The sequence below is a fragment of the Mytilus trossulus genome, chromosome 5 (genome assembly GCF_036588685.1).
Source record: "Mytilus trossulus isolate FHL-02 chromosome 5, PNRI_Mtr1.1.1.hap1, whole genome shotgun sequence".
NCBI classification, from domain to species: Eukaryota; Metazoa; Mollusca; class Bivalvia; order Mytilida; family Mytilidae; genus Mytilus; species Mytilus trossulus.
This window is the reverse complement of record NC_086377.1, coordinates 11,396,839-11,637,586: the sequence shown is the minus strand read 5'-3', so window position 1 is coordinate 11,637,586 and position 240,748 is coordinate 11,396,839. Positions and strand designations below refer to the sequence as shown.

The window sequence follows — 240,748 nt, the reverse complement described above, 5'->3', positions numbered from 1 at the left end:
TGGTCTGGAACCACACACACACAATAAACAGTACGACAAGTCTGCACGGACTCTTACTCTGGGGCTAGCTCTTGTAACAAAAGACGACTCTGGTTAGCGCGATGTATTATTTAATAAGTTCAGCATGGAATACAATTGTACAGAGTTGGAACTGCTCAGTGTTATACTAAATTCAATCTGCCACATCAAAATAACAACATAGTTTATATAACAAACCAAAACTATTTGAATAGACTTGACAAATATTTCTCTAAATAGAGTGAGAAAATTCAATTAACGGATTACAGAAAAATAAGCACATAGATGATAGTTAACAATAGAACATACGGACTTATTTATGGGATTAAACATTTACGAATAATAGATCATTTTGAAGTAAAATGTCGCTAATTGAAAAACAAATTAAAACCTGAAATTAGATTAGCTTAATCTTCTTATCTTGACTTAAGTCTTGCACAATAAAAATATCAAAATGCCTAGTGAAACATTGCAAATATAACAAAAACATTGGTTTTACAAAATCTTTAACAAAATGTCCAAAAAGTCTCAAAATCAATTTTTGTCCATTTTTCCACTGTGACAACAGCATTCTCACTCCCACCGCTGGATATAGTTTAAGGACTTTCTTGTGGAAGCATGGTCAGTCCGAGATATTTCTTGAGGAACCATTGTCAGTCCAAGGTGTTTCTTATGGAACCATTGTCAGCCCAAGGTATTTCGTATGGAACCATTGTCAGTCCAAGGTATTTCTTGTGGAAGAATTTTACCCCCACTGATTCAGCTTAAGGTATTTTTGTGTGGAAGTCCCACTGATCCAGGTTAAGAGGCCCCGCTTGTGAATATACAGCAAATTAAATTATATTTTGATTTAGAAAGTGCTGTACCGTGATATAGTTGTTAATTTCTGTGTTAGGCTTTGTGGAGTGTAGTTTCATTGGCAATCATACAGCATCTTCTTATTTTGTTAATAACTTTAGGGCAGTGAAAGTGATGTGTTAGCCAAAATTCAAACTTGATCTATGTTTGGAGGTAATAAGCATAATGTTAAAGTTTTCATAATTTGGTAAAGGCAAACTATAGTTAGAATGCAGAAACAGCAAATAAATCAGGGTTTTTTTTGCATTTATAAAAGAAAAATATCATAAAAATGGTCACAGTGACCTCACCCTTATTTTAACTTGATGTGTATTTGTTTGTAATAAGCATTGTGTAGAAGTCTCATAACATTTGACTTAGGCAAATGGAAATTAATTTCAGGATGTACAGACAGACGTGCAGTCTTTGTTTCATAAAAAAGAATAGCCAACGTAGATACAAGTATCTTGTCTTAGAGAGGGATAAATCCTACTTTGTAAAGGATCACTCTGATTCAAACAAACAATTCTCTGAAACTAACATTATCAAGATGCTTGATTTCTTGATTGACAACATATTTGTTACGTTCGGAGGACGTGTTTTTCAACAGACAAATTCCAATGGGAACGAATTGTGCCCTTGTTTCTTTATTATTATGAGGCTGATTTCATACAGGCATTTCTTAAGAAGTTAGCTTTATCCTTTAACTCTACTTTTCGCTATATAGATGATGTTCTTTCACTAAATAATTCAAAATTTGATGACTATGATGAACACATCTATCCCCTCGAACTAGAGATAAAAGATAAAACAGATACAGTCAAGTCTGCCTCATATCTTGACTTACATTTAGAAATATGAGGTTGAAAACAAAACTTTACGACAAAGGAGCTGATTCCAGCTTTGCAATTGTGAACTTTCCATTTCTAAGTAGCAACATTCCAGCAGCACCTGCAAATTGTGTATATATCTCCCAATTGATACGATATTCCCGTGCTTGCATTTCCTATCATGATTTTCTTAATAGAGGGCTGCTGCTCACAAGGAAGCTATTAAACAAGAGTTCCAAATGGTGAAGTTGAAATCATCACTTCGTAAAATTTACGGACACCATCATGAGTTGGTTGATCTTTATGGAATAACCGTTTCGCAAATGATATCAGACATGTTTCTTACGTCGTAACTACAATCCCCTTCCCTTTCATGAATGTGACATACCGAATTAAACTACAGTGGAGATCAGTTCTAACCTCTCATTAGAACTGTCAGAATAATCTGTCATAGAACTGTTCTAACCTGTCCTAGAACAGGCCTCAATCGGATCCAGATTATAAAACCTACCAGTAGTGGGTTCGATATGGGGGACTCATTTCAGTCATTACAATTTAGTCAATAGCAAGTTGAACATATAGACTATGGGTCCGGGAACACAGTTATTGCCCTTTGAAAATAGACCATAGTGTGAACAATGTTTTACCTTGTTACTTGACAATCTTTTATACTACTTTCAAATTTATTTCTTCATGTTTGATGACTTAATAACAAGTAAAAGGGATGAAATTACCCTGTAAAACAAGTTGTTCCATGTATTTCAAAGTAAAGTAGTGATTTGGTCCAGCTAAAAAAGGTTAAACATTTACTTTTCGGAAGCTGTCAAAAGATTTCAACCATATTTTAAGTTAGAGCCGACGAAGGTTATTATGATTTTGTATATAATTTGTCCAAAAATAGTTCTACACACTGTAAAAAAATATTGAGAAGCTCACAAGGGCAGGTTGGATTTTTTTTTTATTTTCGTTTATTATCTAAAAGAAATACACTACGGCATACATGTAACTGTGTTCTCGGAACAGATAATAAAGTGCATTAATTTATGAAAATTCGTAAAGAGTTCCGATTAACCATGGTTCTCGGGGCTGGGATTACCGCTTCCTTTTAGTCCGTTCATGAGTCCATTACAGGATTTTAAATAAACAAATATTTTCTCCAGATTTTTTTTCTCTTGATCTTGAATATTAACCTCTGTCTAAGTTTCACGTCAATATCTGAATGTTTTCAAATTAATCATGTAGAAAATATTAACAAAAATATTTATGAAATCTGGCAAATGCGTGTTTGTGATAAATGTCTTAAGCAAAATATTGAAAGTACATATTTTTTAATTTGGCATACGGACTTGTCTTTGAATTCGATAAAGTTTTGACAAAATAATTGAAGTGTAACAAACTTTAACCAATAGTATCTACTTGTTAACTGCAAAAAGAAATATAGAATAATAGGTAGTTTCGTTTTTGATACTGACTATATCATGTGGAATATCTAGACGAGCTCGTTAGGGCGAGTTGATATATTCCATATGATATAGTCAGTATCAAATACGAAACTACCTATTATTCTGTTTATCGGTAGCTATGACGTCTCACAATGTATTGCCTAATATTTTCAGTGATACAGCCAGTACGTTGATACTTGAAAATATACGGCAGTAAAATCAAAGGGACTGAAATATACGAACTACCGATAAATTTTTTTTTATTATTAAATAGGGGGAACATTAAAAATATGAATTCATCATTATGTTCTGCATACACTTCATGATGTTTTAAAAAAAAAAGTTGACCACATACTGAACCTTAATGTTGATGCCATCTACAAAATCTAGGATCGCTATTTCTTGATTTCGCGACATAGAATAGATGTCACAGACTTGGATAAAATTCAAAGCATTCATCGAATCTCAGTTGATTATAAATTGCTTCAAACAAAAGGAAAGTCAGAAGAATTCCAAGTAGATTAAGACTTTGACTGACTGAAAGTAAAAACATAATATAATACGGCACCATCTGATTGAAAAGTAAATTTCATCACCTTTTAGTCGCAGTTACAAGATTTTGAAGAAAGATTGACAAGACTGATGTGCTTTAAACCAGATCTTTTTGAATTATTGAGATTAAAATATTTTTTTAACCAAAAATCAAGTGTACGCCCGGGCGTTTTGACGTAAACGTAGCTACGCGCGTGTTGTACAAATATCGAAGTGGATAGGAGGTTATCCAACTCATCGGAGAAATATTTTTATAAGATTGCAAATAAAACATCATTATTTACGTTTCTTCGTTCCCCGTTTTTAACAGTCTCTTCATAAATATAACTTTGCATTTAATTCATGGAAATTTAATCTTAATTTGCCTTGTTTGCCTTGGATTTACATTCATGATTTAGGATTCTGTTTTGACAAATGTTCAAACGAAAATTGTTTAGTGGATGTATTGGGATTAATGAAATCAGTGTTGTTAAAAGTAAAAAAAACTATGTACATTTGCATTTATGGCTCGTTGCCAAACTTATCCATAACGATTATGAATAATATCTGGGAGTCCTGAAAGTCTGAAAAATATACTCGATCTGAACATAAATGAAATATTTGCCACTGGACGTTAGGCTACAAACAAAACCAATCATTGTCCTTCTGCAAATTATATATCAACAGTATATATAGTCAGTATTCCAAGAAGAGAACTTCTCATACATGTACTTTTCATTTTAAAATAAAGTATATGAATCAGTCATGTGAGTGTTGGATTATGCCGTTAAATAGTTTTGTTTAAAAAAAGGCAGTGGCTATTTGACCGGCACCGGCTAAATAGCAAATTTGCTATTTGACCGGCACCGGCAAAATAGCAAATTTGCTATTTAGCCGGCACTGAATAAAACTGCTCATTGATGTGATTATTAGAGAATAAATAAGCTTTATGATAATTTAAAATCATTTTATCACAATATCAAGCATTAAAAATACACGGAGTACAATAAAAAAATTTATCGAAGATGTTCATCATGTTCATAAATAAATAATTTATAACTTTATAATATTAATTAATAGCATGAAAACACATTTGTATATACATTACTAAATGTATGTTTTTCTAAAATATTTATCAATCTGTGATGCATCATTACTCCACATTACCAGATTTTGCTAAACACTTTCTGATTACCTTAAATTCTTTGCGAACAGAACGAGACCTCAAGACAAGTGGTATATTTCAAAAGAGGACTGTTCCGCATTCTCAAATGATTCACCTTAATATAAATATCAAGAGTTGGTGACACCATATGCTTGTGCATATATCCTGAAATAGTTTTTACTAAGGTCTGAAGTAAAACTGGAGCAGAAAGAGTAGTTCCTGTTTGGAGTGGCAACATTTATCTTGTGTTAGATTAAAACAACTTTCAAAGGCAAAGCATTGGTTTTGTAACAATTTTAAATGTTAAATCATGTGTCCTTTTGAAATTCGTAGCAAACAACTTTTAATATTGTCTTTTTAGCTCTCCTGGTCCAAAGGGCCAAGTGAGCTTTTCTCATCACTTGGCGTCCGTCATCGTCGTCCGTCGTCGTTAACTTTTACACGAATCTTCTCCTCTGAAACTACTGGGCCAAATTAAACCAAACTTGGCCACAATTATCATTGGGTTATAGAGTTTAAAAAATGTGTGGCGTGACCCGGCAAACCATCCAAGATGGCCACCATGGCTAAAAATAGAACATAGAGGTAAAATGCAGTCTTTGGCTTATAACTCACAAAACCAAAGCATTTAGAGCAAATCTGACATGGAGTGAAATTGTTAATCAGGTGGAGATCTATCTGCCCTGAAATTTTCAGATGAAAACAACCTGTTGTTGGGTTGCTGCCCCTGAATTGGTAATGTTATGGAAATTTTGATGTTTTTGGTTATTATTTAGAATATTATTATAGATAGAGATAAACTGTAAACAACAATAATGTTCAGCAAAGTAAGATATACAAATAAGTCAACATGTCCAAAATGGTCAGTTGACCCCTTTAGGAGTTATTGCCCTTTATGGTCAATTTTTAACCATTTAACGTATATCTTAGTAATCTTTTACAAAAATCTTCTCTGAAACTACTGGGCCAACTTAATCTAAACTTGGCCACAATCATCTTTCGGGTATCTAGTTTAAAAAATGTGTGGCATGACCTCGGCCAACGAATCAAGATGGCTGCCACAGCTAAAAATAGAACATAGGGGTAAAATGTAGTTTTTGGCTTATAACTCAAAAACAAAAGCATTTATAGCAAATCTGACACTTTGAAATTGTTTATCAGGTGAAGATCTATCTGCCCTGAAATTTTCAGATGGATCGGACAATCTGTTGTGAGGTTGCCCCTAAATTTTAAGGAAATTTTGTCGTTTTTTTTATTATCTCGAATATTATTATAGATAGAGATAAACTGTAAACAGCAATAATGTACAGCAAAGTAAGACCTAAAAATAAGTCAACATGACCAAAATGGTCAATTGACTCCCTAAGGAGTTATTGTACTTTATAGTCAATTTATAACAATTTTAATAAAATTTGTAAATTTTTATTAAAATATTCCACTGAAACTACTGGGCCAAGTTCATTATAGACAGAAATAATTGTAAGTAGCAAGACTGTTCAGTAAAGTAAGATGTACAAACACATCACAACCACCAAAACACAATTTTGTCATGAATCCATCTTCGTCCTTTGTCAAATATTCACATACACCAAGGTGAGCGACACAGGCTCTTTAGAGCCTATAGTTGAAGATGTACGTAGTTTCAAATAACACTATTTCTATAGCATGGCAGGATATTTTTAAAACCAGATTTTACACAGATTCGGGCATCAACTTTTTTGTAAACATTTTAGAAAAAAATATATTTAAAAATGTATATATACAAATGTGTTATCATGCTTTTAATTAATATTATAAAGTTATAAATTATTTATTTATGAACATCTTCAATACAAAAAAAATGATTGTACTCAGTGTATTTTTAATGCTTGATATTGTCATAAAATGATTTAAAATTATCATTTATAATTATATATGCTTATTAAAGCTTATTTATTCTCTACTAATCACATCAATGAACAGCTTTATTCAGTGCCGGCTAAATAGCAAATTTGCTATTTTGCCGGTGCCGGTCAAATAGCAAATTTGCTATTTAGCCGGTGCCGGTCAAATAGCCACTGCCTTAAAAAAAAACATCATGAACTACTGACTTAAAAATTCACTTTTGTGACGGTTCAATATTTAATCATTTAAGTTTGGATGTAACGGGTCTTCTGACGTTATTTTGTTATCAACTCCCATAGACATAAGTTATTCATGTGAACGTTACATCATCAAGGTTTTTTTATGGTTTGCCAAGGTTTAAACATTTTGTTAAAATGAAATTTAGAATTAAATTATAAGAAATGACTGTTATATTTTTTCTGTCTATTCGAAATAACGTAAAAAATGTGGTGCACACTGTTAAAAACCCGTTACGCGCATTTATCAGTGTGCACCAAATTTTTTATGTTATTTCTTCATAAACAGGAAAAATATTACAGTCATTCCTTAAATAGTAATATTATCGATACAGAGAGGAAATAAAAGCGCTCTAAAATGATGTGGATAAGATATGGTGTCCTCTTTATCATACAATATCTGTCCTGACTTAGAAATATTATTGGTTTACAATGAAGCCATATATATTTACATGATAAAGAATATATAGATATAGGAAGATCATGAAGATGTGGTGTGAGTGCCAATGAGACAACTCTCCATCCAAATAACAATTTAAAAATAAGTAAACCATTATAGGTCAATGTACGCCCTTCAACACTGAGCATTGGCTCACACCGAACGACAAGCTATAAAAGGTCCCATATGATTAGTTTTGGTTGATGCGGTCAAATAATTTTGTTATTAAAACAACTCAGTCTGATATATCGAAACTTCTGAAATTTATTAACAATTCAATATTTTGAATTAAAAGAGGACACGCTGTCAATTGAATTATACAATCCATCGTGATTGGTTGTTGTCTGCTCTATGGTTGGGTTGTTGTTGCCCAGACACATATTTTTGTTCCATGAGTCAGTCTGAGGTATGAAAACTAGCTGATGTTTGTTTCTGATGCGATATTTTGAATAAAACTAGGAAATGATGGCACTCTCAATCAAATTGAATGCGAATTTTTTTTGTGGTTGTTGATTTCCAATATTGCAGTTATTTATAAACTACAGTCCCTCTTGACCTAAAATTATAACTGATGTACTGTACAACTATCTAGACTTGCATAAAAAAAAAAAAATATGGTCATTTTTGGTTGATGCGGTCGAACGATTTTATTACACGACTCAGTCTGAAGTATGAAAACTACTGATATTTGTTTACGATTCAATACTTTAAATAAAAATAGGATATGCTGACACTATAAATTCATGCGAACAAAATTTTTAAGTCATTGTTTTCCAATATTGCTGTAACTTGTATATTATAGTCCCTCTTGACCTAAAATTATAACTGAATTACTGTGCAGCTATATACTAAGCAGATTTGTAGAAAGAAAGAGCAAATAAGGTCAGTTTAGATTGGTGCGGTCAAAATATTTTATTACAAGACTCAGTCTGAAGTATGAAAACTACTGATATTTGTTTACAATTCAATACTTTGAATAAAAAGAGGTCATGCTAGCACTTTAAATTCATGTGAACAAAAGTTTGAGGTCATTGTTTTCCAATATTGCTGTAACTTGTATATTACAGTCCCTCTTGACCTAAATTTATAACTGAATTACTGTGCAGCTATATATATTTGCAGGAAGAAAGAGCAAATAAGGTCAGTTTAGATTGATGGGGTCAAAAGATTATTGTATAACAGGTCCGTCCGAGGTATTAAAACTACTTGTAAAAAGATATCACATTTGTTTACAATTCAATATCTTAAATAAAAAGAGGACATGCTTTAACTATAAATTGAGTGCAAATAAAATTTTGAAATGATTAATGTTTTCCAATATAATTGGTATCCCCGCCTAAAGATAACCTGGATTCCTGCAGTTTGCAGCTAAATGTATATAGATTTATATGATGAAATCAAATATGATCAGTTTAAGTTAATAGTGGCTCAATGGCAGATCCAGAGCGGTGGGGGGACCCCCTTTTTTTGACGATCAATGCATTTGAATGAGGACATTAAGTTGGACCCCTCCTCCCCCCCCCCCCCCCCCCCCCCCCCCCTTTAAAACTGCTGGATCCGTCCCTGGTGGTTTGGGCCAGAATACATTTTTTTATGTAAAATAAGCCATCCTGACTCCACAAATGACAAATGTAAAACAATTGAAATAAAAATCCCCCCCCTTTTTCCCAATATTAACTGCTTAATCTATGTTCAAAAATGAAAGAAAAACAAATAATTTATGTAACACATCAACAAAAGAAAATCACTGAATAACAGGCTCCAGACTTGGAACAGTCACATACATGCAGAATATGACAGGGTTAAACATGTTCTCTTGCCGACGAAAAATTTGAAATAAAACCGGCAAAATAGCAAAACTCTTTATAATATTAATCCCTATTTTGCCGAAGCCTTTACATTTAGACAAAGAGTTCTTAAAACTTATAAATCAATTCTAGACGTAGAATTTATAAATCAATTTTAGCCGTCGGATTTAAAAATCAATTCTAGCCGTAGAATTTACAAATCAATTCTAGCCGTAGAATAATTCTGTAATCAGAACTGTTCTAGAAGTAGAACTGACTAAAACTGTTCTAGAGTATAACTGTCAGGATCAGTTCTAGGTAGAACTGTCCAAATCAGTTCTAGGGTAGAACTGTCAGGATCAGTTCTAGGTAGAACTGTCCAAATCAGTTCTAGGTAGAACTGACCAAATCAGTTCTAGCTAGAACAGTTCTAACCTAGAACTGACTAAAAGGTGTCAGGCTGACAGTTCTACGTACTGTCCTAGAACAGTTCTCCTGACAGATTCTGACAGATTTAATGAGAGGTTAGAAGTGATCTCCACTGTATTTACCAGATTTGTAGTCACATATGCAACAGGACGTTTGCCACATTTCGAGAAGAATCTACTTACTCTTCCGGAGCACCTGAGATCACCCCTAGTTTTTGGTGGGGTTCGTGTTGTTTGTTCTTAAGTTTTTTATGTTGTATCATGTGTACTTTTGTTTGTGTGATTGCCTTTTTCATATTTAGCCATGGCGTTGTCAGTTTATTTTAGAATTGTGAGTTTGACTGTCCCTCTGGTTTCTTTCCTCCCTCTTTTACAGAATAACAAGGGTCAAACTAATTTCCCTCCTCTGCTGGGACTGGGACAGGGACATAAAAACGAAGAAATGAATCAAAACAGAGTCATTCAAAACAAAAGATTTTGACAGAAAGATAACAATTGGAGCATATCCTCTATCAATTTATCATATATGGCTTGTACTTTAAGGGAAGTTTTTCTACCACACAATTATTAATAAGATATAATACAATTAGTTTAACATTTCAATGTGACTAATTAGTTCTAATATGATTGGTTTACTATTTCAATGTGACCAATAAGATCTAATATGATTGGTTTAACTTTTCAATGTGACCGATAAGTTCTAATATGATTGGTTTAATATTTCAAGGTGACCAATCAATTCTAATATAATTGGTTAACTATTTCAATGTGACCAATAAGATCTAATATGATTGGTTTAATATTTCAATGTGACCAAGACGTTCTAATATGATTGGTTTAACATTTCAATGTGACCAAGACGTTCTAATATGATTGGTTTAATATTTCAATGTGACCAAGACGTTCTAATATGATTGGTTTATATCAAAGTAAACAAGAAGATCTAATACCATTGGTTTATTTCAATGCATAGTTTAACATATAAATAAATTATAGCACACATTAATTGGACTACATTATTAAGCAATTACACAGCAGAATAAAACTTCTGTCATAATTCTCCTAGTTAGTTCAATGTACATACAATTGACTTCAATACAAAATGAACTCAAATAACCTTCATTACAAAATGTAACACAAATGACCTTCATTACAAAATGTAGCTCAAGTAACCTTCATTACAAAATGTCACTTGAATGACCTTCATTCACATGTTTAGGTTTTTAACTCCATTTCTTAAATTCCTATTTTTAGCCTTTTTTTTAAATTGTAGTCATGTATGGAAAATAGCTGTCAGATATATCCTCTTCTCATTTATGCCATATAAACGAAAGACGAACAGACGGCATTGGAAGAGAGCACAGACCAGAAAACATATCGCCAATAAATAGGGCATAAAAAACACTTTATTTTCTTACTCTTTAAAAGAAATATTATGTTAAAACTTGAACTTGATTAAAAAAAAAATATTAGATTAATAATTATAATGAAGACAAATCGAAAACAAATCAGTCTAAAAATAATCTGCCTAATTTATCATTATTAAGAAGTGTTTTTAACAAAATATAAGATAAATGTTACCATAGATACATTTTCATAACCATATAAAAAGTCTTACCAAACATGCACACAGCTTAAAATTTATCATTCAATATTAAACATTGATAATAAATAAAATAAACAATATATATTGCACATAATTATACATGATGTGATTTGTCATAAAAAGTGTGTACATAAATAAAACATTAAACCTAGTTTATTAATAACATTGTTACACATGTATAATTAGATATATGTATTGATTTTAATTTCTGAGAAACAAAAGTCTTTCAAAAAAGGGCAGTCAGTGGGCCCCCACTAATGAAAATTTCTAGATCCGCCAGTGTTGTTAAATATGTATAAGATAAATTTATTGGTTTTAATTTCTGAAGAACAAAATTCTTTCACAAAGGGGGGGAGGAATAAAACCTGGATTTCAGCATTTGTAATGTGAGTTATCTCCCTTTGAACACTTTTCATTCCAACCCAGTGTGGTATTATATTACAGGTGCATTTCACACTTACAGATGTAAATACCTTTTAGTTTCATGAGTAACCCCTCAACCTTTTTGTTTGATTGAACTTTGAAATTAACATGCCCATATGTGTCGTACTAAGAACATTAGAATTTAAATTAAGAAATCTAATTATTCAGATTGTTTTTCACAAGTAAATTTCACAACCAAGATTTTGTTTTTTCCATCCTTTAGGAGTACATTTTGAAAAAATAAATAAATCTTAAACAAACATTGATCAGATAACATACTGTTAAGTTTTGGGACTTTGGAAGGAAAACTGGCAATGGATGTCACTTAAAATGTAAATTGAACACATTTGACCACATGTGAGGTATTTACTTACAATCTGACAAGCTGTTTATCACATGTGAGGTATTTACTTACAATCTGACAAGCTGTTTATCACATGTGAGGTATTTACTTACAATCTGACAAACTATTTATCACTGTAGATGAATTATTTAGACCCTTGTCCATCACAACTGGACATGCTATAGCTAGTGATTTCTATATATTGTCCAACAATTAAGGTCCTGATTATTCTATGAAATTTCCAATGAAACCAAAACAAAGTGCAACAAATCACTATAATGGTGGCATCATATATGTGATAGACACATAATAATACATAACAACTAACACCGGTACTAAATATCTATATAGAACATTACAACACCCATGAAGACTTCATAATTGAGGTTAGAGTGAACAGTAAGAACTTAATTTAGTGGATAATTTATTTTATGATATATGTTAAGCATGTTAAGCTAAAGACCAATTCATGGCAATTGAATTTTGAGATTATCAAATTACCTTGATTTATTTAAGGTGGTAGACCTTGACTAAGGGGAACAACTCTTAAAATCATCAGTATGTTTGTGTCCATCATTTTCATAAATCGATTCTAAGCTTCTATGTTACATGGAGGATTTCCAATCTGTTTTAGGTAAAAGCTTAAAATACATTGATAAATCATGAATTTTACACAGGTGTAAATTTTCGGTTATTTTCGGGGATAGATCAAAATTGCTAAAATAAATTCCACCAATTTTACACCCGTGAAAAAACCTGCGATACAATACCATGGGGCCTCTACCAATATACCATGTGTACAATCCGTTTACTTATCTTAATTAAATTTCTGCCTTTCTTATGATGTGTATGTAGTTTATAAATCTTGTGACTGGATCCATATAATAGATTCCATCTATATATATATCCATATAATAAAAAAAATTACAGAAAATAAAAAAGAATATAAAAATAAAATTTAGCAGAAAAAAACTGGAATATAAAAAGTAGGCGTACTGTCATGACTGTATAATAAAATATAATTCTGATGTTGAAATGAATGAATACAAGTCAGTTTTATGCAAAAATAAAATCAGCAAATTTGACGGTTACAAAAATTATTCTCCAAGCTATAAATAAAAACAAATAAGATTAAAATTGAGGTTGTTACCAATATACACTACAACCAGCATGGATTTGTCCTTCCACTCATCCATTGTGTCCACCATTTTAAGATGATATGCCACTTCTATATTTTTGATAATTGAGGTTGGAAAGAGTTAAAACAGATAAACATGATGAACTCCAACATGTCCAAGTGGCAAGAATAAACAAAATAATTGATCTTTTATTATAATTAAAGAATTGAGCATAAAAATCACTTTGATTTTTTTTTTAAAGCGATCGTATGAATTTTTATTAAATCTTTTTTAAATTGAGTGGATATGGATATAAGTTGGCTCTCCACAGTGGACAGGTAAAGAAAGCATCATCCACTTTGGCTGTAGTGTATTTGACTAGATCTTAATAAGAATATCTATCATGGCAGAGGTTTATCTTGAGTCTAATGCTGGCTAATACTTTTAAAACAGTAAATAACTATAACCTTTTGATTTTGAATTGAAACTCAATCTTATTTTTAAAGTTTTGAAAAAAATATTTTAAACTATGTTAGTTTTCATGCTCCTTGTGCAGGATCTTCTTGCTGTGTTGGAGATTAGTTAGCGGCTGTTTTCTGCTGTTTGGTCTGGTTGTAATGTGTCTTTGACACATTCCTCATTTCCATTCTCAATTCTATTCAGTAAAATTTGACCTGTCTGTCACGTTAATTGTCATGATTGTACCAAATATAATTTTAAAATACAATGAAATAAAAAAATTAAAATGGTTTTCTGGTACATCATGTTCATATAAAAATTTAATCTTTAAAGAAATTACACTGGTACGCATTTAAAACATATGTAAAAGACATTGTTAAAATGAGCACCATTTAACTGTACTTTTTTCAACGTAAATAAAACTGTTATTGTCATCAAAGTCATACATTACTTATAATTCAGACAAGTGTAGAGTGTTACATTGAAACATATGAAATGGTAGATAATCATTTCATTTGTCATGTTTGAGCTGCATCGGATAAAAATCAACCTTATGCAAGTTCATGTATACATGTACAAGTGAAAAAACATGTGTAGGACTTTGATTTTTTTTTAAAGTTCAAATAAAGTTGAACAGGGAATTATGAAATAAAAGTAAATAATGGTATGTCTTATTGGGTTCTTATAACATGTATAACAACTCTTTTTTCATTTACAAAATTTTGAAAGAGATTTTTTAAAATCAAAATAGGTTACGAGAAGTATTTGATCTTCATTTGTATTACATGTATCCAATGATTTCTATCTGACACAACTCGTTTCACATGTTTAAATAGGTTAAACTTAAGATAATTTATGACAGATATTTAATGAGTGGCCTTTTTAAATGCATTACAAAATACCATCATTATTATTCTGATAAATGATTACGTACACATTCAGACAACATATAGGCAGTAGCCTTCAGTAAAAACTTCATCTGATAAAAATGTTTTAGTGAATACAATTCTTTCAATCCCATGATCCTCTCCTTAGCAATGAACTGTACAAGGTTAGCCCGTTCTGTTTCTAACCATATTGATAGTTTGGGTTCTATATTGCTCTCTCGCTGCATCTCACTTTTAAAGTAAGTATCTTTTGGTCCCCACAACAAGAATTCTATATAGCACCTAACCTGAGCAAGGGACTCTAATCTTCTGTATTGTAACATTTTACCGATTTTAAAAATGCCCATATGAAATTTACCTCCCTTTGAATAAGCTCGGTAATTTAAATTTTCGGCTAAATACTTTTCCATGTACGCACATATAGACTCCACTTGCGAACTGTCGTGTTGTTTCTGATGAGGCAAGAATGCTATTGTGTTCCCATGGCAACGACTGCCAGGAGCAAGAACAAAGACATCACGGAAGTTTGCCTCGCCTAATGAGAAGCCGTGTTCTAAGCAGTGTGAAATAGCACTAAGGATCTGTAGGACATGAAATAATAAAATCTCTAAATGTTCCTCCGATGGTGTGGCAGAATCGTAAATCTTCTCCAGGGAAGCTAAGTGATTATTCATATTGTCAGTGATATCAAACTGTCCAGCAGCAATAAAACATTTAGCTGAATCAGGTTGTTTGTTGGAGTACTGTAAAAGTTGATTTGTTTTGATAAAATCGTCAGTTAAATAGGAATGAGGGACCATGTCAGAGAATATCACACTTGGATGTAATAAGCTCGGGTGTTCTACAATACTGATATCTGGTCGGGAGTGAAGCAGCTGAAATAAGAACAAATTGCACTGATTAGAAAAAATATTTAACAATAGAATTATCTCCCTTTCACTGCAGTAGAAAACATAATTTTGTATTTTTGAATGCTGATATCTGGTAGGGGGTAAAGCAGCTGAAATTCAAACAAATGACTGATCAGAAGGGAAAAAAATATTTTAGAGTTATCTCCCTTTTACTGCAGGAGAAATCCAATTTTTGTATTTTTGAAGATGTCAAATTTGCAAAACTTTCTGTTTACAATTTATTGGACCACAGATGAATTATCACGTTGTTATTGGTTAAACGCCGTCACGTGGTGACCCCCTATGAGACCGTATGGGGTTAGTAAGTTTCATATGGGGTTCGTGACGCGTTAATGGCGACGTCATCTATTAATGTTGTTGTGTTTCATTGTTTATTTTTCAACAAAACGCCGCAGAAAAAGTCCAGCATCCGATAAATTCGTTATACGGTAAACTACAGACCCCCTACAGATCCATAGAGGGTGAATAAAATTCATAGAGGACTCGGCCTCCGGACTCACCCCCTATGGATTTTACTAACCCTCTATGGATCTGTACGGGGTCAGTAGCGAACCATATAACTTATAATATATATCTGGGATTATGATTGTCAACTTCCAAATATTATATCAATCTTTTATTTGGAAGATAGATCAGTAACCATCTTTTTAAACAGTTTTAACAAATATTATAACTTAAACTAAAACATAAACTATTTTAATGTAATTTCTGTCAGTGAGGTAATATAATTATTGGTTCATCTTTTTGTTAGAATTATTGTATCAATTTTTTTTGGTGTATCAGGTTTATGTATGCATGTATGGATCTTTTTATGATAACATGTATTAGACTTTAAATGTGTTACTGCAAACAACTGTTTTGTAATAATGTTTTTTTATGTATATTGAACATTTTCTGTTTGTTTGCTTTAGAAATATCTGTCAGTCTGTTAAATTTACAACTTGTTTTACTATGTCAAGAGTTATTGCCCATGCTTCTCGTTGGGATTTTAGATAAGTCAAGGGACTCATCATCAAGGCCACATCTCATAACTTAACATATCTTATCATAGTTATCTTAAACAAAACAACATGTTTTTACAATGTTACAGTATGAATCAATTTCTTAGTTGTCTCAATTCGATAAAAGTGAATAAGATAAAAGTGAATAAATGTAAACAACAATTAAAGATCCTATATTAAAGTATCCATGATATCTAGCTTAATTTCTACAACACTTACCATTAATTGACAGCTACACTGATTGGACCGTAACTTGGCATTATACACGATACACCTCTCTGACCTATGAACTGGCTTTCCATAGATATCAAAATCTCTCCATTTAAGAGGACCTGCAGAACCAGTAACGTTTAAATTCACATTATCCTTCTTGAATTCCTTTTCATAATGTGTGTATATTTCCCGTAGTGTCTGTAGATTAGCAGACGTCAATAGATTGACAGTCTCACGTAACTGTGACTCGTTAAGGGACATTCCAATAGATGGTCTATTCATAGCTATGTATGGTTGTTCAAACACGGAACTATCAATAGGTTTTGGTCGTTTACGTGGTAGAGGTCTTGGACGGTTTAATGATCCAGATGCTGACGACGTGTCAGACTCGGTAAATGAAGAGGATGGTGACACTGTTATATTTCGTGAAATGTAATTTTGTAATTCAGTGACATCAGTTTTCATCGATTCTGCGTCTAAATCTTCATCAAATTCATCTCTTTCATCATCATTACCGTTGATTTCCTCATAAATTGGCTGAGAGGCTAAAATAACATTTCTGTTCTCAATCTTGGAAGACTTATCTTTGTAGTTATTTTTAGTCACATCTTTACTTCCTGTTTTTGAGGAATCCTGGGAAGGATTAGTCCGAACTGGTTCTAAATATCCTTCAGAACTGACAGGTAAATCCACAAATTTATCAGACAAGGGATCATATGTATTAGTCTTAATATCAGAGTTATCTCCCTTCCCTGGTGGTGGGGGTGGAGCTTCTTTTGGCACAATAGGTTCATAAAGGTTATCCAAGGATCCAAGGGGAGAGAAGTCAGGCCATTCATCATATTTGTCATTGGTTGATCCAGATGATGTTGAACCACCTGCAAAATAAAGGTCAAAATAAAGGTCAAAATAACATTTATTATCAGGATTATAGAAAAATATGTGACATGGTTCAAATCCAAGCCATTTTTGTACATAAATAAGGCTGATAGTTTTCTCTTTTGAATTGCTTTACATTGTAATTTCCGGGTCTTTTATAGCTTACTATGCAGTATGGGCTTTGCTCATTGTAGAAGGCCATACAGTGACCTATAATTATTAATGTCACTTTTTTGTCTCTTGTGGTGAGTTGTCTCATAGGCAATCATACCACATTTTACATTTACATTGGCTTTTAAATCTGAGCTCTATAGTGTTGAAAGAAGTTTGTAACTCTTAATGATAAAAGACAAGGCAACATTCACACATTATAACTGTACAATAAATGAGTGTGAAACCACATTATTCATACCTTAAACCACAGAAGGATGTTCTCCAATTGTTTTGGTATTTCTCCTCCTGACTGTGAAACCACTGTATACATACCTTAGACCACAAATGATCTTCTCCAATTGTTTTAGTATTTCTCCAACTGATTGTGAAACCACTGTACACATACCAATGTACCAGGGACCATAGAAAGATTCTCTCAAATTCTTATGGTATTTCTCCTCTGGGTGAAACCTCTGAATACATATCTGAGACCATAGAAAGATTCTCTCAAATTCTTATGGTATTTCTCCTCTGGGTGAAACCTCTGAATACATATCTGAGACCATAGAGAGATTCTCTCAAAATGTTATGGTATTTGTCCTGACTGAAACATCTTTATCTGTTTACAAGTTATTACCCGAGACCACACAAGGATCTTCTTCATTTATTAAGGTATTTCTCCTACTGACCTTGAAACTACTTTATACAAACCTGTCAAAGACCATGGAAGGAAACTCTCCAATTATTATGGTATTTCTCCATCTGACATTGAAACCACTGTTTACATACCTGAGACCATAGAAGGATCCTCTCCGATGGTGATGGTGTTCCTCCGACTGACAGGAAAAGTATTTCCACAAGGATCTGTGACCATCTGTAAACACAAACTTTTAAAATGCATATTTCTCAAAATATTAATTGTAATCATACATGAGATTCATCTTCTTTATTCTAGTTTATTCATCTTTTTTATTCTAGTTTATTCATCTTCTTTATTCTAGTTTATTCATCTTCTTTATTCTAGTTTATTCATCTTCTTTATTCTAGTTTATTCATCTTTTTTATTCTAGTTTATTCATCTTTTTTATTCTAGTTTATTCATCTTCTTTATTCTAGTTTATTCATCTTCTTTATTCTAGTTTATTCATCTTCTTTATTCTAGTTTATTCATCTTTTTTATTGCTCATGTTGCTTGTGTTTTAAAAAGTTTAATCTCCACAGCTATGGGAAACTACTAACATGACTAATAAACAATGATAGGAAATACTTTTTTTCGCGAATTGTGTATTTCAAACATGTTCACAGGTATTTGTTTTTCGTGATTTTATAATTATTGCGGGTTTGATTTGGATTCGCATGTATTTATTTTCGCAATAATAAACCTGTGAAATTTCGTGAAAATAAGTACATTTACAGTATCTAAATTTTAATTGGATTTTTTTCCTTTACACTAGAATATTCTTGCTAAATTAATGAAGCATGTTCGTGCATCTGAAAAGTTTCTTCATGTTAATTGCTGCCTATGATGAGATTGGTTCATCTTCTTTTAGATTTATTGTATAACAGCCAGTCCTATCATCTAAGGAATGACTGTAAGATTTTTTTTCTGTCTAGGAAAAAATAACATGAAAACCAGATGCTCCGCAGGGCGTAGCTTTATACGACCGCAGAGGTTGAACCCTGAACGTTTGAGGCAAGTTTGGACACAACATTCAAGCTGGATTCCGCTCTAAATTTGGATTGTGATTAAATAGTTGACACAGCATAGGTTTCTGACACAGAATGAATGTATTCAAATGAACTTAAAATTTTTGTTTTCTCTTAGAGCAATTCACTATGCTGTTGAATATTAATCCTCTCAAAAAAATGTTTGAAGAAATTTTCTTTTTATTTATGAAATTTCAAATGAGAAAAATTTAACCCAATTTTTTATTCACATCCCCCTTTCCCTTATTCCAAAACTAATTTCAATTAAAATATTCTAATAAAGTTTGCAACAATTACTACTCATTTAAATACATGATGTAAAAAAAACTGCTTGTTATCACTGAATGGTAAAGATTATTTAAATTTATCAGTTGGTAGTAAAAAGTGAATATACATTGTATATTGTATATAACAAAGATTTAAGTTGATTCTGGACAAAGAAAGATAACTCCAATTAAAAAAAAATTATTGCAGATATTTCTTGCTTACTATACTGGACAAAGAAAGATAACTCTTAATTAAAAAAAAATTTGCTATTTCACAATATTGTGAAATTAGATATTTCTTGCCATTGCACAATACTGTGCAATTGAAAAGACTTGCTATTGCACAATACTTAATATAATAATTTTAGATCCTGATTTGGACCAACTTGAAAACTGGGCCCATAATCAAAAATCTAAGTACATATTTAGATTCAGCATATCAAAGAAGCCCAAGAATTTATTTTTTGTTAAAATCAAACTTAGTTTAATTTTGGACCCTTTGCACTTTAATTTAGACCAATTTTAAAACTGGACCAAAAATTAAGAATCTACATACACAGTTAGATTTGGCATATCAAAGAACCCCAATTATTCAATTTTTGATGAAATCAAACAATGTTTAATTTTGGACCCCGATTTGGGCCAACTTGAAAACTGGGCCAATAATCAAAAATCTAAGTACATTTTTAGATTCAGCATATCAAAGAACCCCAAGGTTTCAATTATTGTTAAAATCAAACTAAGTTTAATTTTGGACCCTTTGGACCTTAATGTAGACCAATTTGAAAAAGGGACCAAAAATTAAGAATCTACATACACAGTTAGATTCGGCATATTAAAGAACCCCAATTATTCAATTTTCATGAAATCAAACAAAGTTTAATTTTGGACCCTTTGGGCCCCTTTTTCCTTAACTGTTGGGACCAAAACTTCCAAAATCAATACCAACCTTCCTTTTATAGTCATAAACCTTGTGTTTAAATTTCATAGATTTCTATTCACTTATACTAACGCTATGGTGCGAAAACCAAGAAAAATGCTTATTTGGGTCCCTTTTTGGCCCCTAATTCCTAAACTGTTGGGACCGAAACTCCCAAAATCAATACCAACCTTCCTTTTGTGGTCATAAACATTGTGTTTAAATTTCATTGATTTCTATTTACTTTAACTAAAGTTATTGTGCGAAAACCAAGAATAATGCTTATTTGGGCCCTTTTTTGGCCCCTAATTCCTAAACTGTTGAAAATAAAACTCCCAAAATCAATCCCAACCTTTCTTTTGTGGTTATAAACCTTGTGTCAAAATTTCATAGATTTCTATTAACTTAAACTAAAGTTATAGTGCGAAAACCAAGAAAATGCTTATTTGGGCCCTTTTTGGCCCCTAATTCCTAAAATGTTGGGACCAAAACTCCCAAAATCAATACCAGCCTTCCTTTTATGGTCATAAACCTTGTGTTAAAATTTCATAGATTTCTATTTACTTTTACTAAAGTTAGAGTGCGAAAACTAACAGTATTCGGACGACGACGACGACGACGACGCCAACGTGAAAGCAATATACGACGAAAATTTTTTCAAAATTTGCGGTCGTATAAAAAGTAAAGCTCTGAATAAACTGTGAAGCACTTTAGAAGTAAATCATGAAATTACGTTGATGACTATAACAATTTAAGTTATGCCACAAAACACAGTCAGCTAATCAGAAGACATGTTACTTTTGTTACATCTGAAATTAAATTATATAGCTATAATCTTACCACAGGTCCTGATATATCAGAGAGGTCTATTTTTCTTGGCTGTAAATCACTGCCTTGTGAATCACTGATAGATTTAGTTCTTTTTACACTAGACTGTGGCCTGGAAGGAGCTTTTGATTTTCTGTTTAATTTTCCGAGAAAACTTCGCCGACTCTGAGCTTTATTTGGCAATTCTATTTTCTCTACTTGTTTTACTTCCTGTTGACTGGTATCAGAGTGATCTCCCCTGCTTTCAGAAATAACTTCCTTTGTTTCATCCTTCATTGAACACATTGATAATGTCATAGGTGATGTTTGAGGTTGACATAATGTTGACTTATGACCTTTTGAGGAAGGTTCCTCCTTAATGGATGTCGCTGATGTCGTCATTGGTGATGGGGGAGGAGCACCCAATGTAGATTTACGATCTTTACCTAATGAATTATTGTCTTTTAATGATGTTGTTGATGTTGCCATTGGCGATGGTGGTGGAGGACCAAGAGAAGATTTACGATCTATTGTATTCTTTGGTGATGCACTTTCAGAAGAGCTTCTAGAGAGAGGTTTTGGAGAAATAATGTCAGTATTGTTTTTTGTCACTTTTTTCTGTTCTTGTGTATTTTTTGGCAGTGTACCATCAAGGCTACTCTTAGGTGACACACTAACTTTTGTCTGATCTGTATTCTTACTCAGCCTCATTTCCAGTTCTTTTGTAAATAATGAATGTTTAGTATCTGGTCCTGGGACAGGTATAACAGCAGGCCTAGAGGGCGCTGTACTTCTTTTGGGACTTTTTGCTCTTCGTCTAACCACTCCATTGTCCTCACCATGCTTTGGACTCTCTTCTAAATTACTTAAGCTACTTTCACTGGTCTTTCTACTTTGTCTTGGAGAACCTTTTCCATCATAAGACAACTGAGGACTAACAGTAGGTTTGTTAGGGTTTGGCGGTGGTTTTGGTCGTGTTTGAGGTCTAGGGGGAGGAGCAGTTTGTGGCTTCAGGATCAGCTTTTTCTCTTTAATTACATCTGTTGATTGTTCAGATACAGTTTTTAATTCTTTTTTATCAGTTTTTGGAGAATCTTTTCCGTTTATAATATCTTTCTCTTCTTGTTCCTCTTTTCTCTCACTAAAAGACTCAGACATGTACATTATAATGCTAGTTCTTGGTCCACGTGGATTGGTTGGTACAGGCTTCTGTGGAGTAGATTTAACTTTATCAGCTTTTGGTACACTTTCAGATTGTTTCTCTTCAGGACTACTTTTTGTCTGTTCATTACTACTTCCTAATTTACCTTCATCACTTCCTGTTACAGGATAACTTTCACCAGATGAAGATGATGTATTTGAAACTTCTGATGATTTTGATAAATTTGAATCACTGTTTATCTGATCTGACTGATCCACAGAATCTTTGCCTCGTTTAAGAATGTTTCTGAAGAATCCTGAAATTCCTCTCTTCGGTTTGTTTTCTGGTTTTGCTTTTGCTGGTTGTTCTGGTTCCTCAAAAACATTTGCAGACCGTTTTGGGGATAACGGTTTCTCTTGACCGTGATCAATGATAGATTTACCAACGGTCACCATACCAAACTTTGGTTCTTTCAGATTTTGGTCTGAAGAGGAACTCTTTTTCAAAGAGCTATCAGAGTTCTGCCTATCAATTTTTGTTTTGTTGTTTTGCAATGGTAATGTTTTTGATTGGTCAGTTTGAACTGGTGAGGTTTTTGATTGGTCAGTTTGAACTGGTGAAGTTTTTGATTGGTTAGCATGAACAGGTGGTGGTGGAGGTGAAGTTGGAGGTTTTGGTGCTGGTTTTTTCTTCTGCTTTTTTATAATATTTGCAAGAGTAGCATTAAACTCTTTAGTAGACTTAATGCTTCCTTTGAGTGCTTTTATATCTTCAGCTCGTAATGTTGGTGGTCCAGAACTATTCTTATCTCTTGACAATTTAATCGGTAAGTCTGAATAAATCTCGTGATCTTCTATTCCACGAAAAGAATCGCTATCACTATACTTAGCAAGTACGCCATTTAACATGTCAACAAGTTGCATACCAGCAGACGACGAATCTAAATCTAAATCATCCAAAAACCCATCAAAGAAATCCTCATCTGGATCAAATTCATCATCATTTTCCATTGGAGAATTATCATCATTATCTCCCTTTGATGGAGTTTGAACATCCTCAAATTTAGAATATAAGATCTCATTGATATCTAAAAGTTTATATGGAGACGATGGTTCATTGTCACTATCATGTTTTTCATTATCTGACCCTATGGAAGACACTGAACTTATTTTAGTCCGTGTCATGTTTGATGATAAATAATCGTCACTAAAAACACTGTCGATGTAATTTTTCTTGGACTTTGACCTTAAAGGAAATGTTCCGTATCGTTTTGGTATGATAGCATCACAGTCCTTTAAATCCTTAAATCTATCAGCTTTCCATAAAGACAAAATTTTTATATCTTCAAATTCTCTACTGGAATTTTGTTGAGTTTTGACCGGTTTATTTTTTTCACTGTTTAAATTATCAACTTCAGAATTCCAAATTGTATTTTCTAAAGCTTGTAACACAAAAGAACGTTCCTCCTCCGTAAATGATAATTCTTCTACAACCGAGTCGGAATCTGAAACACTTTCGTTTTCGTCGTCTGAGTATAAGTTTACTATCCCACCGTCGTGTCCAATCACATCTGGAAAATCACTCACAAACTTAACATTTGCATGCTTGACATGTGAATTATTTCCCTTTAAAGAACTCTTCAAACTGCTTTTTAAATTTTTTAGATTTTCTGACTCACTGCTACCAAATGTTTTAATGATTACAGAAGTGCGTTTTTTAGGAACTGGAGAATTTTCTTTCACTGCTGCTCGTGAATGTTCTGCCCTTGACCGCTGACAGTTTGTACACAGATCTTTCCGCCATGCATTCTGGGTAAAATCAGAACAGGTAGCGGACATTACGCTTCCAGCTTGCTGCACCATCTAGACATATCTTCTACAATTAAAAATTGAAATTTTAATTTATCATGCAAATACAATATCATGACAATGATTGAATGATTTTTTTTTTTCACAAGAAAATCATTTAACCTTTCATGTGCTCTCAGTCATAAGCATATTTAGCTATAACCAAATATTCTTCATGTTCATCTTATTCAAAAATGAACCCAAATTTCTGTCATATTGAAAAATCTTCTCTAATGTGTCAAGAGTTTATGCATATACAAGTTAACAATTTTCCTATTATTAGTATACCAGAATCCCTTAAGTATTACTAATAGTCTCTGACTAACTGTAATGACTTGGTAATTTGTCACAGTTTATAACTGTCAATGTAATTATTGGGTTCAATTTACCAATAACATAATTAATGACAATCAATACTGGTTATCTCCCCTTCCATAACAAATGGACTGTTCCATAATAGTTAAACATTATGACATAATAGATTTAATCAATAACTGAAATCAGGGATTTCAGCATGGAAACAAACACTGAATAACCTACAGACCATTATCAAGGATTACAGATGGTTTATATTACCCACAAACACTTTTAATCTCTAAACCAAATGCAGGAATTTTCATCTTTTAATCTCTAAATAAAACTAAAAGCAGGAAATATAGTATTTAAGCCATTTAGAATTTTAAGAGAATAAATAACTTACTGCTTTAATCAATTTTTCAATATTTATATATTTGAAAATTTACAAAAATAAAAAAGGTTTATATTAAAAAATGATTAACATGAACATGATGTATGAAAATTAAAATCAGTGGTTTTCTTTCAAATTGTGTTTGTAATTTAATAAATATAAGAAATATTACACATTTTCTCATGGTACATGTTTAAACATATTGTTCTGTACAAAGGCTGCAGAAGTACAGTTTTTTAATTCTAAATCATGTACATGTAACACGATTATTCAATAAAAAATAAATCAAAATACACTTTTAAAGCTCCAAAGTAGGTATTTAACTAGGACCATGTAATAAAATTATAAAATTAAAATACTGTTTTTAGGAAAGACAAATTCCAAAATTATGCTTTATTTTTTTTGGAAAATGGCAAAGATGGAGACATGAGATTGAAAGTCACTCTTAGTTTACACTTTCTAAGAAGAATTAAAACCTATTTGCTAAAATATCTAAAACTTTAGAGATACAGAATTATCTTAATGTATTATCAGTAAACATTTCTATTTAGTTGTATTACCATGTCATAGTTCTATCAGAGAGACAAATCTCTGCTACTCTACAGGAAAGGACAAGATTCCAAAAGTCCACCCCTTTTCATGATTATTTTATCCACAAAATGATGTTAAATAATAATTCTGAAACCACGTTTTTAATTCGGTTTCTACTAGAATCACTTTTCTGCCACTCGCTAAATTTGAAATGTCCTTGTTAATGTTTTTAGTCACGTTTTCCCCAAGGTTACTTTCTGTCTGTCTCAGCTTCATAATTAGATTTCATTTTTCATAAATTTTAAATGAGGAAATTTCAAATTCTTAATCTCAGCATATATATTAGAAAATTATGGACAAACCTGTTAATATATAGTATCCCTCCCATGATTTAGCATGACAACATTGACATTATAGATAAATATATCCATGATTAACCAAGTCAATCAATCTCACCAGAAGCTTTGACTTAGCATCAAGGATGCTGATTCAGTAAGAGTTTTCATGATGAGGATTCTTTTATTGGAAAAGCAGACTATTGATTCAATATGGCTTCCTTTAGAAAAATATTCAATAAATTGATTTTTATCAGCTAGAAAACAGATGAGCAAAAAATATAATTGGCAACATGTGTATTTACAATGTAATCATAAGCACCTCTTCAAAACTCCTGAATTATACAGTGGGTGGATTCTTCCATTCACATTGGGAAAGTGGGTATGCTCCTCAGAAAACTTAGGAAATAGCAAATGATTGATTGATTGCTGGTGTTTTAACGCCACTTTTAAGTGCCACATTTTGGGATATTTCATATTGGTCATTTTGTATAGGTGGAGGGAGCCAAAGTCCCCAGAGAAAACATGCAATGACCTTCAGTACCAAAAACTGTCAATCCTAGTGAAATAAGATTGGAATAGAGGGCACCTGCAAGAAGAGAGTGGTTCATCCTCACAACCTAAGTCAGTGTTGACTGGCTAGTGATTACAGTCATGACAGTAGTAGAACTACTTAGACCGCTTGGCCACTGAGGCCCCTAGGGATATAGCATCTTTACCTAATAGATCCTAATAGTATTGGAATATTCTTAATTTCTAACCTTCACAAACAAATATTACTTTAAGGTAAAGGAACAGTAAATGGGCTATGTCGCAGATTTTGCTACAAAATTGCACACAACCTTGGCTCGTTGAACTACAATTGAAAATCGAAAAAGTAATACATTTATCTCTTTTATTTGCTAAAAAGTTGCAGATTGATTTTTCTTAATATGGGTGAACATTTGTATTGAAAGCACATAAAATCGGCGAAAAACCTTCTAAAATTTGTCTTAAAATCGCCAAATCTCTAATTCTACTCCATAGATTTTTCTTAAAAAACTATATATTGTTGACACATAAATTTCTGTTTTAATGATATAAAATAATCATAGGGTCACTGACATCTGTGCATTGGTGTATAGAGTTTATCCAATCTGACTACTTTGATACATTGTATCTGACCCTCAAGTCCAATAGCTGTGTTGTGTTGTAAAGTTAATCCTCCAATCTCCCCCTATTTTATTATTTATTCCCAACTACAACAGCTATGAATTGATGTAAGTTAATTCAATATCCATACTGAATATGAGTATTGGTGTCCAAGTTGGATGTAACGAGTTAATTCAATCTCTTATATAAACATTACTTAAATATTTATATTACAATTATCTCACTATTATCTTTATTTTTAATAAAGAACTTGTCACATACCTAAAATATCAATAACTTATTTTATGTAGGACTAAATGTAATCTATACCAGGTTATTTTATAAAACATGGGATAGATTAGATTTTCCCTGATGGACATAACTAGTGGATTTAAAAATGTCAAGTCGGAAAACTATCTCAATTAAATTTTGCATGTTTGTTCATACCAAAGACTGGTATTTAACATGTTATAATAATTAATTGGTCTCAGATCTTGCATTTACCCTGGTGGACATTAATAAAAATGTTAAACTTGAGGATTTAAAATATTTAAATAAAATGCTTCACTGAGCGCAGCCTGATACAACTGCAGAGGTCAAACCCTTATCAGTTGGGTCAAATTTGGACACAATATTCAAACTTGATACTGTTTGAATTTGGTTTGTGATCAAATTCTTGACATAATATAGGTTTCTGACAGAAAATAAATGTGGTCAAAGATCTTATAAATCTATTACTCACTACTGTGCAATTGAAATTTACTTCTTAAAACGTTTAAAAAAATCGAAATTTGTAAAAAAAAATTAAAAAAATATGAATCCCTGAAAAAAATTGTAAACAAAAAATTCCCCCTTCTTATTGGAACTCCAATTTTTAGCAATAACTCAAAAACTCAATCTCAGCCTTTCCTTTGTAGTATGGAACCTTGTAGTACAATTTTAGACTAACACTTAAACACAAGTTATTGTCTGGAAACTAGAAAAATGCTTCTTTTTTTGCCCTTTTGTGGCCCCTAATTCCTACATGGTTGGGGCAAATAACCCTAAATTCAAACCCAGCAGCCTTTCCCTTTGTTATATGGAACATTGTGGTATAATTTCATAGAGATCCATACACTTACACACAAGTCAATATCTGGAAACTAGAAAAATGCTTGTTTTTGGCCCTTAATTCCAAAACGGTTGGTCCCATAACCCCTTAAATGCATCCAAACCTTCTACTTGTGGTTTTAAACAGTGTGGTACAATTTCAGAGCAATCCAAATGCTTATACACAAGCTATAATCTTGAAACTAGAAAATTCTTCTTTTGGGCCCCTTTTTCCAAAACAGTTGGGACCATCATCCTCAAAATCAATCCCAACCTTCCTTTTGTGGTATTGAACATTCTGAATTTTTTTTATAAAGATCTATTCATTTAAACTTAAGTTATTGTCCAGAAAGTTTTAAACTAATGTGTCTTTGAACAAAAGACGACGACATCGTATCATCGAAAAAGAAAAATTAGTGGTAGGCATAGTTTTGGAAGATGACAAAGTATGGAAGGTTTTTCATCCATCATTTATTCAAAGGCTAAATTAATTCCTAATGTTAGCAGATGCTTAAAATCAATATCTGGTATTCTATATATAGTCAACAGTGACAACAAAAATACAGTCCTATGCTGGAAATAAATCCATAGACAAACATATCATGAATTTATCAAGTACAGGGGACATCTCATCAGTCTTTTACCCTTGACACATAGCAGGGGGTTATCTCAAACTCCAAAGTTAATAATAAACATTTGACAAAATTTCAGAAAAAAAACTTATTTTGAAAATAAATACAGAATATGTCTATGGTACACAGATGAATCATTTCTAAAATTGAATAATATTATTTAAGAAATAATTCATGGGGGCTTGAATATATCGTTATTTTACCACGGGTTGGCCCTTTATGACAAATATTTTACCCAGAGCGATAACAAGGGGTAAAATATCCGCATAAAGGGACAACCCGTGGTAAAATCGAGACAGCATTGCAATGCTAGCCATTATTTTCTCTGAGTGTACTTTATTATAGAATGTCTTTTGTCATGTGTCAAATCTAAATCTTCAGTATCTTATTAACAAATTACAGTTGTAAGTCTTTTCTGTTGGAAGTTTGTCTAGTTAAATTTGGTACAAGTTAGGAATAAACATGGGACAAAATTCCTTTGAAGTATATTGGGAAATTTACAAGCTTCAAATAATTCAAAGTTTTTAATTGCTGTTGCTCATATTGAGGTTTGATGAAATATCATAAACTTTCCCATGATAGGACTTTAACAAGCACCTGTCAGTCAGTCAACTGTGACCTTACCTGACATCAATCTTCATCTGTCAACAGTCACACCTGGAAAATAGACAGGAAGTTCGTTAAGACTAGGCATATATCTGAGACAAATCATATATTCCCTGTTGTAAGTTTTTTAACTAATGCTTACAAAAAATTCAATAGAAATGTATCATCCTTTCTGGCTTCACTTCAGTATTAAGTCACACCCCCCACCCCCCCTTTACCCAATCAATTAGTTTGAAGTACTTTGAAAACTTTTCAATTTTTGGAAGGATTTCTTAAGTGTTTTTTATTTTAGCCCACAATTTCACAGGCTCTTGGCTGATAAAAAAATATGAGTTTGTATCTATCAAAAATGTGGACCATTTCTTACAGTACATGTTTGAAACAAGATAAGACAAGTAAGACAGTAAGACCTCTATATAAACAAAACAATATTATACCTTTTGACCCAGTTAAGTCTAAAACGACAAAAAAAAATTAATTATAATGTCTCGATTTCCTTACCTTCCATCAAAAATCTCTAAATTTCCGAGGTAAAGGACCATTAGATAAATCTCCAAAGGAAAGGACCATTTTGATAAATGAACTGTTTAATAGTATATATTTACCTTATGAAATAGATTACAGGTGTCAATCAGAATACACCTGACATAGGTAACCTTACTCTCAGGTGTACAAAACATTTACCTAATCAGCTATGTTATAACTGTTACCTAATAAACCAGATCATTATGTAATATTTACGTTTTTATCAAATCAGCTGTAAAATTAATTAACCCAATCCGTCTTGTAATTGATTTAAGTCATAAATTAGATTTTTAAAGGAAAATTAAACTTGATGAACTTGCACTTTTTAGATTTACCTCTGAGTTCTGTATTTTGTTAATCCTTTATTGATAAATATGAAAAGTAGGAACTGAGGGTTGGTTGATTAGTGTGGGTATATAAGCTATAAATTAGTAAATTGGTATGTCTTTGAGAACCAATAAAACGGTTAATTTGTTTTGTTATAGGAATACAAACCAACCATTTTATCAGTAACAAAGAACATCAATTGCTGCAAATACATATGTATATGAATAAAGCCTATCCTAAATCCCACTTTCCAATCGTACATACTGTCTTCATAAAATATCCATGCCTCTATACAAAATGTCAACCTGTCACAAGTCAAAGACAAAGTGTGAACAATTTTTTTACTAGTTTTTCACAGATTTGCTTTTAAAAAAGACAAAAGTAACCCTTAATATATCATGTACATATATGCGTGTGTGTTTGAAGCCCCATTCTGGATTTGCCAAAGTATTTCTATAGACAGTAGAAACTGCAAATGTATGCTTTAAGAAAATCAAATAAAATATGGGCATCTGAGGAGTATTTCGGACATCAAATTCTGTCCTTCTTTCTAGATTTTATCAGTCTAAACTTCCTCTTGTAAAAATCTATGGAAATGAAAACAAAATCAGAAACATTCATGAAGAGATTTTTTTTTGTATGCAACATTGAATCAAAAATGAAGTCTATCATTCTTTCCTAGATTTTATGTGAGTTTTCACTTCCTCTGTTTAAGTAATAAAACTGAAAAAAATTATAAACATTTGTAAAGAGATCAATTTTTTTATGAATGCATAATATAAAATTAAACACCTTTAAAATCTAGTTTAATTATTATTCTTTTCTAGATTTTATCTGGAGTTTTCACTTCCTTTAATAAATTAAGTTACGGAACTGAAAACAAAATTACAATTAAGCAGCCATAAATTTTGTTTTGAATGCAATAAAAAAATCAAACAATTTTAATATTTAGTCTGACAAAAGATACTTCAAGTTCTTAAGACGGAAACGGAACTATGGCCTTTTTACAACATACCTGTGTTTTTATGTACATCTAAACGAACCTTCAAGCTCACCTGTCAAAGGTTTATAATAACGGGAGATTTAAACTTCTACAAATATTGACAACAAAGAATTTTGTAAATAAATGTTTATCACTGCCGTATCCTAGTCCTTTTGATGACATTTAAACAACAGATTTGTAAATATTTGCATGGAAAAAATATCATAGGATGATGAAATGAACAAATTTATCATATTCAATCACTGTATATGATGTTACAATAGATTCTATGTTATCTTTGAAACTTTATATACATGTAGCAAAATTTATCATATTCAATCACTATATATTATGTTTATATAATAGATTCTCTGTTATATTCCAAACTTTATATACATGTAGCAAAATTTTTCATATTCAATCACTATATATTATGTTACAATAGATTCTATGTTATCTTCAAAAACTTTATATACATGTAGCAAAATTTGAAAAAAAAATTGTAACAATTACTACTTTTATAATGTGTGACAGGCATATTCAGTAAATGAAGCTTTTCTTTGTGTAAAACGAAGAACAGTTTTTAACAAATGTAAACAACATGTGTATATTGATGCTAGTAGGCTATTACGTAATAGAAATTTACATTACAATAAAAATCTTTTGAAAAAACGTTGATGTCATAATTAAAATCTGAATATTGCATGACGCCAGAAGGTTTTTTGGAGACAGATCTATCATTCAGAACAAATACAGCTAAATACCCAAATGGTGATTTTGTTCATGTAAAACAACAACTTAACAGACCACATGGCCAGATACAATGTTTGTTTTTAATTTTACCATTCTTAATGGATCAAGTAAAGGCCAATGAATTAGTGAAAAGGTTTTAAAACTTTAGACCACAGAGGAAGTTGTTCTATTGAAGAACACTGAAATGGAAAATGGTTTCTAAATTTAAAATACACAGCTGTTAGATAAACTTGTATGAATGTGAAAGTGATTCAGGTTAATGTGAATGAGATAGAAACCTTACAACACATATAAACACAAAAAAATTCTAGAAGTGAAATCTACAACATCCAGAGAGTGACGATTTTTTTACATTTTTTAACAATCATCAGAACTTAAATTTAATATTTTGTCTCACTAAAAAGCAAATGGGTATATTTAAAAAGAAGATATGGTATGATTGACAATAAGACAACTATCCACAAAAATCAAAAATGACACAGACTTTAACAACTATAGGTCACCGTATATATATGGCCTTCAACAATGAGCAAAACCCATACTGCATAGTCAGCTATAAAAGGCCCCGATAAGACAATGTAAAACAATTCAATATTTGTTTGTTCATGTACATTGAAAATAACACTGTCCTGGGGATAGACCTTTATATCATTTCAGATAATCCCTTACTTGAAGTATGTACACAGATGGCACAAGGCTTAACATTGTCATACTACTTATCTTTTAAGAACTTTTAATTATTTTTTTATTGTTTTGGTAATTGATAAAGGGAATAGATTGTTATACACCATACACAGGGCAGTAACACCAGTAAGAATATCCTCAATTAAATTGAGAATGGCAATGGGGGGTGTGTCAAAAAGACATCAACCTGACCCTAGCAGTTTGCTAGAGCAATATTACTTAAAACCACATTTTTGCAATAATGATTTTATGTCATGAATTGATACTCCTCATACCCGTAGCCAGGGGGGGTTCGGACGAACCCCCCCTTGAAAACAAATAAGCACTGTTAAAGTCAATGTTCTGTTCGAATTGTGACTGTTAAAGTCGAGTTTGTGAGTCCAACGAACCCCCCTTTGAAAATTCCGGGCTACGGGCCTGCTCCTGATGTCCCTTCTCTTTCATCAACAACTTTGAATAAATAAGAAACCTTAGGCAAAACAATTATCTCCCTTTTACCATGCTGTAATAGTATCTAGATTTCTTAATACACATCCTCCAGTAGTGTCCGTCAACAATATAAAGTTTCATCATTATTTTATCATGATCAATCATCATGTTTGTTCTGAATCAAAGGACGAGTTATGTCCCCTACCAGAGACTGTAAAAACATTTTGCTGTATTGAAGTAAGATCAATTATCCCCCCTTATGATATGTAGGACCATGTTGGTCATCCATGCTAGGGATCAGAAAAAAAAACGACTGAAATCATTGCAATAGAGTAAATTATTTTTCATGGAGCTTTTAAAAAAATGTAAACAATGCAAAATGAAGACATAAACTTCAACAAACTAGAGCTTCACATAGAAGAATCATTTTTCATTTTTTGGTAAACAGGTTTTTGTATTAGTGTCATCATGCATGTCAGGTGCAGGATTCAGGCAGACACGAAACTATCACGAATCCAAAGGAAAAGAAAAACAAAGAATGAATTAAAGGTATGTATAGCATTTTAGCTGTGTACATTTCAATGAACAAAGATTTTACTTTTAACTAATGTTACCTTTAACCAAAGTAACCACATACCCCAAAAACAATTTATATCAACATTTCAACAAACCTGCACTCATTGAAGTGAAGTTTAAACAAAGATGACATAAAAACTGAATTAAATAAATAAATGTTGTAATTTATGATATAATAAATGTTAACCCGATCACCTATATACTTTAAATTACAATCAACAAACATACAAAACATAGAGGTCCCCAGGTAATCATAGAGGGCCGCAGGTAATCATAGAGGTCCGCAGGTAATCATAGAGGGCCGCAGGTAATCATAGAGGTCCGCAGGTAATCATAGAGGTCCCCAGGTAATCATAGAGGGTCGCAGGTAATCATAGAGGTCCCCAGGTAATCATAGAGGGCCGCAGGTAATCATAGAGGTCCGCAGGTAATCATAGAGGTCCCCAGGTAATCATAGAGGGTCGCAGGTAATCATAGAGGTCCCCAGGTAATCATAGAGGGCCGCAGGTAATCATAGAGGTCCGCAGGTAATCATAGAGGTCCCCAGGTAATCATAGAGGGCCGCAGGTAATCATAGAGGTCCCCAGGTAATCATAGAGGGCCGCAGGTAATCATAGAGGTCCCCAGGTAATCATAGAGGGCCGCAGGTAATCATAGAGGTCCCCAGGTAATCATAGAGGGCCGCAGGTAATCATAGAGGTCCCCAGGTAATCATAGAGGGCCGCAGGTAATCATAGAGGTCCCCAGGTAATCATAGAGGGCCGCAGGTAATCATAGAGGTCCCCAGGTAATCATAGAGGGCCGCAGGTAATCATAGAGGGCCGCAGGTAATCATAGAGGGCCACAGGTAATCATAGAGGGCCGCAGGTAATCATAGAGGGCCGCAGGTAATCATAGAGGTCCCCAGGTAATCATAGAGGTCCCCAGGTAATCATAGAGGTCCCCAGGTAATCATAGAGGTCCCCAGGTAATCATAGAGGGCCGCAGGTAATCATAGAGGTCCCCAGGTAATCATAGAGGGCCGCAGGTAATCATAGAGGTCCCCAGGTAATCATAGAGGGCCGCAGGTAATCATAGAGGGCCGCAGGTAATCATAGAGGGCCACAGGTAATCATAGAGGGCCGCAGGTAATCATAGAGGGCCGCAGGTAATCATAGAGGTCCCCAGGTAATCATAGAGGTCCCCAGGTAATCATAGAGGTCCCCAGGTAATCATAGAGGGCCACAGGTAATCATAGAGGGCCGCAGGTAATCATAGAGGGCCGCAGGTAATCATAGAGGTCCCCAGGTAATCATAGAGGGCCGCAGGTAATCATAGAGGGCCGCAGGTAATCATAGAGGTCCCCAGGTAATCATAGAGGTCCCCAGGTAATCATAGAGGGTCGCAGGTAATCATAGAGGTCCCCAGGTAATCATAGAGGTCCCCAGGTAATCATAGAGGGCCGCAGGTAATCATAGAGGTCCCCAGGTAATCATAGAGGGCCGCAGGTAATCATAGAGGTCCCCAGGTAATCATAGAGGGCCGCAGGTAATCATAGAGGTCCCCAGGTAATCATAGAGGGCCGCAGGTAATCATAGAGGTCCCCAGGTAATCATAGAGGGCCGCAGGTAATCATAGAGGGCCCCAGGTAATCATAGAGGGCCGCAGGTAATCATAGAGGGCCGCAGGTAATCATAGAGGGCCACAGGTAATCATAGAGGGCCGCAGGTAATCATAGAGGGCCGCAGGTAATCATAGAGGTCCCCAGGTAATCATAGAGGTCCCCAGGTAATCATAGAGGTCCCCAGGTAATCATAGAGGGCCACAGGTAATCATAGAGGGCCGCAGGTAATCATAGAGGGCCGCAGGTAATCATAGAGGTCCCCAGGTAATCATAGAGGGCCGCAGGTAATCATAGAGGGCCGCAGGTAATCATAGAGGTCCCCAGGTAATCATAGAGGTCCCCAGGTAATCATAGAGGGTCGCAGGTAATCATAGAGGTCCCCAGGTAATCATAGAGGTCCCCAGGTAATCATAGAGGTCCCCAGGTAATCATAGAGGTCCCCAGGTAATCATAGAGGTCCCCAGGTAATCATAGAGGGCCGCAGGTAATCATAGAGGGCCGCAGGTAATCATAGAGGTCCCCAGGTAATCATAGAGGGCCGCAGGTAATCATAGAGGGCCGCAGGTAATCATAGAGGTCCCCAGGTAATCATAGAGGGCCACAGGTAATCATAGAGGGCCGCAGGTAATCATAGAGGGCCGCAGGTAATCATAGAGGGCCGCAGGTAATCATAGAGGGCCGCAGGTAATCAATTATCAGTGGAGAGTTTGTACAAAGTACTGTGTCATACAGGGGTTCACGGGTACATCACCTAGGGAAATATTTGTGATCCTTGTGTTCTGTGACATACTGAAGTTAAGAGGTATATCTGAGAGGTGAAGATTGTTTTATCTCGAAAGATCTATTTATTCAAATATGCAGTGAAAGAAGAGCTAAATTCTTGTAAGTTGAAGATCCATTTAATATTTGTTTGGGGAACCAGGACAAACAGGGCATCAGAGGTCAACACAAGAAAATGAGATGTATCAGCTAAAATGACCCTCCCCCCCCCCCAAAAAAAATAAAAAAAATAACCTGAATAGCAGGTGGTTTTATATTTTATCTTCTTAAAGCCAAATGAGAGAAACTTGTGGGATTGACCAGAGGTCATAACTTTAAAAGACAAATTATTTTAGAAGAAGCAATAAGTCATTTTTTTAGAGTGTTAATGATGTTCATTGGTTGTTGTTTTTTATAAAATAGAATGTGTTAATACCCTTACTTCCTCCAGAGACATATAATACATGTATTATATGTCTCTGCTTCCTCTTATAAATTAGGTGGGAGTCTAGGCCTCCTTTTTTGAGGGAAATATTCGATAGATTTTTAAGAAATCACTAAAGCATGACTGCAGGAGCAGGCCTTAAGCAGTCAGTTTTCCCCCTCTTATTATTATACCACTGACTTACTGTCTGTATCATATCTTGTAATCTTCAGCATATTGAAGTTAAGAGGTATTATGTAGATGTAGATACCCCAATCCTTCCTACTTATCTGACAAACAGGTATTATAACCACCCATTAACAGGAAGAATATATCACTTATCTCTAAGAGGATTTAAATGTTACTTTAACTTAGCTGTCAAAATTCGTTTTCTTATGAAATGCCTCCTATAAACCATAGCAGTTAAAATCTCAATTAAAAACCTATATCAGTATCTTTAAGCAAAATAAAGTTACAAAAAATAACAACATGAACAATGGGCAATCATACATGTCATATATATGTTAAGAAATTTCTTCAAAATTAACATTTCATGATTTTAAATGCATATGAATTGTTTCACATAGAAACAAGTCAAGTATATGTGATATGAGAGCCAATTGGACAATTTTCCATCAAAGTCAAAATTGTGTAGAACGTAAACAATTATAGGTCAAAGATGTAATGGCCTCAAGCACAGTCTTGGCTCACACAGAACAAAAAGCTATAAAGGGCCCTAAAAGACCAGTGTAAAACTATGAAAAAAGGTAAACCAATGGTCTAATCTATCTATAAAACAAATGAGAAAAAAATCAAGAAAAAATGTGTCCATAGCACCGATGCCCTAATCACACCATGAAATTGTGGTCAAAACTCTAATTTGGAATCAATATTAGGAAGATTATATCATAAGGTACTAAAATGACTAAGTTTTGAGTTGATAGGACTTCAACTTCTATCAAAAACTACTTTGACCAAAAACTTTATCTAGATGTGGGACATACAGACAGACAGACAGATGAAAGAACAGATGGAGGGACAGACAAACCAATGAACAGACAAACAGACGCACAGACAATAAACATAATGCCAATAAATGGGGCATACTAACTCTAACAAACCACATCAACACAAACAGACGCACAGACAATAAACATAATGCCAATAAATGGGGCATACTAACACTTACAAACCACATCAACAACCACTGAACAAAAGGTTCCTGAAAATTTTACCAGCTTGGCATGGGGCTTGTTTATTTGTTAGAATGAAGTTTTATTACAGAGGCAGAATAAGGAGGGCCAGGGAGCCCTGGGCCCCCTTTTGGGGAAAAAATTTGGTTGCTTATATAGGGAATCACTGAAGCGTGACTGGAGCGGGCCCCCTCTTAAGCAGTCAGTAGGCCCCCACTTATAAAAATTCCTGGATCCGCCACTGGTAAAGCATAAGCATGGCATCCAGCCCAATCTAGCTGCGTGTCACAAGGATATTGACAAGATTAGCCAGGACCCATGGCTAGTAAAGCATATACTGATATATCATGTCTATCTAATTTTTGTTTGGTTGCTGTGGTTTTGACAAATATCCCTGAATTTCCTTTACATTCTTGTCATCATAATACCAGGTGCAAGCCAATTTAAGTCAGTCATTTACATATGCACAATGACCCCTACAAATTTATATATGCTCCACAAATAATTGACATTAAATACATTACATTTTTGTTTTAAATTGGAGTTGAACCCCTACACACAAAAAATAAAATTTAGAACAATGAGCAATCAAAGAATTATTTAAAAATTTTGCCCTGAACAATAAGGATACAATCAGAAAAAATTCCTTTGTACAAAAGTATCACAATGGAACAAGTTCTTTCCTATATCTACCAATAACATCTGACCGTAATGTATTACAATGGAACAAGTTCTTTCCTATATCTACCAATAACATCTGACCATAATGTCACGATACCCGTAAAGTTCCCTGAGTAGGACAAAGAAAACTTTTGCCTTGTCATCTAATTTTAAATTAATTCAATAATACCCACAGATTAACTTTTTTGAACCATGTTTTTAATTTTTTAACAACGTCAATAACCTTATACTATATTTAATATTTCTAAACTTAATGACCTGAAAAATAACTCCAATTGCACATGACTTAACTTTTGTGAAAGATATTAAACCCAATAGAAGGATGGGTGCAAAATGACGTACAGTCTCTTCAATACAAAGGAGAAAAGATATGTTAAATAAACAGACACACATTTTCTTATATCTATGACACTGTAGTAGGATGAGACAAGAGTATAACTTTATTTATATAGTGTCATAGTGTCACATTCATGTCTTTTCTCTTTTGTACTTCAGGAAATTTAAGTCACTTTGTCAGTTTAAATCTTTTTAAATATCACTGGGAGAGATAGAATCAATTATATGGTAGAATGGGGGTTATGTCAAGACAAGAAATTGGTATAAGCTTGACCACTTGCCACTTAGAGCTAGAATAATCAACAACAAAAACATCCCCCCCTTTTTTATATTTTTTTTATTATCTTAGTGTCATATTCATGTCTTCTCTCTTTTGTACTTAAGGAATACATGGTATCACGTTACTAAATATGTATGTTCCTTCATTTATAATTCATATCACTGGGAGAAGTACAATCAATTCTAACATGTCTTAGGTAGAAAAGGGGCATGAAAAAGGTCAAGACAAGAAGCTGAAATAAGCTTGACCACTAGCCAATTAGAACTAGAATAATCAACAACAAAAATATCCCCCTTTTTTATTTACATCTTAATAGATATAGGAAGATGTGGTGTGAGTGCCAATGAGACAACTCTCCATCCAAATAACAATTTAAAAAGTAAACCATTATAGGTTAAAGTACGGCCTTCAAAACAGAGCCTTGGCTCGCACCGAACAACAAGCTATAAAGGGCCCAAAAATTACTAGTGTAAAACCATTCAAACGGGAAAACCAACGGTCTAATCTATATAAACAAAACGAGAAACGAGAAACACGTATATATTACATAAACAAACGACAACTACTTAAGTATATTTTTGTAAGGTTTGTGTTGCTTAGTCTTTAGTTTTCTATGTTGTGTCTTATGTACTATTATTTGTCTGTTTGTCTTTTTCCTTTTAAGCTATGTCCTTGTTGGTTTGTTTTCAATCTATGAGTTTAAACGTTCCTGTGGTATCTTTCTCCCCACTTCTTAAGTAACGGTAAAAAAAGAGAATAAATTAAAAGGGTGACATATTTAATTACTTACATTCAATTAGTCAGTATATCCAATTCTGGTTAAATGTCCTGGAATATCACAAATATCATGTTAAATCCAATTATTATAAATCTCCACATCTAAACATTCTGTGTCTTCAGGTAGATATCTGAGGAACAAAGAAAATCAAATAGTTATGAGGAAAAAATATCTAAATTCTCAGTACTTTTCGTTGTTTTTTAACAAAGTGGTAACAGCACTCAGTCAATAATATAAATAAACATGGACTTTCTCAATACATATTTCCACGGCGTATCTCAATACATATTTCCAGTCCTTGGTCAATTATACAAATACACACTGACTATCTCAATACATATTTCAAACATAACAATATTCCCTTTAATAACATAAATAATTTGTTGTTACGGTTAGGCGAACTTTTCTTTGTTTGTAAAAGTAACCGACTTTATCTTGGGTATTATCCTATTTAAATGCTGTCCTCAGTAAGTTTGATCTTAGTAGTACCTTTAATTTAACCTTTAGTAAAACCAAAGCTTATCAATTAACAAAAATATCACAAGATTACAGACAAACGAGTAAATAAGGACAAATAAATTCTCATTTCTTCTTTGTCTCTTTTTTTGCATAGTCATTATTAGCAAATCAACAGTATTGATGTTTGTCAAAGAACAGGTGTCTTTCAGAGGGTGTAGAAAAGGCTGTACCAATGGCAGCATGATACGACATTGATGTTTGGTAAAGAACAGGTGTCTTTCAGAAGGTGTAGAAAAGGCTGTACCAATGGCAGCATGATACGGCATTGATGTTTGGTAAAGAACAGGTGTCTTTCAGAGGGTGTAGAAAAGGCTGTACCAATGGCAGCATGATACGGCATTGATGTTTGGTAAAGAACAGGTGTCTTTCAGAGGGTGTAGAAAAGGCTGTACCAATGGCAGCATGATACGGCATGAAGTCAACAAGAGGATTATAGTTAAAAATGTAATTCAAAATTCAAAGGTAGCCACACTTTATGCCTGTACCAACTAAGCTAATTTGGTCCTAGACTGAACCATATGTAATTCATGGTTGCTGCCTTTGTTTGTAAGTCAATATCTATGTAGGAGTCAGTCTGTGGTGATGTAGATGTATCAACCTATATATTGATAGATTTAGGGGCGACATCAAAAGTTCAATGAAGGATAAAAAACTAAATTCACATAGTTTTTTCGCTGACCCCCCTACCCCCCTTCTTAACTTAATTTGGGAAAAATTGATTTACCTATATGAATATATATGTAAAATCGATTTTAGATTAACAAAACTTGCAGCAATGTTAAGGAGTCTCCCACAGACAAGCCATCCTTTCCCAGACCTCTTCCAATTAACTCTTAATATGATCCCATCTTGGCAAACATGGTAAACACTCCTATCATTAAAAGAAAATAAAACAACTTTTATCTTCAGTTTAAATTCTTTCGCAAATGAAGTGTGAAATAAAAAACGCAATGTTTTTTTTTCACTTTCACCTTTCAGTATAGAAGTAAACACTATAATTAGTAGATTAATAGAAAATGTAGGTTAATTTAAGTATTAGGTTCACTTTCAATAAGTGGTATCTAATTTACACCAAGATATTATGGTTTAGCCAAAAGAATAGATTTCAATACTTTTAGAAAGGGTTGGAACCGCTAATTTTTTTTAACAATAAATAATAAATTTGAATGGGGGCATATAGTTGGAACACCCTCTTTATCAATGGTTAGGAACCCCCCCCCCCCCTTTTTCCACAATGTCAGTTATGTCCAAAAACCAGCTAATTGAAATCTGCATTTGAAAACACATTAAATAATTTTAGTCAACTTTTAACTAAATGTACGGTAATATAACTTTTTTAAATTGTAAATGGTCACATTTCAGCTAGTGTTTCCTAATTAAGCTGTACAACTCCTACCATTCATTTTTTATGAAACCTTTTTATTTTTACTTTTCTATTTTAAAGGTAAGAAATTTATAAAAATAGTGAAAATCCAACCTTATAGTGAACTGTTATGTCCAATGTATTTATTGACAAATCATAAAGAGTCTTTGTTGTGGCTTAAATCATAAAGAACAGATGTGGTCGGTGAGGCAGAACAGCATTCAATCAACTGTGAGATATGTGTATTGATTGTATTAAATGTGGGGTGGGAGGCTTCACTATATCAAATCATTACAAAATGACTTCAGGCAAAATATATATAATATTAAGTAGTCTTGGGGAAATAAATTATGTATTGGGACTTTATACTCTGATGGCAAATGCTTTGTTTGGATCAGCAAAATAGATAAATGTATTTTTAAATGATATTTTGAACAAAATGTTTAAAAGTATATATATGGAATAAATTTGAACTGCTGGTATGATTAAAAACCAAGATCGTAAGGACATTAAAAAATATTCTTGACCTCAGTCAAAGATCACTGTAAACCTACTTATTATCGCAAATACTTTATTTTGTGTTATTCCAATTCTAGCCTAATTTTCATGGCTTTTGAAATTCACGATTTTCTTATTTACTTGATATAGATTAATAAAGATTTACTTGTTCGCAACGATTTATATTCACGTTATTTTTTTCTTTGTGAAAGTCAATAAAAAAATAAATCGCTTGCAACAATAAGTTGGTTTACAGTAGTGCTAGAGTCAGGCTATTCTTTGGAAAGATTTACATAAATAGTATTATATCTAATAAAAATCTTTATACATGTACAATAAAAAACAAATCACGAAACTTTTCTAGTACTTTTAACAGGACTTTCTAGTTACTAAGTGGGTTTAGTTTTGCTCATTGTTGACCTCTAGCTGTTACTTCTATATTATTTGGTCTCTGATGAAGATCGGGTGAGTCTTGATGGCAATCTTACCAAATATTCGTTCTTTTAATTATAATCCATTTTATAAAAAAAAAAAGAGTTTGCATTTTATATCTTGCAATTTAAGATTGATTGACTGTTGGTGTGTTAATGCCACTTTTAAGCACCACTTTTGGGAGTATCAAAGCATATTCCATGGCAGCCATTTTTTATTGGAGAAAGCTGGCGTGCCCAGAGAAAACCACTGACCTTAGATAGGAAAACTGACAGTTCTTGTCAATTAAGATTGGAGTTGAGTGGAACAACATGAGTGGGGTTCAAACTCACAACCTCAGTGTTGACTGCCTAGTGATAACAGTCATGACACTGTCATAGTAATTGACAGTAGTAGGGATTTAAGAACACATTTTTTAGGGGGGGATAGGACCTTTATAGGGACTCTGGGATCGGGTGTCTTTTATAAGCTCGGGATTTTGTGATTGACCCTTTAGGGATCTGGGAATTTCTTTATTTGAATTTCAGGACCTCAGAATTTCGTGTTTTTAAGCCCAGGATTTCTTGTTTTAAACCCCAGGATTTCGGGATCATGACCCCTCCTATCCCCCCCTATCCCCCCCTCATTTTTATATTCATGGTAATGCATGTGTGTTGAGAGAGAGATGATTTTGACTTTCGGCTGCATGTCAGAATAACATATGGTACACAATATATCTCATCTAAACAAAGGAAGGTGAACCACACTTTGGTCGGTGTACTCTGAACTACACATACATTGTAACATGACATAAGAAGAAAGGCATCTGAATCTCTCCTTCAAGCACAATATGCCATTTATATCAATCAATAATTTACATAATATCATACCAACCATATCTGTTTAATTGGATTGATCACAGTTTTGTCTCTAGGACTTGGTAATTAAATATTCATAGGCCAATCATATTTAATTCTGAGTTTCTTCGTGTTCTTTGATCAGTGGTATTCAGATGTCTTTTTTTGTTGCTAAAATCAAATTTATAAAATTGTTTGTTTGAATGTATTGATTGGTTGTAAATAACCATGATAACCTAAGATTTTAATGACTGTCACATATTTATTGCTAGAAGGCTTTTTGCATTCTGCCTGGAATCAAATGTATATGATTTTTATAGAATGAAGATACAATGTAATAACATCTATCTGAACTTTTTTAAATGTTTCATTTTAGTTTATAAAAAAGTTTTTCTGTTACAAATCATGATGTATTGTTTTATGTGTACATGTTATGCTGCCCTTCAAGGGCCCTTGATTGGAATAATAAATATTCTGATTCTTATTCTTATTCATTCTCTGTTTATCTAATTTACAACAGGGATATAGAAACAGAGGTTGACTTGATTATTAAAAAAAAAATACTGAATTTTCTAACAAATGAATAATTTGAATTAATCATTGATGTTTGAATATGATAATTAATAAATAAACACCCGTATTTCACAGACAACCTGCAGCTTGCCATACTGACAGTGATGATATTTATTTTCATTATTCCAATACTTAGGATAAGTTTCACTTTAATCAAACTCACATTCAAAATTCCTATCACTTTGTTTGCTTTTATTATTGGGAAGAGATCAAGGCAGTTCAAATTCGTAATGAAATTTATAGTGTTGTCAAATCGTACACTTTTGCCTAACCGGTTACTTGGATAATCGTTCGATTGATTAACCGGTTAACCGGTAGTTTTAAGTTGTCGTTTGAAAGCCTTTTCAATAGTACCATACATGTACACATAGTTATAAGATGTGATATAAGTGTCAATTTGACAACCTTTCATCCAAGTTATAAGACTACTATTAAATAATTGATGTTTGTTCTTTGGCATTATAAGGTTTGTCTGTGAGGATTCCTGGAGAAGTTTGGTTTTTAATAAACAAATACACCGTATCCAGAGACTAAACTTGGGAATTCCAAGCTAGGAGCCCAGACCATATATTTCATAATTAGTTTCTATATGTTCAACTGAAATTTAACTGAAAGTTTAGGGGCCCAGTTCATAATCTAGGAGCCATGGGCGACTGGGCCCCCTTTAAGTTTTGTCCCTGGTATCAACTATAGCATTTGTACCAACTTCAAATTGAAAAATATATAAAAAAAAAACGTCTTGATCTCGAAGAATTGAATTTGAGTGAAACCGATCATTGTTTAATTTTCTCTTGTTGTCTTCTAAAATAATGTGGAGTGTTTCAATTTGAAATAATTAATTATAAACAAAAGAAGATATGGTATGATTGCCAATGAAACAATTCTCCACAAGAGACTAAAATGACACAGAAATTAATAACTATAGCTCAACATACGATCCGTTTCTTTACTTTGCTTGCTTGTTTCTTTAAACATGTTACTCGTACTATCACGTATACCTTGAGTACAATCACATTAGTTTGCATTTCACAATTTTTAAGGTAGCATTTCGTTTAAAGAAAGACTAAAACTTGCACAATTGAGGTTACACATTTAGATGTTTACACAATATTAAATCAAAAACAAAATAATGAACTAATTAGTAAAATTTAATCGCATCTCTGATTTAAAGTTATTGTTAAAAAAACATTTTTACCAATCGTGTTTCTTTAAGGTCCTGCCCCATGCTCTAATTAATTTTATGTATTTAGGATCAACAATAGCAATCAATATACTGGACAATTGATCTGTCAAATAAATAATCACGACGACAATTTTTAAATAAAACAAAACTATTTAATGATTTCCATGCAAATTTATATCAAAACTATCGAAATTGAAAAAAAGTCCGGTTAACCGGTTAGCGTTTTTGGTATTCGGTATTCGGTCGTTCGATCGGTTAACCGGTAACCGTTGACAACACTAGTCAAATTTATGAAAATTGGGTAAATAATTATAAGATTGAGGCAAAAAGGATGCAAAGGCTTACATAATTAGGCTGTTTTGAGTCAGCATCAACACTGATGAGAATTAATACAGGTAAATTGGAACTAACTGATGATGAAAATTTTTACTTTCATTCATGATAATATATCTTATCAGAGGTCATCAGGGTTCAACTAGCCTGGTAGCTGGAGATTAGTAACTTTTGTGTCAGGCTAGTGAAAGTTTGTGGCTTGTTAGCCTGAGGAGGTAGTAAATTTATTTGTCATTGATCATCAAAACTGCTGTACAATGGTCATATCCAAACAACTTCGTCTAATAATGTCTACACTGTTTTCACCACCCATTTATTTGGCATTTGCGGATAACATTTCTTCCGAAAAAAACAGTCTTCACATTATTTAAGTATTTTTTGCATTTTAAAGTCTTTTTAACCTTTTATGGACTTGTAAAATTAATGTAAAGTCATTATATTAGAAAACATATTGAAGACTTTTTTTCATGACAGAAAATATTAAGTGTATAATAGGATTGATCATGTTTCTAATTAACTCTGCACCTTTTAAAAAAAAATCAGTTTAAAATCTTTCATTTATCCTTTTTTTGTCAATAACATGAATAATACATGTTTACCCATATGAAAATTTTCTAAGTGACATTTAAAAATTAAAATAACTGTTATATTTAATTTCGTAATTTAATCTAATTTCATCACACAGTAAATTTAATTTCAAAATTAAATTCAAGGACATATACGATATATATAATATATAATACAATATATGTCTCTTCTCTTCTCACTCAATTTGATTTTTGGTGTTTTAACACACTTTTAAGCACAGCATTTAGGCTATTTTGCATTTTGGCTATTTCATGGTGTATCTCTAATCACCTTTAATATCTTATTCATTGTCTAAATATCACACAATAAAAGTATCTCTTTTTTTAAAGTTTTTTGGGAACCATTGCATGCATTCCCCAGTCTTTTGCCAGATGTCCAGTGTACTGTGACATGGACAATAAAATCAATAGATTAAATCCTATCCCAGACCATGTTACCACACACATTGTGTATACTGTCATTGATTATGTAATCATTGTGTAAATTTATGTATCCACTGGTCAAAACAATCCTAAAATGGCCCAATACACAATTATGGCCTCAGAGATTTATTCTTTGTTAAAGGTCCTAATAAGACTATTATCATAGTTTTATAATAAGTCACACAACATTACAGTATTTATCATTATTCAAGAAATTTGTTAATTCAGCCAATTGCCAGTAAAATATGAATGGGTTTCAATAGATCATCAATAGTGTCTAGATACTTGTTCTACAGTTTTTACCAATAGAGTTTTATAGGTCAAAAATTATTTGTAAATACTTAAATCTGAAACTAGCCTGTTTATATAATCCAGAGTTTTTACAATTACTTGCAGTTATGAGTTTCAATGTCCCTCTAGTATCTTTAACCCCTCTTTTGTAAACTTATTAACTCACTAATGATTTCTCATTACCCCTTTTTCATTGTCTATTAAAGCCTGTAAAAGAAAAGTGATTTTAACTGCTAATCAATTGCCAATGTTGCTTGAAAGGGGTGCAATTTAAAAAAGTTTAATAGGCTTTGATTCAAATAAAATACAACTTTCATAGTAATTTTAAAATGGTCTTACAGGTGGGAATACACCTCTCAGGCTCTCACATGCCTCCTTGTCCTTGTGAAGGGGAAATAACTCTGAACACTTTAGTACAGAAGTCAAAAGCAACTTCAAGCTCTAAATACAACAATAATTATAAAAGCATGCATCAGGTCTCACATTTGTTGACACAATGTTACTTGAATCAGTGACTTTAAAATCTCTCAATTAAGTTAGTACCCTGAATGTACAAAATTAAACAGATAGTTAAGTTTGTTGAACCACCCTTCCCCCCCTTTTTCAAAACCACCAGCACCACAGCCCTAATACCCTCAACCCCAACCTCATAATAGTTATCTCTGTGGTATAAGAAGGTTAGCATTGAAATTTACATACCACACATATCTTTTTCTTTACACCGCTTCGAAGTCAATGAAAATATGTAACCCACAGCGCCTTGTAACAATCAGTAGATGAATCCATGTGTTGGTGCAATAGTAAACTAATAATAGTACTAGTACATAAAACACTTCATGGTAAACATGATAAGACAGTGTTTCTACAGTACCTCTTATCACGTCATCTTTCATTAACAAACTGTCAGCATTTATATATAATCATGATAATGAACACTTTTATATAATATACTCACCAAGTTTTGATTCCAGACAATTCTGTTTTGAAATAGTTTGAAAAAAAAAATTTCTAATCCTCATATCAAATCATTTTAAGTATATAATTGCTGGGTAACAACAACTATGTATTGCTACAACTTTCTACCACCCAATCAAAACATTTACAGGTTTCAAAAAATCCATTCTCCTTCTAACATGTCTAACATGTCTAATGAAATTATGTTATCTAAATTATGTTATTCCAGTGTGCAACACAGACTGTTCTAAAATTGCAATTTCAAATATAAGAATCCCAGTTCCTTATGTGTGTATTCTTGTGATGATAAGTGTATTTACTATTACCTTGAACATGTCATATTATTCCACAACATATCTCTTTTATTCTTCTAATTAACACATGTTTCTGTCATTATGACTCAGATTTCAAAACACACCTCAAATGTGAAGTTGGAACATCTGGATAATTAGTCTGTGAGAATGATGTGGACTGTACCATTGTTATCAATAGGGGTGTCATGTTGTTATCACCATATCATTATGATTACCTAAAATTGCATATTTTATTGGAAAATCAATGATCAAAATGATAGTCTTATCTGTAGACATTTGTCTCTGCTGTCATATTTCAGTTAGAATATTTTTTTAAAACATTTTTTTTACTAAAAAAAAATAATACTATATGATGAAAAGATTATGTTGTAAAAATGTTTTTATATTTATGAAAATATTCTTATCAGAAATTTTAAGTTAATTGTTTGTTTAATTTATTATTGTGGCTTAGGCCATGTTAGTTTATTAATTTATTTTCGGTGACGGTCTAGTCAAATTAAATCCACTTGTGAATAAATTGTTCATATATGAGAACATTAATTATTGATTTCTTCCATTTCAGATAAAATGACAGTAGTTAGGAAAAGATTTTTAGTAAATATTAATTATCAGTTTTATATGTAAGCATTATTTTTTTTTTCATTTTTTTTACATAAATAAGGTCATTAGTTTTCTCATTTGAATTGTTTTACATTGTCTTATCAGGCCCTTTTATAGCTGACTATCCAGTATGGGCTTTTCTCATTGTTGAAGGCCATACAGTGACCTATAGTTGTTAATGTCTGTGTCATTTTGGTCTTTTGTGGTTAGTTGTCTCATTGGCAATCATACCAAATCTTCTTTTTAATATTATAAATTAACATGTCTTATAATGAAATTTCAAACCATATGATAAACTTGCACATAAAGAAATATACCCGAGTTGTCACATCTAAATTGATCTATAGGGCATGCTCTCCTGAACAAGAATCTCCAAACACAGCTTCAGTAAAGTTCCTCAATGTGATCAAAACATATTTACTTTGGATCCTTTATAGTATGCACTCATCATGTGGATTCCTGAAATAGAAAATGCTTTTAAAGCCAAAATAGCAGTGAAAGTGGGTCTCATTAGGGTCTAAGCGTAATGCAGGATTGTCGATTTTTTGTAAGCATGATCGACACGTGAAAGTCAAATTATTGTGCTGTGAAAACAGGATATGAAGTCTAGCAGGACACAGGATATTACAAAATACTGAGAATTGCTTACCTGCATATTGTAAGCAGGATACAGGAATCTGACAAAACAGTTAGCGGGATCTGGGATCAGAACCCCCCAATGAGACCCCTGTGAAAATACACTGTAAACAAATTAATTTTTGTGGGTGCTTTATTTTGTTACTGCCACTTGTAAACTTGTGATTTAATATTGCATAAGGAATAATTCAAGTTTTAAATATTTTTACTTGAGAAAGTTTTTTCGTTTGAATTGTTTTACATTGTTATTTTCATGGGCCTTTTATAGCAAACTTTGCGGTATGGGCTTTGCTCATTGTTGAAGGCTGTACAGTGACCTAAAGTTGTTAATCTCTGTGTCATTTTGGTCTCTTGTGGAGTGGAGTGTTGTATCATTGGCAATCATACAACATCTTCTGTTTATATCGTAATGTTTGATATGCATCTTGCATTTATCTCTTTGATGAGTGTTTCATTTTTGGGTGTTTCATAATTACACTTTCACCTATGGCGCCATATAAACCAAAATATGATAACAGCCAAAACATCACAATTTACTACATATAATTTGATTGCTAACAAAACATACGTAAGACAATTATCATATCAATAATTGATGTCTATACAAACAGAAAGGATTCTTCAGAAAACATTACTTTGTTTTTTTGGCAATATAAATACTGTAAATTCAGAAATTATTGCGTGCATTAATTATTGTGATTTTGTCATTTTAAAATTATATGCGATTTTAATTTTTACAATTTTGAGAAAAATCCTGCTAAATTTATATAAAACATTTCAAAAGTGCCATGCAGTTTAAATTATTGTGTTTATTGCAATATTTTACCTTGCATTAATAACTGAACTTACCGTAATTATTTTTTTATATAAATTTGAAAAAAATATTTCAGAGAAGTGATTAGTGAACGGTGAATAGATGATTACCTTGTGTTATAAAAAAACAAAGTGGGTGATTATCTCCCCTTGACTGCATTTGGGTTATTTTGCACTTATCTATCAAATTTTTTGGTAAAATTATAATTAAGAATATTTACAATCTTATTTTTAAATAAGGGTAAGAAAATCATACAAGGAGTCTTGAAAAGTTTACCATAGTTGTCTCTCTTCTTATAATTTTTTGCTATTCCAAGATTATCTAGATAGAGTTGTGTCAAAAATGCAAATATAGGTAAAATCATCATTGAATCAGCGGTGGGAAAATGGGGGAATGCATTTAAGAAGTTGGTATATAATTTAAATTATTTGTAGATATAACTGTGCTGAACAATTTCTCTTTTTTCAATTTGGTGCCAAAAAAGAAGAAGAAAAATTCAACCAGTTTAGAAATTTGTCTAACTTTATGGGAGATGCATTAATTGCCCTTGTGGATTCAAGTTTCTATATATATAAGTATGGTGTTCACCAATGACAGCTAAAAAAATATTGGTCACAATCATTATTTGTTTGTTTAATGCAAAAGTTACTACCAGTCTAATTTGAGCTTGAATTCAGTGATTACATGTCATTATAATGTTTGAACCAAATCTTAATGTGCTTTACTATGCTGGAAATAGATCACTGAAGGAAACAGAAATCAATATGACAAGTTTTGTGCTGTTTTAGATATAGAACCACTCATTTGAGCCTGGTCAGAAAGAACTTATGAGAAAGGAGTACTTACTAGTACTTTAAACAAAATAGTTCCTAGGCACGGCTGTGACTTTGTCAACAAGTAAATCAAGGGAACTTTGGATTACTTAAAAGAATTTGTGTTGAAAGTTTCTCATAAATGAAATTCTAATAGAAGAGCACATTTGCCTAGTTGTTCAGATCAGAAGTACCTGTTTTGTACTATTTGTGTCATTTTGGTCTTTTGTGGATAGTTGTCTCATTGGCAATCATACCACATCTTCTTTTTTATATATCCTGGGAACCAGTGCACTCTTATATCATATACAATTAAAAGTATGCTAACTTTTTCAGCACAATTCAGAATAAGGTATTGTTTTGACATAAAATAACTGCAACTTTATTTGAACTTCAGACAAAGTAGAGGTGGGATAAGACCTTTATCGGGACTCCGGGATTTTTAAGCCTGGGATTTCGGGATTCATATTTTTAAGCTCAGGATTTTGGGATCAGGACCCATCCTACCCTCCCTCAAAGTAGCTATTGGTTAATGCTTGAAATTTCTGAATTTTACATAGAAAGGAATGAGGCTATGGACTAGTGGTTTTACAACTTATCAGTGACACTCAAATCAAAAGCTAAAGTTATAAAGGTTGAATAAAGAACAAAATTTGAGGACCAAAATTTCTAAAAGGTATTGGCTATTGCCAAATGCAGCTTAGGTAATTTATTCTTGATAACAAAAGTTGCAGTTATATCGCTGTTAATTGAACCTCTTTATTAGGTATAATATATATATTCATCAGAGGGGATAATGATGATCTTCTGAAACCGGTTCATTTGATTTCTAGGTAAATGGGAGATAACTTGAAATTTAAAATCTCAGGGTCAGGCAAAATCTTAAAAGTAATGAGATAGTGTCTAGATGTTGAAGTCTCTGTCCACACTGGTCACATAAATGAATAGAAATGGTGATGCGCCTGACAGAGGCAGAATCTACAGATTAGGTAACAGGTAACAGAAAATGAACTGCATTGTTGTCTAGAGTCTTCTTTATAATTTACTAGTTTTTTCACTAGTTTTAAACTTCAGAATAAATAATTTAGAAAATATCATTAATTTGATGATGAATATGGACATTACGACTGTATAACAGTATTTAGTCCATATCATAAAAATGTGCCAATGAGACAGTAGAGAAAAGAGAGATATATGTTGGAGTGATCAAATTGAGTTATCCCTCTTTGACAGTTTCCTCAAAGTTTCCAGTCAATTACCAAAATTTATCAAAGAATATTTGACATAATTTGTTTTTAAATAAAACATCTTTTAAAAGTCCTATCAGCCACCAGGGACTTTATATATTATATTTGGTATAGAAATTCCCTGGTGCAATTACAGTTCTGTTAAAATTACTAACTGCTTATCATATATTTATAGATGATCCTCGAGAGATGATCATTTAGTTGGTAAAAATCAGTCAAATAAAGCTTAAGATAATTCCTCTTCAGACAACCATTTGTTGGTTGTGCATATCATACCCGTATCATACCCCCTCTTGAAACCAAATGAGCACTGATAAAGTCAACGTTCTGTTCAAATTGTGAATGTTAAAGTCAATTTCATGAGTCCAAATACACCCCCCCCCCTTGGAAATTCCTGTATATCATGAGTTTTATTTGTTATGTTGAATAATTTGTTACACTGAGCTCTCCTCATACTCCTGCATGGCCTAGTTTTAGTTTTATTCACTTTCTATATATTTGCCCTTAATTGTTTTTTTTTGGTTTTTTTTGTGAAAATCCAGTGGCAGATCCAGAACTTTTCATATCAAACTGTGAAGACAATCAGGTCCTTAATGCTGTTGGTAAATTTATTAAAGTGAATATGAGTTAGTAATTGTATTGTTACTGTATGTAAAATAATGTTTGTATCTATATATCTATCAAATTAATATTCTTTTTCCTTATTCATGTATGCTCTGTATGCCCCTTGTGGGCCCTTAATTGGAAATAAAATATGTTCTGTTCTGTTCTGTTCTATAGGGGGAGGGGCACTGAATGACCTATTATGGGGCCCCTCCAATCATATTCTTCAGTGATTTCTTTGTAATGAACCAAATTTGTCCGCCTATGAAATATAATGTGTGTTTAAAAACATGTGATGAATGTTTTGTCTTTTTGATATTATTTGGTCTCTGTTATTCCTGAGACTACTATAACACATAGTGTGTTATAGTAGTCTCAGGTTATTCCCTTTAAAAAAAATTAAAAAAATGATGGATTATTTTTTTCTAAATTTTTTTTTTTTTTTTTTTTTTTTTTTCTTATACTTTTTAAGTCACAGCACATTTGAATCAACACTAATCATGAATGAACATATGCTAGCCTACAGTAAAACCAGAAAACCCAGACACATGCAGCCTCCAAAAATAAGTGACAATCTGATACCTTAAAAAATTCATTGCCAGGCACAGGGACAGAAATAAACAGGGAATCAGTTAATCCGATCCGTGTTTACACAATTGCTAAGGGAAACGTCACTTCCTGTGAAACAATTAGAATATGGTCTCTGTTTCCATAATATTTACATTTCGAAATTAACCTCTTTATTTCATAATTTGATATCTGTTCGGTAAGTGTGAGGTAGAGGATGCCATCTTTTCATACGATAGAATTTGTACTTTTATTTTTTGCAACCTTAACCTTAGCTTAATTTTGTAATTGAAAGTGATCTATGCCCGGCTCTTCAAGTTATCGATCAGTCAATTTCGTTAGGACAGATTTGTGAGATTATGGTTATGATCATCTTAATTAATTTTTTTAAGCTCTTGCAAGTTTCTCAATTCAGACCTATGGTAGCAAGTATTTGAAGTAAACTTAAAACAAGTCGCATGGAGGAGGGGCGATTTTGTCAGCTATTTACGAGAATCCGGGTCCATTTGAATGACCTGATTCATGTTCGCCCTGGTACCTGTTTGCCTAGTCCAAATAATTGTGACGTTTGGCAAGGCTTTTTTATTTTTTTTCTGAGACGCCTTCGTAGGAAGCCTTGCCAGACGTCATAATTACAAATGTATTTGGACTACTGTTTGCCCTGATACAATGTACCTGTTAGCTCAGGGTCCATTTGCCCTTATTTTTATTTTTTTTCCAATTGTTTTCTAAAAGATGGACGTAAGATACCAAAGGGACAGTCAAACTTTGTTCAAGTTTGTTGAAAAATTTACAGACAATGACAGAATATTTACATTAGCGCAAAAAATTATCATTTTCCCTTCGATTTGCAGAGTAGAATACTGGTATACAATATATTTATCTTTATTGACATTTGTTAAAAAAAATAATTGTATTCAGTCAATCACTTATGTCAAGTCTTAGAGTATAAATAAATGAACTTGTAAATCAGTTTCATAATTTACAGTTTGTACAACATCATTTGTAATAATTTCAAGCTGAATATGTTATCAAAACAAAACGTTTGTTTTTATTATCAATCCATCATGATTTAAAAGACAAGTACAAATGTATCACAATAATCAGTGATCTGAATTATTTTGTCATTGAACAATAAATGATCCTAAACAAGCCGTAAACATTTAAATCTTTCAATGTTTTCATACATTTCAAGAATATAAATGATATATACATTTGTACATGTATACCACAGAAATATCTGAATATTAACATTTTTATAGTAGGACGAACGAACTCAGATGGAACAAACCTAGGGCGAACATATTATCAAGGCAAACAGTCCTAATACCTATATATACGAGGGGGGATAGGACATTTATCAGGACTCTGGGATCTGGTGTTTTTAAGCTTTGGGATCCAGAATTTCTTTATTCGAAATTTGGGACCTTGGGATTATGTTGTTTTTAAGCCCGGGATTTCTAAATCAGGACCCTCCTACCCTCCCTCATTTACCAAAGCCCCTCCTTATTACTGAGGGTCGTAAAGGGTTATTTTAGTGCAATGTGTTTTGCCATTTTTATTTCACATGAAATCGGTAAAAAGATCAACGTGCAAGAAGCTTTTAATTGTTTGTTCATCTTGAAATGGAAATTTTATTTTGCATTTGTCCTTGCAGATACCCCCTCCTTTGATGCCCCTTATTACTGTGGTAATCTACATGTATATTATGGACAGGTATAGACAATTCCCAGGTCTACATAGTCTAGGGACAGTATCAATAATTAAATATATAATATAATATAAACATGATAAATATATATACTATAAATTATTGATCATGTTTATTATCATGATTATTGCGATTTTTGAAGAGGAGAAATTCATGAGGGATTAATTATTGGGATTTCAGGAAAAGCTATATATTTGCATCAGATATATCAGATTACACCTTATCACTATTTATTCCATTCAGGGTAAGTTCAGAAATTATTCAACTTTTTCATCCAGTTGTACATAGCTATAGATCTAGGGCCCTGTTTGAACAATATTTCATGCACAACACTTTTTTTTTTATAGGAAACCTTTTAAAACCAAAGTAAACACTTAAAAGTGTTTTATTAGTTTAAAATTTAATCCTAATCTATCAAACATTTGTTACTTATTTCGGGGGGGGGGATTATAAAAAAGAAGATGTGGTATCATTATGATTGCCAATGAGTCTCTCAAAAATAAAAGAGCTCTCTCATACACCTTATTTTTGAGAGACTCATCTCAGTGGCATTAATATAAATAACTATATATACAATAATTAATTTCAGAATTTACAGAATTATGTATATAGATGGTACATTCACTGTACAGTACTCTGAATTTTTCTATACCAATAAATAAAAAAAATTCTAAATGCGTGTTCCCATACTTGGGCAAAACCACAAAATTAAATATTCATCATTGTGAAACCTCCTTCAAAAATAAAAGAGTAATACCTAACAACAAAAATCTCCATCTCTCGAAATTAATTATTTTCCTAGCTATCATTCAATTACTGTAAATATGAAATTTTTGGTATTATATTTAATAATTATAATTAAGAAAAATGCAGTAGGATAGCTTTTGCAAATGTACAAAACTATAGCAATTTAAATTTGTTTTAAACTTTTGTTGATATCAAGCATGTATGAGCACCAATACCTGAAATAGAAACATATAAGAAAATCCCAGATCTCTGCAGTCTGACAATGTCTGACAAATGAAATCTGAAATGCACACACACAAAGGAGTAAGTTCGGTATGGGCCATATTTGGCCCCAATTATAAAGTTCATATTTAAAAGACAATAAATGTTTTAAGTTACCTTAAAGACATGTTAGAAAGTTAAACAGAACTGTTTTTGTCAAAGTTTAATTCTAACACGTGGATTTTTACATCCAAAAAAGGTCAAGATAAGGGATTTTGGTGAAATGTGACAAAGTCAGCTAAATTTCAACCAAATAAAGGACCAGGAAACATAGAGCGCAGGCGTCGACAAGCTTAAAATTCAAATAAGACATGTGAAATGTCTTCACAAACATTATTTTAAAAGATCTTTGTTGTCGACGTATGCGCTCTATGTTTCCAGTCCAATAATATATGGAAATTTACCCATTTTCATTGATTTTTTCGTGAAAAATCGATATGAGTACAACTTGTGACGTCATAATGAAACGCAGAAACGTAAAATGTTTAACAAAATGGTTTATATCCTAGCTAGTCAATGTATTAGCTTTAGTTTATCACGATATTGGTCGATAAATCCGAAAATTTACCCTAAAAAAGGGGGCCATTTTAGGACCTTATCGAACATACTTCTTTATGAATTAATAATTTATGCATAATAATTATATCCAAAATTTGCAGTGAGTGCAATATTGTTTTGATAAATTTGAGTTTGGAAAATTTATCATTCTATAATGTTTCTATTTCTTTTTAGGGTAAAATAATACTGTGTTCCTGTGAAGAAAAGAAAACTAACTAAAAATGGGAGACGTGAGTGAAATGTTAACAGTCTTAAGATAAATATATATCCATCATTGTCCATGTTATGAAAGAAAAGAGTTTTTTAATTTTAAAATAAGCATTTACAATAATACTACATTTTCTTATTTTTATATTGTTTGTTTGAAGCATGTAAGAAATATCTAAACATAGATGACCTACACTAGATAAGATACAATTTTTTAGGTAACATGGATTAATTTTATGCGAGATATTTTTATTTACAGAAGAAAATTACCATGGAAACAATCCAGACTTATGTGAGGCTTGACAATGAGATACATATGATGGAAATAAAAAACGTACGGAAGAGCCTGAAGATGAAAGAAGACCATCTAAAAGATGTACAGCAAACTGAATCCCAGCTTAAAACACACTACAAAGAATGTCAGGATAAAACGTAAGTCTACCAATGAATCGGTAATTGGAAAAAGGAGAGTATTATAGCTACGCAAATTCAAAAAGAGAAGGTCTATAAAAACTGACAAAATGAAATTCCATCAATCAATGAGGCCTGAATTAAAATATTGTTTGTTTGCCATTTTCTGACCCTATGTTTTGAAACAGGGTCCCCCCCAAAAAAAAAAAACTTGGCTCGGTATAATTTTTGTCATGAGTAGGGAGGTAGGTATAATATTTTATTTTATAGATAGAAAATCTGAATAATGTCATTTCAGTCCGTTTTGCTTTTGGCATTTTGCTAATAAGTTTCTGGGACTATTAGTATAATAGTCTGAAGTTTTGAAAAAAAACAATATCATGAAAAATGTGAAGTTAAGTCATATTCACTACTATTTTGTTTTCAAATATCAAAATATAGAGCTGTGCCACATATTTTCAAGGTTTATATGCCTGGAACTTTGAGGAGTTTTAAACTTGCACTAATATTCTGTACTATGTACCTTGTACGCTTACCTCTACTTAAAGGTTTTTTGTAAGAGATAACTTTGTCCTGGTAAAATATGTCCAGGCAGACATACATTACTAGTAAAAATAGTCCCTAGAGTGTTTAAATTTTCGTGTGTGCCTATGTTTACAATAAAAATGCAACAAGACTTGAAACTCAATTGTCACGTATTTTTACATCGCATTTATAAATGATCTGTATGGAAAACTTGGGCGATTTTACTGCCAAATATTCTCCACTTTACAGGCTTTTGTCATCTTTGGTTCATGTCAGATATAAATATTATAGCAATGCTGGTCAAAGGCATCGTTAACATAATCATCCTGATCTACGGATCACAAAAGGCCATCCCATATGATAGAGTACAAAGTCCGTTTACAAAATAGTTTGTACACACGTTGATAATTTTGTATTAAACAAACTTTTTTGTAAATGAAGTATATAGAAACAGAGTAAAGTACGTCGTAGCATGATTTCAAAGCGTTCAACATCGATTTCTAACAAATGCTTTGAAACTCTTAATGCAAGTGTTCATGTCAAACGCTCACGTGATACCAAACGGACTAGACTTATACAGTAAAGATAAAACCTGAAGATTCCGTTAAAAAAGTTTTGAGCGGGAAATACAAATATAAGATTTTTGGTAGGAACGAAAAATAAAATAAAATCTTGCTGGTAAATACAAATAAAAGATTTTTAGGCGAAACGAATTAATAGGGTCGGTCAGTAATGGGCAAACAAACAATATTTTAATTTAAGCCTGAAACTAGTGAAAAACAATTGCCATATTTCTGACTTGCTACAGACATTTTTGAACAAAAAATTTGATTAAATTCAAAAAGAGTAAGCAGTCTCTGCACTGTTAACATCTAGTACCATGCCTCTGACTAGACTAGTAAATTCTATTAGGATTAGTAAGTATTTGCAAAAATTTGTTTAGACACATATAAGAAAAATGTCTTTATTTTGGTCTTCAAACTCATTGGTGGATTCAGAACTTTTCATAAATGCTATCAATCAAAGAAACAAGTGAAATATAACTGCCATGTTCCTGACTTGCTACAGGTATTTTCTGCAGGAAAAGGTTAGGTTAAATCTGGTTTTATAACTAGGTAAAACTATCACTGTGAATTATAGGTACATTAATACCAATAGATATAGGAAGATGTGGTGTGAGTGCCAATGAGACAACTCTCCATCCAAATAACAATTTTAAAAGTAAACCATTATAGGTTAAAGTACGGCCTTCAACATGGAGCCTTGGCTCACACCGATCAACAAGCTATAAAGGGCTTTTTTTTACTAGTGTAAAACCATTCAAACAGGAAAACCAACGGTCAAGCTTTTTTCTGTTTTTATCAGGGACCGATCCAGCAATGGCTGCCTATATAGCTAAGAGGGGGGCCTGCTCAAGTCATGCTTCAGTGATTTCCTAAATAATGATCAAAATTTTCCTTACAAAAGGAGGGGGCAACCCCCTGGTCCCCTTCTTAATGTCTCTGTTTGTAACTCTTCTTAAATTCTGTTTGGTATAATTCCCCCCTTTTTTTTGCCCAGTTTTTAACAACCCAAAAACTGTGGTTTTTGGTGTTTTTTTATTTATCCAAGTCAACTATATATGCATGAATTGATTGGATTTGTCTTTTCTTTCTAAATTTTTGGCCACTGGACGTTAAGCAACCAACAATCAATCAATCTAAATTTTTGTTCTGACTTAAACTGCTAAATCATTAAATGTTGTTTTAATGCTTGCACTTGAAGTGTTCTAAATTAAAAAAAAATCAATACCCTGGACTTGTTTCTCCACTGATAACATTCACTGCATACTTAATCTGTTACATGAAGATAATGTTAACTCTGTATTGATTGGTTTAAATGTTTTATTAATTTTAATGGTAATTTACAGTTCGTGTCAATATTGGTGAATCTATATGTTAGTTGTTTAATAATTCACTTTGATTAAGTTTGTTAAGTGGTCTGTGATATTGAATGAGGGTCTGAACTCTGAATAAGATTTCAGAAAAGAGAAAAAGGCCTAAAAATGAACATTAGAGAAAAAGGCCCATCAAGTGAACAAAAAAGAAAATGACCCAAATTTAAATAAAAAAGAAAAAAGGCCCAAATAATTTAACAGTAGAGTAAATGGCTCAAATATTGAGCATTAGAGACATAATGCCCAAATATTGAGTATTAGAGAAATAGGCCCAAATATTGAGTATTAGAGAAATAGACCCCAATATTGAACATTAAAGAAAAAGGCCCAAAAATTGAACATTAGTGAAAAAGGCCAAAATATTGAACATTAGAGAAAAAGGCCCAAAATTGAACATTAGTGAAAAAGGCCAAAATATTGAACATTAGAGAAAAAGGCCCCAAAATTAAACATTAGTGAAAAAGGCCTAAATATTGAACATAAGAGAAAAAGGCCCAAAAATTGAACATAAGTGAAAAAGGCCAAAATATTGAACATTAGAGAAAAAGGCCCAAAAATTGAACATAAGTGAAAAAGGCCAAAATATTGAACATAAGAGAAAAAGGCCCAAAAATTGAACATAAGTGAAAAAGGCCAAAATATTGAACATAAGAGAAAAAGGCCCAAAAATTGAACATAAGTGAAAAAGGCCAAAATATTGAACATAAGAGAAAAAGGCCCAAAAATGAAACATTAGTGAAAAAGGCCAAAATATTGAACATTAGAGAAAAAGGCCCAAAAATTGAACATAAGTGAAAAAGGCCCAACAGATGATCTATAGACTGTTAGATTTCCAGTTTGAATGTTTTTTCACTAAATTTTAGGGTCCTTTATAGCTTGCTGTTCTAAGTAAGTCAATGGTCTGTGTTGAAGGCAGTACTTTGACCTATAATGGTTTACTTTCCACTAACTGTGACTTCTTTGATGGAGAGTAGTCTCATTGGCACTAGTACTCATACCACATCTTTTTATATCTATATAGACAAAAAGACAAACACAATTTACGATACAGAAAAGGGCCAAAAAGTTATTAATAATTAATTGTGGTTGATTAAAAATATTAAAACTAGAGGAAAGTGTCCTAAAATTAAAAAAAAATCAAATTAAGAATCCCAGCATCCCAGAAATGGGAGAATGTTTTTGTTGGGGGAATTAGAATTTATATTGATATTGATCAAGTTGATGTTGATAAAAATCCAATTATCAGTTTAAAGATTAATGACATTTTTATGCAGCTGATATTTAGACACATATTCAAGAGCCCATTCATGCCATTAAAGAACCGGAAAATGATTTCAATATTATTGATCAAAATCATGTAAAGACAGAACTAATACCAATAATAAACTTACAAACAAACAAAAGGAATTATCTGTAGATATTTAAACATTTGGTCTCATTGGAACCCATGTCCATACCACATCTTTTTATTGATATAAGTTAAGGATTATGCAGTTTGCTCATAATTGAGTTTAAGTGTAAAAAAAAAATTAAAATTTTGTGGAATTGAAACTTAACATTAGAAAAAAATTTCAAATCCTAAATCCACATCTCTTATTACAATAACATTATTGACTATGGGTTAATTAAATATTCATGATTACATCAATTGAGAAACTAATGTTTACAGCAATCGTCATAGAAATTGATCATTCCTCTATGTGACAATAATATTAAATGATATTAAGACCTTTGGATTTGTCTGACAGTAAATACATGTTTAACTTAAGGGGCTTCTTAAAGCTTGGTAAATTTTTTTTTTTAAAAACACCAGTAATCAATTCAGTTGTAGATGGTCGTTGCAAATCAAAATGTCCCTCCCTATATTAATATCCCCTTTTTTTTCCATTCCAAACTTTCGATTTTTCTCCCTCTCTTTCAAGAACCTTATTTTTGAAATGATATCATACAAAAAAATTAACAAATGATGTTAAATTGTAATTTTTTTAAATTTTAGGAAAAAAGAAAAAGCAGATGTTGATGATTTAACTGGTAAAGGCGGGCAAATACAGGCATCATTAGGCAAAGCTAAGTTTGATCAACAAATGTCCAAAGAACAGGTAACTATCTTCATTGGGTTGGGTTGGGGGGGGGGGGAGGGGGGGGGGGGAGGGGGGGCAAATACAGGCATCATTAGGCAAAGCTAAGTTTGACCAACAAATGTCCAAAGAACAGGTAACTATCTTCATAGGGGTGGCAGGCAAATACAGGCAGCTTTCATAAGTTTCATCAACAAGTGTATTCATAACAAGTAAATTTATTGGAATAGCAGCCAAAAACAGGCAGACATTATTGCAATACATACTTTATTATACCCCCTTTTTAGCTCACCTGGCCCGAAGGGCCAAGTGAGCTTTTCCCATCACTTTGCGTCCGGCGTCCGTCGTCGTTGTTAACTTTTACAAAAATCTTCTCCTCTGAAACTACTGGGCCAAATTGAACCAAACTTGGCCACAATCATCATTGGGGTATCTAGTTTAAAAAATGTGTGGCGTGACCCGGTCAACCAACCAAGATGGCCGCCAGGGCTAAAAATAGAACATAGGGGTAAAATGCAGTTTTTGGCTTATAACTCAAAAACCAAAGCATTTAGAGGAAATCTGACAGGGGTAAAAATGTTTATCAGGTCAAGATCTATCTGCCCTGAAATTTTCAGATGAATCGGTCAACCCGTTGTTGGGTTGCTGCCCCTGAATTGGTAATTTTGTGGAAATTTTGCAGTTTTTGGTTATTATCTTGAATATTATTATAGATAGAGATAAACTGTAAACAGCAATAATGTTTAGTAAAGTAGGATTTACAAATAAGTCAACATGACCGAAATGGTCAGTTGACCCGTTTAGGAGTTATTGCCCTTTATAGTCAATTTTTAACCATTTTTCGTAAATCTTAGTTATCTTTTACAAAAATCTTCTCCTCTGAAACTACTGGGCCAAATTGAACCAAACTTGGCCACAATCATCATTGGGGTATCTAGTTTATAAAAGGTGTGGCGTGACCCGGTCATCCAACCAAGATGGCCGCCACGGCAAAAAATAGAACATAGGGGTAAAATGCAGTTTTTGGCTTATAACTCAAAAACCAAAGCATTTAGAGGAAATCTGACATGGGTAAAAATGTTTATCAGGTCAAGATCTATCTGCCCTGAAATTTTCAGATGAATCGGTCAACCTGTTGTTGGGTTGCTGCCCCTGAATTGGTAATTTTGTGGAAATTTTGCAGTTTTTGGTTATTATCTTGAATATTATTATAGATAGAGATAAACTGTAAACAGCAATAATGTTTAGTAAAGTAGGATTTACAAATAAGTCAACATGACCGAAATGGTCAGTTGACCCGTTTAGGAGTTATTGCCCTTTATAGTCAATTTTTAACCATTTTTCGTAAATCTTAGTTATCTTTTACAAAAATCTTCTCCTCTGAAACTACTGGGCCAAATTAATCCAGACTTGGCAATCATCATCTTTGGGGTATCTTGTTTTAAAAATGTTTCCGGTGACCCGACTATCAAATCAAGATGGCCGCCACAGCTAAAAATAGAACATAGGGGTAAAATGCAGTTTTTGGCTTATAACACAAAAACCAAAGCATTTAGAGCAAATCCAACACGGGGTAAATTATTAATCAGATCAAGATCTATCTGCCCTATAATTTTCAGATGAATCTGACAACCCATTGTTGGGTTGCTGCCCCTGAATCGGTAATTTTAAGGAAATTTTGCTGTTTTTGGTTATTATCTTAAATTTTGTTATAGATAGAGATAAACTGTAAACAGCAATTATGTTCAGCAAAGTAAGATTTACAAATAAGTCAACATGACCGAAATTGTCAATTGACCCCCTAAGGAGTTATTGTCCTTTATAGTCAATTTTTAACAATTTTCATAAAATTCGTAAATTTTTATTAACATTTTCCACTGAAACTACTGGGCCAAGTTCATTATAGATAGAGATAAATGTAAGCAGCAAGACTAGTAAAGTAAGATTTACAAACACATCACCATCACCAAAACACAATTTTGTCATGAATCCATCTGCTTCCTTTGTTTAATATTCACATAGACCAAGGTGAGCGACACAGGCTCTTTGGAGCCTCTAGTTTAATGTTTTTTTCAGGAGCTACATCATAAAGATTTCTGAAATTTGATTTCTTGGTTAATATAAGTCGGCTATATCGTGAACACATTTTGGGATTCATCACTCATATTTTCCCGTTTACCGAACACTTACATATTTTTACACTATTAAGGTGGTACCTAACACTTGAACTAAAAATAATTTGGCTCGTTTAATTTTCTTAAAATTTTGACAAAGTATTTCCTTTGCCCCTTTGACAAAAATATAAAAATTTCAAAAAATTTGAACCAACCGTCTTATCAGAAAAATTACACTGGTTATATAGCAATTTGACAAACACTTATTTTGATCATTGAGAAGCTTAATATTCCCTTATGAACACAACGTCATTAAAACGTTCTCCTGATTTTACAGAGTTATCTCCCTGTAGTGTTAGGTACCACCTTAAAATCATCCAGTTGTGGTGGGGGTATCATAATTGCTTAGTATCTCACAGTTACACTTTCATCTCCTTATTCCTTTTAATTTATAACTCACAATCATGACAATGATATCTAAATCTGTCTATACATGTTTTTTTGTGGTCTTAAAAGAAACTTGCTTTTTCTTGAATACATGATTTTCTGGATTTTACAAATTGTTACTTGTCATTTGAATTTCAATGAACATGTTGAACTCTTATATTTGAACATCACTGAAAAAATTTAGAGGATATCAGTAAAAACTGTTATCCCATGAATAAAATGTTTTTAGAGATGCGCGTCTGGCATACTAAATTATAATCCTGGTACCTTTGATAACTATTTTTATCTTATCATTAACAGGCTGAGTACTTAGAAGCTTTAAACAAAGAAGAATTGGCGAAGAAAGATTTAGAAGGAATCACAAAACAAATCTCAGATATCCAGGCAGAAATCAAGAACCTTACACCTGAGGTGGAAAAACTAGATAAACTTGCTGCTGAACAGGAGGAATTACTGTGTATGTATTAGGGATAGATTTAACAAGCTTAATGCTGAACAACAGAAACTCTTGTGTATGTAAGATAATAGATATGATTATATTATGGCTATTTTATTTTCTTGGTGTATTTCAGTAATAGAAATTCCAGGTTTAATATATATTTCTGAATCCTGAATATTTATATTCATTGGTTTTTTTTTACTCGTACCAATCATGAAATTAAGTTGCCCGAAGAATTGTTTTATAGTAAATGTATCTTAGATTGTCCCTTTCATTTTCAGCCAGCATCTTCAAAGGTGATTATGGAAGTCAAAAAGAAAATGAACTGGAAAGTAAAATGGACATGTTAATAGAAAAGAGAAACAGAGTGGGAGTGGCCAAATATAAATGGACCAATGGTAAAGTCCTTCTACAACATGCTGTCAATCAATTAGCATATGCTGTCAAAAAGTGGGATGAGTTGGGAAAACTAGACAAATCGTAAGTACTTATATTGTGATGGCCTTTTGAGATAAAGATTGCATGAAATTCAATCGAAAGACAAAACTTTTATGTGTTATTTGTGAATATGTAATGTTTTCTACAAAATAGTAAGGCCATTTTGAATTAGTAATTGTTTTTATTTATCTTAAAAAGATCCTATTTATATTTAGTTATATATATGTTTAATGGTTGCAGTCTTGTAATTGACTGCTCCATAGGCTTACATGTTAAACAGCTGATCTTTGAAAATAAAAAAATAAAAAATGCTACATAGAAAAAAAAATTCATGTTCATATCTTGTATGTACTAATGTGAAATTGTGATTTAATCGGAAAAAAGAGGGTGTCGCCACGAAGAATAAAAAGTTACGCAATCCTGAAGTCAAAACATTTTTTTTCTACTTTCTGTTTGCTATTTTTACTAGGCCACACCACTTCCAGTAACATGATATCCTTCCACTTTCCTGGATTGATATCCCCAAAAGATGCAAGATTTTTTTTAAAGTCTATATATATGTTTCAATTCAGCATAAACCTATAATCAAACAGAAAAAATTGAGTTCAGAAAAAAAATCAGAAAAAAATGCACTATTTTGTTTCCCTCCATGTTTTGACATGCACCGGAAATTGGAGTTGTAATACAAGACTGGTACCTAATGATGCTGTCTATCATATAAAAATATGAAATGAACACTCATTCTTAAATCCCCCCTTCTTATTGTATAATATTGTGATTCAAAGATTCAATAGTTTAAATAAGTATCACCACATACATACAAATATAAACACAATATAATACCAAGTACACAATATAAAAATTTAGAATGCATGTGCCATTCTTAAAACTAAAATAATTATAAGAGACTGTCTATCTGTCAGTCAGTCCTTCATTCTGTCCATCTGTATGTAAAAAATTGTCCAATAACAGGCAACATACACTTATTGGGTGATATTTTCATTTTTTTTTTAATTCTTGTACAATTAATATGTTTCTCTGACTCACAGTTCAACCAACCAAAATAGTTTATTTGTTGTTTCCAGCATAAATTTTGTAATTTTTATTACCATATGCCTATCCTCTCCATATTTGTGTTTTTCAAAGATACAAAAACAATGTATACCATAGGAAAAACTAAAAACTAAACAATTAATATGTTATGTCTAGCTTTGCTATCATTAAAGGTTTCGAGTCAAGTTCAAGTTTAATGACTGAATGCAAAGCCTCTTCATATTTGTGTTGTTTAGAGATACAAAAACAATGTATACCATGGCAAAAACTAAACATTTAATTACGTTATTGTCTATCTTTGCTGTAAAACTAATGACCATATACCAAGCCTCTCCATATTTGTGTTTTTCAGCGATACAAAAACAATGTATACCATGGCTACAGAAGCCAGGAACAACTTGTCAGCAGCAATTCAGAATTTACAGAACACACAGAAATACCTGAGTAACATACAGTTCCCCTATTGTAAGGAGGACGAGATCAAGACTCTACAGAAAGCTACAGCTAACGTGTACATAGATATGATGACAACTGACAGACACAAGCATGCTCTTAACTGTTTTAGTGTCACTCACAAGAGGAGTTATGCCTTACTGCAATGGTTTGATAGTGTAAGTCTTTGTATATAAATTGAAAACTAAAATTTCAGAAAGAAATGAAGGTTTTTTTTGTTTTTTTTTAAATTTAGCTGGTCAGGAATGAATCTCTTTAGATTTTTCAAACTTTTCACATTGGCCCTTTTTTCTCTCTCAAGAACTATGAAAATATAACAAGGATTTTTTTAAGATTTTCAAAAATGACTTTAAACTATATGTTATTAAATTATGGGGGGAAAAGTGTGTTTTATTAGGAGGAATCAAGAAAATCTGACAAATACATAAAACTAGATCATTGAGAATTTTTTTATCGCTTTTTTGGATTCATATATTTTCATGGGTACCAATTTTCCCTGGATTAAGGAAAACTTATATTTTCATTGATATTTGATTTTTGTGGTTTTGCCAAAGTCTGCAAGCCAACAAAAAATTAGTTGAAGAGTTAATTTCATGGTTCACCTGTACCCGTGAAATCCACTAAAATTGGTATCCAACAAATAATAATGAATCCACAGTATTAAAGTTATTTTTCACTTTAGGTTCTAACGTCTGTAATTGAGAAGGATTTTAAATCAGCCGCAGATGAAGAGAGAGAAAATGCTAAACAGTTACGGATAGAGAGATTGAGACTGATGAAGGAATCAGTGGAGAAAGACGGAGGAACCTGTAATCTGGATGCTAGTAAGTCAATTACACGACATCTACTAGTCGTTAATATAAAAACCATAAAAATGACTAATTTAAAACTTCACAATTGTTGACATGATTTATCAATAATAATGAGAATGTGTCAAAAGAGACAATAAACAGACCAAAGATCAGAAACAGACTGAGGCCAGCATGCTCCTTTGTAGTCCTTAAAGTAAAGGAGAAGAAGAAAAAAAAATCATAGAAATAGAGGTTTTGTTTTTGTAAATGCTTGTTTCTCTGGCCAGTAAAAGTCAATAAATGATTATGGCTATTTCATTAATCGTAATATACTATCAATAAACCCAAACTAAAATTGATTTTGCACATGAAAGGTTTTGAAATAAAATTTTATAACTGATATCTGCATGAATGTGTTTGATCACTTTTTATTTGAACCCCTTCTTAAAGTAAGAGCTATGCTAAAATTGAATAGCTCACATCTTAGTGAAATGTGAGTGTATTTAGATCATGTCGTAATGTATGTGTAGTTCTCACTAACTGTTTGTTAATTTAGCTTTAGGTCAAAAAGGTGAGAAAAAACAAAGACAGGTTGATTAATGTGAGCTTGTATAATAATGTGTGTTCAGAGATTTTTGTTGATATTAACATAAAAAAACTGAAACCTCTGCAGTCTTTGATGTAATTAGCTGAAGGAACATTGTTTTCAATGCGGAAGTTAAAAAGCGATTGAACAATAAATATTGAATCAATGCTAGAATGCAGGGCTATAGCTGAGTAAAGTTACATATTCTGGTTTTGCTAGCTTTGAAATCTTTTGCTTATAAAAGTTTGCTGTCATTAAAACGAGTTTGATTTAACTTTTATATGAATGTTTTGAAGCTGCATGTTAGTATAAACTTAAATTTAAAGTTGTGTTTAGGGTGTGAAAAAAAAATTTCACAGATTTTTGTTGTTGCCTGAAAAGATATTTTGATAGGGTCTAAAACTGTCTGCACTCTTTGTCTAAGCAGACTGATCATTATATTAACTCTGATGTGTCCCAAGGTTTACAAAGACAACAGGAGGAGTGTGGTAAATATAAATCATATAAAGGGGAGATAACCTAAGTATATATTTATAATTTAACATGGTCAACATGTAGAAGAAAGGAATCTAGTATAAATAAATCCTTAGTGACAATTTATCTAATTTTTATGACAGTACCAAACTGTTTTTTTGGGCGTTTTTTTTAAAAGTCTTTTTGCAATCAGAAGATATTAGTTTGTACTTAGAGAAGGTACATTTATTTTTTCCCTTGGAATTCACAAAAAATTGCATACTACCATTTCTAATCATTTTATGCATCAGATGAAAAAAAAATCTCTTTTCACTTTTAAAAATATCAGATGCTTTATTTTTTAGTACCAGTGAGTTTTATTCATGTAAATTTTTATTCCAGACAAATTTAACTTTATACCAAACAGAATAATAAACTTCTATCTTTATCCTTTCAGCTACACGTATGATCATGTAAATTATATTTATTTTTCTTAAAAGGAAATTATATACATATATATATATATATATATAATGTATCGGTGGCCTTGTTGGTCCAAAATAAAGGGAAATAACTCATCTCTGTTTTTACTGTGCTGCACTCAGCCCTTTTTATGTACCCGTTCCTTTCTAAACTACCCTCTGCCATTATAGTTCGGCCCTATTCACTTTTCATGTAGTTAGTCAAATTAATACTTTTCGATGCAAAGATATCATAATTTTTTTTTTTATTTTATAACAAAAATAACATAAAAGTTTATAGATAGAACCTTTTTTTTTAGTTGAATAAATTTCATGTTTTTTTGTTTGTTTCCTGTGTTTTTTTAGATAAAAACTATCAAATTGTTCATTTGGTTTATTCCTTGAATGCCAGCATACCTTAATCTACCGACAATTTACCTGTAAAATTATGTTAACATTAGAGGAATAGGTGCAAGTAGTTATCACAATTCAATTCAATTCAATATTTTATTTAAGTCTCATCTCTCAATAATATATAATACAACATTACATTAAATGTAAAAATATATAAATATAAAAAGAGAGCCATTCTGTACAGAATTACAAGAGACCATAATATTAAAAATTATATAAAGAATGCATCTATTATAAAACATATTGACATTAACATTATTTACAGTATAAAACATTTCTACGTCTATTTAAAATAAGATTACAGGCTTTGGCACAGCTACGAATCATATTATTATCTGTAAATAAAAACACTAATTTCTGTTTATCATCATAAGACATAAAATCACTATTAAAATGTGTTGTTTCATCAAATAATTTTTTTCTAAAATCATCATACAAAGGACACGATAAAATAACATGGACTTCATCTTCTAAAATATTCATACAATTATCACATACTTGATCTTTTAAAATTAATTCAATCACAACAGAAGTGCATACTTATCAAAACAATCATACTGATTAAACAGACAGGTAATTTTTATATAGCTATATCTAGTTCATTTGTGTCAAGTTGTCAAAATAAAATTGTTTGCTGTTCCTGCTTGAATAAATATGGAAGTGCTGCAACATAAAGCCAACGTTGATGTGCATATTGTCAGAATTTAAGTTTGCACAAATGCTACAATAGACTTTTTGAACTTTGATGGTTTTTTTCTCGCTATTTCTACAGTTGAGTGTGTTGTAATATGCTCCCATATAAGTTAAAGAAATCTCTAGAAAATTTGTATCTCGTGTTAGATTACTATTTTATTTAGTGAAGTTGTTCAGGATATTTTTCCTGATTATAATATTTCACCCTTATTTTCTTCTGAGTGATTTACAATAAATTCCTATGGTGTTTGTTATGTTCGTAAGTAACCAGAATTCTTGTTACCCAAATACATGGATTTCTTAAAACTTTGTAGAGTTGTGAGTAGGTATTGAAAAAGGTATGGAGAAATATTAATCTGTTATATCTTTTTTTGTGTAGTTTGAAATAATTTTATTTAACAAAAATTTATTTAAAATTTCTAATATAGCTAAAGTTTATAAACATTTCATTCCAAAAAATTCTTTTGTTTTTAAAAGAAAGAATTAGAAATATTTGACTTATGTCTTTAAAATTCATAATGATTTTAACCCCAAAATCTACTAGTTTTCTATCAAAAAGTGATAAATGTTATCAAATTATATTAGCTTATTATCTTTAACAGTTAAATATCTATAAAAACACCCATTGTTATTATATAAACATCTATTGAAACATTTTTGTTGGCGTTCAAGGAATAGGAAACATATAAAATGTTGGCATTCAAGGAAGATACCAACCCTTTTATATAAGATAAATAAAACTAATATGCCCTTCATCTTTAAACCGTACCCTCTGCTATTAACTCATAGCTAGAACACTATATGCATCTCTATTTGTGATTAGTGAGTCTACCTAATCTTTATTGCTGGTTTGCTGCCAGTATAAGGTACATTTACTCTATAGAGTAGTAGGCATATTACTGCAAAATCTGATGATAATAAAACATCAACATGTACTAAATTATATCATTTAATTTATAATATTTTCTACAGTTTTATCACAGCTTGAAGGTATGTCATAGAGAAAACAGATTAAATTACCCTCGGTATGAGCTGCATCATAATCATTCGTGTGTTTAATTTGACAGTTTTCAACAAATTTTTCTCTCAATGGTTTTTTTATTGGGGGGGGGGGGGGGGGGGAGTCTTTTTTAATGTGGATTTCAAATGGAATTCTAGTTTTTGGTTAGGGGTTTGACGGTGGGTGGGCAAGTCAACAGCTGTTTATATTTGTTAATTGAACTACTGTGAATTCATTTATTTTCTTGGGTACCAATTTTTCCTACGAAATCCACGAATATTGGTCTCCAACAAATATTAATAATTATTCACAGTAGTTCAATCAAATTGAATGGGCTTTTTTAATTTTGTAATTTGTTCACTATTGAAATTCAGAAGTTATGTAATAAAAACCCAGTTTTCTGTCAGTGCTCAGCTTAACTCAAGTAAATGAATAAAATGAACTATTTATATTTTTTTATATAAGAATGAATAAGGTACAGGTTCACATCACAATTTTGACTGAAAATTAATTGAATGAATACAGCTCATACCAAAGTCCTTATTTGTCCATGTTTTCTCAACGTTTCCAAAACCTATTATTCCATACAACCAAAACACAATTATTATGTGGTGGACTGTTTTATTAGATTGCTAGGCTATGAAGGCTTGTGGGTTTAAGGTTGCACTATATACTATTTTATCTCTAAAAATATGATCTTTTTGAATCTGATTTGCATGCAAGAGTCACATTTATTAAGGAGCAAACTCTTGTATCTTCATTTGAAGGAAAGAGGAACAAGGGAATACAATAAACGGCAAAATTTGCATTTATGGCCATTTTCTACCAAAATAAATAAAATCTACTGACCATATACACATCAATAAGGTTTCACCACATGACAGCATTAACCAATCATGATGTCAGTATTTTGCAGGACGTGCAATAAAAAATGTTTTTCACACTATCCATTTTCAACTGAAATAAATAAACATACATATCAATAAGGTATCACCACATGACAGCGAGAAAACTAACGACCTTATTTGAGTAAAAAAATGAACGAAAAACAAATATGTAACACATAAACAAACGACAACCACTGAATTACAGGCTCCTGACTTGGGACAGGCACATTCATAAATAATGTGGCGGGGTTGAACATGTAAGCGGGATCCCAACCCTCCCCTAACCTGGGACAGCGGTATAACAGTACAACATAAGAACGAACTATAAAAATCAGTTATTATACAAACTGCTACAGACCATTTTGTTATGGCTTATGTTCCGCTCACCAAATTAGATAAGGCGAAATTGTTAAAACTATTACATTAATTACTGTTTTCCTCTGTCAAATAAACATTTATAGGAGAAATGTGGTTTCCTGTTTGAAATGTCAGAGTAAAAGGTCTTTTACTAAGCACAACAATTGATTTGTAAAACCAAAGTCTTTCCAATTTCTTTATGTTCTCTGTAACCATGGTAACACTTTTAGGAAAACACTTTATATTCTGTGGATTTGTACTTTGCCCCTGCAAACCTAACCAAATGATTGATGTGTTTTCTATTTACTAACATGTATGCATTCTAAATCGTATACACTACAACTCTAGACACATGGATTTGTCTCATTTCCACTTATCATGGTGGGAACAGGCACACTTTGTATATGTCTCCTTTAATTTACCACCTTAAGAGTCAAAATGCAAATAAATTAATTGTACAAAATGTATTTGTAAACCAAAAGAATAGGTTTATACATAAACTCATGAAAATACAAGAAAAGCTCTTGATTTGTAATGTAATTTTACAAAATTGTATGTTAAATTTGAAGAGACATGAGTCTAAGTCTCTCAAAAGTGAGCTCCCCATAGTGGGTAGGCAGAAAAAGAGAAATACATGTCAGCTCAGTTGTAGTGTAATATAATCTGGATAATGGGAAATAAGATGCTATACTTCACTTTTTGTTTTCAGATCTCATAAATTCTGTATAAAGTTATCATATATATATGTATTACATTTGTAGGTTATAGATTAAACTAATAAATTTTTAAAAAAAGTTTTTTGATAGTATAAATATCTATTATAGAAAATGTTTTAACATGATAATCTGACTAGTTTATTTAACATTATTCAAATGAATTTCATGTTTATCTAAAGCCGGATAAAAGGAAAAAGAAAGTCTTATCAACTTTATGAAATCACAGATTTTTCTCCTTGTAAAGTTGAGCTTTTAGTTATCTCCCTTGTTATATTTAAATTATCTCCCCTTGTAATTTCAGGTCAGGAAGAAATAAATGACAAACAGGTAGAACAGGAACTGGTTGGTTTGACCAATGCTGACGATGTACCAGGATCAGAGGGATCTGTATGTTTAATTATTCTAACAGTGAAAAATAAGAAAAAGGGGGTCTGAGCACAGGCACTTGTTTCTATCCATACGAAGGTTGACTATCCATACTATTTATATGGATAGAAACAAGTGCCTGTGGATCTGAGGCAGAAGAATTACATCCCTTTAGTCACTTCACATTAACCACAAGAAATATTTTGCCAAAAAAGGTATTTCTTCCATTTCACAATTATAATACCTCTGATTTAGGAAGCCAATGGAATTTTACAAAAATTAGAAAAAAAAACAAATTAATTTTAGCCAAGGTGTCTGGTACTACCTCTTATTGCTGCCAAACATTTCAATGACACACATTTCCCACAACAATGAGCTGTCCTTTCTATATGTTTATTTTTTCCGTTAATTACATATCAACAAATGTATTTGTTATAATAATGAGTCCACATTATATATATTTTCACTTGTCTTTTTCTCTAATAGTCTAAAGACATGCCACCACCCACACCAATGCCACTGAAGGACCTGGCGCCACCACCATCGGAAGAAATGTTGTTTGGAAATATCAACAAGCTCAAAGATCAATATACAAAAGAAAAGTCAGAGTTTACAAAAGTTCAGGAAATGAATAAACAAAGACTTGACCAGGGTTTACAAGAGAAGCTAGCAGCAAGACGTAATCGTAAAAAGAGGGTCCAGGAAGAATAGGCCTAGAGAGAACCAATCAACAATACGTCCAAATAATTGATTGAATGTTAAAATTGTCAATACATTCTGTATACTATTTGTATAATATGTTGTTGTAGATAACTGGAACCGTCCAATATGTACTAGTGATATTTTGGTTTTCAAAATTGATAACTTTAAAATTCTTTAAAAGCATACTTATTACAGTATAAATTGTTTCAAACCTAAATATTTTAAGGTATACAGGTCTTCATCAGCATACTTATTACAGTATAAATTGTTTCAAACCTAAATATTTTAAGGTATACAGGTCTTCATCAGTTTTAGAAATGAAATTGATTTGCACTATGAATTAAGTCCCACACTGAAGGGTTCTGTCTTTTTATCTCTTTCCAAAATTTCAATCAAGCATGACTCAAATGAATATAGTAGCTGAAATACTTGCAGAAATTTAAAAGACAATCACAATACAATTACACTATGAGTTTGTTTTATTTGAATCTCATCAATCTGATTGGAGCATAGGCAATCATGTGACTTTAAATGTTTATTCATCATTAGTGTACTCTAGCAATAAACCCAAGCTAGGTTGCATGTTCCTCTGTAACAATGTCTTTGAAACTACTTAGTAAGTTCTGACTGCATGAGAACCTTTAAAACAACATATACAAAACATTAAATTTAAGATATTTAAACTTCAAAAAATAGTTATTAAAGTTTATTAGGTGTAGATTAGATTGAAGGGTTAGTTTTAGAATAAAGTGCTGTAGCTAGTAATCAAATTCAGGTTCCATAACTCATGAACAAAATGTGAACTTAAACATTAAAATAAAAAAGGCTTTAAAGCAAGACAATGACACTTAAGAAGATCAATTAACATATGATTTTTGTTATTCTTTTAAATGATATTCACCTTTGGCATCGCTCAAAATTATAATACCAAAACTAATTAAAGTCTACATACAAAAGCAGTTTTTGTAAACTTTAAAAAAAAACAGTAAATATTTGTGTATGTAAATAGAATGAACCAATTTAAAAGTGTTTTTTTCTATCTTATGATTTATGTTGACTATTTTATGGTCAAGGTTAACTAGGACCAATCAATAAGCTCCAATTTATTATTTTGCCTTGATGCAGTTTCATTTTTGAACTGTTACATTACAATCTGTATGATATGAGTGTTAGTTGTTATGTCTTAGTATGTAATAGACCAGAAATATATTTCTTAGTTTTATGTCACACTTTACACAGACATAACAATGCAATTCAATGTATAAATATGTTCTATGTCAGTTATGAAAACTAAGAATGTTATTTAAATGGCCTTTACTGAGTTAGTGTTGTACATTCCGTCCTATAATCTTGTGCAGCTTTAATATATATATTGTGAGTTATATATCTGTTTGTATGATTTTGTTATTATCTCCCTTTGTATGATTTTGTTATTATCTCCCTTTGTATGTTATTTGGGTTATCTCCCCTGGTAAGCTCAATGTATGGTGATCTCTCATCAAAGAATCTGTGATAGGCTTCATATCATTACCCTTTCTTACACTATTAGTCATATAAGTATATCCCTGTTAGGTAAATTAGTATAGACTTATATGTGAAAATCATAATTTTGTCCAGACTAAGTTGATCTTTAGGTGGTACCTAACACTTTAACTAAAATTAATTTGGTTCGTTTAATTTTCTTAAAATTTTGACAAAGTATTTACTTTGACCCTTTGACAAAAATATAAAAATTTGAAAAAATTTGAACGAACCGTTTTATCAAAAAAATTACACTGGTTATATAGCAGTTTGACAAACACTTATATTGATCATTGAGAAGCTTAATATTTCCCTTATGAACACTATGTCATTAAAACTTTCTGCAGATTTTACAGAGTTATCTCCCTGCAGTGTTAGGTACCTGAGATCTATACTATACTGGTCTGTAATTTTTGTCCGTCCTGCAATCTGCTCATGTTACTTAATGTAAGCCAAAGTTTCTAGATGTTTTAGAACAGAGAAACAAAGATGTTTTGTCAGATAAATACAAAATGAAAACATTTCTACCTTAACTTCAAAAATTAATTTAAAAATCAAAATACCTCATTATTTGAATTTCAAATTGGAAGCAAAGAATAGGTTATGAGGTCTTTTTTTATGACCTGTCTTCTGCTGGAAGGATCCTATACACTGTTATAGAATACCTTACTACATGTAGTAAAAATAACATTGTTAGAAAATGGAAATGTTAGAATGACATTTTGTAGACGTTTGAAATTTGTTAACGTATAAAGCATGCTGTCCGTTAAATTTGCCAAAATTGAAAAGGTATTTCAATCAAATTTTGTTTTCTTTAAGATAAATAATTGATCGATTTAGATGTTCAGAAAATATTTATAGAAATGAAATTTTCATATTTGAATTGTTAGATTTTTAGAAAATATTGGACATCATCAAGATTTAAACAGAATTTTGGGAAACTTGATCCTCAAATGTGTGAATGATATTGGTTAAAAATTTGTATCAGAACCAGGGGTCGAATTTAAGCTTTTTTGTGTACTGGTCCGCCGGACCAGTGGACTGAAATCTCTACTGGTCCGGCTCCAAATCTACTGGTCCTGCAAAAATGGCATTAATTTGACAAACACTAATATAAATGACAGATGTTTAATTTTATTTTGATGCTTTCGTTTACATAAGTTAGACAGTAACAAAGGAATAGACTTTATTCTGATTTTGATAAAAGCTTTGGTAATCTCAATGATTTTCTTTATCAAAATCAGGATAAAGAACAGAAAAAATATCAACATTGTCTTCCACGTCCGCAATCTGACATTTGACGATCCAGTTACGAAAATACATTTCCTATCTAGGTCTGTCACTGCAAATTTTTCACATATTGTACAGTTCATTAAATTCCAATCTACTATATAATGCAACCATTCACAATCTTTTTCCCATGATTTTTGGTATTTGCGTTTCCTTTGGTCACTTTCGTATACTTTATTTTGATCTTCCTTTTGATTTTCAGTTATCCTATTTTTTTTGTCTGGCGGTTTAACTCCTTCCAAAAATTTCCACATTTTATATTGTTGTGAAGGACGCTCATCTGAGATATTAATTAACTTGTTCAATTGTAATACACCCCAGTACCGTGTAATTGAGTTCACAGGTAAATTGTTTTGTAAACAAACGGAGATTGCAATGCAATCAGTGATTTTTATCGACAAATTTCTACTGGTCCGCTGAACCACCAGCTGACAAAATCTACTGGTCCGACACAAATTTTACTAGTCTCTGACTACCCGACTAGCGCTAATTTCGACCCCTGATCAGAACACCTGATTGATTTGGGAGATCAAAAAGTATTTTTTAGATAAATTGTAAAATTAGCGCTCAAGTTCTAGATGTTAAATATATACAGAAAACAAGAAAATATGCTTTAAATCCAAATACTTTAACTCAATCACTAAGTATAAATATGGCACATATTACTGTAGTTAGATATAAATTAAAGTGTAACTATTCCAAAAAGCACCCTAATTATTGTGAATAAACACCTTTTTTATGTCTTTTACTTTATACACGTTGTGTTTTACATAAATTATTATGTTGTAATATTTTTGTTACAGATATTTAGAGATTTTTTTATTATTAAACATCATTGATTCATGGATTGTTTTTCTTCTGTTGACAGTAAATTGTAACTCTTTGTAGCCATACAAACATTTGTTGTGGATGTGGTGTCAACTATGTAAATATTTGTCTTTAATGGCAGAAATTGTTGGATGACTCCTTATCTGAGTTTTTGCCCTTTAATGATTATTCCCCTTTATCCCCCCTTTTTTTTGTGTTAATGATTGACTTCTTACAAATATCTTTTGGCTTAGCCAAAGATAACCACACTATGCCTCAATCATGTTTATGGTAATGGTAGAAAATATGGTTACACGCCATTATTCCGACAGCCCATTAGTCCGACAACCCATTAGTCCGACAACCCAATAGTCCGACAACCCATTGCTCTGACAGCCCAATACTCCGACAACCCACAAGTCCGACACTTATCAAGTCAAGTACCAGGGTATCAGGGTAAAATAAAATGTGTCTGTCTGTATTATTACCTTTAGATATGTAATAACATATTTTAAGAAATAACTCCGTATATAACATAAGGCTAAGGTACTTCGAATACTTTCTATATATACTCAATTCAAAATCTGTATATAGAATATAACAGAAAAGAATATGTCATTTTCCAAATTAAAGGATCTTTAAAGAGCATATAAATCAAGAACAACCATTGATGGTACGAGCTACTGATGACACCCCCGCCCATACATTTCGGTAGACAGGAAGTGTTTGCGTTGTGAATCTGAAAAAAGCATCACACAGTATAACTGACTTATATAAATCTTGAAATCAAATTTCAGAAATACTGAATCTCTTGTAGTTCCTGAGAAAATGTGACGACAATTTTCAACTTGGCTGTCACATGTAATGAGTAATGAATTTGAAAACGCATCACACGCCATAGCCGACTTCAATAAACCTTTCAGAAATCCTTGTAATGTAGTTAGTGAAAAAGATGCAACGAAAATATTTATGGGACGGACGAATGAACTGACGGACGGACGGACGGCTAGACGGACGGCTAGACAGAGGTAAAACAGTCTACCCCTACTGTTTCGAAGCGGCGGTCTAATGATTGGATCAACATTCATGACATTAAGACATTACAATACTTATATGATATAATTATCTTTATAGCACTATAAGCCTCGGTCACAATCGGAGCCAAGACAAAATAGTTAAAAAAAAACAACTAACACATTGATATCAAATAACAGTCAGTATCAAGACATGTACGCCATCAATCAAAAGAACTTACAAATTGTATGTAATCATCACCCCCCCCCCCCTAATAGTAAAGATTTCTAGTGTTAACATCGAAAATTTATCATATTTATCTTACTTTTTAAAGTTCTTACATGTGCTAGAAATATAGTGAAAGAGTTCCTCCCTCAAATTATTATGAAGTGAGCATTCGATTAAAAAATGACTCCCCTCCTCAACTTTATCAGCTGTACAATACGATTTTTTTAGTATCTAGCATTTTCAATTCTTAATGTAATGGAAGAGCACCGATTGTGAATTAACATATGAACTACCTTTCTTTAAATCAATAATTATTATCTTAATATTTTTCTTCTTGAAAACATTCTTTAAATGAAAAATAAATTTCTAGTTTCCAACAAAACACATAATGTACTTAGTTTTTAAAATAAGACAATATGACAAAGACACAAGGAGGACCAGAATGTCACACATTGTCTTAGATTTTTTACTAGTTAAGTCACCAAAACGGAGTTTTGGGGACTTTATGTTTTTGTTCGGTTTCTTATTATTATGGCACCCTCAACGGAGTTGGGGTGACATATTGTTATTGTTCGTTTCTTTTTGTCTTATTATGTCACCCCTTTGAAAAAGGGGGGATATATTGTTATTCTACGAATTTTTTCTTCCACACTTTTTGTCCAGCCGATTTCTCGGAGATGCCTTGACATGTATTTATAAAATTGCACCATAATGACAATCCCCATGTGCAAAGTTGCAGGAAGCATGGAATGGTTCAAGATGGCCGCCGTTACCATGGAAACGGCAAAAATGTAAAAAACCGAAAAATGGTCCAAATTACATAAAACTTTCAGAACTAATAACTCATCGATAGAAGGCGTGACATCCATCTTGAGAACTTTCAAAATGGCTACCGTTGTCATGGAAACCGTCCAAACGTGAAAAAAACGAAAATAAATCCTTAATTAATTCATAGAAAATAAACCGCTACAGATACGACCAAAAAAACCGCAAGTAGAAAACAGTAGTATAAACTGTAGAATTCATTGCCGTTGGAATTTTTAAGATAGCTGCTGTTACCATGGAGATAACGCTTAAAGTGCACATGGGACCCATATGGTAAAAAACGTCAAAGTAACATTTTTGTACAGATTTTAACCTCATTCCCGTTAAAATTATATTGTATTGTCATCTGTCTTTGAAATTTTCAAAATGGCCGCCGTTGCCATGGAAACAGCTAAAAAAAAAAAAAAAAAAAAAATCGAAAATTTGAGACAAAATTCTGTGATTAAGACTATGTGCAAAGCGCTTCTAGAATATGCTAGAAGAAAACTAATACATAATTCAAAGTGCTTCTATTCTATACGAAAATCGTGCTTAAGAGAGAAAATCGCCACTGAGAGAGAGAGAAACACGAAGAGTACACATAATTGACATTTCTGCACTTGCATTAAAGTACACATCCGTTAATTGAACACCTGCAAAAATAAACACATTAGCTGAAGTCAATCGATAAGCGTGTAATTAAATTGTACAAGATAAAATACATGTATCGTGTGATACGCGAGATATTGAAGAATAAAATGAACAGTTAGTATTCCGCTCCGTCAATATATACACATGTTGTCTGTCCAAGGTCCCCTCTAAAAAGAATAGTAATATACTTCAGTATCACGTGACACCACCTTTCTTCTTCGCGCGTGTGTCTAATTTAAGATTTTAAAGAGTTCCCCAACTATATATAGACATCACTCTTAGTCTACGAGAAGAGAAAAGGGGGGGGGGGCAGGGGGGTCAAAGGCATGTATACTATACGTGCCATGTGACTTTGGTACACTCGAACTGGTTGCTGATACTGTGACAAAGTCTAGAACGGGGTGACATCCTCCGCTATTGCTTGCAATGGCAAATCTAGTTTTTATTATATTTATTCTTCCACACTTTTTTGTCCATGCTATTTCTCGGAATTGGCTTGAACAATATTGATGGAACTATACCATAATGTAGACAAGAACATTCTATAGTGCAGTGGGGTATGGCACCGTCAAGATGGCTGCCGTTACCATGGAAACGAAACAAATGTGAAAAAATACAGTTTTTTGTTCTGGTGAACTATTTGGATACTATTTAACTCAGAATCATTATATTTTAATACAATGTAGGTGCCCACTATATACAGGTGTTGGATGATTTTGGCACTCATTGGAACTACTATGTTGCCATGGAAACTACTCCAAAAAATTCAAAAATCTCAAAATGTTCCAAACTTAATGAAACTTCACAGTAACGATGAGCAACATTGGAAGATGTGGAATTTGGCGTTGGAATTTCCAAAATCGCTGTTGTTACCATGGAAACAATGCAAAAAGGTCAAAACTTTGAATTTTCACAGAACATTCTAGAACATCAATGTTTGATTTATTCTAAAGACATTAAATGGTATATGATTGTGGAGGGAAAAAAATTGCAGCGGGGGTTTGACTTTACAATATTCAAAATGGCCGCCGTTACCATGGAAACAGCAAAAATACAAAAAACTTCAAAATGCTTCAAATGTATTGAAACTTATAACAAATGTTGCTCAGCTAATGTAGACTTGACTTTTGAGTTTGGAATTTCCAAAATGGCCGCCGTTACCATGACTACCGCTCACCTGGCAATAGGGGAAGGGTGCCATCCGCTATTGCTTGCAATCGCAAATCTAGTTATTATTATGTCACCCGATCGACAATGTCGGGTGACATATTGTTATTCCTCCGTTTCTTTGTTATTATGGCACCCTCAACGGAGTTGGGGTGACGTATTGTTATTCTACGTTTCTTTTTTTTCTTATTATTTTTCTTCTTGCAACAAATTTTGTCCAGGTGATTTCTCGAAATCCAATGGACCAATGTTGATGGAACTCTACTATAGTAAGGACCCCCACATGCAGAGTTGCAGTAAGCATGGAATGGTTCAAGATGGCTACCGTTTCCATGGAAACAAAACAAATGCAAAAAAATCCAGTTTTTGGTTTTGGTGAACTGTTTGGTAATGCTTTAACTCAGAATCATTATATTTTAATACAATGTAGGTGCCCACTATACACAGGTGTTGGATGATTTTGGCACTCACTGGAACTACTATGTTGCCATGGGAACTACACCAAAAATTTCAAAATTCTCAAAATGTTCCAAACTTCAGGAAACTTCACAGTAAGGATGAGCAACATTGGAAAATGTGGAATTTGGCGTTGGAATTTCCAAAATATCTCTTGTTACCATGGAAACAATGCTAAAAGGTCAAAACTTTGAATTTTCACAGAACATTCCAGAACATCAATGTTAAATTTATTCTAGAGACGTTAAATGGTATATGATTATGGAGGGAAAAAATTGCAGCGGGGGTTTGACTTTGGAATATTCAAAATGGCCGCCGTTACCATGGAAACAGCAAAAATATGTAAAATTTCAAAATGCTTCAAACTTAATGAAACTTTGCAAAAATGTTACTAGACATCTGTAGATGCACTATTTGACTTTGGAATTTTCAAAATGGCTGCCGCTCACCTGGCAATGGGGGAAGGGTGCCATCCGTTATTGCTAGCAATTACAAATCTAGTTATTATTCTTATTCTTCCAATGATTTTTGTCCGGCAGCTTTTTTGGAGACAATGAAACCTGACTCTTGATTATAGTAAACTATAATGAGGAACAAAAAATTTCGGGTTGCAGTGGGTCTGAAGACCATTAAAAATGGCTGCCGTTACCATGGAAACGGAACAAATGTGAAAAATTCCACTTTTTGGTTTTGGTTAATTATTTGGAGATGCTTATACTTAGAATCATTATATTTTGATACATTGTAGGTGCCCACTATATACTTCTTTTGGATGATTTTTGGCACTCATTGGAACTACTATGTTGCCATGGAAACTACACCAAAAATTTCCAAAATATCAAAATGCTCCAAATTTTATGAAACTTCACAGTAATGATGAGCAACATGGAACGATGTGAAATTTGGCGTTGGAATTTCGAAAATGTCTACCGTTACCATGGAAACAATGCAAAAATGGTAAAAATGCTTCAAAAACCTTAAAAAGTGGCATTTACTCTCTTAAAATGGTAGGTCAAATCCATTGAAACTCTGATGGTATATTCCCTCCCATAAACCAATGTGGTATCTGCCACTAAAATTTTGGAAAAGTCTTTGTTACCATAGTAACCAACCAAAATGTCAAAAATTTCCAAAATTTCAAAATGCTCCAAAATTGATGAAATCTAATATGATTGTTGACTGTCAGGTCTGCATGAGATTTTTGAAGTTGGAATTTCCAAAATGGCTACCGTTGCCATGGAAACTGCAGAAATGTCAAATATTTTCAAAATGCTCAAAACTTAATGAAATTTAGTATTATTGTTAACTGGCATGTACAGATGAGACTTTTGACTTTGGAATTTCCAAAATGGCTGCCGTTGCCATGGAAACAGAAGAAATGTGAAACTTTTGACAATCCTCTAAATGAACTCAAAATTTACAAAAAGATATATTGCAATTCATAGATCCGTATTCACTGTTTTATTATTTTGAAATGGCTACCGCTTAGTGGCAATGGGGGAAGGGTGACATCCGCTATTGCTTGCAATGGCAATTCTAGTTATTATGGCACCCTCAACGGAGTTGGGGTGACGTATTGTTATTCTACGTTTCTTTTTTTTCTTATTATTTTTCTTCTTGCAACAAATTTTGTCCAGGTGATTTCTCGAAATCCAATGGACCAATGTTGATGGAACTCTACTATAGTAAGGACCCCCACATGCAGAGTTGCAGTAAGCATGGAATGGTTCAAGATGGCTACCGTTTCCATGGAAACAAAACAAATGCAAAAAAATCCAGTTTTTGGTTTTGGTGAACTGTTTGGTAATGCTTTAACTCAGAATCATTATATTTTAATACAATGTAGGTGCCCACTATACACAGGTGTTGGATGATTTTGGCACTCACTGGAACTACTATGTTGCCATGGGAACTACACCAAAAATTTCAAAATTCTCAAAATGTTCCAAACTTCAGGAAACTTCACAGTAAGGATGAGCAACATTGGAAAATGTGGAATTTGGCGTTGGAATTTCCAAAATATCTCTTGTTACCATGGAAACAATGCTAAAAGGTCAAAACTTTGAATTTTCACAGAACATTCCAGAACATCAATGTTAAATTTATTCTAGAGACGTTAAATGGTATATGATTATGGAGGGAAAAAATTGCAGCGGGGGTTTGACTTTGGAATATTCAAAATGGCCGCCGTTACCATGGAAACAGCAAAAATATGTAAAATTTCAAAATGCTTCAAACTTAATGAAACTTTGCAAAAATGTTACTAGACATCTGTAGATGCACTATTTGACTTTGGAATTTTCAAAATGGCTGCCGCTCACCTGGCAATGGGGGAAGGGTGCCATCCGTTATTGCTAGCAATTACAAATCTAGTTATTCTTATTTTTCTTTTTCTAATCCCTTAAACGGTCCTACCATTTTCTTGGAAGGAGTAGAGGATGGAAATTTTATATTTTTTCTGGGTAAGGGTCTGCATCATGGGGGATGCAGAACCCAATGTCCATGATACCAGGGTGTCATCTTGGCATAATTAGGGGGGCTCAAAGATGGGTGGGGTCAAATTTTTTTTACATTTCCTAAATTTTCTGATGTATGTAGAGTAGATGGAATTATATATTCTCTTATGAATATTTAGAGACACATGTCTGCTTCAACTTGGCACTAATTTTATTTCAGTAGGGGGTCTCCATGGCATAATTTTAGGGGGGTGAATTTTCATGGAATATTCTAGAACATCAATGTTAAATTTGTTCTAGAGACATTTCATGGTATATGATGGTATATAATTATGGAGTTAACAATTTGCAGCAGAAGTGACACTTTGGAATTTTCAAAATGGCCGCCGTAACCATGGAAACAGCAAAAATAAGAAAAACATCAAAATGCTTCAAATTTAATGAAACTTAAAACTAATGTTGACTAACTTGTGTAGAATTGATTTTTGAGTTTGGAATTTTCAAAATGGCCGCCGTAACCATGGAAACAGCAAAAATAAGAAAAACATAAAATGCTTCAAATTTAATGAAACTTAAAACTAATGTTGACTAACTTGTGTAGAATTGATTTTTGAGTTTGGAATTTTCAAAATGGCCGCCGTTACCATGGAAACAGGAAAAATATGAAAAAAATCAAAATGCTTCAAAATTAATGAAACTTATAACAAATGTTGCCTAACTTGTGTAGACTTTACTTTTGAGTTTGGAATTTTCAAAATGGCCGACGTTACCATGGAAACAGCAAAAATGTCCAAAAAAAATTCTGCTTATTGATTGAAACTTTACACACACCTTATTTGGCAGGGGTTAGAAAAAGAAAAATAAGAATAATAATAATAATAATAAGAAACCGAACAAAAACATAAAGTCCCCAAAACTCCGTTTTGGTGACTTAATAAGAAACCGAACAAAAACATAAAGTCCCCAAAACTCCGTTTTGGTGACTTAATAAAACTCAGATGAGTGATACAAGGAGAGAAAGTGTTGGGCCAAAGAGGGCGGGTAGTGCTATCCAACTCCGATATATTTATTTATGTAGTTAATAGTGGGAGAAACATCACTCCCCTGATACGCGAAAAGGGGGAACCGAAGGTCTAGTTAATTCTTAGATGCATGATTTTTTTTTAAATAAGTTGTAAGTGACTTTGAACTACAGTGCTTTCAGATAACTGCGAATACTCTCAGATCTATTCCTAGTGTCTTATTGTTGTCGGGATGTACAAGTACCCGACCACGTCCAATTATATTTTTGTTCATCTGATGAGTTAAGCCTTTTTCAACTGATTTTTATAGTTCGTTCTCATGTTGAACTGTTATACCACTGTCCAAGGTTAGGGGAAGGGTTTGGATCCCGCTAACATGTTTAACCCCGCAACATTATTTATGTATGTGCCTGTCCCAAGTCAGGAGCCAGTAATTCAGTGGTGTTTGTTTATGTGTTACATATTTGTTTTTCGTTCATTTTTTTTTATACAAATTAGGCCGTAAGTTTTCTCGTTTGAATTGTTTAACATTAATTGTCATATCGGGGCCTTTTATATGCGGTATGGGCTTTGCTCATTGTTGAAGTCCGTACGGTGAACTATAGTTGTTAATGTCTGTGTCATGTTGGTCTCTTGTGGATGGTTGTGTCATTGGCAATCATACCACATCTCCTTTTTTTAAAGAAGGTAGATCGAGACACACATGCGAAAAAAATGGCGAACTAGAACAGCACAGACTGATAATGGACACACAAACAACTAAATATTAAGATAGATAAAGTACCTTTACACTAGGGTAAATACTGAGCAGTTGCCATTAGCATGTGTATTAACTCCAATATACTGAGACAAATATCCCACATGGAAAGAAGATTGTAATCAAGACGGAGTACCACACATATCATAGAGAACGGAGTTTGTCTTTTTAGAGAAAATTTACCCATGCACATAAGAAAAACGCATTGTCGGAATAATGGGCTGTCGGAGTAATGGGTTGTCGGAATAATGGGCTGTCGGAGTAATGGGTTGTCGGAATAATGGGCTGTCGGAGTAATGGGCTGTCGGAATAGTGGGCTGTCGGAGTAATGGGCTGTCGGAATAATGGTTGTCGGACTAATGGGATGTCACCGAAAATATTGTCATTTCAGTGTTGATAGAATTATTTCCCATTAATGATGATTTTTTTTTATGGCCATTGTTGAAGATACAGGTGAGACCCAGATTCTGTAGAACCTGTAGTTTTTGGTTAATTTTGAATTTTACAAAAAATGGCATATATTTAATCTGGGACTTTCTCACTAACATACATAAGTTTGAAGACTGTCACTGAATATCGCATAATTCACACTTTTATTTGTAATCCTAAAAAACACAAGGCAACAACTAATGTAGTGAAGTTATAACTTGACATCACATGGGTCATACTGCTATTGTCTTCCTGATTAACACAAGGCAACAACCAATGAGGTGAAACTTGCCAATAGCATGGGTCATTAAGTGAAAAATGTCAATGGATAAGATTGCACGGTACAAATGTACAAACAAGGAACCGACCAATGAAGTGAAAGTTGCCACTGGATATGGCATGATACACAGTATGTATTGTCTACCGAAATAACACAAGAAACTGACCAATGAAGTGAAAGTTGCCACTTGATATGGCATGATACACAGTATGTATTGTCTACCGAAATAACACAAGAAACCGACCAATGAAGTGAAAGTTGCCACTTAATGTGGCATGATACACAGTATGTATTGTCTACCGAAATAACACAAGAAACCGACCAATGAATTTAAAGTTGCCACTGGATATGGCATGATACACAGTATGCATTGTCTACCGAAATAACACAAGAAACCGACCAATGAAGTGAAAGTTGCCACTGGATATGGCATGATACACAGTATGTATTGTCTACCGAAATAACACAAGAATTTCATTGAGGAATGTACTTACTTATTAGAACTTTATTCATACAATACACAATTGAGCAAAATTTGGCTGTGTATCTCGTGTTTATCGCCATAAAAAAACATAAGGCAAACGGGACTAATGTTCGGCTTTCCTTGATGTTGATAATTAAATGTTTGATGTTTTTAACTTAAACTCGATAATTTAAATATTCTGTTGATAAACCACATATTTGATCGACTACTAGGTAGTCCTATAATATATGCCTTCACTATTTAACGTTTTTATGCTGATATTTTCATTTTTTATTTTTTGTCTAATGCAGGTGGCACATTGATAGTAAAAAGAAAATATCAGAACAGCAAATGGAAATAGTGAATAAAGCCCCCGAGGTCATATGTTATAGGACTAGACTACTAGGTAGTTGCCTGATTGGTAAATAAGGTTGATTCATCTAAAAGTATTTGATTAAAATAAAAATTAAGCAACTCTCTTGTCTGTATGATGACCCAAAGAAGTCTAGTTTTTATAATCGTAACTGGCTGTCTAAAGAGGTTTTTTTTTAAAGAATAGAATATGGTTATACCTCTTAAAAATGGATTATTTGGCCTTCTAGTAGTCACAGATTTCTCTGACAAATCATATCCTTCGTCTTAGATGCATGACTTTTTTTATAAGTTATTATTTATTTTCTACTAGCTTTCAGATACACTCAAAACTATGTTTAGTGTTTTTGTTTGTTGTTTTTATTTTTTGTTATACATGTATCTATCTGATAAATGAATAGATATAAGAAGATGTGGTTTGATTGCCAATGAGACAATTCTCCATCCAAGTCATAACTAGTATAAGGCCAGAAAGCTCGACATAAGGATAGTGATACGGCGGCGTTAGCTAACTTCCTAAAAGCTTTATATTTTAGAAGGTAAAAGACCTGGATGCTTCAAACTTTGTATATAGATCACTGTGCTTAAACGGTCGTGGGTAACTTAAGTTACCCACAGCCCAAGATGGCGGACTCTAAACTCGTTGAGATTATAGTTGATACGAAATCTACTTTTTGCAACGTTTTTCTTGATCTATGTAAATATTGATAGGACTTTTGAATAAAGAAATCACTTACCATCACTACAAATTTGTTAAATTTTGACTTCACTTTAGCGCAAGGCCAACTTTAAAAAAATGCATAAGATGTCCGTAACTTCTAAGTCAAAAATAATCAGACTGTCCGTAACTTTATTTTCGGATGTGGGTAACTTTTTTTCCTAATTTTAAGATTAACAATTTCAACACTTAAAGGACAATAAACACTATCAAACCCCTTAATTATTACATAGATTTATACAATAATGATATGCTTCAAACTAAACAAGAGAAAAAAGCAAACCAGAGTGTCACGGATTTTCCGTTAAATTTTTAAAAATTATTCCCGGGATAAAACGGGATCTTACGGTACGGCGAAATTTATCTAACATTCTTCTAGCTTTATAGATTGTTCATTGATGAGTCCTTAGTCGGTGTAGCCGCGGAAAATTGATATCCTTTCCTTTAAATAATTTCTGAATTGTTAGCCAAAAAAGTATGGTCTCTTCATTATATCTAGTGTGATGTGTTGTTGATTGTGTGGGGGAAAATGACGATATCTAGGAACAGATGGAAGGCTATATTATTGAACAGATGTCAGTTTATTATAGAAATAAAAGTAAATTTAAAATCTTCTAAAAGTTTCATTGACCTCAGGGATTCAATAAGATCGGGTATCAAATCATTCATATCTTCTTTGGACTGATTCATCTATGTATTTCTGCTAATGATTGACCTCCGAACTTGTTCTCCTTACTATAGGTGATTTTTATATGTTCACCATTATTTCTAAAGTTGGAAATGGTAATCAGATCTATAACCTGCATGTCATGATTTATCATTTAAAACTTAAGCAGTACAATCTATAAAGCCAGTAGAATGTAAGATAAATCAATTTTGCCGTACAATTTTTTACATAAGAAAATGCCTGTACCAAGTCAGGAAAATGGCAGTGGTTATCCATTCGGTTGAGCTTTGGATTTTTTCATTTGATAAGGGACTTTCCTTTTAGAATTTTCTTCAGAGTTCAGCATTTTTGTAATTTAACTTTTTTTAATTGCCTGTACCAAGGCAGGAATATGACCGTTGTTTTCCATTCGTTTGGTGTGTTAAATTGAACTTTTGGCTTTGCCATTCCATAGAGGACTTCCTGTTTGAATAATCATAGGAGTTCGGTATTTGTGTTATTTATCATTTCTTTTTTTTATAATAACATCTATGAATAAAGATTCTTTGAAAGTTACTGACATCATGCTAAAGTTACGGACATCCCTATTGGTATAAGGAAAAAAGTTACGGACAAGCTGTTTTGAAGTTACGGACATCATAAGTGTTTTGGAAAATCTAGCTGTAATCGTTTATTTTGTTGTAACAAACCACGTTTTTCATTGCAGAGTTTCCCTAAAAGATTTATATAACTTTTTAATTGCTGAACATTCATTTTGTATTCATGGTATTGTAATTATATACGAGCAAACTTCCTAACCGAAGCCAGGCGGCTCCATCTTGGGCTGTTACCCCATTAAGCACAGTGTAGATGCCTCATGTTACGAAGTTTTCGTCAGTCACACGTCCAATGTCATTGACCTCATTTGCATGGTTCAGCGACTACTTGAAAAAAAAAATAAGATTTTTTGTAATGTTAAATTCTCTGAGTCTCTTATTATAAGTAATAGGGTAACTATATTTGGTATGTGCGTACCTTGCAAGGTCCTCATGCCCGTCATACAGTTTTCACTTGACCTCGATCTCATTTCATGCATCAGTGAACAAGGTTAAGTTTTGGTGGTCAAGTCCATATCTCAGATAATATAAGCATTAGGTCTAGTATATTCTATGTATGGAAGGACTGTAGGGTGAACATGTCCAATTGGTAGGTGTCATCTGATCTTGGCCTCACTTTCATGGCTCAGTGGGTATAGTTAAGTTTTGTGTTTTGGTCTGTTTTTCTTATACTGTATGAAATAGGTCTACTATATTTGGTGTATGGAATGATTGCAAGGTGTACATGTCTAGATGGCAGGTGTCATTTGATCTTGACCTCATTTTCATGGTTCAGTGGTCAAAGTTAAGTTTTTGTGTTTTGGTCTTTTTTTCTAATACTATATGCAATAGGTCAACTAAATTTGTTGTATTGAAGAATTATTAGCTGTACATGCTGGTCTAGTTTATCTGACCTTGACCTCATTTTCATGGTTCATTGGTCAATGTTTAGTTTTCTTTTTTAATGTTAAGTTCATGTAACAGTTGTAATAAAGCTTTATATTTAAGACTATCAACATAATATCAATGATTAGTAAAGAAGGCGAGACAATTCAGCGTGTGCACTCTTGTTATAGTTGTTCTTAAAATAATCGGCATGATGTTACTCCACTATTCCAGGTTAGGGGTTGTGTTGGGGCGTTTAAATTGGCGCCAGTTGACATATTCAACCTAGCCATATTATTCTGTATTAACATGTTCCAAAGCATGAGCCTATAATTCAGTGGATATCGTTTGTTTTTGGTGATCGTATTATGTTTCGTGAATTGATGGTTTTTTTCAAAAATTTTGCCGTTATATTTTCTCGTTTGAACTGTTAAAGATTTTGTTCTTTTATACCTTAGTATGCGATATGGACTTGTTCATTGTTGACGGCCGTTCAGTAATTAATAATTATGATAATGTCTAGGCTATTTATTCTCTGTGGAGAGATATCTCTCTTGAATTATACCGCATCTTCTTATTTTCATTATGTAATAAAACTACTATGAAAAAAAGAAAAGGTTCACTAAAACTGACACCACAGTTACGGACATGTTTTTTTTTCTACAAACAATTGGCCCACCATTCAAAACATATTGCCCTTATGCTTGCCGACTTACACATTTGGCATTAACGTCATCCTGAGCAACGCGACTGGTGTCACATGTGGAGCAGAATCAGCTTACCCTGATATCACCCCGGATTGTGATGGGGTTCGTGTTGCTAATATTTTAGTTTTATACATGTTGTGTCTGTTTATTTTAGACAAAAGAGTTTAAATGTCCCGTGTGTATCTTTCGTCTCTCTTATTAACTTATGGTCCCATCCAGTGCATAATCCAAAGTTAGTAAATGAACTTGAAATAATGGTTACCACACATGCAATTAACTCTTCTTCGTGCCATTCATGATACTCAAAAGCTTACATTGAAAATATTCGACAAAAGAGATCATTTTATTTCTTTAAATATAACAATAGCTGAGCAGAAACTGCATCTGAAATATATATCTCCGACCTAGCTGAAACAACATTCAATGGCTAAATGTTCTATCATGATTTATTTGAAAGAGAGTTAATGCTCACACGCAGGAAGCTGTTACATTAAGGATTCCAAATGTTTTACAGACGCCATTATGATTAGAGTGACAAAGTATAATCACAAGTTACTGAGACGACGTGTCTAAAGGAGCAGGATGTGTCTGGTCTTCCGACCACTTACAATCACTATAGGTCGGCCTGTATGTTAGTCTATAATGATGTTAACTAGATTTTAAATTTGTATGTATGAAAAATTTAATATATTATATTTTATTAAACTTAATAAATTTCTCAAATAATAATTGAAAACTGGCAAAATTGTCATCTTTAAAGATACAAGTAATTCTTAAATAGAAAAATAATAAGGTAATCCCATAGCTTTAATGTTATGTAACCGTGTTTCTGCAATTGTTTGGAGCAAATAATTCCCGATTGATTCGATTTGACACTTAATCTGTCAATATTACGGCTGACCTGCGAGAAAAAAACACTAATATCATTATTTGAATGTTGGTGTCCGGCATAGTGCAACGTAAGTTTTAATATTTGCAGAAGAAAATAAGGAAAAGGTACATGTTTTTTTCTTTGAAATCGAACTCAAAGCTTTTAAATTACCCCATGCAAGATATAGGATCTAACTTCAAAATACATATTGTATTAAAATAGACATCTTTTTGATTACACAAATTTACATTTTTTTAACATGTTTAAATTAAGATAGGAAATATAACTTATAGAATTTTTAGAGGCTATATATAGTATCTGGCTATGGTTTCAGATTTATCTAAAAAAAATGTTATAGTGTCTTTGATATTTTGTCGCCCTAATTGTTATCTGTAATCTCATTTTTGTTTTCAAAATTATCATCCTCCTATTAAAGTCAAAACTGATGTCCTTAAAAAATAAAACCCATCAAATATAACTTATTATATATTATTCAACATGCATGAAATTAACTTGTATGCTATGATAATGTTCTGGTTTGTGCTGATACGTATGTTTAATTTTTGTAGGCACCCGCTTTCCCCCAAGCTTGACAAGCTACGTTTAATAGCAAAAAAAAAATATTGAAATAAAATGACATAGACATGATAGATGTTCAGAAGTTGTCCTTCAACTCTTCCTTTTACTCCTTGGAACAAATTAGCTATACTCCTATCCTATTTCCTACACTTAATCATTATATTAATTTTTTCTTGAAAAACACAGGCATTGTGACAAATACACGTGTCTGACCACTGTTATGACACTCGTACGTGTGGAACGTAATTTGGCAACCACGTGACAGATGTTGTGTACACAATTTGAAACACCGATTATGTGAGTACCATATATGTTAACTACGCTTGTTTATTAAAATGCATTGTTTGTTTACACGAGTGTTATATCAGTTATCACGTCATTTCATGACAAAACTGTTTATTTTAGAAATTCACGAGTAATTGCAGATTAATCACGAAATACACAAACAATAAGGGTCTTTTACGATAAACAGATGAAAACGTTGTGGAAATCACGGGTGGATGTCAATTCTGGCTAGGCACATATACCGATCTATACCACATCTTTTTAATACAATAATAGATAGATCGCCGTCGACATATCGAGACGACGTTGGTGCGCGATATCAGTTTTGAAGCTCTCAACGCTCGATACGCGCACTATTGATAACCAACGCAAGGTGCGGTTCCACTCGATCACTGTTTACTTTTTACTCCCCGTAGGATCATTTAGGCATGAATACTATAAAACTAACCCACTTTTATATAAAAATGACCCTCCTTTTTAATGACATCCTATATTAAAATACATTTACGTTTGATAACTGTATATATATATTGATTTGGGGTATGATCTACATACCATACAACTATGCTATTGAGAATCTTACATTATTAAGAATCTATTAATGGTCAATTATATTAAATTAAATTAATTATATATAAACTTAAGGGTAGCTGGTATATTTATGAATTATGAGTGATCATGAGTTAGTGCTTATATAAGCATGGGTCATATTTTAAATATTGTATATAAGTATAGGTATAGTCATTCTTTCTTAAATATTTATATAACTATAGGTACTGAATTTCAGTGAATGTTATATTAAAATGGGTACGTTTTTTGAGGAAAAATTGGCAAACCCCACCCAAATTATATCGAAGTTACCCCCCGTGATAACTAGGCTAACAGAACAGAAATACATTGACAGCCCTAACGTTTTGAAACGAAAACTATATCCCTAACCATAACCCAAAACGGACCCCTAATCCTACAGTCCATTTCCCTAGATTTAACACACTGTCAAAAGTAAACAAATACATCACGTTTAAAAAATAACATGAAATCTAAAAAACTGTTAAAAAATATATATATATATAATATACCGACAATTCACGGAGTCTAATAATGACAATTTTAGAAATCTAAACACGTTAAAAACGGACTCAGAGTGATGTAAAATTTAAGCAAAGTTTATAATCATCGGTGCATTGGCTCACCCCGAAGATCGCAAGAAAAGTCGAGGAAGCAAGAAATTGTGATACTACATTCCCGTCGGCGTCGTTATTAAAGTTCAGTCGATCCTGGTTCAATTGGACACTCCTTACTAATGCAATGTATAAATGCTAGTGATTTTTTTTAAATCAAAATCAGAAGCTTCTGGATTTTCTTAAATAAGTGCTGAGGAAAAATTAATAGTTTTTTCTTCTAATTTTTCCGGATTATTACCATGTTCGTTCAGAGCTTTTGTCTCGGCTGCGACGAATAGAATTCGTAAAATCCGGGATATACTTTGGAATAACAACCCGACGACGTACAGTATTTGTATAAGACTTACGTATACTTTTTAGGAGCTAGAAAAAAAAAGCTTTTAAGAGCAAAAATACTCGTAAGTCATACACATTAAGTTAAAAGTACGATCAATTTTACTTTTAAGTGGGTTTTTTTGTGAAAAGAGTCGCTGGATCCATCATACCTAGTACACAGATATACGCTAAATATGTTCGATGTTTCCGTCCTTTGATCTTATTTTCGTGACTCAGCGAATAATTGTATTGCCCTGCCGAAAAGTGGTCAGGGCAATTTCGTGGTACCCGTGTACGCCATTCAGTCGAAACAACCGTTATACAGACTGTTTTCTAATCTCTGATGTCATGGTACTTGACTATTGTAATTTAAACGAAAAGTTTTCTCCTATATAGAAAAGACACGCCCAGGACCTTGAACCGACAATAATTTGAACCCCTGCTCATGGTCAATTTCTATATTTATCTTTTATAGGAGTATATCGGTTACCTCTTAGACGATTTATATGTGCCACTGGTTTATTTTCGTAACGCGGGCCCCGACTAACCACTAAACCAGACCATTATAAACCAGAGATTCTGTGAATGATTGCAGCTACTGGTTAAAGTTGACGGTAGGAGCCAATCTTGCTCCATGCAGTCCAGCTAGTATGGCCTTCATATTACATATTCAAGGAATTCAGGTATGTATACAACTCATTTGAACAAACAAAAGAGGGGATTTGAACAAACAAAAGAGGGAACTAGATGAAAATGACATAGTCGCTCACTCACTGAAATAGCATAATCATTTAAGTTCGTCCAGTCACGGGTCAGTGGACAGGTATGGTAAAACTGTCAAATTGCTTGAAGACTCAAATAGGATGATTACAATTATTGGGGCAATGAAATTATTTGCAAAACATTTTACTTTTAAAAAAAATCATGTAGAACTCTAATTATAAAGTTTAAAAAGGCGTTTAATTCTAAATGAATCAAAGACTCAAATCCTAATCTTTTGAATATATCACAGATATTGTTTTTTCTTTAATAATCTATTTGAATGCTGTTAAAAGGCTAATTTTCACATTATTTGTGTAATAGACATTACAAGAACTTTAACTGTGACGCCTGCTTACAGTTAGACAATAATATTTTTTTTTGCATCTGAATGAACTTTATAGAACTATCGCAATTAATTAGTGCTATTTATCTATAGTCGTAAAGTCGCCACTGACATGACTGAAGAACACTTAAAGTTTCTGGTTATTCTAATATGTTTGCATTCAAAGATAAAGACAGAGTTAATGTATTTTCTGGTCAGTTTTAAGGTTGTTGCTCGATGTGAAAAGTGGGTTACATGTTTACAATATATAAATATTGTATATGAATTCGATGTTGTCTTTTTAATTCATATTAAGGTGTAACGAATGTAAAAAAAAAAGAAAGATCCCCTGTCATCTCAGTAAGGAACTGTGTTAATCTGTATCTTAAAAAGCTTTAAAACTACATTCAGACTGATGAAAGATAAAATCTTAAGACAAAACTTTTAAACAAACAGATATCTACACTGAAAATGTTGCTGTGGCTTAAATGCAGTCAAATCTCACTTGCAATATGTTTTAGAAGCGACCTTGCGCCTTGATCTCTCCTGGTTTGACTAGGTCAGACACAGATATCATCATGGCCACGGTATCTTCTGCAATTACAGGCGCCTCATTTATTCTACCACAGTACATTTTGGACCATAACAACTCCGAACAACATGATCTTGTTTTTACTGTAAAACCAAAAAAATGCAATACATGTTAAATTATAATAACAGATACTCATTTTAGTTGCGATTAAATTTAAGAGTCTTGCTATTCTAAGAGCAAAGCTGATCGGAATTGTAAATTAACAAATCTCGTCTATGGATTAGAGTGTAAAAGTCATTTCGAATTTATTTATGTCGGCGAAAAGAAGGGAAAAGTAAATGAATGTATGTGCTAACATAAAAAGATTACTACACCTCTCAGCAGACAAATGAAGATTACTGGATACGACACAAAATGTTTCAATAATTAAATTGATACTAAATTGTATGCTATCAATTGTTTCCTTGAAGCTCATTTCGCATAAGAAAAGTTGAAACAGAAAAAAATGATCTAAAATTTTCCTTTTACAATGTAAGTTTGGATGCCGTAAATGTGTGCAAGATCCTTCATCATTTATCAGTTAACTCGAGAATGCCTCTCTTCGATAAAGATCCATCTGTATTTGCAATTTCTAATACTATATCAAAAACCAATTGTGACTAATATTTTATGTTAATATTGCCTTCTTCAAGTGTACTCCTCCTGATGCACCTGTGTTATTTACCAGTCATGTATTTCCAGGCTTGGCCGTTTTATTATTGGTGACCTGATCATTTTCAATAACATAGCTCCTTCGAATGTATGTTCCAAAATATCGTCAACCTAAATTAATCAGTGGGAAACACAATTTTAAAATACTGATGGCAGAAAATTTTCCTTTTACAATGTAAGTTTGGATGCCGTAAATGTGTGCAAGATCCTTCATCATTTATCAGTTAACTCGAGAATGCCTCTCTTCGATAAAGATCCATCTGTATTTGCAATTTCTAATACTATATCAAAAACCAATTGTGACTAATATTTTATGTTAATATTGCCTTCTTCAAGTGTACTCCTCCTGATGCACCTGTGTTATTTACCAGTCATGTATTTCCAGGCTTGGCCGTTTTATTATTGGTGACCTGATCATTTTCAATAACATAGCTCCTGCGAATGTATGTTCCAAAATATCGTCAACCTAAATTAATCAGTGGGAAACACAATTTTAAAATACTGATGGCAGATCTCAGTGTAGGGCTATATTAGGCAATAGGCTAAACGCGGGAAAGGAGATTAATATACTCATAAAACTGAATAGGTCTTTGGACACAAATACTTCTTCAATATCTAGACACACCAAATGCCAAGCATATGTCCTACGTCTATGACGAATACGTTGTTCTCCCCTCAGATAAAGATCCAAACAACATGTGTGAAGACTACTTAGATTACATAAACAATGGAATTATGCAATGGCAATTAGTTTGGAAGCTCAACATCTACCCCACGACACTTTTGAAATATGAAATCTGGAATATATCTGTTGGGTGTTCCTTTGAAATTTCGAACAAACGTGAAAAATGAGAATTTCCTTCAGTGTGTTTAAAACCTAAATGACATAAGTGTCCTGAAAAAACATCGTTCTATTGCTGGGTCCTCTAAATGTAACAGGAAACATCTTTCAAAATTATTAACATCAATTAAAGTAGGGCTTCGGAGTTATTGTGGAACCACATATCCTACTTCCAGTGCGATTTGGATGTTCTGACATAAATTACCAACACAATCTTCAGTTATAATAGTTTTAAAACTAATGACTCTGTAAAAAAGAGCACTCTGATTTATTAACAAAATTCCCTGAAACTAACAAGATGCCTGGCCCTTTTTCATGTTTGACAACTCATCCTTGGTCATCACATATTCGACTTTGATCGTTCCTGGTGAATGTTAATCCAGAAAAGTGCCTCAGATGCATGCACATTATAATTAGTCCGAGATTACTCTAACGTCCGACGGCTGCTTTGCCAGACAAGCTGGGCAGTCCATACGCATTTCTAACAGCACCAAGTTGATGATTCTGCTGTTGGAATATCAGTTCCCGAAAGGTATCACCAGCTAAGTAATTACAATTTCGGTAATGATATGATTTATAACAAACTATTTAAAATTGCCCGTTTATATATTTATAAATGTTATTGTTATTAAACGTTTTCAAATATTCGGGTTTTTGCATTCCTGGTGTATCTAAAATCAGAAAAGCGCCACGGACGCATGCAATTTATAAAATGTTATCATTTTTTTTGTACATACGGATGACTTGTTTTTCATCAATTATTCTGCATTCACATGGACACCAATTGTGCTTTTCTTGCCGACTTCTTCTTCTGTTCATAAAAAGAAAAACTTTTAACTTCAGTTGCCAACGAATAATGACAAGCACACCATTTAGTATGAAGAGTTAAAAACTAGACGCGCGTTTCGTCTACAAAACACTCATCAGTGACGCTCGAATCCCAAAATGTTTAAAAGCCAAATAAAGTACGAAGTTGCAGTAAGAGCATTGAGGACCAACATTCCTAAAAGTTTTGCCAGATACAGCTAAGGTAATCTAGTCATGAGGTAAAACAGCCTTAGTATTTCAAAAATCAAAAGTTTTGTAAACAGTAAATGACCATATTAATTATAGTGCTGACAACTGGGCTGGTGATAGCTTCGCGGAGTTAAAACTCCGCCAGCAGTAGCATCGACCAGTGTTTGTAAATAAACTCATCAGGTGGTAAATCAGCGATGTTATGTCTAATTCCTTACAGATCATGTGTCAAAGCCTTGCTTGCAAGATATGACAACATAGGTTTATTACGCAGATTGGCTTGACACTAACTAATTGAATGTTTCCTTTAGGGTCAAGATCTACAGGATTTTAGTACTTGGCCATTATCTTTCACAAACAACGTAGAAGCCATATTCTACATAGTCTCTGTCACAGATAACAATGTCGTTCACCATCAGCTGATCGACCTGCCAAAGTATGACAAAGAGGTCTTCCTAGAAATCAAGACTGCCCCGGACTCTGGGCCTGTTACCATGACAATACTGGGACTACAGAAGTTTGGAGAAGGAGTACAGGCTTATTACACAGTGGTGGCTGAGGGGACACTGGATATTGTTAAAGAAGGTGTGTGCAATTATTCTGTAGACAAGACACAACATAGTTCGCAGAAAAATTGGTGCTTTCTAGCATGTGTAATTCAAACCCGTATACTTTAAAGGAGATAACTATTTTGTATTTTAAGCTCCGACGGCATCAATTAGGGATTTGATGGTCGCAAATTAAGTTTACTGGAGACAGTAAACGGGTATTTGCGACCATCAAATTCCCAATTGATGCAGTCGGAGCTTAAAATACAAAATAGTTATCTCCATTCTAATTAAACTGACAGAAAACAATGTTAAAAAATGTAATTAAAATCTTCCATATGCCGTCTGCGCTTGCGCGTGGCCGTACATCACATAGCATCAATTGTCAATTGATGCCATGTAAACAAAAGTGACGTTATCCAATCAAAATGAACGTTACATGCCACAAAACCAGGTTCAATCCACCATTTTTATCTTTGAAAATGTCCTGTACCAAGTCAGGAAAATGGCCATTGCTATATCATAGTTCGTTTCTGTGTATGTAACATTTTAACGTTGTGTTTCCGTTGTGTCGTTTGTTTTTTCTTTTATTTGAGTGTGAATTCACATTACTTTACAGACGTGTCACGGTACTTTTCTATCCCAAATTCATGTATTTGGTTTTGATATTATGTTTGTTATTCTCATCGGATTTTGTCTAATGCTTAGTCCGTTTCTGTGTGTGTGTTGCATTTCAATGTTGTGTCGTTGTTCTTATATATAATGCGTTTCCTTCAGTTTTTGTTTGTTACCCCAATTTTGTTTTTTGTCCGTAGATTTAAGAACAGCGGTATATTACTTCTGCCTTTATTTTGCATGAGAATAGTAGTTGATTCGAAATTTTATCTTTTATTATGTTGTTATACATCCTAGACTTCTTGTCCAATTTTTGTAAATTAGCATTAACACTGTGTACATATCAGTTTTGCAATGGTCTCTTGATATAAATCTTATTTCCATAGTTATCCATTTAGTTCAGTTAAAGGTCAGTAACTAAATAATCTGCATTGTCTCGTTGTGAAAAGTTTTACTGAAAACTGTCAATACATCAACAAGGAATAATCAATGCCCAGACGATTCATTTTATTTTACAATTGTATTTTAATTTTTGTATCCATTTGTGCTTTTCAGAAAAAGAGACAGAATCTACAGATACAGATGGTAAGATATATAACGGACATCAAAATATATGTAGGGGTTTCTCTTAATAGTTGAAATCTTGTTATATAGTCCGAATTCTTAGTTATACTCGTATTATGGGTTCCGCCATGACAACATACTCTTTGGTAAGTTCTATTATGAAAAATACTGACTCTTTAGTCATACTTATAAGCGTTCCATCATAAAAACAGATTTCTTAGTCTATTGCCTTTGTCTGATTATGAATTCAAGAATTATAAAGAACGTAAGATTTCAAATTCTTCATGCAAAGATGACGTTAGATAAATTTAGCTAATTTTGTTGAGATCCTTTCGGTCGAAGATCATCAACTGCTTTGGTTCTCATACACAGTTTTAAATATTCTGCTTGCTGAGTTCTTTAAAAGGTAAGTCAAGAAAAGTGCTTCAGACAATTCCAATTTAGAAGGTGTTGGTCGTGTTTAAACTAGTGTTGTCAACGGTTAACCGGTTAACCGGTTAACCGGTCGAACGACCGAATACCGAATACCAAAAACGATAACCGGTTAACCGGACTTTTTTCAATTTTGGCAGATTTGATATAAATTTATCTTGAAATCATCAAATAGTTATGTTTTATTTAAAAATTGTCATCGTGGTAATTAATTTGACAGATGAATTGTCCAGTATATTGATTGCTATTGTTAATCCTATAAACATTAAATTAGTTAGAGCTCGGTCAAGATCTTAAAGAAACATAATTAGTATACATGTTTTTTTAACAGTAACTTAAAATCAGTAATGCGATTAAATTTTACTAATTAATTCATTATTTCATTGTTGATCTAATATTGTGTACACCTACATCTAAATGTGCAACCTCCGTAGTGCAAGACTTAGTCTTAACTTAAACGAAATACTAACTCAAAACTTGTGAAATGCAAACCAACGTGAATGTACTCAATGTATAGGTGATAGTACGAGTAACATGCTTAAAGAAACAAGCAAACAAAGCATAGAAACAGGTCGTACGGTGACCTATTGTTGTTAATGTCTGTATCATTTTGATCTCTTGTGAATAATTGTCTCTTTGGCAATCATGCCACATCTTCTTTTTATAATCATTTATTTCAAATTGAAACACTCCACATTATTTTCGGAAAAACAAGAGAAAAGGAAAGAATAATCGGTGTTAGACATATTCAATTCTACGAGATCAAGAAGTTTTTTTTTATTTTTCAATCTGAAGTTGGTACAAACTCTATAATAGTTAATACGGTGTAATTGATAATAAAAAGTCAAACTTCGACAAGGAATCCTAACAGACAAGCTTTAAATGATACCAAACAACAAATTCCATTCTAAAAGCGTAAATTTATGACTTGGATGAAAGGTTGTCATTTTGACACTCATACCACAACTTATATCTATGTGTAGGGTACCATTGATCCGTCTTTCAAAAACCAACTTAAAGTACCGGTTAACCGGTTAATCGGTCGAACGATTATCCGAGTAACCGGTTAGTCAAAAGTGTAAGATTTGACAACACTAGTTTAAACTGATAGAATGATAAAGAAAGTAAGGTTACAAATTCATTAGGCAAAATTGACCAGATGAATTTTGCTATTTTTTGTCTTATACTCTTTGTTTACTCTTTAATTGTTTCGGGTTTTATACATCATTGACTTTCAAATATTCGGCTTTGAGCACACATGGGTCTGGATGAGATGATTTTCATATTTTATTCTTCCAATATATTAGCCACTTTTCTGAAATCTTTATTTGGTTTGCCAATTTCTATTCATTTCCTTTTCTTTTTTCCTTTTTTTGTTTTATTGTAAACATAATTTCTCTATGTTGTAAACAACATTTAGGTCCTCCTATCAGTATCATCATTTTAATTTAACATTGTGAACAGTTGTTTGACTGTAGAAACCGTTTAGTTCACCCAATGCAGGTCTTAATGTTAATATCCTTATGTTATTTTGACACTGATAATATCCACTTTTGTTTGATTTTAGAACCATCACCCGTTTAGCATGTTTAGTACACCCAATGCTAGTCCTAATGTTAATATCATTATGTTATTTTGACACTGGCAATATTCACTGTTGATATTCTGTAGAACTAGCCCCCGTTAATTGTACAAAATGCAGACCCTAATGTTAGTTTCCTCATTTTATTTTGACACTGTTAATATTCCCTGTTTGACTTTAGAACCAGCTACTGTCAGGTTAGACAGAAGTGTAGGAGACAGATGTGCTGATGTATTGTTTGATTTGAAAAACGAGGTAAGATCATAAACATTATTTTCTATTTTGCTCTGTGCAGGAGAAAAAAAACGTTTTGCCAAAATTACAACAATAGTTTGTCTTCCTCTGTGTTATTACCAATGTCATTTAAACTGATCGGGCGCAGTTTACGTTTTGATTTGCATAATGTCAGTCTATTTAAAGATGTGTGTGATTAGGATGATTGCCGTTATAATTATTACTGATTTCTAATCACCAATCAGTGCCATCAAAGGAATTTACAAAAGAATGACTGGACACTTTATTGATGAGTTTATCCTAAAACACCTATCTAAAGATGGAATGGTTTATTATGAGCGAAACGGTTAAACTCCGCCCAGTCAAGTGAAATAAATTGAGTAATAATATCAAACTAAACTTATTTTCAATTTCCCTGTTACTATAATAATACAGACGAATATCTTTTTTTGACTATATTCAGTACCAGTTTGAAAATGTGCAGGATATTTTTACAGTAATAATCGAATAATATTTCAAAGAACTTGGTTAAAAATGCAAACAAACTTTTTGTATTCATTTCTAGCTAATTTTAGAAATCATAGCTTTGTTTTGGAAGTCTAATTAACTTTCAATATTGTTACATTGTATTTTATTTTATACATTAATTTCTGTGTTATTTGGTCTCTTATGGAGAGATGTCTCATAGGCAATCATACCACATCTTCATTTTTGTATTCAACTTTTTCTAGATTCCAGTAGCACCTATTTGTACAAAGTTTGCGAGGCAGTTTGACCAAATTCCAGATAATAATGAATCTTATTGTTTTATATAAAAGATAGATCATTATATACTTAGGATTCGTTTATATTCGCGGGTTCCAGTTTTCATGAATTGTGGTAACATTGACTGTATAGCTGGTTATTTTCGCGGGGTGTAAATTATCGCTTATTTGCGCTGATAGAAAACAATCTCCTTAAAGTGTACATGTAGAGGTATTGATAAAAGTTTTGAGTCCGCCAAAATATTTCGTTAACCTTATTCTATGAAAATCGCGAAATTTTACAACCGCGAAAATAACCCAATGTTTCTGCATGAATATGTGATTTAGTTCAGTTGCTAAATTCATTGTTCACATTTACAACGAAATAAATGAATATGAAATTATAAGTAAAACAAATCCATAAAAATGAAAGAAGATTTGAATCCAACGAAAAACAAACCCACTAAATTCACGAATATTGGTTTCCCTCGAATAAAAAAGAATCTAACGTATATATTTGTTGCATGTTTTATCATTATTAACATTATGGACTCATTTTGATACTAATACAATTTGGCTGCTACTAGTAGTTCAGAAGAGGAGCGTGGCCATTAATAGAATCGAATGCTGTTCCAAATCGAATCGTCTATTCATATTCCAGGATAATTGGTAACTAAGTTTCAGATGAAGACAGGTAGGGTGAAAAAAATATTTTTCTAGAACGTCTTGTTCTATTCCTTACAAGAAGCGGGTCTGTAAGAACCAAATAGATAAAGACCAGTGAAAAGTCCGAGATTAAAACTGTTTAAGGTGGTATGGGTGTCTTTCGCCATCTTGGATTGTAAAAAACAGAGAATGTAAGGTCCAAATATTCTATCAAGTTAGTAAAATTTGATGCAGGAATGCAGATATTTAATGTGAATTTTCATTTAAAAGAACCAATTTATAAGAATATAACTAAGAAATGTTAATATTTTTACAAGTGTAGATTATTTTTTATATTTTTTTTAATATTTTCAAATTGGCAATTTTAAGGGGAGGTAACTCTAAAACAGTGCATTTTCTGAAGGACTCTACATGATAGTTATCAAAGGTACCAGGATTATAATTTAGTACGCCATACGCGCGTTTCGTCTACATAAGACTCATCAGTGACGCTCATATAGAAATAGTTATTTTCCTATTTTGTCTCTTAGCCGAAAAAAACGTACGGTGACCCTATCTTTTCTTTTGATATTCTCAAAGCATTGTCTGAAAGCAATCTTTTCCTAATTTATTTTACAATTCTATCATTTTGTTTAGTTTCTATTCACAAAATGTTGTTTTTTCCTGTATACAAAATTTGTCATTTTGTCACAACCTGTAGCTTGAGAAAATGCGCGGTGACCTATCATTTTTATGACATTTTTGAACATGTATCAATAGATACTACATTTTGACAAAGTATGAACAAATTCTATCATTTTTATTTTAGACTCCCATACAACCTTAAGTCTTTGGTGTTGTGAAATCGTACGTGATATTCACGGATTCCCTATTCTCCTGTCAGAAATGGGGATGTCAAATTTGTAAAATAATGGCGTAGAGTAAAACAGAGAGAGACAGAATTCTATACATATAGCAAGAATACATGTGTGATTATTTAGGAATTATAGGTTCAAAGGGAAGGACGTAAATTCTGAATTAATTGTAGAAGTTTAGTTTTTTAATAAAGGACTCTGTTGGGAAAAAAACGAAACTAGAAATGAAAATTGCCTAGTAAAATGACAAAAAATCATCTTAAAAGATACTGCCACATGTATGGCAATTATCATTCAATCAAAAAAAATAAAGAGTCTTTGAAATTAACACACTATAGGGTTTAAATTAAACGTTTAAATGTGTTATTATAAAGCCTTTTCTCATAATAGTCAAATTAATTAACATTAATCCAATATGAATTTACTGCTTAAGAGAAGGTTGTTATTTGCCCATGTTGATTGTGTATTGATCAAGATTACAGAGACGCAACCAACTGGTAAATATTTTTAGAATAGTCAAAATAGTAACCCAACTATCTGTGGTGAGCGACAGTGTGAGAGCCCCGATTGTTCTTGTTGGTGATCTCACATCTCTATTCTTTATATTTCATTGCTTCCAAATTAGTTAACTTTGCGATTCTAATATTTTTGTAAAACTAAATGTGTTTGGATTTGAATCACATTTAAATAATATCGCGTATCTGTAACTTAATTTGACCTTCAATTTCGTTAATACACCGAGTATTTTTAAAACCACTTGGACAAGGGCCTGTGTTAGTCATATCCGTTTTTAAACCGCAAAAGACCTTCTTTAAAATAAGAAAACTACTCTCACTGTCATGTTACTGGTAAAGTTGAACAACTTATTAACAATCAACTTATAAGTGTCTACAGTATTTCTAAATGTACCCCAAAAGATCCCTACCAAGACGGGCGATTATAGTAGAAAACGACGGCTTTGTTTAAATTTTTTAAGAAAGATCATACCAGTTGACAATTGCGGTTATCTTAAAACTTGGAGTTGTCACCGTTTAAAACAGTAGAGACGTCGCTAATTTGAACCCAATAAGATAATTAGTTTGTAGTGTGGATTTGTTCTCCCTCAATCGATTTATCATTGAACAGCGGTATACTACTGTTGTCTTTGTTTATTCACCCCTTTACCAATAGGAAAGACCTAAGATTAATTTGCTGAAGAATGCGATCGGAGAAGTTCCGAGTGCAAGTTATCCGAGGATTGACTTTCGGTGGGTAATTGATGTCAGCGCCATGTGGTAGAAAGAAGGTTGTTAACACTATTTGCTCCACGTGTCAATGGAATTCTGATTTGTTACAATCCAAATATTAAATTATAAGGACAATTTGATAGGAAAGTCAGCTTTTTGAATATTCATTTCAATGTCGTACTTGAAGATGTCGTAATTAAGCCTTTGTCCGAGTAAAAATGCATTTACTATACGTAAATGGAAAAACATATGAATTTGCCTAAAAAATGCATGCAATGTTGGATAGACTGTTTTTTTATATAATATATCGGTATTCCTTTCTTTGCTATCAAGGATAAGCAACATTTCTAATTAATCCTAAACATGGTCTTTAAAGGGAAACTTTTATTGGTTATAATCAGTTTTAGTTTGCAACCCGAATTTGTTTTCCCACAATCAATTAATGACTTTCGAACAGCGGTATGCTACTGTTGTCTTTTTTTGAAACCCATCATCTACATGTGTAAATATCATGTCTTATCTTTACATTTTAGAACGGACCTGATGTTCAGGTATCTCACAAACACGGATCCCGATACTGGGTAAAGACTCCGTCTAGCCACGAAGAGGACCAATATACACAAAAACTTATTTTATTACAACACATGCAGAATCACCAGCTGTATTTGATATTTACTCAGGGAAATTGGAGTTTTAAGAGTATACCATTCACTCTACAGCCTGGAAAGGAATACAGGTTATTATACATAGTTATCAACAACTATATGGTTCAATTGTGGTTGTTATAGTAGAAATGATCGAGTGTTTGATTTCGTCAGGCTTAATGGACATAACTTTTTGAATTATCTCGGTATTTTTGTTCTTACTGTTTTTATAACTGCATGTACAGGGCATGTTTAAGTGAATTGGTTGCTTTAAAACCGGTTATCTCAATAGATGTTTACATAAAGGATATAAGTAGTTTTCCATGGTGGTTTGTAATTTGAGATATTGAGATCTATACTGACCAGGATATATATCTCCATATCTGCTGCTCATTCGACACACAGGCAACTTTTTGGAATAATATGGTCAGAAAGATGTGTCCAAAACGATTGACGTACTTCCGGTCTTTTCCTTTTCCTTAAGCACGTTAAAGTCGTCAGTATGATATAAAGCAGAGTTCATAATCACAAAACATTGCCATCTTCTTCGCATTCTTTACGTTGTGAATATACTACCTCCTAGGACTAATTTAATCCCCATGCAAACCACGAGCACGAGAATCTATCATCTCTAAAAATGGCAAAATCTAAGAATCAACTTTCACAACATCCCTAAATCAAAACCTGTACCCGAGGAAATATTTTTTATATGTTAAATGAATTGAAGAGGCCCTCTGCTTGTCTAACCATGTCAACATCATGTGTCAATGTATTGCTTTCTATCAAGTGTATTGGGTTATACACTTGATAAATACATATTAAAATGTTATAATGCCTATATATATACCAAGTCAGGAATATGACAGTTGTTATCCGTTCGTGTGATATGTTTGAGCTTTTGATTTTGCAATTTGATTAGGAACTTTTTATTTAAAACTTTCCTGGGAGTTCAGTACTTTTGTGATTTTTCTTATTAATAAAGAAGGAAATGATCAATTATATTTCAGATGTATCGTACTTTACTCTTCCTACAACAGTAATTCCCATTGGTTAGACGTGGGTTCTATGATGGACGATAACAACAATGCAGTGTGTTTACCTGAGGATCTTCGTCCACACGGTCTAGTTCAGGTTACCAAGGAAAAAGTTACAAGTATTTGTAAGTATTGCAGTGTACAATCAAATGAAGTTATTGAATTAATGTAGGTGGTGTAAGGCTTTGAATGTAATTGTGTGTAATGATTTGGGAAAGGGGGCACGATTTCCTCATTCTCCCCTGTTGACAAACATGTATTCCCTGATGAAGCAGTTGAATCCCTCTATAGAATAGTTACGAGTCTTTCTTAATTGAACGTTTGCCTCTTCTTTTGGAATTTTTTCAATAATATAGAAGAACTACTGATGAGCAGACAATAATTGATTGAATATACAAAATGTAAATAAGGCTTTTTTGTATATTTACCAACAGATTTTACAAAACAAGAACTGAATGAAATGAGGTTGAAAGCCATTGAGTTTGTACATCGCCGTGAACAACGAGTAGCTGCCATTCCTTATTTCTACAGGAACAAATCAATAAAATATTTTGATGCTATCATGATGAACGATAATGATGGTATTATGTATCCCAACCTTAAGGATAATAATGGCGATCGGTATTCTATTGTAAATGAAAACATTGAAGGTATTTTCTTTAGCGCACTCTTACTGCCTTCAACTCTAAAGCCACCAAAAACTTCAATTTTTGGCACTCGACGGTTGTATGTTCGATCTACATTGCTGTTGAATGAAAGTGTGAAAATGTACTTTGCCGACTTTTATTGCTATAACAATGTTGTTCATTACGTCACAATCGTGTTAACAAAGCCCGGATCTGAATCAGATCAGTTCTGTGACAAGAATCTAGTTCAGTTAAACGCTTACAGTAATCCTTTCCTGCAACTGACAACGTTAGACGGTGTGCAGAAAGTTCTAGTGACATTGAACGCTGTGATAGAAATATTCTATACAGAGCCTATAGATCTGATGGCAATGAGCTTACTTCCGGGTGCGACGATGTACTCCGATGTACAGTTAGCAGGTAGAGGATCAAGTGTCGAAGGAGGCATACCAAAGAAAGATGACTGTGATCTTTGTAATGTTAGAACAAGCTAAGCGTTTAATTGAAGGAGTGTGATCGATTGATTTTGATATGACGTAATTTGAGTTAGTGTTATTTCCTTTGGTCGCCATTTTAAAAGTGTAAACGGTTGATTTTCTTAATTGACTAACCAAGTCAAAATATATGGAACACATCAAAAATATCTCATTTGCTCATTTGGATTTTAAAAATGTCCCCTTGAACTTCACCTCACACCAACTTATACTTCGAACTCACATTGTGATTCATATGAGTCTTGCATGACATTTTTCATATGAATTTTATGTTAATTTTTTTTTAAAGCGAGTTTTTTTCATGATTTTAAACAAATTCACGTCAATTTCATGTGAAAAAAAAATCATTTGTTCTTCGTGTAAATTTCACGTAAGTTTCATATTAGATTGATGTTAAATTCACATGATTTGATTTCAAGTGAGTTTATGTATAAGCTCGTTTGAGAGAGATTCACATGAGTTTGAAATTACATGAAATTGATGGGAGTGAAAACGTTCCCGTGTACTTACAAGTCTAATTAAAGATAACTAGATCGAAGTGGCTAAACGAAATAAAAGATTTAAAAGTCTACCGGTCAGTTGACATGTTACATTCGGTTGGTTTATGTTGGAAATTGTGCTCGTGTACCTTCGCCATGATTACAGAATTTTAGCATGGAATCCTTGCTTTCTGCTCGAAAGCAGACTTTCTAACGAGAAGAACATGTTGGCTCAGATTAGTAATTTTCTAACTCTATTTTCGTTTAAGCCTTGTATATTTTAAAGTCATCACTTCGATCAAGATCTGATATGAGTATGTTGTAATATCATTAATCATTTGAGAAAATTGACCTGTTCCCCCGACATCGCGTTGGTAAATGGAAATTTCCCAAACTCAAACTATGTCATTGCGAAACTTTCTTTATGAAACTATCAATCCATTCAATGTACATTGTATGTACGTGTTTGTATATATGAATGGTGAATAGGTGATTGTAATAAATAGTGTATGAAACATTTTTATATATAATGAGAACGTGAATGTGAGGTCATGTAACTTTATCTATAGCCTTTGATGATTGTCAATGTGTTGAGGATAGATGCAGACCTCTAATATGTTTGACCCTGTTGATTTTATGCAATTCATCGAACTGTTTATTTGTACAAACGTTTATGCTGTATCAATATTGTATTATATATTTTACAAAAGTAACTGTTTCTTTTTTATGAGGTATGCATTTTGTATTTTGAAACGCCTCGATGTCGATGTGAACAAGGCGAAAACAAAAATATTTTAAATATAGCTAATTTAAAAACTTTGGCGTATGTTTGTACAATTTTTTAATTCTGATTTTTGTTGTACAAAACATATTTGAATTGAATTATACTTATTAATAACAAAAATTTTTGTTAAACGGATGTCAAGTAGGTTCAATATTTAATATTTAACATTCAACATTAAAAAAAAATATTTATAGCATTAATTTTTTAACATTCAAAAAATCGACTTTCAACATTCAATTTCAACATTCAACATTCAACATTCGTTTTCATCATTTGACATTAGTTTTCAACATTTGACAATTCATTTTGAACATTGAATTTTGTATGTTGAAAACGTATGTTGAATATTGATTGTTAAAGATCGAATATTGAAAACGAAAGTTGAGTATTGAAAACGAATATTGCATGGTGAATGTTGGCAACGAATGTTGCATAAAAACGAATGTTACATATTGAAAACGAATGTTGATTATTGAAAATCAAAAGCTGAGAATCGAATGTTGAATATTGTAAACGAATATTGAATATTCTTAACGAATATTGAATATTCTTAACGAATATTGAATATTGTAAACGAATAATAATCATTGTAAACGAATATTGAATGTTTGTAAATAGTGTTGAATGCTGAAAACGAATGTTGAATATCGAAAACGAATATTGAATGTTGAAAACGAATGTTGAATATCGAAAATAAATATTGAATGTTAAAAATCAAATGTTCGAAACGAATGTTGAATTTTGAAAACGAATGTTGAATTTTGAAAACGAATGTTGAATGTCGAAAACGAATGTCGAATGTTGAAAACAAATGTCGAATGTTGAAAACGGATATTGAATGTTGAAAATCGAATGTTGAAAACGATAGTTGAAAGTTGAATGCTGAAAATGGAATGTCGAAATTGAATGTTGATTATTGTTATCGAAGTTTGAATGTTGAAATCGAATGTTAAAAACGAATGTGGAATGTTGAAATCGAATGTTAAAAACGAATGTGGAATGTTGAAATCGAATGTTAAAAACGAATGTGGAATGTTGAAATCGAATGTTAAAAACGAATGTGGAATGTTGAAATAGAATGTTGAATGTTGAAAACGGATGTTGACTGTTGAAAACGAATGTTGAATTTTTAAAATAGAATGTTCAATGTTGAAAACACAAATTGAGTTTTAAAAACGAACGTGGATTAATGAAAATCGCGAATATTGAAAACGAATGTTGTATATTGAAAACGAATAGTGAATTTTGAAAACGAATGTTGAATGTTGAATGAATGCTAAAAATTGAACGTTGGAATGTTGAAAACCATTTGTTTAAAATGAAAATTAAAAAAAACCCAAATAAATTAAAAAAAAAAACGTTTAATAAAAAAACATAGTGTGAATGTTGAAATCGACGATTGAATGTTGAAAATGAATGCTACCAAAAGAAAATTTGAATGTTAAATGTTGAATGTTGAATGTTGAATTTTGAATCAAATTGACATCCGTTCGTTTTAAAGAAAACTTAATTTCAGATCCGACACAATATTTTGAGAAAATTAAAGTTTTTGTATAAAAGATTTTAATGAAAAGATAAAAGAGTTTCAATATTCTAACAGGTGAAAACTTTCTTCATGGTTTAATTGTATCGGGATTTCAATTTTCTGTTAATAAATTTTGATATTGACTTATAATTAAAGCAAAATATGAGTAAAATGTATAACGTCCAATGTTGAGGATGAAAAGTAGTTTGGATACCAATTAGAATAATGTTACACACATTTATAGTATAAATTACTAATATAGATAATCATGTCCCAACATATGTGATCTTCATTTGAAATGTCTAATAAAAATGCAAAGAATATTGCTTTGTAGAAATCCATTGAAGATTGAATATGTTGTGTCCAAATGTACCTTGCAAGAGATATTGACATTAATGCTTTTTTATAAATGATTTTGAATAAGTTTATAATTATTGTTTTTTAAAACATATGACTCTTATCTTATTACAGAGTAATGTATCAATTTGGCTTCTTTGTTTTGCAATGAGGTAAGGCACAATGGAGGTTTATGCGTACCAGTATGTGAAATTGGTTAAATCCTATCACGCCTATGACGTGTTGTGACTGAATCAAGTCGGACTATATATACTACATGTATATAAGTTGAGTGTTGGTGTTAAAGAGTATTAACAAAATACCGAACTGGAGGGTAAATTCAAAAGATGGCAGTCCATTAAAAGTAATAAAATCAATCAGATTATCAACCAATGGAATAAATTGAAAACAACTGTTATATTCCTGGCTGGGTACAGGCATAATCCTACACAAATGTTGTGTAAAACTTGGTTTCTTTAGCTAGTAAAACCTCCCACCTGTGTGACATTTGTTAATTGTTCTTTCTATTGAAAGAATTGGGCGAACAATCCAAACAGACATACTATGTTGATGTGACAATAATTTAAAAACCGCATCCAAAACTGTAAAAAAATAAATAAATGACAACCCATCTATCTGATTACAAAAATTTAAAACATATACAAATAAATCAGACAAATTTATAGAACTAATGAGTGTCTGTATATTTGGGTATATTGTTGCAGATTATGTTGTACCAATTTTGTTAATTTCTTATATAATAAGGTATGCTTAGATGAATAATCATCAAATAAAGAAATGTTTATTTTGGAACAATGAGAGCAATCAAGCTCTTTGATATGTGGGGTCTTTTTTAATGTTTTAATTTATTTTCTAAAATTGACGATCGAATTCCTTGTTCAAATTTTTGTCTTATTATTTGTATTGTTCGTTTTGTTAGCTGTAAAATTACAAAAGAAGCAAGGTGGGTGGGGGTATTTAAAACAAAAATGTGTCCATAGTACACGGATGCCCCAATCGCACTATCACGTGTTAGCTCACCTGGCCTTAAAGGCCAAGTGAGCTTTTTCCATCACTTTGCGTCCGTCGTCGTCCTGCGTTAACTTTTACAAAAATGTTCTCCTCTGACTGAAACTACTGGGCCAAATTAATTCAAACTTGGCCACAATCATTTTTGGGGTATTTATTTTAAAAATTATGTCCGGTGACCTGGCCATCCAACCAAGATTGTCGATACGGCTAAAAATAGAACATAGGGGTAAAATGCAGTTTTTTTACTTATAACTCAAAAACCAAAGCATTTAGAGCAAATCTGACTGAAGTGCAATTGTTCGTCAGGTCAAGATCTATATGCCTTTAAATTTTCAGATGAATCAGACAACTCCTTGTTGGGTTGCTGCCCCTAAATTGATAATTTTAAGGATTTTTTTGTTTGTTTTTGGTTATTATCTTGAATATTATTATGGATAGAGACAACATGTAAACAGCAGTAATGTTCAGAAAAGTAAGATTTACAAATAAGTCAGCATGACTGACATGGTCAACTGACCCCCTAAGGAGTTATTTTTCTTTATAGTAAATTTTTAACAATTTTTATAAAATATGTAAATTTTTACTAACATTTTCATCTGAAACTACTGGGCCAAGTTCATTATAGATAGAGATAATTGTAAGCATCACATCACCATCACCAAAACACAATTTTGTCATGAATCCATCTGCTTACTTTGTTTAATATTTTCACAAACCAAGGTGAGCGACACAGGCTCTTTAGAGCCTCTAGTTATGTTTAGTGGAACGTGAAATTTGGGTCAAAACTATTTGACATTACAATTAGAGAGATCATATCATGAGGAACATGGGTACTAATTTTCACCTTTATCATAAACTACCTTGACCAAAAGCTTTTACCAAAACCTTTAACCTGAAGCGGGACAGACAAACGAACGAACGAACGGGTGCATAGACCAGAAAACATAATGCCCGTAAATTGGGCATAAAAAAACAATGAAAATTAGACTACACCATGGCAAATATAAAAGAAACCAAAAAGTCCCAAAACAATGCACTAATCACTGTACACGAGTTAAAATATGGGCTACATTTATTGGAAACAATCTACGGTCCTATATGGCACATGTCCTACACAACGATCGACCGAAGCATGATTCTGTCCGAAAAACTTCTTTCCATGGAATGATTTCAACTTTACCACTTTATACCTTTATTGTTATGATTTCCTGGTAATCAATGAAATAAGTATAGGAAAAAAGTAAAATCACAAAAATATTGAACTCCGAGGAAAATTCAAAACGGAAAGTCCCCAATAAAATAGCAAAATTCAATGATAAAACGCATCAAATGAATGGACATCAAACTGTCATTTTTCTGACTTGGTACAGTCATTTTCAAATGTAGAAAATGATGAATTGAACCTGGTTTAATAGCGCTAAACCTTTTACTTGTATGACAGTGAAACGCAAGCCCTAGAATATTATATCTTCTGGGATATGTATACCGCATATGCAGAGCTGCTGGCACTTGTTACTACTCAGAAATGTAAGGTTCAATACAAGAAAATTGAAACTGTATCTTTGATCGCAATGATAAAGTTCTAATCGGACCCTCATTGTCAATTTCCAGATTTACTTTAGATATGAAGAACGTCACACTGTGTCTGTGGTATCCTTTTTTTCAAAATTAATAGTATAGATATGGTAAACATGGACGCCAAAATATAAATTATATAATTTACGGAATTTAAGGTTTCCATGTGTGTTGGTGTTTGTTTTTGTTGTGCTTTAATAGTGTTATTGCTGTTTCTGTGTTTTCCCCTTATAGAGGATGTGTTACCCTCAGTTTGAATCCCGGATTTGTTTTCTATCAATTGGTTTATGACTTTTAAACACCAGTATACTACTGTTGCCTTTAATGCCAGCTTCTTTTTGTTTACTTGGCAATTTAATTTCTGGATGACCGAAGTCACTCTCATTAGAATGAACGAGCATGTTGGTAAGAAGGGGGAACATTAGCTTTGTCTTGGATATACCTTTTAAACGAAAGTAATACCAAATTCAAACTCAATTTCCACCATGCAGGGTACATCACTACTTAAGTCAGTGAACAGATGCACTGTATTCAGCGTAGAATAACATTATATTGTCAGTATAAGTAAACGTGCATCAGAACACTTTGAAAATAACTTGAATATTATATTTCTTACTATAAGAAGGTATAAAAAAGAAGATGTGGTATGATTGCCAATGAGACAACTATCCACAAAAGACCAAAATGACACAGACTGTACACGTGTTAAAGTATTGGCTACATTTATTGGCAACAATCTGCTGTCCTTTATGGCACATGTCCAGTCCTGCATAACGATCGATCGAAACATGATTCTGTCCGTAAATAGTTATCAAAAGTACCAGGATTATAATTTTATACGCCAGACGCGCGTTTCGTCTACATAAGACTCATCAGTGACGCTCATATCAAAATAGTTAAAAAAGCCAAATAAATACAAAGTTGAAGAGCATTGAGGACCTAAAATTCCAAAAAAGTTGTGCCAAATACGGCTAAGGTAATCTACTCCTGGGGTAAGAAAATCCTTAGTTTTTCGAAAATTTCAATGTTTTTTAAACAGAAAATTTATAAAAACGACCATATAATTGATATTCATGTCAACACCGAAGTGCTGACTACTGGGCTGGTGATACCCTCGGGGACGAAACGTCCACCAGCAGTGGCATCGACCCAGTGGTGTAAATAGTTATCAAAAGTACCAGGATTATAATTTTATACGCCAGACGCGCGCTTCGTCTACATAAGACTCATCAGTGACGCTCATATCAAAATAGTTAAAAAAGCCAAATAAATACAAAACTTCTTTCCATGGAATGACTTCACTTTTACCACTTTATACCTTTATTATTATAACTTCCTGGTAATCAATGAAATAATTATAGGAAAAAAGTAAAATAACAAAAATACTGAACTCCGAGGAAAATTCAAAACGGAAAGTCCCTAATCAAATGACAAACTCAAATGATAAAACACAATAAACGAATGTATAACAACTGTTATAATCCTGACTTGGTACAGTCATTTTCAAATGTAGAAAATGGTGGATTGAACCTGGTTTTATAGCGCTAAACCTCTCACCTGTATGACAGTGAAACGCAAGCCCTAGAATATTATATCTTCTGGGAGATGCAGAGCTGCTGCCACTTGTTACTACACAGAAATGTAAAGTTCAATACGAGAAAATTGACACTGTATCTTTGATCGTAATGTTAAAGTTTTAAACGGACCCTCATTGTCAATTTCCAGATTTACTTTAGATATGAAGCACGTCACACTGTGTCTGTGATATCCTTTATTTCAAAATTCATAGGATAGATATGGTCAACATGGACGCCAAAATATAAATTATATAATTTACGAAATTTAAGGTTTCCATGTGTTGGTTTTTGTTTTTGTTGTTCTTTAAATGTGTTATTGCTGTTTCTGTGTTTTCCTCTTATAGAGAATGTGTTACCCTCAGTTTTAATTTGAAACCCAGATTTGTTTTCTATCAATTGATTTATAAAAATTGAGAATGGAAATGGGGAACGTATCAAAGAGTATACTACTGTTGCCTTTAATGCCAGCTTCTTTTTGTTTTCCTTTGCAATGTAGTTTCTGAACGACCGAAGTCACTCTAATTAGAACAAAAGAGCATGTTGGTAAGAAGGGGGAACATTAGCTTCCTAATGTTACTTAAAAAGATACTGGAGGCAGTTGGGTCACCATCATTTACGTTCTTTATGTTTCTAGTGTAACTTACTAACACGAAATCCAGTGGCAGTTTGTTTGTACGATAATCTATCCCCGAGTTAAGGAGCAAACTAAAATTAGATCTACAATTATTTGTTTTTTTATATACCTTTAAAACGAAGGAGATACAAAATCCAAATTCAATTTACACCATACATTGTACATAACTCTATCGGTCAGTGAACAGATGCACTGTAATCAGTTATTTTTTGTGTATTTTAAACATATTTATCTATAGTGGATTGGGAACCAAGTTACTGCAACTTATACTAATCCCTTTCCACTTTGCAGGTGCGAGTGTCTTTTACGTGCATTTTTTCTCTCGCAAATGGTGTCATATTCAGTCCCAAAAATGTTCTCCCCGAACCGGAGATCAAACTAGAAACCTTTGTGTTAGTAGTCTGATGAACTAACCACTTCACCTCTGCTCTCTTGAAAATAATAAGATTACATTGCCAGTATACGTAAACAAATACTTTAGTTAGTGAAATGGTAACTCACTGTTTTCAGGTTGATATCACATTATAGAACTTGAATTTCATCATAAGTCTTACAAGCGGAAAAGTAAGTATTTTGATTGTTCTGATTTTGATATATCCGTTCCCCGATTAACACTATCTTCAACTGGGAGGTCAACACATTCAGAAAGTTAAAAAAAAAGAACCCACTTCGAGGTGATTTAGATAGAACTAAGAAGACACTGTATCTTTGATTAGACTTCTGATTAACATTTTCTCCTGATTAACAATTGTTGACCATTTTCTCATTGTCTATCTGGAGAAGCTAATATTTTAGTGGATGTTTATTTACTCTTTTTGACTGTCAATTCTATCAGTATATTGATTAGTTTGAACTTGGACTTCTGATTATTCCGTGACTTGAACCATCTGCTTCTAAATCTCTATTCAATATCTATACAATCCCAAAGGACTATTTTCTTCCTATGATAGAAACTATAAAACACGGGTAGTAAGGTCGTCATATCGAGGAGAGTTTAGTACAGTGATTTTGTCATAGTTTGGATAAGTTTGACATGACGGTGTTAAGTCTTTTTGATGAAAATCAATGCAAAAATTTAAACATTGGGATATTTTGTAAACGAAACTTCTGATCATTAATTCAAGCCGGTAAGTACCTTTGTATAAAGTTAATTTGTTAGTACATCACAAGTTGTATTATATGGTTACTGATTTAACACAGAACAAAGCTCGCGTATGTCAAAATTTAAAACTTGCTTATTGGTTTATCGTGCAAAAAAAAGTTATTTTCTTACAGTCTGTAACATCACATATATCTTCGTGATATAACACTGCGGTCAATTATTCTGAAAAATACCTACTTTTGCAATCAATTCAAAATTACTGAAATATCTGTGTCATGGTTAAGTTCATGTTCGACATGGTTCAGTTATGTAATTCTTGTCGTGTATAATGAAGAGTGACTATCACAATTAACAAAAATCATTCCATTTGAAACACAAAAGAACATAAGAACGCACATACAATGTAGTAATATGTTATAAGTAGATGCAATATGATTTCCAATGATATAACTATCCACCTTAGATCAAATGACGTAGATGTTAGCAGCTATTTGTCATCAAGAGGCCTTCAACATTCAACAATGAGCAACACCATATTTCTTAGCAAGATATAATAGGCTGCGACAAAATTCAATGTATAGGAATTCCAATTAGAAAACCATCAGCCTAATTTCTGTCCAAAATAAATAGCAAAATATGATACACAGTTACACACGATATTCACGGCATTACAGACACTTAACTAGAGACAGTATAAACAAAATATTGCGGAGTTAAACATGTTTGCGGGCTCTCCAACCTCTTCTTCGCCTTAACCATGCCACACATGTAAAGCTCACCAGTTTGGGTTTAAACAAGAAAATCAAGTAACAGAAACACTAAAAACACAAATAAAGTACAGATATTTAGTGGGACCTAGTTTCAAACTAATAACAAATGATAAAAAGTCATGATTCTTAGATAGCTTCTTTTAAATTTCAGGGTGGAAGTATGCTGCCAATATTGTGAGCATCTTTGGATTGTGCCTAGCAATAAATAACGATATATATTTAACACTGTAGTTTCATTGAATAGCATTATATGAAACAATATTGAGAGGATCCTATTTTTTAATATTTGTTTCTTAATTTTTAAATCATTTATTGCCGCAGTCATATTATAAACTTGAATCCTAAAACACTTATTAAACAATACTAAGTTGATTTATTTCAGAAGCCATTCAATGATTGCCCAATCCCGAAGATCTACTGCTAAACGTAAAAGTGCAATCGTGAACCCATATGATGGATTTGCACATGGTGCTCAAGGAATCATTGTCAGTACCATAAAAGAGCATGTTAAGATATCTAACAATGTCATTACCTGGAAAATGAGACAATATATCATTTAAACTTTATGAATGCTAGAAATTAATCAGTATCACCAACAGGTTCAAATTACCCGTCTAAAGGATCAATAGATGCAGTAGCCTCTGAAAAATTGTATGAGTCCAATTCAATGCATTTGTGTAAAATTTGGAGCCTTATCGTCTAACAAAAATAAACGTATTTAGTTACACAAATTGAAAAGAAGTTATAAACTACGAAATCATGAAAATATAAGTTTTCAACACAGACACCAAACAGGCATTCATAAGCGCTAACTATTGTGAAAGGAAGGGTTTTACACATTTGATTTCAAAAACATATTTACTGAATTCCGAAATTGCGACTCACCAAAAATGTCCAGAACCTAGTGACGCGACAAATTATCCTATGTCATACCTTACTGATTTACGCTATTCTGAGACTAGTTTGATGGTTTCAGATCTCTGGTTGTCTCTGTCCAATGTATTTATTTTATTTTAGAAGTTCAAATGAAGTGTTCGTGTAATATATATCAACAAACTTCCGATCTGTTTAATCTTCGTCCATGCATCTTATAATGCGTTCTGTCCTATTACAAACGATTATTTCTTGTCTAGCCAGATCAAAATTAACAGTTTAAATGTACATGTAGCAGACAATATAACACGTGTTTCTTTGATTTTAAATCCTTTTTTCAATCACATTTATTAATATACCACCTCATACTTAAAACTAGATAACAGGAGTTTTTTTCACAAAGTATAGAAACTATATTACATAAAAAGTAAAATATTGTAAATGATTTAATGATATTATACACGATGCATTTATACAATATTACAAAGATTTTCATTGATTCGAAATAATAATTGATAAACTTGAACATTATTTCGGCTGAAATCCAAAGTTGGAGTTGTGATCTTTCATATTTTAAATTCGAACTTTTTATTGTAATTTCACCTATTATAATTTTAAAACCAATAAGTTTTAAAACTGCTGTCCATGCCACGTGAACTATTCGGTTTCGTAAATGGTTGAAGACTTATGATGTCCTCTTAATATCTTTTGGTTAGTTTTGTATTTGGGTTACTGTATCATGGACTTATAACCCTACATCTCTTTTTATTCATCATAAACTGGTTCAAAATTTAAAATAAAGAAAAACCAACAAATGTATAGTTTTCTAGAAAAGAAAATGAAAAACAAAAATTACTTTTTGACTGGCTGCCGCTTTTGAGTAGAATCTTTAGCTATTTCACTAGTGATGCCGCTCATGATATACCCGTCAGAGTCGAGCATAGACATATGGAGAAAAGATTATATGTGAAACAGAAGCAACGCTTTGTCTTTTTTTTGGTAACATTTTATCGAAAGCTAGTTTAAAAGAGCAGTGAATTTTGAATTTATATTGTAGAAAACTTACGAAAACTTTGTAACATGATATGTTTAATTTACGCTTTTACAATTATACCCACTAAATTTGGTTATACAGGATTTTCTCTTCTCAGGCAGTTAATATATAGTGTAACTTCGTTCAATAACAGACGCTATCAATCAAATTTTCAGGATTAAAGTGAAACACATATATATTTATTTCGATCTAAACCATGACAATCTTAACCCAAACCATGACGATTTTCTAGACTCTTAACCGAACCATGTCAATCGCTTAACCGAACCATAGCAATTCCGATATCTTGCTATTCTGCGTTAATTCGTGAAACAACAATTCCAATATAGATCGTTTGACCTCCAATACAGATTCAAGCGTCTTATTTGCTTTTTATCTGCTCGTGTGAAAAGAAATGAGGCAATAGTTTGGGGAAGCAACATAAATTAACCATGTCAAACTTATCCAAACTATGACAAAATCACTGTACTAAACGCTCCTCGATATGACGACCTTACTACCCGTGTAAAAGATGAGTGTGAAATCGTGGTATAACCATTTTCTCATTGTCTATCTGGAGAAGCTAATATTTTAGTGGATGTTTATTTACTCTTTTTGACTGTCAATTCTATCAGTATATTGATTATTTTGAAATAACCAAATTTCTCTAATTCTATGGAAATTTATCCCTTTTCGAACCCATTGTATAAAAAAAATTAATCAACGTGTGGTTGCTGGTGATCTCAGAAGATCATTGGATGATTTTAAGGGTCATGACCTTTTTGGCTGACTGGATGAACCAAAATATGATAACAGGTGTTAATGAAATTGACAACTTCGTGCAATGTGAAAGGCACTCGAAGGGGATTTTCGGTAAACAAAAAAAGAAAATGTCTTTTTAATCATTAGAGAAACAGATTCTTATATAGTTACTCGTGGATTATCGGATTTATCCAATCTCGATAGTTAAATTATAAATTTTAAAGTACTCGCCGAGGCGGCTCGAACTTTAAAATTGATAATTTAACTATCTCGATTGGATAAATCCGATAATCCACTGGTATCAATGTAAGAATCTATATTTCTCCAATTCTATGGAAATTTATCCCTTTTCGAACCCATTGTATAAAAAAATTTAATCAACGTGTGGTTGCTGGTGATCTCAGAAGATCATTGGTTGATTTTAAGGGTCATGACCTTTTTGGCTGACTGGATGAACCAAAATATGATAACAGGTGTTAATGAAATTGACAACTTCGTGCAATGTGAAAGGCACTCGAAGGGGATTTTCGGTAAACAAAAAAAGAAAATGTCTTTTTAATCATTAGAGAAACAGATTCTTACATAGTTACTCGTGGATTATCGGATTTATCCAATCTCGATAGTTAAATTATAAATTTTAAAGTACTCGCCGAGGCGGCTCGAACTTTAAAATTGATAATTTAACTATCTCGATTGGATAAATCCGATAATCCACTGGTATCAATGTAAGAATCTATATTTATTACATTGGTTGCAATGAATTACATTGATTTCCCAGTTAAATAAAAACCGATAATTTCACACGTATAATATCGTTGTCAAGACATCGATAACGGCTGACCAAAACAAATTGTGAATGCGTCGGAAAAAAAATATAGTTCCTTACATGTTTTACGTTAATTTCTTTTTAAAAAAGCCATTTGTCAATGTAATAAAAAGAATAACTAATTAAAGAATTCAAATATCGAAAAATATTCAACGAGTGACCGAACAACACTGATAATTAACTCATGTGCGTATTAGTTATTTTATAAGTAATAAAAACGTCCATTGACAAATATTTCAATCATGCATATTCAGGACAATTCATTTGAAAAGGGTCTCCCATTTATCTCCTATTATTAATGTCAGAAAAATGGAGAAAATCAATTAGTACAATTCGATCAGGGAACTCAAAATAATATAGGATCATATCTGTCCACTATAAATAAGCTACATGGTGCTATGGTACGGCCGTTGTTTAATTTCCGTTACCGAAATTATTTGTAACATGAAAATAAACGCGTTTATGACGTTACGTTATTTTCATTAGGAACCGATCGCGAACAGCTAATCTTGCAAGCAAACCGTACAGAATATCCATAGTAGTCACTTGTCGTCGCGGTAATTTGTTGACAGTATTACCCAACATGCCATTATGTCACGTTATCGATTGGTGGCCAAGAAAATGTTAAAATAGTAAGTAGCATTTTAATAACCAACCAAGATTACGATTAGCCAAAAGAAAAGAGAAAAACTGAAGTTGTAAGCTTTTACTGCATGTCGCTAGTGGCACCATTTTAGTAATCACAAGTCAAACTTGGCGTTATTTCATATACAGAGACAAAAGATAAATGAGTAAAAGAGGCCGGTATTGGTAACAGCAAAGACATAATGGTTATTATATATGGTGACAGAGAAAGACTGAATAAGATGTGGTGTTAGTGCCAATAAGACAACATATTTTGTTTTATCAATATATGTCTTGTTGGAAGTTTCCTAGGCCTCCTGTGACCTAATTTTCAATTTGTTGAAGGTGCTCACTATATGGTAGATTAGAATAGAATAGAATAGAAATTTCAGTGTACATGTATATCATCGGAAAAACGTTAAATGAATTTATATTAAGCAACACAGATTAATTATTCTGTATTATTTGCTACAGCCAACGTTGGGAACAGGCTTAACCAACTTTCGTTCAAGTTATATTTAAAATCTTTTAAATAATCCATATTAAGCAATAAAGATGCATTGTTTTGTTTTATTTAGAATTAAGCTAACGTTGGAATGAAACTTAACCTAACGTTGGAATGAAACTTAACCAACTTTCGTTTAAGTAACATACAAAATGTTTTGAATAATTTACATTTTTAATGGCCCGGATTGACCTCTGACATTTAAAAGTCAATAATGTCCACTTAATTATCCAACATATTTTCAAATTGTAGACAACCTGGCCATATTGAAAATCCTGTACGCGTGGAGTTCCTTGACGTCTTTACAAAGAACTGCATCACACAAGCCAATATTCACAGAACTGCTTAGAAGATTACAACTTCCAAGACTGTATTTGGTATAAAAGAAATTAAGTCTACAATTATTTAGAAGTATAAATTATGCACACTGCTGGTTTATTTTAGAAATGTTCAAGTGATATGAATTTATATATCGCTGAAAATTAAGATCCAACAATTTCCTCTTATAAATATGCATAACATAATAAGTACCTATAGCACAGTCGGCAAAATGTCATTTCCGATCATCACTCTGAACTTTCCCGGTGAAGTCCTTATCTAGGAATTAGAATTGTAATGAGTTTTCTATCTTTGTTTAGGTTTAAGTCGCTTATCTGACCATCGGCAATATTCGAAGGTCAACTCGGTAGTTCATTTTTAGATTGCGTCTAGACTAAAATACACACGTAAAGACGGAGACATATTATCAAGTCCATACCTGTAAATTGTTTATTTTAGACTTTTTAGTATCCGAATATTTTTTTATATATATATACTGAGCCAAAAAAGTTTAGCAACAAAAATGTGAAAATTTTATTTTATTACAAAATCATAACAAAATATAATTTTAATAATAAAAAATGGAATTATGATATGTCAGAAGCAACATGAATGTTAATCACTCACATTCATTAGGATTTTCCTTGTATGGAGCGCAGGAGGGTCAAAATGCGTAATTCAGTATAGTGTTTCTCAAAATCAATTTCTCAGCCATGCCCTGAGTGCCCCAATAAAGGATTGGCAGGCACATCAGCAGCTTCCCTTAGTCAATGCACTACTTTTTTAGCCGGAAAAAAATTGTCACGTGTTGATTTGAAGCGAAGGAAGCGCTCCTCCCTTGACGATAGTTTTTTTTTGTCTACGAGATATCGACCTGTCCTGTGCAGTTGTAATTTGTCGATATCTGTTTGTTAGTCTCTAAACTGTTGCCTTTTGCACATTAAATCGAGCCATGATGTCAGCAACCCTCATTCCGGCATCAACCATTTCAAGACCTTTCTGACTGTCATTTTCGGGGAGGCCTGGTTGACGCCCCATGCAATTTTTTCAAAGGTGTTTGTGTTTTTCTTACTAATGGTGTGTTTCTGAACGTTGGTGAAAAAGAAATTTTTAATATCGTTTTAAAAGGACAGGTACAGAAGGTAAAACATCATTGACACATGCAAAGCTGAAATGGCGCGAAATCAATCAGCAGGAAAAAAGTACGACTGTTTTAAATTACAGGGAAAACTAAGGATAATATCAATGATGTTTAAATATTTTTTTCCAAAAACAACAAAAAAATATTTACAAAAAAAAAGTGTTGCTAAACTTTTTTGGCTCAGTATTTTTTTTATATGTTGTTTATCAAATATGAGAATTTGAGTCAAATCGGCGAACATGAAATTGACAGCTAGTGCCCCTTTAAAAGAGGGAGATGAGTAAACTCCTGAATAAGCCACTAACAATAATTCTGTAAAAACATTGATAAAGTGCTTTCTCTACTACTTGTCTGTAACTAATGAATATAGGTGAGGCAGAAATCGTCATGTCGTAGGCGAAGAGAGCCCCCCCCCTCTAAATGTTTCCCCCAATGTATTAATACCTAATGAATGTCATCATTAAACCAATTTAACTAGCTACGTGTTTAAATCTGAATCAATTTGCAAAAATATCCTCAGTTTTTAAATCAAACCGAACTTGAATTCCCAATTTCGATGAGCCTCTTTTCCTCTGAAAAGCACATAATCAGTGGCGGATTCCGGGGGCGTGGGTTGGATGCCCCCTTTTTGGTACGATCGATGTATTTGAATGAGGAAATATGGTTGAAACCTCCCCTCTTTAGATGACTGGATCCGCCCCTGTATAATTATTTATAAGCAATATTGTATTTCATGCAGTTTCATAGATATCAACTCGCCCCACAACGTTTAATTATTCACTGGCGTCAACGTGATGATCGTAACTGCAGTTACGATCATCCCAATATGGCGGACAGAAATATAGGGATATTTTAGAAGGGTTATTCCTCTACTTTAACAGCTTATTTTCAGATTTGTATTATTTCAAGAAACATCTTGATAAGCATTGCCATTGAAATATTTTTTCGGACAGAATTGAAAAGCAACAAGAAGAATGAAAATCGCGATTCAAAAAATCACGATGATGATCGTAACTTTTATTTATTTTTATCAACGATGATCGTAACTTGTACTTAAGATGATCGTAACTGTCTGCTCCCACGAAGCATTTTCTGGTAAATATGAACAAATAAAGCTGTCTTGGATGCGAAAAAATGTACGTTATCAGATGATAATGTGATGATAATAAGGAACGATCACTGAGGGGAGAGTAAAGTCATATTTGTAAGTGCACAAATGGTAACGACTTCGAGAGATTTCTAATTTATCTAGTTCAATATTTAAATGCATTGTGGTTTAACAACTTTATATTTATTTCATGTTTTATATGAATAAGGTATTGGACAGTTCATATTAATGACCAGTTTGTTAAAATTGAAAAAAAAATATTAATATTCATTTTTTCCCTACACTTTATAGGGACAATAGAACCTTTCGAGGATCTTGTATTTTTGGGGAATTCAGACTTTATAGTTTCTTTTATCAACAGATATACGATTTTTACGGAAGCCGATAAGGGCCATTCAAAAAAAATATTTTATGTCGTAATTACGACATAGCATGTCGTAATTTCGACATATCATGTCGTTATTACGACATCGCTATGTCGTAATTTCGACATTACATGTCGTTTTAACGACATCGCTATGTCGTAATTTCGACATAACATGTCGTTATAACGACATAGCTATGTCGTAATTTCGACATATCATGTCGTAATAACGACATCGCTATATATAAAAGAATATGTATTATGATTGACAAGAGACTAAATGACACAGAAATTAACAACTATAGGTCATCATAATGCCCCAAAGAATTAGAATTGCCCCCGCATAGTCAGCTATAAAAGAGGGAGGAAAGATACCGGAGGGAGAGTCCTCGAAGTGCTGTTTGGCGGGCAGTGTTATTATTTAATTATTAGCTCCCTTGGTTAAACTCCAAATTTCTTATTTAATGTATTTTTTTGTTAAATAATTTACATGAAGCTTAATAAGTATATATTTGTTAATAACATAGCTTTTGCTATTTTAATTCATTGGTTAAAGATTTTTATTTATATTGTAAAGTTTGATATTTGCATCGTCGCAAAATTTTTGATTACCCTCTCTGGATACCTTCAGTGAGAACTTATATATTTTATAGATTCCGTAGAATTTGAAACATGAACTGAAATAAAGGGCTATACAGCTAGGGAAGATTATAGCAAATCTCCACTGCAAGCTAAGCATTCCATCTCCTTTATTAATAAGCGCAAACTACATGGCTTTTTGTAAATAGGGTAAACTTTATTAATAAGCGCAAACTACATGGCTTTTTGTAAATAGGGTAAACTTTATTAATAAGCGCAAACTACATGGCTTTTTGTAAATAGGGTAAATTAAGTATTGATTGCTCTAATTTAATTTCAAACGTTGGGAACCATGTTCCTACAACACGTTACACTGAAAATGCGGTGTCGAAGAGGGTGAGGGAGAGGTTGAAAAAATAAAGCATTAAGAAGTGAAATCATATCTGTTGAATAAAAAACATTTACAACAATGAAACCGTCAATAAAGAGAGCTACTATTTGATTTTTATTTGGGGGATGGGCTAGGATGAATAATTTTGTCCTGCATTTTTTATGTTGAACTCTCTATCCGTGTTTTTCTTTTAACTCTATTCGGTCCTGCTTTTTTTTATCCTGATTTTTTTTTGCATAAATTGTCATCCTGCCTTTTTGTTTGGCCAAGATGTTCATCCGGCCTTTTTTCACTTAAATCTCCTGTCCTGCCCTTTTCCAAATTTTATCCCGCCTTATAAATATCAAATGGAAGATCCCTTATTGATATGTTTTGCTTAACACAACTTCTTCGACCAACTTCAATAGTACATGTAATATACCGTATAAATGTAAGAATTTGTAGCTTGAAAAATCTAATATGAACGTGTATACCATCAATTTCAACTTTCCCAACTTTTAAAGGCCACAGTAGTTCAGTGGCCTAGCCAGAGATTTAAAAAAAGGGATTGGGGACTGGCTGTCTAAGAGTAGGCCCGCTACAGTCATGCTTCATAGATTCCCTATACAATCAACCAAATTTCCCACACAAAAAGGTGATGCGAGCACCTTAACCCTCCCTCGAAGTCCGCCTCTGTAGTCTATCAATTTTAAATAGTCATAGTTTGATAAGAAAAACCAAGACCAGGCAACAATTTAAAACCGATAGAAAGTCATCAAAATAATGTAACTTCATTGCCTACTTTACTTTAATCAGTGAAATTTTGGCCTGTATTCTTAAACTGTAGCATGAGAATGATATTTATATCAACTTCATATCCACGTAAATCCATTTTGAATATTAATTAAATAACTCATAAGAAAATAATATTGAGGACATTTGCATTTGCAAGTCTGCTAATCCCCCTTATATCATTTCTTTTCAGAATAGCGATTTTCATTTATTCTTTGTTTGATTTTGAAATAATATTTCTTTTATCGTGACTGCTAAATATGGTGTTCATTAAGCGGAAAGAAACATTCGCAATTTTGAGTTACGATCGTCTTTTTATAAAAACAAGTCAAAGTTACGATCATCTGTAGACGAAGTTACGATCATCATTGTGATTTTTTGAATCTCGATTTTCGTTCTTCTGGTTGTTTTTCTATAATTTATGAAAAACACGTTCAACGGCAATGCTTATAAAGATTTTTCTTGATATAAAACAAATCTGAAAATAAGCTGTTAAAGTAGAGAAATCAGCCTTCTAGAATATTCCTATATTTGTGTCCACCATATTGGGATGATCGTAATTGCAGTTACGATCATCACGTTGACGCCAGTGATTATTATACCTATAAATTTTATCGACGATTGGTAACAATAGGACTCGAAAAAGTTGCAATTCCTGAAAAAATGATAAATAAATTTTACAATCAAGACATTTAAAGTAAAAAAGCTTCCAAATTCCATCATCCTGCTAAACACGGTACAGAAAAGAAACTTTAAAGAATTTCCCCAGGGGAAAAAAATAACTACCATGGAACTAACTACTTAATATCATCTTAAATTGACCACTTTCATGGGTTCTTTCTGATATCCAATCTCATCTATCCACATCTAAAAAAGGAGGGGGGTCGGGTCTCCAGAATCGGGTGTTTTAAACTCAGGATTTCGGGATTGATCCTTTCAGGATCTGGGATTTTTTTTTTTTTGAATTTCGGGATGTCGGGATTAAAATTTCTTTTAATTTGGAATCTCAGGCCTGACTTTCCTGCTTATTAACCTGGGATTTCGGGATGAGGAGCCCTCCAAGTCACTCCGACTTTAACGTACATGTATGAGGGTCTGAATTATTCTGTAAACATTTAATTTTCACCCCTTTTTTCTCTAATATTCAAAAATAAGTCTATTCTTTAAAAGTGATTTTTTACGCATTATTCTCTAATTTTTCCCCAGTTTTCTTTAATCTTTAAAAAGAAAAAGAAAAGGAAAAACATTCTTTTAAATGAATGAGATTTCCAAACAACAGCAAGGCTTTCATTTGTTTGTCAACAATGACGTGTTGATGTGTATTGTTCTGCATGATTAAAGTGCTAGTTCCTTGAAGTAACAAGTCCAAGTTCTCATCAGTTTTTTTCCAGTGATAAAAAGATGTGGTGTAATTGCCAATGAGACAACTCTTCAAAAAGACCAAAATGACACAGAAAGTAACAACTATTGGTCACTGTACGGCATTCAATACTAAGCTAAAGCCAACCGCATAGTTAGCTATAAACAGGGCGGATTCAGGTTTTTTGAAAGAGGGGGCCGTAGTTTGTAAATATAGCCGAGCGGAGCGAGGCAAAACATGTTTTTTTTACCCTTTTTAGGACTAAAAACATAAAATAAGTGAAATATGCAATTTTTAAACGGTTCTTTGCGTGGGGCATGCATAATTTGTAGTTGCTGGTTAAGTGTGAGGATTGGACATTTTAGATGCTGTATCTCCCTATTAATTTCTATCATTAAATGATAGTTTGGATCCAAGAGCTATGTACTGATACATTTAATGTGTGATTTGTCAGTATAACATAGGCATGGAAAATTCTCGCACGTTTGTTGTAAGTTTAGTTAGAATAACCTCACAGAGTTCTTGTTGTTAACAAGATATAGGCTGGGCTATTCGATTGAATTTGAAATACGACCGACACGAGTTAAAAAAGACAAACAAGCAATTTTATCCAAATGTTTGGTTGATATGTTCCACCCAACAACATTCAGGGAAGTAAAGGGTTCAAAATTAATCAAAGGCTAAGAATGAGTCTGAAATGACAACGAATTTATGAATGCCGGCCGACAAATGAAGACATAAAGGCCACACCCAGCAGGCAGGTTGCAGTCTGGTCTTGAAAAATGTATTCCATATATATCAGCTCGGCGAAACAGAGATTCCGGTCAGACATGAAAACCCCTGCCACAAAAAAAAATATGCCCGCTTTTATCATCATGTTCATTTAATGCTAAAGATTCTGTTGAGAATTTTTGTTTCAAATATAGCCAAAAAATGGACAAGATTTTTGTTTTGCGTCTAGAATTTTTGTTTAAGGCAAAAATCAGAGTTACTCTCAAATATCTAAGACTGTCTCCTCAAATCAAATGGTTCGTACTTACGACTTTAAATCTATATAGAGCTTATAATGACTAGGTGTCATTATTCAGCTATCTTATTTTAAAATATGCTTGGGCGTTTGGGGTTAAACATGTTTCCGTAGTTAGATACTATTGCTTTGGAACTTTTTTTCATGAGAGTGTAAAAGGCTATAGGGCATTCACTTTCTGTTTGGTGGAATAGTGAAATAGAAGTCAATATGTTCTTGCTAAATCCTGTGTCGTTATGGAGGTGTCATGATTGTCATCCTCAGCCTACGGCGGCAATGTGTTACTGTAATTTGTTTTTTTAAAGGACTGAGAGACGTTTTATTCGACGCACTGCAGGTCAACTCCACCATATCGAATCACATGACTTTGATTATCAGTAAATTCCAGCGAAAAATATTTTTATTATTATTATTATTATTATTATTATTTACAATATTTATGTAGCGCATTATCTAATTAAAATTACTCTAAGCGCTTAACATAAAACAATCAATACAGTTAAAAGAGGTGTTAAACATTAAAACAATCAATCATTTATGCATTAAGAAAGAAATAAAATTTTGAAGCACATATAAAAAAAACATGATGAACAGAAAAGTTAAAAAGTAAAAATAAAATAAGAAAAAAATAATCATTATTAAAAGGCATATCTTTATAAGTCAAGAACTGTCGTATAAAAATTAAAAAGTAGTACACGGGAAATGGCAAAGTTCACCATGTTCATGAAGTCTAGTCTGATTTTAAAAAAGTATTTAAAAAAAAAAAAATCCGAGCAAAAAATTGGGGGGGGGGGGGGCGTACGCCCCCCTCTGGATCCGCCACTGAATTAAAAGTCTGAGTAGAAGTATCGGAAACCAGTTCACATTGACTGAATCCTATAGTCTGTTATCACGAAACCAAAGTTTGTTTTCACTTTTATCATATTTTTACAATGATAATTTTTTTTTAATTTTAAGAAGGGAAAATTCTGTTAACAATTAATTTTATAGCGTTTTCTTTTATTAATCATTCAATATTCATTATATTTTTAGACCACGCATTTCTCTAATCTTTATTTTTTTTGTCCATTATTCTCTAATCTTCATTTTCTAAGGGCATTATTCTCTAATCATTTAACCCCATCCAAACCCTCATGTATAAATTCTATTTTTTTCCTCTTTTTTTCATTTTTCCTTCTTATTTATATTAATCTATGTTTTGTTAAAAGTTATCCTCCTGGGACATAATCTTTAATTTATCATGAAGGCAGTCACTATTTATGTCATTTATGAAGCACTGAAGATCACTGAAGAAGAAGAAAATGATTATGTTTTAGTGCATACGAAGCAAAAGGCAAAATAACAAAAAAACACCGAACTACAAGGAAAATTATAATCTGAAAGTCCCTTATCAAATGTTAAAATCAAAAGAAGTGGAAAACAACAGTGCTTTAATTATCCTTTGTGTAAAAAAAAGTGGAAATAACTTGATAAATCCAGAAAAAGCTTGATTTGAATCTTTGACATAAAATAAAATATCATAGTGTTCGAATATTTAAAGAATCATCATCTTGTTCTATCACATTTACGATTTTAAATTTCCACATATTTGACAGTCTTGTTTTTTGGCATATGCAGTCATCGAACACGCATAACAGGTGTGACAGCAATTATAATATATTAATCGTCCGTGATTTATTTGGTTCTTGGACGAACCGGATGTAACTGAAGGTGAAGGAAAGGTCGTCTGCATAAGACCGGAAGCAACTGTATCATCGGTCTGGATCTGATTTGCAAGGTAATGCACTTAAATTTTCTGGATACATCATGATCTGGCTTTTAAATTTGTTATAGGTGTCGTTTTAAACAGGATTTGTCATTTGTGCATCATGACATACCTTCTGTAACACTCAACAAGATGTGGGGTTTCGTCTATGAGACAGCAACCCAACATTGGCAACAACCGGCACCGTTTAATTTTTCAATGTCGCACGTGATTTTTAAAGCTTTTTCTTCTACCAAAATAATGCTGTCCTCTTACTGCTAATTATTAGATTACAGACAGTGTCAAGTGATACAATATTGTGCTAGAAAATATTTACTCCAGTGCAAAAAATTATACACCTTGGGCTTGGCTTAACGCCATTTCAGTATTTGGAGATCTGTTCCGCTTGATCGTTCCGTTGTTTACATCATACAACAATCACTTTTCCATTCAACATTGGGGCGGCAGATATTTTCTATTTTGATGTAAGATATTTTATTGCGACTTTAAAATTTTACGGGAAACTTTGCGATGTCTTAATTGCCAACAAAAAGCAATAAGACGTATTAATAGAGACTGAGCTGCAGCATCCCTCAACACTAACAGTCAGATGATAGGGTTAAGGGATGTTGTAGCTCACAGTCATTCCCAAGGTCACTGGGCGACATTTGTCAAAGGCCAGGAAAAATTTGTTAATGGCAATTAGATAATATTCCATTCTACTGGCAGTTTTTATACTGTCCAAATCATATGTGTAAATGTCTTGTTCAAAATTTCTGGTACAGGTAAGGTATTTGATTTGTTCAGTCCTTGGGAACTACTGAACTAAAAAGACTTTGACATTTTAAAAAGGCTATTTGATATTTTGCTGTGAAGACTCCCTGCCACATTATAAGGCTCATTTCTAACTATTAAAAGTAAGACATCACATCGCTTTGATGATGTAACAGTCAGGGCTGTCAAGTTTTCATGAAGTAAATGCGCGAGATTTGACAAAAAATGTTAAGATCAAAGAGAAAAAACAATAGATCAAAGGAAAATGCAGCCAAATAAGCATGAAAATGCACGAGTCTTGCGTGAAATGTGTGAGACTTGGCAGTACTGCAGTCTGCCATTTTTAGTAAATTGGTCATGCCCTTCATTTTACTTTTAATTTCCCATTAATCTAAACTGCTTTCTAAGTTTTGTTGCTTATTCCTTTGTCCTGGAACATAGCCATGTTACAGTTTTGCATTGTATACAAATAACAAATAATTATACCCCCCTTTAAACCGCTTTAAAAAAGGGGGGGTATACTGTTTTACCTCTGTCTGTCCGTCAGTCAGTCCGTCCGTCCCATGAATATTTTTCATTGCATTTTTCTCAGGAACTACAATACTAGGATTTCTGAAATTTGGTTTCAGGGTTTATCTAAGTCAGTTATACCGTGTGATGCGTTTTCAGATTCATCACTCGACATCTTCCTGTTTACCGAACACTTATATATTTTTGCACTATTTATTTTTTCGTCCCATTTTTCTTAGGAACTACAATATAAGGATTTCTGAAATTTGGTTTCAGGGTTTATCTAAGTCAGCTATTATAAGTTATATGGTTCGCTACTGACCCCATACGGATCCATAGAGGGTTAGTAAAATCCATAGGGGGTGAGGCCGGAGGCCGAGTCCCCTATGAATTTTATTCACCCTCTATGGATCTGTAGTGGGTCAGTAGTTAACCGTATAACGAATTTATCGGACGCTGGACTTTTTCTGCATTGTTTTGTTGTAAAATAAACAATGAAACGCAACAACATTAATAGATGACGTCGCCATTAACGCGTCATGAACCCCCTATGAAACCTACTAACCCCCTACGGTCTCATAGGGGGTCACCACGTGACGTCTTTTAACCAATCACAACTTGATAATTCATCCATTGTCCGATAAACCGTGTGATGGGTTTTCAGATTGATCACTTGAAAACTTCCTGTTTACCGAACACTTGTATGATTTTACACATGATAGCCAAGTTGAAAATTTTCATCACACTTTTCTCAGGAACTACAATACAAGGATTTCTGAAATTTGGTTTCAGGGTTTATCTAAGTCAGCTATACCATGTGATGCGTTTTCAGATTGATCACTTGAAAACTTCCTGTTTACCGAACACTTGTATGATTTTACACATGATAGCCAAGTTCAAAATTTTCGTCACACTTTTCTCAGGAACTACAATACAAGGATTTCTGAAATTTGGTTTCAGGGTTTATCTAAGTCAGCTATACCATGTGATGCGTTTTCAGATTGATCACTTGAAAACTTCCTGTTTACCGAACACTTGTATGATTTTACACATGATAGCCAAGTTCAAAATTTTCGTCACACTTTTCTCAGGAACTACAATACAAGGATTTCTGAAATTTGGTTTCAGGATTTATATAAGTCAGCTATACCGTGTGATGCGTTTTCAGATTCATCACTCGACAACTTCCTGTTTACCGAACACTTCTATATTTTTGCACTATTTATTTTTTCGTCCCATTTTTCTCAGGAACTACAATATAAGGATTTCTGAAATTTGGTTTCAGGGTTTATCTAAGTCAGCTATACCATGTGATGCGTTTTCAGATTGATCACTTGACAGCTTCCTGTTTACCGAACACTTGTATGATTTTACACATGATAGCCAAGTTGAAAATTTTCGTCACACTTTTCTCAGGAACTACAATATAAGGATTTCTGAAATTTGGTTTCAGGGTTTATATAAGTCAGCTATACCGTGTGATGGGTTTTCAGATTTATTACTCGACAACTTCCTGTTTACCGAACACTTGCATATTTTTATTATATTTATATTATCCACTTGTGGCGAGGGTATCATCAGTGAGCTACTAAATCACTTGTTCTTCCTGTTTTTATGCATCATAAATTCCATAAACAAAAGTATTACTTTGCTGCTATATTGTAATACCTTTAACATAAGTCTAGCGTTGAATCATATTTATATATAACAGTTAAATTGTTGGAAAATTACATCCCTTAATCAGTTAAAACCATGAATTTTTCATCTATGTTAGAAATTTCTAAATGGTAGCGGTGCCATTTTATGCATTCATACTTCACATGCTTCAGATAAATTGGATGTTCTCATTATTTAATTGACAAATTTCTTAACGTTGCATGTGTTGATTATTTTTATAGTAGCTTTTTCCTATATAAACACAAAAGGCCAAAAAAATATATGTCTGTTTCCTGCTTCCAAGTAAAATAAATCAGGGTCGGAAGGTCAGAATTTTTTTTTTTTTTTTTTTTTTTTTGCACTCCCTGTCAGATTTGCAGTTTGTTAAATGTCATGTTTGGTTAGGGTCCTGTACCCCAAAATGATTTACTCTCTTTAGAGAAGCTTTAATTGAATAATCCTCTTTGTGCTGGGAGCAGCCATTTTGATTGTTTGGGCATAGTAAGATATGGATCTGGACCGGACCGTAAATGATTTTTTTCCAGAATTGAATAAAAAGATCTAGGGTCGGGGGGTTTGAGTCCAGGTCGGTCGGGAAACAGGAAACAGACATATATTTTTTTTTTGCCTAATAGTGTTACAGCTCTGTATGTGAAAATCTCTAAGTCTAAGAGGTAAGCATGGTACGCCTGAAAAGTTTAAAACAGACCAGGAGACAGAATGACATTACACAATAAATCATTTGTTACACAATAGACATATATGCCAAACAGCCAAACCAAATTACCAATACATGTTATACTCATCTCATGTACGATGTTATTTCAACTGTTTTGAAGTAATATAGGTTTTATTTACCGTTTATATCAGGATTCTTATCATTTTGTCAATGTATAATTAATAATAAAAGAGGAATAATTTTTAACATCATGTTTTTGTGTAAATTATTTTCCCCAATATATTTAGTTTTGCTTTTTTCTACCGACATTTGAATGACACAAGAACCATGAAAATACCTGCAGAAAATATGTGAAAATAAATATTCTATCTGCACTGTTCAGTCATCACTTTTAGCCACCAGCTCAGCAGATTTGTATAAATGCTTTCCTGGCTGTATATCATGTATATAGGCAGTTGTGGGAAAAATTTGGTTTGCTTATAATATAATAGGAAATGACTGGAGTGGGCCCCCCTTATGAAAAGTTCTGGATCCGCCACTGCTGTACAATTTATCTCTTGAATCCAACAGAATCTAACGAAAATTTTCCAAAGTACATTGTAACATGTTAGCCTCAGGCCTGTAGATTTTAAAGTTTATTGTGAAGACTGAAATATATATATGAATGGATGCTGTCTTAAGCAGCCAGGGGACACTGTTTGAAAGATACCTCGAAATTCCATAAATAAAATTTGATACATTTATCTTTATTAATTAATTTACAAACATGTAAAATACCTATTATCTAATCTGGCTGTTATGCTGACTGCATGTTCGTTGATGATATTTTTTAAAGATTTTTTTCCGTCAGGCATTAGGTCTTTGTTTGAATTTTAATGTCTCTGAACATGTATTAAATAGTAAATGGCTAACAATGTCATTCAATCCTTTGAATTTTGATCCATGAACAAATCACAAATTCTTGAGAAAATAAAGCGAAATGCATACCTGAATTCCTGACAATGTGACTGACTATATATATATACAATGTATAAAATGTTTGTATAGTAGTCAACGATTTTCCCCACGAGGGCGCTGGATCGTTACAAGTAACGATACATGTACACAATAAATAAATTATATAAACGCCTAAAAAAGTGTACACAACAACTCCAAATACAAAAAAAGGTAACTATAAATGTAATTATTTATAAATATCATGTTTATATATATATTATATATAAACATGATAAAGCTTTGTGTTTGTAACTTCAAACTTATCTTAATAATTGCACTCCCTTTTTGAAGAAATAAATAAATAGATATAATAAAATTGATCAAGAGTTGTCTCCCATAGACCTAGGACTATAAAATTATGTTATTTCTCCAGGTCAGTCATTGTCAGTGGCTTCCAAAATAACTTTTTATGTTTTGTCAATAACATGCTTTATAAAAGGGTTCCTTTGTGTGAATTTGTATTCATGTTTTAGTTTAAATGTACTAAAATATTTTTTTTCCATTTACTACATGTACTACATTGTACATGCATTATTTTGTAATTTATTTTTTGGCTAATAAAATTATCTCATATAACATGTGTTATGAATTCGAGGCAAATTAAATGACTCAATCTTGACATCCTGCATAAAGGCTTCTTAAAAACCTTTTTGATGAGATATTTATTTTCCTTTCAGATTCCAAGTAAAGATTCATCCAGCAAAATGAGTGGATCAACAGGAAAGATGCAAACACAAATAGCTGGGAGTAGTTCCAGTGGAAAGGTAAACTCATAACCCCTCATGTTGGTTGTGCATGTATGTTGTACCATGAACAAATTGAAGCCTTTCTGATTAAAATTCTGTTGTATTCTACCATGTCTACAGCAGCAGTGTTCTCCCCAACAGTCTGCACCAAAAACTTTTAGTTCGGAAACTAAATATCAAAGCTTTTCCCTATAGGACTATATAAAATTTTGAAAATTTTCACTAGTCCAAACTAATATTGACAAGTTTGAGGCATCGGACTAGTGACTAATGCCGGTAATGGAGCAGACTCGCCTTGTATCATTATCAATGATTATGGTGGCAAAAAATGATTCTATCTGAAATTCTAACATGACGTCCTTCAAACGCTTTGAGTACACACCCGTGGTAAAATATGAATATATTGCATTGGCTGTTCCGATCGTACTCCCACGTCATATGTTTTTTTATGAATGAAGTACCCGACGTCATAGAATGATGACGTTATAATTTAAGCATTTTACGGGAAAATACACGCTTTTGATACCGAAAAACATCACAACAAGGAAACGTTAACAAACGATGCTAGAATGTGGTATAAACCCATTTTTTTATATGCATAGAACAAATATATAAGTTATCATTAAAATTCATCCAAATGTATATAAATAAGTTTTGTGAATAGTTTGAGCATGTCACTTATTCTGTTTGCTCTGTTCTTTTACGCCAATCTAAAAGTGCGTTAATTTATGGGAACGGCAAAAAATGGCCTCCACCTAGAGCGCTTCGATTCAAAAAAATTGCCGTATTTGTCCTATTAGAATCGAAATAATTCATGGGGGCTTGAATATATCTAGATTTTACCACGGGTTGTCCCTTTATGCCGATATTTTACCCCTCGCTATCGCTCAGGGTAAAATATTTGTCATAAAGGGCCAACCCGTGGTAAAATAACGATATATTCAAGCCACCATGAATTATTTCTTAATTATTTATTTATAGATTGTGTTACGGGGGTGATGTTTATTGTTATAATTGTAGTAATAAGGGGATATATCGAAATTCAATTTTTTACACCAGGATGTTACATATGTTAAAGGAAATTGTGGGGAGAACAATGTGATGACTGTAGTGTGATTGGTGTATTGTAGTTTTTTTTATGTGTTCAAAGCACTGTCACAGTCAGTGTGTAGTTTGAATGTTGTGTTAAACTGTTAATTGCTGTGTTCTGATAAATATTGTGCTGCACCACAAAAGGAGTCTATTGTATCTATTGTAGGACCTTTATTTGTGATTTAAAAATCATTCATATTTCATTTATATGCTTTATTGAATGAATTAGTCTTCATTGATCAAATTTAGGCTACCCACTACCCAAACGTTTATCTAATGTTAGCTTAGATATAGGAAGATGTGGTGTGAGTGCCAATGAGACAACTCTCCATCCAAATAACAATTTAAAAATTAAACCTGACTTAGCTTAGACTATTTTATTGAAAAAGTAGAGGAACAATCAAATTAATTAGTATAGAAAGAAACAGCTTTTTAACAAACCTATTGATAGGATAGTAATCTTTGCAAATATCCCCTGCCCCTTCTTATGGAACTATCACAAAATTTGTCTCTATTTATGCTAAGATTATTTTTGCCTTGTAAGTCTAGTTTTTCATCTGAATTCTGATTGCTCAGTGTACATGGTGTATAATCACTGTTTGCAGTGTTGTGTATTTTATTTTACCATGTATACAGTGAGCTATCCGTATATGCAGTTTTATGTATTTTATTTTACCATATTTACATTGAGCAATCCGTGTGTGCAGTGTTGTGTATTTTATTTTGCCATGTTTACAGTGAGCAATCCGTGTGTGCAATGTTATGTATTTTATTTTACCATATTTACATTGAGCAATCCGTGTACATGTATATGCAGTGTTGTGTATTTATTTAACACTTGTATTTTCATTCTTCAGGATCTTCCTACCATTAAAACACCAGAGGTTTGTTTCTTGCTTACTTCCATTAATATATATAAACATCCTAGAACACTACCATTATAATCCCTTCACATGGCTAAAATGGTTCATTCTCTTATTTGATACTGTGGATTCATTATTCTTTGTTGGACACCAATTTTCTGATTTTAAAATACATGCAGTATCAATCATGATGCAAATCTTGTTCCTTCAAAAAAAGATTTCAGGGATTGATGTTAAGATTTTGGCAGGATTGCCCACAACTTAAGTTTGTAGACAAAATGTATAGTTCTGTACAAAAAAAGCAGAAATTTCAGTAGCCCACCAGATTTTGGGGCCTGGGGCCAATGGCGAGTGGGCCACTGCTAAATTCAAACCCTGAATATTTCCCATGAAAAGAAATGAATCCACAGCATTCTCTTTTTTCATCCAGCACAGGAGATAGGGACTGTAGACAGCCATTCATCATCATTGGCCAGCATGGTTTTGTAAGAGTTGTCTCCAATCATATTTTCTTCAAATTTTAGTACCGGTAGTAATTTTGCACATTTTAGGTTTTTAAAACATTAAATCCTGTCCTAAGACATGTTAATAATCATTTAGGCGTATTTTTAGAATTCAGTTAAATTGACCTGAAATTCAAATACATGTACTTCATTTCTTAAGGGCATACAGATCTATAAATTTTTGAGATACAAGGGAGGCAATGACATTGGCTAATGTAAAAATATTATTTTTCACGATTCGAACTGTTTCTTGTCGACTATTTTATCATTCAGCTTGTTCAGATTGATTAAACTTGAAAAGTTTAAAACAGGTACATGGACTTTTCTTGTTTTGTTTATATAGATTAGACCGTTGTTTTTCCCGTTTGAATGGTTTTACACTAGTAATTTTGGGGCCCTTTATAGCTTTTTGTTCGGTGTGAGCCAAGGCTCCGTGTTGAAGGCTGTACTTTAACCTATAATGGTTTACTTTTTAAATTGTTATTTGGATGGAGAGTTGTCTCATTGGCACTCACACCACATCTTCCTATATCTACTAGGTGAAAATTAGGCCTAAATTAAAATATTGTTTGTTTGCCCTTTTCCGACCCTATGTTTTGAAACAGGGTAGGTAGGTAGGAAATTTTTTTTATTTTTTTTTCCCAAAAAAAATAACTTGACTCGGTATAGTTTTTGTCATTGGTAGGCTGGTAGGTATAAAAATTTTATTTTATAGATACAAAATCTGCATTTAATGTTATTTTTGTCTGCTTTGCTTTTTTGGCAAAAGCAAAAATTGCTAATAAGTTTCTGGGACTATTAATATAAAATTCCTAGGAAGTTTTGAAAAAAAAAATATCATGTAGAATGTCAAGTTAATTCATATGCACAGCCACTACTATTTTGTTTTCAAATATCAAAATATAGAGCTGTGCCACATATTTTCAACGCTTATATGCCTGGAACTTTGAAGAGTTTTAACTTGTACTAATATTCTGTACTATGTACCTTATACGCTTACATCTACCTAAAGGTTTTCTGTGAGAGATAACTTTGTCACGATGATGACTGCTGTACTCATATTTTGACTATTTTATTTATTGTGTCTGTTTAGTTAAAGCATCATTGTAAATATAACAGAATTTGATGAGACTGTCATCAAAGTGAGGGGGTTAGCGCCACAAAACCATGTTTAATCCACCATTTTCTACATTTGAAAATACCTGTACCAAGTCAGGAATATGACAGTTCTTATCCATTAGTTTTTGATGTGTTTTGTTATTTGATTTTGCCATGTGGTTATGGACTTCCCCAATTGATTTTCCTCTAAGTTCAGTATTTTTGTGATTTTTCTTTTTTGTCCTGGTAAAATATGTCCAGGCAGACATACATTACTAGTAGAAAAAGTCCCTAGAGTGTTTAAATTTTCGTGTGTGCCTATGTTTCCAATGACTTGAAACTCAATTGTCACTTATTTAAAATCGCGTTTATAAATGATCTTTATGGAAAACTTGGGCGATTTTACTGCCAAATATTCTCCACTTTACAGGCTTTTGTCACCTTTGGTTCATGTAAGATATAAATAATATAGCAATGCTGGTCGAAGTCTTCGTTAACATAATCATCCTGATCTACGGATCACAAAAGGCCATCCCTTCATAAAATACAACGTACACAAAATAGTTTGTACACACGTTGATAATTTTGTAAATGAACGCTCCTCTTCAAGTATAAAAATTAACAGAGTAACGTACGTCACATCTTCACTAGCGAAGAGTTACGATCCACTCCCGCTCTCTTCACTAAAGGGGGAGTGGATCGTAAAACTTGGCTAGTGAAGATGTTCGTCATATCATGATACGTGATAAGCTCACGTGATACCAAACAGACTAGACCTTATACGGTAAAGATAAAACCGAGGATTCCGGTAAAAAAGTTTTGAGCGGGAAAAACAAATATAAGATTTTTGGTAGGAACGACAAAATAGAATAAAATAAAATCTTGCTGGTAAATATAAATAAAAGATTTTCTGGCGGAAAGAATTTATAGGGTCGGTCGGTAAAGGGCAAACAATCAATATTTTAATTTAAGCCTTAGCTAACAATTATGCATACTTTCGTCAAAATCTCACTGAGGGATCAAATCTTGATACAAAAATAATACCAACAATGATCACAGTATTCCATGTTTGAACATCATAACTTTATGAGAGTTGAAATAGGCAAAGTTTCAAAAGGCTGAAAATGTAATCCTACAACCAAAAATCTGTAGTACTTAAATTTCAAGTACAAATCAAGTACTGTAAAATACAGGTACCTAAATATTACAATAATTCTGAAGTAACAAAATAGTACTGAAATTTAAAAGTAGATTTCCAGTGCTACAGATTTTTGGTACATAAATAGTACCTATGCAAAAGTAGAGCTCTGTGTATGTAAATAACTTAAAATGAAACTGCTGCCGGTTAAACTTACTTCAAGGAAAGAGGGAAAAATCATCTTACCTTTGGTTAATACATTAGCTTTCCTGTCATTAAATTTAGGTATTTTTTTGCCACATTTCTGTCCTTGACTGTTTTATGATATTTACCAAATTACCACTAAAGTGATATACAGCTTCCCTGAGTTATATCATGTATATTGAGGTCATACTTTACTGCGTAGTTCTAGTAGATACATGATATACTGAGTAAAAAAAGTTGTGCAACAAATATTTGTAATTTCATATTTCACAAACTAAATCATGGTAACAAAGAACATAAAACAAAAGATGCACTTTCTTCTAGTTGTCACAAACATAAAGAACTATAAAAAAATTATTCAAAATTTTAGAACTATAAACATTTTATAAATATATATTGTTGCTTACCTTTATGTCCTCAGTATAGTTTAAACTGATTAGGGTAGAATACTGTAATCTGATCAAATAACTTATTAACAAATCGTCTCGTTTAGTAATTCTAAAGCTTTTAAAATACTACTATTGAACTGGTAGTAAAATACACAACCACATTATACATACATGTCCAATACATATAGTCATCGTACTCAGAAGAGAAATGATTACAGAAATACTAGTTTTAAGTTGTACTCAGTTCAACTTCAGGATACTCAAAATACTCATGTATTAAGTACTACTCAAGGTAGTCCAGTTAAGGATATTAAAACAACTAAAACGACAGTGAGTACATTATGAATACCAAGGGCACTCAATAATTTTCTGAATGATTTTATGGCATTTTAATTATTTAAATTGAGATAAGCTAGGCCATAGATTGCATGTAATTGCTTACATCCACTTTGTATAAACTTTGGTGTATACTATAGTTGTCTCATTGGCTATCATGCCTCATCTCCTACTTTTTATAGGAAAAGAAACCTTGCTACCTATATCAAATAAATGTTCAAAATCTGTTTAACATTGAGGAGTATTTGTTGACCTGTTACTAGATCTATGCATGCTTTGTTTGTTTTATGGTGTTGGGTTGGTGACTGGACATATCATTTAAGTATTGCTTTTTATACATGTCTATCATAGGGCTGACAAGAATATAACAAATAATTTAACTTGTGACCAAACCTAATTAAGGAATCTACTTACTTTTTGTGAAGAATGAATTAAAAACATGTACTCCGAGATAGATTCCTATCTGTTGTGGGATAAGGTGCAATCACCCCCAAGTCACATTTTATATTTATCCAGTTGAAAGTGCATGAAGTATAAACTAACTTATAACTCTAGAACATGGGGGAGGGAAGCATGATAAGTAATTAATCAAAATCAGAACAATGCTAACAGTGCAATGTGTATACTAATTAACTGGTCACATAAACATACTGTTAGTACATAGTGGTGGTATATATATAGAATGGCCTCACTACCGATATTGTCTGTTACAAAGGGGTAAGTTAATTTTCCTATGTAATATGAAGGCTTCAGATAGACTGTGGGTGAGACCAGCTTAATCATGTTAATTATCTTTTATTGTCACTCACACAGGTCCTCATGTTTATTAACATTGCTACATTTTTCTTTTCTAAGTGCAAAAGTCCAAAAGTTGTGACTGATTCTCAGATTCCCTTCCTGGCTTTAGCTGATATTTGTTATGTCTGGTGTCTATCATAATCAATGATAGTCATAATAATTTACAAATTTTAGGCACATGAAGTTGCATTTTTTTCAACTTTTCAACATATGTTTCTTTTAGTCCTTCTTTCAAAGAAAAATGAATATATATGCGCATTTAATTTTAAAAAGTGTGTCTCATTTTATTGTAACATAAGACATTCCTGATTTGATCCTCTGACCTTGTAATCTGTATTCCACTGAACAAATACCATTTTCTATAGCATGTGATTGATATATTGAAAATTTATTTGCATTTAAATATGAGACATAATACATGCTTCAATTTTCAAGTTAAATTTACAGCTTTATTTCTCCACAGTTCTGGTATTGTTTTTGGAAACACATTACTTGTAACAGAATCCTTTATAGTCCAAATAGAAAAATCCTAAAAAGATATTGTAAAAAAAAAAGGGGGAGGTTGATTTCCATTAGGTTTTATACCTGACTTGTACTGAACTATTACTACGTATATCTTTTTCAATTGAATTCTGATAGTTAGTTGTCTCATTGGCATTCATTCCACATTTCCTTATTTTAATATTAATCATTCAAATAAGTTTTAAACAAAACATTACTTTCTTTAAATTTTAGCAGTTTACATGTTCAAAATTTTATGAATTGTCCAGTGAGAAAATATTCACAGATTTAACTTAAAATTTTACATAACAACAAATGTTACCCTCTATTTTATCATTAAATTTACAATATCTCCCACAAAATAGCAAATCACCAAAAATGACAAAAGTATCTGTACTTGAGGTAAAGATGTTCAGAATGTTAGGAATTGTCCAGTGACAAGATTTTCACAGTTTCAACTTCAATTATTACATAACACAAAAAATTCTACTCTTTATTTTATCATTAAATTTACAATCTTGCCCCTAAAATGGCAAATCACCAAAAATGTCAAAGTACCTGTACTTGAGGTAAAGAACAAAGGTGTATGTACTGACTGATGTGAGGTATACATGTACCTATTTACATAATTGAAGGATACGATCACAGCCCAATATATATTCCTGTGACATTCAATTTTATCATTACTCATACTTCAAAAAGTATCGGAGATTTTAAATCATGGTGTTTAAAAAGGTAATGATGATTTTACATATTGATTTCAATACTGTGGCATTTCAATATTTATTCTCTTTTATTTAGAAAGTGATCATTTCAGAGCCTGCTTTATAATTGGTCATTATATAATTATAGTTAACATTTTTTTGCATTATAGAACTTTCATAATTCATTTAAACTTTTGACAGGAAATTTGCAACAAATGGCAAACCTTTACATGCTTCTTTGACATTTTAAAAGTTTGTTTAGATAATTTTCTCTATAATGTCATCCTGATGTCTTATACATGTGTCTAAACAAAGTTAAGCAAATAATTACATGTAACTAGTATGAATAAATCTTTAAAAGTATGGCACATGAAAATAGTGGATAACATCAGAATTAGGTTTAACCATGAAACAAGTATCCTTAAAATAAATGTTTGTCCCCAATCTTTTCTCTAGTTGACAACTCCTCTATCACAGCTCTAACTTTTATTTATCAGTCTGACAGCATCATATCAATATTTCAAGATAAATAAGTGACTGAATTTATATATATATACATATTATAAAGTTCAGGATTTCAAGGTTAAATGTGATCCAGAGGAAGTATTATGACTTTCAGGATTTGTTTATTTTTTAGCAGAGAATATGTTATGAATTTCGGGATTTGTTGTTTTTTATGAGCTATAGAATATTTGATGATATTAAGGATTTGAATGATCTTCAGGATTTGTTTATTTTTAGCTATAGAAACTTTTAGAGTATGTTATGACTTTCAGGATTTGTAAATTATGAGCTATAGAATATGTTGTGATTTTAAGGATGTGATTGTTGTTTACAGGTGCCATTGGACTCAGTAAGATAGCACGCGAGGTCTTTAATGATATGCTTCTTATGCTTCTTATGCTGATATTGCATTTTTGTTATATTTAAACATATATTTAATACCAAAATAGTATATACTTTAAACTCTTCATTCAAATATTTTATTTATATTTACTGCCTATTTTAAATATTTATAAAGCTGTCGCTTCTGACATATGATATACTGTGGATTCATTATTTAGGGATTTAGTGGATAAAGGGGAACCTCAAATATATAGTTAAATTTTATTCTGACAAGTAAGTATTTTCAAAACTTTTTCACAAGTGTCGGAATATTGGTTTTTGGATCGTTAGTTAGAAAAGATTTTAGTGTAGACTGTATGAATCCACAGAAGTTAATTTTTATCTTCAAAATTTGCAATTCTGTAAACAAAGTATTTAGCTTCCCAAATTCTATGTTAGTACTGAAAATAAGAAAGATTATAAATGAACATCTATGCGATATCAGAAAAACTATTTACTCGGGTACAATTACATTAAAAGCATGATTTTGACAAAACAGGAAACCTGGTGTAGGGTGCCTTTGAGGAAATCTGCTATTAAAAGGATCATTATGATAATACCTCATTCCAGAGGAGGGGCTATACTTGTTAACCTCTGTCTGTCAACAACACATGTCTGTTTCATTTTCCCTAGCTACAACTTACAAGTCATTGCTTTTTGATATGAGACTCCACACTTTAACATGTTATTTATACACCATACAATGTGACACTTTTTCAGGTTTTTTTTTATGTTCTACTTCTTCTTTGTTGAAAACTTGTATCTCTAAGAATATAAAATGTCATGCACATATATATATCAAATTTATGTAACTACAAATTGTACAGTCTTTGTATACATGCATAGAGTATAATTTCTAAGCAACAGGAGGCATACATCCAGGGAAGGGGGTGCTGGGGGGTTGGAACCCCCTCTTTTTTTTAGACGATTAATGCATTTGAATGGGGACATGTAGTTGGAACCCCACCTTTTTCCTGGGTTAGGACCCCCTTTTTTAAAATGGCTGGATCCGCCCCTGAACAGATAGGTATTTCTCTTGGTTGCCATTTTTAGCTCACCTGGCCTAAAAGGCCATGTGAGCTTTTCTCATCACTTGGCGTCCGTCGTCGTCGTCGTTGTCTGTCGTCGTTAACAATTTTTCAAACATCTTCTCCTCTGAAACTACTGTATGGATTTGAATGAAACTTATTATGATTGTTCCTTAGTATATCCTGCACAAAATGTGCGCTTTGATTTTTGATCCGTCAAAAAACATGGCCGCCGTTACTTAAAAAAGAACATAGGGGTCAAATGCAGTTTTTGGCTTATATCTCAAAAACGAAAGCATTTAGAGCAAATCTGACATGGGGTAAAAATGTTCATTAGGTCAAGATCTATCAGCCCTGAAATTTTCAGATGAATCAAAGAAACCATTGTTGGGTTGCTGCCACTTAATTGGTAATTTTAAGGAAATTTTGCAGTTTTTGGTCATTATCTTGAATATTATTATAGATAAAGATAAACTGTAAACAGCAAAAAAGATCAGCAAAGTAAGATCTACAAATAAGTTAATATGACCAAAATTGTCAATTGACCCCTTAAGGGGTTATTGTCCTTTAATGACAATTTTTCACAATTTGTTCATCATATTTGCTAACTTTAAAAAATCTTCTCCTCTGAAACTACTGAATGGATTTGGTTAAAACTTAGCATGATTGTTCCTTAGATTATCCTGCACAAAGTGTGTGCTTTGATTTTGGATCCGTCAAAAAACATGGCCACCGTTACTTAAAATAGAACATAGGGGTCAAATGCAGATTTTGGCTTATATCTCAAAAACGGAAGCATTTAGAGCAAATCTGACAGGCGTAAAAATGTTCATTAGGTCAAGATCTATCAGCCCTGAAATTTTCAGATGAATCAAACATCCAATTGTTGGGTTGCTGCCACTTAATTGGTAATTTTAAGGAAATTTTGCAGTTTTTGGTCATTATCTTGAATATTATTATAGATAAAGATAAACTGTAAACAGCAAAAATGATCAGCAAAGTAAGATCTACAAATAAGTCAATTTGACCAAAATTGTCAATTGACCTCTTTAGGAGTTATTGCCCTTTAAAGACTTTTTTCACAATTTGTTCATCATGTTGACTTACTTCAAAAAATCTTCTCTTTTGAAACTGCTGTATCAATTTCAGCCAAACTTAGGCTAAATGAGTTTCAGAGTTTCAGAGTATCTAGTATAAATTTTATATTTCATTTCCTTGTATGTCAAGTAACAAAGCTCCTATGGCTAAAATAGAACATAGGAGAAAATGATTTTTTTTGCTTTTGAAGAAAATAGGACGATTCAAAGAACATTTAAATAAATTGAAAAGCCAAAATAATCATTGATGAGAGATTAAACCAAAAAAATGCAGGTGAGCGATTCAGGCTCTTGAGAGCCTCTTGTTTAGGTGTACTGTATATGGTTGAATATCTTTAAAAATGATCAAAAATTGAAACATGGGGTACTATAGAGTCTGATTTAAGTGATCAATCAATATTATTATATTTAATTCCAACAACTTTCTCTTCAGTGTAGTGGTCAGTTTAAAAGTGATTTCCACTGATTTAAAAAGGAATTGGAGCATGTGTACCTCCATCATGGGATCAAAAGGGAAATAGGTCTTGCTAAAATTTTGTCAATTGGAACCTATATAATAGTTCACATTACACATGTTACATCTGGTTTATCTTCTTTAGAATCTGCTCTAGTCCATTTCTCCATAGCCATGAAAGTTGAATACAATAGATTCCACCAATTTAGATGATTTGACCTTTTTACACTGAGGTAGACCTAACACATTATAACACATTGTAATGTTCTATTTATAACTTATCTGTGTTTATAATTTATCTAAAGAGATCTTAATTGAAATACTTAAATAAAGTTGATCTAGATCAAATTTCATACTATAAATAGACGTATGGTCAGGTTTTGACCTTAAATGGAAACAGGATATAGTTGGTCAAATGAAGGTAACACAGATATTTATATAAAAGTTATGTTCTGGTTCATCGATAAAGCAATAGGTTAAACCAGCATAATTTCTAAAAAGATAAAAGATGATAACATCATAACATGGATCTGTAGTAATTCAATGGAACCTCTTTTGAGGGTCCTCTATCCTAAGAGACTTGAGCTTACTTAAACCTTGGATCTGTAGTAATTCAATGGAACCTCTTTTGAGGGTCCTCTATCCTAAGAGACTTGAGCTTACTTAAACCTTGGATCTGTAGTAATTCAATGGAACCTCTTTTGAGGGTCCTCTATCCTAAGAGACTTGAGCTTACTTAAACCTTGGATCTGTAGTAATTCAATGGAACCTCTTTTGAGGGTCCTCTATCCTAAGAGACTTGAGCTTACTTAAACCTTGGATCTGTAGTAATTCAATGGAACCTCTTTTGAGGGTCCTCTATCCTAAGAGACTTGAGCTTACTTAAACCTTGGATCTGTAGTAATTCAATGGAACCTCTTTTGAGGGTCCTCTATCCTAAGAGACTTGAGCTTACTTAAACCTTGGATCTGTAGTTATTCAATGGAACCTCTTTTGAGGGTCCTCTATCCTAAGAGACTTGAGCTTACTTAAACCTTGGATCTGTAGTAATTCAATGGAACCTCTTTTGAGGGTCCTCTATCCTAAGAGACTTGAGCTTACTTAAACCTTGGATCTGTAGTAATTCAATGGAACCTCTTTTGAGGGTCCTCTATCCTAAGAGACTTGAGCTTACTTAAACCTTGGATCTGTAGTTATTCAATGGAACCTCTTTTGAGGGTCCTCTATCCTAAGAGACTTGAGCTTACTTAAACCTTGGATCTGTAGTAATTCAATGGAACCTCTTTTGAGGGTCCTCTATCCTAAGAGACTTGAGCTTACTTAAACCTTGGATCTGTAGTTATTCAATGGAACCTCTTTTGAGGGTCCTCTATCCTAAGAGACTTGAGCTTACTTAAACCTTGGATCTGTAGTAATTCAATGGAACCTCTTTTGAGGGTCCTCTATCCTAAGAGACTTGAGCTTACTTAAACCTTGGATCTGTAGTTATTCAATGGAACCTCTTTTGAGGGTCCTCTATCCTAAGAGACTTGAGCTTACTTAAACCTTGGATCTGTAGTTATTCAATGGAACTTCTTTTGAGGGTCCTCTATCCTAAGAGACTTGAGCTTACTTAAATCTTACACACAACCCTTCAACATTGATATAAAATAAACATACTTTTGAAAGACCAGTCTTTTTTTTTGGGTGTATATAAATCCTTGAACAGATTTACAGCAAAATTTTGCAAAATAAGTGTAACTGTGACAAATGTAAAACAAATCACATGAGAAAACTAACATGTTCACAGTTCATAACATTGTTTATTGACGGGAACTATTTTGATATACCTGTGCTATAAATGCAGAACATGTTTATATACATGTTATGTATTATAATAATTTTGATAGGGTTATTCTGGTTTGGATCTGCAGGACATAACATCTAAGGTTTGTCTTCTTTTTTGGGGAAATGGGTAGCGAGAGTTCTAAGTTCCTCACAGTAACCCAATTATGTCTGTTCAGGTTGCTCATCCAATTTTATGAATTTAACAAAACTATATATATATATATATATGGTATAATACAACTGTCATACAAGGGGGAGGTTAAGCTAGATAGAAAAACAGATTTTACCCACTATTTTCTTCTAAAAATGCTTGTATTCTTTAAAAATAATTTTGGTCAGAAAATGTCTCCAGGGTATCTGGAAATCCGAAGTCTATTCAGAAATAGGTATATATCCTAAAATTAGTTCCATTATATGTTTTCAGATACAGTGTATCTTATGTAAATAGGTACAATGTGAGGTAAAATTGTACTTTGTGGTCAGAAAAAGATTTTCTTTATACAGATTACCTGACCTAATTACTGTAAAATAACTCTTGCAATTTTAGGTTGATTTTAGCTTGTTGTTAATAGTTATATAGACTTAAAGGAGATTTACATCCTAGTGAGAATAATTGGTGGAGAGGGCAGGAACATAAGTCATTTGATTTAATAGTAGTTAACAATTTTATTTCATAAAGAATTTCTGAATTGTAATAGGTTTTACTGTTTCAACTATAAAAACTATCATTTCTTCAACATTGATCATTTAATTTAAACTGCAAATGAATAAGTAATGACTTTTTATATTGATGAATACAAGTATTATATAATACTAAAGAAATCCAACAAATGACATTTATTTAAATCCATCAAGTAACATTTTGTGGCTGTTGTTTATTCATTTTAATCCATCGAGTAACATTTTCTGACTGTTGTTTATTTATAGTTTGATCTGGACACAATGGAACAGGAAGGGGCCTATTACAGGCAGTCACAACAACTACAGGCAGCCTATGCTAGATCTCACTTGGAGCACATGTGTAAACTTGACATTGACTCTGAGCCACATGAGGTCAGAATGAGTGGCATCATTTGTACCATAGGTGAGTAACCTCTATGCTAGATCTCACTTGGAGCACATGTGTAAACTGGACATTGACTCTGAGCCACATGAGGTCAGAATGAGTGGCATCATTTGTTCCATAGGTGAGTAAACCTATGCTAGATCTCACACGGAGCACAGGGTGTAAACTGGACATTGACTCTGAGCCACATGTTACCAAACAACATGGCATTGACCTCAATTATTCAGCAGCACTTTTCCCAAAAGGATGAACTTATTCTTTTGCAAAAATTTAAACTAAAACTGATTATAAAAAGGCTGTTTTAAAGATTTGACTAGGATTTCTTTCAAATTAGAATGTATTTTATTGTATGAAATGAGTAGCTTTTATCAATCATTTTGTAATCCACAGGTCCAGCTTGTGTGGCAGTTCCCACTCTTCAGAAGATGATGATTGAAGGAATGAATGTAGCTCGTCTCAACTTCTCACATGGAACGTACGAGGTAGGTTACCTTGTCCAATGGACTCTTTACTTCAAATTTACAACATTTATCACTGTACAAGATGCACAACAGCTTTATTATGTGTTTATATTAAGGACTAACTGAACTTTGTTTAAGACAAAGAACTCCACATGGTTGTGAAAATACATACAATATATGAAAATAAGATGTGATATGATTTCCAGTGATACAGCTATCCCTTAAAGACCAAATGACACAGAGAGACAGTGTGCAAAATATATACACTACAGCTAGCTATAAAGAGCCACTCTGTGATAAAAAGGGAAACAATCTGAAAACATGTGTTTTATGGAACAGCCCTTAAATAATGCATCAAACTTAAAAAAAATTCATGAAACACCTGCACAGAACATGCTATTTAACCAATGTTTAAGACAGATTTCAGTTTCTGAAGTAACTGAACCCATAATTTACTTGTTATAAGAAAAAGATTGTATGAACAGCACATAAATACTCAGTACATCTTTGTTTCCTGTAATAAAATATTTGTTTTATGTTTTAGTATCATGGTCAGACAATCAAGAACATCCGAGAGGCCGTTAGTAAGTTCAGTCATCCAAGACCAGTAGCCATCGCCCTGGATACCAAAGGTCCAGAAATCAGAACAGGATTACTAGAAGGGGTAAAGTATTGTAATAAGTTTGTCTGAAAACCTCCTTTTCATTTCTTGTTTATATTGGATACTTTATTTTGTGTTTCAATCTTTGTAGCCCAATAGAAGTGATTTAGTTTTGCAATTTTCAAATTTATTTGATCTACTATTGACTCATTAATTTATTATTCATCAAATACCAATTTAATTGATTGTGTTGAACCACGAAATTAGATGTTCAATGAATAACAAATTTTCAATAGGCTTGTATGCAGACCTCAGCAAAAACACGAAATTAGATACCCACAAACATAAGAGTTTTCCTTAATCCACAAAAATTGGTACCCAATAAAATAAATGATTACACAGTAATTAAGACGAGGAAAGATCCAAGTTTAAAATTCTCGCAACGATTTATGAAAATTAGTTGGGTTTACAGAAATGTGGGACTTTACTATTTACTATATCATTGATTTTCCTTAAAGAAATCTGAATAATGAGTAAAGGGTAATTTTCATTAACAGGGAGCCAGTGCTGAGGTTACCTTAAAGACAGGGAACCAGATTAAACTGACAACAGATGAAAAGTTTTATGAAAAATGTAGTGTAGATCTCCTGTATGTTGATTACAAAAATATCACCAAAGTTATGGAGGTTGGAGGTCGTATCTTCATAGATGATGGTCTTATATCTGTTGTCGTTAAAGAGAAAGGTAGGTAGACTGTTGGTTTTCCCGTTTGAATGGTTTTACACTAGTAATTTTGGGGCCCTTTATAGCTTGTTGTTTGGTGTGAGCCAAGGCTCCGTGTTGAAGGCCGTACTTTAACCTATAATGGTTTACTTTTTAAATTGTTACTTGGATGGAGAGTTGTCTCATTGGCACTCACACCACATCTTCCTATATCTAACAACTGTTGAAAACATGATATGTTATGGTATACCAACTTACACTTGGTATGATATATCAAATTAGCTGAACCAATATTCATATAACTTAACACAACATTAGAATTGAATGAAATAAGCTACCAATGACATTTGGTATCTAGATGCATAAGTATAGGTACTTCTCATTTCTATCAAGATTATTAGATCAAGCTCTCAGTCATGGTCTTTCTTACTTAATCCTCTTCATTTCTTCAATTTATAAGTCATCAACAAGTCACGGTCCACTGATCTTGAAACTTTTGATTAGTTGACCTTGATTAAGTTAAATTTTTATGTTACAATTAAAAATTAAGTGATGTTCCCGTGTTGTGTTCACGCCGTATTCACAACATTCTGGGGCCGCAAAAAGATAAAATTCAAATACAATACAATATCAAATATGAGTAAAAAATTACAAATTATAAATTATCTCAACACTTGAAATTTAAAGTCCTGGTCACGGCACCAAAATATCAAATATGTGAATTAAGGAAGAAAAACTTTGCAGGTTATAATAATGGAATCAATCTGTAAAATACCCAAGTATACAAGTGAGACGTCACAAAGTCTTTACATTACAATATAAGAGATAATTGACGATTTAGCATTGTGTTCACGCCCGTTTTATAACAGCATCCTCCACTTTTAGCAGAAATATGCTGGCAAACCTTTAAATTACATAATCAAATGTGTCATTATTGGTAGTTTAAAGAATATTCTTTACAGTGATCAGAATTACCTGTATATATATATAAACCTTAATTATAAACCTTAAGATGTGGTATGATTTCCAATGAGACAACACTCTACAAGAGATCAAATCACACAGAAATTAAATAATAACAACTTAAGTCAGTACTTCTTTTCAAATGGTCATCTTTTATTTCATGAGAGTGCCTTTTTCATGTATGTAAAATCAGGGCTTCCAAAATTTTTCTGAGCCAGCCGGACATTTCATATCTGATCCGAATTTTAATCCCTAAGACAAAGTCACAAAAGGCAATTATGGTAATCAGATGGCCATCCCATTGACATTAAATTAAAATCGATATTAAACTTTACTTTGATATGAATTTGATGTTCTGACATAAAATGTTAAAATTGACATTGCATCATTCAAAGTGTGCACATCAACATGCTCATATCTGCATTAGACTCTTTATTTGTGCAAAATGAAGTTGTCTAGAACTTTATTTTCGTTTTTAACGTCAAATTTTTCAAAACCGGATGTTGACTTGACAATGGTAAAACATGGACCATAAACGGATACGTAAAATCCGTGTACGTTAACATAGAACTACTGAGCGAAGAAGCTCTTTCCATGTTATTTCTTCAACAAAACACTTGAAATGAACATTAGATACAGGCATTAATGATAGTTTTAGCATTTTTGAAGAAATGTAGGATGCATAATTGAATTTCCCACCTGTGCACATGCGCACTCGTGTTCTTGTTCATACAACGTAGTTCTGACGATTTTTCATTTAAAACCTTTTTAAATGATTTATCAAATCATGTTTATAAATGTATTTATTATATATTTTAAATCAATTAGATACAAGCTGCTGAAATGTACGAAAATAATTGGGAATGGACCGATTAATTTATACAATGTCCGGTACTGAAAATAGTTTACCTGTCACCTGAACAGGTAGTTTTCAGCTGTCCAACAACTAATAAGCCTTGATTAAAATTAGAAAGTACTAAAGTAGGGGTTGTTTTGATAGTAATTAATCATCATGTCACTTTTATGACCGGAAATGTATGGCTGTTAAAGGCAAAATGTTGGGTCAAAAAGATCGTGAATTTATATGTTAAAATGACCGAAAAAGCCTTTGAAACTAAAAAGTATATGACCTTTTCATGCTTTGCCCAGCCGGTCTTTAACGGGACATTATACAAATGACCGGAATATATGACCGTTTTGGAAGCCTTGTGTATAATATTTGAGTTTATATTTATTATTGCAGGTGCTGACTGGTTGTTATGTGATATAGAGAATGGTGGTGACCTTGGCAGTAAGAAAGAATGTAATTTATATTTATTATTGTAGGTGCTGACTGGTTGCTGTGTGATATAGAGAATGGAGGTGACCTTGGCAGTAAGAAAGGCTGTAATTTATATTTATTATTGTAGGTGCTGACTGGTTGCTGTGTGATATAGAGAATGGAGGTGACCTTGGCAGTAAGAAAGGCTGTAATTTATATTTGTTATTGCAGGTGCTGACTGGTTGCTATGTGATATAGAGAATGGAGGTGACCTTGGCAGTAAGAAAGGATGTTATATATATTTGTTATTTCAGGTGCTGACTGGTTGCTATGAGATATAGAGAACGGAGGTGACCTTGGCAGTAAGAAAGGATGTAATTTATATTTGTTATTACAGGTGCTGACTGGTTGCTATGTGATATAGAGAACGGAGGTGACCTTGGCAGTAAGAAAGGATGTAATTTACCTGGAACACCTGTTGATTTACCTGCTGTTTCTGACAAAGACAAAAAGGATCTTCAGTTTGGTGTGGACCAAGGGGTTAGTGTTGTACAAAATTTATACATCAACTATGTAAATCATGTCTTGATCCTCACAACTCACAACCTTAGTGTTACAAGCTACTGATAGCTGTTCATGAACATCTTAGACCACTTGATCAATGAGATTTGAACTCATAGAAACATGCTTTATAGTAAGGACTACAATAAGGTATTTAGCCTCTTATCTTTCAAAAAACTATACCCTGGCATTAAAAAAAAAGTGGGGTATTCTGTTTTACCTCTGTCACGTCTTTTTCAGGAACTACATCATAAGGATGTCTAAAAATTGATGCCAAAAAAAAAGGGATTGCTTATTTTTACATGATTTACTCTGCCTTAGCACCCAAAAAAAATCTATTTTTGTTTGTTATTACAGGTAGACATGGTATTTGCTTCATTTATAAGAAGTGCATCTCATATCAAAGAAATCCGTGATCTTCTGGGAGACAAGGGAAAACATATCAGGATCATCGCTAAAATAGAAAACCATGAAGGAGTGGCTAAGTAAGTGGTTAGATTATTGCTTAAAAAAAAGTAATGGCAGGTAAAAAGTGAGTCTCCATTGCTTCTTGCTCAAATGAAGAGCCATGAAGTGGTTACAAACTGATACAAAAGTAAAAACCTCTTGTATGATGGTAAATGAGACAACTATTCATCATAGGAAAAAAATAGGATAAACAAGTGAAAGGGCATTGCCTTGAAAAAAACAAAACCCACATGTATAAGTAAACTTTTAAAGTCTATGAGTAGATAAACTAATTTGTTCTCATAAGTCCATCAGATAAGAAAACTAAAATTTATGAGTAAGTATGAAAAAAAATATTCTGAAATCTTGAAATCTTGTATCTAAAATAATACAGACTTTTTATTGATTTGCACTGTGACACTATAAATGAACACAGTATTGCGCAATTCCAAAAATCTTCAATTGAAAATAAATACAAATCTTTTAACTATTTTCAATGAAATTTTAATTTAGGGGAATTCTATCCTTGTTTTGGATATATCAGACCTTTCTAGGTAAAATAAATGACCCATGTCATATTTTTGAGATCTTTGACTACATTTATTATATATGTATCAGAAACCTATATTATGTCAAATTTGATCACAATCCAAATTCAGACAGTATCAAGATTGAATATTGTGTCCAAACTTGCCCTAACTGTCAAGGTTTCGACCTTTGTGTTTATATTGTGCTGCGCTATGCAAAGCATTTTATTTAATTCTCAATTCCATTATAATTTGGAATAAATCATGTAAAAGCGTTGATGATGTCACTGTCACATCACAAAATTATGTCTATCAGCTGATAAACAAAACACCATCAGCCAATCAGAAGATGTGTTGCATCAAAAATTAACATTAATGATTATCATTTCAGATTTGATGAGATATTAGATGCAGTAGATGGTATTATGGTTGCCAGAGGAGATTTGGGAATAGAAATCCCCCCAGAAAAAGTATTCTTAGCACAGAAAATGATGATTGGTCGATGTAATAGGGCAGGAAAACCAGTTATATGTGCCACTCAGGTAATCCACAGGCAAATGTACCTGTTTAACTGTAGATACAGAAATATTCATTATAAAATTAAAGTCTTTGCTTTGGTGCAGTGAGAATGAAAATTATCGGAAAGTACCTATTTTGGTACCTGCTTCTATTATCCACAGGCAAATTTACCTGTATAACTGTTTATACATAATTTTACATAATATCCTCTTGTCTAAGGTTCAGAAAGCCATTATAAAGAAAATTTGGTGAATTTTATAGGTTAGGAAGCCATTAGCATCTTCCTGGTTGACTTTATGAGGGGTTCAGTTTTGCCTCAAATAGTGAAAGGTTCAGGACCATTTGAAATTTTAAGCAAAAGTTACGCCATAAAAAATTGATTGTCATGTATACCGCATCAGTGGACATAATACTGGTTGGTATTTTTACCTCAGGATCACTTTTTAGGGGATTCAAGATACCATATATATGACACTGGGCCTCAGACACACATCAATTTGAACCTTTGCTATATCTGCATTTTTATTTAGCTAAGGTATGTTTCATCAAATATTTTTTTATAGGAGAAGCAATGAAAAAAACAAAGATTGGTTTTCATTGCTGTGATTTAAATTATTTAGTATATGACTGTCTTGAAGACACTGCCTCTATGGGCTGCAGTTAAGTGAACTGAATATGTTGTTGTATGTTAGTTGCTATTTAGTATGAGTACTTGATACTTGCTACTGTGTCTCAACTTTATATATCAGGTTTTACAAAATCTGTCTGTACATTGTACATTTTATATTTCAAATATCAGGTCTCTTATTTTATATAATATACAGGAGTCCTTCAATAATTTATTGTAAATAGTGAAGAGATATTTTATATTACCCATGTTGATATATTTCAGATGTTAGAAAGTATGGTTAAGAAACCTCGTCCCACCAGAGCAGAGACGAGTGATGTAGCCAATGCTGTTCTAGATGGAGCTGATTGTGTCATGTTGTCAGGGGAGACAGCAAAGGGAGATTATCCTTTAGAAGCTGTCAAAATAATGCACAAGGTAAAATAAACTACTAATAGTTACCAGGATTGATATTTACTATTTGCCCCACATGGACGTTTTGTCTACAAAAGACTCAGCAGTGCCCCTCAAATAAAAAAAAAGTACGAAGTTGAAGAGCATTGAGGAACAAAATTCCAAAAATGTTTTGCCAAATACAGCTCAGGTTAATGTATTCCTGAGGTAAAAAAAAATAGCCTAGGGTGTTTAAAAATGCATCTCTATGTCTTGATAATTGTTTTGTTTTGTCTTTGATATGTGTTTTAATCTATGTGAATAAATGCCTATTCTATAGACACAAAAGTAGGTTAAATTATCAATTGATTTAGCAAGTCTTCTCTGATTGACATGTTGAAATTTTATAGCCATTTTTCTTGATTGCTGTTCAGTACAAATCATCTTATTATTCTGTCAGATGTTAAAGTTGATTCCAGCATTTTACAAATGGTGGTCTTGTTTTAAAATAATTTGTTAACGCACTTTGAAATAACAAGACATTTTCTTTATTCTTGTGTAGGGCCTAAGTAGTTATTACTTTAATCACTTGACAGTCAACACTGGGGAGTGAATTTGAAACCATGCTCATACGAGTGCACTCTACTCCAATCTTAATTGACTTCCTGTACAAATTAAAACTGACTGCCATGAAATAGCCCAAAAGTTGTGTTAAAAACACAGAAAACCAAAATAAGTCTTGTGTTTTTATCATTACATACCATTATAGTATTTAACACCATGTATTCAATACAGATTTGTAGAGAGGCTGAATCAGCAGTATTTCACACCCAGTTGTTTGAGGAGTTGAGGAAGCACACCCCTACACCAACAGAACCTACCCACACTGTGGCTATAGCTGCTGTAGAAGCCTCATTTAAATGTATGGCTGCTGCTATTATTGTTATTACAACTTCTGGAAGGTATGTATTATCAATTTATTATAATATTAAGAAGATGTGGTATGATAGCTAAATGAGATGACTGTCCACCAGAGACCAAATGACGTACAATTCAACAATAACAGGTCACCATTTGGCCTTTAACAATACTGTGGATTCATTATTAATCGTTGGATACCAATTTTCATGGATTTCAAGGGTATAGGTAAACCAAAATTAAATGTTCATTGAATGACAAATTTTGTAAAGGCTTGTATAAAGACTTGGCCAAAACCACAAAAACAAATGTCCACAAACATTAAAAGTTTTCACATGAAAATAATAGCTAGCAAGCTATAAAAGGCCCTGATTTTCTGAGTAGTTTTAATTATAATTATTTAGATGCTTCATTCTTTTTATATTTATCACATGTAAACAATGCTTGAAAAAATTAAGGACTCAATGAGATAGTTTCCAAGAAATTGTTTTATCCACTAGACATCATAATCCCCCAAACACAGCCACCCCACAAATCTAGACAGTTGTTAATAAATTTAAGCTATATTGTCTAAAGAAAAAGTATGGAGATTTAACTAAAGACATACCAGACATATATAGAAGGGTTGAGAAGGGAGGAAAATATGCCAAAAAAAACGAAGGTAATAATCAAATGGGCCTAGAAGAAAGTGTTGAAAAATAGACTACAGAATTAAAGGGCCCCCAAATCTGATATAATTTTTTTACTTACAAACAGATGAAAAGTTGAATTGAGGAATTTCTTGGAATATATCAAATGGGTGTCAAAGATAATTGGAAAAAAGTAGCAAGTATTTCAAATGGGGTCTAAACAGGAAAGTTGGTGTGGTAATATAATTTGATAAAGGGAGGTAATTATTATGTTGTAGATCTGCTCACTTGATTTCTACCTATCGTCCACGTTGTCCTATACTTGACATTTTATAAAGGGAGGTAATTATTATATTGTAGATCTGCTCACTTGATATCTGCCTATCGTCCACGTTGTCCTATACTTGCCATTACAAGAAATGCCCAGACAGCACGGCAAGGTCATCTGTGGAGAGGAGTGTTCCCTATACATTATAACGGTAAGTGATATCATGTCAGGTAATTACAGGTAATTGCAGGTAAAATGGAAAAGAAAATTTAATATTAGTCTGCACGAAGCTTGCTTTAGGTGATGTAGAATTTTAATAATGCTTATATTTAAGGTGGTACATAACACTACAGGGAGATAACTCTGTAAAATCAGCTAAACATTTAAATTATGTTGCTTTTTTAAGGGAATATTAAGCTTCTCAATGATCAAAATAAGTGTTTGTCAAACTGCTATATAACCAGTGTAACTTTTCTAAAAAATTTTGAAATTTTTAATATTTCGTCCAAGTTGAATGAAAATTTAACGAGCCAAATTAATTTTAGTGCCGGTGTTAGGTACTACCTTAACAAATATTTAACCTTTTGCAAAGTTTGCATTTATTTGAATGTTTTAAAATTCATATCTATAAACTACAAATTGAACAAGCTTTTTGTTTGCTTTTCTATGCATATCTATAACATTTTTATGGAACGAATATTCAGACATAGGTGTTGCATTGTATTGGGAAATTTGATAAAAAAATGAATGAATCACAATTATTGACTGTTTCTTAAAATTGAATCTTATGAACGATCAAGTGTGGATTCATTTTTAAATGTTACAAACCACTTTTTGTGGAATTCATGGGTAAAGGTAAAACCCATATTTTAATGTTTGACAAATTCAATTTTTCTATTTAGCTTTTATTCAGACTTTGTAAATATCATGTAATCAAATATTTACAAAAATACAAATTTTCCTCAATTGACAAAATTGGCGTCCATTAAAATTAATGAATCTACAGTTTGTAATTTAGATTTGGTTTCTGAGCACATTGTATCTTCTTTATGTCTGTATGTTGCATGTACAACAAATGGAAGTTTTTAAGGACCTTGACTGGCTTTACAGCCCTTGCACGGTTGGCTACTAATGTTGCATGTGTAAGGTGAAGGGTACAATTAACACTGCTGCAGTCATCAAACATTTAAATGATACTGATTGGCAATCTATAATCATTGTTGGGGAAAAGCTTTAAGGATGTGTATTTTAAGTAGTAAATATACAATAACAGAATTTTAAGTAAGAAATAAGGAGATGTGGTTTGAATGTCAATGACACAATTACCTACCAGTTTTAACTTTAAATTTATTTTTATTTGCATTATTGGTCTTTTATAATATAATTTTTTTAGCTTAATTTTGCCTCATTTTTCAAGCCCACTATTTTGAAAGTTGGGAAAATGTTTAAAGATATAGATTGATAGTGATTGTTTACGTCAGGGGCAACTATTTCTAGCATGTTCAGGACTAAGAAAGAATGTAGATCAATAATAGAATTTAAGGTGGTACCTAACACTTTTACTAAAATTAATTTGGCTCGTTTAATTTCATAAAATTTGACAAAGTATTTACTTTGACCTGACCCTTTGACAAAAATATAAAAATTTCAAAATATTTGAACCAAGCGTTTTATTAGAAAAGTTACACTGGTCTGGTTATATACAGTTAAACAAATGTTGAGAAGCTTAATAACCTGATTTTACAGAGTTATCTCCCTGTAGTGTAAGGTACAGCCTTAAGTTAGTACATACAAATATTTGATGACTGCATTTTAATGTTTATACCCTGCCCTCAATGAATGTACGTGTATAGCTTTAATTCATAGCATGCTTTCTACTCTCTAAATATGCTTATAGATCTATGCTTAAAATGTTTTTGAAAAACTTCTAAGAAATCAAATATGCTCTGGCTCCGAATTAATGACTATTGAACCAATGTGAAACTTCATTGTTAACCAGGTATTTTTTGCAAATAATTTATTGATAAGACTTTTGAGTGTAGAAAAATTACACAAAATTAAAATATATATCTGAAATGTCAACATTAGATATATTGCAAAATGAGTTGCTGTGGAATTGGCTATTAACAGCAGATTGTATATAAGTAAATTCAAAAATAAGTTGGTTTACAGTAAAAATAACAATTTAAAGAAATGAAAATTTTTCCCTTTTCTTTGAATGAAATAAATACACTTAAAAATTAGCAATCAATTTTTGCAAAATTTTCTTTATTGATGCAGAAAAACAGTCTGTAAATCAAAATAGCAAAAGATTTGAAAATAAAAATCATAATTCAATGGCAAATTGCAAAGATATATTTTCTGAATTTATGCATCATAAGTTTCACATTGGTTTAACTACCACCCTGCATGCTTCAATGTGCTTGAGTTTGCTTTATTTATAACCTCCACCCTGCATGCTTCAATGTGCTTGTTTTTTGCTTTATTTGTACACAGAGCCTAAGACTGCAGGTGGTTGGGCTGAGGATATGGATAAAAGGATCTATAAGGGACTATCCGTGGGCAGAGTGAGGAAATTCATCAAGACAGGAGATCCTATCGTTATTGTTACTGGCTGGAAATGTGGCAGTGGATATACAAACACGATGAGAATAATAAGCACCCCCGCCAAAGATGGGGACCCCATCGTCGGAACACAAATCATATCAGACTATAACGATTAACTAGTTTAGTTTATCTCAGTTAAAGAAATGTTGAACATTTTATAGATCTAAGTCAGTGCTTTAGTGCAAATTTTGAAAAAATATCTTAATTTGTGTTGATCAACAGAAGCTCTACAAAGTGGAGAATGATGTTCACTACCTCATACATTGTCATATTTATTGATTTGTGCCAAAGGAAAATCAAAACTTAATATTGGCTTATTGCTGCTGCTCTCTCAACTCACTTGTTTGTTAATAATAAAATATATCTTTTCTATTACTCTTTGTTTGTTATATCACTTTGCTAGTGAAGCTGTACATAGTTTCATTTATGCAATCCTAATAGGTATACACAAGTTCTAGACTTATTCTTCAAATTTTGTATCAATTAGGTAGAAATAGTTCAGGACATATTATTGCCACTTTAGAATTTTATTTGTTAGTCTTCAAGCGAGTTCCTGTTTTCTCCAATTTAGGTTTATTATTTCTTTATTGTATTCACTTTTAAAGGAGGGGAGTACACTGGTTTTACTTTGTCAGTGTGTCCATTTCTCCTGAAATCTTGCTCAAGTTTTATCACAGAAAACTACAAATTGGAGCATCCTAAAAGTTGGTAGCTAACTTTTTTATGATGTCGAGAAATAGCGATAAGGTGTAGTAGTAAATAGAAATGATAGAAATCTTCAGATCTCTTAAAAACTATATAAAAGAAATTGAAAGAAGGTGCCACTATCAAAGAAACATGGATTGATAGAAGTTTGCAGAACAATAAATATGGAAAGGTTTGAAGAGTTTTGAAAATAATATAAGTTCAGGCTATTCCAGAAAAAAATTTAGCGGAAAGGGGTGGGGTATTAATGATTGGAAGACACTTTATATTAAAAAACATAGGTTATGGGGTATCAAAACTATTGTTTACACTGTAATTCACTATGATTATCAATTACAATTGTCTGTGTGGCTGGTGCAGAAACAAACTACCTTCCAACCCTCATACATGATTTTCTGGAAAAGTCCTTAGCAGAAAGTTGCCTTTGAATTTTCTGTTGATTTTTTCATGAAAGTTATTGCTTCATTGATTTGTATGAGGGATTCAGAATGAATCAGATATACTGATCAATGAAGAACTTCATGATTCATTTTATAAGTTTCAACATTATGTCATTTCAACTATTGGAACAACTTTAATATTTTGTTTGCTTTGTTTTTTGTTGCATGTAGCTTTTATGTTGCTTTTCATCCTGCTATTGTTAATATTTATCTTATGAACGTAATTTGCTTTGTTTATTGTTGCATGTAGCTTTTTCAATGCTTTTCATTCTGCTATGCTAAGTATTTATCTTATGATGAACATGATTAAAGCTCATTTTTCTGATGGTATAGATTTTGGAATTCTGTAAATTTGAAAAACAAACTAACTTAAAAAAAATATCTCAATAAAAGATGTTTATCTATAGAACTTTGTATTTATAGCATATTATTCTATTTATAGAATCTGTTATGAGTGAATGGACAGCAGATGTTGATCGTAGAATCTATATGGGTATCAACGTAGGAATGCACAGAGGGTTCATCAATCCAGGAGATTCAGTTGTCATAGTAACAGGCTGGAAACCAGGCTCTGGCTCGACCAATACAATGAGAGTGATTAATTGTCAGGATACCAAACAGAAGGACATGTTAGAACCAATCACAGGAGTATCTAGTGTACCTAGCTTCAATAAGATCACATCAGGGGAGTCTCTGAAGAGTCTGAGTATGTCAGAAGGAAGCTCCAAGTCTATAGACGGAGATGTCAAGTTCTTCTAAAGTTGTATTCCCTGACATTTGGTTAACGGCTACATGGTTATGTACATGGACATTGTTATTTATTAACGAGTAGTTTTCTGCGACTGTTTTTTTGTTGATTTTTGATTGGATTATAGTCATGTGACAGTTATGTTGATCATACGCTCCCAGTACTAAATTATAACAGATTAATAATGCTGACACATCATATTTTCTAATGATCAAGTCTTATTATTAATGACATGGAAACCATACAAATTTTATTTTATTTTTCTGAGAGAGAAAAATCAGCATTAGCTTATTTTTAATACACATGATACAATGGTTTGCTTTTGAGATCCAACTTTGCTTTTTTTAAATACAAAATAATATTCAAAGAGGAATTTAAGTTTAATAAGATATTTCAATGATGAAGAAAAAAACATAAGTCAAATTTGAAAGGTTTTTTGAAGCACCAAATGCATGTACTTATAAAAGTTGTGAGGGTAACTTAATTCATTTTTCTGAGAGAGAAAAAAAGAGGGGGTGTATAGCATATAGATGTTTTTATGGGTGTCTTTAAAACTTTATGTGATTTTCTATCCAGTAAAACAAATTTTAAACTGTTAAATTGAGATATTGCATAATATTTATTTGTTATAAATACATTGAATTTCAATATAGAATCTTGTGGTCAACACATTTTCTGGCATGGTTCTTTAATATCAATCCTGGTCTTCAGAATTCAGGTCAAGATTAATACTCGGTTACACAACAGTTACTGCCCCTAAGTAGTGAAGAATGTTATTTTTATGTTAAGCAGCCATTTTCATGAGATTTTACGATTTTGATGGTTGTTTTAAAAAAAAAAACGCCTGATCTAATTTTTATTTTATTTTTTTGCCACAGGCCTATATGCTTTTTTCAACTGACATTCCTTTGCTATTTTAACCGTATTATGAATGACACATGATTACTGAATGCCCTGATTGCATCACTTTGTTATTGAATTTGTTATGTGTATAAGTATATGAAAGCCCCCTCCCCCAAAAGAGAAAAAAATAACCAAAAAAAAACCAACAACAACAGAAAAACATTAAATAATGATAGAATAATCAGTTGATTTCATTTACAAAAGCATAATGAAGTGTATTGGTGCATGATTTTTATAGTTGTCAGAACTTTAATTTATATATATTGTTGTTTGAAACTTTTGTTTAAGACTTAGTAAGAATTTTTAAGTAACAACACTTATTAAGTTATAGTTTGTTTTGTAAAGCTTAAATCATGCCTGAATATAGTGCTGTGAGTCCTCTCCACATTTTGATATTTTATGTTGTATTAGATAATAAAGTGCTATTTGTTGTTATTTTTAGTCTATTTTTTATAGGATTAAGATATTAAAGTAAAAAATGTTTGATGAGAAAATTTAAATAAACTTACATTTTCAGGAATAAAGTCTTCAGGCAAAACATAATGCATAAAGAATAAGGGGGGAAATAATTTATATTTGAAATACTTGAAATTATGAAACAGAGCCGATTTTCTCTACAATTTTAACTTTCTCAGAATCATGGTTCGGCCTCAACTTGCAAAATGAAGCTTCCCACAATCTACAAATGAAATTTTTTTTTAAAATACATACAAACCATGACACATTTTTCTGATATTAAAAGAAGTTTATTAAGTTTTGATATTAATTATTAAAGTTAGTAGTAATTTTATTTTAAATCGCTTTGGTGAAAGGTTCTGTTATTGAAGTTTCTTAAATAGTTAAAACTAACACTCTGCATTAGATGTTTGGGTGCATTTTACCTTTTCTCTCTGTTTTAATTAAAAATCTTCTCTCTTGGTCATTCGAAAGACAATGATTGAAATCAATTATTTATAAAAAATTCAAAATATGTCCTAATTTTGTGTACACAGACAAGCAATTAGGGGACCCATTCCTTTCTTCTGAAACTTGATCCCTTATCATTGATGGCTGTGTGGATGATAAATAGCTTCAAATTACCCAATTAATACCCATGAAAACTGTCAAAAACACACTTTTCCTTGGGAGCTTTTTGTATAAACTCTGTTAGCCGTTCCACCATCATGTATTATCAAATACCTCTAAACACTAAATAGCTTTAGTTCTGTATCAGCATTGTAACAGGTCATCAACTTTGTTAATATTTGTGTATCAGACATAATTTATTTTTTATTTTGCAAATTGTAGTGCCATACGAACAATAAAACTTCTACAAGCAAACTAACCCTGTTTTATACCAAAGAATCTATAGTATGGAGATGTCAATGACGGCAATCCAACAGTAAAAAAAAAATATCATATTTATCTACTATACTGTAAACCAACTTATTTTCGTGTATACTTTATTTCGCGTTTTACCCTTTCTTGACCACTTTGCGGCTATTTAATTTCGCGATTATCTGATTTACTTGATGAAGTTTTTTATGAAAATATCAAAGATTGACATATTCGCGATGATTTATATTCTCGCGAAAATAAGTTGGTTTTACAGTATTCTTATTGAGATGACAATGATGGAAACCCAACAACACACCAAATCAAAAGAGGTCTAACTCTGCTACATTCTTTTAAATGTGCCTGTCTCAAGTCAGGAGTCTCTCAGAAATTTGTTTTTCTTAATTTTTGGTCCTGTTTTCAAATTGGTCTACATTATAAAGTCAAAAGCGTCCAAAATTAAACTAAGTTTGATTTTAACAAAAATTGAATTCTTGGGTTTCTTTGATATGCTGAATCTAAACATGTACTTCGATTTTTGATTATGGGCCCAGTTTTGAAGTTTTTTCAAAATTAATTTATTAAGTATTGTACAATAGCAAGAAATTTTCAATTGCACAGTATTCAGCAATAGCAAGAAATCTTCAATTGCACAGTATTGTGCAATAGCAAGAAATCTTCATTGTACAGTATTGTGCAGCAATTTTTCTCATTTCAGATTTCATCACATTTTTTAGAGGATTTATATTCAACAGCATAGTGAATTGCTCAAAGACCAAACAAAAATTTTAAGTTCATTAAAACACATTCATTCTGTGTCAGAAACCTATGCTGTGTCAACTATTCAATCACAATCCAAATTTAGAGCTGAATCCAGCTTGAATGTTGTGTCAATACTTGCCCCAACCGTTCAGCGTTCAACCTCTGCGGTCGTATAAAGCTGCGCCCTGCGGAGCATCTGGTTAAAATGCCTTTGGAAACATTCATTATATGGAAAGTTTCATTGTTAAGGCTCTAATGTGCTCATGCCAGTATTTTATGAAACTTATATCAGCAATGTCAGTACATTTGAAGTATGGATAGGTGTAAATGGTAACGACCAAACAAAACAAATTAGTTAAAACATATATCTATGACAAAGAGATATCAATGACACCAACCCAGCAAAAAATTATAGGGCACCTGTCTATTGTACGTCGATCATCAATGACAGCAAACCAACTACTAATTGGACATGTAAAGCATGCAGATGTAAATGACATCACAATGAAAAAAAATCTACCTATTCTATGGAGATATCAAGCCAACAACACACATAATCATTGGACATCAATAGCATGGAGATGTAAATGACACCAGCCTCTAAACACAATGAAAAAGTCTACCTATCGTATGGAGATATCAAGCCAACAACACACATAATAAATAAGGTCTGTCTGGAGATGTCGAGAACAGCAAACCAACAAAAGACAAAAATCTGGATAATATATGTAGACAGATGTGTCAATGTCAGCAACCAAACAATTTAACAAAAAACAAATCATCTGTGTATAGTTTATCACATTAAACCCAGGGCCTTTCGTCAAAGATACCACTGAAACAGTTTCTCACACCAAACCAAGGGCCTTTCGTCAAAGATACCACTGAAACAGTTTATCAAACCAAATCAAGGGCCGCTCGTCAAAGATACCACTGAAACAGTTTATCACACCAAACCAAGGGCCGCTCGTCAAAGATACCACTGAAACAGTTTATCACACCAAACCAAGGGTCTCCCGACATCGAGCTCGAGACTAATGAAGTAGTTTATCACATCAAACCCAGGCCTCTCGTCAAAGCTAACACTGAAGTAGTTTATCACATCAAACCCAGGACCACTCGTTAAAGCTAACACTGAAGTAGTTTATCACATCAAATCAAGGGTCTCTCGTCATCGCGAGACCACTGAAGTGGTTTACCACATCAAATCTAGGGTCTCCCCACATCGAGTCCACTGAAGTATTTTATCACATCAAATCAAGGATCTCCCCAAAACGAGACCACTGAAGTAGTTTATCACATCAAACCCAGGGTCTCCCGATATGGAGTCCACTGAAGTAGTTTATCACATCAAACCAAGGGTCTCTCGTCATCGAGACCACTGAAGTAGTTAATCACATCAAACCAATGTTATCCCCACATCGAGACCACTAAAGTAGTTTATCACATAAAACCAAGGGTCTCCCCACATCGAGACCACTGAAGTAGTTTATCACATCAAACCAAGGGTCTCACGTCATCGAGACCACTTAAGAAGTTTTTCACATCAAACTAAAGGTATCTCGTCATTGAGACCACTGAAGTAGTTTATCACATCAAATCAAGGGTCTCCCCACATCGAGACCACTGAAGAAGTCTTTAACATCAAATCAAGGGTCTCCCCACATCGAGACCACTGAAGTAGTTTATCACATCAAACCAAGGGTCTTCCGTCATCGAGACCACTGAAGTAGTTTATCAAATCAAACCAAGAGTCTTCCGTCATCGAGACCACTGAAGTAGTTTATCACATCAAACCAAGGGTCTTCCGTCATCGAGACCACTGAAGTAGTTTATCACATCAAACCCAGGGTCTCCCCACATCAAGACCACTGAGGCAGTTTGTCCCATCAAACCAAGGGTCTCACGTCATCGAGACCACTGAAGTAGTTTATCACATCAAACCAAGGGTCTTCCGTCATCGAGACCACTGAAGTAGTTTATCAAATCAAACCAAGAGTCTTCCGTCATCGAGACCACTGAAGTAGTTTATCACATCAAACCAAGGGTCTTCCGTCATCGAGACCACTGAAGTAGTTTATCACATCAAACCCAGGGTCCTCCGTCATCGAGACCACTGAAGTAGTTTATCAAATCAAACCAAGAGTCTTACGTCATCGAGACCACTGAAGTAGTTTATCACATCAAACCAAGGGTCTTCCGTCATCGAGACCACTGAAGTAGTTTATCACATCAAACCCAGGGTCCTCCGTTATCGAGACCACTGAAGTAGTTTATCACATCAAACCAAGGGTCTTTCGTTATCGAAACCACTGAAGAAGTTTATTACATCAAATCAAGGGTCTCCCCACATCGAGACCACTGAAGTAGTGTATCACATGAAATCAAGGGTCTTCCTAAATCGGGACCACTGAAGTAGTTTATCCCATCAAACTAAGGGTCTCCCAATATCGACACCACTGAAGAAGTTTTTCACGTCAAACTAAAGGTATCTCGTCATTGAGACCACTGAGGCAGTTTATCACATCAAACCAAGGGTGTCCTGTCATCGAAACCACTGAAGTAGTTTATCACATCAAACCGAGGGTCTCCCCACATCGAGACCAATGAAGAAGTCTTTCACATCAAACTAAAGGTATCTCGTCATTGAGACAACTGAAGTAGTTTATCACATCAAATCAAGGGTCTCCCCACATCGAGACCCCTGAAGTAGTTTATCACATCAAATCAAGGGTCTTCCTAGATCGAGACCAATGAAGTAGTTAATCACATCAAACCAAGGGTCTCTCGTCATCGAGACCACTGAAGAAGTTTATAACATCAAATCAAGGGTCTTCCTAAATCGAGACCACTGAAGTAGTTTATCACATCAAATCAAGGGTCTTCCTAAATCGAGACCACTGAAGTAGTTTATCACATCAAACTAAGGGTCTCCCAATATCGAGACCACTGATGTAGTTTTTCACATCAAACTAAAGGTATCTCGTCATTGAGACCACTGAGGCAGTTTATCACATAGAACAAAGGGTTCCCGGTCATCGAGACCACTGAAGAAATGTACCACATAGAACCCAGGGTCCTCCGTCATCGAGACCACTGAAGTGATTTATCACATCAAATCAAGGGTCTTCCTAAATCGAGACCACTGAAGAATTTTATCACATCAAACCAAGGGTCTCCCGATATCGAGACCACTGAAGGGATTTATCACATCAAACTAAAGGTATCTCGTCATTGAGATCACTGAAGTAGTTTATCACATCAAACCAAAGGTCTCCCCACATCGAGACCACTGAAGTAGTTTATCAAATCAAACCAAGGGTCTCCCCACATCGAGACCACTGAAGTAGTTTATCACATCAAACCAAGGGTCTTCCTAAATCGAGACCACTGAAGTTGTTTATCAAATCAAACCAAGGGTCTCCCCACATCGAGACCACTGAAGTAGTTTATCACATCAAACCAAGAGTCTCCCCACATCGAGACCTCTGAAGAAGTTTTTCACATCAAACTAAAGGTATCTCGTCATTGAGACCACTGAAGTAGTTTATCACATCAAATCAAGGGTCTCCCCACATCGAGACCACTGAAGTAGTTTATCACATCAAATCAAGGGTCTTCCTAAATCGAGACCATTGAAGTAGTTTATCACATCAAACCAAGGGTCTCCCCACATCGAGCCCACTGAAGTAGTTCTCATCAAACAAATGGTCTCCCCACATCGAGACCACTGAAGTAGTTTATTACATCAAATCAAGCGTCTTCCTAAATCGAGACCGCTGAAGAATTTTATCACATCAAACCAAGGGTCTCCCGATATCGAGACCACTGAAGTGATTTATCACATCAAACTAAAGGTATCTCGTCATTGAGATCACTGAAGTAGTTTATCACATCAAACCAAAGGTCTCCCCACATCGAGACCACTGAAGTAGTTTATCAAATCAAACCAAGGGTCTCCCCACATCGAGACCACTGAAGTAGTTTATCACATCAAACCAAGGGTCTTCCTATATCGAGACCACTGAAGTAGTTTATCAAATCAAACCAAGGGTCTCCCCACATCGAGACCACTGAAGTAGTTTATCACATCAAACCAAGGGTCTCCCCACATCGAGACCTCTGAAGAAGTTTTTCACATCAAACTAAAGGTATCTCGTCATTGAGACCACTGAAGTAGTTTATCACATCAAATCAAGGGTCTCCCCACATCGAGACCACTGAAGTAGTTTATCACATCAAATCAAGGGTCTTCCTAAATCGAGACCATTGAAGTAGTTTATCACATCAAACCAAGGGTCTCCCCACATCGAGCCCACTGAAGTAGTTTATCACATCAAACAAATGGTCTCCCCACATCGAGACCACTGAAGTAGTTTATTACATCAAATCAAGCGTCTTCCTAAATCGAGACCGCTGAAGTAGTTTATCACATCAAATCAAGGGTCTTCCTAAATCGAGACCACTGAAGAATTTTATCACATCAAACCAAGGGTCTCCCGATATCGAGACCACTGAAGTGATTTATCACATCAAACTAAAGGTATCTCGTCATTGAGATCACTGAAGTAGTTTATCACATCAAACCAAAGGTCTCCCCACATCGAGACCACTGAAGTAGTTTATCACATCAAACCAAGGGTCTCCCCACATCGAGACCACTGAAGTAGTTTATCACATCAAACCAAAGGTCTCCCCACATCGAGACCACTGAAGTAGTTTATCACATCAAACCAAGGGTCTCCCGATATCGAGACCACTGAAGTGATTTATCACATCAAACTAAAGGTATCTCGTCATTGAGATCACTGAAGTAGTTTATCACATCAAACCAAAGGTCTCCCCACATCGAGACCACTGAAGTAGTTTATCACATCAAACCAAGGGTCTCCCCACATCGAGACCACTGAAGTAGTTTATCACATCAAACCAAGGGTCTCCCCACATCGAGACCACTGAAGTAGTTTATCACATCAAACCAAGGGTCTCCCCACATCGAGACCACTGAAGAAGTCTTTCACATCAAATCAAGGGTCTCCCCACATCGAGACCACTGAAGTAGTTTATCACATCAAACCCAGGGTCTTCCGTCATCGAGACCACTGAAGTAGTTTATCACATCAAACCAAGGGTCTCCCCACATCGAGACCACTGAAGTAGTTTATCACATCAAACCAAGGGTCTCCCCACATCGAGACCACTGAAGTAGTTTATCACATCAAACCAAGGGTCTCCCCACATCGAGACCACTGAAGAAGTCTTTCACATCAAATCAAGGGTCTCCCCACATCGAGACCACTGAAGTAGTTTATCACATCAAACCAAGGGTCTTCCGTCATCGAGACCACTGAAGTAGTTTATCACATCAAACCAAGAGTCTTCCGTCATCGAGACCACTGAAGTAGTTTATCAAATCAAACCAAGAGTCTTCCGTCATCGAGACCACTGAAGTAGTTTATCAAATCAAACCAAGAGTCTTCCGTCATCGAGACCACTGAAGTAGTTTATCAAATCAAACCAAGAGTCTTCCGTCATCGAGACCACTGAAGTAGTTTATCAAATCAAACCACGAGTCTTCCGTCATCGAGACCACTGAAGTAGTTTATCACATCAAACCAAGGGTCTCCCCACATCGAGACCACTGAAGTAGTTTATCACATCAAACCAAGGGTCTCCCCACATCGAGACCACTTATTGATATGAACAGACTAAGATACCGGTATGTATATCATATCAGTATTCATTAGGAATTCCCTTCATCTTGCTTCAAACGTGGTAGACAATATGACATTTAAAAGTCCATTTCCCAATTAAAAATCTATTTCTGTGCAAAGAATATTATCTAGTGGGAGTTAAATTAATATAACAATTCAGTCAGGTCTGCATTCAGTTCAATGTAATTTTCCAGTCACAGTAATCATGTCAATTTTTTGGGGCAAATTTCAGACTACATTAACTTCAAAGTAATGAACTCATACATGTAATATGTTTCTTCTTCTCAACAGATAGACAAATGAGTTGATTCACTAAATCATATTTTTTTCAAGAGATTTGCAACCTTTTTAACCCATGTTTTGATATTTTATATGTGACACCACCCCTCTCCTATTGAAATTATGGTGAAAGAAAAAGGTAAATGAGGGATATTCTAACATAAATATTTGTTGATGTAGGTGGCCACTGTTAATTTTTTTCAAAATGCGGTCATAAATTTTGCAAATTATGCCAAAAATCAGTTTATAATGAACGTCCCTACATTATCGACATCACAACTACACCACTTATGATGCAAACGATTAAAATCTTTTTTAACAGAAACAATTAGACATTATAACATATGACTTCATCAAATTATCATCACATTTAAAAATGTTCAGATTTTAGGACAAAAATAAAAAAGGAGTTTTAATAAGAAAAAAAAATCAGACTGATGCTGTGTAAATATTCACTGCAAAAAAACTAAGTTAATCTATTAGTAAAATCCTGCTAACATGTTTGACTTTTGCCATATTCTGTATGTATGCGCCTGTCCCAAGTCAGGAGCCTGTAATTCAGTGGATGTCATTTGTTGATGTGTTACATATTTGTCTTTCATTCACTTTTTGTAAATAGATTAGGCCATTAGTTTTCTTTTTTTAATTGTTATACATTTGTCATTTTCAGGGCCTTTTATAGTTGACTTTGCGGTATGGGCTTTGCTCATTGTTGAAGGCCGTACAGTGACCTATAACTGTTATTTTCTGTGTCATTTGGTCTATATATATATATATATATTATTCTGAAGAACCTATGTTGATACAATGGTATACAGAAATACATAGACATACATAATAATATTATAAAACATGGTGAGGTTACAGCAAATAAAGAAGGAAGAATGCATAGGTTTGGAGGATTCCATTTTATCAGAGAGAATCTATTTCTGTATTAATGATTCTAATGAGCTTACACAGCTTTTTAAGTTTTGATTGTTTCGAAAAATTCATAATTGCTTTAGACTTTAGAGTATCAATGTTGGTACAGAATTTTTCATCTAAACATTCTTTCCTTTCTTCGGAAAAATATGTACATTCTAAAATATAGTGAAATTCATTTCCAATTTCATTACTATTACATAAGTTACAAGTTCAATTTTCTCTGGGTATGTTTTTTCATCTACCAGATTCTATTGGGAGCTTGTAATTTACGGTTCTAAATCTACAAAGAGTGAAAACGTCTTTATCGTCTAGCTTGTTGATATAGTTTTCGAAAGCAAAACTTTCTTTATAAATGCAATAGTTAACCGTTTTCGGACTGTTATTAATATTTGAACTCAAAGTTTGAATAAATTGGTCTTGGAGACTAGTTCTAATCGTATGTTTTAGCCAATCATAATTGTAAAAATTTTGATAACTCCATATGTAGGAGAGACCACATTCATTAAAAATGTTGGAAATATAATTTATCCATGAAGATCTTAAAGTGGAATCATTTTCTAATTTCAGCAGTAATTTAAACACAATGAAGCATAGTTTTTCTTGTTTGCCTTTTAATATTATTATTATCCAATATGATATCATTCTGATTTTTATATCAATATTAAGAGGTATCGACCGAGTTCCCCAAATATAACATAGTTAGGTGTAGTAGGTTTAAAATGGAGAAGGAGTTTACAAAATTTTTAATGAACTTTTTCCAGGATGTCAATATTTTCATATCCCCATATTTCACAGCCATATAAAAGAATTGGTTTAACAAGTTTGTCAAAAAGATCAAGTTGACAGCTAATAGAAAGATTATGTTTTCTTCCTTTTCGTAAGACATCGTACATTGCGTTAATAGCCTTTTCTGCCAAATGAAGTTTGCCCGTTTTAAAACTCCCAGTTCTTGAAAAATGTACCCCTAAATAATTAAAGTCTTTAACAATATATATGTTTGAGTTATTATATTTAAACATTAAATTCTTTTGTAATCTTCCCTTTTTAAAAAACACTATCTTTGTTTTTTTAACGTTCACCTTGAGTCCTCATATGTTACAATACGTATTAAATTTATCTAAGGAGGCCTGGAGATCAGTCGCCGTTTCGGCAAGTATGATCGTGTCATCAGCACGGCGTTTTGCATTTGCGCCGATCTGCATTTCATTTGCGCCGATTTTTATTTTCATTTGCGCCGATTTTTTTTACAGGTAAATTACAGGTGAACAGATATAAGAAGATGTGATATGAGTGCTAATGAGAGAACTCTCTTTCCAAGTCATGTATATTTTTCATTCATTAGAGACCTCTTTCGTTAGCCACTTGTACAAATTTAATGAATTATCAATCATAACGTGTATGTAAGTGATGTCCCCTGCTCACCACGGGGAGGTAGAATAACGCCTACAAGATACATCTCCAAACTTTTCCATGACCGTACCCGTAGTTCTTTAGCCTCTGTCTGTCGGATATCTGCCACATGGTTATGATTGTTCTGTCTTTTTGACAATAAAATCCGTGGGGAAACTGGTTTTACACGATTTTATGGTACATTATAGTAAGCTATGTTGTTATGTATCAGGACACTGACATTCCGATATGTATGGCTCTCGATGATTAAAGACTTGACTCCTCGGCCCGTTTCAGTGTGCAATATGTCCATCGTGTTACAACGAAGTTTCAGAACAATATATGAATCAAAACTAACATAACTGAACAACATTTATAACCAGATTTTTTACCAATGGTATAGTACAGTATATGTACAAGTATTAACTTACCTGTAAATCTAATTAGGAGCAGTTATAAAATCGGCGCAAATGAAAAAATGAAATCGGCGCAAATGAAAGAATGTATATATTCAAAATCGGCGCTAATGTCATACGCCCCATCAGCATAAAGTATAGCAAATAAATTTAAATAAATATCTAACTTTGTTTCAATGTCTTTGCTTACTGTTTGTAGACCAATCACATTTTCTTGGCATAGAAAATCTTCTAAGTCATTTAAAAAAAAAAAAAAAAAGGGTGATAGAATTTCACCCTGTCGAACATCATTTTCGCATGGAAAAAAAACAGATTTTTTACCATTATATATTAAACATGATTTGATATTTTGATACATATTAAAGATAATGTTGTACATTTTGCCACTTATTTTACTTAAAAGCATTTTATACCACAGAGCATCCCGTCGAACAGACTGAGTGTCAAATGCCTTCTCAAAATCAACAAATGCACAAAAGAGCTTTTTTTTCTTATTTCTTAGAATTTCAAAAAATGAATGCAAAACGAACATGCAATCAGTTGTTGAATAACCTTCACGAAAACCAAATTGATTTTCCTTAATCAATAATGTTTCTTCCGAAAATTTTATTAGTCTTGCATTTAAGATTGAAGTAAATAGTTTTCCAAAACAGCTAACAATTGTAATCGGGCGATAAATTTTAGGGTTGTATTTATCACCTTTATTTTTGTAAAATGGTTTAATGGTCCCAATCACCCATGATTCAGGAATTGTCCCCGATTCAAAGATAAGATTGAACAATTTGACATAAAGTTCTATATACTGACCAAGCGAAGATTTTATGTATTCCTTGATAATTTTACCATCTGAACAGGCTTTGTTGTTTTTCAGCTTTTTTACGCACTTTAAAATTTCATCTTCAGTTATCGGCAGATTAAGGATTTCATCGATGTTATTATCGAAATCGCAATGAGCTTGAGAAGTGTCTTTTGTATCGTCTATATATGGTCTTTGGCTGTATTTAGTTCTTTAAAAATGTAAGCAAATTTTCAAAATCTACATATCTCTTTTGGAGAGTTGCCTCATTGGCAATCATACCACATCTTCTTTTTTTTTACATGACTGAAGGTCAAGGGCTGAATAACCTCTTTGAAAATTGTAAATGCCAATACAACTGCGTACCAAATACCATTGACTGCTCATATGTAAGTTCCCTTTAACTGACAAACACAAACTTTAACATCTAAACAATGCAAAAGTTTCCAAGTTAATAAACTATGGGTGGAAGGGCCATATAAGAGGGTATTCTATTACAATTGCATACTAAATATCATTGACTTAGTGTTATTGGTTAATTTAAAGTCAGAAATTATTGCGAGGTTTTTATTATTGCGAAAAATGTGACAAAGTTGTAAACCCAATAATTTAATCTCGCAATTTGAAATATTTTGTACGAATTAAACAGGATTTTTTCTCAAAAATCGTAAAAATTAAAAGTCTAAACTGACAAAATCTCAATATTAAATAAATGCACACAATGATTTCTGAATTTACAGTAATCATAAACTGATCTAATTACAACTTCAAAATGTAAACTATGCAATTTAAAGACTGAGGGGGCTGGGCAAAAAAAAATGCCATGGAAATGAGATGCAGACAATCACAAAACATGTAAATGCAGCTCAAATTTCTAAGTCAATAGACCATGACTGATGGGGCAAGGCCAATAATCTTCATGAACTTGATATGTGCGCTAATACAATTGCATATCAAATACCACTGACCTACCAATAGTGGTTCTCCTTGAATTTACTTATTAGCAAATTTATACATGTAATCTCAAGCATAGATGCTTCATGTGTTGGCTCTCCAATAATTGGGAATCATTCATGTTTGTTTTTTTTTACATATGGATTGATTTGGAATAGAATTTTTATATAATACGTAAAATATTGTTGAAATCATACCACTAAAATAGTCTCAATTGTTGTGAAATTTTCCAAAGGTATCGTCCTGAAATGAATTACCCTTATATGTATACTAACAAATTATTTGGGGTCTTCCATAGATATAGGAAGATGTGGTGTGAGTGCCAATGAGACAACTCTCCATCCAAATAACAATTTAAAAAGTAAACCATTATAGGTTAAAGTACGGCCTTCAACACGGATCCTTGGCTCACACCGAACAACAAGCTATAAAGGGCCCCGAAATTACTAGTGTAAAACCATTCAAACGGGAAAACCAACGGTCTAATCTATATAAACAAAACAAGAAACGAGAAACAAACAAACGACAACTACTGTACATCAGATTCCTGACTTAGGACAGGTGCAAACATTTGCAACGGGATTAAACGTTTTAATGGATCCAAACCTTCTCCCTTTTTCTGAAACAACATCACAACGTAGAAAAACACACGATAAAATATCAATTGGCAGACTTAACTCAATCAAAAAACGTATGATTACACAATGAACGAATAAATTTGATCTGCTTGATTTACCATATCTAATAATAAATTGAGAAAGGAAATGCGGAATATGTCAAATCGACAACAACCCGACCATAGAGCAGACAACAGCCGAAGACCACAAATGGGTCTTAAATGTAGCGAGAAACTCCAGCACTAAGTTTACTTCCTAGCAAGGTTCTTTGTGCGAAAACATTGCTTCTACACTGCTTTTAGTTTGTTTGGTATATGTGACCTTGAACCTTAGACATCATATTTGATAGGACCTAAATGGCCGGTGGCATTGTCGGACCTAAATGGTGACATTGTTGTCGGAGTAGTTAAAACTACTGCATCACTAGCCTTTAAATGCAGAGGATGTACGTTTGAAGCCTCCATGTGGCAAGTGCACTTAACTAATCTTAATGGACTATAATTGTCAGTTTTCCTGTCGAAGGTTGTGGTTCTATAAAGTACTACCACTAGCCAATGAATCCAAATACAGATTAAATTTCAGCACAATTCCTTAAAGTTCCCCAAAAAAACTTTCACTTCCATTTTTGATCTGTGGCTTTCGACATTTTAACCTCAAAATAGATCAACATACCCTTAATTAATATTCTGACTCCAGCAAACCAGTCTATAAAATAAGATGTGGTATGATTGCTGATGAGACAACTAGTCTATATGTGCTCCAAAGTTCAATTGACGCAGATCATAAGCAGCTAAATGTTGCTGTACAGCCTTCAACATTGAGCAAAATGCTATATACCAGGAAGTTTTCTATATACTAGTAACCCCTAGGACAAAACAAGGGGGATGATTCAAACAAGAATTACCAGACTTATTTATAACCAAATAATTTATGAAAAACAAATATGACAGACAAGCACTTCTTCTAAATGGATTGTGTTCTTGGCATTGAAGCTGCAGATACCAGTTTTATGTCTGTCCTAGCCTCAAGGACATAGTTGGTCATCCAAATTGATGAATTATGCTAGGGTCAAGATATTTGTAACAAACTCATACCTTTGAAGAATATAAGGACTTTTCAATTTTTCAACAAACAGAAACATTTCTTTGTAATTGTTCTTTATTAAAAACAGAGACAAACATATTGTAACATAGAAAAACATGCACCCTGCATTAAAAAACCTATAGGGGAAAAAGCATGGGTGTGTAATTGTAACAGATATTTCAAGAGTAAAATTGTCACGAACAAACAGGGTTGTTAGTGGAAGAACTATATATTACAACGAAACTACCACATGTAAAATTGTCATGAACAAACAGGGTTGTTATCAACAGTGTGAAAGTTCAATTAAATCAATTTCATGGACAGGGTTTTTCATTTGGTAAGATAAATCTTTGTAAAACAGGCAAAATGTTGTAGCATATAAAATGCAGATATATCTATAGAGGTAAATTTCTATTTTGTATTTGACAGAGCTGATGAAATACTAAACATCTTGAGTTTAATAAAACTTGATCAAAACACCTTCAAATATTTGAGATTAATCTTGTTACACAGAAATGAGTATCTTAATAATTATGTGACACTTAATTAAGATCAATCAATCAATTATTAATCCCAATAAGAAACCTTAACCTATAACTACTTATTAAAAGGGTGGGGATGAGGTGGGGTAGGTGACGAAAGGAGGGGTGAATCAAACTTAAAATAAGGATGTTGACCAAGCTGTCACCATTATTCTGTAGTCATTATATTTGGGACACGAAATTGGGCTTGGGGCAAATAATATCAGATGCATTTTTGTAGATGATGACCTCTAAATAAAATTCGAAATCCCCATTCCAAACCAAACCCCTTAATGCATTATCTAGACCTCTGTTTACAAGCTTTTTTTTTTACAGAGCTCTAAATAATACTTTCATCTTACTTTATATACATCTGATATAACTTATCAATCTAACTTACATTGATACATAAAAAAATGATAACTAATTATTCTTAATTGTTGACCTTCTGTGCAGTGACAGAATTTACAAGTATGAAGAGAAAAGCAGGGGTAATCCCTCCCCTTACCCCTCAATCTCAGCCTGCTAGTCTCTCCATTCACCAATAAATGTTAGTCAGGAAGGCAACTAAAGCAATTCTGTAAAAAATAACAAAACATTTTATACACAAAATTATCAGATGCATATAAAAAAAAAATTATTGTAAATAAACCGAAAATATTTAACCCGCATTTCATACCACCCAGTTATTATCTAGAACTCTGTTTACAATTCTTTTTTTCTCTTTTTTTTTTTTTTTTTTTTTTTCTTTCTTTTTTTTTCTTTTTCTTTTTTTCTTTTTTTTTTTTTTACAGAGCTCTAAATAACAACTCTATTCAAAACGTATACATCTGATATGAACAACATTTGTACAAAACCTTTACCAAAGGAACTAACCAGTATGAAAAGATAAGCAGGGGTATTCCCTCCCCTTGTATAATCTCAGCCTGCCAGTCTTTCCATTCATCACAACTGGTGTTCCTGATAATTTACAGAACACTATAAAAAAGAGTGTTGTACATCTAGATTGGACATAGTGTGATGATAACTATAAAGATACACTTGCAGTGCATCCTAAATTTTGTACTATGCTGAATACTTGTAGTTAATCTTCAACTAATCAATCAAATGTAAATAAATACAATTTGAAAATCATAGAATAAAAGCTTTGTCTGTTTTCCCTGTTTGTCCTTCATCCATAGATAAAGAATTGAATTATTTTAATAAAATAATGCAAAACTCTGTCTCAAATAAATGTTAAAAACATTGTCCATCCTCATTCTAATGATGAGACTTCTTTAAAAATAGTAATCATAAATGTATTCAAGATTGCATAATGAAACAGTACAAAATACCACAAATTATTTTTTTACATTTTTTTACGTTCCACACAGATTTATTTGTAACCAAAACATCTTTAAAAAAAGAGATTTAAACCAATGCCAGCTGCATGATTGTTCTCTCTGGTCACATCAAAGTCTTAACATTAAATTGCTTTAACTACTTTCATGTATGACCATTTAAGCCCTGTAATGCTAAAACTGTAGGCCTCTGAAATTCTAATGTAATCGACATGTCTGGTTAAAAAGAAATAAATCTTTACAATTGACTCCCTCCTATCCTTCCTCTCTCTCTGTTGATTTTAACAAGAATAATAATACACTATATTGTTTGTCCATTATTGTTTCCAAGTTCATCTAAATGGAAAAATTAGTCTTCTTCTTTATCAGTTGATTTGTAAATTCCCAAGCAGTTAATCTACTAAGAAACAACAAAATGTCAATTAAAACATGGAAATTAAATTGACAAAATAACATATTTAATTCTTATTGATATGTCAGAAACTATTCACTTCATTTATACATATAATATTGATTGATTGATTGTTGCATGCTTAATGTCCAGCGGCAAATAGTTCATGCATAATTAGAACAAGGTGGTGGGCTTAAAGGAAATTGTCCATGACATTTTAGTTTTTGTGTTAAACAGTACCTATAACTCAGAATGAGAGTATTAAAACTTGCTAGTTAGTATCAATGTTTCTTGTCAAAATTCAAACATTGAAATAATTTGGCCAAGACTTAACAGTATGATAAAAAAAAAGTATGATGATAATTAAGTTTCCATTGTATAATTGTAGGAGCAATTTATTATTTGGCATAAATAAATAAAATCAAAATAATTAGCATAATGAACGAGGTTGTTAAATGTGATATATGCCTTTTTAGTGCTTCTTTATTAAAAATTTGTTTGTTTTTGTTGCAATTAAGATTGTGACAAGGTGTTGACTGCTGTACCCCTATTTTGACATGTAACCCTATCATGTTTTATTCACGCATCGTTGTCAATATAATGGAATTTTCGGATTTTCATACAAGCGAGAGGTTTAGCGCTATAAAACCAGGTTCAATCTACCATTTTCTATAGAAGAAAATGTCTGTACATCTTTGTACCAATTAATTCAGGAATATGAAATTTGTAGTCCATTCTTTTGATGTGTTTATGCTTTTGATTTTGCCAATTGATTATGGACTTTCTGTTTTGAATTTTCCTCGGCGTCCAGTATTTTTGTGATTTAACATGTGTTCATTACCATTTTATTTTACTGTAAAACCTCACCTTGAAGTTGGTAATATAGTACTTCCAGGTCCTACTCTCCTCAGATCTTGTTATAGATCATACAATTCTTCAAAATTTTCTGGATATCTGAAGAAGAAAAAATTATGTAGAACAGTTACATTCTTAAAAATGCTTATAAATATGGAATTTTAATTACTCTGGATTCATTTATTTTCGTGGGTACCAATTTTTGTGGATTGAGGAAAACTTGCATGTTCTTGGATATTTAATTTCGTGGTATTGCTGAAGACTGCATACAAGCCAATGGAAAATTTGTCATTCGTTGAACATTTAATTTCGTGGTTTACCTTTACCCACGAAAATTGTTATCCAAAGAATATTAATGAATCCACAGTATAATTAAAAGTAGGACAACTTTTCACCCAAGTATAATAAAACATCCGATCAGGTACATACATGTTGTTTTAAAATTTTGCCAGGCTGATTTTTTTGTAATGAAGACCTTGGCTCTATCACACATTTATCTTTTTTAAATACTCAAAATAACCTATTGCTTATATAAGGTTAATAAACATCAGTCGTTGTCGTTTGTTTTAGTTTTACATATTTGTTTTTTCGTTAATTTTTAATACACAAGTTAGAAACTCAAAGGCCCTTTATATTTTCTCATTTGAATTGTTTTACATTGTCATTTCAGGGCCCTTTATAGTGGACTATGTGGTATGGGCTTTGCTCATTGTTGAAGGCTGTACAGTGACCTAAAATTGTTATTATTTTGTGTAATTTGGTCTCTTGTGGAGAGTTGTCTCATTGGCAATCATACCACATCTTTTTTTACATCTACATGTAATCACATTCAGTGTAATGTTTGTATTTTGAGTATAATTACCTCGTCTTTTGCATGTAACAGCTTCAGACCCAGTTGTAATGTGCCTTTCTGTGAGATTTATCAGTTTATAGTTCACTAGCACTGTCCATCTACATGAATACTGGTCACATCAATATAAATGTCAATAATTCACTTGCTGGTTCCAAGGCTGGTGTCAATATTTACTTGTAGGTCCAATTCCAAGGCGTTTGTCAATATTTACTTGTCGGTCCAATTCCAAGGCTGTTCAATCCTGAATTTAGTCTATTCACTTAAAGTCAGTCAGTTTCATCATTTGAATATTTCATTGTCCACTATTCTGACTGGTCACATATAACATCACACAATAAGTCCATTAAGTCAATACATTTAAAACTGGTAATTATTATAATATTTTATTATCACTATAGTTGTTACCTATTTGATTCCACACATCTATCCTCGTGTCATTACTGGTATATCTTTTTTTTAAATTGGCAAAAAAATCGAGTGGTTATTTAAGGGTTTTTTTTTCAGAAAATTTTAAATTTGGAATTATAGCAAGCTTTTTCATCTTGCTTATTTATAAAAGTTTATTCATAAAATAATTTTATTAAAAGAAAGGGTAACTTTAATCATAAAATGATGAAAATGTTTAACTATCAGCTGTAGGGGAGCTTACAAGGTTTACAAAGTATACATAAAATTCAAATGAAAGAAAGATAACTCTTACAGCCTTGTGGTTTTATCTGTGGTGGATAGTTCTCATTGGCCTTCTTACTACATCTCATTAGCTTTATTACCACATCTCATTGGCATTCTTACCAAATTGAATTTGCATAAATATCACCACTCATTGGCATTTTTAGCACATCTCATTGGCACTATTACCACGTCTATTTAGCTTTATTACCAAATCTCATTAGCCTTTCTACCACATCTCATTAGTTTTATTACCACATCTCATTTGCATTCTTAGTGCAACTCATTAGCTTCATTACCACATCTCATTTGAATACTTATAAGTGCATCTCATTAGCTTTACTACCACATCTTATGTGCATTCGTAGCACATCTCATTAACTTTATTGCCACATCTCATTAGCATTATTGCAACATCTCATTAGCTTTATTACCACCTCTCATTAGCTTTATTACCATATCTCATTAACTTTATTACCACATCTCATTAACTTTATTACCACATCTCATTGGCTTTCAAAGCACATCTCATTAGCTTTATACCATATCTCATTTGCATTCTTAGCGCATCTCATTAGTTGTATTAACAAATCTTATTGGCATTCTAAGCACATCTCATTGGCATTTTTAGCATATCTCATTGGCATTCTTAGCACATCCCATTAGCTTAATGACCACATCTCATTAGCTTTATTACCAAATCTCATTGGCATTCTAAGCATATCTCATTAGATTTACTACCACATCTCATTGGCATTCTTAGTGTAACTCATTAGCTTTATTACCACATCTCATGTGCATTCTTATAAGTGCATCTCATTAGCTTTACTACCACATCTCATAAGCTTTATTACCACAACTCATGTGCATTCTTATAAGTGCATCTCATTAACTTTATTGTCACATCTCATCAGCTTTATTACCACATCTCATTAGCTTTATTACCAAATCTCATTGGCATTCTAAGCATATCTCATTAGCTTTATTACCACATCTCATTGGCTTTCTAAGCACATCTCATTAACTTTACTACCACATCTCATTTGCATTCTTAGTGCAACTCATTAGTTTTATTACCACATCTCATGTGCATTCTTATAAGTGCATCTCATTAGCTTTATTACCACATCTCATTTACATTCTTATAAGTGCATCTCATTAGCTTTATTACCACATCTCATTTACATTCTTATAAGTGCATCTCATTAGCTTTATTACCACATCTCATTTACATTCTTATAAGTGCATCTCATTAGCTTTATTACCACATCTCATTTACATTCTTATAAGTGCATCTCATTAGCTTTATTACCACATCTCATTTACATTCTTATAAGTGCATCTCATGAGCTTTATTACCACAACTCATTTGCATTCTTAGTGCATCTCATTAGCTTTATTACCACATCTCATTGGCATATTGATCACATCTCATTGGCATTTTAACCACATCTCATTGGCATTCTTAGCACATCTCATTAACTTTATTGTCACATCTCATTAGTCTAATTACCACATCTCATTGGCTTTCTAAGCACATCTCATTAGCTTTACTACCACATCTCATTTGCATTCTTAGTGCAACTCATTAGCTTTATTACCACATCTCATGTGCATTCTTATAAGTGCATATCATTAGCTTTACTACCACATCTCATTAGCTTTATTACCACATCTCATTTACATTCTTATAAGTGCATCTCATAAGCTTTATTACCACAACTCATTTGCATTCTTAGTGCCTCTCATTAGCTTTATTCCCACATCTCATTGGCTTTCTAAGCACATCTCATTAGCTTTATACCACATCTCATTTGCATTCTTAGCGCATCTCATTAGTTGGATTAACACATCTTATTGGCAATCTAAGCACATCTCCTTGGCATTTTTTGCACATCTCATTGGCATTCTTAGCACATCTCATTAGCTTTATTACCACATCTCATTAGCTTTATTACCACATCTCATTGGCATATTGATCACATCTCATTGGCATTCTTAGCACATCTCGTTAACTTTATTGTCACATCTCATTAGTCTTATTACCACATCTCATTGGCTTTCTAAGCACATCTCATTAGCTTTACTACCACATCTCATTTGCATTCTTAGTGCAACTCATTAGCTTTATTACCACATCTCATGTGCATTCTTATAAGTGCATCTCATTAGCTTTACTACCACATCTCATTAGCTTTAATTATTACCACATCTCATTTACATTCTTATAAGTGCATCTCATAAGCTTTATTACCACAACTCATTTGCATTCTTAGTGCATCTCATTAGCTTTATTACCACAACTCATTGGCTTTCTAAGCACATCTCATTAGCTTTATACCACATCTCATTTGCATTCTAAGCGCATCTCATTAGTTGGATTAACAACATCTTATTGGCATTCTAAGCACATCTCCTTGGCATTTTTTGCACATCTCATTGGCATTCTTAGCACATCTCATTAGCTTTATTACCACATCTCATTGGCATATTGACCACATCTCATTGGCATTCTTAGCACATCACATTGGCATTCTTAGCACATCTCATTAGCTTTATTACCACATCCCATTGGCATATTGACCACATCTCATTGGCATATTAACCACATCTCATTGGCATTCTTATCACATCATGATCATCTTTACATTCTTCATTGATCACTGGACCAATTATTTTATAAATTGAGAATATACCTTTAACAGATTTTTAAATTGCTTTTCTGAAAATCTTTCCCAAAATATTATCCGAGTACCCATTTATAAGGTATTGATCCAAAGTTGTTGTAAAGGATTTATTTCAATAAGTTTATCTCCCCTTGATTTATTTCAATATGTTTATCTCCCCCTGAATAGAACAATTTGGTAAAGGATGTTTTTGTGTTTAATCAGACGTCAACACTTTTAATCAGCAATACCTTAAACCAGTACACACATTTCAACAGAAACTTTGGACAACATTTAAAGACACTGAAGGTCTGTGTTTTTTCAGGTTCCATTTATATGGCTTCCGCCATCAATAAAAACTGGCAGCCTTGTAATAGGTAGGAGTACTACAAGTGGTGTTAAAACAGTCATATCTTTCCAGAAAAGATAAATAACTTGGTAGTTACTGAATTATGACAGGCTAGACTGCCTGTTGTTATACAAATTATTAAAGGGAGTTTTCCAAGGCAAACATTTATTATGCCTCATTTATGGGCATTATGTTTTCTGGTCTGAGCGTCTGTTTGTTTGTCTGTCCCGCTTCAGGTTAAAGTTTTTGGTTGAGGTAGTTTTTGATGAAGTTGAAGTCCAATCAACTTGAAACTTAGTACACATGTTCCCTAGGATATCATCTTTTTAATTTTAATGCCATTTAATGAACATAGAAAATGATAGTGCGGATGGGGCATCCATATACTATGGACACAATATAATGTCTTTACCAAATAGGAAGGGAGAAATGTTCAGGAGAGGAACCAGCAATCTTTAAATAAAGGGGGATCCAACCCAGGAGAAAGTGGAGGTTTTAAATATATATATCCCCATTCAAATGCTTTATCATTAAAAAAAAAAGGGAGGGGGGTTCCAACCCTAACCCCCGGATTGGCCACTGGGATCACAAAAATTTTAGACTTGGAAATAATGAAGAAATGTAATAGACCCATTATTTTAAAACAAGGACTTTCAGACTGGATTTGCATACCAAAAATAAAAATTGGTTTGTATCCCTACTCATATTCATATTGTTAACAAGAAGTTCTCTTTTTTGACTGAATGCATTAATTTTTAAAGAAGACCTATCCCTCTACTAGACTAGTACCTTAAACCCTTATCTGAAAACTCACTCCATCAGTCTCTATTCTCTCTCACCCTTTCCCCTCCCTTCTCCCCCTCATTTCTCTCCCTCTCTCGTCTTCCATCCTTTCAACCTATTTAACTAAGTACCAATTGTTAGTGATGGTTAGTGTTGATACTTTAAGAATAAGATGTGTTTATATTAAGATACCACCTGTAGAGGGATGGATAATTTTGCATGGAGACATACTTTTCGACTTAATATTTTGATTAACTTTTCAAACAAAAATATTTTTAAACCAAATATAAAAATTTATATGTTTTCTGTTACTACTAGGAATTGAACAAAATAATGAGTAACAGTTCATTTTCAAATAAACAAATATAAAATGAATATGAATATCTTAAAAAGAATACTTTTCACTTCCAATTATAACCTCCTCAATGGTTCTATGCTTGTCTGATGTGTTGGAGGTAAAGGGCTCTTTCCCATGACTTTAAAAGAGGTATTTTTTCCTTCTCCTTAAGTAGTATTTAAAAGTAAGAGCGAGTTTAGTTGACTCTGAGTCAGAATAATGCATCCCGGAAGGGTTGGAGATCTTTCTCAGACTAACACCCTTTACTTTGGGAAACTCCCAAAATTATAATACTGATAAACCTTGCATTATGAAATTGGAATCTTAAATGTTCTGTTCTGAAAGTTCCTTTAAAACTATGTATAATGGTTTTTGAATAGCTGATACATATATGTTCTACGTCTGATTTTTAAGGGCAATTTGATCTAAAATTTGAAAATTTGAAAAATTATTTCACCATTTTTTAACTTAATTTTTAACATCAGGCTTGATTTATGGTTTTATAAAAATTTAAAGGAAATATAGTATTATTCCTTTTTATTTATAAATTTCCAAATGAAGGACAAAAGGTATAACATTATTTATCTTTATTTAAAATGTATTAACTATAACCTTTGATGGTTTTTTTGTTTTGTGTTGTTGGTTGCTGTTAACTTACATATATCAAAACAATCCTCAGAAATAAACATGTATACTCTAAATTATATTTAATTCAAGTTAAAAGAATGTATCCATTCTGTATCATGATATAATTAAATCCAAAATTCCAGTTATATAAGAATGTATCCATTCTGTATCATGATATAATTAAATCCAAAATTTCAGTTAAAAGAATGTATCCATCCCGTATCATGATATAATTAAATCCAAAATTACACTTAAAAGAATGTATCCATTCCGTATCATGATAATTAAATCCAAAATTTCAGTTAAAAAAATGTATCCATTCCGCATCATGATATAATAAATCCCAAATTCCACTAAAAAGAAAATGTATCCATTCCATATCATGATATAATTAAATCACAAATTCCACTTAAAAGAATGTATCCATTCCGTATCATATATAATTAAATCCAAAATTTCAGTTAAAAAAATGTATCCATTCCGTATTATATGATATAATTAAATCCAAAATTTCAGGGAAAAAAATGTATCCATTCCGTATCATGATAATTAAATCCAAAATTTCAGTTAAAAAAATGTATCCATTCCATATCATGATATAATAAATCCCAAATTCCACTAAAAAGAAAATGTATCCATTCCATATCATGATATAATTAAATCCCAAATTCCACTTAAAAGAATGTATCCATTCCGTATCATATATAATTAAATCCAAAATTTCAGTTAAAAAAATGTATCCATTCGGTATCATATGATATAATTAAATCCAAAATTTCAGGAAAAAAAATGTATCCATTCCGTATCATGATAAAATTAAATCCCAAATTCCACTTAAAAAAATGTATCCATTCTGTATCATGATATAATTAAATCCCAAATTCCACGTAAAAGAATTTACGTATCCATTCCGTATCATGATATAATTAAATCCAAAATTTCAGTTAAAAAAATGTGTCCATTCCGTATAATGATATAATTAAATCCCAAATTCCAGTTAAAAGAATGTAATTAAATCCCAAATTCCAGTTAAAAGAATGTAATTAAATCCCAAATTCCAGTTAAAAGAATGTAATTAAATCCCAAATTCCAGTTAAAAGAATGTATCCATTCCATATCATGATATAATTAAATCAAAAATTCCAGTTAAAAGAATGAATCCATGAGCTACTGCCCACTGAGGATACGCACAACATATACTTCAGTACGCAGGAAGTTGTTGAGTTGCGAATCCAAAAACGCCTCACACAGTATAGCTGACCTTTATTAAGCCTGAAACCAAATTTCAGAAATCCTTGTATTGAAGTTCCTGAGAAAAAGGTGACGAAAATTTTCAACTTAGCTATCATGTGTAAATGATACAAGCGTTTGGATAACAGGAAGTTGTTAAGTAATGAATTTGAAAATGCATCGCACAGTAAAGCTGACTTTTATCAACCCTGAAACCAAATTTCAGAAATCCTTGAATTGAAGTTTCTGAGAAAAAGGTGACGAAAATTTTCAACTTAGCTAACATGTGTAAATGATACAAGTGTTTGGTTAACAGGAAGTTGTTAAGTAATGAATCTGAAAATGCATTGCACAGTATAGCTGCATTTTATCAACACTGAACCAAATTTCAGAAATTCTTGTATTGTTGATGCTGAAAGACAGAATGCTGGACAGACAGACAAAGGTAAAACAGCATACCCCCACTTTGAGGGTTTAATTTAATCCCCAAATTCCAGTTAAAAGAATGTATCCATTCCGTATCATGATATGATTAAATCTCCCAAAGTCAGTTTTAAGAATGTATCCATTCTGTTTCATGATATGATCAAATCCCCCAAATTAAAATTAAAAGAATGTTTCCATTCCATATCATAATATAATTAAATCCCAAATTTTAGTTTAAAGAATGTATCCATTCCGTATCATGATATAATTAAATCCCAAATTCAAGTTAAAATAATGGACCCATTTCTGCATCACGATATAATTAAAACCCAACCATTTATTTCTTTTTTTTTCTATTTTTCTTAAAATCATTAGACATTGTTAAAATGAAAACCATGCATATTATTTTTTTTTTTTTTTTTTTTTTTTTCTATTTTTCTTAAAATCATTAAAAACCATCACCCATGCATTTTTTTGTTTTTTTTCTATTTTTCTTAAAACTATATACACATTTGACACTATCCACATTCTCATAAATAATTTTTCTGTTTCCTTCTGAAAATCTTAACAAAAATAATGAAACACAATTTTGAAATGGTCATTCCCCTTTTTACACAAAAATTTGACAACTTAAATATGTTACATTTACAATAAAATTTACAAATTATTTAAAAACAACAAAAGTGGGGAAAGAGATATACTGGTGCCAAACTTTTTTTCTCTGAAACATGTGTATCCATTTCTTTGAGTTCAAAGTTCATTTTTAAGCCAATTCTGTCATCAATACCAACTGAACAATTAAATTTGGATTCCAATGGATATCAGATAACAGTAAATTTGGAGCATGCAGTGCACCTTTGAATTTGAATTTGATCTTTTGGTGTTTTAACGCCACTTTTAAGCACTATATTTTGGCTATTTCATGGCGGCCACTTTGTATTGGTGGGGGAAGCCAGAGTGCCTGGAGAAAACCTCTGACCTTCAAAAGGAAAACTTACAACCCTAAGTCAATTAAGATTGGAGTCATGTGCACCCGCACAGGCAGGGTTCGAACTCTCTATCTCAGTGTTGACTGGCTAGTGATTACAGTAGTAAATACTTAAGACCACTTGGCCACTGAGGCTCCCATGTTCCTATGGATACCTTATTTACATTGGTAAGACACATGGGATGTTCCTATGGATACCTTCATAACTTTGGAGAGGAACATGTGATGTTCCTATGGATACCTTTATTACTTTGGAGAGGAACATGTGATGTTCCTATATGGATACCTTCATTACTTTGAAGTTCCTATGGATACCTTTATTACTTTGGAGAGGAACCTGTGATGTTCCTATGGATACCTTCATAACTTTGGAGAGAAACATGTGATGTTCCTATGGATACCTTCATTACTGTGATGTTCCTTATAATGGATACCTTCATTACTTTGAAGAGGAACATGTGATGTTCGTATGGATACCTTCATAACTTTGGAGAGGAACATGTGATGTTCCTATGGATACCTTTATTACTTTGGAGAGGAACATGTGATGTTCCTATATGGATACCTTCATTACTTTGAAGTTCCTATGGATACCTTTATTACTTTGGAGAGGAACATGTGATGTTCCTATGGATACCTTCATAACTTTGGAGAGAAACATGTGATGTTCCTATGGATACCTTCATTACTGTGATGTTCCTATGGATACCTTCATTACTTTGAAGTTCCTATGGACACCTTTATTACTTTGAAGAGGAACCTGTGATGTTCCTATGGATACCTTTATTACTTTGAAGAGGAACATGTGATATTCCTATGGACACCTTTATTACTTTGAAGAGGAACATGTGATGTTCCTATGGATACCTTCATTACTTTGAAGAGGAACATGGGATGTTCCTATGGACACCTTCATTACTTTTGAGCGGAACATGTGACGTTCCTATGGACACTTTCATTACTTTGAAGAGGAACATGTGATGTTCCTATGGATACCGTCATTACTTTGGAGAGGAACATGTGATGTTCCTATGGATACCTTTATTATTTTGAAGAGGAACATGTACCGTAATGTTCCTATGGGTATATTAATGTCTGGTAAAAATAGGACATGTTCCCATGGATACTCTAAATTCAGGGATCATCTAATTTACCAAATTTAAAACTTTAAAAAGAAGTTTAGAAAAGGACTGAGGATCTTTTTATCACTTTATTTAAATTCTGTATCTTTAGGTTTCAGTCCCCCTTTTTTCTGTTAGTTTGTTCTCTTTTTTTTAAGAGGGGAGGCTATTTCAATTAATCTAAATTTTAAATATTTGGCTTCCACTTTAAAATTTATCTAAACGAAGGAAATGTGTGAAACAATTATTTAATTTGAAATAAAAACTTAACAGTTACAAGTTTATATGAAGGGTTTGGTTATTCTGTTTTTTTTTTATAATTTGTCCTTTGTCTATTATTAATTGAAAATTACTTTAGGGATTATGTTATTGAGACAGCAACTAAACAACATAAAAAAACCTGGACCCCAGAGGTCAATATAGTCTCCAACAAAAACAAGTTTCTATACTATAGGTCAAGTACATAATTGTATGTTTTTGTGGTTTTTTTAAACACAATTTTTTTAAATAGAGTACACTTTGGCTCTTGTTTTACAACTTTAAGAAAGACCACTTTAATGGTTAATTTGAAAACTGGAATATCTTTATTAAAAACTGAAAGTTTAAACAGGAATATTTTTTTATTTTCATTTTTATCCAAAAGTATTAGGGTATTTGTGCTCCAAAAACTTCAAAGCAACAATAAAAGCATCACAACAATGTGAATACAACATCAACACATAACTTACTTCATTCAATGGACAGCAACTCTATCCCCATTCCCTATTTTATCTCCCCAAATTCACCAGCCCATGGATGTAATCTTCTCTCTTTTATCTCCCCAAATACACCAGGCCCTGGGATTCCCCTCTCCTTTTATTGCCCAACTTCACCAGAGTCCCTGGGTTTTCCCTCCCCTTTCTTTAAGCCATAAAATCCCAGGCTAAGGTATTTCCCTTATTTTTCCCTACCTGCCCAAAATATAAAGTCCCAGGTCAATTTTAAATAGATGTTGCTGTATTGGGCTAGGGGTTAATTAAATAGAACAATGAAAGAAAACATCAGCAAGCCAGCATAAGCTTTACATGTTAATTTATATATGCAATGCTAATTATCCTATGCAGGTTTGCAGGTTTATGCAGATTGTGCAGTGTTAGATACATTGTTATACTTGACTTGCCAGTGTTAACTTTGGATATATTATACTTTATATTTTTGTAAAGAAAAAAAAAAAGTTGAACCCAGCAAGTAATGTAATAATGTTGTACTCAGACACTATAATAATGTAATATCATTCACATCAAGTTGTTGTAAGCCCAAATCTTTTGCTGAATTAAAAATTTTCAACTTATTTAAATGCAAGAAAAAAGATGTTTTAATTATTTTGCTTTATTATTACTTTTAATAGATATTTAGTAAATTTTGTATACTTTTTTTCTTTATAGATATTTAGTAAATTTTGTATACTTTAATTTTTCTTTATAGATATTTAGTAAATTTTGTGTACTATTTTCTTTATAGATATTTAGTAAATTTTGTGTACTTTTATCTTTATAGATATTTAGTAAATTTTGTGTACTTTTTTCTTTATAGATATTTAGAAAATTTTGTCGACTTTTTTTCTTTATAAATATTTAGTAAATTTTGTCAACTTTTTTCTTTATAGATATTTAGTAAATTTTGTCAACTTTTTTCTTTACAGATATTAAGTAAATTTAGTTGACTTTATTCTCTATAGATATTTAGTAATAAATTTTGTTGACTTTTTTTCTTTATAGATATTAAGTGAATTTTGTTGACTTTTTTCTTTTTAGATATTTAGTAAATTTTGTTGACTTTTTTCTTTATAGATATTTAGTAAATTTTGTTGACTTTTTTCTTTATAGATATTTAGTAAATTTTGTGTACTTTTTTCTTTATAGATATTTAGTAAAATTTAGTCAACTTTTTTTCTTTATAGATATTTAGTAAAATTTAGTCGACTTTTTTCTTTATAGATATTTAGTAAATTTTGTCAACTTTTTTCTTTACAGATATTTAGTAAATTTAATTGACTTTATTCTCTAAAGATATTTAGTAATAAATTTTGTTGACTTTTTTCTTTTAATACATATTTATATATTTAATTTTGTCAACATTTTTCTTTATAGAAATTTAGTTAATTTTGTCGACTAATTTTGAACTATAAACACTAATCATATTGTATAGATGCCGATCTTTGTTGAAGACTATGTTGACCTTAAGATGCCTTGTTTTTGTTGTTTGTTAAGTACCCCTCATTGATGTATACCAAATATATTCTTTAATTTATCAGAAGCTGCCAAATTAAGATACAGAAACCTTATTTAATATTTTATTAAATATTAAAAGAGTGGTCAAGGTCAAAATGAACAAATGCGAAATTTTAAGGATGTTTAATAGGAAATAAGTGATATTTTTATTTTTTGTTTTACTTCTGATCTGTTACTTTTTTATAAATGATCACCAGAAGTGGTAATTTTATCCTTTCATCCAGAAGTGAAAATTGCTGAAAAAAAAATCCCTTTATTTAAACTATGAAATTTATGTAGGGGACTTTAATGTTCATTTTCTTTCTAAAGGGTGGTGACAATTTAAATGTTTTAACTGAGTCAAAGGAAATATTTTGCATTTTTCATCAAAATTTCAAAAGCAAAATGGAATGTTGCACTGTTATGCTGGATTTTATGCCCCATACATGGGCATTATGTTTTCTGGTCTAACCCGTTCGTCTGTTTGTTGGTCCATTTGTTTGTTTGTCTATCACACTTTGGGTTAAAAGTTACTCGGGTATTAGATGCAACTTTAAAATATTTCTATACCCCTGAGTCAACCCTTGGGGAAGGGAGCTATTTTTGTTCTTATTTGTGAAAATAGGTACACATATTTGTAAAGCTGTTTAGCAGGAATATGCTACTTACATGTGCTTGTTGCACTAGTAACCCGAATTTAGCTTGAACGGACAAAAACGTGTTAACGCTATTTAAATGAGATTAATTGTTATTTGATAAAGATTGACAAAAATTAAAAATTATTTTTAATTCATTTCAATTCATTTCAATTCATTTTAACGCCAGTCAAATAGATGTCTTTGCGGTGAATCAATTGAAATCAAGTTGCTGGTAATGTACGTCAAACTATTAGGCCACGCCCCCGTTAAACTATTTCAAACTGGCATCAATTCGTTTTAAACATCGTTGAGACCCAAGCTTTGTACAGGTAAATCACTCAAGCAAGACAAACTTGATTTATTTATCTTTTTTTTTTCATCAAATTTTATCGAATTTAGTTATATGCGTGTATTCTCAGTTAAGTCGCATGCTTCACAATTTTTAACAAATGAATGCACAATACATGTGACATTAAAGAAATTTAGATAAAAACATTGAAATATTGATGCACGGTTTAAGAAATGTGAATCTGTTGAAAATAAAATAGTAGAATGTATAACATAATTTGAATTTGCCAAAATGCTGTAGATCTTTATCTCACATATTCGTTTTAAAAATTGTTAAGTGCTAAGAAAACTAGTGGAATCTAAGTAACATGTGGTACCTTGCAATTGCTTACGAGACTTTAGGTATTCCTGAATATTTATCGTTTCTGTTTTTCTGTTTTACTATATTGTACTCGTAAATTAGATATGTAACGGAAATAATAGTAACTTCACAGAAATTATTCATTGCGTATATAATTTAAATCTTATATTTTCGGTAGACAACAAATATTCACTAGCTGTATATTAATATATGAAATTACTTGAAATGAAAAACAATGTTTTGTTAAATAATAAAATTGATGAAGATAATGTTGACATTTGTTGAATTTTAATAATAAACAGTAAAGTCTTGCTCAAAATTGTAAATGAAGTAACAGATCAATGAGCTTTTAAACTGAGTTAAATTGTAATACCGGTCGCTGGAGCAAAACAGGCGTAAATTGTGGAAGAGCATATAGTGGACGAGCATATTGAAGCGTTGTTACGATTCGTATATTATCGTGCTATCATGCACCTTGACGTACAAAAAATCTTGTAATAAATGAACATGTATCCTGTATATATGAGATAAATTTTAGTTTGCAATAACACCGGGTAGGTTTAGTTAAACGATCTTGACTGGCTATTAGTCGGCATTCTCTTACGCCTTTTAATATACTCTAGCGTTAAATCAAGTCTGTTAAGACTGTTTTGGAAAAATCTAGACCAATCATAAAAAGTAACGTTTAAAAATGTCAGATCGGGTCAAGATCCGTTTAGTGTGTCAAAATGATATTAGGAGTTTCATGTGGATGATACTGTAACATTGTATTATAAATGCTAAAATAAAAAAGTATATTATTTTTAATTATGAAACATCAAAATTAATCATTCGTTGATATTATTTAAAAAAAAAAAAGGAATCGAAATTTGTAAACGTAAAACTAATAAAAGAGTGACAACAACATCTAATAGATTTCATACGTCTAATTCACCTTTCTGGGGTGGTGTTCTCGAAAGTCTCCTAAGATTCGTCCTAAGTCATAGATAAGACCAATTTTAGGACGAACTTAAGATCAACTTAGGACACTCTTAAGTTGTGTCTCGAAGCTATCTCAGACGAATCTTATGTTAGGACGTCCTAAACATATCCTAAATCGAAATACAGATATTTGTTGATAAAACATTTTTAAATGACGAAAATATTGAATACAATTATTTACGAATTTTATAATAACATGTACAGAATAAATTACATAATTACCAATGTAATAATATAAAAAAAAGATTGTTATTTAAACTGGAAAACAATTTGTTTTGAAAAGAGAATTAAATTTTTAGTATAATCGTATCGTGAAACACGAAGTTCAAAGTTTAAAATCATTCACCTTTTCTATATATACGAGTTAATAACCGATGGTGCGTTTCATTTCATGTTCATTTTCACGTAAAATAATGAGCAAAAAGCGAAATCCAAACTTTATTACACTAGGATGAAGATAGGATGCTCTTAAGACACCTTGTTGGGTGTCCTAAAGTTAGGACGAAAAATGAGATATATCATAAATTAAGAGAGCTTCGAGAACACGACTTAGGACAAAGACTTGTCATAAGATAGACTTAGGACACGTCCTAACCCTAAGATAGCTTCGAGAACACCACCCCTGGATTTTACTTCATCAGGAACGATCACAAACGCAAAATACAAATATTTTATATGTAAGATCATTTATATAGTTAATTTCGTTATCCTCTTTAGGCCGCATCAGGGAACCGTGTCTCCGTTTGAACTAAGCTTCTGAAACTGCTCTTAGGCCGTGAAGTGAGAGTGATAAAACTATAATAAAAACAGAAATGAAGGACCCCGTCAAGATCCTCATAGATTTAAACAATACATATGTATGACCTAAATTTAAGTGTAGCATTGAGTATATGTCTTAGTCTCTTAGTACATTTGTTTGTAAATGCGCTTATCCTATCTTTCATTTGAATAAAAAAAAATATTTAATATAAATATGTATTTATTTGTTTGTTCAGATTGCACTTTTATAAATAATTCTTCTTCGTCTTCTACCTCTAAACTGTAAAATTAGCGTATGTATGCGTTAAATATACGGTCTATAAAGATTTAGTTCGATGGCACTTGTTAATAATCTAAAGGTAATAAAATGAACGATCCATAAAATAACGTGGCAATTACACTGGCTATTTCACAGTGATATCATGGTTACGTTCACTCGTAATGGTATCATACATGTACCTCCGTATGTGGTGTATAAGGTTCTAAATCATGTTTTTATAGCTTCTTTCAAACACTATTGACGACGTTGTTCAAACTACATGTACATATCATAAAACCGCAATTTTAATAAAGTTAAAAAGATTATACGATATTGAAAATGCATTTTTTTCTATCAAAAATGTAGGGTCGTGTATTTGTAACTCTAAGTGTTTACCTAAAATGTATTGAATTGAAAAGGAATAGATCTGTTCTCAAATATTAGACAAAAGAAACATTTTCCGAAAAAAAATTCCGCATAATAACGTTTTGTCCTTTAATTCTTTTTTGGGGTGTCCGTTAAAATACCGCAAAAGTCCCCCTTAGTGCACTAAGAACAAAAAATTGCACTTAAGGACCTGATGGAATGATTCAATTGACACAAAAGACATTGCATATATAAGTCAACGTTTTAAAAATAAACAATTTCAAATTTTATAATCACATTTAGAAAGATATTTTATATTTTATCGACACGCGCCACACTCAGTTGACAGTAATATATAGAAATTCATGTTCGTTCAACCTTGACCCGTTTTGAATACACTAGTATACTTATTAAGAATGTATATATTTTGTTATTTCATGTTGTTCTTGTTTTTTTTATGGTAAAGTTATTACTGCCATATCTATTTTGCTTTTCTAACTGTTATAGTTTTTACTTCTATGTAAGAGTGTATTTTCTTCTTATTTTTGTTTCTTTTAAAGGAGCACTAGCTACGATATATATAAAAAAATTAAGTATATATTTTTTTAGATTAATCATTAATTAAATTGGAATAATGAAATAATAATTTGCTTTTAGCAATCAATTTGCTTTAATTTTGTTGAAATAAGCGATTATACATAATTTTTGACTGATTCACTTGCAAGTGAAAACGTCATCATCATTCTAACCGGTATTCATGTGAACTTAACTTAACCCCCTAGCTAGAGACTGACAACGCATGCATTGTACGTGAACTGGTTATTTAAAGAAAAAAAATGTCAACAATGAAAGTGAAACTACGGTAAATCATTTGATTACTAATTCGATCCACATAAATTATTTCTTATACGGTTAAAAACAATGAGTAACTTATATTTTTAATCTATAAATTCAAATCAAACAGACCTATAAAAATCCAATTGCACGTGCTGGTTTAACCTATTCATATCTTTATTTGTGTTTACATCGCTTATATGGTCATCTGAGGTCAAATCGATAGTTAATTAGATGGCGTCTGGATTTAAATACACACGAAACGAACCTACATATCATCTACCCCATGCTCTGTAAACTGTTTATTTTAAACGTTTGATAGATTGGATAAATGTTTTACATTGTTATTAATCAAATATGAGAATTTGAGTCAAATTGGTGACCATGAATTTGACAGCTAGTGCCCCTTTAATTTCGTTTGCTTGTTCCGTAAGTTCACATTTTTAAGTTCTGTAGAAATGTTTCATAAAGATATTTTGAAATAGTAAAAAATGTATAGAGATTTTATTTAAACCAACACATACTGATATAATAGAAGATATAAACATATTTCGCAAAGTATAATAGTTTATTACATTTTTGTTGAGCCTTCCGACTTTTGTTGCAATAGCTATGATCTACAAACCACAAAACATTACTCTGTGTGTAAAGTGTTTGAAACTTTAATTACTTTCTTAACTATCCTGGATTTCTAATAAACTAGGACAGAAGCTTGTTTATGATTAAGATAGCTTAAAAAAAAATTATCCGTATTTTTATTTATAACTGATTTTTTTGGTTTTCAAGTTCTGTAAGCTGATATACATGCGCTCTGGTTAGAGTTTAAAAAAAACACATTTTCCAGTCGGGGCCTTTTAGTGATCGGTCGACTGAAGACTAAACATGCGGTCTTGATTTACCTATAGTGTTTTTGTCGTTTGGTTGCCGTCAAATTGAATTCTATCCCATATCTCTTATATTATGAGCTTTAAAATCAGCTTATAAGAATTCATTATTGAAAAGTTTATTTGCAATTCTATATGAATATGCCGTAATATATTTATCGGTGTGAGCTGTACCACATACTTATATATGAACTTTATTAATTTCGATCCAAAAAAAGTTCCTAAAAATAGATATTTTAAAAAGTCTTAATAAATTCCAATGATCACAAATCTAATCTAAATCCACTTTTTTCGTGATTCTAAAATACGTTGTTCCTTTTTTTTGGTTTAATTTTGTAGTAATTTGCTAGTCAGTCAGATTCGGATTCCGGGTGACATTGCGTACGCTTTGTCCTTTGATTTGAAAATACACAATTTTAGCATTATTAATTTTTTTTTAATCTTTGCTACGCTCGATGTTTTTGCTTCCGCTGTATCAAAGCTAGTGAATTAGTCAAAATGTCCGTACAATGTATAGTAATATTTCTTTTCATGACTTGTTTATTCTTCAATATAAGCGTTGGCTATTTTTATCTGACAATTTCAAATTTGTCTAGAAAGTTCGCTGTAGTGTTCCATAAATGTCTTAGGGCTTAGTGCACCAAAGCGGCCTGGTTGGGTTTTAGACGTACCGGCAAGTCCCTTGCCCACAATAGCACAACCGCTTTTTTTATGATAATTTTTTTTTAATTGCTGGGACTATCATACTAATAGCATAATAGACCCCGTTAAATCTGGGGTGGTGTTCTCGAAGCTATCTTAGGGGTAGTACGTGTCCTAAGTCTATCTTATGACAAGTCTTTGTCCTAAGTCTATCTTATGACAAGTCTTTGTCCTAAGTCGTGTTCTTGAAGCTCGAAGCTCTCTTAACTTATGATATATCTCATTTTTCGTCCCAACTTTAGGACACCCAACAAGGTGTCTTAAGAGCATCCTATCTTCATCCTAGTGTAATAAAGTTTGATTTCGCTTTTTGCTCATTATTTACGTGAAAATGAACATGAAATGAAAAGCACCATCGGTTATTAACTCGTATATAAAGAAAAGGTGAATGATTTTAAACTTTGAACTTCGTGTTTCACGATACGATTATACTAAAAATTTAATTCTCTTTTCAAAACAAATTGTTTTCCAGTTTAAATAACAATCTTTTTTTATATAATTACATTGGTAATTATGCAATTTATTCTGTACATTTTATTATAAAATTCGTAAATAATTGTATTCAATATTTTCGTCATTTATAAATGTTTTATCAACAAATATCTGTATTTCGATTTAGGATATGTTTAGGACGTCCTAACATAAAATTCGTCTGAGATAGATTCGAGACACAACTTAAGATTGTCTTAAGTTGATCTTTGGTCCGTCCTAAAATTGGTCTTATCTATGACTTAGGACGAATCTTAGGAGACTTTCGAGAACACCACCCCATAGCTCTACCGTTAAATAGTAATTATTATTAATGTTATTATTTTATTTTTTACGCTATCTTAATTTGTAACTAATTATTAAGTATAATATGTATAGTATAGCGTCGTGTAAGTCATTTTTGGGCTAGACATTGTTTGCTTTATAGTGTATTGAATAATTTTTTATTGCAATCAATTTATAATTCATTACAAGGAAAACTGAACTAAGTGGACCGTATGTCATCGCATACTAGACAGCTGATTGGATAAATATGATAGGCTGTTACGCCTACATTGATACTGATGTCCAATCGAATACCAGCAGACACCTGTCAGTAAAAACAAATTTCAAGCATGGATAAATTAGAGATTTATTTGTGTATTCGATATTTGAAAAATAAGTTAAACTATTCGTTTAATCTTTTTTAGGTGAATTTCAAAAAAATGGTTTTTTCACTTTCTTATGTGAAGGTATTTAAATATGAGCGTACCACATGTAACGGAATTTTACAAGCATTTTATATAGCGAATTGTGTTTTCCGGAAAGTACTATTTTCAATATTTCACCATGTGCATAAAAAGCACTATCAAATTTTATTTGTAAATTGTAAAAGATTAAGAATATTTTTGTATATGTACTAAATATTCTGAAATAAAACAGAACATATTTCTCTCGGCCTGAATTCAATCGTAATCTGAAATAAAACTAAACATATTTCTCTCGGCCTGAATTCAGTCGTAATCAAATTTTCATATTTTTTTTTAGTTTTTTTATCTATTTTGCAAATGACGAAGAATTCTCCTTAAACTGTGATTCATTAATATTTAATATTACAAAATACAAGCGTGTACTACCAGGCAAGGAAATGAGTTTAATTAAAGTAACTAATCTAAGTGGTCATCGATGTGTAATATTTGACACTGGGCAATATTTGTGGACCAATGCAATAAAAATAATGTATACTATTAATCAAAATTAAATACTTTTGAATGTAACAATATGCTACAAATTCATTTTGTTCACCGAATTTTTATATTTTTTTTTTATCTAAATGAAAATGTAATAAACTGCTCCCGTTTAATATAAATAAGAAGATGTGGTATGTGTGCCAATGAAACAACTCTCCGTCAAGTCACATGGTATAATTTAATTAGAGGTCAAAAGTACGGCTCAGCACGGAGCTTTGGTCCTCATTGAACAGCAAGCTACAACGGTCCCTAAAATGACAATACAATTAAGATGGAAAACAAAAGCATAATCTATAAGTACGGTCATTTCGCTACGTTATTTCGTCAATTCCGAATTGCAAGTAAGCGTCTCACTGTTTATCAAAATGAGTAGTAACACTGGTGCCTAAAAAAATCTGATTCGAAACTGAAATATAAACCATTAGATTTTATCAGTTGTTTGATATTTTTTCTATGATATGATTAACTCCTGTATTTATTTCGTGCTAAAAATATAACGATACAAAAGATCAATGGAGTTATCGACATCGGTCTTTATATGTATATAATGGTCAAAATAAACTGTCAATTAAATTTTTAAAATATACTTATATTGTTGTTGAATTTATTTAAAAAATAAAATGATGTTTTTTTTGTAAATGTAATAATTCAACCCGGTTTAACCTTTTAAATTTTATATAAAAGATAAAACATGGAACTTCATTCATCATACGTCCATTACGTTCACGAATGGGTAACTGATATTAGAGTATAAGGCAGCACATCATTCGTCAATAAACTTCAGAAAAAAAAAAACGCAATTTGTAATCTGTGGTTTGAATTTTCGTCAGATGTGCCACTGACATAATGGCTGCATTATGGGTGAAATATTTGCCACTAGACGTTAAGTAAAACCCATTCAAATCCTAATCAAACCGCTCTATGTGATGCAAAAGAAACGTGACAGGCAGTGCTATCGAGGTATATGATCAGATTTTTTTCAGCCATCAGTGCACATGATAAATAATTATAAGTGATGCACGAAAAAAAGGAGATGTAAGATATACGCCAATGAGACAGCAACCGAACTACGGAAATAACCGAAAACCATCTAAAGGGAGACGTGTCGACTTCAACAAAAGACAAATATTCCAACATTATGTCTTATAAGTGCTATAATCAATTATTTATTTCGGACAGAACTCGGACATCGTAGAGTCTATACATTTGTAACATATTAGACTTTTATGTTACGTATCGCATTGAAACATGAACGCGGACCTCGATGAGAACAAATGGATTGAAAGTTTGCAAGTTTACTATTTTATTTTCAACAGATTCACATTTCTTAAACCGTGCATCAATATTTTAATGTTTTTATTTAAATTTCTTAAATGTCACATCTATTGTTCATTAATTTGTTAACAATTGTGAAGCATGCGACTTTACTAAGAATACACACATTTAACTGAATTCGATAAAATTTGATGAAAAAAACACGATAAATAAATAAAGTTTGTCTTGCTTGAGTGATTTACCTGTACAAAGCTCGGGTCTCAAAGATGTTTAAAACGAATTGATGCCTGTTTGAAATAGTTTAACGGGGGCGTGGCCTAATAGTTTGACGTACATTACCAGCAACTTGATTTCAATTGATTCACCGCAAAGAAATCTATTTGACTGGCGTTAAAATGAATTGAAATGAATTGAAATGAATTAAAAATAATTTTTAATTTTTGTCAATCTTTATCAAATAACAATTAATCTCATTTAAATAGCGTTAACACGTTTTTGTCCGTTCAAGCTAAATTCGGGTTACTAGTGTTGCTTTTAAGCAATTAATCATATCTGTGATCCTGCTAACAGATATAATCATTCTGTAGAAGTAAACATTGACCTTGACCTGCAGTGCATATCTTTGACCTTGCAAATAACCATTCTTACAAATAGTTTGATCTCACCTCTAGTAGACCTCTACCCTATGAAGGAGTATATGACCATTCTATTCTTGGCAATGTTGACCTAAACTTCTAAACCTCTAACCTATGACCAAACGTCAATGAAAATGTTGACCTGAAATGATTGGATATCTATACTGATTGACCTTGACCTGACTGATAATTGTGGTGATCCATTTTGACAGTTTCACATGTGTTGGATAAAAAGAACAGTGGTTACAAAAAGACACACACACACTCTTTATAAATTTCCAAGTTCAGTAAATTAAACATTAAAAACTTTCATTTAAATTACAACAAAATAATTTCATTAAACTTTAATGATTTAAAAATAGCCAAAATTATAAAAAAAATATTTTGAAGTTTGAAGAAATGGTGTAATTTAGCAATGAATGAAACTCTTTCAAAAATAAACTGAATGACCATAAATGAAAACAAAAAAAATCAAGTTTCAAAAATTAACTTTTCTAAACATTTTTTTTTAAACTAAAACAAAAATTTATACTTTTCCAATCTTTTTTTTCAAACTAAAGCAAAAATTTAAACATTTCCAATTTTACTTTTTTAAAGAAAATATACAAAATGTATATGTATTTACCAAAAATTAACAAAAAAATTAGACAGCTGAGACAGTTTGGTATGAAGTAACAAGGCAGCCTAGCACTCTAGCCACCTGTCTCCACCCAGCAAACCTCCCAGCTGCCTCAGGGACAGGAGCAACATCAACCACTGGAGCAGGGATCACCTCCCAGTCCAAAGGAACACCTACATCATTACCTATAACAACATACGGTGTGACTGGAGTGGCTGGAACCTCAACATCTTCAGGACCATACCAGACAGTCTCTTCAGCGTGGTTGGTTGTTGCATCCTCATCCACTACCTCCTCGAACACAACAGTCTCCTCCTCTGTTGGCAGGAAAGACACAGTCTCCTCCAGGAACCAGTCGGCTGGGTCCTCCACCTTTGTGTCTATACCACACAGCACAGACAGCTCGATGACCTCTTCCTCCTCCAGAGTTGACTCCAGAACCGAGAGCTCCTTGCCAGCTATCTCAACCTCGACTATATCATCCTCGTCATCAGCAATTTGAATAGCTGCTTCAGGAACCATGACAGAGAATAATCGTGCCCGAGGTACAATAACTGCTTCGAAATGTTCAGGTTGATCATTTCTTGGCAGCTCAGGAGACGCAACTGGAACAAGTACTGGTTCTGGCTCCAACCCTAAAAGACGACGAGAGCATCGTGGTGCCTCTAGTTGTGGAGCCACATAGCCGTATGGCATACCAACTCGTCGGAGACGCCTGTTCATCTGGTTGTCCACGTATTTCCTCACACTGAAATATAATATATTGAATATAATACATAATCTGCTTTCCCACTTTTTTTTAACATAACATTCACATGTCAAATTGATTATGAAACAAGGTCATTGAGATACTGTAAATTCAGAAATTATTACATTTTTAAGAAAGTACCAATTCATCCATTTAAAAAAAAAAATCACAAATTCTGAATTTACAGTGACAAAGAAAATAAATAGAAATTGTTCACTGTTTCAGAAAATAAGATTTCATAGTTCAAGGAGCAAGTAAGGTAAAGGTCTTTTTTCAAATTTCCGTGCATGTTTAAAAAACAGGCAGAAAAACTAGTTGAGAAATCGTCCTGTTTTCCAACTCATTTTAGACAATTGACCGTTTCAGAATCTAATGCATTCTGGGTAATACTTTCAAAAGTGTAGACCAAAGTGTCTTCATTGGTTAAAAACATCCAAACAACTGAAATTTAACCAATGATGTGACGATATTTCACTTTGGTGTACGAACAATTAGATTACCCATAGTTCTTTAGATTCTGAAAAGGCGAATTGAAAACAGAGCCTGAGAGCTCTACATACTAAATATCAAAGTCAGAAAGGTCAATTTGATGTTTAAAGTTCTAGTCTTTTGTCAACATACCAGTTATATTATCTCCTATCTAATATACTGAGTGCCAATGAAAACGCAACACTTTTGTTTTTCAAAAAAATCTTATAATTTTTATTTTATTTATATTAGAACTTTGTATAGTTGGTTAAAAATGACTTTTAAGACAATTTTCGACATTTTTACGGTTGAGTGATTTTTGGAACAAATGCGAAGTAAGGGTTATTTTGAGCGGACATAAGCCGAGTTCACCGCTTTTCAACATACGCACCATTTTCACGATTTTGTCATTAAAAGCTTGGCTAATGTCATGAATTTTCCCGCCCTTATTGTTAGGTGACGGCAATAAACATCGGAGTAGATGCCAGGACTTTCTGACAACCAGCAACATGCAGTATTGGGCATGATCCAATGAAGCCTTTCACAGCATACATTTACGAAAAGACTGAAGTTGTAGCCTCTACAATAACCCAAATCTTCCACAAATTCAACAAAAACGGATCATTTAATGATAAGCCACATCCCAGGGTACAAAAAGCAAGAAACGATCAGCCAGACTGATACATTTGGCCATAAACATATCCGATATTGACTCTGGTGGCTGTACAAAGGTCACGAGAGTCCAATGGTGGTCACAGTAGATCCTTTGGAGCAATTTCAGTAAAGCACCATTTGCGCAGAGATTGTTAAAGAGCACCAAAGTCTTTCCTTAGTGACATCTAAGCGGCCGTCAGGCGTAAACATCAAATTCTGTAGACCAAAAATCATTCATTATGTACCAAAAACCGCCAGTGGTGGTTACAAAGACATTTGACACCCATCGTGGCCAAAGGTCATGTGTTTCGCCGAGTTTGGTCCGGTCGAGCAAATTTTGCATCAGATAAGACATGGTTTAGACGATGAAAACCACACCAATACCATAAAGTCAGCTTGAGTTTGCTTTGCGGAACAAGTGGAATAATATTCCTCGAGATCACATTAAATGTCCGGGATGATCAATTCCACGGCGCTGTCGAGAATGCGCTGCACAACGGGGTTGTAACATGTTTTGTTAGGACTGTGAGTTGATGATTCGACATTGGATGTTTCGTATACCTATAGCTTCTGAAAGATGACAACGAAACATTTTTGTTTGATATCGATCTATTGTAAGAATTGTTAATTTTCAAGAACAATTTATTTTGAAAGATTATCATTTCTAATATAAATTTTATTTTTGAAAAACCAAGTGTTGCGTTTTCATTGGCACTCAGTATATTAACAAGTTTTCATTCAAGTTTGTGGCAAGTCCCAATTTGTCTTACTTATGATGTCATGAAAACACTTGTACCACATGTGGAGCAGGATCTGCTTACCCTTCCGGAGCACCTGAGATCACCCCTAGTTTTTGGTGGGGTTCCTGTTGCTTATTCTTTAGTTTTCTATGTTGTGTCATGTGTACTATTGTTTGTTTGTCTTTTTTTTATTTTTTGCCATGGTGTTGTCAGTTTATTTTCCATTTATGAGTTTGACTGTCCCTCTGGTATCTTTCTTCCCTCTTTTGTACATAAATTTTCACAAAAATTGACATATTTCATTAATCTGGTAATTGATTTAGCTATAATTATAAGCTGATACATGTATTTATCCACTCGAGGCAGCTAAATTTTCAATTTAAAATGTGAGGCTCGCCCGAGCATTTTAAACATTTAAAATTTAACTGTCAAGAGTGCACTGGATAAATATCATTTGTTTGGAAAGAATATTCATGTTATTTTTTGCATATTTATGTTTTTTTGCTAACACAATTATTCATTTTTATTTTAGTACACAGCTGTATCCTGCATTTGTTTGGAAAGAGTATTCATGTTAATTCTATTTCCAGTTTTGACCACTGGCCAGAACATTTCTTTCCCAAAACCTTCCAACCCACCTACATCTTAAAAAATCTTTAATCCTGTGATGTTCATTGTTTTTACTTCATAATGTTACAGTCTTAATCAGGCTATTCTACAAAACTGTTTCATATTTTATCATCTTGGACTTTCAGAGATATAACACTTCAGCATAGGATTTTGTTGTTTTTGAAGGTCATATGTAAAAAGAGACCTATTACCGGTGAATTACGTTTGCGCGCATTACCATAACATTTGCGCGCAAAAATCATTACGTTTGCGCGCAGCTTTTGATTACAATTGCGCGCATTTTTTGACAGGTAAACTCGGGTAAAATACAGGTAATAATAATTATTTATTTATAATTTGTTCAATTTTTTACAAGTATAAGTACGCATTCCGTTAGTCTTAGTGCCCTGCTCACCAACGATGAGATGGAAGTGGGATTTCGAGCAAGATAAGTCCGTTTTATTATGCACAAGCACTAAATCCTAGAAATATGTACATATAAAAATGTTAAAATGATGAAACATAGCTTATCTTAAAGGTAAAAGTATTGATAAATTCATTAAACTTTACATGTCTGTACGTGCAGAAACTCCATGTATATCGCTATTCGTTGAAACACTTTTCTCTTTTAAACATTCGCAATGAAGTTACTGTTACATGTATGCTTTAAGCTATACTTCGGAGTTTATAGTGATCACTTTTAGTATATAATTAGTTAGAATTCAAGATGAACAATATATAATTTGAATTAAGAAATATTTTCAAAATTAATATTTTATAGTCATATTTATTATGAAAATAAAAAAATATATAGTGAATTATAATTTAGGTGAATTTTTATTTATATTTTTACCTGAGTTTACCTGTAAAATGAATGCGCGCAAATGTAATCAAAAGCTGCGCGCAAACATAAAACATTTTAATCCCCAAATGCGCGCAAACGTAGTGCGCCCCCTATTACATGTATTAATAGTCCAGCTATCTTTATTCTAAGGTGTTAATATTTGTATTAATGGCAATCATACCATTTATTTCTAGATAATATAAAAAAAATGGCTGGAAAAACATTCAGGAACCTTTATTTAAGCATTCTTTAACATTTCCAATTCTGATCATACAGCTGTTCATGAGGCAAACATTTTAAAGGGGAACCACATGATAAAAATACTGTTTTATCCACACAATTACTCATCAGAGGCAATCTAATCAAAACATTTGGAGAACCAAACAAGGAAGTTTAACTGCTAACTTTAAAATTCTAATATGCTAATGTAGCTGGGGATTTATTTATTTTAGTGGGTATCAATTTTCATGTATTAAGGAAAACTTGCTTTTTCATGGATATTTGATTTCTTGGTTTTTCCCGAGTCTTTTCAGGCAAACCCTATAGAAAATTTGTAATTTGTTGAACATTTGAATGTGTGGTACAATGGTAGCTACAAAACCACAAAAACTTGTATCCAACGAATAATACTGAATCCACAGTATACACAATATTTACTTAGGGAGCTACCATTTGATTTTTATCGGGGGGCTAGGATGAAAAATTTTGTCCTGCATTTTTTTTTTTAGTTGTAATCTCTGTCCTGCCTTTTTATTTTTCACTCTATCCGGTCCTGCTTTGTTTTAAAAGTTTATCCTGACTTTTTTTACATAAATTGTCATCCTGACTTTTTTTTTTGCAAGTGTCTCATCCTGCCTTTTTTTTTTACTCAAAACTCCTGTCCTGCCTATTTTTTTTTAATTTCATCCTAGCCCCACCATAAAAATCAAATGGTAGCTGCCTTATAATTGACAGAAAAAGAAGGGGAGTCTCTTACTATACATGAAATTTGTAAGTTTAATGGTAATTCTAAAACTTGAAAAAAAGGTTTTAACTGTCAAAAAAATAAGTGTCGTTTTTCAGAAAAATCCTTTTAAAATCAAGGGGAGATAATTGTATTAAAATTTACAGGACAAATTGAATTCTTGAAAAAAAGTAAGGCATGTGACCCCTATCGTCTTTTTATTTGTTATTTTTCTGTGCAATTTATAAAAATTTGTAAGGGTTCCGCGGCACCCAGTGTCTCGCCTACTTTTGCTGTAACTCCCAGGCTCAACGAAAATGAGGAAAATAATCAATAAAAATATTCCTCTTGATACTATCTTTTGATTGTAAGAAGCTTCTGTCCAAGTTTGGTAAAAAATTCAGGATAGTTTATGAATCGAATAAATGTTTGAAAACTTTAACTGCAGACTGTGTGTAATGTGAACTGGAAGAAAGTCAAGTACAAATTTAAAATAGTTTAAGAAAGTCATTAAATTTAAAAAAAAAATTAACCACAGAGTGAATGTGTTGTTTCCTGGCAGATAATCTAAGTCCATTTAAAAGTATAATATGGAAAAAATGAATTAATTTTTTTTACAAAATTTACTTCTGGATACTATCTTATGATCATAAACAAGCTTTTGTCCAAGTTTGGTACAAACCCAGGATAGTTAAAGAAAGTTATTAAAATTTTCAAAACTTTAACTACAGAGTGAATGTTATGTTTCCCCACAGAAAAAAATAAGTCCATTTATAAATAAAATACAGAAAAAATGGAATTTTATTTTTACAAAATTCACTTCTGGATACTATTTTATGATCATAAACAAGCTTTTGTCCAAGTTTGGTAAAAATCCAGCATAGTTTAAAAAGATATTCAAATTTTAAAAACTTTAACCACAGAGTGAATGTAATGTTTCCCCACAGAAAAAACTAAGTCCATTTATAAATAAAATACAAAAAAAATGGAATTTTATTTTTACAAAATTTACTTCTAGATACTATCTTATGATCATACACAAGCTTCTGTCCAAGTTTGGTATAAATCCAGTATAGTTTAAGAAAGTTATTAAATTTTCAAAAACTTTAACCACAGAGTGAATATTTGTGGACGCCGCCTACGACGGAATGTAGGATCGCTTAGTCTCGCTTTTTCGACTAAAGTCGAAGGCTCGACAAAAATGAAATACTCTCATTGAATCATTACCAATTCTATTGTTAAATGTTTCCTCTATAAGGGAATAAAATGCTTCGCTGAGAACAACTAGGTATACACCTGCAGATGTCCAACCCTGAACAGTTGGGGCAAAAATGGAAATAATATTCAAGCTTGATACAGGTCTAAATTTAGATTGTAATTAAATATTTGACATGTTATAGGTTTTTGAATAAATGCAGTCAAAGAACTTGAAATTGGTTATAATGAATTGAATTTATATTCAATTAAAGATTTCTTGCTGTTGTGTAATACACTGTGCTGTTTTTAAGTTAATGTCCATATGTTGATGAAGGATGGACAGACGGACGGACAATGGTATACCATAATACGTCCTGTAAATGGGCTTATAAAAATTAAGTTTCCCCTATATAGAAAAAATAGTTGATTTTTTTAATTTCATTTAATGTATCTTGGGGAACAGGTCTATCTTCAGCATATCAATAAAAAAAATAATGGGTGAACAACAATGAAACAGCAACACTACAAAACAAATAACTTAACCTCTGGAGGTCAACAGTTGTTGATTTCAAAACAGATAAGTATCTTTAATTTACATGATATTTTTTCTGCTTATACATGTACAAAGGCATTGTAACACAAAACTTCTACATATGCCTGAGTAAAGTCCCCTTAAGCTTGTACCCAAGACCTTGACTAAAATTAATTTGGCTTGTTAAATGTTCACAATGTTAACTTTGACCCTTTGAAAAAAATATAAATAGAGTTGTGTTATAAGCATGCTCATGTTATGCCCCTAGCATACGTCAATAGATATAAACATCTCACCAAATTTTCAGTAAAGTTGATGGAATCATTTTTGAGTGATTGTCCGAAAACTGGAAAATCTCCCTTTTTTTGAGGATAAAACTTCATAACATGGAAATGAAAAATCTAAAATTTATAAAAATCAAATGTTCAATGTTTCTGGCAGAAAAACTAAGTCCATTTATAAGTAAAATGCGCAAAAAATGGAATTTTATTTTTACAAAATTTACTTCTAAAATACTTTTTTATGATCATATGATAATTAACAAGAAATATATGAGCTTCTATTCAGTGTCTCAACAATAGCTCACCTGACCAATATAAGATTTTTAAAACAAAAATTTCTACTTTTGCCAGCGATTTTGAATTGTCTAGCTTTTTACATACAGTTTTTACCGCAAACCACTAAAATCAGAATGAGATCCTTACGAAGATATCTTTTAATTCATGAGGTCCTTTGTAATACAGAAGTACAGTTTGGGGCGTTTCTGTTTATGCATGCTTCTGCAAACTTTACAGGTTGCAAGTGAGAAACATATATTGATACAGAGGTATTAAATAATGATACAAATTAATAAACTAACCTTTTGCTTGACCCAGTATTTCTATCTTTCATTAAGAACTAGAGGCTCTCAAGAGCCTGTGTTTTTTTAACTTGGTCTATGTGCATATTAAACAATGGACACAGATAAATTCATGACAAAATTGTGTTTTGGTGATCATGATGTGTTTGTAGATCTTACTTTACTGGACATTCTTCTTGCTACAATTATCTCTATCTATAATGAACTTGGCCCAGTAATTACTGTGGAAAATATATTCAAAATTTACAAAAATTTATGAAAATTGTTAAAAAATGACTATAAAGGGCAATAACTCCTTAAGGGGTAAACTGATAATTTTGGTCATGTTGACTTATTTGTAGATCTTACTTTGCTGAACATTATTACTGTTTACAGTTTATCTCGATCTATTATAATATTCTAGATAATAACCAAAAACTGCAAAATTTCCTTAAAATTACTTATTCAGGGGCAGTAACCCAACAACAGGTTGTCTGTTTTGTTTGAAAATTTCAGGGCAGATAGATCTTGACCTGGTAAACAATTATCCGCCGTCAGATTTGCTTTTTATGCTTTGGTTTTAGAGATATGAGCTAAAATGTACATTTCGCCCCTATGTACTCTTTTTTAGCAATGGCAGCCATTTTGGTTGGTTGGCAGGGTCACGCCACACATTTTCAAAGCTAGATACCCGAATGATGATTGTGGCTAAGTTTGGTTAAATTTAGCCCGTAGTTTTGGAGAAGATTTCATATAAGAATACTAAAATTTTAGAAAAATGGTTAAAAATTTACTATAAAGGGCAATAACTCCTTAATGGGTCAACTGACAATTTTGGTCATGCCGACTTATTTGTAGATCTTACTTTGCTGAACATTATTGCTGTTTACAGTTTATCTCTATCTATAATAATATTCAAGATAATAAGCAAAAACTACAAAATTTCCCTAAAATTACTAATTCAGGGGCAGCAACCCAACAACCTGTTGTCCGATTTGTCTGAAAATTTCAGGGCAGATAGATCTTGACCTGATAAACAATTTTGTTTCTTTTCAGATTTGCTCTAAATGCTTTGGTTTTGAGTTATAAGCCAAAAACTGCATTTTACCCCTATGTTCTATTTTTAGCCATGGAGGCCATCTTGGTTGGTTGGCCAGGTCACCGGACACATTTTGCAACATAAATACCCCAATTATGATTGTGGCCAAGTTTGGTTTAATTTGGCCCTGTAGTTTCAGGAGAAGATTTTTGTAAAAGTTAACAACGACGGACGCAAAGTGATGGGAAAAGCTCACTTGGCCCTTAGGGCCAGGTGAGCTAAAAATCTAACCTGGTCTGTTTCCTTGGCCGTGCAATGATGAAATAACCAACCCAATCATGGGTAGGGCACTTTCACCTTCTTTGTGAGAAGTGAGTTAGGGATGTTATGGAACTGTGATCAAAGAAATTGTTTATAAAAACCACAACTACAATATATCAATTGTTTTACTTTAACTGCCAAAAGCCTATGATATTTGTCATTAAACGTAGTACCGCGTTTGACACCTTTCTTTGAAGTATAATAAATTTAAGAACTGATAAATAAAGTTTATAAGTTATCACGTTGTAATTAAAACAGATGCAATGGGACGCCATCAATTTTCGTTGTCTGTTCAGATACTTTATTGAGCTAAGGACAACCCATGTTTTGCAAATCTTAGGGAGGGAGCAAACGTCTGCCATGCCCCAGCCTAAATCCGCCCTTGATTTGACACTTCTGTTTTGTACATTTCACGATCAGGAGATTTTTAATTTACTGGTAGTCAAATACAAACTAATTTACTGGTAGTCAAATACAAACTTATAACCCCATCAAAGTATCGTATTATACATAAATTTCAAGAAAATCAACCAAAAACTAACCAAAAAGAGACTCAATTTTGCGGAGTTATCTCACCTTCCAATTTTAATTTCCATATGAAATTAAAAGTGCTGATTTTGAGTTGTCTTCAAGTTAGATTTGATGGGACTATATTCTCAGTGTATTATAAAGGGTAAAATGCTATAGGACATTTTCTGTTGCAATTAGTTTGAGGTTAAATCTTAGTTTGACTGGACTATTAATCCATACAATGGCTTCCAGTTTGATGTGTAAAAATTAGCTGGCAAAATAAGGCATACCTGTCAACTGACCCGTATCCTGCGGATGTGACCCAAGATTTTTACAATTCTGAGGGATCACCCAGGATTTCAGAAAATGACCCTGCATTTCGTAGCCTTGAAATTGATTTCATGAGTGATTTTCCTTTAAAATACCGCCAATTCGTAGTTCTTCCATGAAAAGGTAGTTCAGCTAGCTTAGTCCGAGATTACTCTGATGTCCAACGGCTGTTTTGCCAGACAAGCTGGGGCAGTGGGACATCCCAGAGTCCCGATAAAGGTCCTATCCCCCCTCTGATAAGGAGATAATTTTGACGAAGTTGAATACAGACTCCATTTTTGTACTTACAAATTCCTTTTTAGAAGACAAAAGTTGTCACAGTTTTATGCAGTTCTTTCTGAGCTTTTTATATTTTTTATATACTTTACATTCATGGGTCATAAAGTTTTAGAAACTAATTATTGGATTAAGTCAATATTTCTGTGTAAAATATTTTTCATTCAACATGAATTGACAAGTTATTATTAAGGAAGACAACCCATGAAACATTCACTTTTATATTGGTTCACAAATCATAAAATTAGACTAGTTAAAGTAATATTTTGTTTAAAGGGGAGACAACAAATGAAACTTACAAATCAAGTCCCCTTATTTTCTAGTCCTTTATGTCTGAAATTCCTTTAAATCTTTGAAAACATTTTGTTAAACATTTGTACTTTTATACTGTCAAATTGTAACCTATATTGCTTCTTCAATTAAATATCTACATCATAGAAGAAGTATGATAGTGAAAACATGTCAAAACTTTTTTCTCTCACTCAATACTGCCTACACATTAGTAATAAATGCTTTTTTTGGTGAGGCTGGGTGGATTTGTCGAATAAGTTCAGAAGTCTTAACGGTGGTAAAATAGATTTGTAAATTTTGTCTCTGTTTTGAGGTGTTTTTTTTTATCTTTTTTAAAAACACCGAAGAGTGTCTACCTTAATTTAAAGGTGTTGGTTATAACAGTTTTTAGAAATCCAATTCAGTAGAGATTAAACCACAGGACATACAAGTCAAGACTCAAAGTGAACAAAACGAAATATTTTTGGATTAGGTTATCTAAGGTTCTTTTTTTCTATTATTTAAAAGGTGCTCTTTTCTAAGTTTAGCTTATCATATTTAATTAGAGTGGATTGGGAAACAAGTTGTTGCAACTGATATTAATCCCTTTCCACTTTGCAGATGCGAGTGCTGTCGTGTGGTGGCATCCCTTTATTTAAAAAGGGGACAGAATTAAGGACAGTAGCTTGTTAAGGTATTTTTTGAATTTGAAGCAAAATAGAAGGTCAAATAAAAAGTGTGGGCACTGCCAAGATATATAACACTATATTACAAAGTTCACATGATTTTGTTTTTTTATCTCAGTTTTACCAATATATATTAATAAGGAGAAGTGGTATGAATGCTCATTAGATAACTAATCACCAGAGTTTAAATGAAATATACAAGTGGATATGTAAATCAAGTATAGGCCACCATATGCTTTCTAAAGCTAGACTCACACCACAAATGTTGATTATTCTTTTGTTTATCAAGTTATGACAAAGTTGACAATTTGAAATAGCTTCAATTCACTTTTTGAACCTCAGGTCCCACTTACTTTGGTTGTGGCTACATAGAGTTATCCTCATCTGTCATACTGTTATTCCCCAAATGAACAATTAGACATTTTTTTTATTCTAAATGCTTTCACATATTGATCTGATTTTTAGTATGCGAGCTAGTCTACTACCACAAGTCATAGATCATAAATTTGCTAAAGAAATTACTGATGTCACATTACACATGACAACATTTTATGGACGATCCAGGATCTTAAAAGTGGACATGCTTTGGCAGAAAACAATTATTAGACTGCTTTTGGGCAAAGAAAAAATCTGACAAAGTTGAGTGAAGATATTATGGTAGGACACATTTGGCGAAAAGAAATTGTACATGTTTGGTCTAGATACCATCTTGTGGACACATTGCAGGGAAATGAACAAGTTTGAGACTGTTACATGTATATATATGGATAACTTTTTTGACCAGGAACACGTGAAGCTATTATCTGGCAAAATACAACACTAAACAAAATACAAAGGTCTCCTTTTCTAGTGGAACTTAACCTGAGAATGACCATGGTCCAAACTTACAGTACAGGGTATCCTGTGTTATCTGACAAACTGGGGGACCAGGACAAAAATGTCAGATTAAGTAGTGTGTTGGAATACTCTGGGTTTTTCTGCTAGGATCGGCATAATTTGGACCTTAGGACAATGTGTCAGTTAAAGCAGGATGTAGTAATACTCAGGTGTGGGATAAGTCAGATTACACTGTATATAGTATGCGTGTTCCTCTAGGGAGTTTATTTTGAACCCTTGAACTATGTATCAAGAGACCTTGCATACAGTGTAGCACTCATTTCAGCTTGTCACAATAAATGTACGATTATCTATTGGTCAGTACCATTTCTTACTTGTTTTACTAATTCATTGAGACATTTTTCTATGTTTCTATGAAAAGAGATTATAATATTATATAACTTACCGTGGAGCAACTGGAGGTAGGCTGTTCCCCTCAATTTCTGTTACTACTCTTGCGTTGATTGCCATGATGATAGTTTATATTCTCTTTGTATTCTCTATATGTGGGCTGAAAACAAAAATTGAAACCAATGGTGAGAATTTGTCAACGAAAAAATACAATCTTAAAATTAAATATGAAACAATCCTTAAATGTAACCATGGTAACCACTTATTTATCATTGTTAAGTTTTTACTTTTTTAAACCAATTTATTGACTGTTCATCCCAACTAAAAATAATTTTCTAACCCTCCACCACCCTATAAAATTGATAAAAATACGTAATTTTCTCAAAACCCAAAAAGATTAATTAATCTTCCCAACCAAAATAAAATATTAGATATTAAAAAAATAAATGTGACAAAAGCATTTAACTGAAAAGAAACAAAAAATTATTTAAATTCAAGGATTGTTTATTAAGATTTGACCACCTGACCACTGCATTCAACCAATCATATGGCAGTCCATCCTGTTTTGTAACACAAAGTACACAGTAAGTTACTGTTACTTACTGAAGGCTTTATGAGGAGAGAAATTCTGTTTACACCAAAAAAATGAAATTTTCTCAGAAAAAAGGATACCAATAAAAATATATCTTCCAATAAATCAATTGACCAAAGTCTAAATATTTACTGAAATGATTGTTAATTAAAATTTAGAAACTATTTTATTACCAATTCAATGATTTCAATGAGCAAAAATTATAAGAACTCATTATAAATATTAAAATTCGATGTATAAATTTGAAAATTATCAACTCTCCTATAGGACTATAGGAGATTTAATTTTTACTATTTCTGTTTTATTTTCAAGCACAAAATAAAGAATTCAAATGATAGATTACAGGGGCGGATCCAGAACCTTGATGTCTGGGGGGCACCATGAAACCAAAATTTTAGATTTTTTAGAGATGTATATACGGTATATGCGTGTGAGTGTTTTGTTTTTTGGTTGTTATTTTTTTTAGAAGGATCAGATCAGATCATCGTTTCTATATCTTTATATTTCTATATCTTTATATTTCTATATCTTTATATTTCTAGATCTTTATATTTCTAGATCTTTATATTTCTAGATCTTTTATTGTTTTTATTTATTTCACTTTATACTTTCTTTCTGCCAATAGATCTTTATTATATTTGTCCTCAACATGCATCAAATATTTGCCACTGGACGTCAAACAACATACAATCAATCAATATTTTCTACCATCACTTCTATATTTGTTTGACCTTGCTTCCAGACTTACTTTTTTGTAAAATTTCTAATTTCTGTAAAACACCTTCATATCCTTACAAATGGTGACCTTTTTTTAGCCTCGTACATGTACATGGCTATTGAAACAAGAAAAATAAACAAATATAACTATATGCTCAAGCATTTAAAGAAATGATTAAGTCCCAGATTCAGTTACAAATGTTTAATAAGAAAATGTCAACTCATCATGTTTTCCTAGGCTGGTGGAAAGGGGGGGGGGGGCAATTGTCGATTTCCCATGTAAAATAAGAGGGAGGGAAATAGGACATTCCATTTAAAAAACAAACGTGTATGGTATTATAGAATAATAAATTATTTGATTTATTGATGAATAAATTCACAAAAAGACGGTTTTGAAGAGAGAAAAAACATAAATTCTAAATAAAATGGTATTGTGAGTACTGTATTTTGGAATGAAGAGAAACTAAGTACTATTAAAATATAGATGTATACCAACATTAAACATATAATTTGTACCTATTCTGTAAAGGTACACAGTTCAGGAGTTTCACCTGGTAATCGATCTTAATCTGTATTGTATAATTTTAAACCAATAAAAATTAGTACTATTCCAATCAACATGTATATGTATTTTCCATAATTTAAGCTTCCAAAGAGACATTAAAAACACACAAAAGTGTCAATATTTACACACCCATCGATAAGTTGTCATAAATCACGCATGTGGACCCTGGCATTAATTAACGACCAGTTTAAGAAGTCAAATCAAGCTGTGATTCATTTCTGCTCTAGATAAGAAGATTCAGTAGCAATAAAGTTATGTTAGAAATTATTTTTTTGGTGACCTGAACTGGGGGGGCATGTTTTCCTGAGCCCCCCCACCCCCCCTAAATCTCCCAAATGATTTATAAATGAATTTTTTGAATGACAAACATATATTCCTCCTTCTAAAACTGATGCATTATTTCTTATGTGAATATGTAGTCCATGGTCATGCAACAGTACACCAACTACCATTCATATAGCTTGTCAGTAGTCTCCAAACTTTCTACAACAGCTGGAAACATCTCCAGCCAGTGGTAAGTTGTTATTCTTCTTATATACGTTATACAAAAGATTATACACAGAAAAAATAGATATATCAAAAACTGTAAAATAGAGGTATTTTGTTTTGGTATGTATGTAGGATTCAAATCTATGGTGGGTTCCAAATCTATAGCAGATTCCTAATCTATTGCAAATATGACGTCATGCCATCCCAAATCTATGGCAGATTTTTACAATCCTAATCTATGACAAGTTTTGTAATTTGCTAATCTATGGCGGATTTTCGTTGTTTCTAAATCTATGGGAAATTTTGAACTAATGAAAAACAATGCAGTACATATATGATCAATGACTTGCCTGAAACCAGTAGAAATTTACGACATGTCTATAAATATTTGTGAAATAATGGTCAACCAAATCGTTATGGTAACCTATTTGTTTTTGTAAATGATGAATTCCTCAATTTAACAGACTTCAGGCTTGAAATGTTGTGCACTGTAAAAATAAAAAAAAATATATATAATCATGGTACCTATATTTTACCCATTCCTTAGACCAACTAGTAAATCCCTTAACAAAAAAAAGTAAAAAAATTAAAAATTAACAGTTTGAATTTTCAAATAATATTTATTTTATCGTTAATACATATTTTGTATTTGTTGACAATTTAAATCAAATAGATATCCGTTGATTTTATCTTACACTTTATAAATTTTGCCAGCTGCAAGTAGTAAAATATTTACTATAACTCTTTTTTTAATAATCCGGTACTGAAAAAAGTGGTGCCCTAGCTTGTACATCACGCGTTTTGGCTGATACAGCACATTTTGACCCTCTTCCGAATAATAGGTCACATCTTCCTTAAAATCATCCGCAAACTGTTGTCCAGGATAATACCTTCTTCTGGAATCGTGTTCAAATCTATGAGCTTCGCAATCATTTGTGGCAGCTACCATGTAATATTGCGTTATTCCATTGTGACGCAATTTTAAGATCTGCCATAGATTTGGAGAAAAACAAAAATCTGCCATAGATTTGAGTTGTTTGGCGTTTGTAATGTCACATTTGCAATGGATTAGGAATTTGCCATAGATTTGGAACCCGCCATATATTTCAGTCCTACATGTATAATTTATTTCACCACATGTTTTAGAGGGTTTTCTTAAGCGTAGATTTAAGTATAGATGTTATGTAATAATTCAATATTTCAGTGAATTTGCCATTATTTTGCAGGTTTCTCTTCGACTTGTGGTTGGTAAGTTTGTCATTATTCTGTCTGTCTAACTCGGACCTGTGGTCAGTGAATTATTCTGTCTGTCTAACTCTGACCTGTGGTCAGTGAATTATTCTGTCCGTCTAACTCGGACTTGTGGTCAGTGAATTATTCTGTCTGTCTAACTCTGACCTGTGGTCAGTGAATTATTCTGTCTGTCTAACTCCGACCTGTGGTCAGTGAATTATTCTGTCTGTCTAACTCTGACCTGTGGTCAGTGAATTTCTGATTATTTTGTCTCTCGTCCACAGCTGGTGGTCTGTGAATTTGCTTTTATTTTGTCTGTTTTTCTTCTATTTGAGGAGTTTTTATTCTTCCTTCATTTTCAACTTTTCTTTTTTTTACAAAGCACAAAATAAGTTTTCTGAGGCTAGTCCAAATACAAGTGCAATCTATTTGTTTACCAATGTCTTTGATACTATACATGCGTCTCTCAATAATATTAGGCCAAATAAAAAAGCATGTGTGTTTCCTGTTTCCCTACCTACCCTATATTTTAAGCTTAGAAATAGCCTACCCTAAAGTTTTTTTGGTCATTTTTCAATAAGCACTGTTAAAGTCAGGATTTCTCTCCCATAGACTCAATGTAAAAAAAAATGGTAAAATAAAAAAAAATCCCTACCTACCTACCCTATTTTTTTCAAAGAGGAAACAGGAAACACACATATTATTTTATTTGGCCTTATATATATGTTTGATGTTTTTTCCTAAATTTTGCATGCATAGACAAAAACTGTATATATGCTCAATATTTAAACTGTCTTCAAGAAGACTTGTCAAATATATCAATGATGAGAGTTGTGAAGGGGAATACAAAATAATAAAAAAAAAATTTAAGCAATTAAATACAGCTAGAAAATTGTTATGCCCAAATTGCATTTTTCAATCTTTTTGCTTAAAACAAATTAAAACAACTGTTCATTAACAATTGAAAATAAGAAATGAAAAATCAAACTTTTGCATAAAAAATATAAGCTTTACAACTCTCAACAAAATTTATATTAAATACCACAGAGGAGGGAAGCAAACTGACAAAGAACTGTTCTTTGTTTGTAATTAAGATGAAACATAAATATGAAAACCAAGTGTTGCTCGAGATAAAATTTTAGCAAATCTTTGCCAATGTACTATTTAGCATCAGAAATATTAAGACTGCAGAATTGGCTTTTCCTTGTTATCCCCCCAGACATAATTATATATATACACCTCCCCAATTAAATTATTATTTATATACAATGTACTTTCAAATAAATGTGTAAATACTCAAATATATTACTTTACAAATTCGTTAACAAATAAGGAGATTATAGTGGCTTGATTGCCAATGAGAACTATCCACCAAAGTGAATATAAAAAAGATGTGGTATGAATGCCAATGCTGATGAAATATTCCCCACATGAGACCAAATAAGCAGTTAGATTTGATATTTTTTTATTTTCATGTGTATTATATTTTCAATTCTTTGATTTTCACACACACACAAAACCCTCCTCTTTGTGGTATTTAAAACAATATAGAGCTATACTCATGTAATGGATCAAGTAGTCAGCAGCCTAAAATCATGAAGATGTCCACATCTCTTTAGTTACATCTCTTTACAACACATATACACATCAACCATATTCTTGTTCAATTTTTGCATCTACATCAGTTTCTTTTACGAAATATCGAACATAAAATCAACAACAAGAAAATAACCATGTTAACTTCAACTAACCTATTTTAATTTGCAAAGACTTCCGGGGCGCGAAATCTTTTTATACCACGAGATCACATGACCAAAATATTCAGTTTTGGACCGTAAAGTGTATACTAAACAACATACGCAATTAACAAAGTTCAAATTCCACTAAAAAAAATTAGCAAACAATCATGATAAATAGAAATACTAATCAAAATGTTAATTTCAACCTGTTTGCAAATAACTTAAAAAGAAATGGGTTGCCTCAATCGCAATTGACCTTGAACTTTGTTTGATAACTCAGAAACTGCAAATACTCCGATTTTCTAGTTCCCTGCTTTAAAAGGATCGCGGGTTTTTTTTTTTGTTAATGCTTGAAAGATGCAAGATGCTGAACGATAATTATAATCTAAGCAGTATAGTAAGGCAGCAACCATTTGATTTTCTGGGGGGCGGGGGTATGTTTTTTTTCCTGTACAAACTTTTTTTTCGCCTGCGGCGAAAAACAATCTATTTTTCGCGACTAGTCGAAAATATTTTTTTTCTTTCAATTTTACCATTACATATAGTGGCAGCTGAGGGTGTAACAAACAATTTTTTTTTCAGAATTCAAAACAAATTATTTTTTCTCTCCAAAAACTGGAAACAAACTTTTTTTTCAAAAAAAAAACATAGCCCCCCCCCCAGAAAATCAAATGGTTATTGCTTAAAGAGCAGAACACCAGGAAGGCCCCCCCAAAAAAAAAAATAATTAACAAAACTAACTTAGTTTTGACAGGGAAGAGGATACCAGTATTAAGGTCTGTCTATATAACTCATTTTTCAAGTTAGCGCTTTCGTTTGTTATACTGGTGCACACTTTTTTTTTAATTTCTTTTGGTGTTTTGAGGGGGGCTTGGTAATGTTGCTGTCTCTTTCCATTTTGTCTGGCATTTTGTGCGCGGAGGTATCTATCTTGCAACAAGAGAATCGAAGTTTCAAACAAAAGATGAAATCGCCATTGCGAATAGGAAAAACGACTAAAAGTCAAACAACAGCCCACAAAAAACAAGACACTGATCAACATGAATCATACTAAAACACTCGAGGAGCTAGATCTCAGGTGGTACTTAATTTGAATTATACAAATACAAATACAAATATCTTATTGACGGCACAAACACATTTACAATAATTGGCAAAGGCCCATATCATGGGGGTCCGTGTAACACGTATCAATTCAAAGTTTTAAAAAGTTTTGATATTTTAGATTTTTGGAATTTTGATCAAAGTTTTAAAATATCAAAATTTCAAAATTGTGTAAAAGTTTTGAAATTTAGAAATTTTAACCAAATTATTTAAATATTAAAATTCTAAATATCGTTTATAAATTTGATAGTTTAGGAATTTGATCTAACTTTTGAAATACTAAACCTTACGTGCAATTTTGATTATTTCACTTTTTGAAAGTTTGATTTTTTTTTTTTTTTTATTAAAATATCAAAAATAGAAAAGGGGCGAAAAGAGGGGTACCTGTAAAAAGCGAAACGAAATAAAAGCGGAACGGAACGAAACGAAACAATATGAATTGAAAGCATACTGACACTTAAAATTTTATGTATGAAATAAAACCACAGACAAACAGTTGTAAGCGGTGAAAAATTGGATGACAAAATAAATATTTCTCAAAAGAAGAGAAATCATTTCAAAACCAGACGGCTCTTGGCCATTTTACTTGCTGGTTTTTCTAGTACCCATATTTTAGGAGAAACAGGAGTAACAAAATACTGAACAACTCGCAGTAGGTCAAATAGTATGTTTAGGTTGAGCATGTACATTTGTATATATATTTTCTACTGAACTCTAAGCAATAAAAATGCTCAATACACAATGTATTAACTCATTTGATTTCATTTTTTTCTGTTTTGCTCTACGACTTCTTACTTTCTGCAATCATGTTGGCTAAAGAATATATCATTCCATATACATTGTGAACGATCATCTTTAACGTTTTAATCTATAATTCTTTGTAAGTTGTTGGACATAATTATTCAGCTTTCAGCGTTCCCTAAGAAGGTCGATCCAATGTGGGAGTTTTTGATATATATATAATTTTTTTTTATTTACGCTGAAATTAAGAGTACTAAGATCAAATATTAGTAGATTGAAGCCAAAATACTGTTACAAGGTATCTACATAAACGCATCATAGATGGATACCAGGATATAAATTTTGCCGGTTTTTGTGCCAGACGCGCGTTTCGTCTACAAAAGACTTATCGGTGACGCTCGAATCAAATAAGTTAAAAAGTCAAATAATGTCAAATAAAATCTAAAAGGCCAAATAAAGTAAACGTTTATATCCAACTTATAGCTCTTGTTTTGTAAAAGTTAAAATCATTTATATCATATATACATAAACATTATTTTCAGCATTCATATATGACTGATTATATGTAATAGTGGCCGCTGTACTACATAAAGCGCTTATCTATCCATTTGTAGGTGTCGGCATTCAGTTAAAAAATGAAAATTCTTTTCAAAAGTTTATATCAGCGATAAATGGTAATTTTTTGGGGAATCCAATAATAGATAGTCGCCTTTTCTTTTCTTTGATACTTTCACGAGGGGCTTCGATAATGGTACATTAAAATATTCTGATCCCCAATTTGATGAAAAAATAATATTCTGTGCAAGCAGAGGACAAAAGAAAAATCTGAATCCAAGTTTTCTCCATGGCTTTTAGTGTTAAATTTGATTCAGATAAATTGATTAATAGCAATGCAAAACTTGATAGCGCTTTGACAAAACAACCACACCCCACTTTTAAAGTTAAATGGTTGCTCCATTATAGACAACGTTTTGGCTTGTTATCATATATACGTAGCTCAATTATGGGTCCTAAATCAACCACTTTTTTTAATAGTAAATAACAGGAAAGGGATTTTTTTTTTGTATTAAGAAATATTATAATTCCGTATTTGCATTTTGGTATTTGAGTATTCTTAAGTTATCGTACGACAATTGACTTTGAGCAAACGAAAAGAACACAGACAGGTACATCCAGTCAGAATGGTGCGTGTAAAGAGAAGCCACACTCTCAGCTGAATGCTGGCTTTTTCCATTTTTGGCAATACACCGATTTTGCTCTTGAAAAACCAGTACAATGTAAAACGCTAAAGTTTAAGTAAAGAATTCACCAAGGGCATGCTGAAATTGAAATTTGAAAAATAAGAACAGAAACAATTGAAGAGGTGTTTGGCCAAAGTGAAGTTAAAACATATCAAAAACCATTATTAAGGACTGCTTTGTCCTAGGGAGTTGAAACCTACGTTTCTTCGTAATTTGTATGAAAACCACCTATTTTAAATTATCAATTTTTTGTTGCCAGTGACAAATATTTCATGAATGATCCGGAACAAATTAGCAATAAATGCAACAGGGAGAGAGTGTGCATATTGAAGACATATAAAACCTTTCAATTGGTTTAATTGAGGTCTGGAGCTGGCGTAACTGCCTTATATATTTTTATATATAGTAGTCCTTTATTAATTTATTATCATTGTCATTTTGATTAGTTTCTTTTGTTTCCTATTCTGACATAGGAGATGCATTTCCTTTTCAAGTGCGTTTTACTGATCGTATTACTGTGTTTTCATTCTTTATTGGCTAGAGGTACAGGGGAGGGTTGTGATCTCACGAAAAATATTTAACCCCGCTGCATTTGTGCGCCTGTCCTAATTCAGGAGCCTCTGTCCTTTTAAGTCTTGTATAATTTTAATTTTAGTTCATTTTTATATTTCGGAGCTTAGTATGACGCCTATAATCGCTGAACCAGACAGTATACACTTTTGTATTATTTTAAATTGGATGTGAAATACCTGAACGTATAAGAAGTACAATACAATCATTGGAAGGTTAACTAAATCTCTGTGTCGTCTGCTCAACACATCTTAATGGTAACAATTCCTACAATTCAAACAATGGAAGGTTAACTAAATCTCTGTCTCGTCTGCTCCATACATCCTAATGGTAACCATTCCTACAATACAAACATTGGAAGGTTAACTACATCTCTGTGTCGTCTGCTCCACATATCCTAATGGTAACCATTCCTACAATACAAACATTGGAAGGTTAACTACATCTCTGTGTCGTCTGCTCCACACATTCTAATGGTAACCATTCCTACAATACAATCATTGGAAGGTTAACTACATCTCTGTGTCGTCTGCTCTGGACACACATCCTAATTGTAACCATTCCTACAATACAAACAATGGAAGGTTAACTACATCTCTGTGTCGTCTGCTCCACACATCCTAATGGTAACCATTCCTACAATACAAACATTGGAAGGTTAACTACATATCTGTGTCGTCTGCTCAACACATCCTAATGGTAACCATTCCTACAATTCAAACAATGGAAGGTTAACTAAATCTCTGTCTCGTCTGCTCCATACATCCTAATGGTAACCATTCCTACAATACAAACATTGGAAGGTTAACTACATCTCTGTGTCGTCTGCTCCACATATCCTAATGGTAACCATTCCTACAATACAAACATTGGAAGGTTAACTACATCTCTGTGTCGTCTGCTCCACACATCCTAATGGTAACCATTCCTACAATACAATCATTGGAAGGTTAACTACATCTCTGTGTCGTCTGCTCAACACATCTTAATGGTAACATTTCCTACAATACAAACAATGGAAGGTTAACTACATCTCTGTGTCGTCTGCTCTGGACACACATCCTAATGGTAACAATTCCTACAATGCAAACAATGGAAGGTTAACTACATCTCTGTGTCGTCTGCTCCATACATCCTAATGGTAACCATTCCTACAATACAAACAATGGAAGGTTAACTACATCTCTGTGTCGTCTGCTCCACATATCCTAATGGTAACCATTCCTTCAATACAAACAATGGAAGGTTAACTACATCTCTGTGTCGTCTGCTCCATACATTCAAATGGTAACCATTCCTACAATTCAAACAATGGAAGGTTAGCTACATCTCTGTGTCGTCTGCTCCACACATCCTAATGGTAACAATTCCTACAATACAAACAATGGAAGGTTAACTACATCTCTGTGTCGTCTGCTCCACACATTCTAATGGTACCAATTCCTACAATACAAACAATGGAAGGTTAACTACATCTCTGTGTCGTCTGCTCTGGACACACATTCTAATGGTAACAATTCCTTCAATACAAACAATGGAAGGTTAACTACATATCTGTGTCGTCTGCTCTGGACACACATCCTAATGGTAACAATTCCTACAATACAAACAATGGAAGGTTAACTACATCTCTGTGTCGTCTGCTCCACACATTCTAATGGTAACAATTCCTACAATACAAACAATGGAAGGTTGACTACATCTCTGTGTCGTCTGCTCTGGACACACATTCTAATGGTAACCATTCCTTCAATACAAACAATGGAAGGTTAACTACATCTCTGTGTCGTCTGCTCTGGACACACATTCTAATGGTAACCATTCCTTCAATACAAACAATAGAAGGTTAACTACATCTCTGTGTCGTCTGCTCTGGACACACATTCTAATGGTAACAATTCCTTCAATACAAACATCGGAAGGTTAACTACATCTCTGTGTCGTCTGCTCTGGACACACATCCTTATGGTAACCATTCCTTCAATACAAACAATGGAAGGTTAACTACATCTCTGTGTCATCTGCTCTGGACACACATTCTAATGGTAACCATTCCTTCAATACAAACAATGGAAGATTAACTACATCTCTGTGTCGTCTGCTCCACACATCCTAATGGTAACAATTCCTACAATACAAACAATGGAAGGTTAACTACATCTCTGTGTCGTCTGCTCCACACATTCTAATGGTAACCATTCCTACAATACAACCATTGGAAGGTTAACTACATCTCTGTGTCGTCTGCTCAACACATTCAAATGGTAACCATTCCTACAATACAAACATTGGAAGGTTAACTAAATCTCTGTGTCGTCTGCTCTGGACACACATTCTAATGGTAACAATTCCTTCAATACAAACATCGGAAGGTTAACTACATCTCTGTGTCGTCTGCTCTGGACACACATCCTAATGGTTACCATTCCTACAATACAAACATTGGAAGGTTAACTACATCTCTGTGTCGTCTGCTCTGGACACACATCCTAATGGTAACCATTCCTACAAAACAAACATTGGAAGGTTAACTACATCTCTGTGTCGTCTGCTCCACACATTCTAATGGTAACCATTCCTACAATACAAACTATGGAAGGTTAACTACATCTCTGTGTCGTCTGCTCTGGACACACATCCTAATGGTAACCATTCCTACAATACAAACATTGGAAGGTTAACTACATCTATGTGTCGTCTGCTCTGGACACACATTCTAATGGTAACCATTCCTACAATACAAACATCGGAAGGTTAACTACATCTCTGTGTCGTCTGCTCCACACATCCTAATGATAACCATTCCTACAATACAAACATTGGAAGGTTAACTACATCTCTGTGTCGTCTGCTCAACACATCCTAATGGTAACCATTCCTACAATACAAACATTGGAAGGTTAACTACATGTCTGTGTCGTCTGCTCCACACATCCTAATGGTAACCATTCCTACAATACAAGCATTGGAAGGTTAACTTCATCTCTGTGTCGTCTGCTCCATACATCCTAATGGTAACAATTCCTACAATACAAACATTGGAAGGTTAACTACATCTCTGTGTCGTCTGCTCTGGACACACATCCTAATTGTAACCATTCCTATAATACAAACAATGGAAGGTTAACTACATCTCTGTGTCGTCTGCTCCACACATCCTAATGGTAACCATTCCTACAATACAAACATTGGAAGGTTAACTACATATCTGTGTCGTCTGCTCAACACATCCTAATGGTAACCATTCCTACAATACAAACATTGGAAGGTTAACTACATCTCTGTGTCGTCTGCTCCACACATTCTAATAGTAACCATTCATACAATACAAACATTGGAAGGTTAACTACATATCTGTGTCGTCTGCTCAACACATCCTAATGGTAACCATTCCTACAATACAAACATTGGAAGGTTAACTACATCTCTGTGTCGTCTGCTCCACACATTCTAATAGTAACCATTCCTACAATACAAACATTGGAAGGTTAACTACATCTCTGTGTCGTCTGCTCAACACATCCTAATGGTAACCATTCCTACAATACAAACATTGGAAGGTTAACTACATCTCTGTGTCGTCTGCTCTGGACAGACATCTTAATGGTAACCATTCCTACAATACAAACAATGGAAGGTTAACTACATCTCTGTGTCGTCTGCTCTGGACACACATCCTAATGGTAACCATTCCTACAATACAATCATTGGAAGGTTAACTATATCTCTGTGTCGTCTGCTCCATACATCCTAATGGGAACCATTCCTACAATACAATCATTGGAAGGTTAACTACATCTCTGTGTCGTCTGCTCTGGACACACATCCTAATGGTAACCATTCCTACAATACAAACATCGGAAGGTTAACTACATCTCTGTGTCGTCTGCTCTGGACACACATCCTAATGGTAACCATTCCTACAATACAAACAATGGAAGGTTAACTACATCTCTGTGTCGTCTACTCCACACATCCTAATGGTAACCATTCCTACAATACAAACATTGGAAGGTTAACTACATCTCTGTGTCGTCTGCTCTGGACACACATCCTAATGGTAACCATTCCTACAATACAAACATTGGAAGGTTAACTACATCTCTGTGTCGTCTGCTCCACACATTCTAATAGTAATCATTCCTACAATACAAGCAATGGAAGGTTAACTACATCTCTGTGTCGTCTGCTCTGGACACACATCCTAATGGTAACCATTCCTACAATTAAAACATTGGAAGGTTAACTACATCTCTGTGTCGTCTGCTCCACACATTCTAATGGTAACCATTTCTACAATACAAACAATGGAAGGTTAAGTACATCTCTGTGTCGTCTACTCCACACATCCTAATGGTAACCATTCCTACAATACAATCATTGGAAGGTTAACAACATCTCTGTGTCGTCTGCTCAACACATCTTAATAGTAACAATTCCTACAATTCAAATAAAAGAAGGTTAACTACATCTCTGTGTCGTCTGCTCCACACATCCTAATGGTAACCTTTCCTACAATACAAACAATGGAAGGTTAACTACATCTCTGTGTCGTCTGCTCTGGACACACATCCTAATGGTAACCATTCCTACAATACAATCATTGGAAGGTTAACTAAATCTCTGTGTCGTCTGCTCAACACATCTTAATGGTAACAATTCCTACAATTCAAACAATAGAAGGTTAACTACATCTCTGTGTCGTCTGCTCCATACATTCTAATGGTAACCATTTCTACAATACAATCATTGGAAGGTTAACTACATCTCTGTGTCGTCTGCTCAACACATTCTAATGGTAACCATTCCTTCAGTACAAACATTGGAAGGTTAACTACATCTCTGTGTCGTCTGCTCTGGACACACATCCTAATGGTAACCATTCCTACAATACAATCATTGGAAGGTTAACTAAACCTCTGTGTCATCTGCTCAACACATCTTAATGGTAAAAATTCCTACATTCAAACAATAGGAGGTTAACTACATCTCTGTGTCGTCTGCTCCACACATCCTAATGGTAATCATTCCTACAATACAAACATTGGAAGGTTAACTACATCTCTGTGTCGTCTGCTCCACACATTCTAATGGTAACCATTCCTACAATACAAACAATGGAAGTTTAACTACATCTCTGTGTCGTCTGCTCTGGACACACATCCTAATGGTAACAATTCCTACAATACAAACATTGGAAGGTTAACTACATCTCTGTGTCGTCTGCTCCACATATCCTAATGGTAAACATTCCTTCAGTACAAACATTGGAAGATTAACTATATCTCTGTGTCGTCTGCTCCACACATCCTAATGGTAACTATTCCTACAATAAAAACAATGGAAGGTTAACTAAATATCTGTGTCGTCAGCTCCACTCATCCTAATGGTAACCATTCCTACAATACAAACAATGGAAGGTTAACTAAATCTCTGTGTTGTCTGCATAACACATCTTAATGGTAACCATTCCTACAATACAAACATTGGAAGGTTAACTACATCTCTGTGTCGTCTGCTCCACACATTCTAATGGTAACCATTCCTACAATACAAACGTTGGAAGGTTAACTACATCTCTGTGTCGTCTGCTCTGGACACACATCCTAATGGTAACCATTCCTACAATACAAACAATGGAAGGTTAACTACATCTCTGTGTCGTCTGCTCTGGACACACATCCTAATGGTAACCATTCCTACAATACAAACATTGGAAGGTTAACTAAATCTCTGTGTCGTCTGCTCTGGACACACATCCTAATGGTAACCATTCCTACAATACAAACAATGGAAGGTTACCTACATCTCTGTGTCGTCTGCTCTGGACACACATCATAATGGTAACCATTCCTACAATACAAATAATGGAAGGTTAACTACATCTCTGTGTCGTCTGCTCTGGACACACATCCTAATGGTAACAATTCCTACAATACAAACATTGGAAGGTTAACTTCATCTCTGTGTCGTCTGCTCCACACATTCTAATGGTAACAATTCCTACAATACAAACAATGGAAGGTTAACTACATCTCTGTGTCGTCTGCTCCACACATCCTAATGGTAACCATTCCTACAATACAAACATTGGAAGGTTAACTACATCTCTGTGTCGTCTGCTCCACACATTCTAATGGTAACCATTCCTACAATACAAACAATGGAAGGTTAACTACATCTCTGTGTCGTCTGCTCTGGACACACATCCTAATGGTAACAATTCCTACAATACAAACAATGGAAGGTCAACTACATCTCTGTGTCGTCTGCTCTGGACACACATCCTAATGGTAACCATTCCTACAATACAAACATTGGAAGGTTAACTACATCCCTGTGTCGTCTGCTCCACACATTCTAATGGTAACCATTCCTACAATACAATCATTGGAAGGTTAACTACATCTCTGTGTCGTCTGCTCCACACATCCTAATGGTAACCATTCCTACAATACAAACAATGGAAGGTTAACTACATCTCTGTGTCGTCTGCTCTGGACACACATCCTAATGGTAACCATTCCTACAATACAAACATTGGAAGGTTAACTACATCTCTGTGTCGTCTGCTCTGGACACACATTCTAATGGTAACCATTCCTACAATACAATCATTGGTAGGTTAACTACATCTCTGTGTCGTCTGCTCCACACATCCTAATGGTAACCATTCCTACAATACAAACAATGGAAGGTTAACTACATCTCTGTGTCGTCTGCTCTGGACACACATCCTAATGGTAACCATTCCTACAATACAAACATTGGAAGGTTAACTACATCTCTGTGTCGTCTGCTCTGGACACACATTCTAATGGTAACAATTCCTACAATACAATCATTGGAAGGTTAACTACATCTCTGTGTCGTCTGCTCTGGACACACATCCTAATGGTAACCATTCCTACAATACAAACATTGGAAGGTTAACTACATCTCTGTGTCGTCTGCTCCACACATCCTAATGGTAACAATTCCTACAATACAAACAATGGAAGGTTAACTTCATCTCTGTGTCGTCTGCTCCACACATCCTAATGGTAACCATTCCTACAATACAAACATTGGAAGTTTAACTATATCTAGGTCTTGTAACAAGCTTAAGAATGGCTATATATTAAAAGACAATTATGTTCTTATTCAATACTTCAAACGAACATAAAGCATTTACAAAGTAAAAACTCAACACAGTTTTTGGTTATCAGCTCGCCCCGACAGCACAGAAAGCTTATTTTTATTATATACAATAAACAAATGTCCAATTTGCTGTCATCGACCGCTGCCATCACATATAAACACAATCTACAATAGAAAAATGTTCTATAAGTTGAAGAAAAAATCATTTCGATTTACATACATGTATTTTATCAACTATTTTCTACATAACATACTGATTCACATTCCTATGAAGTCTTAATAAAAGGGGTGGGTGGGTGGGAAACGAACCTTTCTGTCGGATAGGCGAACCTCGAATGACAATTTTAGATATCTTATTATAATTTTAGTGCTAAAATTCTAGCATGAAGTTATCATGATTGATATAACTTAAACCGGTAATAACTTACTGATGGTCCAATCAAATTAAACATAAACATGTTTTGATTTAAACACACGTGTTAAAAGTAAACAAATACACGTGTTCCCGAGTAACCTTTATAAATACATTTGTGATAATAATTAAACATCCAGTGGCAAATATTACATGCATAACTTTTATTAAGAAGACACCAATGTATATGAATTGATATCTATAAACCAGGTTTTAGTTCTCATTTAATTGTTTTATAAAATGTTTCATTGTGATTTCATAGTCGACTATAAAGTATTTTTTTCTCATTTTTTAAGACTGTCTGGTTACCTTTAATTGGATATATCCACAAAAAAATCCACATTATACTTATTTATATGGTGGATAGTTTTCTTATTGGCAATCATACTTCATCTACTTATTTTTTATGAGTACTTGGCTGAAACTCTTTGAGCCAAGTGGTTTAACAATCCCTGTCAAAATTTATGGTGGACTTATCATGGCAGTTATTACCAATGGCTGAAGGAGATATTTTAATTTTTGACTGGCAATAACATGAGACAATTCAAATCATGTTACAATAGTTAGGCCAAGTGAAAATATATGTGTGGTACCAGTTACATACTTGTCGACATATAGACAGACATGCAGTTGAGAATGTAGAAAGACTAGGGGACACAAAGAAAGACAGATAAGTTGAAACATAGACAGACAACCTGTAGACAGACAACCTGTAGACAGACAACCTGTAGACAGACAACCAGTAGACAGACAACCAGTAGACAGACAACCTGTAGACAGACAACCAGTAGACAGACAACCTGTAGACAGACAACCTGTAGACAGACAACCTGTAGACAGACAACCTGTAGACAGACAACCTGTAGACAGACAACCTGTAGACAGACAACCTGTAGACAGACAACCTGTAGACAGACAACCTGTAGACAGACAACCTGTAGACAGACAACCTGTAGACAGACTTTTGTTAGTGTAAAAGAACTAAACGTATCTATAAACCTGTTTCTAACACTGTTCGGTTTAATTTTCAGACGTGTATATATATATATGTAGTGATATCTATAATATAGGGGGAAAGATTGGCATGGGGGGAAAGTGACTATATGTATACGTATTGTCAAATTTTCGCGGGGGGAGAATGAAAATGATCCAAAATTTCCACTAGGGAATATTGGCTCATGTCAGCCTTTCCCCGGGGAAAAATGGCATTGGGGAAGAATGGCTATGTAACACCGGCGCTTTATGACAGTACCTTGGACCGCAGCCCAAGAGGTTTTGTCCAATCGATACACCAGGGCCGTAACTAGCCTCTTTTAATAGTGAGGCGAAATATTTTTGGCGAGGGGTCTGAGGCCGCTCAATGCTGCCAGAAGCTCTAAGAAAAATAACGCAAAATCGTGCATTCTGAGCGTTTTCCGGACTCTTTCTTATGTTGAAACGCAATTCATTTAGCTAATTTTTTTTTACAATATTCTGGTCTCAAAGCAAAAACATAGATTTGTTGTAATTTAAGACTTTTAGATATTAGGGACAACATTAATAGACCGATATGTAGGATAAAGCAAAATCATAATTCTCATAATCATTAAAACCGGATCTGTCTGTCTGTTCTTGTCTTGTATTGTGCTTAGACTTTGGTGATTTTATTTATGACTAGATTTTAAAATAGTGACAGTGCAGTATTATACTTTAAGTACTAGTATTGCTTAAGTCGACACTAAGGAGTTGACCTTGTTTTACGGTATTAATGATTCTTTTATTGTTGAAAACCCTCCAGCAACTATCAAGATGATGAACAGGAATAAAAACTTTGACCATTGATCATTTGTATATTTCTATGCATTGACTTTGTGTGCGATTAGGTTCTGTGCATGTTTACTCCATATTCCTTTATTTTCTGTTTTAAAAAGTGTCTGAACACGACTTAATGCAATTTAACCCTTCAATGTAAAAGGTCATATCGGGCGATACATTGATGTTTTTTTCAAATGATTTGATACAGGGAAATTGGTGGTCTTACTTTAATTCAAACCATGTCAGCTATCTCAGTAGTTTTATCTACAAAAACAGAGCCAGTTTTGTATTCTTTGATATCAAGTTCAATTGAAATAAAAGTGAGGTAAGTGTTCATGAGACAATATTCCTCAAGTTAAAAATGAAACCAATTTTCAGACATTTCAAGTATATTTGAATAATATTTTTACTTTTATTATTAGAATATTTGGGAAGTGTTTCCCGATTTTTTTGGGGAAAAAAGATGAATTTATGAAGAATCTGGTGCCATCTCATACTTCGATTAGACCTGCTGAGTTATTTATTTTCAATACATTGCAAGTCAGGTAATTTATTTTCAACTGACACAGAACAAACCATTTATTTTTGTGATTATCAAGGCTGGGTTATTTTTCAAAATCCTCCTCCCCCCAGAATATCAAATGGTCGTCCCCTTAGTCAAAAGCGTTTTGTTAAAAATATACTTTTTTACTGTTTTGGTCTTTTGTAAATTTGTTGTATGTGTTCTACAACGAAATTTGTTTTATATGCACACGTATAAAAATTGCGGTTTTTACAATGTACCCAACGCTTTAAAAAATATACCCCAATTGTAAATCACTGCACGAATTCGAACTACCTCTTTTCATTTATCCCATTCGGTGCCAAAATATTTAATGTTCTTATTCAAAATCTTTTCCGAGTGAGTCTTTCCTCCCTACACCAAGCACTGTTGTGGTCAATGATTGTATACTGTTCAGTCGATAGCAATCTGCCTTAGTGTGGCCAGGAGATCTCAAATGTCGACTGAGAGGGAGGTCTGGCTTGCATTGGTAGTCGCTAAGATGACCGTTTGTGAAACGACTGTTCTGACTCGCCAACATACTGTTTACCACATTTACACTGTAAGAGATAAACAACATTTGAAGTCTTGCAATTAACATTGCAAAATATGGTGTATTCTGTACCAGTGGAGTGACTGTTATAAGTCTGGGTATACAGTTTTTGTTTGCAAGTCAAATATCGTTTGTTTCCGCAACCCTTGCAAGAGCCCACAGACGAAGAGCCTACTTGAGAGGATAAATCAGATCTCACAAGCAAGTCTTTAAGGATTTTTGACCTACGGAAAGCCAGTACAGGTGGCTCTGGATATGTAATATACAACTCGTCTAAACATCAACCCAACAATGATAGATCTGTAAAAAGAAAATTTTTGGTTCTTTCCTCGCCGGGATTCGAACCCATGCTACTGAGATATTGTCAAACAAATCATAAATCTATGGCAGTTTTGTTTTTCTCAGTTTCTCCAAATCTATATATATGGCAGAATTCGATAATAGTAATTTTAAGTAACGTCATGTTACCGTTCCAAGCAATCGCTAATAGTGACGGTTTCGTTATATAATTAAATATTTTTCCAGAATTCGAAATTATGTTTACTGAAATCAATGCAGATGAGAGAATATATATATACGTAGCAGCAAAATCGAGGGTGCAGGCAATTTCACAACAAATGTACATGACGTACATGTATAGGTTTTGGGTGTTTTCGCTATTTTTGTTTCGTGTTTATAAATTGAATCTTGTTTCCGCTCCTTGTTTCGGCTTGTTCTCGTGTTTCCTGTGGTGTCCTCACCACATTAAATGTACAATTTTTCACTGTGCATCTTTTAAATCTGGAATTTTATAAAAAGAAATCACTTATTAGTTCTTTGTTTTTTAAAACTCCTTAAGTTTCGGGGATTCTCAACCGTAGTGAAATATACCCGGGGCATATTTACGTTGCTTAGAGCTGCAATTTGATTGGTTAATGAAATGATTTTGTCACGCATGTCAAATTTAACTCTTTCCCTTAATTCGAGAAATATTGAGTAAGTGAGACGTATTTTAAGTTTGAAGTTAAAAAGATAGAATTTATGGCAAATACAAACATTGAATTGACAATGAAATAGTTAAACAGTTCATAAAAAGACCCATCATTTAAATTTAGTACAAGCAGAGACATACATGATATAATACATTATAGGTCTCTGGTACAAGTTATGAGTGGGTAAAAATATCATAATCTAGAGTACAATGCAAATCCCTGAGATTAAAGAGTATAATTATGTATTTCAACTTTTCCTGTGAATTTTATACTGCTGTCGATGTCAATCTCTGTATATGCTATAAGAAATCACCCTAGACATTAATACATATTTGAGTGATAAATGATCCAATAAACGTAAACTTCCAGATGACAGAAAATATAAAATGGCCGACTCTATTACAAGGATCTTATATTTAATTGTTGATACGAATTAAACGTGCTTAAGTTACCAAAGGTGGCATTTAAATTTTACTACTATAAAGCCCTTGATTCACAGCTAATTTTAATGTATGTGGAGATCAGTCAAATAAAATAAACTGACATGAAAGATGATTTGGGTGTGCTTGAGTCTTTTTCTTTATGCAGGGTACCCAACTTGACTAAAATGGATTTGGCTCATTTAATTTCCATAAGGTTTTGATAAACATGTTTTTGACCTGTTGACAAATATAAGAATTATTCAAGAATATTCATTATTGATCATTATTCAGATCCACACAATTATTTCTCTTTACTATTAGGCCACACCATTTTAATTTCTTGTTCTACGGATTTTTGGACTCCAAAAATTGGGGCGAGCGAGCGATTTGAAAATTTTAATAAAAAAATATTTAATTTGCAAATTTTTGAGGCGAAGCTGAAAAAGTAAAGGCGAGCCATTATAATTTGTTTTTGTAAACATAAAATAGTAGGTTTTGACTATATTAAAACTTGATTTATGACTTGTACCTTGACATTTTTTTAATTTATGCAGTATTTTTTCCCTGTTCAACAAGAAATAATTGAATAATTAAATCTGGTCTATGTATGTGTGACTGACAATGAGACAATTCTCCATCCAAGTCATAATCAGGTTCAGAACAACCCCTAAATGTTTAGTCCAAATAATTATGACGTCTTGAAAGGCTATTATAATTTTTTTCTTTGACGCCTTACATCAAAAGCATTAAACAAAAAAATTATAATAGCCTTTCAAGACGTCATAATTATTTGGACTACTAAATGTTATGAATATCCCTATTATGAGGGGTCAAAATAAGTTAAAATATAGTTTTTTTGGTAAAAAAGTACAAAAGGGCTTATATTTTCCCAAAGAACTATAATATTTGGTATTAAATGGTCAAAACATGTTCAAAATTTTTTTAATATTCCTGGACTTTAACCATGTTAACACATTTATTTAACAGTTTAATATTATTCAAAATAAGTGGACCCATCCCTCTTTTAGAAAAGTTGTTTAAAATATAATGTATTTCTCCTCTTTTTGAGTAAAAAAATCTAAGTTGTCAAAGGTTTTGTATAGTAGCACTGTACAAATCCTTAGTATTTCTATTTTCTTTTCTACAACTGTAAACATGGTAAAATTACCCCTTCAAGGCCCTGGTCTGAGGGAGGGTTGGTCCCAACCTGATAATAACAAACATAGGTCAAAGTACAGCCTTTTACACAGAGCTTTGATCAAGACCAACCAGCAAGCTATAAGGGACCACAACTTAGTATTGTACACAATTCGAACAGGAAAACCAACGATCTAAATTATATTTCCAAACGGGAAAATTCCAATGAACCACATGACATCAACAAACGATAACTGCATGCTGAACCACAGGTCCCTGAATCAACCAGGACAGGTGCACAACACTGCAGCGGGTATGACCGTCACCATACATTATAATTGCAGTTGAAGGCAAATCCTTCAGAAGTTCTTTGTACTTTATTTTAACAACGAACATATTTTTTATAGGGAATATAAGTATGGGGAAAGAAACCAACGTTTTGTTCTGTACTGGTATTTCTATTTATATCGGAGCACGCCCGCTTGGAATAAATTGGTTTCATGCTGAAACAAATATTCTCACAAATATTTACAGTGTTGGGGGGTGCTGATAGGTTTAAAATCGTTATATAAAGGCTAGACTGATTTTAAAAAACAAATGTTGAGATCATTATATAATATTTACAAAAAAAACGGTGCGGGAAATGGACATGATTTCATTTCTGGATGCCGGAAGCGGGAATATAATAATAAAAAAAAATATGTTTTGAAAAAAATACGTGCTGGCGGGTCCGTCGAACAAGGAATCAAATTGGTGTGGCCTT

The 240,748-nt window shown here is 32.7% G+C and overlaps 5 protein-coding genes and 1 long non-coding RNA gene across 22 annotated transcripts; 3 read left to right on the top strand and 3 right to left on the bottom strand.

The window, feature by feature from the left end:
* Window positions 1-10,539: 10,539 nt before the first annotated feature.
* Window positions 10,540-53,217, bottom strand: LOC134718519 (uncharacterized). Of its 7 annotated transcripts, XM_063581098.1 has the most exons (10): window positions 53,102-53,217; window positions 48,843-48,984; window positions 47,938-48,140; window positions 39,632-39,749; window positions 33,661-33,703; window positions 29,308-29,340; window positions 21,323-24,305; window positions 18,380-18,464; window positions 16,565-17,436; window positions 10,540-15,308 (listed from the first exon to the last, which is right to left on the bottom strand). In XM_063581098.1, exons 7-10 carry the CDS (start codon window positions 24,290-24,292, stop codon window positions 14,457-14,459), a joined length of 4,779 nt encoding a protein of 1,592 aa, XP_063437168.1. In that variant the 5' UTR covers window positions 24,293-24,305; window positions 29,308-29,340; window positions 33,661-33,703; window positions 39,632-39,749; window positions 47,938-48,140; window positions 48,843-48,984; window positions 53,102-53,217; the 3' UTR covers window positions 10,540-14,456. The 7 variants fall into 7 exon arrangements, with proteins under 7 accessions (XP_063437168.1, XP_063437165.1, XP_063437167.1 ...); XM_063581095.1 differs by lacking the exon at window positions 33,661-33,703; XM_063581097.1 differs by lacking the exon at window positions 33,661-33,703 and having other exon boundaries at window positions 48,030-48,140.
* Window positions 53,218-53,284: 67 nt separating this feature from the next.
* Window positions 53,285-77,662, top strand: LOC134718520 (uncharacterized). 6 transcript variants are annotated; one of them, XM_063581104.1, is made up of 14 exons: window positions 53,302-53,403; window positions 55,096-55,159; window positions 56,656-56,711; window positions 56,948-57,120; window positions 61,557-61,659; window positions 64,500-64,656; window positions 64,920-65,118; window positions 66,482-66,740; window positions 67,265-67,406; window positions 68,421-68,447; window positions 70,953-70,970; window positions 73,242-73,327; window positions 73,793-74,242; window positions 74,307-77,662. In XM_063581104.1, exons 3-13 carry the CDS (start codon window positions 56,703-56,705, stop codon window positions 74,015-74,017), a joined length of 1,398 nt encoding a protein of 465 aa, XP_063437174.1. In that variant the 5' UTR covers window positions 53,302-53,403; window positions 55,096-55,159; window positions 56,656-56,702; the 3' UTR covers window positions 74,018-74,242; window positions 74,307-77,662. The 6 variants fall into 6 exon arrangements, with proteins under 6 accessions (XP_063437173.1, XP_063437176.1, XP_063437175.1 ...); XM_063581103.1 differs by lacking the exon at window positions 55,096-55,159 and having other exon boundaries at window positions 53,285-53,403; XM_063581106.1 differs by lacking the exons at window positions 55,096-55,159; window positions 68,421-68,447 and having other exon boundaries at window positions 53,285-53,403.
* A 17,407-nt stretch (window positions 77,663-95,069) lies between these two features.
* Window positions 95,070-111,512, top strand: LOC134718518 (uncharacterized). Its single transcript, XM_063581094.1, has 7 exons — window positions 95,070-95,194; window positions 99,008-99,281; window positions 100,415-100,444; window positions 102,619-102,692; window positions 106,694-106,896; window positions 107,812-107,963; window positions 108,273-111,512. Exons 1-7 carry the CDS (start codon window positions 95,162-95,164, stop codon window positions 108,956-108,958), a joined length of 1,452 nt encoding a protein of 483 aa, XP_063437164.1. The 5' UTR covers window positions 95,070-95,161; the 3' UTR covers window positions 108,959-111,512.
* Window positions 111,513-122,739: 11,227 nt separating this feature from the next.
* On the top strand, window positions 122,740-166,258 carry LOC134718517 (pyruvate kinase PKM-like). 6 transcript variants are annotated; one of them, XM_063581089.1, is made up of 16 exons: window positions 122,740-122,898; window positions 123,648-123,772; window positions 137,491-137,577; window positions 139,509-139,535; window positions 146,024-146,038; window positions 151,404-151,560; window positions 151,933-152,024; window positions 152,548-152,667; window positions 153,162-153,348; window positions 155,949-156,091; window positions 156,470-156,597; window positions 157,478-157,628; window positions 158,498-158,650; window positions 159,401-159,567; window positions 160,513-160,631; window positions 164,615-166,258. In XM_063581089.1, exons 3-16 carry the CDS (start codon window positions 137,518-137,520, stop codon window positions 164,929-164,931), a joined length of 1,836 nt encoding a protein of 611 aa, XP_063437159.1. In that variant the 5' UTR covers window positions 122,740-122,898; window positions 123,648-123,772; window positions 137,491-137,517; the 3' UTR covers window positions 164,932-166,258. The 6 variants fall into 6 exon arrangements, with proteins under 6 accessions (XP_063437159.1, XP_063437160.1, XP_063437162.1 ...); XM_063581090.1 differs by lacking the exon at window positions 146,024-146,038; XM_063581092.1 differs by lacking the exons at window positions 139,509-139,535; window positions 146,024-146,038 and having other exon boundaries at window positions 122,741-122,898.
* Window positions 166,259-181,370: 15,112 nt separating this feature from the next.
* LOC134718516 (uncharacterized) lies at window positions 181,371-188,528 on the bottom strand. The gene is made up of 3 exons (XR_010107404.1): window positions 184,038-188,528; window positions 183,188-183,274; window positions 181,371-182,329 (listed from the first exon to the last, which is right to left on the bottom strand). It is a non-coding gene; the product is annotated as an uncharacterized LOC134718516 (long non-coding RNA).
* Window positions 188,529-205,629: 17,101 nt separating this feature from the next.
* Window positions 205,630-218,184, bottom strand: LOC134719415 (uncharacterized). Its single transcript, XM_063582415.1, has 2 exons — window positions 218,080-218,184; window positions 205,630-206,540 (listed from the first exon to the last, which is right to left on the bottom strand). The coding sequence occupies exons 1-2, from the start codon at window positions 218,142-218,144 to the stop codon at window positions 205,817-205,819; spliced, it is 789 nt and encodes a 262-aa protein (XP_063438485.1). The 5' UTR covers window positions 218,145-218,184; the 3' UTR covers window positions 205,630-205,816.
* Between the last annotated feature and the right edge of the window lie 22,564 nt (window positions 218,185-240,748).

What these genes read in the sequence shown, in the direction of transcription:
- LOC134718520 (XM_063581103.1), top strand. An exon ending in TGAACAGGAGGAATTACTGT is followed by an intron (nt 64,657 to 64,919) that starts GTATGTATTAGG and finishes TTTCATTTTCAG; the next exon opens with CCAGCATCTTCAAAGGTGAT. An exon ending in AACCTGTAATCTGGATGCTA is followed by an intron (nt 67,407 to 68,420) that starts GTAAGTCAATTA and finishes ATGTGTCCCAAG; the next exon opens with GTTTACAAAGACAACAGGAG.
- LOC134718519 (XM_063581098.1), bottom strand. Translation starts at nt 24,292, where the DNA reads ATGGTGCAGCAAGCTGGAAGCGTAATGTCCGCTACCTGTTCTGATTTT. An exon ending in CTGATATATCAGGACCTGTG is followed by an intron (nt 18,465 to 21,322) that starts GTAAGATTATAG and finishes TTGTGTTTACAG; the next exon opens with ATGGTCACAGATCCTTGTGG. An exon ending in GGATCCTTCTATGGTCTCAG is followed by an intron (nt 17,437 to 18,379) that starts GTATGTAAACAG and finishes TTTATTTTGCAG; the next exon opens with GTGGTTCAACATCATCTGGA.
- LOC134718517 (XM_063581088.1), top strand. Translation starts at nt 143,018, where the DNA reads ATGTCCAATACATATAGTCATCGTACTCAGAAGAGAAATGATTACAGA. An exon ending in AACCATGAAGGAGTGGCTAA is followed by an intron (nt 156,598 to 157,477) that starts GTAAGTGGTTAG and finishes TTATCATTTCAG; the next exon opens with ATTTGATGAGATATTAGATG. An exon ending in GTTATTACAACTTCTGGAAG is followed by an intron (nt 159,568 to 160,512) that starts GTATGTATTATC and finishes ATTATATTGTAG; the next exon opens with ATCTGCTCACTTGATATCTG.
- LOC134719415 (XM_063582415.1), bottom strand. Translation starts at nt 218,144, where the DNA reads ATGGCAATCAACGCAAGAGTAGTAACAGAAATTGAGGGGAACAGCCTA. An exon ending in CTACCTCCAGTTGCTCCACG is followed by an intron (nt 206,541 to 218,079) that starts GTAAGTTATATA and finishes ATTATATTTCAG; the next exon opens with TGTGAGGAAATACGTGGACA.
- LOC134718518 (XM_063581094.1), top strand. Translation starts at nt 95,162, where the DNA reads ATGGCCTTCATATTACATATTCAAGGAATTCAG. An exon ending in TACATATTCAAGGAATTCAG is followed by an intron (nt 95,195 to 99,007) that starts GTATGTATACAA and finishes TGTTTCCTTTAG; the next exon opens with GGTCAAGATCTACAGGATTT. An exon ending in ACTGGATATTGTTAAAGAAG is followed by an intron (nt 99,282 to 100,414) that starts GTGTGTGCAATT and finishes TGTGCTTTTCAG; the next exon opens with AAAAAGAGACAGAATCTACA.